Consider the following 288,358-nt stretch of genomic DNA (forward strand, 5'->3'; position numbering starts at 1 on the left):
ATGGGAACACATTACATCAGATGTCTGGGTACTGAACACTGTAAAGGGATATGGCATAGAATTCCTATCCACACCAATACAACACTACCCCCCACGGGAAATCCATTTTTCCCAACAAGACACAACCCTTATCACCAAGGAGATACGAGATTTGGTAAGAAAACAGGCCATTACAGAAATCCCTGTGTACACACCAGGGTATGTGAGCAACCTATTCCTAGTTGCCAAAAAAGGTGGCGGTGTTCGCCCAGTGATCAGTTTGAAGCACCTCAACACTTACGTAGCATACAACCATTTCAAAATGGAGGGAATACATTGTCTAAGAGACCTCCTCCAACCATCAGATTGGATGGTAAAGTTAGACCTACAAGATGTGTACCTCACAGTACCGGTTGCCCTACAACACCAGGACTTCCTGCAATTCATATGGCAGGGCAGGAAATGGAGATTCTCATGTCTCCCGTTCGGACTATCTTCAGCTCCGTGGTGCTTCACCAAACTGATGAAGCCCGTAGTCGCCTTATTGCGCAGTCGAGGAGTACGTCTCGTAATCTAGTTAGACGACATCCTCGTTATGGGCCAATCTTCGCAACTTGCTGAAAACCATCTACACTGGACTCAGACTCTGCTACAAAACCTGGGTTTTCTCATCAATTGGGAGAAATCCATTCTGGTTCCCACACAACACATAGAATTCTTGGGCCTCATCGTGGACTCTACGTCTCAAACCTTACATCTGCCAATAACGAAACTGAATGGTATAAAGAAAGAAATCAGATGCACGCTGGCAACGCCCCAGCTCACTATCAGACAATTGGCAAGGGTGATAGGTCTTCTAGCGGCCTCTGTACAAGCCATTTTTCCAGGCCCTCTACATTATCGGGCACTACAACGCCTACAGGCTTCCCATTTGAGAGACGGGGTAGCCTACTCGGACTGGATCACCCTAAACGCAGAAGCAAAAGAAGAACTAAAATGATGGCTCCTCCATATGGAAGCCTGGAATGGTCGCGCCATCTTTGGCACCACACCAGACCTCATTATAGAATCCGACGCGAGTTTACTCGGTTGGGGTGCACGCTGTGGGAATGTATCTACAGGTGGCAGATGGTCCGACATGGAATCATCCCTCCATATCAATTGCCTGGAACTTCTCGCTGGATCCTTCGCGATCCGCAGCTTTTCGCCAACCCATGCCCAGTGCTCTATTCTTTTGAAGATCGACAATATATCAGCGGTATATCAACCATCTAGGGGGCACGAAATTGAGGATTCTGGCGAACATGGCACGAGATTTCTGGCAATTCTGCCTGTCACAAGGCATTTCAGTCACAGCAGAATACATTCCCGGTCTATGCAACATCACTGCGGATTGGTGCTCACGACACCTCAGGAACCCCAGCGACTGGCGAATGAGCCCCAGGGTCTTCAAAGAGATCCAGTCATTATGGGGCCCCTTGGACAAAGATCTCTTTGCTTCCTGCTTGAATGCACAAATACCCAGATTTGTCAGCTGGAGACCGGACCCATCTGCACTGGCAACAGATGCGTTCACCCAAGATTGGGCGTCCACAAGGAATTATGCCTTTCCACCCTTCGCATTGATCCCACGTTGCCTACTGCAACTACGTCGCCAGATGGGAACAATGGTGATGGTGACACCGTTATGGCCTTCCCAACCATGGTTCCCTCCCCTCTTAGAGATGGCGATAGATATACCCCGCATTCTCCCACCCTTCGAGTACCTCCTCCAGGACCCGGACGGATCCCCTCATCCCTTGATACAACAAGGTCTTCTCCATCTCAAAGCGTGGTTGATTTCAGGGGACCTTGGGCAATCCAGGGAGTTTCGGAGGCAACTCTCCTGCTTCTCGAGGGCGCATGGGCACCCGGCACGAGACAGGCTTATAAGTCTGCTTGGAACAGATGGCGTGATTGGTGCTTGGAACGAGATTTGGATCCCATATCGCCTCCTTTGACTTCGATCCTTCAGTTCCTGACTTCACTATTTCAAGATGGCAAGGCCTACCGTACGGTAAACCTGTATCGTTCGGCCATTTCGGCTTCACATCGGGGTCTAGATGGAATCCTGATAGGAAGACAGCCAATGATATGTAGACTTTTACGCGGCATAAAATTTGCACGCCCACCGTTACCACGATATTCAGTATTATGGGACGTCTCCATCGTTCTCACTTTTCTAGAAGCATGGCCAGATAATGCAGTCATGTCTCTGAAACAACTATCTGCTAAACTAGTGATGCTCCAGTGCCTCATATCCTGTAAGAGGGTTTCTGATGTCAGGGCTTTAGACCTCACCACACGCTCCTACACCCCCGAAGGGGTCACTTTCGATATTTCTCGAAGAACAAAGACATCATCTAAGAGTGTGTCATACCCAGCGTTTCCAGACAGGCCACTCCTATGCCCGGTCAAATGCTTACAAATTTACGAATCTCGTACCTCAACATTACGAGACATAACGAAACATGAACTCTTCATCTCATTCCAAAAACAACACCTTCCAGTTTCCACTCCGACACTAGCTCGCTGGGTTAAGTGGATTATGTCCTCAGCGGGCATTGACACTTCATTGTTCGTACCTCACTCTGTTCGGGGAGCGATGGCCTCCAAGGCATCCTCGATTGGTTGCCGACTTGAAGACATTATGAAAGCAGCCGATTGGTCATCAGAATCCACCTTTTGTGATTTCTATTTTAAACCTATTCAACACTTTGCCGGAACGGTAGTCTCCCAACTTTAAACCAGCATAATAGGAGCCTCCGTGTCTTAATAAAATTCACAGATTTTACTATTACCATGACGTAAAGTCATGATTTTATTAATGACACGGAGGCGAGTATTATCCCTCCCACCCAACCCGAGGAAGGAGGGAATTTGGGTAAGTTGATCTCAAGGTAAGTCCTGACTTGTAATGTTTTAAATGTTTGCTTGATCTTAACCACAAAGGTCGGATTAGTGGTAAGTGGGTGCACGGTAAGTCCTGATATCATGGAGTTTCCCTCCGGTTATGTTTCTCAACCATTACTACGTTTTCACATTAGCGTAAAATACAGACACTCTATCCACAATGCCTGGTAATGTTGCATACAACCAGTTTTATACTAGAATATTACCATATTTCTACTTTTTCTACAGCCTAACCTACGTCTCATTATGGATATTACATTGGTACCCGGATTAATTTTTCTCAGTTTGACGGTTATCGTTCTTCGGGATCGCAAATAAAGAGGAATAGGATTGGTTGACAGAACCTATTATGCTGGAGAGAAGAACCTGATTGGCTGTTACCATTGCTAAGGAGACACTGCTCTCAGACTGTTAATGTTATGTACTGGTTATGTTTTCAAATTTTTTCTTTGCTGCTGAGGGAAATAAAGAAAGAGTGCAGCATAATACTCGCCTCCGTGTCATTAATAAAATCATGACTTTACGTCATGGTAATAGAAAAATCTGTGAATTCCGAGAGCACAATGATTTTTGGTTTGTAATGGGAACACCAGGCTTGCAGTGCACCCAGTTTAGGGAGTAAGCTACGGATGTTGCAGTGCACAAAAGAGAGGCCTTTTTTAGTGGGGAGATTAGGACTAGAATTAGCTGGGGGACCAGGGTTAGACTCCACATCATTTGCAAGGGCAAGTAACATAGGGAATAGGAATTTGGACATCATTTTTGTTTGGCCATATAGTGAATGGGAGACTTTATAATTTTGTGAGGTGGGGGTAGGAGGGCTATTTTTTATAACTCTCCAGCAGCACTCAGCAGATAAGTTACAGCAACAGAGCATGCCATGGTGTAGGATAATTTGTGTTCCAGTTTGAGGTGTGTGCTTATGGAGGTAGTGGTGTGAACAAAATTGGATTGAAAAAAGGGTTATTAAAAATATCAGTATGGTTATATTTGGATTCATGTTAGTGGTATGAGGTGTGTAGTTGAAAATGAAACAGAAATTGTGAAAAACAAAACTTAAATAAAAAGTATATAGTATTGTTGTCTGATATATTTATTTGTAGGGAGATAGGGTATGTATTTTATAGGGTTAAGAGATTGGAAGGGTGTGCTGATCAGTGTTTGCACCTGTCATTTCAGGAGATTGAAAGTTGTGTGGGAGACTATCTATAAATGAGGAATTAAGCATGGGGTGGGTGGGCAGGAACCGAGTCTTCCAGAAGGCTACCTGTTTCAAATGGCCATGGAACAGCTGATGGAGCTCTGAGTTCTATGCTGGGTATGTTTAAAAATCAGACTGTGGGAGAGAGATGTATATTAGGGTCAGATGGGCTAAGAGAGTGGGGGGGGGGGTACATAGATGGACATTTGATTTAAGGTCATTTAAGGAAAAACAAAAGCTAAGATTGAGAATTACAGAGATAAGACAGAGGTATTTAAGTAGGGAAATAAAACCATTAAACAAGGAACAAGAAAGATATATGGGCCTGAGCTGGTTAAACTAACTTTTAACATGATGGACAAAGACAAAGGTGATAAAATACTTTGTATGAACAGCACAGGCTATAGTTACAAAGACATGACAATGTATACATTGAAAATAATAAAACTAAATAATAGTCAGTAAATATAAAAACATTACACATACAACAAAATTAACAGGTTATGTAGAAATAGAATGAAATGTGAGTCTTCCAGAAGGCTACCTGTTTCAAAAGGCCATGGAACAGCTGATGGAGCTCTGAGTTCTATGCTGGGCTTGGTATGTTTAAAAATCAGACTGTTTCAAATGGCCATGGAACAGCTGATGGAGCTCTGAGTTCTATGCTGGGCTGGGTATGTTTAAAAATCAGACTGTTTCAAATGGCCATGGAACAGCTGATGGAGCTCTGAGTTCTATGCTGGGCTGGGTATGTTTAAAAATCAGACTGTTTCAAATGGCCATGGAACAGCTGATGGAGCTCTGAGTTCTATGCTGGGCTGGGTATGTTTAAAAATCAGACTGTTTCAAATGGCCATGGAACAGCTGATGGAGCTCTGAGTTCTATGCTGGGCTGGGCATGTTTAAAAATCAGACTGTTTCAAATGGCCATGGAACAGCTGATGGAGCTCTGAGTTCTATGCTGGGCTGGGTATGTTTAAAAATCAGACTGTTTCAAATAGCCTCAGTTATTATGTCATTACGGAGACGTATCTGGATAACAGATTTATTCTAGAAGAATACATTTAGAAACTAATTTGTGCTTCCAAACCTGTTAGTAACAGTCATCAGATATCTTGTATTATATTCTATTAAACATAGATCTTCTAAAACCTCACTTATTGTAACCAAGAGGCCGGACGTTACAGTCTGTTTAATGAATGAAATAGCACACGATACAATATAGAGAGAAGTTTACCAGAAACATGTGTTTTGCTGCTTAGAGCGGCTCACTTGGAGAATTGTAAAAATATTTATATACAGTGGATGGTGAAACCAGTCAGGACGCTCCGTAAATGTCAGCTAACTCGTTATCCTGAAATGGCCATCCGAATGTTCTGACAATGAATTTCTAGAAACGATATCCTGAAATGGCCATCTGAATGTTCTGACAATGAATTTCTTGAAACGATATCCTGAAATGTCCATCTGAATGTTCTGACAATGAATTTCTTGAAACGATATCCTGAAATGGCCATCCGAATGTTCTGACAATGAATTTCTAGAAACGATATCCTGAAATGTCCATCTGAATGTTCTGACAATGAATTTCTTGAAACGATATCCTGAAATGGCCATCCGAATGTTCTGACAATGAATTTCTAGAAACGATATCCTGAAAAGGCCATCCGAATGTTCTGACAATGAATTGCTAGAAACGATATCCTGAAAAGGCCATCTGAATGTTCTGACAATGAATTTCTAGAAACGATATCCTGAAAAGGCCATCAGAATGTTCTGACAATGAATTTCTAGAAACGATATCCTGATATGGCCATCTGAATGTTCTGACAATGAATTTCTAGAAACAATATCCTGAAAAGGCCATCTGAATGTTCTGACAATGAATTTCTAGAAACGATATCCTGAAATGGCCGTCCGAATGTTCTGACAATGAATTTCTAGAAACGATATCCTGAAAAGGCCATCTGAATGTTCTGACAATGAATTTCTAGAAACGATATCCTGAAATGGCCATCCGAATGTTCTGACAATGAATTTCTTGAAACGATATCCTGAAATGGCCATCTGAATGTTCTGACAATGAATTTCTAGAAACGATATCCTGAAAAGGCCATCTGAATGTTCTGACAATGAATTTCTAGAAACGATATCCTGATATGGCCATCCAAATGTTCTGACAATGAATTTCTAGAAACGATATCCTGAAAAGGCCGTCCGAATGTTCTGACAATGAATTTCTAGAAACGATATCCTGAAATGGCCATCCGAATGTTCTGACAATGAATTTCTAGAAACGATATCCTGAAAAGGCCATCTGAATGTTCTGACAATGAATTTCTAGAAACGATATCCTGAAATGGCCATCTGAATGTTCTGACAATGAATTTCTAGAAACGATATCCTGAAAAGGCCATCAGAATGTTCTGACAATGAATTTCTAGAAACGATATCCTGAAAAGGCCATCTGAATGTTCTGACAATGAATTTCTAGAAACGATATCCTGAAATGTCCATCTGAATGTTCTGACAATGAATTTCTAGAAACGATATCCTGAAAAGGCCATCCGAATGTTCTGACAATGAATTTCTAGAAACGATATCCTGAAATGGCCATCTGAATGTTCTGACAATGAATTTCTAGAAACGATATCCTGAAATGTCCATCTGAATGTTCTGACAATGAATTTCTAGAAACGATATCCTGAAATGTCCATCTGAATGTTCTGACAATGAATTTCTAGAAACGATATCCTGAAATGTCCATCTGAATGTTCTGACAATGAATTTCTAGAAACGATATCCTGAAATGGCCATCTGAATGTTCTGACAATGAATTTCTAGAAACGATATCCTGAAAAGGCCATCTGAATGTTCTGACAATGAATTTCTAGAAACGATATCCTGAAATGGCCATCCGAATGTTCTGACAATGAATTTCTAGAAACAATATCCTGAAATGTCCATCCGAATGTTCTGACAATGAATTTCTAGAAACGATATCCTGAAAAGGCCATCTGAATGTTCTGACAATGAATTTCTAGAAACGATATCCTGAAATGTCCATCTGAATGTTCTGACAATGAATTTCTAGAAATGATATCCTGAAATGGCCATCTGAATGTTCTGACAATTAATTTCTAGAAACTATATCCTGAAATGGCCATCCAAATGTTCTGACAATGAATTTCCAGAAACGATATCCTGAAAAGGCCATCAGAATGTTCTGACAATGAATTTCTAGAAACGATATCCTGAAAAGGCCATCAGAATGTTCTGACAATGAATTTCTAGAAACGATATCCTGAAAAGGCCATCTGAATGTTCTGACAATGAATTTCTAGAAACGATATCCTGAAATGGCCATCTGAATGTTCTGACAATGAATTTCAAATAATACACAATACACAAATAAAGTGTTTAGAGCTCCGGTAAGATGTCGGGAAATGTGCAAATTTCGCTGACATCATATACATCGATATTGAAAACTACAGCTCCCAGAAGGCTTAGCGGACGATATTATGACGCGCATATGATGTGGGTCACATGTCCCAGCTTTAGAAGCCGCTACTACATTTTAATTATATAATTTTATTTCCCATTAAATGATGTATTACATTGTATGTATCATTTTTACATTTGCACTTTACAAAAAGTGATTGTATTTTATTAGAGAACAGCCCGTGACTGATTTTTCGTGCTAATTTTAAATGACCATATCCCTATTTATACCCTATGTAGCCAGGTTGTATGTTTCTTAACACATTTGAAAAAGCCACATGTTGGATGTTTTACTCTGCACTTAAAATAAAGGCATTTTTGGGGACAATTTCCTTTTTAATTATTTCATAATTCTTTTCTTTTCCTCTTTTCTTTTCACCTGGCTTTTTATCATCACTCCAAAGAAATCTGAGGTGGGGATCATACCACCAAAGCTGATACCATAGAGCAGTCAGCCTGCTCTATGTTTTGTGAGTATATTCGTTATATATTTTACATATTGTTTTTACTCTATTGAGAGCACTATTGTTGCCTCCCTACTTGTATTGTCCTTTAAGCTCCAGTTAAACCTGAGATTGAGGATACCTACCGTATATACTCGAGTATAAGACGACCCGAATATAAGCCGAGGCCCCTAATTTTACCCCAAAAAACTGGGAAAACTTATTGACTCGAGTATAAGACTAAGGTGGAAAATGCAGCAGCTACTGGTAAATTTCTAAATAAAATTAGATCCTAAAAAAGTTATATTAACTGAATATTTATTTACAGTGTGTGTATATAATGAATGCAGTGTGTGTGTGTATGAATGCAGTGTGTATATGAATGCTGTGTGTGTATGCAGTGTGTGTATGAATGCAGTGTGTATATAATGAATGGAGTGCAGTGCGCGTATATGAGTGCAGTGTGTGTATGAGTGCAGTGTGTATGCAGTGTGTGTGTGAGTGCAGTGTGTATGCAGTGTGTGTGTGAGTGCAGTGTGTATATAATGAATGCAGTGTGTATGTATGAATGCAGTGCAGTGTGTGTGTATGAGTGCAGTGTGTGTGTATGAGTGCAGTGTGTATATAATGAGTGCAGTGTGTGTATATGAGTGCAGTGTGTATATAATGAATGCAGTGCAGTGTGTGTATGAGTGCAGTGTGTATGCAGTGTGTGTATATGAGTGCAGTGTGTGAGTGCAGTGTGTATATAATGAATTGAGTGCAGTGTGTGTATGAGTGCAGTGTGAATGCAGTGTGTGTATGTGTGTATGTATGCAGTGTGTATGAATGCAGTGCAGTGTGTGTGAGTGCAGTGTGTGTGTGTGTGTGTGTGAGTGCAGAGCATTGGTGGGGGTGGGCATTTTATTAATTATTATTGTAATATATATATATTTTTTAATGTTCTTATTTATTTTTATTTTTTTTATTATTATTTTTTTTTTCGTCCCCCCTCCCTGCTTGTTAGCTGGCCAGGGAGGGGGGCTCTCACTCCCTGGTGGTCCAGTGGATGGGCTGTAGGAGGGGGGCTGTCAGGAAGCTGTAACTTACCTTCACCGCAGCTCCTGTCAGCTCCCTTCTCTCTCCTCCGTCCGTGCAGCTCCCAGGTCAGCTTCCTCTGCAACTCTCGCGGCCGCGCGGAGCGTTGCCACGGTAACCCGTGGCAACGCTCTGACCCCGCGGCTCTCGCGAGATTTGCAGAGGGAGCTGACCTGGGAGCTGCACGGACGGAGGAGAGAGAAGGGAGCTGACAGGAGCTGCGGTGAAGGTAAGTTACAGCTTCCTGACAGCCCCCGGTCCTTGTCTGTATTATGGCAATGAAAATTGCCATAATACAGACAACTGACTCGAGTATAAGACGAGTGAGTGTTTTTCAGCACAAAAAATGTGCTGAAAAACTCGTCTTATACTCGAGTATATACGGTACTTTATATCCCGAAGTGGGGATTGTACCACTAAAGGCGCTAGACGCTAGAGCTGGCCATAGCTCTATAAACTGTGAGTGCAATTGTTATTACTTCAACATAACCACTTTTATGATACATATTGCACTATTAGGGCCTCTCTTTCTTCTTCTCTCCATTTTATATGATTGAATTATAAGAGACTGATTATGGATACCATTCCCAAGTCTTAGGAATCCACATCCCTTGTTGAATATACCATAAAGATACCATTTGGTGTGAACCTAAAGGTTTCCTTTTACATAACTGGACTTCCTATAATTTACTATATCATATTACTCCTTGTGGCAAAGCCCATATCTATCTTTGTACACTCTTGTATCATTGTAGCTTCTTGTATTATCACAGCTTATTGTATTATTACAGCTCATTGTATTATTTCAGCTCCTTGTATTATTTCAGTTTATTGTATTATTTTCAGCTCATTGTATTATTACAGCTTACTGTATTATCACAGCATATTGTATTATCACAGCTTATTGTATCACCACAGCTCACTGTATCATTACAGCGTATTGTGTCATTACAACTTATTATAACATCACTGGACCTTGGCTTATTGTAGTGATTATGGTGCTGGGAGTCTTACGTGGTATCCTCCTATTTTCTGTTCATTTGTTTTAGCGATTTACTAAAAGATGAGACTCTCCCAGAACATAAAGTGGGCGTTTCATCTGCCGCTTAGAATAGTAATGACACAACGCGTGTGTTAGGACAGGCTAGTTATAGCGGTTATGTTGCCTAAAAACTTAAGTAACAATTGAGTGTTAACAGCAGTAAGCCTGGCTTCATAGATTTACTGCCGTAAAGTATAAAGGGGTGGACACGATGAATTTAAGTCTTTAGTCACACTTTGTTTAGCATTTAATTAGATAAGATTAAACCAAATGTGTATTTAGCAGTCAAAATTTAAAAGTTCCAACATTTTACAGTTATTATTAATAAACACCTTTCAATGTCAGTGAAATCCGCACGTTTAGGGCTTTCTCTGAGGATGAATGTTCACAGCCTGCGTTCTAATCAGCCATTTGAGGTTTAATTGTATCTCTGTGATTGATGAGCCAGCAGTGATACACTGTGCAGATCAACTCCTGCCTTGGAGTCCATCTTCAAACCCAGACATGTCTCTTCAAACACCCTCCAGTCTGGGATAAACTGGGGGAGAGCACTGTGATGGCTGGCTTTTCAGAAGATTTCATCTTAAATGTTTGATCTTAACTAGTTCATGCATTTAAGCAATGAGGAACAACAAACACACCAAAAATATCTGCTATTTGTAGCCCTCGCTGCTAATTTACGAGGGACGTCCACATTCACTGTTTGCCTGCGCCCAACACAAACAGGAAGTAAAACACACAGTAAGAAACTCCAAACACAACAACACAATAAAATATCCAAACAAACCACATGTGGTATTAATGCCATACACACCACTGATGGACTTTTTCAAATTATTTATTTATTTTTGTGTGTTTGTAGGATGTGGTCAGTAAAAATCAATAGATTGTAATTTGCACTAGCAGCCGCTACATAAACACGTACAGTCAACAAATCCTTCCCTGTATGTTATTACAGAACAAAATGCTGCGTGAAGAATGTATAACACAGACAGCCTCCATCAATTGAGATTCTGCAAATTCCTATCGCCTCCCGCACCACTGATTCCAAGATTACATTCTCCTAATTAACTAGGCAAAAAAAGCATCTAAACGGGCCGTCGATAGGAGGAAATGTGCGGGTAACACATATTAGTATTCTGATGTTCTACAATGTAACGCGTGAAAGCTAGAAGGAGTTAGGAAAATCTCACAAATCTTGTGGCTCATTGTGTTAGACTCTCCGCTAGCGTCCAGCGGACAGACATACCCATCAGCGCTGGCATGTTCAAGGATAATTGAGTTATTTTTTGCTGAGATCACTTTGCCCTCTTTTCCTGTCCATCAGTTGCTTGAAATCAGTGGATCAGTTTCATAAAGCAAACGTAGGAATCCTGAACTCGGAGATTGGGTTAGAAGCACTTGCGCAGGCCTGGCGTTACCTAGCCGCTGCGGCAGGGTTAGTCTAGTTTTTTTAATGCTTAGCTAGAAATCAGGCATCCGGGAAATAAACAGCTCATCTGTTCATATAATATTTGCATTGTTTCTGTGAAATCTCCAGCTGATTCGATGGCATAAAACAGAGATATGTATATGTTTATGGATTTGGAATCCCTCGTTCAGTGCTGTTTGTGTAACGGATAACAGCCGCGTCCAGCTGTGCTGAGTAAACAAGGAGCTACAGAAAATATATTGCAGCCGTGATGGGGATAGAAAGAGAGACTAATGGCTGAGCGCTACGTTAAGAAACGGGGCCTGTCTGCTATAGAAATAGCACTTTATCTTTCTTATCTCTGGACCCCGGGCTCCAGGAGTTCTCAGGTTATGCAGCAAAATAGCTCATTTTTATACAAATCGCTTTTTAAATGTTGGGACCTATAGTTCTCCTGCTTTGAATGGGGCAACATATTTTAGATTGGTCTCTCAGGGTCTCGGGTGGTCCTGTATAGAGAGTATGCAGTACTCTGAAAAGGTTAGTAACAGCCACTCGCAGACTGAGCTCACTCACTAGACAGGGAATTATCAGGAAAAGATCACGGATTTCCACAACTAACGATAAAATAACGGAATGCAAAGAGATCCGTACAATTACATTTATTTATAAATCATCGACATATTCCACAGTGCTGTACAAGGGGAAACAAGACAGTCATTTACTGCTAACAAAACACGTTAGACATACGGGAACAGGCCATCGAGAGGACAATCTCCGACGCTTGCAGACGTGTAAATGGCATAAATTACCAGCAGTCACTATCGAGATAGAAAGAAACAGGTTAACATCTGCAAACTCTCAATACATTCTTTACAAAAAAATACAATTATATTTCTGAGAAACACAATGTTCCCATTAGTCGTAGAACAGGCTTGTAGTGACAGACTGTCAGACGCTAGAGGCACGTTCTCTATATAAGAAGTGTTTTTTAACTCATAAAAGGGGGTCCATGAATCGAACGACAGCTATGAACAATCTAACATTAGAAATATATATATATTTATGTCTAATGTTAGTGTGTTCCTTTACGGGTAACTCCTCCACAGAGAGTTTACCATTTTGCAAATTGTACATCAAGAAAAACTCATTACCATAACAACTACCAGGTTTCTACAAGATTAATCAGCGCATGAGCACATCGCCTGCGACATTGAACAAGCTGCTCTGAGTGACCAGCCAGATTTTAAAGGCATTTATTGAAAAGCACATACAGGCTGAACAGCTTAAACCTCTCTGAACAGGAACTCCAAGCACCATAACCACCACACTGCTATTAAACATATATCATACGCTCCACAGCCAATGAATCTCAACCAAATTCAGATGGAATTGATATCACTAATGCAGAAGGTCGGTAGAATTGCATTCACTGAAGGCTTAGTGGTGTTTATTTTGTTTGCTTGTTTTTGTTTTTTTGGATGGCAGTTGCAGGACAGGCGTCAGGGTGTGTGGGAGGGCTGCTAACATTGTATCACATGGACTCGATAATAAATTGGATATTAGTTATTTGTTCTTGGTGTATCAGATCCAATGACTTTTGTTTGGTGTTCCCAGTAAGCTTGAATAGCCTGCATTCATTTAAATCCAACTCAAGATCAAAGACAACTACCAGGAACAGCAAAAATAATGACTGATATAAAACACAATCCAAAGACACAGAGCTGTCTACGTTTTAACAAGCAAACGGTATTCAGTGAAGGTCACAAGTCCTTTCAATACGCTATCACCCCAGATATAACAAACTCACAAACCATGTCTGCATTATTGTCAGGGTAGATTCAACATGTCAAGAAATCTACATGAATGAAAAAAGGGGAATTAAATGAATATGCTGGTATTAAATATTATTCTCTAATATCTGATCATAAAAATGGACAATAATTAGAAATCATTTACTGTTCGAACCATCAAAAGTGGTGATAAAACCATACAATGCTGACTTCAATAAAACAGTCCCCCATTATATATATTATATTTAATTAAATATCTATTTACACTGCTCTCTAATTAGATACTAAGTGGCCACATTGTTAGTATAAATAGCCCAACGCTAACTCAAAATGCAAAGTGTGCAGACATGGCCAAGAGGATTGGCCGGTGTTCGACCAACATCGGCAGAGATCCCAGGACTAGGAAACCCTCGTACGATGGCACCAGCATCACAGAAACATTAGACTTGGGATTTTCATGCAGAATGTACAGAATATGGTGCAATAAACAATGGCTTTATAATGAGACAGGTCATGGACAGACTGGACAGACTGTATCACACTGGTAGCTAAATCCAAAGGCCACTACTCCATACTAATTCTTCTTGACCTCTCTGCTGCCTTTGACACGGTTGACCATGTTCTCCTCCAAACTCTTCAATCACTCGGTCTCTCTGACTCTGTCCTCTCGTGGTTTTCCTCTTATCTCTCCCAACGCTCATTCAGTTTCTCCTTTTCTAATGATACCTCCTCCCCTCAGCCTGTCTCGGTTGAAGTTCCCCAAGGCTCTGTCCTTGGTCCCCTTCTATTTTCTCTTAATACTGCCTCTCTTGGCAAACTTATTACCTCATTTGGATTCCACTACCATCTGTACGCTGATGACACCCAGCTATATCTCTCCTCCCCGGACCTCTCCCCTGCCGTCCTGCAATGTGTCACTGCTTGCCTTTCTTCCATCTCTGACTGGATGTCCTCCCGCTTTCTAAAATCTAAAACTAAATCTCTCTAAAACTGAGCTCCTTGTCTTTCCTCCTCCTAATACTGATCCTCCTCTCTCGCTCTCCCTTCAATTTAGTGATATCCACATAAGTCCATCCTTGCAAGCGCGCTGTCTTGGCGTCATACTTGATTCTGGACTCACCTTTGAGCCTCACATCCAGTCTGCTATGAAAAGGAAACACAAAGTAAACCGTTAGAAGATAAACCCTTTTGTGCAAGGAGTAACCCAAATAGATTAAAACGTCACTTTTAATGTAATTATTTAAAATGTTCCATTTAAAAATACTTGATCGCAGATACAATTGATATCTATAGTAGGGAAAAATCCTACAGAAAATATATTCTATCACAAAAAATGTAATAGAAAAAATATTGAAGGAGATCTTAAAACAAATAATAATAACAAGTGAGTGATATAAATATAAATAATATATATATATATAAAAACTTGATAAATAAATAGGTCATGGCTTGGTGATCACACCATTGCAATGTGTGAGAAAAATAGTGTTAACGAGAGATAAAGTAATGAAAAAGAAAAAGGTTACATTTGGAGCATATTCTATTAGCCAACAGGGGAGATATAACGGAAAATTCCTTCATACTTACCGTAATTTTCATTTCCTGATAATTATTCATGGCAGCATATACTTTGGGTAGCTCCTCCCCTCACAGCAGAAAGGACAGGAAGTAGAACTCTGAAACTGGTATATATAGATCCTCCCCATCAGGCAGTCTTTGTAACTAGCTTCACCTCCTATAGTATCTGGGTGGGACCGTAATGCTGCCATGAATAATTATCAGGAAATGAAAATTACGGTAAGTATGAAGGAATTTTCCATTTTCCTGACCAATTCTACATGGCAGCATTTACTCTTGGGGAATACCCAAGCAATACATATAGAGGGAGGGACAGAGTTCAAAAACAGCCAATAGCTATAAAACCATTATTGAGCTGGATAAATCGTAGAAGACTTTACAAAGCCAAACAAGAATCAATAGGAAATTGTCATAAAAATCTGCTCAGACAAGACAAATTTCCCCTAGAGGCTGCAAGGTCAGCGACCTCCTGGCATTCAATACCAGAAATATCCTGAATAGATAGAGTCAGATAGGAATTAAGGCCATAAAAGCATAAACTAGAGAAGAAAAATGTTACTGATATAAAACCGAATTGATATCATCAAATCAAAACCTCAACAAAGGCATAACTTCCAGTGATCATACTGTAACACGCAGATAAATGTTGGATGAGAACGGAGACCCCATGCTATTAAACATGGGGAGAATAACACTGAGAATCTTACTACTTTCTGGATGTATTTAATAAAGACGATTCACACCGCTTCCTCTTGCCTTGTGAACTACTTACCTGAAGCAACAGGAACAAATCAATACCTGCCTGTCAGAAAGAGGCAGAGCCTAGTAGAGAAATAAGAGTCGGTCATTAAAACACTGCAACAATTACCCGATGTCGCTAAATTCAGATTCACAACCTCACACAGTGGACGAATTGATACAGCAATGATCAGCCACAGGAGATAAACTAATCACATTACTAGGCAAAAGGCAAGAAGAACCATATACAGATTAGTTGAGGAAAATAAAGAAATATCGGTATGAACCATAGAATATGTGGCAACTAATAATCAATACGGAGGCTAACCATGCCAGTACCTATATTTGTAAAATAGTACAGGTTATGCCAAACAGTTTAATCACATTTACTAGAGACTGTTGTGCAACATAAGTAAGATATACATGGTAATAGAAAATATACACACACATATTAGGCAAGATACTGATGGGAAGGTGGTAACCAGAGGCACATTATACATTGTGGCAACAGACACACAATAAGCAGGGCAGTAGAAGATATTCAATTATCCCTAGGAGAACAACCACATACTTCCTCTTACCTTATCCTCAGACAGTGAAGAAGGACTTATGGCAGAGCCTATGGTGATAATAAGCAGCTTGTTATATCTGCAAGATATCAACCCCAATCCAAACATATAATCCACAGGTTGGTCGCAATTACAGAACCTGTTTAGGGATTTCCACTATTGTTCAGGTAGCAGGTGAGTTTTTACCTAAAATAGAAAACCTGGTAGGAAGGACTGGGGACTGGAAAGACCTTAAAATACGTGCAATTCACAGCATCAAAGTTACCTGAGCATATGAGCCTAAAATAATACCATTATTGCAGAAAGGAATTTATAATGTTCCCCTTCACAACAGGGGAATTGGTCAGAAGATTCTGATCATTAACACATTAAGAACCAGAAGCATGACACTCCTGACATATACAAAAGGGATTGCCAATCTTTCAGGACCCCAAGGGATAAAAGATAATAAGATTTATGCTTTAAGGAAACGAATTCAGATTTAAAGACTAAAAGGTTATGACCAGGTGAGAGAAAAAAAACAATATTAACAGCTATTAAATCAGGTAATGGCTTCAGCGTTACCTACTTGTGAGATCAATTATTAGCCCAATTTGTACTCTTGCAACTAGTATGATCTACTTAGCTGTGAATTAGTAATCAGCATATATCTAAAGGTAAAACACTGTCACCAATTAAAAAAACATTCCCTATCTTGGACAGAGAGGAGAGGATACCTGGTAATAGAAAATCTATTGTCTCATGAATAATTACATAGATGTGCACCCACAAAAAAAAATAAAAATAATTAACATTGATTCTGTGAAACAGTACCATGCTTCATTTTGGAAACACAGGTCTCCTTCTCTCCTGGGAGAGGCACTCAGACAGGTTCAGTAACACCTGCAATCTACCTGAAGTGATAAAAATGTGTTAATTGCTTATCCTGAAACACCTGTGGGAGAGGGAATCTAATACAAAGCCAACAGCAGTGTGTTCCCTTATTTACTTCATTTAAAAAATTGAAATAGAAAATCCACAGTAGGCAATAATTACTTATCCAGTTACTAGTGCATTAGTATTTGCTAGAACTGGGCAGTGCTACATTTCAGCGCAAAACAGACCTTAGATCATTCGTATATACTAAATCTACCAATGTCGTATATAATTGGGGTTATATAATAATACCAACCTGCATACAGATTATATGAATCACATACCTTGTGAGAGATTCTAACAGCACCTTATGCACAGATATATCAGTTACATATACGGAGTCTGTTTAAACAGAAATCATACATAGCCTACCTCTGCTATATACAGTGACACTATGCCTGTACACATATTAAGATTATATGAATGAGCTAAATTGAGGCTGTGTTCTAACCGAACTTCATGCACATATTACACCAGTCATATATACTGAGGTTGCGACTCACAACCGACATAGAACCAGTATTAGCTTGGATTCATATAGCGGATGTGCCCTTTATCATTCACACATATTGTGTTTCCACTAATACATCAATCACATAGTGAACAGATACACTGAAGCAATGTCTCATATAGAGCATGTAGAGGACATATACTGAGGCTGAGTTTTCGCAGCGACTTAGAGCATATAAAGAACACACACTGAGGCAGAGTCTTCAGATCAACTCATACACAGCCAATGTAGTGGGTACAAATACTAAGGCTGTGTCCCCACAGCAACTCACACACAGAGCATCTTTATAGTAACTCACACAGAGCCTATAGTGGGTACATATACCTAGGCTGTGCTCGCACAGCAACTAACACATAGAGCAGGCATAGGCAACCCTCGGCACCCCAGCCATCCCGGACCACACCCTCCACGATGCTCTGCCAGCATTATGGGTGTAAGAGCACTATGGGGGATGCAGTCCACAACACCCGGAGCGCCGAAGGCCGCCTACCCCTGACATAGAGCATATAGTGGATACATACACTGATGCCGTGCCTATACTGAGGCTGTGTACACACAGTAACTCATACATAGAGCATATAGTGGATACATATACTTAGGCTGTGTTCTAATAGTAACTCATACATAGAGCATATAGAGGATACATATACTTAGGCTGTGTTCTAATAGTAACTCATACATAGAGCATATAGAGGATACATACACTGAGGCCGTGTTCTCATAGTAACTCATACATAGAGCATATAGTGGATACATACACTGAGGCTGTGTTCTCACAGTAACTCATACATAGAGCATATAGTGGATACATACACTGAGGCTGTGTTCTCATAGTAACTCCTATAGAGAGCATATAGTGGATAAATATACTGAGAGTGTCCTCACAGTAACTCATACATAGAGCATATAGTGGATAAATATACTGAGGCAGTGTCCTCACAGTAACTCATACATAGAGCATATAGTGGGTACATATACTGAGGCTGTGTCCTCACAGTAACTCATACATAGAGCATATAGTGGATAAATATACTGAGAGTGTCCTCACAGTAACTCATACATAGAGCATATAGTGGATAAACATACTGAGGCAGTGTCCTCACAGTAACTCATACATAGAGCATATACTGGATACATATACTGAGGCCGTGTCCTCACAGTAACTCATACATAGAGCATATAGTGGGTACATATACTGAGGCTGTGTCCTCACAGTAACTCATACATAGAGCATATAGTGGATAAATATACTGAGAGTGTCCTCACAGTAACTCATACATAGAGCATATAGTGGATAAACATACTGAGGCAGTGTCCTCACAGTAACTCATACATAGAGCATATAGTGGATAAACATACTGAGGCTGTGTCCCCACAGTAACTCATACATAGAGCATATAGTGGGTATATAGAGTGAGGCTGTGTCCCCACAGTAACTCATACATAGAGCATATAGTGGATACATATACTGAGGCTGTGTCCCCACAGTAACTCATACATAGAGCATATAGTGGATAAATATACTGAGAGTGTCCTCACAGTAACTCATACATAGAGCATATAGTGGATAAACATACTGAGGCAGTGTCCTCACAGTAACTCATACATAGAGCATATAGTGGATAAACATACTGAGGTAGTGTCCTCACAGTAACTCATACATAGAGCCTATAGTGGGTATATAGAGTGAGGCTGTGTCCCCACAGTAACTCATACATAGAGCATATAGTGGGTACATATACTGAGGCAGTGTCCTCACAGTAACTCATACATAGAGCATATAGTGGATACATATACTGAGGCTGTGTCCCCACAGTAACTCATACATAGAGCATATAGTGGATAAATATACTGAGAGTGTCCTCACAGTAACTCATACATAGAGCATATAGTGGATAAACATACTGAGGTAGTGTCCTCACAGTAACTCATACATAGAGCCTATAGTGGGTACATATACTGAGGCAGTGTCCTCACAGTAACTCATACATAGAGCATATAGTGGATAAATATACTGAGGCAGTGTCCTCACAGTAACTCATACATAGAGCCTATAGTGGGTACATATACTGAGGCTGTGTCCCCACAGTAACTCATACATAGAGCATATAGTGGATAAATATACTGAGGCAGTGTCCTCACAGTAACTCATACATAGAGCATATAGTGGATAAATATACTGAGGCAGTGTCCTCACAGTAACTCATACACAGAGCATATAGCGGACACCTACATTGAGGCTATGTCCCCACAGTAACCCATACACAGAGCATATAGTGGATACAAATACTGAGGCCGTGTCCTCATAGCAACTCATACCTAGAGCATATACCGGACACACACTGTTCATACATTAGGGCATGTAGTGGAAACATACCGATGCTGTATCACCACCAGTTCATGTACAGATACTGAGGCCTGGTGGTCTCCTGTGCAGCATATTCTTCCAATGTCTGCAAAGGCCTGCTTATTTGTGATAATGCACAGATAACAGCAATCAATGCCACATACCTTGATAGAAACAAGTGTGTGTGTGGCCTCGGAGCTAGGTTTTTCAAAACCTGTCATATACATATGTGTACTTCAAACAGACACCCAGGAAGGTTCTCTTACCTTGGATATTCCTCTGTCACCAGGCTGTGGAATTCCAGCAGACTTTGTACAGCCAGGATATCCATTATTAGCACTCTTTTTCACAATGCCTCATTGCATCATAAGCACTCTTTTTGCACAATGCCTCCTTGTATTATCAGCACTCTTTTTGCATAATCAGCACTACTTTGCCCAATGCATACTTGTACCATCAGCACTCTTTTGGGTACATATACCTGCACCAAACATCTTTATATAAACTTACCTAAATGCTCACCACACAAATCTCCTAAATGTGACCTATTTGTCAGAAGGAAGCCTAAAATAAGCAGCTGGGAGGGACTGAAAGAACAGAGACCCAGGTGCCTATACTAGTTTTAATCCAAACTACTAATGCACTCACCTGAACCGTTGCAGGACTGAGTTTCAGCGGAAAAAAATGGAGATTTGAACAACTGACAGCCTAAACTGTTTAAACTATAGGCTTCCATCTGTACCCCATATGCCATTCATCATCACCATACAAGGTGGAACACAAATAATAGGTATACCCCGGCAGTCACAACTCTGTTGGGCCTCATGTAAGCAGTGTACCGCTGTCAACCCTTCAGGGAGAGTTATGGGTTAGACCCCTGATTGCTGAAGGAGGTACCCAGGCTGGTAACTCCTACACATGTACCGTTTGCTGGGTCTTCAGGGATAAAGGCTTAGACTCAACTGGGCCTCATATATGCAGTGGACAACTGTCATTACTTCCAAGAGAGATAGGACAGACCCCTGGATGCTGAAGCAAGTACCCAGGCTGGAAACTCTTACCGGTATGCTGTTTGCTGGGCTTCATGTATACAGTAGATCACATACATCCCTTTAGGGGGTACCCAAGCTGGCCTGTTGCTGGTTCTTCAGGGATAAGAGGCTGAACCCTGGCATGCAGTGGACCATTTTCATCCCCTTCAGGGAGAGTTTGGGTCCAACCCCCGGTCACTAAAGGGGGTACCCAGGGTAGCAGCTTTTCATCTTAGTGCGTATTGCTGGGTCTTCAGGGCTTAGAGGCTGAACCCTGGCATGGCTACAAAAATATAGCCTGGTGAGCATAAAAGAAAACCTTGGCCTGCATAAGCAGACTCCTTCCAAACTGCTTGTGAAGGACAGGAAAAAAGACTGCCTGATGGGTAGGGGGAGGATCTATATATACCAGTTTCAGAGTTCTATTTCCTGTCCTTTCTGCTGTGAGGGGAGGAGCTACCCAAGAGTAAATGCTGCCATGTAGAATTGGTCAGGAAAAATAAATAGCAAATAGGTAAATAGAACGGGGAGAGAGTCCACTTACAATTCTCACTCTGACCTACAAAGCCCTTACTAACTCCGCTCTCCACTACCTGTCCTCACTAATCAACAAATATACTCCAGCTCACCCCCTAAGATCTAACAAAGACCTGCTCCTTGCATATCTCGTATCACCTCATTCTAGATCTTCATATCAAGAAGGACACGTCATCTGATACATATAAATGAAATATTAAGTCAATCAAATTCATATTATTTCTTCATATCATTGATAATTTTTTTGTAATTAATAGTTGAACTGCCGTGTAGGTGACTGCCTGGAAATTAAATCACAATATACAAAGTGTCAGCGACCAAGCGAGCTGAATGAACACATTATGCATAATATATGTCTTTAATTTGGCTGAAATGCCTGTCAATCAAACTGCAGGCTGGATGAACAGATGGAGAAATGCTGGGTTGAAGACATCACTGCGAAAGGAGGAGATTCTGATAACCAAGTCTCAAGAGTAGATGTTTTTTTCAACCAAAGTTTATAAATCTTGTAACAAAGAGTCCAATAAATACACAATAATGTCATCACAATAATGTTTGATTTTTTAAAGCTGTTTATTGAATAAGATCTGCTGTTAACACTTGGATAAATATCAGATCATGCCGGATACAGTAACGCCGGAGCAGGGACCTGATCCAGAAATCCCATCCGCTTGTGGTTCTGACATTTCGAAATGAATTAGTTAACCTAAAAATTCCTAAAATGGCAAGAACCTTGCGGATTACTGGGTGTCCGGCTTGTTTGTGTTCTCTCCCGAGAGTTTTAGATTTATATTATCTAATCACAGGCCACAATTGTGTAAACACTGCTTATAAATAAATAAATGAACCAGCTATTAACAAGAAAATAAACATACAGAGAGGAGAAATGGACGGTCTTTCAGTGTTTTTTCAAAGATCTCTCTATATGAGCTATTTGTTTGGATCGAATGGCATATTTTGTGTTATTGATTACAGTTTATTCTAGTCTAACGTCTTCATTGGGAATCACCAGTCAGCTATAGACAATACAGTTGTTCTTCCTGGAATTCCTTATTACCCGCGAAGTCTGATTGTGGTTGATGTCCGGGTCAGGGCTACCATAAGACGGCACAGATGGCAGCGGGGATGCGAGGGGCAAAAAGGGATAAGATGCACTAAAGTGGGGTAAGACATTCAAAAGGGTGGATAAGAGACACATGGGATAAAGACATGAAAGTATCAAAAGAACGACAAAAGGGAGATACAATCTTCAAACGGGAAAAAAGAGACAAAAGGGGGTTAAGATACAAAAGGTTGGATAAGAGGGGCACAAGGGGGGCCAGGAAACACAGAGGCGAAGCTTGATTGTGGAGACGGCACTGACATGGGTTAATATTGCTTACAGCTTTATTTGCTAAAGTGAAAATTTTCAGAAATTAAAAATGAATTTCAAATTTAAAGGGACACTGTAGGCACCCAGACCACTTCAGCTAATTGAAGTGGTCTGGGTGCTGTGTCCCTATTGCACCTAGTGCTGCAAAGTTAAACATTGCGGCTCCAGAGAACTACAATGTTTACATTGCAGCTCTAAGTCTGCCCCCAGTGGCTGTCTAACATAATGGCTACCAGAATCAAATTGGACCTTTGGTCCGTTATCTGATGCTGGAGGTCCTCACAGATCTCCAGCGTCAGATTTTCCCCACAGGAAAGCATTGAATAATGCTTTCCGATGGGGAGGTGTAATGCGCGTGCAGCCATTGCCATGCATGCACATTAGGTCTCCCCCACCGGTGGGGGAGGAGCGTGGGCGGAGCCTGACCCAGTTTCAACCCCTTTTGCTAAAAAAACGTCTTTCACTGTGTTATTATTGGTTTTAGTCTAAAGTCAGTTATTTAGTGCAAACGACGCCTTGTTTACTGAATTAAACCCATAGCTACTGATATGTGTGATATCTTGGTATGTTTTATAGAATAGGGAAATCAGCAGGAGCTGGTCTGGCTGATTGGAATTACGATTTCTGACACTTTAGGAATATATTGAATTGAAAAAGAAAAAGTCAATGTGTTTATAATGACCAGTGTCCGGGGACACATTATGACGAGTGATAAATATTAAAAAACTCTGAAAAAAATCACAAAATCCTGTTGGGATACTATAAGTAATCAGCACATAGGAATGTCCTAGCGCTCAGTTAATTTGTGCTGAGCGGTGATCTATTCCTAGAAAGCGGTAATACTGACCCGGGTTAATATCGCTCACAGCGTTATTTAATAACGTGAAAATTGGCCGAAACTCAAAGTGAATTTCAAATTTCCTTCAGCTGCTTTAATCTCCAATCTGAAATACATTAAATACATAGACATATATACGATATCTTTTACAAATACAAGAATAGATCTAATGAGCTGAATACACCAAAAGTATAACCACTATGTACATCAAATAATAAAATAAACAAACTGATAATAGATTAAACTAAACCCACTGCCACAATCCAGGTGGGCACACGTGGCCAAATTCTATAGCAGAATGCTTCCCTTTCTGTTCGGTTGTCACGTACCCTTGTTCCTGAGTTCCAGTCTTCACGGATCCAGCGGAGGAAAAGTCAGGACTAGCGCTCAGATACAAGCTCTCTGATGTCATCTTCTGAAAGAAGGGAATATAAATATATATATATACCGGTATACGCATCCAAGTAAAAATTACTGAATGAAAAAATATATAAAAAATAATAATAATAATTACAAATGTATCTTAAATTACACATTCTAGATAAATCCCCTATTCAGTCTCTTTGGACATACACACACACACATCCAGATACAAACTGATCCATACAAACACCCTGACACACAAAAACACACTGACACATACAAACACCCTGACACACAAATACACACACTGACACATACAAACACACTGACACACAGATATGAACACTGACACATACAAACACACTGACACACAGATACACAAACTGACACATACAAACACACTGACACACAGATACACAAACTGACACATACAAACACACTGACACACAGATATGAACACTGACACATACAAACACACTGACACACAGATACACAAACTGACACATACAAACACACTGACACACAGATACACAAACTGACACATACAAACACACTGACACACAGATATGAACACTGACACATACAAACACACTGACACACAGATACACAAACTGACACATACAAACACACTGACACACAGATACACAAACTGACACAAAAACACTAACACACAGATATGAACACTGACACATACAAACACCTTGAAACACAGATACACAATGACACATACAAACACAGATACACACAATGACACATACAATCATAATGACACACATATACATACATTGACACTTACAAACACACTGACACACAGATAAACACTGACACGAACACCCTGACACACAGATACGAACACTGACACATACAAACACCCTGACACAAACACTGACACATACAATCATACTGACACACAGATACACACACTGACACATAAAAACACCCCGACACATAGCTATACACTTACACAAACACTGACACATACAATCATACTGACATATACAAACACACTGACACAAACACTGACACATACAATCATACTGACACACAGATACACACACTGACACAAACACCCTGACACAAAGATTCACACACTGACACAAACACTGACACATACAATCATACTGACACATAGATAGATACACATATATGTCACAATTTGCAGCCACCCTCCTGTTAAAAAACATACCTTAAATTAGAGGGGAAAAGGTTTAAATAGGCATAAGGCTATCCTAACTATAAGATAAGGCCAGGGACTAATGAAAGTATTTAGAATGTTGGGCAGACTAGATGGGCCGAATGGTTCTTATCTGCTGTCACGTTCTATGTTTCTATGTTTCTTTTATTTGCAGGAGAGTGGCTTGCCTGGGGTCCTGCTGTTGGCTCGGTCTGATGGAAGCGTGGGTCTGGGTTTCTCCATGCTTCTCCCCCTTCTTTGGTGCTGCCTCCTCCCCTGCTCCTGTGCATCCTCTCCCTCCCACGCAGCTATTTCTGTAGCTGGGAGGACGTGATCTGAACTCACTTCCTCCCAGCACTGCTGATGTGAAAGGGGCCCAGTCACGCTGTAAAAGGGCCCCTTTTCTGCAATAAAGAAATACTGCCTATCCGGGGTCCCTATGTCCATGGGCCCCCTCAGTGTACGGGCACAGATTGTTAGGACAAACTAGATGACCTGGAAAAATTCACCAACTCAGCTATGTTTCCACTTTGGCTAGTTCGCCAAGAATCTGCAATCCCTGGCCAGTCCCTGTCAATCTGTGCGAATAATAATTCAGTTTGCTCTCCATAGCTACTGTACGTCTTTCTCCACAGATCGTACGTCTCTCCGCGGGTTATAAATCTTTCCCACCAGTTTCATTTCCCCGTGAAGGGACGTTGTTTAAGTGATTAAATCTATCCAAACACCGGTGTTTTTCAGGGAACTGTATAACCTCGTCCCCCTGAATGTTATAGTCATTGAATCGTCCCTCGGAAACCCACGGAAAGGGAGCTTGCACTAGCAGTGGATAGTCATCCCAGCGGGAGCGATTTTACTGAGAAATTCAATATGAAGTCATAAATTGTACTCATTTTAAAGCTAATGATTCAATCAGCCTTTCCATGAAATTCATAGAAAATGTGTTTTCCAATAGCATTTAAAGTGATACTTTTTTTACTGTTTTATAAAATGCTTTTGATTGTATGCTGAAAATAGTATTGCATCGCACACAGAGCGAACATTAAACAGAACTTCTTCTTCTTTGTAATAGAAAATTAGATTAAATATTAGAGTTGAGCAGACACCTGGATGTTCGGGTTCGCCGGGTTTGGCCGAACTTCGGCAAAAGTTCGAGTTCGGGACTCGAACTGGACCCGAACTTGACCCCGAACACGAACCCCATTGAAGTCAATGGGGACCCGAACTTTTGGGCACTAAAACGCCTCTAAAAAAGTCCTGGAAAGGGCTAGAGGGCTGCAAAAGGAAGTAAAATGGGGGTAAGAGTAGGACAAGTGCCCTGCAAACAAATGTGGATACAGAAATAACTTAAAATAACATAACATACATAAAAATAAATACATATAATGATCTTGAACTAGGAATCTTCTCAAAAGTCGGGGGTCGTCTTATATGCCAGGTGTCGTCTTATAGGGCCATCCATGCAGGGCCGGCACTATCCGAGCGCCGGCCCCTCTGTTTTCCAGGACGGGCCGGTGAGGAGATCAAAGACCCAGGGCTGTTTGAAGGAATTTGGGGGCCCCAAGCAAAATGGACATGGAGGCCCCCGGGTGGGACCTACTGTCCTCCCCCCCGGCCCCCACCCCTGCGCGGTGGGTGGGGGCCCTGCGTGGTGGGTGGGGACCCTAAATAAGAATGAGGGAGGGCCCCCCTCCCCTTCCAAGGTGACCAGGGGTCCCCAAGCCCCTAGTCACCCCCTCACCCAAATAAAAGTTATCCCCTACCTACCACCCTCACCCTAAAAATAGTGAGGGGGGAATAAAATAACTAACCTGTAAATAAAAATAAAACTTACCATTTGATGTCTTTTTTCTTCTAAAATCTTAATTTTTCAGCCCCAAAAAAGGGCAAATAAAAAAACAATTCCCGTCGAACTTAAAATAAAATAAATAATCTGAGCGCAAAAAAAAAATGACAAAAAATGAAAAAAACGGAGGGCTCCACGCAGACTGAGCTCTGCAGGGCGGGGGAAGGCTTATAAAGCCTTTCCCCGTCCTGCAATTATGTTAAGAACACTCTGATTGGTTGGTTTAAGCCAATCATAGTGCTCTTTGCCATTTTACACATCGTGGGAAAATTCTTTGGAACTTTCCCACCTGTGTAAAATGACAAAGAGCACGCTTAAACCCACCAATCAGAGTGTTCTGAGCCTAATTGCAGGGCAGCGCAAGGCTTTATAAGCCTTCCCCTGCCCTGCAGAGCTCTGGCTGCTCACTGTTTACTAGACATGCCCCTACTTGCGGTATAGCGAGTAGGGGCTGAATTTACTAATACTAAGTAATCTTTACTTAGTATTAGTAAATGTGGATGAAAGACCAATTGAGGGCTTTCAGCCTTTTGGTAGATAGCTCCTCTCCCTACACTAATAAGAGCTCATGTGACTCCAGCTTATATAGAGGCTGGATCAAATGCTGAACTGGCCAATCACAGCCATGCCATTAGTAGGCATGGCTGTGATGGCTTCTAAGGGCACACAAGTCAAACGCTTGTTGATTGGCTGCCCTGCAGCTTTTCAAAACGCACCTTTAAATTGTCAAACACTGTAGCGGAACCCTATTGTGGCTGTCCTCCCTGTATTATGGATTGCCCTCATCTACCCTGTTAGTCTGGGGGGCAAAGGGGAGAAGTGTGGCGAAACCGACCTCGCCACGTGTCCTTGGAGGGGGCTGCTTGCCCGCCTCTTGCCTTTGGACTATGGCCCTGCAGGTTAAACTGTTTATTTTCCCTGCAGAAAGGCTTATTCGTGTGATCTGAGTGCCATTCATCTAATAATGTGCAGTCAGATCAAAGCTATCTGGGGATATGTAGAAATGTGTGTTTTATGTACTAAATGTATCAGTATGTCATTTTATGTCTTTTACTCTCTTTTTGTCTGCCATGTGGGTAATGGAGTTTGGCTCTGTCTTTGGAGATAATTAGATTCCTTCTCCAATTATCTCCAGGGCAGAAGGGAGGAAGCCAGGATGCATTGTGGGGATGGTTTTACTTTTACTGTTTGAGCCAGATTAAAATACAATCAGCCAGGGGGAACAAAAGATACTTTTACTAACTTTTGAACCCTTGGTCTGATTCATGCCATTTTTTTATATGTTATTCCCCTGAATGGATTGATTGTGAATATGTATTTTTATGCGAATGTGATGAATATTATAGAAGTTATGAATATGGTGTAAAAGTTATGTTTGAAACTGTACAATAATGGGATTATGTGTCACACTAAGGGGAGGGGTTGTGTGGGTTGTACCCAAGATACCATTGGTTGTTTTATGCCTCCCCCTGGGTGTGGCTTGTCTGTGTACAGTTGTAATAAAAGGCAGGCTGGATGTACCAGCCAGCAGTTCTGTTCCTGAAACTGTGTGTCGTCCAGTTATTGGGATTGCTGTGGGGATATCGCTGTGTTACTTTGCCTGCTGGAAACTCTGCCTATGGATCTACTATTGCCTTGTTCCTGAGCCTTCCTGGGATTGTCAGTGGAGAATAGCTGTGGGATATCAGCTCTCCGCTACAAACACAAAACTCGAACCCGAACTGTTACTGAAATGTCCGGGTTCGGGGTCAAAAAATCATAATGTTCGGTACCAACCCGAACTTTATAGTTCGGGTTCGCTCAACTCTATTAAATATCACAACGTAAAATATAACAACAAACACGCACATACTGATCCATATAACTGCGGTAATTGTGATACATCTCTCCCATCTCACTTTAATCACTGCCAAAATAACAAATCAAGGTTTACAGTCATTCAGCCTCTGATAGATTAGACAATGTGTTATGATTGATAGTCCATGACAATAACACAAATAAGCTGGAAATCTAATTCCTACACATCGAAAGGCCTTTAAGAAGCACATCATCTAGAATGTGACTACATGCCAGATTATTAATTCAAAGGGTAGGTCATTGGTGGATCAGTGGTAGGTCATTGGTGGGTCATTGGTAGGTCATTGGTGGATCAGTGGTGGATCAGTGGTAGGTCAGTGGTAGGTCAGTGTTAGGTTGGTGGTAGGTTGGTGGTAGGTCAGTGGTGGGTCAGTAGTGGGTCAGTGGTAGGTCAGTGTTAGGTTGGTGGTAGGTTGGTGGTAGGTCAGTGGTGGGTCAGTAGTGGGTCAGTGTGGGTGAGTGTTAAAGTAACTATTTTATTGGGTGTTATTTCCCGTGCGGTACCTGGCAGATCTTTCCTTTGTTTTGCACAATATCGCATGTTCTACTGTCTTAGAACAAACTCTGTGCTGGTCTTCAATGAAGCCTGATTCATTCCTCCACAAAAACCATTCCAATGATAGGGAATCCAGCAATGGCCAAGCTTACAGCACTCCAACAAGACCATCTTTGCGCTCAGTGACCGGCTGGACACCTTCAGCCTCTTCTTCATTTATTGGCCATAACAAGTGGTGTTTCCACACCCTACAAACCCTGCAAAATGTAAACATAGAAAGCTGGAGTGGGAGCTGAACGCCATCTGGAATACATTCAGCAGTTTCATTGATACTAAATTGCCAGGAGTTTGCCTGAGCAAAGGCTGAGCAGATATGATACAACGTATCCAATTCATGGAGGAAAAGACAATATTCCGCATCCACACATCTTACTGGAATAGCACTGAATAAATACCTTTTATTAATGAAAATATTGATAGAAATCATTTTTGATATGTACATCTATAATTTATGTATTGACTTCCTCGCACCTTCCTCACTATGGATATATTGACTTAGGGACTTTACCCTATGCCGTTATGGTTGATATTCTTTTAATGAAGGACATTTTGTTACAGATATATTGTTGCCATCAAGTCCCTCTTTGCTCAAACAGTTACGGTCCCTGAAAGCTGGTTAGGAGAAGGTCCATCCAGGATGTCCGACGAGCTGCTGTTAGTGCTAGTGTTTCCAGTCTTCTCTTCCAGCCCTTTCTGTAAGTGATCTGAATAAAGTCACCGAATTGTAATCAGCTCAAGGTGGGAATGAAAGGAATCAACTCTGTAAATGGGCTTTCACACTGATTGTAAAATGAGGTGAGAGCCAATAACTTAATGAGTCCAGAGATATTTTTATATCTGACTGGGGACTCCATACCCAACCTCTATCCGTTACTCATCCTGTCCGGGGCTGAAAAAATAAATACTAAATTAAAATAATAAACTCTGGTGTTATAAAACAAGATACTAAACATCTACAGCATTTTACCTTCCCTTTTCTAACCCATAAAGTGAATTTTAGAATAACAGCACGTTGTATTGTCATCGTGGTTTAATACATAATTACATTGAACATCCATGGATATCTAATGACATGTTTCAATGTTTCTACAACTGGCAAAGAACTTAAACTGCTCTCTGTGAGTATAGAGTACAACACCTAAACCTACATTAGTAAAAACTATAAAGTCTTTTAAGCCTACATTTTCTTCTGCAAAATATTAAAGCATAAAATGCCCATTTAGTATATGTTTAAATGCCGTGCATCATGCTTAACATGTTTTAATACAACCTCATCACAATGAGAGAAGTCACAATATCGGGCTGCTCGTTATTTATCACAATGAGAAAAGTCACAATATCGGGCAGCTCATTACTTATCACAATGAGAGAAGTCACAATATCGGGCAGCTCGTTATTTATCACAATGAGAGAAGTCACAATATCGGGCAGCTCGTTATTTATCACAATGAGAGAAGTCACAATATCGGGCAGCTCGTTATTTATCACAATGAGAGAAGTCACAATATTGGGCAGCTCGTTATTTATCACAATGAGAGAAGTCACCATACTGGGCAGCTCGTTATTTATCACAATGAGAGAAGTCACAATATCGGGCAGCTCTTTATTTATCACAATGAGAGAAGTCACAATATCGGGCAGCTCGTTATTTATCACAATGAGAGAAGTCACAATATCGGGCAGCTCTTTATTTATCACAATGAGAGAAGTCACAATATCGGGCAGCTCGTTATTTATCACAATGAGAGAAGTCACAATATCGGGCAGCTCGTTATTTATCACAATGAGAGAAGTCACAATATTGGGCAGCTCGTTATTTATCACAATGAGAGAAGTCACCACACTGGGCAGCTCGTTATTTATCACAATGAGAGAAGTCACAATATCGGGCAGCTCTTTATTTATCACAATGAGAGAAGTCACAATATCGGGCAGCTCGTTTTTTATCACAATGAGAGAAGTCACAATATCGGGCAGCTCATTATTTATAACAATGAGAGAAGTCACAATATCGGGCAGCTCGTTATTTATCACAAATTAATGAGACAAGTCACAATATCGGGCAGCTTGTTATTTATAACAATGAGACAAGTCACAATATCGGGCACCTCGTCATTTATCACAATGAGAGAAGTCACAATATCGGGCAGCTCGTTATTTATCACAATGAGAAAAGTCACCATATCGGGCAGCTCGTTATTTATCACAATGAGAGAAATCACCATATCGGGCAGCTCGTTATTTATCACAATGAGAGAAGTCACAATATCGGGCAGCTCTTTATTTATCACAATGAGAGAAGTCACAATATCGGGCAGCTCGTTATTTATCACAATGAGAGAAATCACCATATCGGGCTGCTCGTTATTTATCACAATGAGAAAAGTCACAATATCGGGCAGCTCATTACTTATCACAATGAGAGAAGTCACAATATCGGGCAGCTCGTTATTTATCACAATGAGAGAAGTCACAATATCGGGCAGCTCGTTATTTATCACAATGAGAGAAGTCACAATATCGGGCAGCTCGTTATTTATCACAATGAGAGAAGTCACAATATTGGGCAGCTCGTTATTTATCACAATGAGAGAAGTCACCATACTGGGCAGCTCGTTATTTATCACAATGAGAGAAGTCACAATATCGGGCAGCTCTTTATTTATCACAATGAGAGAAGTCACAATATCGGGCAGCTCGTTATTTATCACAATGAGAGAAGTCACAATATCGGGCAGCTCTTTATTTATCACAATGAGAGAAGTCACAATATCGGGCAGCTCGTTATTTATCACAATGAGAGAAGTCACAATATCGGGCAGCTCGTTATTTATCACAATGAGAGAAGTCACAATATTGGGCAGCTCGTTATTTATCACAATGAGAGAAGTCACCACACTGGGCAGCTCGTTATTTATCACAATGAGAGAAGTCACAATATCGGGCAGCTCTTTATTTATCACAATGAGAGAAGTCACAATATCGGGCAGCTCGTTTTTTATCACAATGAGAGAAGTCACAATATCGGGCAGCTCATTATTTATAACAATGAGAGAAGTCACAATATCGGGCAGCTCGTTATTTATCACAAATTAATGAGACAAGTCACAATATCGGGCAGCTTGTTATTTATAACAATGAGACAAGTCACAATATCGGGCACCTCGTCATTTATCACAATGAGAGAAGTCACAATATCGGGCAGCTCGTTATTTATCACAATGAGAAAAGTCACCATATCGGGCAGCTCGTTATTTATCACAATGAGAGAAATCACCATATCGGGCAACTCGTTATTTATCAGAATGATAGAAATCACCATATCGGGCAACTCGTTATTTATCAGAATGATAGAAATCACAATATCGGGCAGCTTGTTATTTATCACAATGAGAGAAGTCACAATATCGGGCAGCTCGTTATTTATCACAATGAGAGAAGTCACAATATCGGGCAGCTCGTTATTTATCACAATGAGAAAAGTCACAATATCGGGCAGCTCGTTATTTATCACAATGAGAGAAGTCACCATACTGGGCAGCTCGTTATTTATCACAATGAGAGAAGTCACAATATCGGGCAGCTCGTTATTTATCACAATGAGAGAATTCACAATATCGGGCAGCTCGTTTTTTTATCACAATGAGAGGAGAAGTCACAATATTGGGCAGCTCATTATTTATAACAATGAGAGAAGTCACAATATCGGGCAGCTCGTCATTTATCACAATGAGAGAAGTCACAATATCGGGCAGCTCGTTATTTATCACAATGAGAAAAGTCACCATATCGGGCAGCTCGTTATTTATCACAATGATAGAAATCACCATATTGGGCAACTCGTTATTTATCACAATGAGAGAAGTCACAATATCAGCAGCTCATTATTTATCACAATGAGAGAAATCACCATATCGGGCAACTCGTTATTTATCACAATGAGAGAAATCACTATATTGGGCAGCTCGTTATTTATCACAATGAGAAAAGTCACAATATCGGGCAGCTCGTTATTTATCACAATGAGAGAAATCACCATATCGGGCAACTCGTTATTTATCACAATGAGAGAAATCACTATATTGGGCAGCTCGTTATTTATCACAATGAGAAAAGTCACAATATTGGGCAGCTCGTTATTTATCACAATGAGAGAAGTCACAATATCGGGCAGCTCGTTATTTATCACAATGAGAGAATTCACAATATCGGGCAGCTCGTTTTTTATCACAGTGAGAGGAGAAGTCACAATATTGGGCAGCTCATTATTTATAACAATGAGAGAAGTCACAATATCGGGCAGCTCGTCATTTATCACAATGAGAGAAGTCACAATATCGGGCAGCTCGTTATTTATCACAATGAGAAAAGTCACCATATCGGGCAGCTCGTTATTTATCACAATGAGAGAAATCACCATATTGGGCAACTCGTTATTTATCACAATGAGAGAAGTCACAATATCAGCAGCTCATTATTTATCACAATGAGAGAAATCACCATATCGGGCAACTCGTTATTTATCACAATGAGAGAAATCACCATATTGGGCAACTCGTTATTTATCACAATAAGAGAAGTCACAATATCGGGCAGCTCGTTATTCATCACAATGAGAGAAATCACAATATCGGGCATGAGCATTTTTGGGATGTTTGCAAACTATTCTCTGGGATTCAGTAACTCTTGCTTATATATATTCGCACTCTGAATTCTTATTACAGCCTCACCTAGCGTCCTACAGTCAGCTACCGAGATCTCTGCTCACCGGCTATATTTCCATTTATTGGCACCATGAATTCTTATTACAGCCTCACCTATCATCCTACAGTCAGCTACCGAGATCTCTGCTCACTGGGTATATTTCTTTTTTTTGATAATCATTTTTTTATTATCAAGTGAATAAAGCAAGGTTAGGGCTTGCAGGCCCTTTCCAACCACAGAATGCAAGATTACAATGAAGGAAAGGTATATAAAGACAAAATGGTTAGATACAGAGTCAATTGCACTTCCAATGCCAGTTTATAACAGATAGCCTTGTACATTTATTGTTACGTCCCACATCGGGGGTCGCACTATGTTGTTGTGTTGATACTTCATGGAGCTGGATGTGTCTGGTTAGAGCTAGAGCGATGTGGACATGGTAACGTCCACAGATGTCCTGAGGTTGCGGGGCTGCAAGCGGTAAGTATCTACTATTTTCATTGATGAATGTGAGATTGTAATGTGTTGTGTTGGGTTGTGGCCCAACAGGGGGTCGTCTATGTGTAGTGGTTTAGGATCAGCATGACACAAAACATTTAATGTAGGGATGAGGAAAACAAGGTGTGGCGAAACCAACTTAGCCACTATGAACTGGAGAAGCCTGGTTGCTCGCCTGCTTTCTTTGGACTATGGACCAGACGTTAAAAAGCTTATTTTCCCTGCAGAAAGGCTTATTCGTGCCTTTTCTGCCGGGGTGTTCGGTAGATTTCATCTACCGAACAAACTACCATACGAGGGACCACCTAGGAGATGGAGTGTGCCGTCAATTAACCGCCCAGAAGCTGCGCCGTCCTTCCTCCCCAGCGGCAGTGTGTAACCCAGGGAGCTGATGGTATCGTCTGTCCTCCCCAGCGGCAGTGTGTACCCCAGGGAGCAGAAGGTGCCGTCCTTCCTCCCCAGCGGCAGTGTGTACCCCAGGGAGCTGAAGGTGCCGTCCTTCCTCCCCAGCAACTGAGTGTCCTGCAGGGAACAGAGACCGTCAGTCGCGCACCCCAGCAGCAGGACAAGCGAATGAAAGGGGAGACAGCTGGTCCCCCTTTCCACCAGCAGAGAGAGTGCCAGGGAGAGGAGCCTGCTAACCCCTCTACCCAGCGGCAGTTTACCGTCCAGAGAGAGGAGCTTGTTACACCCTCTCTCCAGCGGCAGCCTAACCCACCAAGGGGAGATGTTAAGCCCCACAACTGTGCAGATGGGACCGTAGTCTCTGCACTTACAGCACAAGGGGTAGGGACGGTCAGTCCTGTCCCCCAGCCACAGAGCGGTATATCCAAAGGGGAGACAGTCGGTCTCCCCCTCCGGCAGCCGAGCTATGCACCTACAGGGGAGACAGTCAGTCTCCAGCAACCAGGTGTGACGAACCCTGCTACATAGACCTGTATTGCTGGTTTGTCTGTTTGCATTGGATTCGTGGATTTCCTGTCCGTATGCTTTTGTTCGTACGTTGCCTAAAGTACCGATTGAAACTACCGAACATCGGCCACCCAGGAGAGGAGTGTGCGGCTCATTAACACCTTGACCACAAATTAGAACGTTGTGGTTAACCGCAAACACCTCTCCATTCCATTCGTACGGGTGGTCGTCGTTCGTATGCCGACCACGAGGCGGCGGCCATTTTGGACACGAGGCGAATCAGCGGTGTTCGGTGCAAAACCCATGGATCTAAAAATGGACTCTTTATCTACCGAACACCGCTGGAGACAGCTGTCTCCCCTTCTATTCCCTTGGAGGCATACGAACACTGGTCCGTTCGGGAGTTTCTTTCATTCGTATGGACTTACCCAGATAGCCGGCCCATGGAGTCATTCGTATACCGAAGGACTTATGAGAGACTTTGACTCCATGGCGATTGGACTGTGTACATCGGACCTGAGCGCTATTCGGTAGAAATATGCCCTCAGATCCAGGCTATCTGGGGATACGTTGCACGAATACTATATATTCGGTACTTCTGATTTTATGTATTTTATTGCAATTCTTGTATTGGATTTTAAAATGGCGATGGTTCCTATCCTCGGAGTTAATTAGGTTTCTCCCTAATTATCTCCGGGATAGGAAAAGATGTATTATGGGTAAAATGGGAAGGGCTTGTGTTATAGCCACTGTGATTGGCTACTGTCTAAAATGTTTTCCAGTCTCCCACCAGGTCCCCTAGGGGAGTGTCTACCTGGTGGAGACCTGCATAAATACTGGGCAGGTAGCCCCCATTAAACACATTACTGCTTGACCTTCAAAACTGAGCTTTGTCTCGTTTGTGGAGGGATTGACTATTGGGACAGCACTTTCGTTTATTTCTAGCTGCGGAAGGATTTCGGATGGATTGCTGATTGGGAGTTACCGCATTCGTATGCTCCGTTCGGGAGTTTTATGATCGGTTATACTGAAATTGCATTTCTGGAGAAAGGGGATTATCGACTAAACGGCGGCTTCATTCCCCAGGCGGTGAGTGTCGTAACAATTGGTGGCAAGCAACGGGATGAATCCCACCGCCCTGAAGGCCAGCTACACACCCCGGATTGGAAATGCAATATGAGGAATTAAGGCGTGCTACCCTTAAAGACATTTTGGAGCGCAGAGGACGATCAGCGAGCAATCTCAAGAAAAGAGAGATTATTGCTATATTGGTAGAGATGGATACAGCACAGGGAATGGAGATAGCTAATGTGCCTGGCCTGCTGGATTTAACACCCGAGGAGATAGCGTTTAACCGGGCAGTCCAGATAAGGCTGGCACACTTTGGCCCCAACCCTGCAGCGGATATTGTGGTGCAAGTACAAGCCACAGTGACAGCACAACAGGCGCTCCAGAGGAGAGGAGATGCAGCAGCAGAGGTGCCCCATAATAATAATGGAAAGAAAAAGGTACCATTTGCTGCTTTTAGAAGTTTTATTGAGACTGAAGGAGAGATAGACGGGTTCCTGGCGGACTTTGAACGACAGTGTGCTTTACACCAGGTGCCCGCAGAAGAATGGGTTCCTACCCTCTCTGGGAAATTATCCGGCCGGGCCAGTGAAGCTTTTCGGGCCATCCCAGAGGAGGAACTCACTAGCTACCGGGCAGTAAAAGATGCCCTTTTGGCCCGGTACGCTGTTACGCCTGAGGCGTACCGGAGGCGATTCCGGGACACTAACAAACAGGCTGGTGATTCCTATGTGGAATGGGCATGCCGGGTACACCGCACGGCAGCCCACTGGATGACAGGGTGCCAAGCGGTAACTGGGGAAGAGGTGCTGCAAGTGTTCCTGCTAGAACACTGCTTTGACAGGTTACCTGCAGGAGTTTGTGAGTGGGTCAGGGACCGTAAACCCGCTACCTTTCATGAAGCTGCTCGTCTGGCTGACGAATACACTGATGCACGTAAGCTAGATCAGACAGCAGCCAAGGTCCCTGCCCGAGTAGAGTACAAGCCGGCAGCACCTCCAACCACCAATGTCTATCACCCCCCAGCACAACGTACCCCCACTATGCCGCCAGCAGTCAGCCCGATTCAACAACCGGGGTTACTCGAACCAGATCCAGTGCTATGGATGCAAGCAGATGGGGCATAAAAGACCAGAATGCCCCTTAAACAATGCCAGCCAAGCACAGTCCTGGAGAAAACCAGCCGGCGGAGCCCAGCAGCCACCTCAGCCTTCTGCTCACTGCCTTGAGCAGGAGGAGTTTTGGGGTATCCTACACGAAGCAGACCCAGTACAAGCAGCTCAGCAGGACAACCGCCAACACCACAGGCAGACCGTTAAGCTGAATGGGAAAGTGGTCACTGGTCTGAGGGACACCGGAGCTACTATGACCCTGCTCCAAAAGAACCTGGTTTCGGAACAACAACATACTGGGGATACTGTAGCAGTAAGGGTGGCAGGAGGCGCCGTGTTCCGCCTGCCTGTTGCCCGGGTTCATTTGGACTGGGGAGTGGGAGCCGGACATGTGAATGTGGGGGTTATGAAGGACTTGCCTGCTGATGTTTTGCTGGGAAATGATTTGGCCCCTCTGATTTCTGCCTATGCTGCTATGGGACCTGCCGAAGCCAACCCAGTGACTACCCGTGCTCAGACCCGTGCTGCTGGAACCGGCCCACCTGCTGCTGAGACCCAGGTAAGAACTGATTCCCCGACTGACACTCCAGGGCAGACTTTAGCTAGTTGGGATTCCCCAGAGGAGTTCGGGAGGGAAACCCAGACAGATCCATCTCTCCAGAGATATAGGGGCAGAGCAGATACTGGAGAAGAAGGAGCAGAGGGGGAGCGGTATGAGTGGGTGGGGGACAGGTTATATCGGATCCCTAAGCCGTCCCAGAAAAGTGTTGCCCCTCCGCCGAATCGACAGTTGGTAGTGCCCGCAAAATACCGGCGGGAGATTCTGCGGATAGGGCATGATGTTCCGCTAGCCGGACATCTAGGGTCCCACCGCACAGGCCATAGGATTATGCAGAATTTTTTTTGGCCAGGGATTAACCAGGCTGTGCGGATATATTGTAGCACGTGTGACACTTGTCAACGGGTAGGGAAGCGGGGGGACCACCCAAAAGCTAGGCTTATGTCAATGCCTATTATTGGGGAGCCCTTTGCCCGCATAGCCGTTGATATTGTGGGTCCACTGGCCAGGGCTAGTCCATCTGGTAAGAAATACATTCTCACCGTGGTGGACTATGCCACTCGCTACCCAGATGCAGTAGCGCTGTCTAACATAGAGGCAGAGACAGTTGCTGATGCCCTGGTTAGAATTTTTACCAGGGTTGGGTTCCCTAAAGAGATCCTCTCTGACCAGGGAACCCAATTTACCGCTGTGCTCACCCAGCAGCTGTGGACGGTATGCGGCATTAAACCGATACTTAGTTCCCCATACCATCCACAGACTAACGGTCTCTGCGAGCGATTTAATGGCACCCTCAAACAGATGCTGAGGACCTTTTCTGACACTTGCCGAGACTGGGAGCGATTCCTGCCTCATCTGTTGTTTGCCTACAGAGAGGTGCCCCAGGAATCTACTGGGTTCTCCCCCTTTGAGCTGCTTTATGGGAGAAGGGTCCGCGGACCCCTAGATCTCATTAGAGGCCACTGGGAGGGGGAGACGGAGCAGGAAGGGACCCCCATAGTGCCATATGTTCTGGAACTTCGGGACCGCATGGAGAAACTGTCTCTGATGGTAAGAGAGAACCTCCAGGTGGCCCAGGGGAGACAGAGGGAATGGTACGATCGGGGTGCCCGGCAGCGAGTCTTCCAGGTTGGGCAGAAGGTGCTAGTGCTCAAACCTGTGAAGGCGAACAAGATGCAGGCATCTTGGCAGGGCCCGTATAAAGTGTTAGCTCAGGTGTGTGATACTACCTACCTTATAGCCAGCTGTTCAGATGACAGGATCCAGCGATCCTTTCATGTGAACATGCTAAAGGAGTATCAGGAACGACCTGAGGATGTAGCTGCAGTATGTGCCCCCGCTGCAGACGATACCGAAAGTTTACCCTTACCCGACTTATTAGCAAGAGGTTCCCAGACGGATCTGACTGACCTCGTACAGCTAGGGGACAGGCTAAGCCCTGCAGATAAAGGACAGGCGAAACAGCTTCTGTGGGAGAAGCAGGCGACGTTCTCCCAAGAGCCCGGCTACACTACCCTAGCTGTACATAAGGTAGAGACCCCTGGACAGAACCCCTTACGACAGCCCCCTTACCGTATCCCTGAAGCAGTCCGAGAAGGAATGCGGAAGGAGATACAGGAGATGACCCAGCTTGGGGTCATCGAGCACTCCGATAGCCCTTGGGCCTCCCCTGTAGTCCTGGTACCTAAGAAAGATGGGACCACCCGGTTCTGTGTGGACTACAGGAGGCTCAACGAGCGGACCACCACTGACGCCTACCCGATGCCCCGGGTAGACGAATTGTTAGACCGCATTGCCAGGGGACGCTATCTGACCACCATAGACCTGTGTAAGGGCTACTGGCAGATTCCCCTGGCCAAGGACGCTATCCCCAAGTCGGCCTTCGTCACCCCATTTGGCTTATACCAATTTAAGGTTATGCCATTTGGGATGAAGAATGCCCCAGCTACCTTCCAACGTATGGTGGACAGGCTCCTTGATGGATTCCAGGAATTTGCTTGTGCATACCTGGATGATATTGCGATCTACAGTGGGTCCTGGGAGGAACACCTGGTGCATGTAGGGGTAGTACTGGATAAAATTCGGGCCGCTGGCCTGACATTGAAGCCAGAGAAGTGTCATCTAGGCATGGCTGAGGTACAATACTTGGGTCACAGAGTGGGGTGTGGGAGCCAGAGACCAGAGCCAGCCAAGATAGAGGCAGTAGCGAACTGGCCCACACCTATCACTAAGACCCAGGTATTGGCCTTCCTAGGGACAGCAGGGTATTACAGACGCTTTGTCCCCGACTACAGCTCTATAGCTAAACCCCTGACGGACCTGACTAAGAAAAACCTCCCTAAGCAGGTCCTGTGGTCTCCAGCTTGTGAAGCTGCGTTTCAAGCACTTAAGCAGGCTCTCGTGAATGCCCCTGTCCTGGCTGCCCCAGTTCCTAACAAACGTTTTCTCGTCCATACAGATGCTTCCATGTATGGACTGGGGGCTGTGCTAAGCCAGGACGGGGAAGATGGAGGAGAACACCCTGTCGCATACCTCAGTCGAAAGCTGTTACCCCGAGAAGTGAGTTATGCGGCAGTGGAGAAAGAATGTTTGGCCCTGGTCTGGGCATTGAAAAAATTGAGTCCCTATTTGTATGGACAGGAATTTTCCCTTATCACGGACCACAATCCCCTTGTCTGGCTTAACCGGGTCTCAGGAGACAATGGTAGACTGCTGCGGTGGAGTTTAGCATTACAACCATATAACTTCACCATCAGCTACCGACCCGGTAAGCAGAATGGGAATGCAGACGGATTATCACGGCAAACCGACGTTCTTGCTACCTCCTAGTCCGGTCATCCCCAAGTTGACCCGCTAAAGGGCCAAGCCGGGTCTGCCGGAGTGTTCCACAAGGGGGGAGCCATGTGACGAACCCTGCTACATAGACCTGTATTGCTGGTTCGTCTGTTTGCATTGGATTCGTGGATTTCCTGTCCGTATGCTTTTGTTCGTACGTTGCCTAAAGTACCGATTGAAACTACCGAACATCGGCCACCCAGGAGAGGAGTGTGCGGCTCATTAACACCTTGACCACAAATTAGAACATTGTGGTTAACCGCAAACACCTCTCCATTCCATTCGTACGGGTGGTCGTCGTTCGTATGCCGACCACGAGGCGGCGGCCATTTTGGACACAAGGCGAATCAGCGGTGTTCGGTGCAAAACCCATGGATCTAAAAACGGACTCTTTATCTACCGAACACCGCTGGAGACGGCCGTCTCCCCTTCTATTCCCTTGGAGGCATACGAACACTGGTCCGTTCGGGAGTTTCTTTCATTCGTATGGACTTACCCAGATAGCCGGCCCATGGAGTCATTCGTATACCGAAGGACTTATGAGAGACTTTGACTCCATGGCGATTGGACTGTGTACATCGGACCTGAGCGCTATTCGGTAGGAATATGCCCTCAGATCCAGGCTATCTGGGGATACGTTGCACGAATACTATATATTCGGTACTTCTGATTTTATGTATTTTATTGCATTTCTTGTATTTGATTTTAAAATGGCGATGGTTCCTATCCTCGGAGTTAATTAGGTTTCTCCCTAATTATCTCCGGGATAGGAAAAGATGTATTATGGGTAAAATGGGAAGGGCTTGTGTTATAGCCACTGTGATTGGCTACTGTCTAAAATGTTTTCCAGTCTCCCACCAGGTCCCCTAGGGGAGTGTCTACCTGGTGGAGACCTGCATAAATACTGGGCAGGTAGCCCCCATTAAACACATTACTGCTTGACCTTCAAAACGGAGCTTTGTCTCGTTTGTGGAGGGATTGACTATTGGGACAGCGCTTTCGTTTATTTCTAGCTGCGGAAGGATTTCGGATGGATTGCTGATCGGGAGTTACCGCATTCGTATGCTCCGTTCGGGAGTTTTATGATCGGTTATACTGAAATTGCATTTCTGGAGAAAGGGGATTATCGACTAAACGGCGGCTTCATTCCCCAGGCGGTGAGTGTCGTAACACCAGGCTCCAACCAGACTACTCCCGTGGTAGTGCTGGCACCAGGACAGAGTACCGCTGTACTCTGCACCCTCAGCAACCCACCAAGGCAGCCTACCAGTCCCCCACACAGCCGTGGTAAGGCACCTGGACATGGACAAGATTCTCCCTTACCCAGGTGTAGTAACCGTTTATTGTGGGTGGGCTGTACTGCTGTTTCTGTCTTGTGGGTGGGCTGCTGGACTAACAAGGGCACTGACCGGCAGGAGGTCTGGTACCCTGTTAGTCTAATTGGTAAAGGGGAGAATTGTGGCGAAACCAACTTCGCCACTGTGAACTGGAGAAGCCTGGTTGCTCGCCTGCTTCCTTTGGACTATGGACCAGACGTTAAAAAGCTTATTTTCCCTGCAGAAAGGCTTATTCGTGCCTTTTCTGCCGGGGTCTACCGAACAAACTACCGTACGAGGGACCACCTAGGAGATGGAGTGTGCCGTCAATTAACCGCCCAGAAGCTGCGGTTAACCGCAGCTTAATTGATGAACGCTGGGTGGCCTTTGTTCGTTTGCCGACCACGAGGCAGCGGCCATTTTAATCGTGCGAAAGACCAGCGGTGTTCAGCAAGGATTCTATGGAACTATAAACGGACACTTAATTGCACGAACACCGCTGAGCCGTCCGTCGCCTGGTTCCTAATCGTACAAGATTAAGCGAACACCGGAATTCGGTATTTCTATGTGAACTGCGGTAACCCAGATAGCTATGCCACGGAGCCTATTCGTGTGATTAAAGACTTTGGCTCCATGGCGATTAAACTGTATTCGTGTGGTCTGGGTGCCATTCACCTAATAATGTGTACCCAGACCTGAGCTATCTGGGGATATGCTACATGTCTGTGTTTAATGTATTAAAAGTAACGTTATATATTTTAAAGCATAATACTGTATTTAGGTCCCCACATGTGTAATGGAGTCTTGTCTTTGTCCTGGGAGATAATTGGATTACTTCTATAATTATCTCCAGGGCAGAAGGGAGGAAGCCATGATGCATTGTGGGAATGTTTACTGCTGTCTGTCTGTAATTGGTTTATGTCTGTCCTTTGTTACAGTCTTCCATTTGGTCCCCTAGGGGAGTGTCCACCAGGTGGGAGACCTGCATAAATACTGGGCAGGTAGCCCTGAGTAAAGGAGTTCCTGTTTAACCCTCAAAATGAAGTGTCGTCTCGTTCTTGGGGGGAATTGGATTGTAAGCTGACTGCCAGGAGTGTAAGCGGATTGTATGCTTTTCTTGTTCAGCTGTTCCAGTTCGGAGTGTTATCTTGTATCCAGTTCGGGAGTTTGGTGTTCTGCAGTAGCTGTGCCTGTCTCTCAAAAAGGGGATTATCGCCTAAACTGGGTTTTATCCCCTTTTGAGCAAAACGGTCCGTTACACAAGGGGGTATGATCTGTAAGTACCCAAGCCTTGGAGCAGTCCGTGTCCCCCCCTATGGTCCGATCTACTGCGAACGGTAACCCTGTCTGTAGTGCAATCGGCTTTGCTCGGCGTGACACCTCTATTGAGGGTTACTTAGTTGGGCGAGCACGTCAAGTTTGCACCCTTCTCTAGTGTGTGAATTCCCTTTTTGGCTTGGGTGGTCTAGCTAGTGTCCCGTCTGTTTCCCTGGCTAGATAGTATGTTGCCAGGGTGTGATGTGTCAGGGAAGATGGGTGAGGATGGCTGCTAGGTGCGTTGCCTGAATCAGTGGAAGCGTGGGTCACGCGTGTTCCAGGTTTCCTCGGGAGGGGGTAAAGTGTTGCTGCGTGTGTATGGGGTGTGGTATCTTGGGGCAGCCGTACACGTTCGTAGCTCAGTCCATTAGCGTCCTATCATATTTGTGTTGTGTGTTTCATGTCGGCGTATACCAAACATTCCTCCTGTTGTGAGTTCGACTCTACAATTAGGGTCTCGCATACGCTGTTGGAAAAGTCCCTTCCCACGGCTTTGTTGCACATGTAAACATAAGAGAACAGCCGTGGTCGTACCATCATAGGGAGAAAATGTTTCCATTGCCCCCCCATTGCCGAGGATCTCGCCGCCTTCATGGCAATTGAGTGCAGGCAACAGATTATGTCTCTCAGGCCTTCCTCTAGGGAGCGAGGTCTCAGCGCCCTGTGTGCTCTATCGTACCTGATTTCCAGCGGGGTGTCACCGGGCATGATCAGGCGGAAAAGGGCCGTTAATGCGGTTTCGATGTCCTACTCGCCCTCTGTCTCCGGCATACCGCGTACTCGGATGTTGCATCGGCACCCGCGGTTGTCAAGGTCTTCGACCGTCCTAAGCTGCAGGAGCAGGTCGCCCTGTCGAGCTACGGCCGTGTCTGTTGACGCCAGTCTGGTAGTTTGGGCCTCATAAGAGCATTCTAGCTCTTGAACGCGGTTACCCTGCGCTGCCACCTCCGTCCGGATTCCGGCCTTTTCAGCCCGCAGGGCATCCTGGATAGTGGTGGTGAGTACCAGGAGGTCTGCCTTCGTGGCCATGGAGGCCGCTATAATGCGGATTTCTTCCCCAATGCCATCTAGTGTAGAGGTAGAGGGAGCTCCGGGTGCGGAAGAAGTGAGCGCCATCTTGGGGCCTCCGGCCTCATCGCGTGTGTCTGCTGGTGTTTGCAGAAATTCGTCCATCGGACCCAGCAACTGATGTGTTTGGGATCCCCTGGGGGTCCTGGTAGGTTCACCCCTTCGGTTCCATCCCATTAGGGCTTATATTAGCGGATTATTAGGGTTTTGCAAGGACCGTTGGAGCGGAGCTCACAGCTTTAGCTTCCATCCTGGTCGTTGTCCAAGCCACGCCCCCCCTCACTGGGTATATTTATTGGCACCCTGAATTCTTATTACAGCCTCACCTGGCGTCCTACAGTCAGCTACCGAGATCTCTGCTCACCAACTATATTTCCATAGTCGTAAAAACTGGACTAATAGTTATAGAGAAATGCACGGGATCTCCAACTGATTTCCTTTGCTTTCCAACACAGATGCCAATAAAGGATCCTATGGAGAGCAAAACAATGATGTTGCAATAAATGTAGCAATATAAATTATAATATATTCACACATTACCCCTGGGCATCCTGCTCTGGAGGCTTAGTGAGAAGGATCAGGGAATTCTGTGTCATTGATTCAATTCTCAACTCATGTGATCTTATCAGGTGCTATGACATAAACATGTGACAGCCTCGGCAACACTGTAAGCAGATGACTATGTGGACTGAGGCTTTCATTAACGTAAATATCCTACAGTTTCTGTACTATATAATAGGAATTTGTCCGTTCTCAGAGTTCTGATATCCTTTGTTTTTGTTTTAATGCATTAACTTGACTCTCCCCAAGTTAAAAGGGTAATCCAGATGTGGACCCCATTCTCACTGTGCCTAGAGAGGTATCAGCTACACCTGTCAGGGCTCCGCGGGCAGCGGTGAGGGGAGGCTGCAATCCTCTCGCAGCACTCACCCTCGGTCCGTCGCTGCCCGCGGTCCCCCCTCCCCTTACCGGTCGGCGAGCGGCGTCCTTTCCCCTTGACACGCCGCTCGCGTCCTCTTCTCCTCCTCCCAGCGGCAGCATGTCTAACGCTGCACGCTGGGAGCCGGCACTGATATCAGTACGCCGGGGTCACTCACGTGACCCGGCGTTAAAGCGACAGTGCAACAATCACAGTGGGGGGTATATATATCCCCCACGTGTGTTAGTTAATTGTGATTGGAAGTTATCCAATCAGAATTAAGGCAAGGATATATGTACTTACCTTTCCTGTCTCTCAGTGCCCTGTTGTGGTCTTTGCTTGCTAGTATTGATACTGAACGTGTGCTTTCTGGTTACGTACTCTCTGGCTTGTTAATCTGACTTTGTGACTTTCTCCTACCCTTTGACCTCGGCTTGTTTCTCGTTATTCTGTCTTCTGGTTCCCCTTACTCGGCTTGTCTCCTGACTATTCTGTGTGTGCTTAGCCCGGCCACTCTAAGGTCCGGTACTGCACCTTTTCTGTGTGTGTGTTAGCGTGTTGGGTTCCCCAAATTGTGACAACACCTCACTGACAAGGACAAAAGAAGGCCGAAATGATCATCTGGGGTTGCTGTATCTCTCAGTTCTGGACTGCCTTTATGGGTGGGACCAGTCTGATATGCTTCAGAATAAGTTCTCTTTGTATTGGCACAAGCGAGCAATACCTGAACGGGGACTAACCTCTAAGCTTTGTCCGTTCTCTTATTCTTTGTGTTTGTTAAATACTAGGATGTCTTACTCTCATTCACTGAGATATGAAACCATGGTGGGGGTCATGAGAAAATATTTCTACTTTAAAGGGACACTCCACTGCCCAAATACAAAGAAAATCAAAACACTGTTTAGTAAACATAACGTAAAATGAATCCATGCAATTAACTATGCATTTTTTCAATGGGTTTATATGTAAAACAGCTTGTAAAAGCTGCAGATATTATGTATGCAGGATTTGCAAACCCCCACCAGGCTTTCTCTGACTGTCCAATCACAGGCTTCCCAATGCAGCTCAATGATAAGTCTATGCAAGGCAGGTGCTCCGGGCAATTGCTGCCTCTTGAGTTTATCTCCACTGACCAAAACGAACCAGGAAGTACCAGGACCGACTGTCTGATTGACAGCCAGGAGGTTGGTGTAACCAGGTTAATTTCTAAAAGTAAAATAAAAGAAAGATGACACACTCTTCACACATAAAGATTTTCAGCAAGCTGGCGTGCTGTGGCCAGCCGAAGTGTCCCTTTAAAGTAGTAAGAGATTTAGATGAAAGAGTAAATATAACAGATCTAGGACAATGACACTTAGTGAACATTCTTTGTAAATAAGCAGAAGAACGATATTATCTAAACCCAAGCTGTAGAAAAGTCAGAAGGTTATTTGGGCATTTTGTCGCTGCTAACATGGTACACTCTGTGCCGCTCGATGCTATGATAACAGCTGGGATAATTGGGAACATGGATTATGGTTTTAGAGTCTCAACCAGTAAATATCTGCTGTGTCCACAACGTTAACTATTCCAGGAACTCCCTAATTCTCTGTTACTTTCCGAGGAGAGATTTAGCCACAAACCACGTTAATAATTTACACTTTAGTTTCCACAAATCACGAAAACAAATTTATTCTATGTTGAAGAAACATCCTAAATTAACGGAAGACTAGTTACAGCTATTGTCTTCATTCTATCAGATTTTCCCAACAAACCTAGAAATCCTGCACCGATATCTGGAATTTTCTGAAGATTTGCATATTTGGTAAATTGTTCTAGAACAGGTACGAATATGGCAAATTGTTCTAGAACAGGTACAAATATGGTCAATTGTTCTAGAACAGGTACGAATATGGTCAATTGTTCTAGAACAGGTACGAATATGGTCAATTGCTCTAGAACAGGTACGAATATGGTAGATTGTTCTAGAACATGTATGAATATGGCAAATTGTTCTAGAACAGGTACGAATATGGTCAGTTGTTCTAGAACAGGTACAAATATGGTAAATTGTTCTAGAACACGTACACATATGGTAAATTGTTGTTGAACAAGTACAAATTTAAAGAAAAGTCACCTTTGAAGGTCCTGTTTTTGCCCAGCGGGGATTTATGGGATTTTAACTCCACTTTTAGATATCTGTTGGAAGCTGTACAGCAAAAGATCCAACCGAAATCCATTTTTATTATGAAAAAGTATAGCGAGAGCCCAAACCAGATAAACGGGAAAGAGATATCAGAGCATATATTGACAAAGTGAAAACACAAAGCCTAACCAGATAAACGATTACTTCTAAACTGACAATGTTATCTAACGCAGAGATCTTGTATGGATGTCCGTATTGTCGTGATAACGTCACTCTGACAATATCTCTTTAAGTAGCGTTGCAGCATCGCTAATGACAAGAAAATCTAATTACTGAACAGTAGTTGTGTTGCTTTGGTAACCTCAGGGTGATTAACAGTATCTATATACATAATCTCTGGCCATTCTATGTTTTGTAACTGGAACCCTTTCTGGCTGTGGCCTCCAAGGCTCTGCATACGATCCACAAACCATATTTCTTTGTGTTTGCTCATTTCTGGAAAATGGAGATCTTAACGATAAAGTCTACAGTTACATTTACGCTGGTAACTTCTTCTATAAAACCAGACTTTTATCCCTAAGATGGGTACTGGCCTAAAACTTAATGTGTTTCAGGTGCTTAGAGCTTTGGGCTCTCCGATGAAATGCATTCCAGATGTGCAGCTAATAATGTTCACTATAAATGCAAAATACAAAGATACTTTGCTGTCCCCCCGAATTGGATCATTGTAATTCACTAAAGGGAAATTAAAAGGCGCTTAAAATTATATCTGCAGAGGACACGAATGGGTCATCTGGTATCTGACTGGGCACGTATAATAATAGGAATTATTATCTGGAAGAATGGCTGAAAGATTGCTATAATTTGTGTTCTAGAGTACGGGCAGGATAGACCAAACCGACCATCTGGAAGACGGAACAAGTAGAACGAGTTCATGTTCGATGTCAAAAACACATCTTAATTCCATTTTCATCTCAGGCTGGAAACGTTCATCTCAACGTATAAATTAGCTGTTAGGTGCACAATCTTTCTGCCCTTTCTTGTTATCAAAGGAATCCCTAAGAGGCTGGAACATTTTTATTTGTGTTTTAAGAATTATTTTTTAATAAAGGGTCTCTTCGCTAACACAGAATTTAAACGGGGGAGGGTTTATTAACAAATGTTCGGTCTGCAGTGATGAAGAGGAGCTCTCATGTTCCTCTTTTTCTTGTTTTATGGTGTGTACATCATACTAAACATTATTGCTGAATGCAGTTATTCTAAATAGTGCAATATACATGTTTGTTACCTCTGCAAACTGAATTGAGGATTAGAACTAGTGTTAGGAGTAGGAATAGTTTTAGCATTTTAAGTAGGGTAGTGTTAGGATTAGGGCAAATGCTAGAATTAGGGTTAGGATTAGGGCTAGCATTAGGATTAGGAGTAGGGCTAGTGTTAGAGCTAATGTTAGACTTAAGATCAGGACTAGTGTTAGAGTTAGTGTTAGGATGAGGGTTAGTGTTTAATTTAGTATTAGAGTTAGTGTTAGGATGAGGGTTAGTGTTAGAGTTAGTGTTAGCATGAGGGTTATTTAGCAGAGCTTGCAGTGGAGCGCTAGTCCTGACCAGGACTGTCCTCTGCTGGATCCATGAAGACAGGAACTCTGGAACAAGATGCTGTGAAGTGAATAGCTCTATCCCTCCCCAGTAACTGGACGACACACTGTTCTGGTAGTATAACTGATTTATTCAGCACAAACTGAGCCTTATATGCACAGACCCCCAGCATGGGGTTTCCATTCAAAACAACACAAACCCCTCCCAGGCGTCTCTCTATTCTGGGAGATAATTCAGTCAAAACTTGGTAACTCAATTATCTCTCAGTTACAGGAAACTACATGAAAAATACAGGAAACACCCCCAAAACATAGTCATATTTCACAGGAATCACACAAGTCTTTATCCCCCAAGTTGTCCAAATAGCATTCAGATCCATTCGGTAGAACGGAATCGCCATTTAGGTAAAGTTCTGACCACTTTCGTAGGTTCCTGTTCAAACACAGATTAATGCTCCTACTGGCTTTTAGGGAGAGAATGCTCCCCCCAGTTGGTAGTTCCTATCTCCCGAACGTTGTTCGTCTAGCTGGTTGGGAAGTGGAATGGGCAGAGGTATAATCTTTGCCCAGGTTCACGTGATAACGTAGCCGAAAAGAGTTCCAGGCATTCGATGACCAGGTACCTCTGCCTGTGTTTGGGAGACATTCACTGGAGCACGTGTGTTCGGTTAAATGAATGGTGGCCACCCAGGGAAAGCACTCAAGTTAATTATTTGATTGTGGTTAACAGCCAGGGGTGGTCGGTGTTTGGTGAGGTATAAAAGGACAAATTGTACATTTGGGAAACGAACAAGTGGGGTAACGGACAACCGAACAGAAAGGGAGTGAGTCTGCTACAGGTTAGTGTTAGGATGAAGGCTTGTGATAGAATTACTGTAAGAGTTAGTGATAGGATGAGGGTTAGTGTTAGAATCAGTGTTAGGATGAGGGTTAGTGTTAGGATGAGGGCTAGTGATATAATTACTGTTAGAGTTAGTGTTAGGATGAGGACTTGTGTTAGAGTTAGTGTTAGGGTGAGGGTTAGTGTTAGGATGAGTGCTAGTAATAAAATTACTATTAGAGTTAGTGTTAGTATTAGGGCTAGTGTTAGGATTAGGATTAGGGTTAGTGTTAGCGTGAGTGTTAGGATAAGGGTTAGTGTTAGAGTTAGTGTTAGGATGAGTGCTAGTAATAAAATTACTATTAGAGTTAGTGTTAGGATGAGGACTTGTGTTAGAGTTAGTGTTAGGGTGAGGGTTAGTGTTAGGATGAGGGCTAGTGATAGAATTACTATTAGAGCTAGTGTTAGGATTAGGGCAAGTGATAGAATTACTGTTAGAGATAGAGTTAGGATGAGGGTTAGTGTTAGTGTTAGTATTAGGGCTAGTGTTAGGATTAGGGTTAATGTTAGCGTGAGTGTTAGGATAAGGGTTAGTGTTAGAGTTAGTGTTATAATTAGGGTTAGTCTTAGAGTCAGTGTTAGGATAAGGGTTAGTGTTAGAGTTAGTTTTAGAATGAGGGCTAGTGTTAGAGTTGGTGTTAGGATTAGGCTTAGAGTTAGTGTTAGGATTAGGCAAGAAATAGGGTTTATTTAATTTTAGAGCAGCACTGATACATTCCCAATCTGTCCAAGATTAGTAGGAGTTACTCCTAATGACGTTCAGCCATACTCCCTTTATAGATTAGTTATACGTGTGTATATGCCGGTGTACATGGGTATATGTGAGTATACGTGGGAATGTGTGGGTGTACATGGGTATATGTGTGTTTATATAGCGGCATCAGATCCATAGCGCTGTACAATGGGTGGACTAACAGACATGTAATTGTAACCAGACAACTGGACGTACAGGAACAGAGCGGGTGGAGGGCTCTGTAGGGGTACGAAGTACGTTGTTAGAAAAGTATTCACTGAGGGCTTAGTAGGTGACTTTTGACAGTTGCAGAAGAGGAGTCATGGGGTGTGGGGGATAAAAACCTGCTAACAGTTTAATTGATATGCTTTCTTGAATAAGCGAGTTTTCAATGATTTTTTGAAGGAGACTGGGTGAAAGTCTTATGGAGAAGGGAATGGAGTTTAACAGAAGAGGTGGAGCCCTGGAGAAGTCTTGGAGGCGAGCATCATAGGTGGGAGTACAGACAGAGGATAGACGTAGGTCCTTAGCAGAGTGCAGTGGCCTCCACGGGACATACCTGTGTATTAGGGAGAATAGATGGGCTTTATGTAGGGATACTGTAAGCAAGCACCAGAATTTTAAATTGAGCCCTATAGCTAACTGGAAGCCATTGTAGGGACTGACAGAGAGGGGGAGGCATGAGAGGTGCGAGACAGGAAAATGAGCCTCGCCACTGCATTCATTATAGATTGCAGCGGTGCAAGCTGGGAATACGTAAGACCATTGAGAAGGCGAGAGAGAACAACAGCATGGACCAGCACATTAGCCGCATCCAGCATTAAATAGGGGCGGATGCACGCTATGTTTTTTAGATGGAAGCAACAGGATTTGGTGATTGATTGGACATGAGGGGTGAAGGAGAGGTTGGAGTCAAAAAGAACACCCAGGCACCTGCGAGGTAGAGGTGATGGTAGCGCCGTTGACTTGGAGGGAGACAGACACGGGAGTAGCAACACTTGAGGGAGGAAATATATGGCTATATGTGGGTGTACGTGGGTATATGTGGCTCTATGTTGGTGTACGTGGCTCTATGTGGGTGTACATGGCTATATAGGTGTGTACGTGGCTATATGTAGGTGTACGTGGCTCTATGTGAGTGTACATGGCTATATGTGGTTTACGTGGCTCTATGTGGGTGTACGTGGCTCTATGTGGGTGTACGTGGCTCTATGTGGGTGTACGTGGCTCTGTGGTTGTATGTGGCTATATGTGGTTTACGTGGCTCTATGTGGGTGTACGTGGCTCTATGTGGGTGTACGTGGCTCTATGTGGTTTACGTGGCTCTATGTGGGTGTATGTGACTATATGTGGGTTTACGTGGCTCTATGTGGGTGTACGTGGCTCTATGTGGGTGTATGTGGCTACATGTGGGTGTACGTGGCTCTATGTGGGTGTACGTGGCTCTATGTGGGTGTACGTGGCTCTATGTGGGTGTACGTGGCTCTATGTGGGTGTACGTGGCTCTATGTGGGTGTATGTGGCTACATGTGGGTGTACGTGGCTCTATGTGGGTGTACGTGGCTCTATGTGGGTGTACGTGGCTCTATGTGGGTGTATGTGACTATATGTGGGTGTACGTGGCTCTATGTGGGTGTATGTGGCTCTATGTGGGTGTACGTGGCTCTATGTGGATGTACGTGGCTCTATGTGGGTGTACGTGGCTCTATGTGGGTGTACGTGGCTCTATGTGGGTGTACGTGGCTCTATGTGTATGTACGTGGCTCTATGTGGATCTACGTGGCTCTATGTGGGTGTACGTGGCTCTATGTGGGTGTATGTGACTATATGTGGGTGTACGTGGCTCTATGTGGGTGTATGTGACTATATGTGGGTGTACGTGGCTCTATGTGGGTGTACGTGGCTCTATGTGGGTGTACGTGGCTCTATGTGGGTGTACGTGGCTCTATGTGGATGTACGTGGCTCTATGTGGGTGTACGTGGCTCTATGTGGGTGTACGTGGCTACATGTGGGTGTACGTGGCTCTATGTGGGTGTACATGGCTCTGTGGTTGTATGTGACTATATGTGGGTGTACGTGGCTCTATGTGGGTGTACGTGGCTCTATGTGGGTGTACGTGGCTCTATGTGGGTGTATGTGACTATATGTGGGTGTACGTGGCTCTATGTGGGTGTACGTGGCTCTATGTGGGTGTACGTGGCTCTATGTGGGTGTACGTGGCTCTATGTGGGTGTATGTGACTATATGTGGGTGTATGTGACTATATGTGGGTGTACATGGGTATTGCAGATTTATGCAGACACACAATAAAAGTATTGGTGCTTCAATTATTCTGGACTTTAATGTAGCAAGTTATAGAAAGACTGGTTTGGTAAATAATATAATTCGAGCAGGAATTTGTAGTTTCTATGAAGTTATACCAAGTCCCATTTATCATAACATGTTCCCTTAAAATATCATTGTACTGAAACCCATAACACTGTCAGCCAGACATTGCTTTATACATTTCTTTATCCGATGGGTTAATATTCTGAGTGAGATGCGATGGCATGCCGTTTCCCTGCTGTGCTCCCCAACACGTGTCGTATCATGCTGAAACTTATATCCAGAGCTGCAGATACCATCACGGCCAGCTGCCGCTGTGCGCACACACTTGGATCTGTCCTTGGACGATTTCCAGCGGACTCACTCAGAGTTAATTTGATGGCAGAGCGCAGGATGTGGATTTAATATTCCAGGCAGAAATGAACATACACTTTGAAACCGACACGATGTAAACTCAGAGCGATAAACTCCTGAGTCACAGAATGTGCTCCTAATTTGGCAATTTTACAGCGGCCTGCAACGGACGAGTTCATTTGTTAGTTGATAAAACAGGAGATGCACGCAATAACCGCTATTTATATTGTGTTTATCGTCAGATTCCCTCACAGGAAGAAAGCAGAGAGTCACATTGATTATTTCACACCTGGAGCAATGATTACACATAGATCCAGCTCTTCGAGTGACGTGCCTCGTACAGACTGCGCCGCCGCGGCCCACAAACGCTTCCGTTATATATTATACTATATTATATATTATAACCTCTCTTTCTATATACATCTATAAATGGGGTGACACGCAGATTTTAATTTAACCCATTCCATCTAAATTCAGCTGCAAAGGATGAACCAGAAATTAAAATTTCAATGGTGTTAAGTTAAACGTTTAAAGTATGCTTGAACAGCAAAGTTTGTTGATTGTGTTGTGTTGACCATGCAGTTCACATTTCAGATAAATGTTCCAATTGTATTTCTTTATGTTATAAGTTAGAGCTCAGCAGGGAGAGCAGGGAGAGGGGAGTGATCGCCAGGGCTGCTAAACGTAGCTTACTGGAAATCTCTCCGTTAACAGAAAGGGAATTCTTCCAAACGAGAGCGCAACAAATTTGCTAACTCTGCGAGGATAAAATGAGAGGAAGGAAGACTTTTTATTTTTCTAAAATCAGAGAAAATTCTCATCAGGGCATATTGACTTTTGAAATGTGTGTTTTCTATAAAACTTGGCATTTTATGTAAAAATCTGATGATCCAAGTCTTTCATCATTCTCTCCTTGCTCCGAGTCATCACGTGGATGACGGTTTGGGTTTTTATATATATTTTATTTTGTTAAAGTAATAATCTACAGAAAACGATCTGAGATTCTCGTTATTATTTATGTTTTGATAGTAACACGTAATGAAAAGGCAGGGAGAATGAGTTTTATATAATATTGTTTTTGCGATTATTTTCCAAACACTGATAGGAGCTGCTGAATAATATCTTGCAGAACAAATAATCCTTTTTACCGTTATCTTTCAGGAAAGCCCCCCAGATATTGCGTTTGGTGGGATTGGCCTATGTGGACTGTCTGAAGCCTGCAGTCCATCTATCATTGTCATACGTAATCACCGCAAAGAGTTGTATTTGAAGTCTGCAGCTTGTCAGAGATGCGGGCAGGTTTTGTTGTGATTTGAGCAAAGCCAAGGTCTGCAACTGGCTGAGCGCTCTTTACAAAGACATACGATACCCCGCTGGGACTCGGAAAATCATTCTTGCTTCTGTGTTCCTAACAAGCTCACTACTCCCAGTCACATAGCTGTCTAATTGGTGATATTGAAGAAAGACACAAGTCCATCAAATCCAATATCTGCCAGTCTGCTTTACCTCCTATTCAGATACCCTGATCCCTCCCATGAAACAAAGAACGGTGATTTCCCCTCTCCACGGGTCTGGCAGCCAGACTCCCAGTAAGAGCATCATTGGCACATCTCCTGCCGGGGATTATAGCTTTTGGAAGATCAGAACTGTCTGCAGGTCCGAGTGAAACGCTGACACTGTGTGATATAATAAAACTCAGTAACGCTTTTATAGAACTGATCACTCACAACGTCCGTCTGTATCACTCAACGTGACGGAATTAGAATACTGCAATCGCTGGTGTGAAAGGCCTGAAGATATTGATGTTTTATAGAGTTTGACTCAGTATGATTTGAGTATAAAGATACATTGTGTTATTACATTATCCTGGTTATATCATGCATTGTGTATAGTGTCACTTATTATCAGGCCCTGTTACTGGATATATAGAATCGCGGCCCATTGATGGGAGTCTTAACTTGAGAAATAAGTGAATGTTTTAATAAAACGTCTGAATTAATTTACTCCAGTCAGAAAGAATTCCTAGTTAATTCAGATAATAAACGATAAATGGAATTTTGCCAAAATGATATCGTTGGAGTTAATCTGCTAAACGTTGCATTGCTCCAACATTACAGCGAGCTCGGCAATAATCCGTGGTTCAGGGAGCTGGTTAGAAAATCACTTACTGCAGCCATGGTTGGCAAATACATGACTAAAGCAAAATAATCAATTCTCTCAGAACCGTCTGTAGCAGACTCATTCCCTTTCTCCTCATCCTAACACCAGCTCTAACACTAATTCTAACACTAGCCCTCATCCTAACACTAACCTGTAGCAGACTGTACCCCCATTCTTCGTTTACCTAATGAATGGTGTCTGGTCCACCTTTTATACACCTCCAAACATGGACCCACCACTGTTAACCATAATTAAGTAATTAACTTGACTGCTTTCCTTGGGTGGCCACCATTCATATAACTGAACACAGGTGCTCCAGTGAATGGCACCCATTTTGTCTCCCAATCACAGGCAGCAGTACCTGGTCGTCGAACACCCAGAACTATTTTCGGTCACATGATCCCACGAACCCGGGCAAAGATTGTACTACTGCCCGTCCCACTTCCCGACCAGCTAGACGAATGACATTCAGGAGATAGAAACTACCGACCGGGGGCAAGCATTTGCTCCCTAAAAGCTAGGGGGGAGCATTCATCAGTGTTCACACAGGAACCCCCAAAAGTGGACCGGCTGTTGCCCTTTTTTTTCTGGAACTGTTTTGGGCTATCTGTGCATAAAAGGCAAAGTTTGTGTGGAATAAATCAGTTGTACTCCAAGAACTGTGTGTCGTCCAGGTATTGGGGAGGGATAGAGCTATTCACATTTCAGCACCTTGTTCCTTAGTTTCTGTTTTCACGGATGCAGCGGAGGAAAAGCCCTTGTCAGAACTAGCGCTCTGCTACAAGTATAATGTAATAATATAGCCAGAAAACATATGGGATACGGCTGTAAAATCATAAACATAAACAAAACATGCACTATTTTGCATAGAACCCTTTACTGCCTTCCACAATATATCTAAACCTATTGATTAGAAAGTAGAGTCAGTAATGAAACTTCTCCTTCTGTCCTAAAAAGCATAATCTGAACAATTGCAAACAAATGGACACATTTGACAGATGTCTTAAGATCTATTTCTATAGATCTGCTCTCTGGATTTCTTCTGATAGTCTGTTTATCTTTACCAATGGACAGGCCCAGATTGATCATCGGGCACACCGGGCAATGCCGGTAGGCGATGCCGGCAGGGGAGGTCACAAGATCTCCCCTGCTGTTCCATGCAGGGCCTGCACTATGCAAGTGCCGGACCCGCTGTATTCCGGGAAGGGCCGGTGGGGAGATCAAAGATCTCCATCACCAGCGCACAGGCAGCTACATGTGGCCGCCGGCAGGGGAGGGAGGGAGACAGGAGAGGACCCGGAGAAGCTTTATCTTGCAGCTTGGCTGGGTTCCTCTCACGAGAACCAGAGCGAGTTCACTCACCAGTAGTACCGCCAGGGATTGCAGCATGGTCCTCCCTCCCAGGCTAAAGGTAATTAAGGAGGGGGGATAAAATCAATGCTTGTTTATTTATTTATTTTTTCAATTAATATATATTGACAATAATTTTAACCCCCCAACACACAAGCCCCCCCACACACACACACACTGCACCCCTGACACTCACAGCACCCTCACTTACACACACAGACACTGCACCCCTGATTCTCACAGCACCCTCACTCACACACACATACACTGCACTCCTGATACTCACAGCACCCTCACTCACACACACATACACTGCACTCCAACACACACAGCACCCTCACTTATACACACACACACTGCACCCCTAACACTCACAGCACCCTCACCTACACACACACACTGCACCCCTGACACTCACAGCACCGTCAAACACACACTGCACCCCTCACTAACACACACAGCACCCTCATTTACACACAGCACCCTCACTAACACACAGCAACCTCACAGACACACACACACAGCACACACACAGACACATACACGTCATCTCACACACACACTGCACCCATGACACTCACATCACCCTCAATCACACGCAGCACGCTAACTTACACACTGCACCCCTTACTCACACACACAGCACACACAAACTGCACCCTTTACCCACACAGCACCCTCACACACACAATGCACCCATCTCGCACCAGTGGCAGATCCAGAGCCTGACCTCGGGAGGGGCACTTGCAGATTATTTAGAGAAATAATCCAGACACAATACCCACTACATCTCAGTGTAGTGGTTATGGTGCCAGTAGTGCCGGGACCCCCTCCCAGAGTAAGTAGTCAAACCGTTTAAGAACAGTTTGACAACTTACCTGAGGTCTGCTTGGAAATGGGGCTGCATAGGAGCAGGGGTGCAGTGTGTGTGTGTTTGTGTAAGAAAACTGTGTGAGCAGTGTGTGTGTGTGTGTGTGTGTGTGAAAGTTGCAGTGTGTACGTGAGGACGGCAGTGTGTGTTAGGGGGCAGTGTGTGTGTGCATTGCAGTGTGAGTGGGGGGCAATGTGTGTATGGGGGGAAGTTTGTGTGTATGGGGCAGTGTATGTGTGTGGGGGCCAATGTGTGTGTAGGGTGTGTGTGTGTGTGTATTGGGGGCAGTGTATGTGGGCAATGTGTGTGTATGGGGGAAGTGTATGTGTGTGTATGTGGGCAGTGTATGTGTGTGGGAGCAGTAGTGTATGTGTATGGTGGGCAATGTGTGTATGGGGGCAGTGTATGTATGTGGGGCAATATGTGTGTATGCGGGCAGTGTATGTATGTGGGGGCAGTGTATGTATGTGGGGGCAGTGTGTGTGTATGGGGGCAGTGTATGTGTGTGGGGGCAGTGTATGTGTATGGGGGCAGTGTATGTGTATGGGGCAGTGTATGCATGTGGGGGCAATGTGTGTGTATGGGGCAGTGTATGTATGTGGTGGCTGTGTGTGTATGGAGGCAGTGTATGTATGTGGGGGCAGTGTGTGTGTATGGGGGCAGTGTATGTATGTGGGGGCAGTGTATGTGTATAGGGGCAGTGTATGTGTGTGGGGGAAGTGTATGTGTGTGGGGGCAATGTGTGTGCATGGGGGCAATGTGTGTGTATGGGGGCAATGTGTGTGTATGGGGGCGGTGTATGTATGTGGGGGCAGTGCGTATGTATGGAGCAGTCTATGTATGTGGGGGACAATGTGTGTGTGGGCAGTGTATGTGTGTGTTTGTAGGGTATGTGTATGGGGGGCAGTGTGTGTGTATGGGGTCAGTGTGTGTGTATGGGGGCAGTCTATGTATGTGGGGGCAATGTGTGTGTATGGGGCAGTGTGTGTGTATGGGGGCTGTCTATGTATGTGGGGGACAATGTGTGTGTGGGGGGGCAGTGTATGTGTGTGTTTGTAGGGTATGTGTGTGATAAGGATGTGGGGCTTTTTTAATGTTTTTTTTTATTTGATAAAATGATTTTTATTATTTATTTTTTTATTTAAAATATACATAATGTCCCTCCTCCCTTCTTACCTTTGTTTAGGGAGGAGGGGGGACATTTCTCGATCCCTGGTGGTCCGGTGGGGAATCCCTGGTGGTCCATGTGGTGAGAGTGAACTCTAACCCCGGTCTCCAGGGCTAGAGTTCACTCTCGCGAGATCCGGAGCGTTGCCGTTGCCGTGCAGACTGAGCTCCCCCGGGTCCTCTCTCTCTCCCTCCTCTGCCGGCGGCCAGCAAACAGTGCCTGCGGACCGGAGAGGGAGATCTCTGATCTCCCCTCCGGTCCATGTAGGCACATTGCAGGGCTGGCACTTGGATAGCGCCAGCCCTGCATTAGCCGGCAGGGGAGAGAGAGAACCTTGGATTCTCGGGGGGGGGGGGCAATTCCTCCAGTGTCTCGCACACACAGTACACACATCACACTCACATACACACTGCACCCCTCACACTCACAGAGCACCCCTCTGATAAACAGTTCACCCCTCTCACACACTGCACCTTTCTCACACACCCTTCACTCCTCTCACACACACACTGCACACTCACACACACACTGCACCCCTCACACTCACAGAGCACCCCTCTGATAAACAGTGCACCCTTCCCACACTAGATCCCCTACCCACATACACATACTATATACATTCGGAATCCTCTACACACACACACACACACACACACACACACACTCACTAGATCTCCTATACAAACACTCTGGGTCCTTCAAACACACACTATATCCCCAACATACCTACACACACTGCACCACCTACACACTATATGCCTGAAAAACACACTCTGTGTATGCACACTCTAGATTCCTTGTAAGCAAACACATACTACATTCCCTAAACACACACACACTCACTGAAGCCTGTATGCCCACACTCACTACATCCCCTTTACACACTATGTCCCCTATACACACACTCTAGAGCACCTAGCCACACATGCATTACATTACACTACAAACACAACACAATACCACACCACAATCAACTCTACACACACGCAATCCCACAAGCAAATAAACGTTCCTTTATATGTATTAATACACTGCATAATGTATGGCGTCTGATTGCGACTCCCCGATGAGACCGATGTTGGGCTCTGGCCTGGACAGGTTTCTGTTAAATATCCAGATCTGCGCTTTTCATTTTTGCCCGCAGTGACTTGATTCAGATGATTTGGAAAACAGACAGCTGTCCAGCGATGAGTAATTATGGAAAGCATTACTTGGTGAGTAAATGAGGTTGTTGTGAATTGCGAGATGCAGATATCTCGCAGAACCCTCGGTTTGGCAGGATTGTTTGAAGACAGTTTGAGCCGTCTGTAAAATTTGAATTAGACGTATGCTCACCTACTTTATCACCTCGCTAATGAGAAAGTAAATACTCAAAGTTTATTCACAAGTATTGCTCTACTGTGATTTGCAGGATACAAACTTAAATGTTAGCTATCGTGCATCGTCATCGTTTGTATTTAGTGAATACGTCCTGATCCCTTCTTCTTGGAGGCATCTGTTAGATATTACAAGGACTCTGAATTGTATCAGGGAGTCACTTGTCAAGCTGTTCCCTTCTCTCTGTATCCCTACTGCTTGCTGTCAATGAATCCAGCATCTAAGGAAACAGAGGGGGCTGAGTGGTGAAGTACGTAATTTTAAACTCAATGGAAAAGTCAACACGGAAAAGAGTTATGGTTAAAAAAACGTTGATATCCAACCTCCCAGAACCTTTTCTGCAAACAGGACCAGATGCCTTTAGGGAATTAAATGAAATAATGATCTCTGGAGGGCTTGCTTTATATTATATGTTTAAACCCCTTAAGGACACATGACATGTGTGACATGTCATAATTCCCTTTTATTCCAGAAGCTTGGTCCTTAAGGGGTTAAAGCAAATTAAACAGGGCTAACTTTATACAAAAATAAATAAATAAATAAATCGACCATCCATTTCTACCAGCGTTAAATTTATTGAACGTGCGTTGTTAGAGTGTTTGTTCTAAACGTATTTGGAGGTTTAAAGCTGTGATATATAATAATAATAATAATAATAATAATAAAAAAAAATAAAAAATCCAGCCAGCCACAGGGAGGGGAAATCCAGCCAGCCGTGGGGAGTAGAAATCCAGCAATGAAGTCCAATTGCAGTGGAAGATTGCTTCCCCTACCTCCCACACACTGTGAGCCCCCACCCACCCACTGTGTGTGCCTTCCTGCCCACCCACTGTGAGCTCCTCCCCCCCCACTATGAGCTCCCTCCCACCCACTGTGAGCTCCCTCCTACTCACTGTGAGCTTCCTACCCACCCACTATGAGCTCCCTCCTACCCACCCACCGTGAGCTCCCTCCTGCCCACTGTGAGCTCCCTCGCACCCACTGAGTGCCCCCTTCCGCTTACTGTGAGCTCCCTCCCCCCACTATGAGTTTCCTCCCGCCTACTGTAAGCTCCCTCCCGCCCAATGTGAGTTCCGTCCCGCCAGGTGTAAGCTCTCTCCCACCCACTGTGAGCTCCCTCCCCCCCACTGTGAGCTTCCTTCCGTCAGGTGTAAGCTCTCTCCCACCCACTGTAAGCTCCCTTCCGCCAGGTGTAAGCTCTCTCCCACCCACTGTAAGCTCCCTCCCGCCAGTTGTAAGCTCTCTCCCACCCACTGTAAGCTCCCTCCCGCCAGGTGTAAGCTCTCTCCCACCCACTGTGAGCTCCCTCCCGCCAGGTGTAAGCTCTCTCCCACCCACTGTAAGCTCCCTCCCACCAGGTGTAAGCTTTCTCCCACCCACTGTGAGCTCCCTCCCCCCTAAGCTTCCTTCCACCCACTGTAAGCTCCCTCCCACCCACTGAGCTCTCTCCCGTGCACCCATTATGAGCTCCCTCCCGCCTACTGTGATCTTCCCCCTGCTCACTGTAAGCACCCTCACCCCCTGCGATAGTTCCCTCCCATCCAATGTAAACTACCTCCCACCCATCCACTGTGAGCTCCCTCCCACCCACTGTGAGCTCCCTCTCACCCACTGTGAGCTCCCTCCATTGTAGAGTGTTTATTTAATTATTTATTTACTGAAAAATCCCTCCCACCCCACTTTTTAACCAAACACAGGCTTCCGTTTGATAGGATGGCTGGAGGCATCTGAGAGGGTGTGGAAGTCAGTAGTGGGAACTTCGCCCGACACTGGATTTAACCCCTTAAGGACCAAACTTCTGGAATAAAAGGGAATCATGACATGTCAGACATGTCATGTGTCCTTAAGGGGTTAAAGTGAGTAAAAATTAGTAAGCTATTACTGCAAATCAAGGGGGACCTTCTCCATAGTTAAGTAGGGCCATTACACAGAAAATGTCCCCCCTTCTAATGGGTTGGAGTAACCCTATAATGAGCCCAAAACCCATCAAATGCATTAAAGTTGGTTTGGTGCTCAGCGTGTCCCTTTAACTCAGTGTTCAGTTTGTTACGATTTGCTGTTTGGTGAATAGATCCCAGTTAGCTACCTATAAGAGGAAAGTCACTGACAGATATAGAAGTTATTATAAATGATCTTTACACATCGCATTAATCTCGCGGCTCGGATATCAAATTCAGTGTTCCATGCTGTGCGATACATCCACCTGCTCTGGCTTTTTACATCCTTTAGCTCTTTGGATAGTGATGACAGCAGCTATTAATCCCTGTTCCATACTGTCATCGGACGTATGTTTTCTGTATCAGCGGATCCCGCCTAACACACTATGGAAAATACGCAACACCCGACTTTCTGGGTCACATTAAATGTTATGCAGTCAGTATCGTGTTTAATTCATGAATTCATTTTTGAGAATGGCGAATGAGACTGAAAGTATCCCACATGGCATTTTATTCCACGCTACAGATTTAATTACAAAACCTGCTCCAATGTCGGGCTCTGTCTGGTCACCTGCCCTTTCTATGCTATTTCAGGGACTGGAGTATAATGCGAGCTGACATTTCATCGAGTCCGACTGGAGCTTGTGATAAGTGAGAGCAACTGATTGCTAACGGTTCGAGGTCAATGTCAGAGCAGGACAGCGGTCATTGTCAGCCCAGGGCTGTGGTTACACGTTTCCCTTGTGATTCTCTTATCTTTAATGAGCAGAAACATGTCGATATGTCAGCTTCCTGTGCGGGTTCTCTCTCGATCCTACTGAGATTATTTTTTATTTACATGCTCAGGGCAGGAAAGGTGTAAACTTACAAATAACAAAATTGAAGGCACGTGTAGGCAATGAGAACAGGGGTCGTGTTAAACCATGCCTGTATTACGGACACAGAACAAACAAACTAATAAATAAAAAAACATCTCACAGCTTTGTTCTCTACTCCTAACAAAGTCTGTCCTTTAATCTAAAGTATCTCTTTTATTACATGTGCCCTTACATAGTTACATAGCTGAAAAGAGACATGCGGCCATCAAGTTCAGCCTTCCTCACATTTGCTTTTTGCTGTTGATCCAAAAAAAGCAAAAAACCCAGTTTGAAGCACTTCCAATTATGCAACAAAGTAGGAAAAAAATTCTTCATGACCCCTGAATGGCAGTCAGATTTATCCTTGGATCAAGCAGTTATTATCCTACATTGAAAGATTATATCCTTGAATATTCTGTTTTTGCAAGTATGCATCTAGTAGCTGTTTGAACATCTGTATGGACTCTGATAAAACCACTTCTTCAGGTAGAGAATTCAACATCCTGATTGTTTTTACAGTAAAAAAAAACTTTCCTTTACCTTAGACTAAATCTTCTTTCTTCCAGTCTAAACGCATGACCTCGTGTCCTATGTAAAGTCCGGTTTGTGAATAGAGTTCCACACAATGGTTTGTATTGGCCCCGAATATATTTGTATAATGTTATCATATCCCCTTCTAAACTTAAGAGGTTTACATTTGTTAACCCTTCTTCATAGCTGATATGCTCCATTCCTTTTATCAATTTTGTAGCTCGTCTCTGCACTTTTTCTAGTGCCATAATATCCTTCTTTAGAACAGGTGCCCAAAATTGCACAGCATATTCAAGGTGTGGTTTTTCCAGCGATTTATAAAGAGGCAAAATTATATTCTCATCCCGAGAATTAATACCTTTTTTCATGCATGACAACACCTGGCCTTGGCCACTGCTGATTGACATTGCACATTGTTGCATAGTTTGTTGTCTATAACAATTCCCAAGTCCTTTTCGTGTGTTGTTATCCCTAATTCGCTTCCATTAAGGGTGTTCGTTGCTTGTACATTCTTTATGCCAAAGTGCATAACTTTGCATTTTTCTATATTACATTTCATCTGCCATTTGAGTGCCCAATCCCCCAGTCTATCTAAATCCCCCTGCAGCAAAGTAATATCTTGTGTACATTGTATTACTTTACGGCAAGCATGTCAAATATGTGGCCCATGGGCTGCACGCAGCCCACAATGAGTATCTTTATGGCCCAGGGCCAGACCATCCTAACGGGAAATTTTAGGGGAGGAGGGGTAGTGTATTAGAGTGGTGGGAGGGCAGGAAGGAGGTGCAGTGTGGAGGGCAGAAAGGGGGTGCAGTGTATTAGTGTGGGAGGGTGGCAGTGCATTCCATTGGGGGAAGGGAGGAAGGGGGCAGTGTATTAGATTGTGGGGGCATAGTAAGTAGCCTGAAGTAAAGCTTTTGAATAAATTATATGTATGCACCCAGGATTACATATTGTTTGCATGAGAATGATACAAGCAATTTTAGTTTGTGTAGGTCTAGGTCAAACTCTTTTTTTTTGCGGCCCACATAAACTTAAACCTTGTTTATTTGGCCCGTGTTAGCCTTTGAGTGTGACATGCTTGGTTTACAAAGTTGTGTGTTATCTGCAAACACTGAAACATGACTTTTAGTTTGAAGACTAACCTATTGTGAGGAACCGTATCAAATGCCTTGGTAAAATCCGAGTAGATCACATCCACTGCATACCTCTACATACCTCTACTTACTTCTTCGTTGAGTACAATCAAGTTAGTTTGACATGACCTGTGCTTCATAAAGCCGTGCTGATTTTTGCTGATAACCATGTTCTTCTCAAGGAATTCTTGAATATCATCCCTTAATAACCTTTCAAATACTTTCCCAGCCACAGAAGTTAAGCTCACAGGTCTATAATTTCCAGGCAAGGATTTTGAACCCTTTTTGAATATAGGAACCAGATCCGCCTTTAATCCACCTTCAATTCTGTATCCTCCATCTAAAACCTTCCACTACACATAATCCCACACAGAGTTGGACTGTGATCAAATAATAGACCCACGCGTTTCCAAGCAACCTTCCAGCTTCCGAATTCAATAATCAGGTTTAGGAGAATTAAGGGTTAGGATAGTTAGGGTTAGTGTAGTTAGATTCAGAAGAGTTAGGTTTAGGGTAGTTAGGTTTAGGGTAGTTAGGGTTAGGATAGTTAGGGTTAGGATAGTTAGGGTTAGGGTAGTTAGATTCAGAAGAGTTAGGTTTAGGGTAGTTAAGGTAATCAGGGAGTTTATGGTTAGGAGTATTAGAGTTACAGTAATTATAGCTCTGGTAATTATGCTGAGAATTAGAAGATTTAGGGTTAGGATAGTTAGGGTTAGGGTAGTTAGGGTTAGGATAATTAGGGTTAGGGTAGTTAGATTCAGAAGAGTTAGAGTTAAGGTAGTTAGGTTTAGGGTAGTTAGAGTTAGAAGAGTTAGGGTTAGGGTAGTTAGGTTTAGGGTAGTGAGAGTTAGAAGAGTTAGGGTTAGGATAGTTAGGTTTAGGGTAGTTAGAGTAGAAGAGTTAGGGTTAGGGTAGTTAGGTTTAGGGTAGTTAGGTTTAGGGTAGTTAGAGTTAGAAGAGTTAGGGTTAGGGTAGTTAGGTTTAGGATAGTTGGGTTTAGGGTAGTTAGGGTTAGGGTATTTGGTTTTAGGGTAGTTAGGGTTAGGGTAGTTTGAGTTAGAAGAGATAGGATTAGGGTAGTAAGGTTTAGGGTAGTTAGGTTTAGGGTAGTTAGGGCTAGGGTAGTTAGGGCTAGGGTAGTTAGGGTTAGGGAAGTTAGGTTTAGGGTAGTCAGGGAGGGTAGTCAGGGAGTTTATGGTTAGGAGTATTAGAGTTACGGTAATTATAGCAATGGTAATTATGCTAAGAATTAAAAGAGTTAGGCTTAGGATAGTTAGGGTTAGGATATATGGGTTTAGGGTAGTTAAGATTAGGGTAGTTGGGTTTAGGGTTGTTAGGGTAGTCAGGGAGTTTATGGTTAGGAGTATTAGAGTTACGGGAATTATAGCTATGGTAATTATGCTGAGGATTAGAAGAGTTAGGGTTAGGATAGTTAGGGTTAGGGTAGTTAGGCTTAGGGTAGTTAGGCTTAGGGTAGTTAGGGTTAGGGTAGTTGGGTTTAGGGTAGTTAGGATTAGGGTAGTTGGGTTTAGGGTTGTTAGGGTAGTCAGGGAGTTTATGGTTAGGAGTATTTGAGTTACGGTAATTATAGCTATGGTAATTATGTGTAGGATTAGGAGAAAAAAGTTTAAGTTCTTTTGGACATGAATGATTAATATAATATATAAAGCCCTGAAAGAAAAAACAAGCAGTTATTCTCAGTAATAAGAGATAGGAATAAATAAAAAAATCAATCAAATACAAAAGAAAGACAATCACAAAGTAAAACATACATATTCAAATGTGATACTAAGATCAGCTATCAGATGGATAAACTAGACGTATACTAAAACAATGAAACTACAATAAGATTTATAAATAACAAGATACTTTATTCAGACGCTGGAATGGCCGTTCACACATCGTCCTACGGCCGTGGTGACATGGAGAGCACAATACGTGGGCTCAGGGTGGCCGCCGTTCGGCTACCGACCACGTGGCGGTCGCCCATTTTGGATCCTTTGCTAGCCCAGCGGTATTTGGTCGTCGAGCGCCTGGAACTAAAATCGGCCACTCGACGGCACGAATACCGCTGGACTTCCAAGCCGTTCGGGAGCCCTGGTCCTTCGGTAATGTGTTTCACTAAGGTCAATCGGTAGTTTGAATGTAACTTAGAAATAATGTGTGTTTTGTGCGGCGTTCGGTTATTTAGGCTGGGATCTGAGTGGTACTTTCACGAAACGTGCGCACAGACCCCAGCTATCTACCGAACGTCCATTCGTTTAAATGAAACGAACATTATAAAAGTTATGTGTTTTAATGTAAAATGTCAGTTCTGCTGCACGGAGGGATAATCCACTTAACTGTATATTCTAGTGGGAGTATCCCTCTCGTACAGCAGTGCAAGGTGGGAGAAATGTCCAGGTTGTTCAGTTCCCCATGTAGTCCCCTACTGTACAACCCCTGTAATGTCAGTAGGGAAACCCCTTGCATGGGGAATCCCATAAATACTGTGACCTGTGATTAAAAGCTCAGTTGACACCCAGCCTATGTGTCGTCTAGTTCTTGGGAGGGAAGGATTCTTACAACGCTACCAGGATTATTGTATGCTGTATTTGCCTGGATTATTTTATGCTGTTCCTGTTACCCAGCGGAGATACTGTGGATTATACTACCTCTCCGCTACAAGCACCCCATTTAAGCATGTTCAGGTGAGTGCAACCGACCCCTTGTTTTCTCACAAACATACATAGTGACACAGATACTGACACACACTGACACAAACACATATACACACACTGGCATATTGGCATACACAATATGCTGGCTAAGTCTGATAGGAGTGTGTGCCGTGTACTGTCCTCGCTTCTCCCCCCTCTTGCCTACTCTCTCCCTCCTTATATCTATATTACTTCCTCCCGGCATCAGTGATATTTGCCCTGTTAAAGGGTCACTGTGCCTGTAGCGGGACACCTGGTAACCTGATTGGTTACCTCTGCTATTTACCAAGTAAGAGACCCATTTTCCACAGTAACCAGGTGACACACAGTTCCAGGGGTACAACAACCACTTTATTGGCCACAAGTGGCTTTATACTTTCCCCATGCAAGGATGGTACACACAGGATGACAATGTTCCCTCCGAAGGTCCTCTGTCCGCAGTTCCCGCCACCCAAATATGGGGTTTCTCACTTCTCGTGCCAGGGGGTCTTCTTCCCAGTACCCTCTGCACCTGGGACTCCCAGCGTGGGAAAGATTCCCGCCTCCTGAGCTCCCAGACCCAGAAAGCCAGCCATACTGCCATTGTCCCCAAGAGAATGTCCCCACCAATCTCAAGGATCCCCCCGACCGGTAACAGTCTCCGTTCGTGGGATCCCTGGGTGAAACCAAGCAAGAGAAGCATCCTCATTCAGGGCAATGCTCCCCCTGGCCGCCGCTTGTCTATATGAACGGCGGCCGCCCAGAGAAGCATTCATTAATTACTACCCTTACGGTTTCACACTTATGTTGCAAATTGACAACATTCTAATTGGTTGGTGTGAACACTCCAAGGGGCACTGTGGAGGTCCTCATTCGGGAACCGAACGGGGTGGGAAGCAATCAGCGAATGCTCCCTCTGGATGGCATTCGTCTAACGAATTGGCCGCCACCCAGTGTCAGCACGCGCCAGTGTCGCTTGCGATTTGTGGTTTTCACACCTCCATAGGCGTGCGCACGGGGTGTGCCGGGTGTGCCTGGGCACACCCTAATCACACCTCCGTGCTGCACTGCCTCTGGGCAGACTGACATGTCGGGTCCTCGAACCACAATGCCGCCGGGTGCGGGGCCCCTCCTGTCAGTCTGCCCTGACAGAGATCCGGCCTCAGTCTGCAGCTCCGCCGGGAGTGAGCTGCAGACTGAGGTGTCTCGCGATCTCCAGCCTGTAAGAGCGTTGCCGCGGCAACGCTCTGACTGGAGATCGCGAGACTCACCATGTGGTCTGCAGCTCACTCCCGGCGGAGCTGCAGACTGAAGAGAGAGGGCGCCCACTGGACCACCAGGGCAGCAGGTATTTATAAACTCCCCTTCTACCCCCTGTCACTCACTGCTCCCCCACCCCTATCTACTCACTGACCCCCCACCCCATTCACTCACCCCCTTCTACCCACTGCCCCCTACCCCACCCCCTTCTACCCCCTGTCACTCACTGCCCCCATCCAACCCCCTGTCACTGCCCCTACCCCCTTCCCCTCCACCCCCTACCCCATGCCACTGCCCCTCTACCCCCCCAACCTCTGTCACTACCCCTCCACTCCCCCACACCCCCTGTTACTGCCCCTCTACCCCCCTAACCCCTGCCACTGCCCCTCTACCCCCGCAACCACTGTCACTACCCCTCCACTCCCCCACACCCCCTGTTACTGCCCCTCTGACCCCCTAACCCCTGTCACTGCCCCTCTACCCCAACCCCTGTCACTAACCATCTACCCCTGCTACCTCCTGTCACTGCCCCTCGACCCCCCCTACCACCTGTCCCTCTACCCCCCTTACCCCCTGTCGCTGCCCCTCCACCCCCTACCACTGCCCCTCCACCCCCTACCCCCTGTCACTGCCCCTCCAACCACCTAACCCCTGTCGCCCACACAGTGCACCCCTCACAATCATACACACTGTACCCCACACACATTGCATCCCTCACAATCACACACACTGTACCCCTCACAATTACACACAATGTACCCCTTACAATCATACACACTGCACCCTTCACAATTACAGCACACTGTACCTTTCACAATTACACACACACACTGTACCCCCTCGCAATCACACACACTGCACCACTTACACGCTGCACTGCTCACAATCACACACACTGCACCTATGTATATTTGTATTTGTGTGTATGCATGTATGTATATATATATGTATGTGTGTGTATGTGTATATAAAAATACATATACACACGGCGTGTGTTTGTGCTTTAGGGTGCACACCCTAATGCAACAGGCTGCGCACGCCTATGCACACCTCGTTAACTAGGTGCGAACATTCTAACGAGGTGTGAATGTTCCAACCGAACATTCTAAATAGGGTATCGAGGTGGTCCGCGTTCAGGAGGCGAACAGAACTTGCTTGCATGGGGACTCCCAAATGGGGAGTAGGTAAAACATATGAATACACACAATACAGAGAGAAAACACGTGACTGGCACATAGCAATTCACTAGCAGGTAGCGGTCCTGTCAAAGTGCCCAAATGGACCCTGTTCAGAAATTCCCATCAGGTGGCCCATCGTACAGGCCCCAGTGATGGTAGTTCCGTCGCTGTCTGACATAGAATGTGAATTAGAAACAATATTGAAAAATCCACCAAAATAAATAAATAGTGATCTGTGGGTTTCCAATCACTTATTGAGTGTTTTGACCAAGTATCGTACGCACCACATACCAAACTCATTATCGCTCTTTGGCCTTTCGGATAATCTTATTTTCAGCAAAGTTACATGTTTCATAATGATAGCATCATATTAAATGAAATATCAGTGTACAATCCATCAAACAAAATACAAGCGGACACACAGAGAGGTCCTCACTAGTAAAATGAGTAACACATGGCCCATTTGTTTGAAATTTAAGTATCGGTTTCTAAAACATATTTAATATAGAAGAAAGCTCTCCAAGGAACGGGTCAAAAATGTAACATTCAACAAACTACTAGAGAACTAATACGTTTAGTCATGATCTGAGCACGCTGTGAATGCCCTAGTAATTATTGGGAATAGCAGTTTTTAAGGTAGAATTGCAGATTACGCCAGAGATTGCTACATTGTGGTAATCTGGCTATCTTCAGCCAAATAAAGAAAAATATGTAGATAATTATAGCAATGTCAACAAGAGTACTCATTGCTTAACTGCCCAATGCAATTATCTGGGCTTGGAATCAAACACCCGTCTTGGTAATTACAAGATTGTATCCGTTCCTAAAAACAATATAAAACAAGGCAATCTGTCCAGCTTACAAAACACTTCGATTCTTCTAAAGCCTTGATTTCGTGTTAATCATACTGTCAGCAAGTGGTGGTTCTTCTATTTAAATTCAAGTTAAAGTGATACTTCTGAAATGTCAGTATTATTTCTATCCAATAGGTTTATTTAAAGCATTTTATGCAGTGAAAACAATGAATATTTTTTCATGTACTTCATTTCAAATATGATGAGAGGGTTTAAATCTGATTTACTATTAAGAAAAAAAATTATAGTTTAAATAAGAAAATGTAAATGTCACATCAAGTATGAAAATATAAGTAAATTGTATTAATTATTTAAAGAAGCAATAATTTACTTATATTTTCATACTAAAATGCATTTAGAATGGTAAACATTACATGTACTTTTTTACAGAGTGCTATCTCTGTAGTGGTTATAGTGCCAGACGTGCCCTGAGATCTGCCAGTCACCTCCTCTATGAGAGCCGGAAGCTCTCTGCATTGAGTTAGCCTTGCAGTGCAGGGCTTATATTTTTGTCTGACAGTGATCAGACAATGTGTCAGCCCTGCATGGATTTGTAAAGGATAGCTAACAGAAATTCCATTCAGGTGTAAGAAGTAAAATAACTAATAAATTGTTTGACGTCTTACGTGGTTGAGTTACCAGTGGACACCTGACACCATAACCACTACAGTGTGCTGGTTGATGTGGTTTAAGTAAAAATAAATCTAATGCTTAAATGTTGTGGTCTGCTCATTAAACAAGAGCATGTTGTGACTTAATGGAGCACTATGGGTCAGGAACACAAACATGTATTCCTGACCCTATAGTGTTAAAACCACTATCTAGCCCCCATTGGCCCCCTTTGCCTTCCTAAAGATAGTAAAATCTTACTTGTATTCAAGTCTGAAGCTGCTGCCTCTGCCTGTGGACTTCCTCTGAACTCTGACATCATCAGAAGTGGTGGCCTGATCCAATCACAATGCTTCCCCATAGGATTGGCTGATACTGACAAGGAGGCAGATCGGGGCAGAGCCAGCACAATTCAAACACAGCCCTGGCCAATCAGTATCTCCTTATAGACAGTGGTGTACATACCGGGGTCGCAGGGGTCGCTGCTGCGACAGGGCCCGGCCCACCAGGGGCCCCGGCCGTGCTGTGACCTGGTATGCACGCCAGTGGCAGTGTGGTCACATTTTGCCAGCCTCTTCTCCTGGGGGGCCCAGGAGCTGGCCACCTCAGGGCCCCCCGAGGCTGGCAGTGGCTTCAGTTTGCCGGCGGACAGCCCAGCAGGACCCCACTGGACCCCAGGAAAAGCAGGGCCCCACTGGACCACAGAGACAGCAGGACCCCAGGGACAGCAGGACCCCACGGGAACGCAGGGACAGCAGGAATCCACACAGCACTCCTAAAGGTAGGGAGGCTGGGGCATTAAATAAAATAAAAATAAAAATGTGAGTTTTTATGTGTGTTAATGTGTGTGTGTGTGTGTATGTTAATGAGTGTGTTAGTTTGTGTGTGTCTGTTAGTGAGCGTCAGTAAGTGTGTTAGTGAGTGTTACTGTGTGTGTGTCACTGAGTGTGTTTGTGTGTCTGTTATTGAGTGTGTGTCTGCTAGTGAGTGTCAGTGTGTGTGTGTGTGTGTGTGTCAGTGAGTGTGTGTGTTACTGTGTGTGTCTGTTACTGAGTGTGTTAGTGTGTGTCTGTTTGTCAGTGAGAGTGTATGTTTTGTATGTGAGTGTGTCTGTCACTGAGTGTGTGTCTGTCAGTAAAGGTGTGTGTCTGTTAGCTAGTGTGTATGCGTCTGTTCGTGAGAGTGTCTGTGTTTGTCAGTGAGAGTGTATGTTTTGTAAGTGAGTGTGTCTGTCACTGAGTGTGTGTCTGTCAGTAAAGGTGTGTGTCTGTTAGCTAGTGTGTATGGGTCTGTTCGTGAGAGTGTCTGTGTGTAGTTAAAACCCCTTCAGAACTTACCTATGATTTTCACAGTGAGAATCGCAGAAGCTCCTCTAGCGGCTGTCAATGAGACAGCTACTAGAGACTGGATGAACCCTCAGTGAAACATAGCAGTTTCTCTGAAACTGCTATGTTTTCAGCTGCAGGGTTAAAACTAGAGGGACCTGGCACCCAGACCACTTAATTGAGCTGAAGTGATCTGGGTGCCTATAGTGGTTCTTTAAGTGTATCTGCATGCACTGGCTGCACACCGCGGTCGCAGGGGTCGCAGCCCTACAACCAGGTGCCTGCCACCATATGTAGCGGGCCCAGCCCGCGCAGAGTAAGGGGGGCCCACGGATCAATTTTCGCACCGGGGCCCCATGGGTCTTGTGGACGCCACTGCTCATGGAGAGGAGATGAATCAATAAATCTCTATGAGGAAAGTTCAGTGTCTGCATGCAGTGGGAGGAGATACTGAATGTTTGGATGCATTTTAGGCAGCCATGACCCAGGAAGGATCTCTAACAGCCATCTTGTGTGCAGGTAGTGGTTATTGTGTGGTGCCCATTATGTTCACCAACCGCTCCCCCCACTCCACCCCCACCTTTCCCTTTACCAATCAAAAACAAGAAACATAAATGTGGTATAAAACAGGCCACAGCTTTATTTATATATATATATAACAAGTAAAAACCAATTCAAAGTATCCTTTTAATATGAGCATATATATATAACTCAAACCCGTCCTTGCCAACCGGAGCATAATAACCTTTTTGGAGTTCCTCTTTCCAGGGCACCTGCCCTCCCCCCTCGTCTTAGCTATCTGGCCTTCACCTTGGCCCTCCAATTCCCCATGCCAACCCCATGCCGCTTTTCCTGGCACGGAGGGCACGCCCAAATACCAAAACATTGCCCGAGGTTAGGGGAGGGACCAGACCCAGCATTCCTTCATCCAGTGTACTCCTTTTCCCAACTGGTTCGGCAAGGACCATACCCGCCACTAGCGCCAGCTGCATTTAAGCCTAAATCAGCGGGCGCGACTCCCCACCAACGCCATGGCCTGCTCCAGCGCATCATGCAGCGCTAAGTTAAAGAAGTCCAACCCCACGTTGGTCAGTTGGACCCCGTCCGGGCGAAAATAAATCGCCGCCTCACGTTCGACTATTCGGTGGCGCACTGAAACGCCACCAACGCCGAGCACAAATTTGGACACCCTCTTATTAAAGGGACACTATAGTCACCTGAACAACTTTAGCTTAGTGAAGCAGTTTTGGTGTATAGAACATGCCCCTGCAGCCTCACTGCTCAATCCTCTGCCATTTAGGAGTTAAATCCCTTTGTTTATGAACCCTAGCCACACCTCCCTGAATGTGACTTGCACAGCCTTCCATAAACACTTCCTGTAAAGAGAGCCCTATTTAGGCTTTCTTTATTGCAAGTTCTGTTTAATTAAGATTTTCTTATCCCCTGCCATGTTAATAGCTTGCTAGACCCTGCAAGAGCCTCCTGTATGTGATTAAAGTTCAATTTAGAGATTGAGATACAATTATTTAAGGTAAATTACATCTGTTTGAAAGTGAAACCAGTTTTTTTTCATGCAGGCTCTGTCAGTCATAGCCAGGGGAGGTGTGGCTAGGGCTGCATAAACAGAAACAAAGTGATTTAACTCCTAAATTACAGTGAATTGAGCAGTGAAATTGCAGGGGAATGATCTATACACTAAAACTGCTTTATTTAGCTAAAGTAATTTAGGTGACTATAGTGTTCCTTTAATTTTCACCCTGCAACGTTCAATAGCCCCTTGATCGCGCGCTCGCCTCTAATAGTTCCTGGACACTATCCCCGACCAAACTAAACAAAGCTGAGGGAACAGAACTCGCAAGCGCGCTAAGTCCCGTCTGATCAGTTCACCCAAACCCCAAGCAGGCTGCGCCCCCAGATCATTGCCACCCAGATGTACCACCAATACATATGGGGCCCCTAGGAAAGTAGCCAACTGTACAACATCCGGCAAGAGCTGGCCCCATCTCATGCCCCGGAAACCGAACCATCGGACCTCTGCCAGCTCCCGAGGAATTCCAAGACGTGTCCCACCCGGGCGTACCCCAGCCCGCAGGTGAGCCCAGTAGATATATGAATGCCCGATCAGCCAGATCCTTCGGCCGGGCCCTGTGAAGAAAACACAAGGAGGGGACCAATTAGACGCGTAGACCGTACATAGGACCGAAACCTCCCCGATTCCCATCTGCCAATCCTCTGAATAGCCTGATCAGAGCAACCCAGCCGAGAGGCTTCGGTTGCAGCCCCAATACGGAAGGAATGACCCCCAAAGTCCATGCTCGGGGTTCCCAGTCGATCAAGGGCCAGGCGAAATACCCTGAGAAATTGAAAACGAGATAAATAGGCACCATCCTCATGAATTAACAGTGGGCCCGCGACACCCGGACGCCCGGAACAGTAAGACAGGTATACCGAGATGGGGCAAACTGCCGAATCCGGGATGGCACGGAGGGTAACCCACGTCCCCTTTCCAAAAACGTCAGTCTTGGACCGACGCAACAAAATTCGCACCGTACCACACGTGACAAACACATCACGAAATAACAGCCCCCTAGGGGTCCACCTGCTAGGGCTCACTAGTTCACTCATCCGAAGGGCCCCAAAAAAGGCAAAAGTAAACGCCACCAGAAACAATCGAGCCTCCGGAGCAGAAAAACAGACCTGGGGTACGACCGAGGCGATCCCCAGCAGTAGCGCGCCTCAAACCGGCCTCCGAGAATCCCGCACTCGCGGGCCCTTACGCCAACCGCGCATCGCAAGCCTAACCATGCAGTCTTTTGTAACATCAGGTACGTGAGTTAAGTTGAACCAAAAACTAAGGCCTGATAGCTTCCCCGACACAGTAGCTGGGGAACACCCGCTAGCCTCCCAGAACCAGAGCAAGCGTAACAGACCCTGAACCCTTTCGGCGGAGGAGACGTACCCACCGTGATCCTGTTCGAGCGCGACCCAATCTACCCATGCCTTACAATACCGGACCCATGTTACCTCTGACACTGAAGACCGTATCCATTCCCTTATCCGCTCAGGCCAAGGGACCATAGTTATCTGAGACAGGAGAGACCTTCCATATCCGCTTCCGGAGCGGCCGATCGAAATACCTGCCATTGAAAACGAGAAAGAGCGTCAGCCGTGGTATTCACAACACCTGGAATGTGCACAGCGCGGCATGATACGTTCAAAGACAAGCACCGTAAAACCAGACACCGCAAGAGCCTGACCACCGGAGGGGAGGAGGCCGTTAAATTATTAATGGCCTGCACCACCCCCAAGTTATCACAATGGAAAACGACGCGCCGGTCCTTGATCTCCAACCCCCACAAATGAATTGCCACCACAATGGGGAAGAGTTCCAAGAACGCCATGTTGTTGGTAAGGCCAGCAGCAACCCAAGCCTCAGGCCAAAGTTCCGCGCACCATTGCGTCCCCAGGATAGCCCCAAATCCCGATGCACCTGCAGCATCTGTGAACAGGTGTAGCACCGAATTCATAACCTCTGGCTGTTGCCAGTAGGACCTGCCATTGTACCCATCTAGGAAAACCGCCCATACTGCCAAGTCCTCCTTGAGCACCTTGGTTAAGCGGATGAAATGGAATGATTTTGAGATTCCTGCCGTGGCGGCCGCTAGACGCCAGTTAAACACTCTTCCCATAGGCATAATCCGACAGGCAAAGTTCAACTTGCCAAGGAGGGATTGAAGTCATTGTAAAGTAATCTTCCGGAGGGAGCTTGCCTCCCGTATGGCCTCCCGCAGATCCTCCAATTTATCCGCCGGGAGCCGACATTCCCCGATAACAGAGTCGATCTCAATTCCAAGAAAGCACAAGCACGGGGAAGGGACAACCATTTTGTCGGGCACCAGTGGCACGCCGAACCCACAGGCCACGTCGGCTACTGATTGCAAAATGTGCGCGCATATCGGGGAATTCGCTAGGCCAACACAAAGAAAACACATCCAAATACAGAAGAACTGAGTCGTAACCAGACTCAGCTCTCACTACCCATTCCAGGAAGGAGCTAAAACATTCAAAATAAAAACAGGATATTGCACAACCCATCGGGAGGCACATATCCACGTAAAATTGCCCCTCAAAAGAGCACCCTAGAAGATGAGGACACTCCGGGTGAACCGGTAGGAGGCGAAAGGCCGACTCAATGTCGGTTTTTGCCATAAGTGCACCGGGGCCCGCGGCCCTAACCATACAAACCGCCGCATCAAACGAGGCGTATGAAACCAGGCATAGCTCCGCCGCTTTATCATCATTTACGGAACCCCCTTGGGGGTGCGATAGATGATGAAATAGTCGAAATTTGCCAGGCTCTCTCTTGGGTACGACGCCTAACGGCGATACCCGAAGATTAGGGAGGGGTGGTTCCCGAAAATGGCCAGCCATGTGGCCCAACGCCACTTCCTTAGTCAGTTTTTCCCTGACCATCCCCCGGGTGTTCAGCAACAGAACGCAGGTTCCGCAACGTCCCGGACGCTGAACGAGCCCGATGGGGAATCCAAAAAACAGATTTAAAACCTTCCAGTAACAAGGCAGCCGCCTTTTTGTTCCTATAATGTTTAAGCCATGGTTGCATCGCATCGACGTCCACTGGCGTCCTCGCTCTTAGCGCCCATGGCATCCCCTTTTTCGCCGTACCTGCCCTGTTTAAAACACTTGGAAGTGGGGTGAGACCCGCCGCAGCCGGAGCATTGAAATGACAACCTGTGCCGAATTTACACTGGCCGTCGTTATATTGCCAACAACAACCTGTTCTACGCTGACTGGCCGACGCTGAGGGTGAGGACCCCGCGCCGCCCCCCCCCAAGAAAGGACGAAAGGCCCCCTGATGCAAAGCCGGGCGGGTCATGATGGCCAACCACAAGCTGATATCCATTTGATCCCAACCCGGGGAAGGCCTAACCGCTAAGCGCTGGCGGAACTGCTCGTTAAAACGCCACCAGCCATAAACCCGACGCGCATTCCATATCATATCTTGGTAGCAAAACAGAGAAGAGCATTTGTTGGGGGTCTTTTCTCCTATAACGCTAGCCAGGATAGAAAAAGCCCTGATCCAATTCCCAAAGTTTTTGGTATCTTCCGATACCGAAACTTCTCTTTCTCTTTTTCAGACTCCTTTGCTGCAGGATCAGCCCGAGGCAGGTCCTCCATAGGGAGGAGGACAAACATTTCCACAAATTCCCCTTTATCTATTTTTGCACGCAATTCCGCTGTCAAATGGTGGCCCAGCGGCCTGACCAACACATGTAAGCCGCCCCGTGTGCAGCGGGTGCAACCCCCAAATCTGGGACCGCAGTGGAGTCCACTGCCAACCCCAGGGAGGGCTCAAGCTCTACCGCCACGGTCAAAGGTTCTAGGGGACCGGTGGGCCCCCCTGAGACGGCCGAAGTAGATGACGTGACCCCTGAGTTACCTGACCCTCCGCTAATCGCCCAACCCGTCCGAAGTTGGTTATCTAAAGCCAAGGGGAGGGGAGCCCCGGGGCGAGGGCCCTTTTCAAGAGAATGTAAAACATTTCTCATAGTTTGCAGAAATGAATCCCATTCTGGGATGACTGCGCCAATACCCCCCGACCCCAACCCCGTTAACCCAATATACTCACTGGCAGGAACCGAATGCGAAGGCATCTGTGGAGGTACACACTGCCCGCTAGACTGCGATGGCCCTGCTGGAACTGCGACCGCAGGAGGAACTGCACTAGTCACAGCGTCAGGGAACCGAACCGTGAGCATACCAGGGGTAATCTGTGAAAACAATACAGGTGAGATGGAACCCAGCCCACCCACCCCTACAGAAAGGAAACCGGTAGGAAAGGGGCCCAGTGGGGGCAGAGTGGGCCCCATCTGTAAGAGTGCCAGGATAAGTGTGGGGTGACCCGATATGAAGGGGGCCAGGGGATCCAAGCTGCGCCCCAGCCATGAGTGGGCCAGCTGGTGAGGCAGGGAAATTAAGAGGGCCCCAGCCATGATGGGGCAGCTGAGGAAGAAGGAAGAAGTGTAGGGGCAGACCCAGGGGGGGCAGAGTGTGACTCTGCTGCCATAGGGCCAGATCCTGATGACAAGTCAGCAGGTTCAGAAGCAGGTGCAGTCCCAGGGGAGACAGAGTGGGGAGGGAGAGCAGGGGGGGGGGGGGCTGTGAAGGGAATTAGGTGAACCATGCTCCCATAGGCGTGCGCAGCCTATTGCATTAGGGTGTGCATCCTAAAGCACAAACACACGCCGCATGTGTGTGTGTGTGTGTGTGTGTGCTGTTAGTGTGCTGTGTGTAAGGGTGCTGCTGTGTGTGTATGTGTGAGGGTGCTGTTAGTGTGATGTGTGTGTGAGGGTGCTGGTAGTGTGCAACGTGGGTGAGGGTGTTTGTGTGTGTGTGTTTGTGAGGGTGCTGTTTTGGTGTGAGGGTGTGTGTGTTTGTTAGGGTCCTGTTAGTGTGCTGTGTGTGTGAGGGTGCTGTTTGTGTGATGTGTGTGTGATGGTGCTGTTTGTGTGATTTGTGTGGGTGTCGTGTGTTAGTGAGGGTGCTGTTAGTGTCCTGTGTGTGAGGGTGTTGTGTGTTTGTGAGAGTGTGGTTAGTGTACTGTGTGTGTGAGCGTGCTGTGTGTGGGTGCTGTATGTGTACTGTATGTGTGTGGGTGCTGTGTGTGTGCTGTTTGTGTGAGGGTGCTGTATTTCTGTAGGTGCTGTTTGTGTGTGGGTGCTGTATGTGTGTGTGTTCTGTATGTTTGGAGGGATTGTGGAGGAGGGGGCAGATTAGTAAATACCCCCCCTCCCTTCGTACCTTATGTAGGGAGGGGGGATCCATGCTGCCATGTGCCATCCCTGGTGGTCCAGTGGAGAGTTAACTCTAGCCTGCGGGGCTAGAGGTAACTCTTGGGATATCTGATCGTTGCCACGGCAACGCTAAGATATCGCGAGAGGAACCTGGCGGAGCTGCTGTCTGGAGTTCCCCCGGGTCCTCTACTGCCTCCCTCCATGCTGCTGTGGGCCGGTGAGGTAGATCTTTGATCTCCCCGCCGGCCCATGGAGGCTTAGAGCAGAGCCGGCAGTCAGATAGCGCCGGTTCTGTGTGAGCCGACAGGGGAGAATAAAGTCCTGGGGAATAAAGTGTGGGAACTCTCCCAAGATTCCCCCCCCCCCAAAAAAAATAATATACACTCTAATGTGTGTGTGTGTGTGTGTATATATATATATATATATATATATATATATACATATATATATATATATACACACACACACACACACTGACATGCATACTCAGACACACACACTCATACATTCACAGACAAACATACACACACACACACACACATTCACATACACTGACACACACTCATACATTCACAGATACACATACACACACACATTCATATACACACACACACACACATTCACAGACACATACACTGACACACACTCATACATTCACAGACACCCATACATACATTCACAGACACACATTTACACACACATTCAGACACATATACACACACATTCACAGACACACAAATTATTATTTTTTAATTAAAACATGTCCACCCAGCCTCCCTACCTGGAGTGCTGGCGTGGACTTGTCCCTGGGGTCCAGTGGGTCGGGCGCCTGTCTTCATCTCAGCCGCGGCGAGGGAGCTGTGTGCTCTCTGCTCCCTCTCACCGCGCGCGCTGTCTGCTGTAGCTGGGAGACGGAATATGACGTCATATTCCGGCTCCGGCATCAGCAAACGGCGCGCGGCGAGAGGAAGCAGAGAGCACACGGCTCCCTCGCCGCGGCTGAGATGAAGACAGGCGCCCGAACGGGGTGGGGGGTTTGGGGTCCATCACCTCTTGCCTCCCCATGACAGGGGGTGGAAGGGGGGCATTTGGGGGCGCTGAGTGCCTGCAGGAACGGTGTTCCTGCTCATAAAAAGTGCAGGAACTCCGATCCTGCAGGACTTAATCCATAGGCGTGCCGCAGGGATTAGGGTGTGCCCAGGCACACCCGGCACACCCCATGCGCACGCCTATGCATGCTCCCTGCCCCGGGCCCCAGAACCCTCCACCCCCCTGGAGACAGCCCTGCTGACCTGTGGCCTACTCACCCATGCAGAAGAAGGGGTCACCCACCCCTGCACCGCCGAAGATCCCGCCAAGGCCGACCGGGTGATTGGTGCCCGCTGCGCAGTGAGGTGCTGAGGTCTCGCGGCCGCCCTCCGCCTAGCCCGCGAGACCGGGGGGGTGGGAGCCGCGAAGCAGCATGGCCGGCACTAATCCGGCGTGTGGACACATGGGAGGAGGTACTGGGAGCGCGGGAAGCTGTGCTGCCCGCGGTCGCGGGGGACCTGGCGCGTGTGCTGGCGACAGGGCTCCTACTCCTCTCCCTCACCCGACCCTCCCATGAGGGGCTATACCGGGCAGGGGGACGTGCACGATGGCGCTGGTTCCCATGGCTGCTATCAGAGGGAGCAGCCACAACAGCAGCACCCTGTAGGCGTACCAGCTGTGACTGCAGGTGCCGGCCACCATCTTGAAGGGCCTCAGCCCGGAGGGCAGCGAGGATTGCATCAATATCCATGCCCTTGGCCGTGAGACAAGCAGTGGTAAGTACAGGAAGATGTTACCATGCCGTTAATTCTAAGATGGCTGAGGTAGGGAGACAAAATGACTGCTATTTGTATGACCCCACCCTACCTCTAACCTAAGTGACACTCCCACTTATGACACCTACACCCACCACACCCACACATGCCTCCTATCTGGCTAGCTTTCAGCCCGCCTCCTCTGGGCCTGAGGAGTGGCCAGTGAAGTTATCACTAGGCTGTAATGTAAACACTGCATTTTCTCTGAAAAGACAGTGTTTACAGCAAAAAGCCTGAAGGTAATGATTCTTTCTCACCAGAACAAATCCAATAAGCTGTATACTATACAATAAGCTGTAGTTGTTCTGGTGACTATAGTGTCCCTTTAAGAACTACATTTTGGGCTATTTTGTCTAAACAGGCCGAATTGGAAAGTCTGGTTTAGCCCAGCTGGGTTCTTCCTGTCTATACTACTTTTGCAAGTGAGTTCTCCTAATATCACAAGTCACCATTTATGGATAAACCTCTCAGTATCTAAATCAAATCTCATCTATTGGGTTTCCATGAAATCAAACAACCCCCATTAAAGGTACCACAAGGGACCGTACCCAGCCTGGACCACTGCTTTCAGGATAAAAAAAACATAAAATCAGTGTGGATCCGATAAGAAAAGTCATAATTCAAAAACACTTTATAGATTGCTTTGGTTTCTATGTGTTCTTTTCAGTTTTGGAAGGGCTGTGAAATTATTCCATTTTATTATCTCTTATTCATTAATGTATTATTTATTTATAGAAATTACAAATGCAGGGAGACTCATCCTGTGATTGTAACGCCCTCGATTCTCGGCTGTGGACTTGTTCCCCAGGGAAGAGGGCCCTATCACTAGACGTGGGAAGCCCCGTGGTTGGGTGGTGGGAACAGGGGACAAAGGGACTGGAGTTCAGTTTCTGTCATATGACTCCTGGGAGGGGGAGGACCCTGGGAGGGGGCATTGTCTTTGTGTGTGATCCACCCCTTGCATGGGGAAAAGTATAAAGCCGTGAGTGGCCAATAATGCTGTTGTTGTATCCCTGGAACTGAGTGTCGTCCAGTTAATGGAGGAAATGGGTCCCTTCATTCTCTGATAGCGGAGGTAACCAGTTGGGTTACCCAGGGTACGCTACATAGGACGTAGGAGAGTGATTCATTCTTAGCCTATGGGCTAAAAAATTTAATTGACAGCTGACTAAATACCTGCCCTAAAAAAGACAATAATTAAATAACTCAAACTTAAATCTATCTTCCTACCTGCAGAGAGCTGGACAAACAAGACTTCAACCACAGAACAAAATTTGAAATACTTTCCTGGAGTTTCAATCTTCATACCCCGTGCACCTTTAAATATTTGTACATGCTCTGAAGGACTGCAAATGCCACGACCGCCATCTTATAAATTGGCAAACTTAGGGCTATTTGTGGCACGTGCGTCTGCTCTGTTTGTCCAGAATTGGCCGTTGGAGCTGGTGAACAGTATTTATTTATAGATCCTGTTCAGCAGGACAGGTTGAATCCACTTGCGTAAAGACCACAGTAATACAAATAGGATAAAAGTTCCCTTCTCAGTCACCCTATATCATCCCACAAAAGCACACACACACTATAGACACACACACACACACACACACACTGCATACTGTATAGACACACACACAAACACACACACTGCATCCACTATATACACACACACAAACACACACTGAATTCACTATACACATAAACACACTCACTGCATCCACTATATACACACACACAAACACATATACTGCATACACTATATACACACACAAACACACACTGAATTCACTATACACATAAACACACTCACTGCATCCACTATAGACACAAACACACACTGCATACACTATATACACACAAAAACACACACACAAACACATATACTGCATCAACTATACACACAAAACCGCACACACACACACAAACACACACACGTCATACACTATATACACACACACAAACACATATACTGCATACACTATATACACACACAAACACACACTGAATTCACTATACACATAAACACACTCACTGCATCCACTATAGACACAAACACACACTGCATACACTATATACACACAGAAACACACACACAAACACATATACTGCATCAACTATACACACAAAACCACACACACACACAAACACACACGTCATACACTATATACAAACATACACACACACACTAAATTCACTATACACATAAACACACTCCCTGCATCCACTATAGACACACACACACAAACACACACTGAATTCACTATATATACACACACACTCCCTGCATCCACTATACACACAAACACACACTGAATTCACTATGTACACACACAAACACATATACTGCATCCACTATACACACAAACACACTCCCTGCATAGGCTATGCACACACACACACACACACACACACATATACACTGCATCTGCAATGCACACACTTCATCCTTTTCAAGTTACAGACCATAATATGTCCGTTACCGATAGAAATACAATTTTTTTCATTTAATTCCAGCACTGATTGACTGATATGTAATGTATGATAAACAATATTTATACAATGTATTTTTGCTGTGAATTCGATCCCTGTGGTTTTCGATTACCCCAGAGCAGTTTTAGGACATATTGAAGGCCGTTTTCATAACGCGTGGCTTCTCCCAGGCTCTTGTTGCAGATTACGTTGTGTGGCATTGTTTCTCTAAACTGACCTGAGAAAGCTGTAATCCTAGAAGGATCTGGAATGTAGATATCAATATCACATCAATGCTCTGTCATTTAATTACTTGTATAACTAGATACACAACATTATCTCCGTCAGCAGGATCTGAGTAATATGGATCAGTTTATCAGCCACATGATTGCAAACAGGTTTAAAAAGATCATCGCAAAGTTAAAATAAAGACCATGATGTCACATCACAGAGAAGAAATCTCTCTGGGGAACAATTTAAAGTCTACTGGCCACGAATAAGCTGGAGGATCCGTGTCCGCGGTCAGCCCGCGTGGGCCAGAGCCGTTTACTGCACAGAAATTAACACAGAAATTAACACTGATTAGAAAACACTCAACCAAATAAAAATAAATGATTAGCCTAACAATATATTCCGCTGGTAAAATAGTGCATTTTGTCTGATTTTGTAGCAAGTAAATAATATCTAGACAGTGAGTAGCTTGGAGTAAGATCAATGAATAAATAAAACACAATATTCAAATATAATTGCACGAAGCAATCTAGGCGGCCGAGCATAAAGCCACGGTATAACATTCGGTATATATCCTGTATTCTACGGATAGAGAGTTACGTATTGTATAAATATATTAGAAGGTGTACTCATAAAGAACAGAACAAAATGAGCCTACATAGATAGATAATGGAGCTCTCCAAAAATGGGGGATGATTCCCAAATAGTGTATTATACTAATTAAAAACAAAAAAAAGGAAAAACTAAATGAAATTATTAATAAGATATAGATCCAATAAAGGAAAAAAATATGTCCGCAAAAAACCTATACTAAGAAATTAAATATAACCTTTAATAGTACAGAACGAGTGTAGCCAGAGAGAGAGTCAGGTTGCTTAAATAAAGTGGGGGCTAACCCCTAATAGGACAGGAATATTGAAACGGAGAGGGAGAAGGGATCGGAGGCAGATAAATATTAGCACCTCACAATCCAGACTTTCCCAAGGCTAGAAAGCAACCCGAAGGTAAAGAACTAATAAAACATAACTTTTAATAAATATAATAAATAAATAGAATATAAATAGAATATAAATAGATCTTGGAGTATACAACTTGTAATTAATCATAAAATGGTAGCCAGAGCGAGGCTATCAAAACCATCCAATAATAAGAAAAAAAAGAAAAAGAAAAATAGAAATCAATTAATGAGTCAAATTAAATACAAATAAATAAAATAAAAAAACGAGCAAGCAAGCTGAAGCAGAAAGTAACAGTATGCTGCTCCGGAAGGTAAATAGAATTAAACAAAAAAGAGATACTAACAACTAGTGGAAACAAATGTAACAAAAGTGAGAATAAATAAGTATCTATGAGAGATAAACTCCCCGGAAATCGAGCACATCGAGGGGAGAAAGGTAAATCGTGATTAAGGGAAGGGATAACCTGTAGCTCCAAGTAGTTCCCAGCATGTCTTCTTGGGCACCCCTTAAAAAAATCTAAACCCTACCCATTCCCCCCAACATCCACCTAATTGTCTGATAGTAAAACAAAATTACAGTTAAGGAATATAAAGGTGTGATAAAACCCTAGAGTGTTGGCTTATCTATAGAGACATAATAAGCTGCAGCATCATCCCTAATCTATCCGCAAACCACTACACTAAACTGCCCCGACGCGCGTTTTCGACAAATAATGGCTCTTCCCCTGAAGCTGCAGCATTATCCCTAATCTATCCTCCAACCACTTCACTAAACTGTCCCAAAGCGCGTTTCGACAAATAATGGCTCTTCCCCTGAAGCTGCAGCATCATCCCTAATCTATCCGCCAACCACTACACTAAACTGTCCCGACGCGCATTTCGCCAAATAATGTCTCTTCCCCTGAAGCTGCAGCATTATCCCTAATCTATCCGCCAACCACTTCACTAAACTGTCCCGACGCAAGTTTTGCCAAATAATGGCTCTTCTCCTGAAGCTGCAGCATCACCCCTAATCTATCCTCCAACCACTACAATAAACTGTCCCGACGCGCGTTTCGCCAAATAATGGCTCTTCCCCTGAAGCTGCAGCATTATCCCTAATCTATCCGCCAACCACTTCACTAAACTGTCCCGACGCGCGTTTCGCCAAATAATGGTTCTTCCCCTGAAGCTGCAGCATTATCCCTAATCTATCTGCCAACCACTTTACTAAACTGTCCCGACACGCGTTTCGCCAAATAATTGCTCTTCCCCTGAAACTGCAGCATCACCCCTAATCTATCCTCCAACCACTTCACTAAACTGTCCCGTCGCAAGTTTTGCCAAATAATGGCTCTTCCCCTGAAGCTGCAGCATTATCCCTAATCTATCCGCCAACCACTAAACTAAACTGTCCCGACGCGCGTTTCACCAAATAATGGTTCTTCCCCTGAAGCTGCAGCATTATCCCTAATCTATCTGCCAACCACTTTATTAAACTGTCCCGACACGCGTTTCGCCAAATAATTGCTCTTCCCCTGAAACTGCAGCATCACCCCTAATCTATCCTCCAACCACTTCACTAAACTGTCCCGACGCAAGTTTTGCCAAATAATGGCTCTTCCCCTGAAGCTGCAGCATTATCCCTAATCTATCCGCCAACCACTAAACTAAACTGTCCCGACACGCGTTTCGCCAAATAATTGCTCTTCCCCTGAAACTGCAGCATCACCGCTAATCTATCCTCCAACCACTTCACTAAACTGGCCCGACGCAAGTTTTGCCAAATAATGGCTCTTCCCCTGAAGCTGCAGCATTATCGCTAATCTATCCGCCAACCATTACACTAAGCATAATAGGTTTTTGGTTTTTTACCATTTTACTATTACTAATAAAACAAGTTTTATTTAATAGTAGGTTTTTTGAGGACATATCTCTTTTATCTCTTTTTGGATCTCTCTCTTATTATTATTTTCATTTTGTTTTTCTTTTTTTTCTGTTTTATTTTAGAAGATGTTTCAATATTTGTCACGCAATCCAATATGGCCACCAGTCTGCGTGAAATTTGGGCTCCTTATTCATATACAAAAGTAAACATTGTTTCTGAAATTAACATGCTTTGAAGGGTTTTGTGCAATCCAATATGGCTGCCATACCATGTGACCAGTCAACGTCTCTTAACAAATCAGCATCGAGATCACGACATGACACAGCAAGTTGCAGATCTGCAGTGTAAGCCATTCTGGTGAGCAGCAGGTTACTGGCCGGCAATTATCTAGTGCAAAACTACTTGTACCATGATCCTCTGCACAAAATTAACTAACCAAGCAAAGCTTCATGGGAAGGTTGTGTTGTTGGATTTTTTTAACCAGCTGCTCCCGAGCTACCCTTTGTCTTTAATTAAAATGATGCTAATTAAGCTAATTAATGGTCTTTAAAAAGACTGGTTTTGAGGAAGTGCCTTTATTTGGGAAGAGGATGTCGGACCTGCAGGACTGTGCGGTGAGAACTTGTTACTTTGTGATTTGTGTTGTTTTATGTTTGTGTTCTGTCAGTTTACATGATATTATATTTGAAGGATCACTATAGTGTCAGGAAACCAAAGCGGTTTTCCTGACACTATAGTGCCCTAAGGGTGCCCCCACCCTCAGGGTCCCCCACCCGTGGCGCTGAAGGGGTTAAAACCCCTTCAGCAGCTTACCTTAATCCAGTGCCGGGCTCCCTCGGCACTGGTGACCTCTCCTCCCCCGCCGACGTCAGTTCCCCCATCCAACGTCAGCGGAGCCGAATGCGTGCGCGGGTTTACGTGTGGGTGCTCTTATCCTTGAGAAGATAGGATTGCAAACTGTGATGCAAAGTTTAAATAAACGGATCCACAGCATGAAAGACACAGAGGAGAGACTGACATGAATATCACATTTTATCTAAATCATTCCGCCTTCATCATTCCAAAACTCCTGTGGCAGTATACCATCTGTTTAACTCACACAGTCACATCATATTTCTCAGCTAAGATTTAGAATTGTTTAATGCCAATACGAAATATTTGGAGACATTTCTGCATCTAGAATTGAGTTGAAGCCAATGTATTGGAAAGAGAAGAAAGATTCTTTTCATTTGACACTTATTGGAAACATTTTGCTTAAGGTGAAAATGGTATTAGCAGTTATTTAAATTCGTAGTTCTGGGAATTCTAGTAGACAAAATTATCCCAGTCACCAGAAAAAATGGAATAGTTTAAAACACTGGAACGATTATAGAATGCAGCGCAAAACCCTATCTTACAGGGTCTCTGCTACACGCGCTGACTTGCTGATTGTTTAACTACATTTTCCAAAACATTGGGCAACGCAGCACTGACTGAGTGCTGAACATTCAAAAAAGAGAAATATTGATGAAAGTGTTCGGAAAATTGACCGTTACATTCTGTTGTTATTTTAACAATATTTATTAAAGTGATGGTTTTCTTCATAGCAAATTCCACCACATTTCCATTTAAGACAGACAGATTTAGGAGGCTGAGAAAAAACGAGAAGTGAAAAAGAACACTTTCTGTCTATGAAAGGATTAATAAATCCTTACATATCTACATTCTATTCGTACATTCAAAAATGTACGATTTGGATGCAAAAGAAGCAACAGATTTAGCAAATTGCAGCAAACATTTGTCGAAAATGAGATGGACAGGTGTCAGTGATACCTTGATAATCTCTGTGGCGGACTGCCTAGCCCCCCAACTGGGTGCCTTCACCAATCGCTGCTTCCTAGCAACACCGAGTACTTCCACGCACTCCAGCAGACACCAAAACCACCATAGTCCCCACAGCCAGTGTTACAGCTTGGTTGGGGTCTCGCTGTCCTCCACCCACCCTGGACCCAAGACCAGGATCCAGCTTCCAGTGGGTAGACCTCTCCTAATCCAGAGAGTAAAGCAGGCTGCTCTTACAAGAGCAAGTGTTGTAATACAAGGGAGTATAAAGAGTATAGCAATCCCCAGAATGAATATAGCTGTGCCCTCCACACATTAACGAGGCTCTATGTTGAGGGTGAAGAGGAACTGGTTTAATGGGAGCCACATGCAGCCTATTATGCAAATCCCCATGCAAGGCGTTTCGGGATACATAATCTATAAGCATTCCCCACTGGACTGGAGAGGAGACTACATTAGAACATACACATAATTATATTGGCTCTCAGGTCCAGGACACTCCCACACAAAACAGGGTAATCCCTCCCCTGTGCCTGAGAGATAATTGAGTCTGGAACTGTACTAAACTCAATTATCTTCAGGCACAGAAAACATACATTTTAACAACCCCCGAAAGTACCACCAAAACACATGGAAACCCCACAAAAGTCACATCCCCCGATCAGGGAGACCAACAAATGCAAAAATCACCCAGACTGGTTCAGGGGTTCGGGAATTCCATGGAAGTCATAATTTTTACCGACCGTGCACATGGTCCTATGCCCAAAACAGTTCTAGGGAATCATGGCTAACGGTCAGTCTCTCTTTCTGTAGTACAAAAGTACATAAATCCTCTGAACGGAGCCTTGGGCAAGTTATATTGCAGGGCCCATAGTCTTGAGGCAGGAGGCTGGCAAGCAGGCTCCTCCAGGAGGACGTGACAAGGTTCTCTTCGCCACAATCTCCTCCATTAATTCACCTGCGTGTGGTGGGGAAATGCAGTCATTTTATACACATTTCTCTTGAGACAGACATAGTTGGGTAAAATTATATTTATTAAGACATTGTCTTACAGCAGGTCCTAGTGCACATTTCAATGATCAGTTTTGTGTAAATAATATAAACCAGACTCACAAATAAAATCCATGTCCTCTTTAATATTGTCCCCAAATCTCTCCAGTCTATAACACTATTTGTGTATTTCACTTGTGGGACTTTTACCTTTTCTCATGTAGACACATGGGCTGTGATATTTATCTGTACAAATATTGGGATTCACAGTCAAAGCTTGATAAATGTATTAGATGTAACGGTAACATTAACAAAATATGAATATAATGACTGACGGATGCTTGCTAAATGGTGACTGATATAAGACATTTAATCAGCTTATACCAAGAACCCTACCCCCTGCCCCCCCACCCCCAGCTAGCTGTGGATTTGGTTATAAATCCTGAGGAATTCAAAGTGAAAGTTACGAAACTCACATAACTTACAGAACGTGTTCTCTATAAAGAAAAGTAAATATTTAAAGTACATAATGTTTATCCCAAAGCCAAGACCCAGAATCTCTGCTCACTCTGTAATCCAAATAAATCACTTGCACTCCGTTCTATCGAGTGCAGCTATTCCTTTCAACTCTGTTTAATTATCTGTTAAATAGTGTCTCTCGTACTGTAGAACCAAGTATGCCCACCAGATAAATGTTCTCTTTCATGAGTTATCTTTTCTATAAACATATAACAAGCTCAGGGGGAATTAAGGGATCTGATCACTTCTGGTCCATGAAGGGTGGTAGTTATATTAATATATGGTCTACCCGTATGGAATGGATCTTCTGCTCTGAGACACGTTTATTCTTGGACCATTTGCAAAGTACTACAGTAAAATGAGGAAGCGGACCTTTTGATGTGCGTGGAAGAATTGAATTGTGAGTTCAGAGAATATGCAAAACTACTGGCAGCTTGGAACAAACATAACTGTTTCATAAAATTCCAATCAGTGTGGTTCATACTGCCATTAAGTCATGTCCATTGGTGCGTAGAGTAGCTGGGTCGATTTCAAAAGAACGGAGTGGGGGAGTGGTTTGGGGTTAGAGGGGAAATGCATGTTTTATTTAAAAAGACAGAAAAATCCAAACTGACAAACCTCACAGGTATATTTCACAAAGATATGTTGTAACTAGTATTCAGTGCCCTGATACCCAGAATTCTAGAATTCTACATGGACGTTGACCAAATCCATGAACTGACATTACAGGAACTTTACTGAAGAAAAAAAATAGTTGTAAAAATGGACCTGACCCTGTAAATAGTGGTAACTGTAGAGTCTAATGATTGAGATCAGGGCCCAAAGACGGCTACAAAATACCAACAGGAATAGCAGTAACACACCTGGGTGATCATTTATCATAAAACGGAATGTGAACAGCCATTGAGTGCATTGTTTAATGTATGGATAGTGTTTATTCAGAGCTGTACACATTGGGTCCCGCTAGCATCTGCTCGGCTGGAAGTTTGCTAAATATACAGAATATCTCTAGACGGTGCTTAAAACTGGTTACTGCAGGAAAGGTGCATTGATAATAAATCATTGATATTAAATCATTGTCGGAGTTTACATAGCTGAAAAGAGACTTGTGTCCATCAAGTTCAGCCTTCCTCACCTTTGTTTTTTGCTGTTGATCCAAAAGAAGGCAAAAAAAAAACAGTTTGAAGCACTTCCAATTTTGCAAAAAACTATGAAAAAATTCCTTACTGACCCCAGAATGGCAGTCAGATTTATCCATGGATCAAGAAGTTATTACCCTACATTGAAAGATTATATCCTTGAATATTCTGTTTTTGCAAGTATGCATCTAGTAGCTGTTTGAACATCTGTATGGACTCTGATAAAACCACTTCTTCAGGCAGAGAATTCCACATCCTGATTGTTCTTACAGTAAAAAACCCTTTCCTTTGCCTTAGACTATATTTACTTGATTTGATTACATTTATGTGCATAATAAACTTTACAATAACATAAAAACACAGAATATCTTGTGACAAATTTGTCGTTTGGGGCCAGAAATCAGTCAGTGGAATAAACAGTTGTATTTTTTGTTATTGAAGTGCACAGAAGGCCATCTTATGCTTGGCTTGCATGCATCCATTTAATCAAGTCTTTGCCATGTATGGGCCCCAATTCTTGGCCTTGGCACCCCATCCACCTCTTCTCTGAAAGTCTGACATGATATCCTCCTCTCTAAAGATGTGGCTTTCCTTGCTGGACCCACTCATGGTCAATGATGGTTTTCATGTAGGACATCATAACTACCGGGGATCAGCCAACCCTCTAGTTACAAATTACTAATATACACATTGTTCCCTGTAACAGCTATTTAGCTCTCCCTGAATCATTCATTTCTGCCATTGGTATTAATTCCTGGGCTGATACTTTTTCTGTAGGGAGTCGAAATTTCATACTGGAGTAAGTCTATGGGTTCTGGCGATTTGAAGGGCAGTGCATTCATGTCATGCAGTTGTTGACCTGTTCTTGTTGGTTTATTGAAAGGCAGAGACGATTCACAGCCAGCGCAGACCATTAAATTGACAGTATGAAACCTGGCCGAGCATTTCACGTCTTCTCTCTTCTGACCTTCGGCCAAGATGACAGGATGGAAACAAGCAGCTCCTGTAATATAACACGAGATGTGCTTCTGTAAAACTAATTAAATACATATATATATATATATCTATTCTCACTTGCTACGGTGGTTTTAAACCAGTTTAGCGCAACAGGATTTCATGTAAACCAAGTGTTTTTCTCGTTTTGTGGATTAGAGCCTATTCACGGGTGGAATGTCCCAACGTTCTGTGGAGCTCACTGAATCCCTAATAATGATGTCTGGTGATAGTTAGCTGTCAGTGATGTCATACCTTCCCGCCGTGGCACACTGCCAGCACCAGGAACACTACAGGTCAAGAAATTACTGAATTTCAGCTCTGCAATCACATAAATTAAGAAAATAAAATAAGAAAGGGGTTAAGCATTCCAGCCTGGAAAAGCAGAGCACATGCTATTGATTGTCTGAGTGAAATGAGGCCAGTTCTTGTTTTGTAATCATTTTGGAATAGTTTTGTCTGTTGGCGTTTCTATGGAACGCTCTGTCCTGGGGCATACACATTATTGACATCACAGCATCTTTTCAATGTTTACCAGATTTATAGAGAAAGGGATGTAGCCAAACCCAAATATCCTCTAGAATGGAGACAGGTCTTATAGATAACGTCATAAAATCTCTCCTAGTAAAAACCTACTAAGCATGTGAAACGGTCAATCAGAACATCCTTAATATCTCTCTCTTTCTCTCTCCATCTTTCCGTCTAGAGTCCTGCACTCAAACTACCACTACTCCTGGGCAGCAACAATGACTATAATACACATCAGCCCCAATACGTACCATAAAAACCTAAGAACCCCTAAGAAACCCTACGCACATTTAAATCACTGGATGTTTTTTAGTATCACTCGATGGCCATTAAGTGCATGCTCACCTGCCAAGTCAAGGCAAAACCTCTTAGTTGAGTCATACACTAACAATTCACCTTGCTGTCTTCAGATAAAAGGTCAAATCTCAAAATTTGTCTGAAAAGGAGCCTCTTTGTGTTTTGGTTTTAATTATATTAATTAAGTGCAGCAGAATATATATTTAGAATTGTGCTACTAAAATCAAACCATTCTGTAGGAGCCAATAAGCAGAGTATCGCAGCTGTCATTACATGAAAGAATCTTCAGGAGGCTGAAACAGTGTGTGGTGATGATGGTGGAACTGATGCATTTCTATCACCTGCCGGGGCCAGAATAAGAGATACAGGGTTATTCACTAAACACCAGATTCTGTGTGAATGGGTAAACTCCAGTAGGTAGAAATCCAACTGTGATTCTCATGTTTACCAAAAGCTCATTTTCGGAGTTTGGGCAACCCAACTGAATCTGCAGCAATCGGACGGATGGATTTAGTGTCCGACTTAAATGCTTTTCACATCTGAACCTTTTTTTATAACGCACATTTAAAAAAGGACAAAAACATATCATACCTATCTAGACCTAAAGTGCCTCTTCTCTTGCATATACATGTATCTCACCATGCTCAATTAACATCACTAGGCAATGCCTTACTCTATCTTCTAAAAATGTGCAAAGTATATCCATACCTTATCTATGTATTGCAAATGCTGAAACCTATTCCTGCAAGTTAACAACATGCAACCAGCACTTAAACGTAAAAATGTCCTGCAAATTAATGTAACGCAATATATGTCTAAACTCCAGTGCAACTAGTTTTGTTATTTACACATGCAACCTAGCATGTTTAACTATTCAACACCATGCTTAACTCTTAATCACCATGCTAGACTCTGGATCACCAATGTTTACTAAACTTGTTATAAATATAAAAATGTGCAAACGCTCATGCCACTACCTAACTCTTGTGAACCTTTGAAACGCGCTGTTGTGGCGAATGTGATAACCTGTAAACACCTGCACAATAAAAATAAAGAATTAAAAAAAAAAAGGACAAAAACAGAGAATGGACAAAATCTGAGAGGATCTTGGTAGCTTGTCCTAGACATCCTATGCCATTTGCACATCAGACTCATCCCACCAATAAGGGAAGAACCAAAATGCCACCAAGCTCTCTCTGCGTGAAAGATACAGCCAACCCGCACGTTAGTGTTGTCCTTCTCTCGGCCTCGTCAGCAAGGTGTGGCTGATATCGCTCTATGGACCGAATCATAAAAACATAATCTGTGAGCTTCCCAGGGCTCCCCTGAATGATCTTGTAAGGGGGGAAAAGAGCCTAAAGAAAGGCTTTCTCATGATGGATGGTCGGGGTTTGTTGCATTGCTGTATTAATATTTTTGTTCTTTTTTTTGCTATTAATTCCTTTTTTATTTCCATTAGTAATTTCCACCCACCATGTATCATTTGGTAATATAATATTAATGGCCCCACCAACTCACTAATGGGTGGGGCTGCAGAGAATGCTAGACCCCTCCCATTTATTTTAATCCCCTGATGGACACTGGTGGGGAGGTTGGGGGGGTCTAGCACCTATCCACCCCCCTTATTTAATTTAAAGAATATTCATGGCAGAATATATCATGGATCCTCTAGGAGGCAGATGAAGTTACGGGATGAAACCCATTTTTAGAGCTCCAGACACAAGTGATTATTTATACAAATAATTGGCTGAATTCAGCAACTTGTTTCTGACTTTCACTGATTAAACGTCGTATAATATTATGGGAAAGAGAACCAAACCCCGTAGACGTGATATGCCTCCTATTGTGAAGATATTGGAGACATCACAGACACGGCCTAACACGATGGCTCCAACCCTGATATATGCCTCTGTGAAAGCAAGTTTATTGACATCCAGAAGGAGAAACATTTACAGTGAGGGAAAAAAGTATTTGATTGACATGCAAATCACTTTATAACTTTTTTGACATGCGTTTTTCTGGATTTATTTTTGTTATTCTGTCTCTCACTGTTAAAATACACCTACCAATACAATTATAGACTGACCACTTCTCAGTCAGTGGGCAACCGTTCAAAATCAGCAGGGGATGTACTGAACCTGCTAGCAAAGCTAGACTCAGAACCCGTGAACTGACATCAAAAGTTCATTTGCAGCATAGCTGTGAGGACACGGCGGTCATGACAGCACGTATCTAAGAGAGTGTTAGCTGACGCTCTAAGTCCCCACGGCCTTCTAGCAGAGAGAGAGTTAAGGTCAAAGTGTCACCCCAAATTATCGAAGTGTACCCAGAAAGAACAAGTGAATATGTCAGAAGGTGATGTCAGTAACAAAACCCTCTGTACTGTGATATGGTGAGATCACTGCTCACAGAGCACGCTACACGTGTGTGATATCATCATAGCCAGGAGCATATTATGCGTGATTAGTAACACGTGTGCCCAGTGAGGTGACTGTCCTAATCTGTATTTTATCATCTTTTACAGTATACAGGAACAAATTAACCATGTGTAACATGGCATTGATTGTGAGTAAACTGCTAAGTATTTATTAATACTAAGGAATTTTATCTTTAATACTAAAACCATTGGCATAACAGAAAATTGTCCTTCTAACCTGCACACCAATACTCCCAGAGCTCCCCATAAATAAACACCAATACTCCCAGAGCTCCCCATAAATAAACACCAATACTCCCAGAGCTCCCCATAAATAAACACCAATACTCCCAGAGCTCCCCAAAAATACACACCAATACTACCAGAGCTCCCCATAAATAAACACCAATACTCCCAGAGCTCTCCAAAACTGCACACCAATACTCCCAGAGCTCAACCATAGTGATTAGCTGGATGCAGTTTCCCTTCAATAACAAGACGAGGCAACGTATTGAGGGTTAAGCAAAACTGAAGGTTTAATGTGCCAAGCTGGCTTTTTATGCAACTTTTCCCATGTGGGCCTTTTTGGGCACCGTAAACACAAACTCAACAACCAATAGTTCACAGTCACACAGTTAAACACTCCCATTCATTACTGTAAATTCCTCCCCTCTGCTTTGGAGATAATTGAGTTTGTGGCAAAACCAACCTCGCCACTATGTTCTGGAGAAGCCTGGTTGCCCGCCTGCTACCTCTGGACTATGGCCCCGTATTAAAAACCTTTATTTCTCCCTGCAAAAAAGCCTTGTTCGTGCCTTTCTGCCAGGGTGTTCGGTAAATTCAATTTACCGAACAAACGCACGAATGACCTGACCACCTGGGTATGGAGTGTGCAGGCAATTGATCTCCCAGAAGCTGCGGTTAACCGTAGCTTAATTGATGAACGCTGGGTGGCCGTTGTTCGTGTAACCGAACACATGGCAGCGGCCATCTTAAACTGCCGAACGGCAAGCGGTGTTTGTGGTGTATCACCAAATTAATATAAATATTACACAAGGTTCATCTACATTAAAAGGTATTTATTTAGAAGACAACAACACAATACTATAAATATATCACAAACACACAGCCCAGACCCACGCAGCAACAACCCTTTTAAATCTATCTATCTATATAGTAATCCCTTTCCCCACACGTTTGATCTCACCCACGGTTAGGCCTTCACATCTAGTAATGGCTCACTGCTGCAAGTCCAACATCACATTCACCAAGGAAGAAGAGGAAGCAATAGAGTATAACATGGTTCACCAAGATAGCACATGGCGTCTGCTCAGTAGCACAGCCAAGAAGGAACAGGAAGGAATGAGGATAGAGGGGAGTGGCTTTCTCTCTCCTGACTTGTAAAGGTATTGAATTACCTACTTAACATATCAAAGGGTAAAGCTTATCCCCCTGTAAGAAAGATCTACATGAACTTGATCACATGACCCCTGGTCACCATGTTAGTTTGATGACAGAATGTCACCACATTGTTCAGCTACAAAACTGTGGAACTAAAAACGGACACTTATATTCACGAACACCGCTGAGCCGCCAACCTCCCTCCTCCTGCATTTATCCGAACGCCGGTCCATTCGCTACGTATAACAGAAGACTATGTGTAAGACCTTGGCTCCATGGCGATTGAACTGTGTGTATAGGATCTGAGCGCCATTCGGTAATAATGTGCGCTCTGATCTAAGCTATCTGGGGATATCTTGAACGTATATGTTTTATGCAGTATTTGTAACATTGTGTATTTTTAGGTCTTTTTGCTAACATGTGTGTAATGGAGTTTTGCCCCTATCCTTGGAGATAATTGGATTACTTACCAATTATCTCCAGGATAGAGCGGAAGGATTATACTGTACTAGTGGGAGTGTTTCACTATGTATGTCTGTGATTGGTCACTGTGCAATTTGTGTCCCAGTCTTCCACCAGGTCCCCTAGGGGAGTGTCCACCTGGTGGAAGACATGCATAAATACTAGGCAGGTAGCCCCATTAAACCAGATCACTGCTTGACCCTCAACACGGAGCCTTGTCTCGTTCTTGGGGGAATTTATTGTATGCTGTTCCAGTTCGACTGCTAGGAGTGTAAACCGTTCGTATTGTTTTTCCTGTTCGGCTGTTTGAAGCATTCGTATGGTTCCGGTTAGGGAGTTTGGAGAATTTGTATGGTTTCATATTCGGGAGATTGGTGTATGGAGTAGCTGTCAGTGTATCTGGAAGGGAATATCTCCTAAACGGCTTTTAACCCCTTTTATGCCTGGGGGTGCCGTTACAATTGGTGGCAGCAGTGGGATGATTCTCACAGCCCAAAGGACAGCTACAAGGAAACACCATTTGCTGGATTTACAAATTGAAGGCAACGCATGTCTGAGATGACCGACCCTTACAGCAGCAGGATGGAACCAGCCATTTTATACGAGGAGGAGGACCTGGATGGCCGAGATGCATTAAGCAAAGGGATCTGGTACCAGGCCCTGGATAATGTACAGTACTAGCAGGGCGAGAGTCTCCCCAGTGAAGAGCAGTGATTGCAGACGTGACTGGCACTGCGGATGCCCTTCCTGGGAGAGCAGCCCCTGGAGCAATGGGTAAAGGAGCTCGAGCACCAGGTATCGCAGAAGCTATGGCTAGAGGACAGTATTGCCTAAGTACTAATATACTTACCCAGTGGAGGAAGAAGAATGTTACACTGTATACAATTTTAAATAAAAAGTATACAAACATAGCCAGGATTCAGCTGTAAGCATTTGCAACACTTACAACAATCAAGTAACATACATTTATATAAAATGTAAGTTACTTGGCCAGTCAATGTAATGAGAGGAATGAATAAGTAGATAACTCCCTAATTCCCACGGTATTAGGGAGCTATCTACTAAAAGGCCGAAAGACCTAAATTGGTCTTTCAGCCAAATTTACTAATACTAAGTAAAAATTACTTAGTATTAGTAAATTACGCCCCTACTCGCTGTAAAGCCTGTGGCTGTTCACTGTTAATTTTTTTTTTTTAAATAACCTATTGCTCCCCCCCGGCCCCCACCCCTGAGTGGTGGGTGGGGGCCCTAATGTAAAATAATGGGGGGGGGCATATTGTCCTTCCCCCTGGACACCACCCCTGAGCGGTGGGTGGGGGCCCTAAATTATAATAAGGGGGGAACTAATGTCCTCCCCCTGGCCCCCACCCCTGAGCGGTGGGTGGGGGCCCTACAGTAAAATAAGGGGGGCCCTAAATACCTATAGGGGCGGACCTATTGTCCTCCCCCCCGACCCCCACCCCTGAGCGGCGGGTGGGGGTCCTAAAAAAAATGTTTCCTAAAAAAAATGTTTCCCCCCCCCCCCAGGTGACTAGGAGTCCCCAAACCCTTAGTCACCCCCTCCCCGCAAAAAAAATTATCCCCCTACCTATCCCCCTCACCCTAAAAATAATGAGGGGGGACCTTTAACTAAGTACCTGTAAAAGAAAATAAAAAAATTACCATTCGATGTTTTATTTCTTCTAAAAAGTCTCTTTTCAGCCCCAAAAAAGGCAAAATAAAAAACCATAATAACCGACGCAAAAAAAAAAAACGAGCGCAAAAAAATAATATTACATCTTCACCCGTCGAGGGCTCCACGCAGACTGAGCTCTGCAGGGCGGGGGAAGGCCCTGCCCTGCAATTAGGCTCAGAGCACTCTGATTGGTGGGTTTAAGCCATCCAATCAGAGTGCTCTGACAGGTAAATGAAGAGACTGACAGGTAAGTCTCTACATTTACCTGTCACAGCACTCTGATTGGTTGGTTTGAAATCCACCAATCAGAGAGTGCTCTGTGTCATTTTACACAGCGTGGGAAAGTTCTTTGGAATTTTCCCACGCTGTGTAATTTGACTCATAACACTCTGATTGGTTACTTAATCCTCATATGGAAGATTTAACTGTACCATCAGTGACAAGATTTTGGAATCTCTGAGTGTTCCGGGCTGCCAATGTCAATTCTGCCAACAGGCGCAATAATCTTCCTCTTTAACTGTTAATTTCCAACTAATATAAGATGAACGTCCATCCAGGAATTCCGTGCCATGTGATTTCCTGTTTGTTTTTTCAGGGCTCGAATCATGACAAGTCAGTCAATTTAGAAGTAATCTGATTGATATTTTTAATAATAGGTGTAGCTCTGACCGTGTTACTTTCAGCAGAAGATCAATATAGACTCCGGGCCATAATCTGTTCATGTTGTGCGACCTGTGCCCATTGTATAGTAACATTGCATGCAGTCTGTTAACAGTTAATACCAAAATCGTGAACAGTAAACGCGTTATAATGGATTACTTCCACCAGGGTCTCTTAAGGAATCCATGGGAAATATACACTAATGTCCAGGCATACCCGATGTTTTCTTCAAGAAGCAGTCTTTATTTGAAAACATAATGTGATGACAACGTTTCGACTTCTACGTGAGCCTTTGTCATGTTGAATACTTTAAATTAAATAAAACCCAATATGTAGCAATCACAATTAAATATCAATAATGAAATAATTCAACTTTCACGATTTGTAGAGGAGACAAGGTGCTCAATGCACATACTGACGAGAGCGGCGTTGAGGATGTCTAACGTCACACGCAATATATGATGACATCACATTCTGCAATGACACGGATCAAACAAGCAAAAAAGCCAATTGGAATAAGTCCGATTAAACCTTGCTAGAGCACATATGAGAGCAACCAGGATACAACATGAAAATTCAGATGTATTCAATTGGAGACGCAGCTCTTATAGACCTCTTCCAAGATGACGTCACATCCGGCAGACATACGTGTGGTTGATCTGGATACCAGACCCCACTTGCCAAAACAGACCGCCTCCAAATCGGGAGATTGATACATATAGCCAATATATTAAAGGTGTATGTAAACAGAATGGAGATATAATCAATACATATTGCAATAGGTGCAAGAAGATAATAAACAGTTAATAAACTGCCTGCTAACGCACAGTCAGTTCCCAACCTCGAAACGTCACAAGAATGTCTTCAAGACTAACTCAGTGATAACAAAGTAACAGTGTGTTTTGTAAAACTCTTACATTGGATTAAAGGGTGTCCGTATAGGATTAATAAATATGAATGCACACTAGGCACGATCCAGTGTATCCATGAGTCACTGTATAGTAAGTAGCAAATTAGGACGTAACCCTTGCTCGGGAAATGACTTTCCCATGGCCAGTTTGGATTTGCAGGGTCTCCAGGGATCCGTTTCCTGATAAGATTTTACATTATTTCCCACTATAATTATTTCTCATCCCTCTGGAATGCATGAAGAGGAGAGTGACGGGCTGTGTGCATTCCTAGCCCGGGTTGTGGTTTGGGGATCACAGATGACGTCCCTGCACCTGTTCAGTAAAACCAGATTCTATTCAACCTCCGTGACACAGCAGGTAACGCTGTATGGTCAGATATATTCTGACATTGTAAAATATAATGAAATGGTATGCTTAGCATTACTTCAATATGATATAAATGTATATCTCAGTAGTATGACATACCTTATACATAATTCCAGTAAGATTTTATACAACAACATATTTTGAATGAACGTGTAAGATATCCTACAAACACTATGGCTAGGGGAATGTCAAACTTACTTTGCTGCAATTTCCTCCACAGTAATTTAGGAGGCAAAGAATCTGCGACGTGTATAGGATGAAGTCCTGCTCGTGTACGGCGGTCCAGGGGGTATGGCGATCAAGGTGGGTACGATAATCCAGGTGGGTACGGCGATCGAGTTGGGTACAGCGATCCAGGTGGGTACGGCGATTGAGTTGGGTACGGTGATCCAGGTGGGAACGGCGATTGGGTTGGGTACGGCGATCCAGGTGGGTACGGCGATCCAGATGTGAACGGCGGTCCAGGTGGGTACGGCGATCCAGGTGGGTACAGCGATTGAGTTGGGTATGGCGATTCAGGTGGGTACGGCAATCCAGACATGTCTGGCGATCCAGGTTGGTACGGCGATCCAGACGTGTCCGTCAGTCCAGGTGGGTATGGTAATCAAGTTGGGAACAGTGATCCAGACGTGTACGGCGATCCAGTTGAGTATGGCGGTCCAGGTGGGTACAGCGATCGAGTTGGGTACCGTGGCATATCCTGCATTCGTACTCAGCACACAGTGTGTTGAATAATGATAAAAAATTATAATAATCACTAGGACTGAGTGATATTTTATCCTCTCTATGAAAAGCTAATATTCTTTAACTGAAATATAAGAAACGCTTCATGAAAGTGAAAAACAGCACTCGGTTTTCACAGAACATTTTTTACATCTCTGGCCTTCGCTCTGGTTATGTGTATATTTACAACAGCAGCTGTTTGCAATATAAACTAATCGTTCTCTCTTTTCCTTATGATTTGAGAGAAACTTAACAGAACACTCCAAGCACCATAACCAGCACAGCCAGCTATAGTGGTTACAATGCCAGGAGAGAGGAATGCTGTGGTACCCTGCCAGGGTCAGTCGTCAAATCATTTGCAAATGGTTTGAAAACTCCCCTTGGACCCGTTGAGTCCCAATCACAGCCTCTAGAAGAGCCTCCTGCACACAGATTTCCTGAGCTACACACTGCAGGACCAGCTCATTGGATGAGTGTGCCAGACGATCACTCAATGCCAATTACCTACTCCACGACCGACTACTAGCAGTCCCTAGGTAACTACTTACTCTGGGAGGGCACTGGGGCTCTCCTAGCACCATAACCACTAAGCGTGCTGTAATAGCAATGATGCTTGAAGTCTTCCTTTAATATTTGAGTATGAATTGAGAGCAGCATGGTGTTGGTCCAGTGTTTTGCACAATTATTGATGTACAGATTGCCGGTGGAGATTTGATGGTATTGACAGATATCATCTCATATTAGGTGATCAGGTCATATCGGTTCTTAAGCCTTTTCTTTGTGTTCTGTTGCCAGTACAAGAGACTCCGCAGAGACCCAGCGCCAGGTGGCATTTTGTACACCCTATAGGTTACAGTAAGACTCCTACACAATATTATTTACAAAGTCTTTTTAAGATCTCCTTCCCCAACCCGAGTCTTTATCCTGTGTCGCTCTAATTGACGTATGGAGAACATTAGAGGATAATACAGAAATAACCTTTTTATATATTCTTAGATATTTAGGTTGAAAAATGAGCTCAGGCCATGAAGTTCAACCTTTCTCTGCTTTTGCTGGCACCGTGATTTCCTCGTGGACAATTATTATATCCTAATACTTTAATTTTTTCCTTAATATATGTTTAAAACTTTGCAGCTAACGCAATTAATCTCCTCCCTAACTTGCATAAACATTAAAAGCCTTAACCATACCCTGCTAGATTGGATTCTCTCCACTTCTCCTGATAGAATCCAGGAGGCCGGTGTTCTCCCAAATACTTTCAGTGATCACTGTTTAGCGTACTGCATGCGCAAAATAAAGGCTATTAAATCCTCTCCCAAGGTTAAAATAACTAGGTCCTTCAAAAAATGTAATCCTGAATCCTTTCTAAAGGACATCAAGAACCTCCCATGGCACAGATTAAACATTATCCCAGATCTAGGCTGTGCTGTTGAAGTCTTTCAGTCTAAACTCCTACAAGTTTGGATTTTGCATGCTCTGAGAGTAAAAGGGGCACATATGAATTGGATCACAGCTGACCTCATCCAAATGTACCAGTATCGGGATTCATTGTGGTTAAAGTTCAAGCGTACTGGCTCTATGAACGATCACTGTGTATATAGACAATGGTGAAATATATGCACAAAACAAACAAAATTGGGGAAGGCCCAATATTTCTGTGAAAATCTGAACCATAGCCCTAGAAACGTTTGGTAAGTCATAAATACATTACAAACTCCCCCAATCCACTCCCAACCCTCCACTGCCAAAGTGGATAACCAAACCCTGCAACTTCCCTTTGATGTAGCACATGCCTTTAACAATTATTTTGTCGGATGCTCCACTGCCCTGATTGCCAAGCTAATAAATGACACGTATCCTGAAACTACAAATGTGGATCAGGCCCCACTAAAATTGTAAAGGCCCAATAAAGAGAAGTTCATTTTTAGGCCTGTACCTATTAGTGTCATTAAAAACACCTTAATAATCTAAAAATGAAAAAACAGTCCGGACCTGATCAAATCCCAGCAATGCTGTAGAAGCTCAGTGCGCCGGCAATTGTTAAACCACAACCCTAATTAACGAATCCTTGGTGTCTGGATTCATACCCAAACTTTGGAAGACTGCGAGAGTAGTGCCTATCCATAAAAGTGGTGACACTACTTTGGTTTCCAACTATCGCCCAATATCATTGCTCCCGGTATTGTCAAAAATCTTAGAAAAATGTGTCCATACGCAACTATGTGAGTATTGCCAACAATCAAACTATCTGACCCCTGATCAATAGGGCTTTCGCCAGAATCACTCCACTACAACTGCCCTCTTAAATGTTTGCAATGTCATCCAAACTGGCATGGAACAAGGAGACCTAACTGGAGCTATTTTCCTTGATTTTGCTAAGGCCTTTGACACAGTAGACCACGACATTCTATTGCACAAACTCAAAAACTCAGGTATTGGTGATTGTCCTCTAACCTGGTTTCGATCATATTTATCAGATCGCTCGCAATATGTGTCCATTTCTGACAGCGACTCTCTCCCTCTCCCAGTCATGTGTTGTGTTCCCCAAGGTTCCATTCTCAGCCGCCTACTATTTACATTATTTATAAATGATCTGCCTAATGTCTGCAAATCCTCAAATGTACACATGTTCGCAGATGACACAGTAATCTATGCGAGCAATTCCGATCTACCGCAGCTTGAGGCTGTGCTCCAAGACCAGTTTACAGAGGTAGAAAAGTGGATCGCGAAAAACAAACTCTTCCTAAACACTGATAAACCCTTCACAATGATCTCTGGAACAGTACCTAAATTACACAAATTACACAATTCCCACCTATCCATCAAAACTAATTCAAATAGCACACTGACCGTAGTCCACTCTTTCAAATACTTGGGTATGATGTTAGACCCCAATCTATCTTTTGGCCTGCACATAGAAAACCTTGCATCTAAACTTTATCCAAAACTTGGTTCCCTGTACAGAAACAAATCCTGCCTAAGCCCTTCAGTAAAGGAAAAGATTGTACAGCAAATGCTGATGCCAATCATTGATTATGGGGATGTAGTATATGCATCTGCACCGCAATCCCACATTAATAAACTGAATACATTGTATAACTCATTCTGCCGATTTGTGCTACAATGTAATTACAGGACTCACCATTGTGACATGCTAAAAGAACTAAACTGGCTGCCGCTGGAATCCAGACGCACCCTTCATCTTTCCAGCCTTGTGTTTAAGAGCTTTTCTGGGAAGCTCCCAACCTACCTGAACAAAATGCTCTCCTCAGCTGTTCCTCACCTCCTATAACCTCCAATCCAGTACCAGCACTTTATTTAGTCTACCTCAATACAAAAAGAAAGCAGCCCGATCCTCCTTCTCCTACAGAGCGCCACAATTATGGAACGACCTCCCGCACACCTTCAAATCTTCCCCAAGCCTAAAGTCCTTATCCATGATTTTGCTGTTGTAGTTGCCGGTGTAAAGACATACCGATTCTAGTTCCAAATGTTGCTCTGGATTGTTGACAATCTTGCTCTGGATAGCTGGCGTCGGCTGCCTGCGTGAGATCTCGTGTCAAAGCCTGGGAATTTATTTTATTGTGTCGTCCGTAATATATCAGTTCTCTGAGGAGATAATATTTATCCTGAGAACTATTTCTAAAATGAGAAATTACTCAATTTTTTTTTCATGGATTGCTATTTTATAACTTTTCTTTTAAATTCTATTTTTCATTCGTGAGGGATTTGCTAAAATTTCAATATTGCCAAAAATCCAGGGTGGGAGATAATAAGGGTTTGGTGTAGTTATTTTAGCTTGGCATGAGAATAACTGTATTACTTACAATAACAAGATTTATTTTTACATGTGATTTATATTTTACATATGATATGATTTATTTATACATTGCTGTTTGAAATGCCGAAGAATGTCTGATTTCAAAGTTAAGAGTCACAGGGATTTTTGAAAGTTGTTTCTGACTTTTGGCAGATATCATGTGACAGTTATCATATTGCAGTGTGCGTGTGTGTGTGTGCGTGTGTGTGCCTATGCGTGTGTTTTTCTCTTAAAGGAACTTCTAGGCAGACATTTCGTGTATTCTGTAACGTGTTTGTTATGTTGTCTATTTTGTTAGTTAAATTTTAGTTACAGAGACATCTTTTAAATAAATATTCCATTAGGAGAGGTTTAGTAAACTCATTTACCGGGTTTTGGAGGTTCCACTAGGAGAGGTTTAGTAAACTCATTTACCGGGTTTTGGAGGTTCCATTGGGAGAGGTTTAGTAAACTCATTCACCGGGTTTTGGAGGTTCTATTAGGAGAGGTTTAGTAAACTCATTCACCGGGTTTTGGAGGTTCCATTAGGAGAGGTTTAGTAAACTCATTCCCCTTGTTTTGGAGGTTCCATTAGGAGAGGTTTAGTAAACTCATTTACCGGGTTTTGGAGGTTCCACTAGGAGAGGTTTAGTAAACTCATTTACCGGGTTTTGGAGGTTCCATTGGGAGAGGTTTAGTAAACTCATTCACCGGGTTTTGGAGGTTCCATTAGGAGAGGTTTAGTAAACTCATTCACCGGGTTTTGGAGGTTCCATTAGGAGAGGTTTAGTAAACTCATTCACCGGGTTTTGGAGGTTCCATTAGGAGAGGTTTAGTAAACTCATTTACCGGGTTTTGGAGGTTCCATTAGGAGAGGTTTAGTAAACTCATTTACCGGGTTTTGGAGGTTCCACTAGGAGAGGTTTAGTAAACTCATTCACCGGGTTTTAGAGGTTCCATTAGGAGAGGTTTAGTAAACTCATTCACCGGGTTTTGGAGGTTCCATTAGAAGAGGTTTAGTAAACTCATTTACCGGGTTTTGGATGTTCCATTAGGAGAGGTTTAGTAAACTCATTTACCGGGTTTTGGAGGTTCCACTAGGAGAGGTTTAGTAAACTCATTCACCGGGTTTTAGAGGTTCCATTAGGAGAGGTTTAGTAAACTCATTCACCGGGTTTTGGAGGTTCCATTAGAAGAGGTTTAGTAAACTCATTCACCGGGTTTTAGAGGTTCCATTAGGAGAGGTTTAGTAAACTCATTTACTGGGTTTTGGAGGTTCCATTAGAAGAGGTTTAGTAAACTCATTCACCGGGTTTTGGAGGTTCCATTAGGAGAGGTTTAGTAAACTCATTTACCGGGTTTTGGAGGTTCCATTGGGAGAGGTTTAGCAAACTGATTCACCGGGTTTTGGAGGTTCCATTAGGAGAGGTTTAGTAAACTCATTCACCGGGTTTTGGAGGTTCCATTAGAAGAGGTTTAGTAAACTCATTCACCGGGTTTTGGAGGTTCCATTAGGAGAGGTTTAGTAAACTCATTCACCGGGTTTTGGAGGTTCCACCAGGAGAGGTTTAGTAAACTCATTCACCGGGTTTTGGAGGTTCCATTAGAAGAGGTTTAGTAAACTCATTCACCGGGTTTTGGAGGTTCCATTGGGAGAGGTTTAGTAAACTCATTCACCGGGTTTTGGAGGTTCCACTAGGAGAGGTTTAGTAAACTCATTCACCGGGTTTTGGAGGTTCCATTAGAAGAGGTTTAGTAAACTCATTCACCGGGTTTTGGAGGTTCCATTGGGAGAGGTTTAGTAAACTCATTCACCGGGTTTTGGAGGTTCCATTAGGAGAGGTTTAGTAAACTCATTCACCGGGTTTTGGAGGTTACATTAGGAGAGGTTTAGTAAACTCATTCACCGGGTTTTGGAGGTTCCATTAGGGGAGGTTTAGTAAACTCATTCACCAGGTTTTGGAGGTTCCATTGGGAGAGGTTTAGTAAACTCATTTACTGGGTTTTGGAGGTTCCATTAGAAGAGGTTTAGTAAGCTCATTCACCGGGTTTTGGAGGTTCCATTAGGAGAGGTTTAGTAAACTCATTCACTTGGTTTTAGAGGTTTCATTAGGAGAGGTTTAGTAAACTCATTCACCAGGTTTTGGAGGTTACATTAGAAGAGGTTTAGTAAACTCATTCACCAGGTTTTGAAGGTTCCATTAGGAGAGGTTTAGCAAACTCATTCACCGGGTTTTGGAGGTTCCACTAGGAGAGGTTTAGTAAACTCATTCACCAGGTTTTGAAGGTTACATTAGAAGAGGTTTAGTAAACTCATTCACCAGGTTTTGAAGGTTCCATTAGGAGAGGTTTAGCAAACTCATTCACCGGGTTTTGGAGGTTCCACTAGGAGAGGTTTAGTAAACTCATTCACCAGGTTTTGAAGGATCCATTAGGAGAGGTTTAGCAAACTCATTCACCGGGTTTTGGAGGTTCCACTAGGAGAGGTTTAGTAAACTCATTCACCGGGTTTTGAAGGTTCCATTAGGAGAGGTTTAGTAAACTCATTCACCGGGTTTTGGAGGTTCCATTGGGAGAGGTTTAGTAAACTCATTATCCGGCTTTTGGAGGTTCCATTAGAAGAGGTTTAGTAAACTCATTCACTGGGTTTTGGAGGTTTCACTAGGAGAGGTTTAGTAAACTCATTCACCGGGTTTTGGAGGTACAACTAGGAGAGGTTTAGTAAACTCATTCACCGGGTTTTGGAGGTTCCACTAGGAGAGGTTTAGTAAACTCATTCACCGGGTTTTGGAGGTTCCATTAGAAGAGGTTTAGTAAACTTGTGAAGAAATGACTATATTATTAGATATTTTGTTGCATAGTTCTTGCCTTTTTGTGTACTTTTCATTCGGCAGATGGGACTGCCGAACAGAGACCACCCCTGGCTCACTTAACTTCAAAGCCGGCATCACTTTCACCCTCTATGTGTGCGGTCAGCGTTCGTACTGTCGAACGCCACGTGGCAGAGAAAACCGCGGCCATCTTGTTTTCGCCAAACAAAGGCAGCGGGACTTGGTCGTCGAGTGTCTGGAACTAAAATCGGACACTCGACTTCCCAATCACCGGTCCCCATCATGCGAACGCTGGAACTAGTGATACCGATTAGCTAGGAGAGCGCTAATCGGTACAAATACGCACACGAATGAGGGGAACAATCGCTGCTAGGAGCCAGGGGAATTCATTCGGTACTTTTATGCATTTCTTCCCTTTTTCTGAAGTGACCGGCAAAACCACACGAACCTCTGGAACTATTTTGGGCAGTCCGCCCCCAGTGGACCGGTCACAAAGGACTTCCATACTTTTTGCGAACCCCTGAACCGATCCGGGTGAAATTTGGATATGTTGGTCACCCGGATCGGGGCTATCAGGGGATATAGCATTTGTGGGGATACCCCAGGTATAAAGGGGTGTTCCAGAAATTGGGGAAAATAGTGAATTTTCAGCCTGGAGATAATTAGGTTGTTACTATATCAGACCTGATTATCTCCAGGACTAGGGGAGGGAACTGCCTGTTTGTATTGGGTGTGTTTTATATTTTTACTGTTCGGGATTGGATAAATGTTACTCCTCCCTGTGGGATGTCCCCTTGCATGGGGACCTGCATAAAAAGCCATGTGTGTGAATAAAAGTTAGTTCTACTTGTATCCTGAACCTGGACTCTGACTGTTATTTGGAATTCGTATGCTGTAACAAGGGAATTATCTTATGCAGCTGTTTTATTCCGTATGGATTTCGGTTCCTGTAACTATCACAGCAAGCTCGCACTACCTTAGACTCTGACCTTTCGGGAGGAAACTACCGAACGCGGTTTGTCTAAACTTGGTTTCCTTACAACTGGTGGCAAGCGGAGGGATTCGAATCCCGAATGGACGTTACAAACCAAGCAAGGGAATGAATGGCTCAGCAGTACCAGCTACTTAAAAGAACCACACTAAAAGATTTACTGGAAGCTCGAGGCAGAGTGGCAAGTAACAAGACAAAAGCCACGTTAATTGCGGAATTAATACAGAGCGATAATACCAGTAATACGGAGATGGATCAAGAGGAAGAAACCGTGATGCAAAAGGACATCCGATGGATGGTCAGTCTATTGGGACCCAACCCAACTACAGAGGCGCTTTTGCAGGTCATGGCACAAGCCAGACAAGCGCAAAAAGAACGAGAGGACCGGGATAGGCCGGCACAAGGAGATTTACTACACTCCCCGGGAAGTACTGGGGAGATACCAAAGAAGGTAAATTATGCAGCCTTTAAATCGTTTAATGACAATGAGATGGAAATTGACAGTTACTTGCAAGACTTTGAACGTCAATGTGCGCTGGAGGGATTAGACTCCACAAAATGGGCTGCAGTCATTAGCAGTAAATTGTCCGGTAGAGCAGCCGAGGCGCTGCGAGCAGTACCTGAGGGGGACATACATAATTATGAAAAAGTAAAAGACATTTTGTTGGCCAGATATGCTGTAACTCCGGAGGCATACCGGAAAAAATTTAGAGAGCTGAGGAAGACTGGGAGAGATTCCCATACGGAATGGGCTTTTCGGCTACAACGGGCGGCCCGCAATTGGATGAAGGGCTGCCAAGCAACCACTCTGGAGGATGCTTTGCAACTTATGTTACTGGAGCAATTTTTTAATCACTCTGCAGAGGACATAAAAGACTGGGTTAAAGATAGAAAACCAAAAACTGTGGAGGAAGCCGCCAGGCTAGCGGATGAGTATCAAGATAATAGGAGGAAGGAGCAAGGGGTGAGCAGACCACCTTTTAAGCCTAACTACCAGGCTCCAACAACCCCTACCCCTCCTAGACCCTCCATGAATAACCCTTCACCGAACCCAGCAAACACACCACGTCCTCCTGCAGTGTGCCATTATTGCAAGCAACCAGGGCATTACAAGAATCAGTGCCCTCGCTTAAACCGGGGAAGCTGGGAAAGGCAACCCCCACAACAACCCAGGGCAGCTGCTCATTGTGTGCAACAGGAAGGCACAACCGGTGTTCCTAACCAGGAAGAACAGTGGAGTGTATTACACGAGGTCAACCCAGTTCAAGCTGGGGGTGACAACCGGGACCACCACCGCCAATGGATTACCGTAGATGGCGTGGGGGCCCGGGCTCTGAGAGACTCTGGGGCTACTTTGACTGTGGTGCAACCTCACACGATCAGAGCGCAAGCTCGCACCGGACGCACAGTCGCTGTGAGGGTGGCTGGGGGCGCTATTCACAAACTGCCCACCGCTAATATCCTTGTTGATTGGGGTTCCGGGTCCAAACAGCTGGAGGTGGGGATTATGCAAGAACTACCCGCCGAGGTTTTGTTGGGGAATGATGTAGGATGCTTGACCTCTCAACTGGCCCGAGACCCCCCTGCCGAGGCATACCCAGTTACCACCCGAGCTCAAGCCAGACTGGAAGCTCCGCTGCACTCTGAGGAAAACCAGGTAAGAGTCGAAATACCCCCCTTACCCGATCCTACCTTTCCTTTCTGGGATACCCCCCAGGGGTTTGAACAAGAGCAGCGTACCGACCCCACATTAGAGGGTTATAGGAAGGCAGCGGCCGTTACCCCAGGGAACAACCCGCACGAAAAATTTGAGTGGTATAAGGGGTTACTGTATAGAGTGACCGAGGGGGTGGGACAGGGGGCCACCCAGGTCATCAAAAGACAATTAATTGTACCCCGTAAATTCCGGGCTGAGTTGTTAAAACTCAGTCATGACATTCCCCTAGCAGGACATTTAGGGGTTAAAAAGACAAGAGACCGGTTAACCCAAACCTTCTTCTGGCCCAGGGTCACCCAGGACCTCAAGTATTACTGCAGGACGTGCGACGTCTGCCAAAGGGTGGGAAAAAGGGGAGACCTTCGGAAGGCCAAACTTCACCCATTGCCTATTATAGAACAGCCCTTTCACCGAGTAGCGGTAGATTTAATAGGACCCCTCAGCCGACCCAGCCAGTCGGGCAAAAAGTTCATACTAACCGTGGTCGACTACGCCACTCGGTACCCGGAGGCAGTCGCCCTCACCAATATAGAGGCAGAGACCGTGGCCGAAGCCCTTATTCAGATTTTCACCCGAGTAGGTTTCCCACAAGAGATCCTATCCGATCGGGGAACTCAGTTCACGGCTACCCTGACACAACAATTGTGGCAGAGCTGTGGAGTGAAACCCCTGTTCAGCGCCCCGTACCATCCCCAGACTAACGGGCTCTGTGAACGTTTCAATGGCACTCTAAAACAGATGCTAAAAACATTTACGGAGTCCCACAAGAACTGGGAAAAATTCCTCCCCCACCTTCTGTTTGCCTACCGTGAGGTGCCCCAGGCCTCCACTGGGTTTTCCCCCTTCGAACTCCTGTATGGGAGAAAAGTTCGGGGCCCACTGGAGCTCGTACGGGAGCACTGGGAGGGCAATACAGACGAGGGGGGAGTCCCTATCGTCCAGTATGTTCTGGAGTTCCGGGACCGTCTGCGGGCGCTCACCGCATCGGTTCGGGAGAACCTGCAGACGGCCCAGGAGGACCAGAGGAAATGGTACGATAGGGGAGCCCAAGATAGAGTACTAGAATTAGGGCAGAAGGTGTTAGCTTTGAAGCCAGTTAAAAAGGATAAGCTACAAGCCGCATGGCAGGGACCATTTAAGGTGGTAGAACGGGTTAGCGAGACCACCTACATCGTGAGCAAATGCTCAGATGAAAGGCTGACCAAAGCCTTCCATGTGAATATGCTCAAACCATACTTTGAGAGAACAGAGGATGTGGGCGCCGTGTGTGCGCCCGCCACAGAAGATAGTGAGGGACTACCCCTCCCCGATTTACTAGACACCGCTCCCTGTACTATTGACCAAGTAAGCTTGGGTCAAAATTTAAACCCCCTGGAGAAAGGTGAGGCCACGCAACTGCTGCAGAGATACCAAGAGATGTTTTCAGCCACCCCAGGCTATACCTCCGCTGCGGTACACCGCGTGGAAACCCAGGGAGAGACGCCACTGCGGCAACAACCATATCGGATCCCGGAAGCAGTGCGTGAGAGTATGCTCACCGAGCTAAGGGATATGTTACAGTTAGGGGTAATAGAACCCTCGCAAAGTCCTTGGGCCTCCCCGGTAGTACTAGTACCGAAGCGCGACGGTACCACGCGCTTCTGTGTAGACTATCGGAGGCTTAACGATCGTACCATAACAGACGCCTACCCCATGCCCAGAATAGATGAGCTCTTAGACCGTATGGCGGGGGGGAACTACTTGACTACCCTGGACCTGTGCAAAGGTTATTGGCAGATCCCCTTGGAGCCTGCGGCCATCCCCAAGTCGGCATTCGTCACCCCTTTCGGGCTATACCAATTCAAGGTTATGCCCTTTGGGATGAAGAATGCCCCGGCTACCTTTCAGAGGATGGCCGATAGGCTCCTGGAGGGGTTTCAGGACTTCGCATGCGCGTATCTAGACGATATTGCCGTCTACAGCCGCACATGGGGAGATCATCTGGGCCATGTGTCCAGGGTACTCCAACGAATCCACCTCGCAGGGCTCACGTTAAAACCCGACAAATGTCACGTAGGTCTGGCCGAGGTACAGTATCTCGGCCACAGGGTGGGCTCCGGTAGACAACGTCCAGAGCCAGCGAAGGTAGAGGCCATAGCGAACTGGCCCCAACCTAGGACCAAAACCCAGGTACTAGCTTTCTTAGGGACGGCCGGTTATTATAGAAAGTTTGTCCCAGAGTACAGCGCCCTGGCCAAACCCCTCACCGACCTTACCAAAAAGGCCCTCCCCAAACAGGTTTCCTGGACCCCAGAGTGCACGGACGCTTTCCAGAAGCTTAAAGCGGCATTGAGTGAGGCTCCTGTGTTGGCAGCACCCGACTACACTAAACAATTTCTTGTACACACAGATGCCTCCATGTTCGGACTGGGCGCCGTGCTAAGCCAAGTGGGCACAGACGGCATGGAACACCCGGTGGCATACCTCAGCCGTAAACTGTTACCCCGAGAAGTCAGCTATGCCACCGTAGAAAAAGAATGCTTGGCCCTCGTGTGGGCCCTCAAGAAGCTACAGCCCTATTTGTATGGGCGGGCATTTACCCTTATGACGGACCACAACCCCCTGGTATGGCTTAACCGGGTAGCTGGAGACAATCCCAGGCTATTACGGTGGAGCCTAGCCCTTCAACCTTATAATTTTACTATGCAGTACCGGCCCGGAAAACAAAATGGTAATGCGGATGGCCTGTCACGCCAGACCGAACTGGACTCCTAAACCGCTACTTTTCTCGGACATCCCCAAGCCAACCCGACAGGGTCTAGGCGGGTATGCCGACCTATGGACTTATAGGGGAGCAGTGTGAAGAAATGACTATATTATTAGATATTTTGTTGCATAGTTCTTGCCTTTTTGTGTACTTTTCATTCGGCAGATGGGACTGCCGAACAGAGACCACCCCTGGCTCACTTAACTTCAAAGCCGGCATCACTTTCACCCTCTATGTGTGCGGTCAGCGTTCGTACTGTCGAACGCCACGTGGCAGAGAAAACCGCGGCCATCTTGTTTTCGCCAAACAAAGGCAGCGGGACTTGGTCGTCGAGTGTCTGGAACTAAAATCGGACACTCGACTTCCCAATCACCGGTCCCCATCATGCGAACGCTGGAACTAGTGATACCGATTAGCTAGGAGAGCGCTAATCGGTACAAATACGCACACGAATGAGGGGAACAATCGCTGCTAGGAGCCAGGGGAATTCATTCGGTACTTTTATGCATTTCTTCCCTTTTTCTGAAGTGACCGGCAAAACCACACGAACCTCTGGAACTATTTTGGGCAGTCCGCCCCCAGTGGACCGGTCACAAAGGACTTCCATACTTTTTGCGAACCCCTGAACCGATCCGGGTGAAATTTGGATATGTTGGTCACCCGGATTGGGGCTATCAGGGGATATAGCATTTGTGGGGATACCCCAGGTATAAAGGGGTGTTCCAGAAATTGGGGAAAATAGTGAATTTTCAGCCTGGAGATAATTAGGTTGTTACTATATCAGACCTGATTATCTCCAGGACTAGGGGAGGGAACTGCCTGTTTGTATTGGGTGTGTTTTATATTTTTACTGTTCGGGATTGGATAAATGTTACTCCTCCCTGTGGGATGTCCCCTTGCATGGGGACCTGCATAAAAAGCCATGTGTGTGAATAAAAGTTAGTTCTACTTGTATCCTGAACCTGGACTCTGACTGTTATTTGGAATTCGTATGCTGTAACAAGGGAATTATCTTATGCAGCTGTTTTATTCCGTATGGATTTCGGTTCCTGTAACTATCACAGCAAGCTCGCACTACCTTAGACTCTGACCTTTCGGGAGGAAACTACCGAACGCGGTTTGTCTAAACTTGGTTTCCTTACAAAACTCATTCACCGGGTTTTGGAGGTTCCATTGGGAGAGGTTTAGTAAACTCATTCACCGGGTTTTGGAGGTTCCATTAGGAGAGGTTTAGTAAACTCATTCACTTGGTTTTGGAGGTTCCATTAGGGGAGGTTTAGTAAACTCATTCACCAGGTTTTGGAGGTTCCATTGGGAGAGGTTTAGTAAACTCATTCACCGGGTTTTGGAGGTTCCATTAGGAGAGGTTTAGTAAACTCATTCACTTGGTTTTGGAGGTTCCATTAGGAGAGGTTTAGTAAACTCATTCACCAGGTTTTGGAGGTTACATTAGAAGAGGTTTAGTAAACTCATTCACCAGGTTTTGAAGGTTCCATTAGGAGAGGTTTAGCAAACTCATTCACCGGGATTTGGAGGTTCCACTAGGAGAGGTTTAGTAAACTCATTCACTAGGTTTTGAAGGTTCCATTAGGAGAGGTTTAGTAAACTCATTCACCGGGTTTTGAAGGTTCCATTAGGAGAGGTTTAGTAAACTCATTCACCAGGTTTTGGAGGTTCCATTAGAAGAGGTTTAGTAAACTCATTCACCGGGTTTTGAAGGTTCCATTAGGAGAGGTTTAGCAAACTCATTCACCGGGTTTTGGAGGTTCCACTAGGAGAGATTTAGTAAACTCATTCACGGGGTTTTAGAGGTCCCATTAGGAGAGGTTTAGTAAACTCATTCACCGAGTTTTGGAGGTTCCATTAGGAGAGGTTTAGTAAACTCATTTACCGGGTTTTGGAGGTTCCATTAGGAGAGGTTTAGTAAACTCATTCACCAGGTTTTGAAGGTTCCATTAGGGGAGGTTTAGCAAACTCATTCACCGGGTTTTGGAGGTCCCATTAGGAGAGGTTTAGTAAACTCATTCACTGGGTTTTGGAGGTTCCATTAGGAGAGGTTTAGTAAACTCATTTACCGGGTTTTGGAGGTTCCATTAGGAGAGGTTTAGTAAACTCATTCACCGGGTTTTGGAGGTTCCACTGGGAGAGGTTTAGCAAACTCATTCACCGGGTTTTGGAGGTTCCACTAGGAGAGGTTTAGTAAACTCATTCACCGGGTTTTGGAGGTTCCATTAGGAGAGGTTTAGCAAACTCATTCACTGGATTTTGGAGGATCCATTAGAAGAGGTTTAGTAAACTTATAGGAAGGGTTTTGGAGGTTCCATTGGGAGAGGTTTAGTAAACTCATTCACCAGGTTTTGAAGGTTCCATTAGGAGAGGTTTAGAAAACTCATTCACCGGGTTTTGGAGGTTCTATTGGGAGAGGTTTAGTAAACTCTTTCACCGGGTTTTGGATGTTCCATTGGGAGAGGTTTAGCAAACTCATTCACCGGGTTTTGGAGGTTCCATTAGAAGAGGTTTAGTAAACTCATTTACCGGGTTTTGGAGGTTCCATTAGAAGAGGTTTAGTAAACTCATTTACCGGGTTTTGGAGGTTCCACTAGGAGAGGTTTAGTAAACTCATTTACCGGGTTTTGGAGGTTCCACTAGGAGAGGTTTAGCAAACTCATTCACCGGGTTTTGGAGGTTCCATTAGAAGAGGTTTAGCAAACTCATTTACCGGGTTTTGGAGGTTCCATTAGGAGAGGTTTAGTAAACTCATTCAGCGGGGTTTGGAGGTTGCACTAGGAGAGGTTTAGTAAACTCATTCACCGGGTTTTGGAGGTTCCACTAGGAGAGGTTTAGCAAACTCATTCCCCGGGTTTTGGAGGTTCCACTAGTAGAGGTTTAGCAAACTCATTCACCAGGTTTTGGAAATTCCATTGGGAGAGGTTTAGTAAACTCATTCACTGGGTTTTGGAGGTTCCATTAGAAGAGGTTTAGCAAACTCATTCACTGGGTTTTGTAGGTTCCACTAGGAGAGGTTTAGTAAACTCATTCACCGGGTTTTAGAGGTTCCATTAGGAGAGGTTTAGTAAATTCATTTACCGGGTTTTGGAGGTTCCATTAGGAGAGGTTTAGTAAACTCATTCACTTGGTTTTGGAGGTTCCATTAGGAGAGGTTTAGTAAACTCATTCACCAGGTTTTGGAGGTTACATTAGAAGAGGTTTAGTAAACTCATTCACCAGGTTTTGAAGGTTCCATTAGGAGAGGTTTAGCAAACTCATTCACCGGGTTTTGGAGGTTCCACTAGGAGAGGTTTAGTAAACTCATTCACTAGGTTTTGAAGGTTCCATTAGGAGAGGTTTAGTAAACTCATTCACCGGGTTTTGAAGGTTCCATTAGGAGAGGTTTAGTAAACTCATTCACCAGGTTTTGGAGGTTCCATTAGAAGAGGTTTAGTAAACTCATTCACCGGGTTTTGAAGGTTCCATTAGGAGAGGTTTAGCAAACTCATTCACCGGGTTTTGGAGGTTCCACTAGGAGAGGTTTAGTAAACTCATTCACCGGGTTTTGGAGGTTCCATTAGAAGAGGTTTAGTAAACTCATTCACCGGGTTTTGGAGGTTCCATTGGGAGAGGTTTAGTAAACTCATTCACCGGGTTTTGGAGGTTCCACTAGGAGAGGTTTAGTAAATTCATTCACCGGGTTTTGGAGGTTCCATTAGAAGAGGTTTAGTAAACTCATTCACCGGGTTTTGGAGGTTCCATTGGGAGAGGTTTAGTAAACTCATTCACCGGGTTTTGGAGGTTCCATTGGGAGAGGTTTAGTAAACTCATTCACCGGGTTTTGGAGGTTCCATTAGAAGAGGTTTAGTAAACTCATTCACCGGGTTTTGGAGGTTCCATTAGAAGAGGTTTAGTAAACTCATTCACCGGGTTTTGGAGGTTCCATTGGGAGAGGTTTAGTAAACTCATTCACCGGGTTTTGGAGGTTCCATTAGGAGAGGTTTAGTAAACTCATTCACCAGGTTTTGGAGGTTCCATTGGGAGAGGTTTAGTAAACTCATTTACTGGGTTTTGGAGGTTCCATTAGAAGAGGTTTAGTAAACTCATTCACCGGGTTTTGGAGGTTCCACTAGGAGAGGTTTAGTAAACTCATTCACCGGGTTTTAGAGGTTCCATTAGGAGAGGTTTAGTAAACTCATTCACCGAGTTTTGGAGGTTCCATTAGGAGAGGTTTAGTAAACTCATTCACCAGGTTTTGAAGGTTCCATTAGGAGAGGTTTAGTAAACTCATTCACCAGGTTTTGAAGGTTCCATTAGGAGAGGTTTAGCAAACTCATTCACCGGGTTTTGGAGGTCCCATTAGGAGAGGTTTAGTAAACTCATTCACTGGGTTTTGGAGGTTCCATTAGGAGAGGTTTAGTAAACTTATTTACCGGGTTTTGGAGGTTCCATTAGGAGAGGTTTAGTAAACTCATTCACCGGGTTTTGGAGGTTCCATTGGAGAGGTTTAGTAAACTCATTCACCAGGTTTTGGAGGTTCCATTAGGAGAGGTTTAGTAAACTCATTCACCGGCTTTTGGAGGTTCCATTAGAAGAGGTTTAGCAAACTCATTCACCGGGTTTTGGAGGTTCCATTAGGAGAGGTTTAGTAAACTCATTCACCGGGTTTTGGAGGTTCCATTAGGAGAGGTTTAGTAAACTCATTCACCGGGTTTTGAAGGTTCCATTAGGAGAGGTTTAGCAAACTCATTCACCGAGTTTTGGAGGTTCCACTAGGAGAGGTTTAGTAAACTCATTCACCGGGTTTTGGAGGTTCCATTAGGAGAGGTTTAGTAAACTCATTCACCGGGTTTTGGAGGTTCCATTAGAAGAGGTTTAGCAAACTCATTCACCGAGTTTTGGAGGTTCCATTAGGAGAGGTTTAGTAAACTCATTCACCAGGTTTTGGAGGTTCCATTAGAAGAGGTTTAGTAAACTCATTCACCGGGTTTTGAAGGTTCCATTAGGAGAGGTTTAGCAAACTCATTCACCGGGTTTTGGAGGTTCCACTAGGAGAGGTTTAGTAAACTCATTCACCGGGTTTTGGAGGTTCCATTAGAAGAGGTTTAGTAAACTCATTCACCGGGTTTTGGAGGTTCCATTGGGAGAGGTTTAGTAAACTCATTCACCGGGTTTTGGAGGTTCCACTAGGAGAGGTTTAGTAAATTCATTCACCGGGTTTTGGAGGTTCCATTAGAAGAGGTTTAGTAAACTCATTCACCGGGTTTTGGAGGTTCCATTAGAAGAGGTTTAGTAAACTCATTCACCGGGTTTTGGAGGTTCCATTGGGAGAGGTTTAGTAAACTCATTCACCGGGTTTTGGAGGTTCCACTAGGAGAGGTTTAGTAAATTCATTCACCGGGTTTTGGAGGTTCCATTAGAAGAGGTTTAGTAAACTCATTCACCGGGTTTTGGAGGTTCCATTGGGAGAGGTTTAGTAAACTCATTCACCGGGTTTTGGAGGTTCCATTGGGAGAGGTTTAGTAAACTCATTCACCGGGTTTTGGAGGTTCCATTAGAAGAGGTTTAGTAAACTCATTCACCGGGTTTTGGAGGTTCCATTAGAAGAGGTTTAGTAAACTCATTCACCGGGTTTTGGAGGTTCCATTGGGAGAGGTTTAGTAAACTCATTCACCGGGTTTTGGAGGTTCCATTAGGAGAGGTTTAGTAAACTCATTCACCAGGTTTTGGAGGTTCCATTGGGAGAGGTTTAGTAAACTCATTTACTGGGTTTTGGAGGTTCCATTAGAAGAGGTTTAGTAAACTCATTCACCGGGTTTTGGAGGTTCCACTAGGAGAGGTTTAGTAAACTCATTCACCGGGTTTTGGAGGTTCCATTAGGAGAGGTTTAGTAAACTCATTCACCGGGTTTTAGAGGTTCCATTAGGAGAGGTTTAGTAAACTCATTCACCGGGTTTTAGAGGTTCCATTAGGAGAGGTTTAGTAAACTCATTTACCGGGTTTTGAAGGTTCTATTGGAAGAGGTTTAGCAAACTCATTCACTGGATTTTGGAGGATCCATTAGAAGAGGTTTAGTAAACTTATAGGAAGGGTTTTGGAGGTTCCATTGGGAGAGGTTTAGCAAACTCATTCACCAGGTTTTGGAGGTTCCATTGGGAGAGGTTTAGTAAACTCATTCACTGGATTTTGGAGGTTCCATTGGGAGAGGTTTAGTAAACTCATTCACTGGATTTTGGAGGATCCATTAGAATAGGTTTAGTAAACTTATAGGAAGGGTTTTGGAGGTTCCATTGGGAGAGGTTTAGCAAACTCATTCACCAGGTTTTGGAGGTTCCATTGGGAGAGGTTTAGTAAACTCATTTATCGGGTTTTGGATGTTCCATTGGAAGAGGTTTAGCAAACTCATTCACCGGGTTTTGGAGGTTCCATTAGAAGAGGTTTAGTAAACTCATTTACCGGGTTTTGGAGGTTCCATTAGAAGAGGTTTAGTAAACTCATTTACCGGGTTTTGGAGGTTCCACTAGGAGAGGTTTAGTAAACTCATTTACCGGGTTTTGGAGGTTCCACTAGGAGAGGTTTAGCAAACTCATTCACCGGGTTTTGGAGGTTCCATTAGAAGAGGTTTAGCAAACTCATTTACCGGGTTTTGGAGGTTCCATTAGGAGAGGTTTAGTAAACTCATTCAGCGGGGTTTGGAGGTTGCACTAGGAGAGGTTTAGTAAACTCATTCACCGGGTTTTGGAGGTTCCACTAGGAGAGGTTTAGCAAACTCATTCCCCGGGTTTTGGAGGTTCCACTAGTAGAGGTTTAGCAAACTCATTCACCAGGTTTTGGAAATTCCATTGGGAGAGGTTTAGTAAACTCATTCACTGGGTTTTGGAGGTTCCATTAGAAGAGGTTTAGCAAACTCATTCACTGGGTTTTGTAGGTTCCACTAGGAGAGGTTTAGTAAACTCATTCACCGGGTTTTAGAGGTTCCATTAGGAGAGGTTTAGTAAATTCATTTACCGGGTTTTGGAGGTTCCATTAGGAGAGGTTTAGTAAACTCATTCACTTGGTTTTGGAGGTTCCATTAGGAGAGGTTTAGTAAACTCATTCACCAGGTTTTGGAGGTTACATTAGAAGAGGTTTAGTAAACTCATTCACCAGGTTTTGAAGGTTCCATTAGGAGAGGTTTAGCAAACTCATTCACCGGGTTTTGGAGGTTCCACTAGGAGAGGTTTAGTAAACTCATTCACTAGGTTTTGAAGGTTCCATTAGGAGAGGTTTAGTAAACTCATTCACCGGGTTTTGAAGGTTCCATTAGGAGAGGTTTAGTAAACTCATTCACCAGGTTTTGGAGGTTCCATTAGAAGAGGTTTAGTAAACTCATTCACCGGGTTTTGAAGGTTCCATTAGGAGAGGTTTAGCAAACTCATTCACCGGGTTTTGGAGGTTCCACTAGGAGAGGTTTAGTAAACTCATTCACCGGGTTTTGGAGGTTCCATTAGAAGAGGTTTAGTAAACTCATTCACCGGGTTTTGGAGGTTCCATTGGGAGAGGTTTAGTAAACTCATTCACCGGGTTTTGGAGGTTCCACTAGGAGAGGTTTAGTAAATTCATTCACCGGGTTTTGGAGGTTCCATTAGAAGAGGTTTAGTAAACTCATTCACCGGGTTTTGGAGGTTCCATTGGGAGAGGTTTAGTAAACTCATTCACCGGGTTTTGGAGGTTCCATTGGGAGAGGTTTAGTAAACTCATTCACCGGGTTTTGGAGGTTCCATTAGAAGAGGTTTAGTAAACTCATTCACCGGGTTTTGGAGGTTCCATTAGAAGAGGTTTAGTAAACTCATTCACCGGGTTTTGGAGGTTCCATTGGGAGAGGTTTAGTAAACTCATTCACCGGGTTTTGGAGGTTCCATTAGGAGAGGTTTAGTAAACTCATTCACCAGGTTTTGGAGGTTCCATTGGGAGAGGTTTAGTAAACTCATTTACTGGGTTTTGGAGGTTCCATTAGAAGAGGTTTAGTAAACTCATTCACCGGGTTTTGGAGGTTCCACTAGGAGAGGTTTAGTAAACTCATTCACCGGGTTTTAGAGGTTCCATTAGGAGAGGTTTAGTAAACTCATTCACCGAGTTTTGGAGGTTCCATTAGGAGAGGTTTAGTAAAGTCATTCACCAGGTTTTGAAGGTTCCATTAGGAGAGGTTTAGTAAACTCATTCACCAGGTTTTGAAGGTTCCATTAGGAGAGGTTTAGCAAACTCATTCACCGGGTTTTGGAGGTCCCATTAGGAGAGGTTTAGTAAACTCATTCACTGGGTTTTGGAGGTTCCATTAGGAGAGGTTTAGTAAACTTATTTACCGGGTTTTGGAGGTTCCATTAGGAGAGGTTTAGTAAACTCATTCACCGGGTTTTGGAGGTTCCATTGGAGAGGTTTAGTAAACTCATTCACCAGGTTTTGGAGGTTCCATTAGGAGAGGTTTAGTAAACTCATTCACCGGCTTTTGGAGGTTCCATTAGAAGAGGTTTAGCAAACTCATTCACCGGGTTTTGGAGGTTCCATTAGGAGAGGTTTAGTAAACTCATTCACCGGGTTTTGGAGGTTCCATTAGGAGAGGTTTAGTAAACTCATTCACCGGGTTTTGAAGGTTCCATTAGGAGAGGTTTAGCAAACTCATTCACCGAGTTTTGGAGGTTCCACTAGGAGAGGTTTAGTAAACTCATTCACCGGGTTTTGGAGGTTCCATTAGGAGAGGTTTAGTAAACTCATTCACCGGGTTTTGGAGGTTCCATTAGAAGAGGTTTAGCAAACTCATTCACCGAGTTTTGGAGGTTCCATTAGGAGAGGTTTAGTAAACTCATTCACCGGGTTTTGGAGGTTCCATTAGGAGAGGTTTAGTAAACTCATTCACCGGGTTTTAGAGGTTCCATTAGGAGAGGTTTAGTAAACTCATTCACCGGGTTTTAGAGGTTCCATTAGGAGAGGTTTAGTAAACTCATTTACCGGGTTTTGAAGGTTCTATTGGAAGAGGTTTAGCAAACTCATTCACTGGATTTTGGAGGATCCATTAGAAGAGGTTTAGTAAACTTATAGGAAGGGTTTTGGAGGTTCCATTGGGAGAGGTTTAGCAAACTCATTCACCAGGTTTTGGAGGTTCCATTGGGAGAGGTTTAGTAAACTCATTCACTGGATTTTGGAGGTTCCATTGGGAGAGGTTTAGTAAACTCATTCACTGGATTTTGGAGGATCCATTAGAATAGGTTTAGTAAACTTATAGGAAGGGTTTTGGAGGTTCCATTGGGAGAGGTTTAGCAAACTCATTCACCAGGTTTTGGAGGTTCCATTGGGAGAGGTTTAGTAAACTCATTTATCGGGTTTTGGATGTTCCATTGGAAGAGGTTTAGCAAACTCATTCACCAGGTTTTGGAGGTTCCATTGGGAGAGGTTTAGTAAACTCATTCACTTGGTTTTGGAGGTTCCATTAGGGGAGGTTTAGTAAACTCATTCACCAGGTTTTGGAGGTTCCATTGGGAGAGGTTTAGTAAACTCATTCACCGGGTTTTGGAGGTTCCATTAGGAGAGGTTTAGTAAACTCATTCACTTGGTTTTGGAGGTTCCATTAGGAGAGGTTTAGTAAACTCATTCACCAGGTTTTGGAGGTTACATTAGAAGAGGTTTAGTAAACTCATTCACCAGGTTTTGAAGGTTCCATTAGGAGAGGTTTAGCAAACTCATTCACCGGGATTTGGAGGTTCCACTAGGAGAGGTTTAGTAAACTCATTCACTAGGTTTTGAAGGTTCCATTAGGAGAGGTTTAGTAAACTCATTCACCGGATTTTGAAGGTTCCATTAGGAGAGGTTTAGTAAACTCATTCACCAGGTTTTGGAGGTTCCATTAGAAGAGGTTTAGTAAACTCATTCACCGGGTTTTGAAGGTTCCATTAGGAGAGGTTTAGCAAACTCATTCACCGGGTTTTGGAGGTTCCACTAGGAGAGATTTAGTAAACTCATTCACGGGGTTTTAGAGGTCCCATTACGAGAGGTTTAGTAAACTCATTCACCGAGTTTTGGAGGTTCCATTAGGAGAGGTTTAGTAAACTCATTTACCGGGTTTTGGAGGTTCCATTAGGAGAGGTTTAGTAAACTCATTCACCAGGTTTTGAAGGTTTCATTAGGGGAGGTTTAGCAAACTCATTCACCGGGTTTTGGAGGTCCCATTAGGAGAGGTTTAGTAAACTCATTCACTGGGTTTTGGAGGTTCCATTAGGAGAGGTTTAGTAAACTCATTTACCGGGTTTTGGAGGTTCCAATAGGAGAGGTTTAGTAAACTCATTCACCGGGTTTTGGAGGTTCCACTGGGAGAGGTTTAGCAAACTCATTCACCGGGTTTTGGAGGTTCCACTAGGAGAGGTTTAGTAAACTCATTCACCGGGTTTTGGAGGTTCCATTAGGAGAGGTTTAGCAAACTCATTCACTGGATTTTGGAGGATCCATTAGAAGAGGTTTAGTAAACTTATAGGAAGGGTTTTGGAGGTTCCATTGGGAGAGGTTTAGTAAACTCATTCACCAGGTTTTGAAGGTTCCATTAGGAGAGGTTTAGAAAACTCATTCACCGGGTTTTGGAGGTTCCATTGGGAGAGGTTTAGTAAACTCTTTCACCGGGTTTTGGATGTTCCATTGGGAGAGGTTTAGCAAACTCATTCACCGGGTTTTGGAGGTTCCATTAGAAGAGGTTTAGTAAACTCATTTACCGGGTTTTGGAGGTTCCATTAGAAGAGGTTTAGTAAACTCATTTACCGGGTTTTGGAGGTTCCACTAGGAGAGGTTTAGTAAACTCATTTACCGGGTTTTGGAGGTTCCAATAGGAGAGGTTTAGCAAACTCATTCACCGGGTTTTGGAGGTTCCATTAGAAGAGGTTTAGCAAACTCATTTACCGGGTTTTGGAGGTTCCATTAGGAGAGGTTTAGTAAACTCATTCAGCGGGTTTTGGAGGTTGCACTAGGAGAGGTTTAGTAAACTCATTCACCGGGTTTTGGAGGTTCCACTAGGAGAGGTTTAGCAAACTCATTCCCCGGGTTTTGGAGGTTCCACTAGTAGAGGTTTAGCAAACTCATTCACCAGGTTTTGGAGATTCCATTGGGAGAGGTTTAGTAAACTCATTCACTGGGTTTTGGAGGTTCCATTAGAAGAGGTTTAGCAAACTCACTCACTGGGTTTTGTAGGTTCCACTAGGAGAGGTTTAGTAAACTCATTCACCGGGTTTTAGAGGTTCCATTAGGAGAGGTTTAGTATATTCATTTACCGGGTTTTGGAGGTTCCATTAGGAGAGGTTTAGTAAACTCATTCACTTGGTTTTGGAGGTTCCATTAGGAGAGGTTTAGTAAACTCATTCACCAGGTTTTGGAGGTTACATTAGAAGAGGTTTAGTAAACTCATTCACCAGGTTTTGGAGGTTCCATTAGGAGAGGTTTAGCAAACTCATTCACTGGATTTTGGAGGATCCATTAGAAGAGGTTTAGTAAACTTATAGGAAGGGTTTTGGAGGTTCCATTGGGAGAGGTTTAGTAAACTCATTCACCAGGTTTTGAAGGTTCCATTAGGAGAGGTTTAGAAAACTCATTCACCGGGTTTTGGAGGTTCCATTGGGAGAGGTTTAGTAAACTCTTTCACCGGGTTTTGGATGTTCCATTGGGAGAGGTTTAGCAAACTCATTCACCGGGTTTTGGAGGTTCCATTAGAAGAGGTTTAGTAAACTCATTTACCGGGTTTTGGAGGTTCCATTAGAAGAGGTTTAGTAAACTCATTTACCGGGTTTTGGAGGTTCCACTAGGAGAGGTTTAGTAAACTCATTTACCGGGTTTTGGAGGTTCCAATAGGAGAGGTTTAGCAAACTCATTCACCGGGTTTTGGAGGTTCCATTAGAAGAGGTTTAGCAAACTCATTTACCGGGTTTTGGAGGTTCCATTAGGAGAGGTTTAGTAAACTCATTCAGCGGGTTTTGGAGGTTGCACTAGGAGAGGTTTAGTAAACTCATTCACCAGGTTTTGGAGGTTCCACTAGGAGAGGTTTAGCAAACTCATTCCCCGGGTTTTGGAGGTTCCACTAGTAGAGGTTTAGCAAACTCATTCACCAGGTTTTGGAGATTCCATTGGGAGAGGTTTAGTAAACTCATTCACTGGGTTTTGGAGGTTCCATTAGAAGAGGTTTAGCAAACTCACTCACTGGGTTTTGTAGGTTCCACTAGGAGAGGTTTAGTAAACTCATTCACCGGGTTTTAGAGGTTCCATTAGGAGAGGTTTAGTATATTCATTTACCGGGTTTTGGAGGTTCCATTAGGAGAGGTTTAGTAAACTCATTCACTTGGTTTTGGAGGTTCCATTAGGAGAGGTTTAGTAAACTCATTCACCAGGTTTTGGAGGTTACATTAGAAGAGGTTTAGTAAACTCATTCACCAGGTTTTGAAGGTTCCATTAGGAGAGGTTTAGCAAACTCATTCACCGGGTTTTGGAGGTTCCACTAGGAGAGGTTTAGTAAACTCATTCACTAGGTTTTGAAGGTTCCATTAGGAGAGGTTTAGTAAACTCATTCACCGGGTTTTGAAGGTTCCATTAGGAGAGGTTTAGTAAACTCATTCACCAGGTTTTGGAGGTTCCATTAGAAGAGGTTTAGTAAACTCATTCACCGGGTTTTGAAGGTTCCATTAGGAGAGGTTTAGCAAACTCATTCACCGGGTTTTGGAGGTTCCACTAGGAGAGGTTTAGTAAACTCATTCACCGGGTTTTGGAGGTTCCATTAGAAGAGGTTTAGTAAACTCATTCACCGGGTTTTGGAGGTTCCATTGGGAGATGTTTAGTAAACTCATTCACCGGGTTTTGGAGGTTCCACTAGGAGAGGTTTAGTAAACTCATTCACCGGGTTTTGGAGGTTCCATTAGAAGAGGTTTAGTAAACTCATTCACCGGGTTTTGGAGGTTCCATTGGGAGAGGTTTAGTAAACTCATTCACCGGATTTTGGAGGTTCCATTAGAAGAGGTTTAGTAAACTCATTCACCGGGTTTTGGAGGTTCCATTGGGAGAGGTTTAGTAAACTCATTCACCGGGTTTTGGAGGTTCCATTAGGAGAGGTTTAGTAAACTCATTCACCGGGTTTTGGAGGTTCCATTAGGGGAGGTTTAGTAAACTCATTCACCAGGTTTTGGAGGTTCCATTGGGAGAGGTTTAGTAAACTCATTTACTGGGTTTTGAAGGTTCCATTAGAAGAGTTTTAGTAAACTCATTCACCGGGTTTTGGAGGTTCCACTAGGAGAGGTTTAGTAAACTCATTCACCGGGTTTTAGAGGTCCCATTAGGAGAGGTTTAGTAAACTCATTCACCGAGTTTTGGAGGTTCCATTAGGAGAGGTTTAGTAAACTCATTCACCAGGTTTTGAAGGTTCCATTAGGAGAGGTTTAGTAAACTCATTCACCGGGTTTTGGAGGTTCCATTAGGAGAGGTTTAGTAAACTCATTCACCGGGTTTTAGAGGTTCCATTAGGAGAGGTTTAGTAAACTCATTCACCGGGTTTTAGAGGTTCCATTAGGAGAGGTTTAGTAAACTCATTTACCGGGTTTTGAAGGTTCTATTGGAAGAGGTTTAGCAAACTCATTCACTGGATTTTGGAGGATCCATTAGAAGAGGTTTAGTAAACTTATAGGAAGGGTTTTGGAGGTTCCATTGGGAGAGGTTTAGCAAACTCATTCACCAGGTTTTGGAGGTTCCATTGGGAGAGGTTTAGTAAACTCATTCACTGGATTTTGGAGGTTCCATTGGGAGAGGTTTAGTAAACTCATTCACTGGATTTTGGAGGATCCATTAGAATAGGTTTAGTAAACTTATAGGAAGGGTTTTGGAGGTTCCATTGGGAGAGGTTTAGCAAACTCATTCACCAGGTTTTGGAGGTTCCATTGGGAGAGGTTTAGTAAACTAATTTATCGGGTTTTGGATGTTCCATTGGAAGAGGTTTAGCAAACTCATTCACCAGGTTTTGGAGGTTCCATTGGGAGAGGTTTAGTAAACTCATTCACTTGGTTTTGGAGGTTCCATTAGGGGAGGTTTAGTAAACTCATTCACCAGGTTTTGGAGGTTCCATTGGGAGAGGTTTAGTAAACTCATTCACCGGGTTTTGGAGGTTCCATTAGGAGAGGTTTAGTAAACTCATTCACTTGGTTTTGGAGGTTCCATTAGGAGAGGTTTAGTAAACTCATTCACCAGGTTTTGGAGGTTACATTAGAAGAGGTTTAGTAAACTCATTCACCAGGTTTTGAAGGTTCCATTAGGAGAGGTTTAGCAAACTCATTCACTGGGATTTGGAGGTTCCACTAGGAGAGGTTTAGTAAACTCATTCACTAGGTTTTGAAGGTTCCATTAGGAGAGGTTTAGTAAACTCATTCACCGGGTTTTGAAGGTTCCATTAGGAGAGGTTTAGTAAACTCATTCACCAGGTTTTGGAGGTTCCATTAGAAGAGGTTTAGTAAACTCATTCACCGGGTTTTGAAGGTTCCATTAGGAGAGGTTTAGCAAACTCATTCACCGGGTTTTGGAGGTTCCACTAGGAGAGATTTAGTAAACTCATTCACGGGGTTTTAGAGGTCCCATTAGGAGAGGTTTAGTAAACTCATTCACCGAGTTTTGGAGGTTCCATTAGGAGAGGTTTAGTAAACTCATTTACCGGGTTTTGGAGGTTCCATTAGGAGAGGTTTAGTAAACTCATTCACCAGGTTTTGAAGGTTTCATTAGGGGAGGTTTAGCAAACTCATTCACCGGGTTTTGGAGGTCCCATTAGGAGAGGTTTAGTAAACTCATTCACTGGGTTTTGGAGGTTCCATTAGGAGAGGTTTAGTAAACTCATTTACCGGGTTTTGGAGGTTCCATTAGGAGAGGTTTAGTAAACTCATTCACCGGGTTTTGGAGGTTCCACTGGGAGAGGTTTAGCAAACTCATTCACCGGGTTTTGGAGGTTCCACTAGGAGAGGTTTAGTAAACTCATTCACCGGGTTTTGGAGGTTCCATTAGGAGAGGTTTAGCAAACTCATTCACTGGATTTTGGAGGATCCATTAGAAGAGGTTTAGTAAACTTATAGGAAGGGTTTTGGAGGTTCCATTGGGAGAGGTTTAGTAAACTAATTCACCAGGTTTTGAAGGTTCCATTAGGAGAGGTTTAGAAAACTCATTCACCGGGTTTTGGAGGTTCCATTGGGAGAGGTTTAGTAAACTCTTTCACCGGGTTTTGGATGTTCCATTGGGAGAGGTTTAGCAAACTCATTCACCGGGTTTTGGAGGTTCCATTAGAAGAGGTTTAGTAAACTCATTTACCGGGTTTTGGAGGTTCCATTAGAAGAGGTTTAGTAAATTCATTTACCAGGTTTTGGAGGTTCCACTAGGAGAGGTTTAGTAAACTCATTTACCGGGTTTTGGAGGTTCCACTAGGAGAGGTTTAGCAAACTCATTCACCGGGTTTTGGAGGTTCCATTAGAAGAGGTTTAGCAAACTCATTTACCAGGTTTTGGAGGTTCCATTAGGAGAGGTTTAGTAAACTCATTCAGCGGGTTTTGGAGGTTGCACTAGGAGAGGTTTAGTAAACTCATTCACCGGGTTTTGGAGGTTCCACTAGTAGAGGTTTAGCAAACTCATTCACCAGGTTTTGGAGATTCCATTGGGAGAGGTTTAGTAAACTCATTCACTGGGTTTTGGAGGTTCCATTAGAAGAGGTTTAGCAAACTCATTCACTGGGTTTTGTAGGTTCCACTAGGAGAGGTTTAGTAAACTCCTTCACCGGGTTTTAGAGGTTCCATTAGGAGAGGTTTAGTAAATTCATTTACCGGGTTTTGGAGGTTCCATTAGGAGAGGTTTAGTAAACTAATTCACTTGGTTTTGGAGGTTCCATTAGGAGAGGTTTAGTAAACTCATTCACCAGGTTTTGGAGGTTACATTAGAAGAGGTTTAGTAAACTCATTCACCAGGTTTTGAAGGTTCCATTAGGAGAGGTTTAGCAAACTCATTCACCGGGTTTTGGAGGTTCCACTAGGAGAGGTTTAGTAAACTCATTCACTAGGTTTTGAAGGTTCCATTAGGAGAGGTTTAGTAAACTCATTCACCGGGTTTTGAAGGTTCCATTAGGAGAGGTTTAGTAAACTCATTCACCAGGTTTTGGAGGTTCCATTAGAAGAGGTTTAGTAAACTCATTCACCGGGTTTTGAAGGTTCCATTAGCAGAGGTTTAGCAAACTCATTCACCGGGTTTTGGAGGTTCCACTAGGAGAGGTTTAGTAAACTCATTCACCGGGTTTTGGAGGTTCCATTAGAAGAGGTTTAGTAAACTCATTCACCGGGTTTTGGAGGTTCCATTGGGAGAGGTTTAGTAAACTCATTCACCAGGTTTTGAAGGTTCCATTAGGAGAGGTTTAGTAAACTCATTCACCAGGTTTTGAAGGTTCCATTAGGAGAGGTTTAGTAAACTCATTCACCAGGTTTTGAAGGTTCCATTAGGAGAGGTTTAGCAAACTCATTCACCGGGTTTTGGAGGTCCCATTAGGAGAGGTTTAGTAAACTCATTCACTGGGTTTTGGAGGTTCCATTAGGAGAGGTTTAGTAAACTCATTCACCGGGTTTTGGAGGTTCCATTAGAAGAGGTTTAGTAAACTCATTCACCGGGTTTTGGAGGTTCCATTGGGAGAGGTTTAGTAAACTCATTCACCGGGTTTTGGAGGTTCCATTAGGAGAGGTTTAGTAAACTCATTCACCGGGTTTTGGAGGTTCCATTAGGGGAGGTTTAGTAAACTCATTCACCAGGTTTTGGAGGTTCCATTGGGAGAGGTTTAGTAAACTCATTTACTGGGTTTTGGAGGTTCCATTAGAAGAGGTTTAGTAAACTCATTCACCGGGTTTTGGAGGTTCCACTAGGAGAGGTTTAGTAAACTCATTCACCGGGTTTTAGAGGTCCCATTAGGAGAGGTTTAGTAAACTCATTCACCGAGTTTTGGAGGTTCCATTAGGAGAGGTTTAGTAAACTCATTCACCAGGTTTTGAAGGTTCCATTAGGAGAGGTTTAGTAAACTCATTCACCAGGTTTTGAAGGTTCCATTAGGAGAGGTTTAGCAAACTCATTCACCGGGTTTTGGAGGTCCCATTAGGAGAGGTTTAGTAAACTCATTCACTGGGTTTTGGAGGTTCCATTAGGAGAGGTTTAGTTAACTCATTTACCGGGTTTTGGAGGTTCCATTAGGAGAGGTTTAGTAAACTCATTCACCGGGTTTTGGAGGTTCCATTGGGAGAGGTTTAGTAAACTCATTCACCAGGTTTTGGAGGTTCCATTAGGAGAGGTTTAGTAAACTCATTCACCGGGTTTTGGAGGTTCCATTAGAAGAGGTTTAGCAAACTCATTCACCGGGTTTTGGAGGTTCCATTAGGAGAGGTTTAGTAAACTCATTCACCGGGTTTTGGAGGTTCCATTAGGAGAGGTTTAGTAAACTCATTCACCGGGTTTTGAAGGTTCCATTAGGAGAGGTTTAGCAAACTCATTCACCGAGTTTTGGAGGTTCCACTAGGAGAGGTTTAGTAAACTCATTCACCGGGTTTTGGAGGTTCCATTAGGAGAGGTTTAGTAAACTCATTCACCGGGTTTTGGAGGTTCCATTAGAAGAGGTTTAGCAAACTCATTCACCGAGTTTTGGAGGTTCCATTAGGAGAGGTTTAGTAAACTCATTCACCGGGTTTTGGAGGTTCCATTAGGAGAGGTTTAGTAAACTCATTCACCGGGTTTTAGAGGTTCCATTAGGAGAGGTTTAGTAAACTCATTCACCGGGTTTTAGAGGTTCCATTAGGAGAGGTTTAGTAAACTCATTTACCGGGTTTTGAAGGTTCTATTGGAAGAGGTTTAGCAAACTCATTCACTGGATTTTGGAGGATCCATTAGAAGAGGTTTAGTAAACTTATAGGAAGGGTTTTGGAGGTTCCATTGGGAGAGGTTTAGCAAACTCATTCACCAGGTTTTGGAGGTTCCATTGGGAGAGGTTTAGTAAACTCATTCACTGGATTTTGGAGGTTCCATTGGGAGAGGTTTAGTAAACTCATTCACTGGATTTTGGAGGATCCATTAGAATAGGTTTAGTAAACTTATAGGAAGGGTTTTGGAGGTTCCATTGGGAGAGGTTTAGCAAACTCATTCACCAGGTTTTGGAGGTTCCATTGGGAGAGGTTTAGTAAACTCATTTATCGGGTTTTGGATGTTCCATTGGAAGAGGTTTAGCAAACTCATTCACCAGGTTTTGGATGTTCCATTAGGAGAGGTTTAGCAAACTCATTCACCGGGTTTTGGAGGTTCCACTAGGAGAGGTTTAGTAAACTCATTCACCGGGTTTTGGAGGTTCCATTAGAAGAGGTTTAGTAAACTCATTCACCGGGTTTTGGAGGTTCCATTGGGAGAGGTTTAGTAAACTCATTCACCGGGTTTTGGAGGTTCCACTAGGAGAGGTTTAGTAAACTCATTCACCGGGTTTTGGAGGTTCCATTAGAAGAGGTTTAGTAAACTCATTCACCGGGTTTTGGAGGTTCCATTGGGAGAGGTTTAGTAAACTCATTCACCGGGTTTTGGAGGTTCCATTAGAAGAGGTTTAGTAAACTCATTCACCGGGTTTTGGAGGTTCCATTGGGAGAGGTTTAGTAAACTCATTCACCGGGTTTTGGAGGTTCCATTAGGAGAGGTTTAGTAAACTCATTCACCGGGTTTTGGAGGTTCCATTAGGGGAGGTTTAGTAAACTCATTCACCAGGTTTTGGAGGTTCCATTGGGAGAGGTTTAGTAAACTCATTTACTGGGTTTTGGAGGTTCCATTAGAAGAGGTTTAGTAAACTCATTCACCGGGTTTTGGAGGTTCCACTAGGAGAGGTTTAGTAAACTCATTCACCGGGTTTTAGAGGTCCCATTAGGAGAGGTTTAGTAAACTCATTCACCGAGTTTTGGAGGTTCCATTAGGAGAGGTTTAGTAAACTCATTCACCAGGTTTTGAAGGTTCCATTAGGAGAGGTTTAGTAAACTCATTCACCAGGTTTTGAAGGTTCCATTAGGAGAGGTTTAGCAAACTCATTCACCGGGTTTTGGAGGTCCCATTAGGAGAGGTTTAGTAAACTCATTCACTGGGTTTTGGAGGTTCCATTAGGAGAGGTTTAGTAAACTCATTTACCGGGTTTTGGAGGTTCCATTAGGAGAGGTTTAGTAAACTCATTCACCGGGTTTTGGAGGTTCCATTGGGAGAGGTTTAGTAAACTCATTCACCAGGTTTTGGAGGTTCCATTAGGAGAGGTTTAGTAAACTCATTCACCGGGTTTTGGAGGTTCCATTAGAAGAGGTTTAGCAAACTCATTCACCGGGTTTTGGAGGTTCCATTAGGAGAGGTTTAGTAAACTCATTCACCGGGTTTTGGAGGTTCCATTAGGAGAGGTTTAGTAAACTCATTCACCGGGTTTTGAAGGTTCCATTAGGAGAGGTTTAGCAAACTCATTCACCGAGTTTTGGAGGTTCCACTAGGAGAGGTTTAGTAAACTCATTCACCGGGTTTTGGAGGTTCCATTAGGAGAGGTTTAGTAAACTCATTCACCGGGTTTTGGAGGTTCCATTAGAAGAGGTTTAGCAAACTCATTCACCGAGTTTTGGAGGTTCCATTAGGAGAGGTTTAGTAAACTCATTCACCGGGTTTTGGAGGTTCCATTAGGAGAGGTTTAGTAAACTCATTCACCGGGTTTTAGAGGTTCCATTAGGAGAGGTTTAGTAAACTCATTCACCGGGTTTTAGAGGTTCCATTAGGAGAGGTTTAGTAAACTCATTTACCGGGTTTTGAAGGTTCTATTGGAAGAGGTTTAGCAAACTCATTCACTGGATTTTGGAGGATCCATTAGAAGAGGTTTAGTAAACTTATAGGAAGGGTTTTGGAGGTTCCATTGGGAGAGGTTTAGCAAACTCATTCACCAGGTTTTGGAGGTTCCATTGGGAGAGGTTTAGTAAACTCATTCACTGGATTTTGGAGGTTCCATTGGGAGAGGTTTAGTAAACTCATTCACTGGATTTTGGAGGATCCATTAGAATAGGTTTAGTAAACTTATAGGAAGGGTTTTGGAGGTTCCATTGGGAGAGGTTTAGCAAACTCATTCACCAGGTTTTGGAGGTTCCATTGGGAGAGGTTTAGTAAACTCATTTATCGGGTTTTGGATGTTCCATTGGAAGAGGTTTAGCAAACTCATTCACCAGGTTTTGGAGGTTCCATTGGGAGAGGTTTAGTAAACTCATTTATCGGGTTTTGGAGGTTTCAGTAGAAAAGGTTTAGTGCTATTTCTGGTTTACAGCAGATATTCCAATTTGAGATGTCGATGTTTAATCAGATGTGGCAAGAATGCAGCCATCCTTTGTGAACAGTTAATGAGCTATAAAAGCCTGTGAATGGCTAATGTACATTGTAAGCAATGGGCATTATCTTTGCAGAATGTTTGACATGCTTCCCAGTCAGCAATCCTTCAGCTTGCTGTACATCTGATAATACAGCCATATATACTTCCCCAACTTAAATTCCCATCAAATATTCACCAGCAGCGTGAAACGCAGCGTTTCTGACCACTCTATACGTTATTTTACCTCTAACATAGTAATACAGCTGGACGGAGGTAAAAAGCAGGGCATCTGATTGTGTTTCTGATTGGGACCTTCTTTAAGTATCACTCAGCCCTCCCACCCCTCCAGCCTTTGGCTTTAAATCCAGCTGGGTCTAACAGTGACTCCGTTCAGTCTTTAAAGTAATATAACGTGTAATCGTGGTGACCATCACCTGCTCCAGATGGACAAGATGCCGGTCTTGTCTTGTGGGGGTTAAAATTCAACCAGGGGGCTACTAAAATGCCCCTCCCAGGGGGGATGCGCCATATTCCTGCAGGTATTAGGTGGGGGCTATGTAAAAATAAAGAAGGGAGGGTGAACATCACCCCTCTAGTGTCACGATTACCAGGAGAACCCAAACCTGCAGACAGATCACAGACACACAGATATTATTGCAATACTGGTCATTAGAATGGCCGGGCTGTGCAAAAGAGATAGAGTAGTCGGAGTACAAGCCGAGGTCATGGATAACAGAAAACAGAGTAAACGAGAAATGAGCCAAAATCAGTAACCAGAGAATGAACCACAATACAAACGCGCTATTGGGCTATGAAAGACCACAACAGGGCACTGAGGCAAGGGGAGGTGAACTTATATACACACATGGTGTGTCTGATTGGCTAACGTCCAATTAGTGTTAATTACAACATGTGGGAGGTGTCTTTTCCCTCTCTTGTGATCAGTGAGGTCATCACTGTGTGCCGGGTCACATGACCGGGTCTGACACACATATAAGGAAGTTGCCTTGAAGCGTGCAGCGTCAGAAACACTGTCAGGTTGGGGAGTGGCAAGAGGGACAGCCGCAAGCTGTGGACAGGAACTGGAAGACATAGAACCATAGAATGTGTCAGCAGATAAGAACCATGTGGCCCATCTAGTCTGCCCAATTTTCTAAATACTTTCATTAGTCCCTGGCCTTATCTTATAGTTAGGATAGCCTTATGCCTATCCCAAGCATGCTTAAACTCCTTTACTGTGTTAACCTCTACCACTTCAGCTGGAAGACTATTCCACGAGCAGTGATGGGGTAAGCAAGGACGCTGGAAGCGGTGCAGGGGCAGGGGACCTGACACCTAGTCCCGCACATATTGGTATGGTGGGGTGGTGTAAAATAAATGGGGGGTGCAGGGGAGCATGCTATTGTATCCTGAATATTCATAAACTCAGCCCCTGGTTAGTTTAAATTCAGTACGCTGGGTCCTACACTGTGAATAGGGTTTGGATGTGAAAAACACATTTCAGGGATTGTCACAAACGTCTCAATGAATCTCACCATCGTATCCTTCTAAGTGTTTCAGCCGATGAACTAGGACATTACAGTGGCGGCAGGAGTTTCGGGCACATTGTCAGATCATTGTCTTCATATTGTCACGACTAGTAATGTGGTCCAAAACACAGAAACTATGTAAACATATACATAAGTAAGAAAAGGAAAAATAACAGGATAGAGCGTAAACCGGACCTTAGAATGGCCAGACTAATACGCTAGAGACAGAGAATGGTCAAAGGGAAAGCCGAGGTCAAGGAAGTCAGAAAATACTCAATACCGATAAAACAAGCCAAGTCATGGAAACCAGAGATCAGAATAACCAGGGAAACGCCAAGGATCAGGATACCAGGAAATCAGAAACACGAGAATAGCACTTTCAGGAAACCAGGAAACTGAAACCACGACATGGCAAAGTACTGGGGTGAATTAGGGGTTTAAATACCCCTCTCTAAGCTATGATTGGTCAGAGGGCGACCTCTGACCCCAGAACGTGCGTGTGCGTTGACGTTGTGACGTCACGCACACGTTAGTATAATTCTTGGGGGCGGGGCTATCCATAGACGCGACCACGTGGTCGGCGCCATATTGGATTCGGGCGTGATGCCCGGAAGAACTACGTGCGCGGTTCCCGGCTCGCCGGCGAGCAGGTAAGCTCGTGTAGTCAGTGCGGTCGTGCCGGTCGGGCATGGCCGTGAGGCTCGGCGGGCCGGTGACCGCAACAGTACCCCCCACTCGAAGATCGCGCACCGGGCGGGAAGGACCCGGCTTAAGAGGAAAGCGGTTGTGAAATGACCGGATAAGACGGGGCGCATGGACCCGGTCAGCAGGAACCCAACAACGTTCCTCGGGACCATAACCCTTCCAGTCAACGAGATAGGACAAGACACCTCTGGATAATTTGGAGTCCATGATAGAACGGACTTCATATTCTTCTTGATCACCCACTACCAAGGGCGGAGGAGGAGTGGATAACCTGGTGTAACGATTGCAAGTAAGGGGCTTGAGCAGAGACACATGGAAAGTATTCGCAATTCTCATATGAGCCGGTAGTGCCAAAGAATAGGTTACTGGATTGATACGTTGGGTAACTCGAAAAGGACCCATGTACCGAGGGGCAAATTTCATGGACGGGACCTTAAGTTTGATATGTTTTGTGGAGAGCCACACCCTGTCACCTGGAAGATATACAGGATTAGCGCCCCGTTTTTTGTCGGCTTGGGCCTTTGCTCGTAATGATGCTTTTTGCTGAATGGACGGAATCCCAGGTATCATGAATTGATTCTAAACGGGTGTTCAAGGCAGGAATTTCCGTGTCTGAGAATTCAGAAGGAAAAACAGTGGGGTGATAATCCTGATTTACAAAGAATGGACTATGATTAGAAGATTCGTGATTGGCGTTGTTCCTGGCAAACTCAGCCATGGGTAAGAGCTCACACCAGTTAGACTGATTGGCATTTATAAAGCAACGTAAATAGGCTTCTAAAGACTGATTCGCCCTCTCTGCTGCTCCATTTGTTTGAGGGTGATATGCTGACGAAAAGGAGAGTTCGATGCCCAATTGCTTACAAAAGGAACGCCAAAACCTAGAAATAAACTGGGTACCTCTGTCAGATACTATGTTTTTGGGTACACCGTGCAACCGAAAGATCTCTTTCAAGAATATTTGAACTAGATCTTGAGCAGATGGTAATTTTTTAAGGGGGACAAAATGTGCCATCTTTGTGAATCTATCGATAACCATAAGGACTGTATTAAACACGTTTGAACTGGGTAGATCCACAATGAAATCCATGGCTAGGTGGGTCCAAGGAGCACTAGGTATGGGCAGTGGTTGTAACAGTCCAGGAGGCGATCTAGGAGGAACTTTAGAAACGGCACATATTTGACATGCCCCAACATATTCTTTGATATCGTTTCTAAGAGCAGGCCACCAAAACCTCCGGGAGATGGCAGAAAGAGTTTTATGGACTCCAGGATGGCCTGCTGTGAGGTTGTCATGGAACAATTCTAGTACCTTCTTTCTAAACTGAGGTGACACATACAGTTTATCCGGAGGTTTTCCCACAGGTGCCTGAGTTTGCTCTGCTATTATGGCACAGTAGAGTGGAGAAGACACTTCGGAAACTGTAGTGGCAATGAGGCATTCAGGAGGTATAATAGGATATATCACCTGTTCCGGAACTTCATCTGTCTCAAACTGCCTAGAAAGTGCATCTGCCTTGGTGTTTTTAGTACCAGGCCTGTACGTAATTATGAAATTGAATCGGGAGAGGAACAATGACCATCTAGCCTGACGAGAGGACAGTCTCTTAGCGTCCCCAATATAAGCCAAATTCTTATGATCAGTAAAGATCAAAAGTGGCTCTTTGGAACCTTCCAAGAGATGCCTCCATTCCTTAAGGGCAAGTACAATGGCCAAAAGTTCCCTATTCCCTATGTCATAATTCTTCTCTGCAGGTGTGAGTTTGCGAGAGTAAAATCCACAGGGATGTAAAGGTGTATCAGGACTTTCTCTTTGAGACAGAATGGCTCCAACTCCTGTCTCTGTGCATCCACCTCTAGGATAAATGGTTTGGTTGGATCAGGATGGGTCAGGACAGGTGCTGAGCAAAATAAAGATTTTAACAATTCAAATGCCTCTCTTGCTTCTTTGGGCCAAGATATACAATTAGCTCCTTTTTTGGTTAAATTGGTTATAGGGGAAATCACGGAGGAAAATCCCTTTATGAATTTGCGGTAGTAATTCGCAAAACCTATAAAGCGTTGAGTGGCTTTAAGGCCCTTGGGTAATGGCCACTGTAAGACTGCCTCCAGTTTGCGGGGATCCATCTGGAAACCAGACGGAGATATAACGTATCCAAGGAATTGTATATTCGTTTGGTCAAACTGGCATTTCTCCAGTTTACAGTAAAGGCCGTTCTGTAACAGGGTTTTCAGTACAATTCTCACATGTTCGTGATGTGTCTCTAGGTCTGGGGAATAGATGAGAATGTCGTCCAAGTACACTAGAACGAACATGTGAAGGTACTCTCTTAGGACATCGTTAATAAAATCCTGGAATACCGCTGGAGCGTTACATAATTCAAACGGCATAACCAGGTATTCGTAATGTCCCATTCTGGTGTTAAATGCGGTCATCCATTCGTGACCGTCCTTAATCCTGACTAGATTGTATGCACTTCGGAGATCGAGCTTGGTAAAGACTCGAGCTCCCTTCAATCTATCAAACAGCTCTGATATAAGGGGGATAGGGTAGGCATTTTTTATGGTAATCCTATTCAAACCCCTATAATCAATACAGGGGCGTAGGTCTCCTTCTTTTTTAGAGACAAAGAAGAATCCAGCCCCAGCTGGTGAGGAGGACCTACGGATATGACCCTTTCTGAGAGCATCCTTAATATATTCCTCCAAACAAAGATTTTCCTGGGGGGACAAGGCATAGACTCCTCCCTTGGGAGGCATAGTCCCTGGTAATAAGTTTATGGTACAGTCATAAGGTCTATGAGGAGGTAACCCTTCTGACTGGACCTTGTTAAATACCTCTTTCAAATCCATATACTGCGGTGGAATTTGTGTGGTCAAGGGAGGTGCAACAGGAACATTAATGGTACCAATAGGTTGTGGGATTTGTTTAAAGCAAACACCTTTGCATCTCTCACCACAGCTCACAATCTCTCCTTCAATCCAATCCAAACGTGGATTGTGTTTCAGGAGCCAAGGGAAACCGAGTATTATCGGAACTGTGGGTGAAGATATGATTTGAAAGGTCATTTCTTCAGAGTTTAGAATACCCACTGAAACAGTGATTGGCAGAGTTTCGTGTGTGATGAAAGGCTGGGTAAGAGGCCTTCCATCAATGACCTCGGCTGCTATAGGTTTCTCTTTATGTCTTAAGGGAAGGAGATGTTTTGCAGAGAATTCTTTGTCTAGGAAATTCTCCGCTGCCCCAGAGTCAATCATAGCCTCACACTGAACAGTAGTGTTCTTGAAAGATAAGGTTACTTTGACAAGGAAACGGTTCTTAGTCAATTTAGGGGACATATACATCACACCTAAGGTCGGTCCCCGTACGTGCCTTAGGTGTGCAAGTTTTCCGGCCGAACCGGGCATGACGATCTTAGATGTCCCTTCTTGCCACATACATACATAACCCCTCGTTACGTCTGTGTTGTCTCTCTGCCTCAGTGAGTTTAGCGCTACCCAATTGCATGGGTTCAGGTTCTGGAAGAGGCGTTTGGCTACTCACCACTGGGTTAGAGAAACGAGGAGCTATGGACAAATTAGAACGTCTGTTACGTTGTTTGTTTTTCTCTCTCTCTCTGAGCCGGTTATCAATGTCTATCATGTAGGCAATAAACTCATTAAGATTAACCGGTAGGTCTCTAGCTGCAGTCTCATCTTGTATACTCTCAGCTAGACCTTCAGAGAAAGCAGCCACCAGACCACTATTGGTCCAATTAACCTCAGACGCTAATGTCCTGAACTCTATTGCATAATCGGCTACAGAACGACTGCCTTGCTTGATTCTCATAAGGGCTTTGGCAGCGTTCTTCTCCCTGCCTTTAGGTTCAAACGTAGCCTTAAAGGCCGTAAGAAAGGTACTGTAATCACGGGCTACTGCGTCACCACTTTCCCATAAGGGGTTAGCCCAGGTCAAGGCTTTTCCAGTTAATTGGTTCATCAGATAGATCTAAAATAGGCTATCTGTTGGGAATGAACCTGGGGAGGCCTCAAAGTGGTATTCAATTTGGTTTAAAAAACCTCTGAATTCCTTAGAATCACCTCCATAGCGAGGGGGCGGTGACAAGGTTATGGACGGTGGTTTATGTGGTACGGGAACCACTACAGGTGGCGGAACCACAGGTGGTACAGGAGGGACCTCTAAATAGGCAGTCCTCTGGAGCAAGGTCTGAAATGCCTGGGCAAATTGGTCTAACCTGTGGTCCATATCCTCCACCCTATTTTCACAGGCGATCATATGTTTGCATAGTTCTGCAGGATCCATGGCCATGTCGTAATGTCGCGACTAGTAATGTGGTCCAGCACGCAGAAACTATGTAAACATATACATAAGTAAGAAAAGGAAAAATAACAGGATAGAGGATCAGGATACTAGGAAATCAGAAACACGAGAATAGCACTTTCAGGAAACCAGGAAACTGAAACCACGACATGGCAAAGTACTGGGGTGAATTAGGGGTTTAAATACCCCTCTCTAAGCTATGATTGGTCAGAGGGCGACCTCTGACCCCAGAACGTGCGTGTGCGTTGACGTCGTTACGTCACGCACACGTTAGTATAATTCTCGGGGGCGGGGCTATCCATAGACGCGACCACGTGGTCGGCGCCATATTGGATTCGGGCGTGATGCCCGGAAGAACTACGTGCGCGGTTCCCGGCTCGGCGGCGAGCCGGTAAGCTCGTGTAGTCATTGCGGTCGTGCCCGTCGGGCATGGCCGTGCGGCTCGGCGGGCCGGTGACCGCAACACATATGTGTAGGAAGGAGTGATAGGGTGGGGTCGGGTGTGGTTAATAATATATATATAATAAAATATAATAATATATATAGATAATATATCTATCTAAATATTTTAGTATTTGATCTGATTGCTAGTTCTTTGTGGTATAATCGGTGGATCAGTGGAAACATTTTATTTCCAACATTTCACAATATTATTGATATCCCTAATCATTCAGTACTTCACACATTTTGGCTGGACATAGTGATATTTGGAATGAAAAGGACAGAAACCTGTGGGGCAAGCAGGTCTGTGCCCAGCGGAGTCATTTCTCTGGCTTTTGGAATTTTTATCCTGGTTGCACATTGTCATATCAAGTATCACGGCATTAGGAGAACTTGGGGATATCCTTTGGCTTCTAGTATCATTTATATGCACATGACACACAAACTACCTGTCCTCTCCTGATCTCTCTCCGCCCACTTGTGTCTCTGACTGCCTCTCCGCGATTTCCAACTGGATGGCTGTTAAACTCAACCTGTCCAAAACAGAACTTCTGGTCTTTCCTCCCAAAAGTGTTCCTACTCCCGTGTCTGTCTCCCTCCAAGTCCATAGAGCCACCATCACCTCTATCTTGCAGGTTCGCTGCCTGGGTGTTCTCTTTGACTCCGACCTCTCCTTTATCCCTCGTGTCCAGTCGATCACCAAATCCTGCCGTCCCATCTCAAAAACAAAGCTCACATCCGACCCTATTTAACACCAGACGTAAGTAAGGTGCTGGTCCATGTCACTGTTCTTTCTCGCCTTGACTACTGCAATCCCGTTCTTAGTGGTCTTACGTGTTCCCAGATTGCATCGCTGCAATCTATAATGAATACGGCAGCGAGACTCATTTTCCTGTCTGCCCGCACCTCCCACGCCTCCCTCTCTGTCAGTCCCTACATTTGCTTCTAGTTAGATATAGGGCTCAATTTAAGATTCTGGTGCTTGCTTACAAGCCCCGTCATAATGCTGCTCCAACCTACCTATCCTCCCTAATACACAAGTATGTCCTGTCGGGCCCCTGCACTTTGCTGAAGGCCTACATCTATCCTCTGTCCATACTCCTACATCTGATGCTCGCCTCCGAGACTTCTACAGGGCTGCACCTTTTCTGTGGAACTCCCTTACCTTCTCCATGAGACTTTCACCCATTCTCCACTCATTCAAAAAATCTTTGAAAACACACTTCTTCAGGACAGCAGCTTTTCATTCCTCCCCTCCTCCCCCCCCATGACTCCTCCCCTACTCCCTCCTGCAACTGTCAAAAATAACCTACGTTCTCAGTGAATACTTTTCTATCTACCTATTTCATACCCCTACTTATATACCCCTTGTGTCACTATCAGGGCTCGAGTCCTGCAGGAACGCGTGGGAACGGCGTTCCTGCACTTTTTTTTTTACAGCGGGAACGCCGTTCCCGTTGCTCCTGCAGGAACCCCGTGTTCCCCCTGTTATGGGGTCCAGTGGGGCTAAAGCCTGGCGGGCGGCTGTGGTGCCTGATACACGCGGCAAGGGAGCTGCTGGTCTGTCTCCTCTGCTCCCTCGCGCGCTGTCTACGGAAGTCGGAATATGACGTCATATACCGGCTCCCGGCATTAATAGACAGCCCGCGAGGGAGCAGAGGAGACAGACCAGCAGTTCCCTCACCGCGTGTATCAGGCACCACAGCCGCCCGCCGGGCTTTGGCCCCACTGGACCCCAGGGACAAGTCCACGCCAGCTCTCCAGGTAGGGAGGCTGGGTGGACATTTGTTGAGCATTTTGTAAAAATTTATGTTTGTGAGTGTGAGTCTGGGCGTGTTTGTGTGTGTGTGTGTGTGTCTGGGAGTGTGAGTTTATGTGTGTGTGTCTGTTAGTGTGTTTGTTTGTCTGCGAGTGTGTGTGTGTCTGGAAGTGTGTGTGTTTGTGTGTGTGTGTCTGTGAGTGTGTTTGTGTGTGTGTGTGAGTGTATGTGTCTTTGTCTGTGAGTGTATGTATCTTTGTTTGGGAGTGTGTGTTTGGGAGTGTGTGTGTATCTGTGTCTGGGATTGTGTGTGTCTGTGAGTGTGAGCTTATGTGTGTGTGAGTGTGAGCTACAGTGAGTGTGTGTGTCTGGAAGTGTGTGTGTGTGTTTGTCTGTGAGTGTCTGGAAGTGTAAGTGTGTAAGTGTGTGTATGTGTCTTTGTCTGTGAGTGTATGTATCTTTCTCTGGGAGTGTGTGTGTCTGTGAGTGTGAGCTTATGTGTGTGTGGCTGTTAGTGTGTTTGTCTGTGAGTGTGTGTGTCAGGAAGTGTGTTTGTCTGGAAGTGTGTTTGTCTGTGAGTGTCTGGAAGTGTGTCTGTGAGTGTGTGTCTGTGTCTTTGTCTGTGAGTGTATGTATCCTTGTCTGTGAGTGTGTGTTTGTCTGTGAGTGTTTGTTTTTCTGTGAGTGTGTTTGTCTGCGTGTCTGTGAGTGAGTGAGTGTGTGTCTGTGAGTCTGTGTGTGTATTTGTCTGTGAGTGTATTTGTCTGTCAGAGTGTGTACTCATGAAGGTCATCAGTATGTGTGTGTGCGCGCTTGCGTGCGTCTATGCATACAATGCATCTTTGGGGGGGGGGGATCTCGGGTGAGTTCCCACACTTTTCCCCCCAGGACTTGACCCCTGGTCACTATACCCCACTCCCTCTAGCATATAAGCTCACTGAGCAGGCCCTCAATCCCTCTACTACTGTGTCACTATATCCCACTCCCTGTTACTGTGTCACTATATCCCACTCCCTCTAACATGTAAACTCACTGAGCAGGCCCTCAATCCCTCTGTTACTGTGTCACTATACCCCACTCCCTCTAACATGTAAACTCACTGAGCAGGCCCTCAACCCCTCTGTTACTGTGTTACTATACCCCACTCCCTCTAGCATGTAAACTCCCTGAGCAGGGCCCTCAATCCCTCTGTTACTGTGTCACTATACCCAAATCCCTCTAACATGTAAACTCACTGAGAAGGCCCTCAATCCCTCTGTTACTGTGTCACTATACCCCACTCCCTCTAACATGTAAACTCACTGAGCAGGCCCTCAATCCCTCTGTTACTGTGTCTCTATACCCCACTCCCTCTAACATGTAAACTCACTGAGCAGGGCCTCAATCCCTCTGTTACTGTGTCACTATACCCCACTCCCTCTAGCATGTAAACTCACTGAGCAGGCCCTTAATCCCTCTGTTACTGTGTCACTATACCCCACTCCCTCTAGCATGTAAACTTACTGAGCAGGGTACTCAATCCCTCTGTTACTGTGTCAGTATACCCCACTCCCTCTAACATGTAAACTCAATGAGCAGGCCCTCAATCACTCTGTTACTGTGTCACTAAACCCCACTCCCTCTAACATGTAAGCTCACTGAGCAGGGCCCTCAATCCCTCTGTTACTGTGTCACTATACCCCACTCCCTCTAACATGTAAGCTCACTCAGCAGGGCCCTCAATCAATCTGTTCCTCTGTGTCACTATACCCCACTCCCTCTAACATGTAAACTCACTGAGCAGGGCCTCAATCCCTCTGTTACTGTGTCACTATATCCCACTCCCGTTACATGTAAACTCACTGAGCAGGCCCTCAATCCCTCTGTTACTGTGTCACTATACCCCACTCCCTCTAACATGTAAGCTCACTGAGCAGGGCCCTCAATCCCTCTGTTACTGTGTCACTATACCCCACTCCCTCTAGCATGTAAGCTCACTGAGCAGGCCCTCAATCCCTCTGTTACTGTGTCACTATACCCCACTCCCTCTAGCATGTAAACTCACTGAGCAGGGCCTCAATCCCTCTGTTACTGTGTCACTATGCCCCACTCCCTCTAACATGTAAACTCACTGAGCAGGCCCTTAATCCCTCTGTTACTGTTTTACTATACCCCACTCCCTCTAGCGTGTAAGCTCTCTGAGCAGGCCCTCAATCCCTCTCTTACTGTGTCACTATACCCCACTCCCTCTAACATGTAAACTCACTGAGCAGGGCACTCAATCCCTCTGTTACTGTGTCACTATACCCCACTCGCTCTAACATGTAAGCTCACTGAGCAGGCCCTCAATCCCTCTGTTACTGTGTCACTATACCCCACTCCCTCTAGCATGTAAACTCACTGAGCAGGCCCTCAATCCCTCTGTTACTCTCACTATACCCCACTCCCTCTAACATGTAAACACACTAAGCAGGACCCTCAATCCCTCTGTTACTGTGTCACTATACCCTACTCCCTATAACATGTAAACACACTGAGCAGGACCCTCAATCACTCTGTTACTGTGTCACTATACCCCACTCCCTCTAACATGTAAACACACTGAGCAGGGCCTGAATCCCTCTGTTACTGTCAATATTCCCCACTCCCTCTAACATGTAAACTCACTGAGCAGGGCCCTCTATCCCTCTGTTACTCTCACTATACTCCACTCCCTCTAACATGTAAGCTCACTGAGCAGGCCCTCAATCCCTCTGTTACTGTGTCACTATACCCCACTCCCTCTAACATGTAAGCTCACTGAGCAGGGCCCTCAATCCCTCTGTTACTGTGTCACTATACCCCACTCCCTCTAGCATGTAAGCTCATTGAGCAGGCCCTCAATCCCTCTGTTACTGTGTCACTATACCCCACTCCCTCTAGCATGTCAACTCACTGAGCAGGGTCTCAATCCCTCTGTTACTGTGTCACTATACCCCACTCCCTCTAACATGTAAGCTCATTGAGCAGGGCCCTCAATCCCTCTGTTACTGTGTCACTATACCCCACTCCCTCTAACATGTAAACTCACTGAGCAGGGCCCTCAATCCCTCTGTTACTGTGTCACTATACCCCACTCCCTCTAACATGTAAACTCACTGAGCAGGCCCTCAATCCCTCTGTTACTGTGTCACTATACCCCACTCCCTCTAACATGTAACCTCACTGAGCAGGGCCCTCAATCCCTCTGTTACTGTGTCACTATACCCCTCTCCCTCTAACATGTAAACTCACTGAGCAGGGCCTCAATCCCTCTGTTACTGTGTCACTAATCCCCAGTCCCTCTAACATGTAAACTCACTGAGCAGGGCCCTCAATCCCTCTGTTACTGTCAATATTCCCCACTCCCTCTAACATGTACACTCACTGAGCAGGGCCCTCTATCCCTCTGTTACTGTGTCACTATACCGCACTCCCTCTAACATGTAAACTCACTGAGCAGGGCCCTCAATCCCTCTGTTACTGTGTCACTATACCCCACTCCCTCTAACATGTTAGCTCACTGAGCAGGGCCCTCAATCCCTCTGTTACTGTGTCACTATACCCCACTCGCTCTAACATGTAAACTCACTGAGCAGGGCCCTCAATCCCTCTGTTACTGTGTCACTATACCCCACTCCCTCTAACATGTAAACTCACTGAGCAGGGCCCTCAATCCCTCTGTTACTGTGTCACTGTACCCCACTCCCTCTAACATGTAAGCTCACTGAGAAGGGGCCTCAATCCCTCTGTTACCTTGTCACTATACCCCACTCCCTCTAACAGGTAAACTCACTGAGCAGGACCCTCAATCCCTCTGTTACTGTGTCACTATACCCCACTCCCTCTAGCATGTAAACTCACTGAGCAGGCCCTCAATCCCTCTGTTACTGTGTCACTATACCCCACTCCCTCTAACATGTAAACTCACTGAGCAGGGCCCTCAATCCCTCTGTTACTGTGTCACTATACCCCACTCGCTCTAACATGTAAACTCACTGAGCAGGGCCCTCAATCCCTCTGTTACTGTGTCACTATACCCCACTCCCTCTAACATGTAAACTCACTGAGCAGGCCCTCAATTCCTATGTTACTGTGTCACTATACCCCACTCCCTCTAACATGTAAACTCACTGAGCAGGCCCTCAATCCCTCTGTTACTGTGTCATTATACCCCATTCCCTCTTACATGTAAACTCACTGAGCAGGGCCCTCAATCCCTCTGTTACTCTCACTATACTCCACTCCCTCTAACATGTAAGCTCACTGAGCAGGCCCTCAATCCCTCTGTTACTGTGTCACTATACCCCACTCCCTCTAACATGTAAACTCACTGAGCAGGCCCTCAATCCCTCTGTTACTGACACTATACCCCACTCCCTCTAACATGTAATCTCACTGAGCAGGCCCTCAATCCCTCTGTTACTGTGTCACTATACCCCACTCCCTCTAGCATGTAAACTCACTGAGCAGGCCCTCAATCCCTCTGTTACTGTCACTATACCCCACTCCCTCTAACATGTAAACTCACTGAGCAGGGCCTCAATCCCTCTGTCACTGTGTCACTATACCCCACTCCCTCTAACATGTAAACTCACTGAGCAGGCCCTCAATCCCTCTGTTACTGTGTCACTATACCCCACTCCCTCTAACATGTAAACTCATTGAGCAGCGCCCTCAATCCCTCTGTTACTGTCACTATACCCCACTCCCTCTAGCATGTAAGCTCACTGAGCAGGGCCCTCAATCCCTCTGTTACTGTGTCACTATACCCCACTCCCTCTAGCATGTAAGCTGATTGAGCAGGGCCCTCAATCCCTCTGTTACTGTGTCACTATACCCCACTCCCTCTAACATGTAAACTCACTGAGCAGGGCCCTCAATCCCTCTGTTACTGTGTCACTATACCCCACTCCCTCTAACATGTAAACTCACTGAGCAGAGCCCTCAGTCCCTCTGTTACTGTGTCACTATACCCCACTCCCTCTAACATGTAAACTCACTGAGCAGGGCCCTGAATCCCTCTGTTACTGTGTCACTATACCCCACTCCCTCTAACATGTAAACTCACTGAGCAGGCCCTCAATCCCTTTGTTACTGTGTCACTATACCCCACTCCCTCTAACATGTAAACTCACTGAGCAGGGCCCTCAGTCCCTCTGTTACTGTGTCACTATACCCCACTCCCTCTAAGATGTAAACTCACTGAGCAGGCCCTCAATCCCTCTGTTACTGTGTCACTATACCCCATTTCCTCTAACATGTAAACTCACTGAGCAGGGCCCTCAGTCCCTCTGTTACTGTGTCACTATACCCCACTCCCTCTAAGATGTAAACTCACTGAGCAGGCCCTCAATCCCTCTGTTACTGTCACTATACCCCACTCCCTCTAAGATGTAAACTCACTGAGCAGGCCCTCAATCCCTCTGTTACTGTGTCACTATACCCCACTCCCTCTAACATGTAAACTCACTGAGCAGGCCCTCAATCCCTCTGTTACTGTGTCACTATACCCCACTCCCTCTAACATGTAAGCTCACGGAGCAGAGCCCTCAGTCCCTCTGTTACTGTGCGTCCATTTGTCTGGTTACAAATACGTGTCTGTTAGTCCACCCATTGTGCAGCGCTACAGAATTTGCTGGCGCTATATAAATAATAAAATAATAATATAATGTCATAGTGTATGGAAACACTACCCGCTGGATCCTGCACCCCCCTTTAAGGACGAGGGCTGAAGACCCCATCTGCCATCTAATTATAGATAAATCCACAGCTATACAATCTATAGAAGGAAGCAGGTGCCAGTGTTCGCTTGTAAATGATATAGAAATAATGTGATCAGCTGCGATCTGCGACCCACAGCACAATAATATAATTCTTAATGGAATGCCTGTATCTCAAATCTCATTTTATTGTTATTATTTATACATGATGTATAATAGATATTTAAATTATGGTCACTCTGGGTATAATCACCCAGCAGATACCATTAAGGACACTTCTGGCAGAGCGCATGGTCTGTTGTGATATGTATATATATAGGTATATGGTCTGTTGTGATATGTATATATATAGGTATATGGTATGTTGTGATATGTATATATATATAGGTATATGGTATGTTGTGATATGTATATATATATAGGTATATGGTCTGTTGTGATATGTATATATATAGGTATATGGTCTGTTGTGATATGTATATATATATAGGTATATGGTATGTTGTGATATGTATATATATATATAGGTATATGGTATGTTGTGATATGTATATATATAGGTATATGGTCTGTTGTGATATGTATATATATATAGGTATATGGTATGTTGTGATATGTATATATATATAGGTATATGGTCTGTTGTGATATGTATATATATAGGTATATGGTATGTTGTGATATATATATATATAGGTATATGGTATGTTGTGATATGTATATATATAGGTATATGGTATGTTGTGATATATATATATATATATATGTGACAAACGCTCCTTCCCACAAACGTTTGCAACAAACTCCTGGAGGAGTGTGGAAGCTGGCCTCCTGCCCACCAACTATGGTCCAGGTCTGGGACACCGTATGGGAGTTACCCTGCCCAGCCACCATTAGCAGCTTTCCCTGGGTGCCCCTGGTTCGGCACTTTCCCTTCATGCAAATAGAACCTAACACTGACTCTCTGGCAGAAGTTCGCATTGAACCAAACCTACAAATGGTCCTCAGCTGGCCTTAGCCGCGAATGTTATGGAACCATTTTTGGCATGAGTTGACCGTGCGGTTCCTCAACAACTTGGTTCATGGTTTTGAACCACTTTGAAATCCACCAGGAGAGCACATTTTGGAGGGAAGGTGCCTGAGACTAAGGAGAACAAACGCTACCTAAGAGCCAGACAGAGAACCCCGTATTGCGGCCGCAGAAGATCCCAAAATTTAGGTGGCAAAAGCACCAAACGCCCTGGAACTATTTTGGGCTTAGGACCATTTGTGCGGCTGGTCAGAACTTTAACAAGGTGATGTTTCCTCTACACTGCATGGATATGAGCACTATTTGGGAAAAATGGGCGCTCACATGTGGGCTATTTAAACATGTATTATTTGTGGGGTTATTTTATGTTTGTATTATGTTTTCGGGTACTTTTATATTTGTATTTTTTTGTGTTTGGTTCCTGGGAGATAATTAGCTAATTTAACTCTTTAACACAATTATCTCGCAGGCCCAGAGATTCCTGGGAGGGGCTTGTGCTGAATACAATGGAGACCCCTTGCTGGGGTCAGTGCATAAAAGGCCAAGTTTGGTTCATTAAAATCAGTCTTATTCCCAGAACTATGTGTTGTCTAGTTACTGGGAGGGAAAGGGCTATTCACAGCTCAGCACCTTGTTCCAGCTCATGGAGGATTCGGCTGGGAAAGTCCTTGTCAGGACTGTGTGTCATCCAGTCCCTGGGAGGGAATAATAGTCCCCTATCCTCTTCCAGGATGGAGAGGCTCCAGGACCCCAGTCAATCGACTGGGGCAGAAGAGCTGAGGTTTTCCCTGGTTCCAGCTTGGAGTACCAAGCCTCCCCTGCCACACTAACACATCCTTCTACCTAATACATCCAGCCACATCCCTCCCCACTTCCACATCCTCATCCCCCATTCCACATCCTCCTACCTAGTACACCCAGCCGCATCCCTCCCCACTAACACATCCTCTTACTGAGTACATCCCGCTACATCCCTCATCACATCCACCTACCTTGTACATCTCGCCACATCCCTCTTCACTAACATATCCTTCTACCCACTAAATTCCGCCATATCCCTCCCCACTAACACATCCTCCTACCTAGTACATCCCACCACTGCTACAACTCTCCCCATAGCTGCAACTTCCAATCTAGTATATCCCGCAACCGCCACAACTCTCCTCACAGCCACAGCTTGTGCTACGTAGCTACATGCTACGTCATGGTTAACCAGTAGCCATCATTGTCGATACCAAAAAAGAAAAACTCCAAATCTATGTCTTGTGCAATGAGTGCATACTGATGGCTGGAGTAGAGAGGAGGCAAACTACCTGTCACCTGCTGGACTCTGACATTCATCCTAAAATGTATCAATGTTTATTTATGTCAAAGCTTTCCTTTAAACTCTAGCTTTCCAGTATTTGAAAGTGCTTGAATCTCTCCGTGACTTGCGAACTGTTCATTTCCTTATCGGCTGCCACGCAGTGAGTCATCCAATCATGTTCTGCTTGTGTTTTCTTTGTTCCATAAAGTGATCTAGTGTAGTCAGAGACGTTAGGAAATGATACACAGCAAACAACGCGTGTCACTGATACAGTCACTTTCTAAACATTATTTAGAACATCCATTTAAGTTGGATTAAATGAGATCTCTTATGCCATCACATTCCAGGAATGAGTGAGGGAACGCTAGTAAAGCGCACACAAAATACAGCTTTAAATTCTATAAAGCTACTTAAAATCACCTATCTTAGCAAACTTCTACCTAGGACATCCCGACACATCTCTCCCCACTAACATATCCTTCTACCTAAATTGAGGGTGAAGTAGAACTGAAGCTTTTAATCCAACACTCTGCTTTTATGCCCATTTTACAAACATAGTACCGCCCACTGGGTTTTAAAGAACAACCAATCAATACATTACAACACAGCTAAACATTCACATTCATACCAGCAGAAATCCTCCCCTCTGCCTGTGATACAATTATCTCAACACAATGGGCTAACATAATTAGCACAGGCAGGAAAATATACAGTTTTTACACAATATTAATAACTTTCAAAATATACATCACATTCACACAAATTAAATTTTCAGAATCAGCATACTCCAAATACAAACATACTCAGAAATCAGACAATTCCCTCCAGTGGTTTAAAAGTTAGGTTGAAGTCATTTGTGACCACTGAAGCATGGTTTTCCAGTCAAAACCAGTTCCACAGAGTCCTTTATCCTGGAGATAATTGGCTTAACTGGGTGTGGTAAGCCAACTATCTCCAGGATAGTACATCCCATCACATCCCTTCCCACTGCCTCATCCTCCTACCCAGTACATCTCGCCATACCCCTCCCAACTACCACATCCTCCTCCTAGTACATCCCACAATCACCATATCCCTACCCACTGCCACATCCTTTTGGCTAGTACAAACCGCCACATCCTCCCCACTTCCACATTCTCCAACCTAGTGCATCCCTCCCCACTGCCACATCCACCTACCTTGTACATCTCGCCACATCCCTCTTCACTAACATATCCTTCTACCCACTAAATTCCGCCATATCCCTCCCCACTAACACATCCTCCTACCTAGTACATCCCACCACTGCTACAACTCTCCCCATAGCTGCAACTTCCAATCTAGTATATCCCGCAACCGCCACAACTCTCCTCACAGCCACAGCTTGTGCTACGTAGCTACATGCTACGTCATGGTTAACCAGTAGCCATCATTGTCGATACCAAAAAAGAAAAACTCCAAATCTATGTCTTGTGCAATGAGTGCATACTGATGGCTGGAGTAGAGAGGAGGCAAACTACCTGTCACCTGCTGGACTCTGACATTCATCCTAAAATGTATCAATGTTTATTTATGTCAAAGCTTTCCTTTAAACTCTAGCTTTCCAGTATTTGAAAGTGCTTGAATCTCTCCGTGACTTGCGAACTGTTCATTTCCTTATCGGCTGCCACGCAGTGAGTCATCCAATCATGTTCTGCTTGTGTTTTCTTTGTTCCATAAATTGATCTAGTGTAGTCAGAGACGTTAGGAAATGATACACAGCAAACAACGCATGTCACTGATACAGTCACTTTCTAAACATTATTTAGAACATCCATTTAAGTTGGATTAAATAAGATCTCTTATGCCATCACATTCCAGGAATGAGTGAGGGAACGCTAGTAAAGCGCACACAAAATACAGCTTTAAATTCTATAAAGCTACTTAAAATCACCTATCTTAGCAAACTCATATGGGGATTCAGTTCCTCCATATGGCCATATTGTGTTATGCCCACCACTACTTCACAGTACCCCAATATTGGTGGGTCCTACACTAATTACATCACAGTACCCCGATATCGGTGGTTCCTACACTAATTACGTCACAGTACCTCAATATTGGTGGGTCCTACACTAATTACATCACAGTACACCAATATTGATGGGTCCTACACTAATTATGTTACAGTACCCCAATATTGGTCGATCCTATACTAATTACATCACAGTACCCCGATATCGGTGGTTCCTACACTAATTACGTCACAGTACCTCAATATTGGTGGGTCCTACACTAATTTTATCACAGTACCCCAATATTGGTGGGTCCTACACTAATTATGACACAGGACCTCTATATAGGTTGGTCCTACACTAATTACATCACAGTATCCCAATATCGGTGGGTCCTACACTAATTACATCACAGTATCCTAATATCGCTGGGTCCTGCAATAATTATGCCACAGTACCCCAATGTCAGTGGGTCCCACACTAATTATGTCACAGCACCCCAATATTGGTGGGTCCTACACAAAATACATCACAGTACCCCAATATCAGTGGGACCTACACTAAATACATCCAAGTACCGCACAATCGGTGGGTCCTACACTAATTTTAACATAGGAGGTTTACGTGCAAACTGCAATACTAACTGCAATGCTAATAATGATAACTGCTAACAGCTTAATAGTACATGCATAGTTTGTTTATCAAGGCAAACACATTTTCTAGCAGAATTTGCTTTACCATCCAGTCATTTAATCCCTAACTGCCTAAATTCCAAACACAGAACACTTAGTCTCCCTGAGGAGTGAGTAAAGACTATTGGAGCATCATGGGAGATGTAGTTAGCCCTCTCTGCTGCTGAAACGAGACCATAAATCCTTTTTTTTCCCGAGTCTCCAAGAACTAGCAAAACTCAAGGTAGAAATGATCACCTTGGAATAAGGCCTAATTTAGAATTAGCTAGATAAATATATGTTTGTTTAGGCATAGATTACAAAGTATCGGGCCTTCTATATACATGTGACGAGACATGGCGGTATGTTTGGTGACCTGGCGTCTGCTCTCTATCTGAATCCATCATCCTACTGTATCTTCATGGAATATCCTAATGTATCTTCATAGAATATACTACTGTATCTTTATGGAATATCCTACTGTATCTTTATGGAATATACTACTGTATCGTCATGGAATATACTACTGTATCTTCATGGAATATCCTAATATATCTTCATGGAATATACTACTGTATCTTTATGGAATATCCTATTGTATCTTCATGGAATATCCTAATGTATCTTCACGGAATATAATACTGTATCTGTATGGAATATACTACTGTATCTTCATGGAATATAATACTGTATCTTTATGGAATATACTACTGTATCTTTATGGAATATCCTACTGTATCTTCATGGAATATACTACTGTATCTTCATGGAATATCCTACTGTATCTTCATGGAATATACTACTGTATCTTCATGGAATATACTACTGTATCGTTATGGAATATACTACTGTATCTTTATGGAATATACTACTGTATCTTTATGGAATATCCTACTGTATCTTTATAGAATATATTACTGTATCTTCATGGAATCTCCTACTGTATCTTCATGGAATATCCTAATGTATCTTCATGGAATCTCCTACTGTATCTTCATGGAATATTCTACTGTATCTTTATGGAATATACTACTGTATCTTTATGGAATATCCTACTGTATCTTCATAGAATATACTACTGTATCTTTATGGAATATCCTACTGTATCTTCATGGAATATACTACTGTATCTTTATGGAATATCCTACTGTATCTTCATAGAATATACTACTGTATCTTCATGGAATCTCCTACTGTATCTTCATGGAATATACTACTGTATCTTCATGGAATCTCCTACTGTATCTTCATGGAATATACTACTGTATCTTTAAGGAATATACTACTATATCTTTATGGAATATCCTACTGTATCTTCATAGAATATACTACTGTATCTTTATGGAATATCCTACTGTATCTTCATGGAATATACTACTGTATCTTTATGGAATATCCTACTGTATCTTCATAGAATATACTACTGTATCTTTATGGAATATCCTACTGTATCTTCATAGAATATACTACTGTATATTTATGGAATATCCTACTGTATCTTCATAGAATATACTACTGTACCTTTATGGAATATCCTACTGTATCTTCATAGAATATCCTACTGTATCTTCATGGAATATACTACTGTATCTTCATAGAATATCCTACTGTATCTTTATGGAATATCCTACTGTATCTTCATAGAATATACTACTGTATCTTTATGGAATATCCTACTGTATCTTCATAGAATATACTACTGTATCTTTATGGAATATCCTACTGTATCTTCATAGAATATACTACTGTACCTTTATGGAATATCCTACTGTATCTTCATAGAATATCCTACTGTATCTTCATGGAATATACTACTGTATCTTCATAGAATATACTACTGTATCTTTATGGAATATCCAACTGTATCTTCATAGAATATCCTACTGCATCTTCATGGAATATACTACTGTATCTTCATGGAATCTCCTACTGTATCTTCATGGAATATACTACTGTATCTTCATGGAATCTCCTACTGTATCTTCATGGAATCTCCTACTGTATCTTTATGGAATCTCCTACTGTATCTGTGGCGAAACCGACCTCGCCACGTGTCCTTGGAGGGGGCTGCTTGCCCCCCTCTTGCCTTTGGACTATGGCCCTGGGAGATTGGGCCCTTTTACAAAATGTATTCGGCCATAACAGAGTGCATGTCACTCATTCTGGCCCTTTAAACACAGTGGGGGCCATTCAGTACTTGCCCTGTGTGAGCAGTGATACCCCCAGATAGCTATGCCATGGAGCCTATTCATATAATGAAAGACTATGGGAAAGACTTTGGCTCCATGGCAATTAAACTGTATTTGAGTGGTCTGCGTGCCATTCACCTAATAATGTGCACGCAGACCTGAGCTATCTGGGGATATGTTACATGTCTGTGTTTAATCTATAAAAAGTAACTTTATATATTTTAAAACATAATCCTGTATTTAGGTCCCCACATGTGTAATGGAGTTTTGTCTTTGACCTGGGAGATAATTGGATTACTTCTCCAATTATCTCCAGGGCAGAAGGGAGGAAGCCATGATGCATTGTGGGGATGTTTTACTTTTACTGTTTGAGACAGATTTTGCCATGCTGCCAGCCAGGGCCCAAAAGATACTTTTACTAACTTTTGAACCCCTGGTCTGATTCATGCCATTTTTTAATATGTTGTTCCCCTGAATGGATTGATTGTGGATATGTATTTTTATGTGAATGTGATGTATGGTTTTAAAGTTACAGAGTATGTGTGGAAACTGTATTTTTACTGTATGTAATAATTATGTTAATTGCTTATCTGAGGGGAGGGGATGTGTGGGTTGTACTGTTACTTGATTGGTTGTTTTATGCCTCCCCCTGGGTGTGTCCTGTATGTGCACAACTGTAATAAAAAGCAGGCTGGGTGTTCCAGACCTGAGATTCTGCTTAACCCTCAAACCGATGTGTCGTCTCGTTTTTGGGGGAATTGGATTGTATGCTGACTGCCAGGAGTGTAAGCGGATTGTATGCTTTTCCTGTTAAGCTATTCCAGGGTTCGTGTGTTTCCAGTGCGGGAGTTGGAAGATTTGTACAGTTTGCAGTCCGGGAGATTGGTGCTTGCAGTAGCTGCTGGTCTAGGAAAAAAAGGGATTATCGCCTAAACTGGGTTTTATCCTCTTGTAAGTGAAACGGTCCGTTACAGTATCTTCATGGAATCTCCTACTGTATCTTTATGGAATATCCTACTGTATCTTCATAGAATATCCTACTGCATCTTCATGGAATATACTACTGTATCTTCATGGAATCTCCTACTGTATCTTCATGGAATATACTACTGTATCTTCATGGAATATCCTACTGTATCTTCATGGAATATCCTACTGTATCTTCATGGAATATATTACTGTATCTTCATGGAATATCCTACTGTATCTTCATGGAATCTCCTACTGTATCTTCATGGAATCTCCTACTGTATCTTTATGGAATCTCCTACTGTATCTTCATGGAATATCCTACTGTATCTTCATGGAATATACTACTGTATCTTTATGGAATATCCTACTGTATCTTCATGGAATATACTACTGTATCTTAATGGAATATCCTAATGTATCTTCATGGAATATCCTACTCTATCTTCATGGAATATACTACTGTATCTTCATGGAATATACTACTGTATCTTCATGGAATATCCTACTGTATCTTCATGGAATATCATACTGTATCTTTGTGGAATATCCTACTGTATCTTTATGGAATATCCTACTGTATCTTCATGGAATATCCTACTGTATCTGCTATGGAATCTGCTGCTGTATCTTTATGGAATATCCTACTGTATCTTTATGGAATATCCTGCTGTATCTTCATGGAATATCCTACTGTATCTTCTTGGAATATACTACTGTATCTTCATGGAATATCCTACTGTATCTTCATGGAATATCCTACTGTATCTTCATGGAATATACTACTGTATCTTTATGGAATCTCCAACTGTATCTTTATGGAATCTCCTACTGTATCTTCATGGAATATACTACTGTATCTTCATAGAATATCCTACTGTATATTCATGGAATATACTACTGTATCTTCATAGAATATCCTAATGTATCTTTATGGAATATCCTAATGTATCTTTATGAAATCTCCTACTGTATCTTCATAGAATATACTACTGTATCTTTATGGAATATCCTACTGAATCTTTATGGAATATCCTACTGTATCTTCATGGAATCTCCTACTGTATCTGCTATGGAATCTGCTGCTGTATCTTCATGGAATATCCTACTGTATCTTTATGGAATATCCTACTGTATCTTCATGGAATATCCTACTGTATATTCATGGAATATTCTACTGTATCTTCATTGAATATCCTACTGTATCTGCTATGGAATCTTCTACTGTATCTTTATAGAATATCCTACTGTATCTTTATGGAATATACTACTGTATCTTCATGGAATATCCTACTGTATCTTCATGGAATATCCTACTGTATCTTCATGGAATATACTACTGTATCTTCATGGAATATCCTACTGTATCTTCATGGAATCTCCTACTGTATCTTTATGGAATATACTACTGTATCTTCATGGAATATCCTACTGTATCTTCATGGAATATACTACTGTATCTTTATGGAATATCCTACTGTATCTTCATGGAATATACTACTGTATCTTCATGGAATATCCTAATGTATCTTCATGGAATATCCTACTGTATCTTCATGGAATATACTACTGTATCTTCATAGAATATACTACTGTATCTTTATGGAATATCCTACTGTATCTTCATAGAATATACTACTGTATCTTTATGGAATATCCTACTGTATCTTCATGGAATATCCTACTGTATCTGCTATGGAATCTGCTGCTGTATCTTTATGGAATATCCTAATGTATCTTTATGGAATCTCCTACTGTATCTTCATAGAATATACTAGTGTATCTTTATGGAATATACTACTGTATCTTTATGGAATATCCTACTGTATCTTCATGGAATCTCCTACTCTATCTGCTATGGAATCTGCTGCTGTATCTTCATGGAATATCCTACTGTATCTTTATGGAATCTCCTACTGTATCTTCATGGAATATCCTACTGTATCTTCATGGAATATAGTAATGTATCTTCATGGAATCTCCAACTGTATCGTCATGGAATATTCTACTGTATCTTCATGGAATATCCTAATGTATCTTCATGGAATATTCTACTGTATCTTCATGGAATATCCTAATGTATCTTCATGGAATATCCTAATGTATCGTCATGGAATATCTTAATGTATCGTCATGGAATCTCCAATTGTATCTTCATGGAATATCCTAATGTATCTTCATGAAATCTCCTAATGTATCATCATGGAATCTCCAACTGTATCTTCATGAAATCTCCTAATGTATCGTCATGGAATCTCCTACTGTATTTGCACTGAATTTGCTACTGTATCTTCATGGAATCTCTTCTGTATCTTCATTGTAAGAAGTGTCAACTGTGGATCATTTGTTATAATTTGTTATAATTTATAAAACCCTCTTCTTGCTCAGTCTTAGGATGGCTTCCCTTGGATAGGGTACAGAGAATGCCAGTGAGTGGATCGGTACATGCAGTGCAGTGAGTGGATCAGTACATGCAGTGAGAGTAAGTGGATGGGTACATACAATGCATTGAGTGGATGGGTACATACAGTGCCAGTGAGTTGATGGGTACATACAATGCAGTGTGTGGATGGGTACAGAGAATGCCAGTGAGTGGATTGGTACATACAATGCAGTGAGTGGATGGGTATATACAATGCCAGTGAGTGGATGGGTACCTACAGGGCCAGTGAGTGGATGGGTACATGCAGTGCAGTAAGGCGATGGTTACATACAGTGCAGTGAGTGGATTGGTACAGACAGTGCCAGTGAGTGGATGGGTATGGAGAATGCCAGTGAGTGGATAGGTATATACAGTGCTGTGAGTGGATGGGTACATACAGTGCCAGTGAGTGGATGGGTACATACAGTGCTAGTGAGTGGATGGGTACATACAGTGCCAGTGAGTGGATGGGTACATACAGTGCCAGTGAGTGGATGGGTACATGCAGTGCAGTAAGGCGATGGGTATAAACAGTGCTGTGAGTGGATGGGTACAGAGAATGCCAGTGAGTGGATGGGTACATACAGTGCCAGTGGATGGATGGGTACAGAGAATGCCAGTGAGTGGATGGGTACACGCAGTGCATTGAGTGGATGGGTACACGCAGTGCAGTGAGTGGATGGGTACACGCAGTGCAGTGAGTGGATGGGTACATGCAGTGCAGTGAGTGGATGGGAACATACAGTGCCAGTGGGTGGATGGGTATAGAGAATGCCAGTGAGTTGGTGGGTACATAAAGAGAATTCCAGTGAGTAGATGGGTACATGCAGTGCAGTGAGTGCATGGGTATATACAGTGCCAGTGAGTGGATACATGCAGTGGTGCCAGTGAGAGGAAGGGTACATACAGTGCCAGTGAGTAGATGGGTATATACAGTGGTGCCAGTGAGAGGATGGGTACAGACTGTGGTGCCAGTGAGAGGATGGATACATACAGTGCCAGTGAGAGGATGGATACATACAGTGCCAGTGAGTGGATGGGTACATACAGTGGTGCCAGTGAGAGGATGGATACATACAGTGCCAGTGAGAGGATGGATACATACAGTGCCAGTGAGAGGATGGGTATATACAGTGCTGTGAGTGAATGGGTATATACAGTGCCAGTGAGTGAATGGATACAGACAGTGCCAGTGAGAGGATGGATACATACAGTGCCAGTGAGAGGATGGGTATATACAGTGCTGTGAGTGAATGGGTATATACAGTGCCAGTGAGTGAATGGATACAGACAGTGCCAGTGAGAGGATGGATACATACAGTGCCAGTGAGAGGATGGGAACATACAGTGCCAGTGAGAGGATGGGTACAGACAGTGCCAGTGAGAGGATGGGTACATACAGTGCCAGTGACGGTAAGGGCATATCATAACCCACCCATAACACTGTCCCAGTATTGGTGTCTGGTACCCAGGTTGAAGGCAGTGGGTGGCACTCTGAGGTCAGGTTACTCTGTGCGATAGAATTATTTAATGAGAGAACCTGCCGTGATGGGTTTAGTGTTACCATGACTCTGCTAACTGGTTTCTCTCATGAAATTTGCTCATCGCCTGCAAACCTGGACTGAAAATAGTCCCCAGTGTCATTGTATTATCAATGACGCTCACTACTTCAGTCATTTCTCGACACCCGCACATTGTTTACTACAAACTATCCCCCTGAGACGAGTCCGTTCTGTGATAGAGCTACGGCTTTAGTTGAGATCCAACGCTTTCCAATCACCCGATCACTTGGGATGTCGGAGAGATCAATGTTTCTAATAGACAGGTTCCAGCATGTGGTTCTGATATGAGAGTACGGCCTCTTCCAAACTTTACTAATTGCCTCCAAGTTGTTCATATATTGGAACAATCCGCGGAAAGCATTTCAAATCGTTTCGGAGCTCTGAGTCATTCCAAGAACATAGATTCGCCCAAATTCCAAGTGTGACTAACAAACGCGGCATCCAGCAAGCGCCCGCTTTTTAATAACTCTCACCTTCCTCAGCCAGCAATCTGCAGGAGATGGACAAGGACAGTCACAGAATGCAGCCTTTAAAATAGCCAAATGTTAATGTGGGATATTAGCTGGGCAACGTGCACTGCTACACAGATAGATTACAACCCCCATCACTCTCAGAACTGGGAACCATTATATATTGTAACCCCCATCACTCTCAGAACTGGGAACCATTATATATTACAACCCCCATCACTCTCAGAACTGGGAACCAGGATAGATTGCAACTCCCACCACTCGCAGAACTGGGAACCATTATATATTGCAACCCCCATCACTCTCAGAACTGGGAACCATTATATATTGTAACCCCCATCACTCTCAGAACTGGGAACCATTATATATTACAACCCCCATCACTCTCAGAACTGGGAACCAGGATAGATTGCAACTCCCACCACTCGCAGAACTGGGAACCATTATATATTACAACCCCCATCACTCTCAGAACTGGGAACCATTATATATTGTAACCCCCATCACTCTCAGAACTGGGAACCATTATATATTACAACCCCCATCACTCTCAGAACTGGGAACCAGGATAGATTGCAACTCCCACCACTCGCAGAACTGGGAACCATCATATATTGCAACCCCCATCACTCTCAGAACTGGGAACCATTATACATTGTAACCCCCATCACTCAGAAATGGTAACCATTATATATTGCAACCCCCATCACTCTCAGAACTGGGAACCGGGATAGATTGCAACTTCCACCACTTTCAGAACTGGGAACTAAGATGAATTGCAACTCCCATAATTCTCAGAACTGGGAACCGGGATAGATTACAACCCCATCACTCTCAGAACTGGGAAATGTGAATTGCAAAGCCTGCAAAGATAGATTACAACTACCTATCACTCTCAGAACTAAACAATGTACTCTGCTGTTCCTCGAAAGGTAAATTACAACCCCCATCACTCTCAGAATCAGGAACCGGGATAGATAGTGTGACAGAGCTCCCTAGATTGCAACTCCCGTCACTCTCAGAACTGGGAACCGGGATAAATTACAACTCTTATCACTCTCAGAACTGGTAAATGTGAATTGTGATGCCTGCAAAGATAGATTACAACTTCCATCACTGTCAGAACTGGGAACCGGGATAGATTACAACTCTTATCACTCTCAGAACTGGGAAATGTGCATTGTGATGCCTGCAAAGATAGATTACAACTTCCATCACTGTCAGAACTTGGCAGCTTGCACTGCAATGCCTCCAAATCTCCCATATCTAACAGTTAGACATTAGTGTTCAGAGGGTGAAAATACGGATTAAATCAGAGTTAAAGTTATGACAAGAATCGACCTTTAATAGATTGATGTTTTCTGGTATATTTACACCCAAAGCACAGGGTGGGATATAAAATAACAGTTTTAGCATTTTCTCAGCTCTCGTTTTGTTTCGGTTCTGGATGTTTTGTGTTACGTTTATTCAGGAATTCAGGAATTGTAAAGAATTGACAAAAAATATATAATTTTGTTTTTCCAAAATAGTTGAAAATGGAAAAACACCTCATTAACAGAATTGACTTCAGTTTAACTATTTTGGCCTAAAATGGGAAATTATCTGGCAAATTCTCTACAGCTCTCAATGTAGTATTAACTCCCAGCACATCGAGAGGCTCTGTGCCGTTATATTATTCCTCCTTTCACCGTGTATCTGGCTGAGGGTATTTATAGTTGGAGTGCTGTCAATTCTGGCTGAGGGTATTTATATTTGAAGTGCTGTTACATCTGGCTGAGGGTATTTAGATTTGGAGTGCTGTTATATCTGGCTGAGGGTATTTAGATTTGGAGTGCTGTCACATCTGAAAAGCTCCCATCTAACGCTGGTATAAATCAAATATCTGAAAATCAACATTCTCTCGCAGTTTGACATATTTAGTAATAGACTGTGTGCTCCACCCCAGCGGCAGACAGTCCAACGTTAAATAAATGAACCGGTGTGTGTGCTCTATTCATTAATTACAGAACCCAGGTTTAGTTCTAACACATATTCTGCGTCTGGGTGCACTTATCTGCTAGCTTTGATTATTTTTTCTCTCAGAGTTTCCTCTATCGATACTGATTCCAAGATTGGTATTTCTAACAAAGTATGTTTAGCGTAGCGTTCTGGAAAATATTTATCAAACGTTAAAAGAAAATAACCATTGGATGAGAACATTCCAGGCAGATTGATGTTGCGGATATTCCTTGGTTTGGTGCTTATTAGAGCAAGATGTGGTAATTTGGGTTTTAAACCCTCAGCCCAGAGACATAGAACTGTGGCCGACAAGTCGAAGCTCTGGGCTGCTTGGCCCAAACTAGGCTCTGGCCCAGCAAAGCTCGACATCGATAAATGTCTGGTTCTACTGAGCCAGGGCTTATGGGAAACACTCGGCACCTGAACAGGTGTCAGCCAAGTCTTAATCTGCACAGAGTGCCACGGGACGTACCCACGTCATAATCTGCACAGAGAGCGCCACGGGACCTACCCACGTCATAATCTGCACAGAGTGCCACGGGACGTACCCACGTCTTAATCTGCACAGAGTGCCACGGGACGTACCCACGTCTTAATCTGCACAGAGTGCCACGGGACGTACCCACGTCATAATCTGCACAGAGAGCGCCACGGGACGTACCCACGTCATAATCTGCACAGAGTGCCACGGGACGTACCCACGTCATAATCTGCACAGAGTGCCACGGGACGTACCCACGTCTTAATCTGCACAGAGTGCCACGGGACGTACCCACGTCTTAATCTGCACAGAGAGCGCCACGGGACGTACCCACGTCATAATCTGCACAGAGTGCCACGGGACGTACCCACGTCTTAATCTGCACAGAGTGCCACGGGACGTACCCACGTCTTAATCTGCACAGAGAGCGCCACGGGACGTACCCACGTCATAATCTGCACAGAGTGCCACGGGACGTACCCACGTCTTAATCTGCACAGAGTGCCACGGGACGTACCCACGTCGTAATCTGCACAGAGCGCCACGGGACGTACCCACGTCGTAATCTGCACAGAGCGCCACGGGACGTACCCACGTCTTAATCTGCACAGAGCGCCACGGGACGTACCCACGTCATAATCTGCACAGAGCGCCACGGGACGTACCCACGTCGTAATCTGCACAGAGCGCCACGGGACGTACCCACGTCTTAATCTGCACAGAGAGCGCCACGGGACGTACCCACGTCATAATCTGCACAGAGTGCCACGGGACGTACCCACGTCATAATCTGCACAGAGTGCCACGGGACGTACCCACGTCTTAATCTGCACAGAGTGCCACGGGACGTACCCACGTCTTAATCTGCACAGAGAGCGCCACGGGACGTACCCACGTCATAATCTGCACAGAGTGCCACGGGACGTACCCACGTCATAATCTGCACAGAGCGCCACGGGACGTACCCACGTCATAATCTGCACAGAGTGCAACGGGACGTACCCACGTGATAATCTGCACAGAGTGCCACGGGACGTACCCACGTCTTAACCTGCACAGAGAGTCACGTGACATACCCACGTCTTAACCTGCACAGAGTGCCACGGGAAGTACCCACGTCTTAATCTGCACAGGGCGCCACAGTACGTACCCATGTCATAATCTGCACAGAGCGCCACGGGACGTACCCACGTCTTAATCTGCACAGAGAGCGCCACGGGACGTACCCACGTCATAATCTGCACAGAGTGCCACGGGACGTACCCACGTCATAATCTGCACAGAGTGCCACGGGACGTCACGTACCCACGTCATAATCTGCACAGAGCGAACAGGACGCACCCACATCATAATATGCACAGAGCGCCACGGGACGTACCCATGTCTTAACCTGCACAGAGCGCCAGAGGACGTACCCACGTCTTAACCTGCACAGAGAGTCACGTGACATACCCACGTCTTAACCTGCACAGAGTGCCACGGGAAGTACCCACGTCATAATCTGCACAGAGCGCCACAGTACGTACCCATGTCATAATCTGCACAGAGCGCCACGGGACATACCCACTTTTTAATCTGCACAGAGAACCATGGGACGTACCCACGCCTTAACCTGCACAGAGCGCCACAGGACATACAGCAAGCCCACTAGATGCAGATTATAAGCATCGCCCCTCTAAATACAGAAACTGGGTACCCAGATACAATGAAATGAATAGGAATGGATAACGTAGCTAATCCCCCTCGTTGCCCCATTTGCTGTGATATTGCCCCATGTGCAGTGATATTGCCCGTTATTGCCCCATGTGCTGTGATATTGCCCCATGTGTTCAGATATTACCCCTCATTTCCCCATGTGCAGTGATATCTCCCCTCATTGCCCCATGTGCTGTGATATTGCCCCATGTGCTCGAATATTACCCCTCATTGCCCCATGTGCAGTGATATTGCCCCATGTGCTGTGATATTGCCCCATGTGCTCGCATATTACCCCTCATTGCCCCATGTGCAGTGATATTGCCCCTCATTGCCCCATGTCCTGTGATATTGCCCCATGTGCTTGGATATTACCCCTCATTGCCCCATGTGCAGTGATATTGCCCCTCATTGCCCCATGTGCAGTGATATTGCCCCATGTGCTTGGATATTACCCCTCATTGCCCCATGTGCAGTGATATTGCCCCTCATTGCCCCATGTGCTGTGATATTGCCCCATGTGCTCGCATATTACCCCTCATTGCCCCATGTGCAGTGATATTGCCCCTCATTGCCCCATGTCCTGTGATATTGCCCCATGTGCTTGGATATTACCCCTCATTGCCCCATTTGCAGTGATATTGCCCCATGTGCTCGCATATTACCCCTCATTGCCCCATGTGCAGTGATATTACCCCTCATTGCCCCATGTGCTGTGATATTGCCCCATGTGCTCGCATATTACCCCTCATTGCCCCATGTGCAGTGATATTGCCCCTCATTGCCCCATGTCCTGTGATATTGCCCCATGTGCTCGCATATTACCCCTCATTGCCCCATGTGCAGTGATATTGCCCGTTATTGCCCCATGTGCTGTGATATTGCCCCATGTGCTCGCATATTACCCCTCATTGCCCCATGTGCAGTGATATTGCCCCTCATTGCCCCATGTGCTGTGATATTGCCCCATGTGCTCGCATATTACCCCTCATTGCCCCATGTGCTGTAAATTGCCCCCATATTACCCCATGTGCTGCAATACTACCCCCTCAGTAAGACATTTCTGTAAATGTTGAATGCATTCATGAAACATTTTAAATGTTATTAATTTACATAATTTTATATTTTTTGCTATTCCTGAACAAAAATATCTAAATGTAAGATTTTAATGATTTATTGTGCCGACCATGTATCTCATATTTCAAACACATTTTACATTATTTTCTCTCCAATAACCTGAAATCGAAGGGGTTTATTTTTATTATTTTCATTATTTTCTGCCCTTAATGAGAGGCATTCACTCCGTGTTTAGCATTTAGTAATGCCGGTTTTATTAATATTCATTGAAATGTAGCTGTTTTATAGAATGGCCCACCATGTTGAGGGATAAGACTGCTGGAAGTCACCGCAGGTGGTCCGTGTGCCAGCCATTAGAACGCCCCCAACTCCCCGAGGAGGGTCAGCGAACTCTGGGAAAACAAACTGACAGCCCTCTGTTTACAGGGGGAAAGGAAAACGAATCCGTAGGTAGAGGGGAAGAGAAACTACTACACGTTTCATCCAAATTCTTCCAGAAATGATGGACTGTCAGCAAAACATTGCTGCCATTATTTTATAAAACATCAAATGCCGCTATAAAATCTTCAAACAAGTAGCAATAACGTCTGTGTCCTGCTTTGCAGGAAATGTTCTCTCTGTGCGACTAATATTATCAGTTATAACTTTTGTGTTGCACTGCAATTCACACCATCCTTTCCTGACTATTATGGTGTCTCCTCGTGTTCTAATGTGTAAAGCCACTGTAGATATCCTTAGAGACATTAAAGGCAATAAAACACACATGCACAGATGGATCATGCCACGGGTTACAGCTTGTGACATTATATATAATGCCACGTTACTTGCTAACCTGCCATGTATTGAGTAACGGCAGCACCACTGAATGTCCTGCACGCAGGGTAACTGTTGGCCGTCTGGGAACCAGGATCGGCATCTACCAGCCAGAATAGCGGCTGGTTATATATCTACAGTTCTACTTACCTGATTTACCAAATACTCCAACAAAATAATATTTGTTTTTTGAAATCCTGAATATGTCAATACAATTTCAACTGGAGAACAAATGAGAAACTTTGAATGTGGCAAGTTCGAAGTCTCCTGGCAAGGAACGCAGGCAGCGGTGTTTGTTCGTTGAGTTCCTGGAACATAGGGACACTATTTTCACCAAAACAACTTTAGCTTAATGAAGCAGTTTTGGTGTATAGAACATGCCCCTGCAGCCTCACTGCTCAATCCTCTGCCATTTAGGAGTTAAATCCCTTTGTTTATGAACCCTAGTCACACCTCCCTGCATGTGACTTGCACAGCCTTCCATAAACACTTCCTGTAAAGAGTCATCTAATGTGTATCCTTCCTTTATTGCAAGTTCTGTTTAATTAAGATTTTCTTATCCCCTGCTATGTTAATAGCTTGCTAGACCCTGCAAGAGCCTCTTGTATGTGATTAAAGTTCCATTTACAGAGCAAGAGATAAAATGGTAACGGTAAATTACATCTGATTGATTAAAGATTGAAACTAGTTTTTTTCATGCAGGCTCTGTCAATCATAGCCAGAGGAGGTGGGGCTAGGACTGCATAAACAGAAACAAAGTGATTTTACTCCTAAATGGCAGAGAATTGAGCAGTGAAACCTGAGAGGCATGATCTATAGAGTAAAACTGCTTCATTAAGCCAAAGTTGTTTAGGTGACTAAGTGTCCCTTTAACTCACGAACACCACTAAACTTTGATGAGCTCCTTCTTCTTTTACACACATGCCAGGAGAGTGACATTTGGTAGGATTGTTCAAATGAACTATGCGAACAATCGCTACCTAGGAGCCAGAGGATGCGTTCGGTAGTTTGTTGGTTTTGTACTCCTGAAAGAGACCGACTGAAACCACCTTTCTCCTGGAACTATTTTGGACAGGTGCCTCATGTGCTGTTTTTGGATATGTTATGCGCTCAGATCCAGGCTATCTGGGAAATAAAACTTGAGGGGGTACATGCTTGTATTATGTCTGTTTTGGGGGCTATAAAATATTATAGATTTTTCTGTACCTGATAGATAATAATAAGGTCTTTCTCATGCAATTATCTCTCAGGCACAGATGATCTTGGGAGAAAATAACCTGTATTTTTGTGTAAGAAACCCCATGCAGGGGTCTATGCATAACAGGCCGTGTGTGGCCCAGAATAAAGTCAGTTCACTCCCAGCATTATGCCTCGGCTAATGTGTGTGGGGGAAGCTAAACCTGCTCTTTCTACTGCTATACAGCTATACTCTCTGGAGGAGGGTCCAGGGTGGGAAGAGGAGGCGAGATCCCAGCCAAGCTGCGGCGGCTAGGGGCTGAAAGTGCTTATGATAGCTAGGAAGCGTTTTGGTAGTCCGCCAAAGAACCGAAAGACATGTAGCATTACTCGATCTCCGATAATCTGCTTCCCTTATTAGAACTATCAGCCGCAATCTCTGACCTGATGTTTCAGGAATCCAACCCAAGGTGCTCCACAAACAATCTAACCTTCAGCTCGTCTTCCCCAATCCCATGGGTTGAGCTTTCTGAGTACGAGAAGTTCTAATAATGTTCGGTTTAAGTGATAACTCGAGCTCTGATCCTGCAATTCGAAGAGCTTAGTGATTCTATATTTGCTGCCACATTGAATCCCATTGACCTATTGAACGTGATAAGTGGTAGATATCTTTCCATCTAATAGTTTCCAGGAAGAATCAGCACTGAGAATGACGGCTTCCCATAGATAACTAACAGCAGGCAAGTCCTTCAATAAAAGGACATTAAGCATTTTACTTTCTGAGTATTATCGTTATCTCCTGTTTTATAAGAATTGATTACCTACTATAATCATCCTATTGTCTCAGCACTTCGACGTATGGAATTGTGAATGTTTTTATTCATTGTTATGTATTTCCTCAGCACTTAGCACTGCTTTGCACAATATTAGTATGTTAGCAATATCATTATAATTAGCATTTTAATAAGATGGAGTTAGTATTCACTATTAGATGTGGTGATTTCATCCATTAGTCCATTATGGTGTTATTCTCTCTCTCTATATATATAACACATGTATTAATATTCAGTTTGTATTGATTACCCTTCTAATAGGAATTATGAATTAATATTTAGCATTATTGTATGTATTAAATATCTGTACATCTAGAAACTGGCTTATTTTTTAAAAATTCTTTATTTTTGATATTTTTGATGTGCTTGTCAATGACAAACAGTGACATAATATACACTGAAAATCCTGCAATGAATTGACATGCCATGGCAGTTGAAGTGTATAGAAGAAGCAGCACATTATTTTATTAATTAAAGGAAAATAAAAAGGGGAGATAAAGACACAGTGCAGTTTGAGTGGAGCATTGGGGTATTAGGTAAGCGGCTATTTATACTGAGAGTAAAAGCTATAGAGGTAATGGTAGTTAAGTAGTGAAGTAGCTGAAGTTAAGAATATCACAGTTTAGCAACGAGTAAGAACCCCCCGGAGGCCACCCATGCAGGCTAGACAGGCTATTTTTGAAAGCATTACGAAATAGATGAAAATAGACGAGACAACCGTTTAAATAGCAGATTCAGCAGATTCATTGTTGGGACGCGATGTCAAAGGTAGGTAGACCCTGGCTTGGGTGTGTTACGACACTCACCGCCTGGAGAGTGAAGCCGCCGTTTAGTCGATAATCCCCTTTCTCCAGAAATGCAATTCCAGCATAACCGATCATAAAACTCCCGAACGGAGCATACGAATGCGGTAACTCCCGATCAGCAATCCATCCGAAATCCTTCCACAGCTAGAAATAAACGAAAGCGCTGTCCCAATAGTCAATCCCTCCACAAACGAGACAAAGCTCCGTTTTGAAGGTCAAGCAGAATGTGTTTAATGGGGGCTACCTGCCCAGTATTTATGCAGGTCTCCACCAGGTAGACACTCCCCTAGGGGACCTGGTGGAAGACTGTAAAATATATTAAACAGTAGCCAATCACAGTGGCTATAACACAAGCCCTTCCCATTTTACCCATAATACATCTCTTCCTATCCTGGAGATAATTAGGGAGAAACCTAATTAACTCCGAGGATAGGAACCATCGCCATTTTAAACCCAAACACAAAAAATGCAATAAAATACATAAAATCAGAAGTACCGAATATATAGTGTTCGTGCAACGTATCCCCAGATAGCCTGGATCTGAGGGCATATTCCTACCGAATAGCGCTCAGGTCCGATGTACACAGTCCAATCGCCATGGAGTCAAAGTCTCTCATAAGTCCTTCGGTATACGAATGACTCCATGGGACGGCTATCTGGGTAAGTTCATACGGATGAAAGAAACTCCCGAACGGAACAGTGTTCGTATGCCTCCAAGGGAATAGAAGGGGAGACGGCCGTCTCCAGCGGTGTTCGGTAGATAAAGAGTCAGTTTTTAGATCCATGGGTTTTGCACCGAACACCGCTGATTCGCCTCGTGTCCAAAATGGCCGCCGCCTCGTGTTCGGCATACGAACGACGACCACCCGTACGAAATGGAATGGAGAGGTGTTTGCGGTTAACCACAACGTTCTAATTTGTGGTCAAGGTGTTAATGAGCCGCACACTCCTCTCCTGGGTGGCCGATGTTCGGTAGTTTCAATCGGTACTTTAGAAAACGTACGAACAACAGCGTACGGACAGGAAATCCACGAATCCAATGAAAACAGACGAACCAGCAATACAGGTCTATGCAGCAGGGTTCGTCACACGGCTCCCCCCTTGTGGAACACTCCGGCAGACCCGGCTTGGCCCTTTAGCGGGTCAACTTGGGGGTGACCGGACTAGGAAGTAGCAAGGACGTCGGTTTGCCGTGATAACCCATCTGCATTCCCATTCTGCTTACCGGGTCGGTAGCTGATGGTGAAGTTATATGGTTGTAATGCTAAACTCCACCGCAGCAGTCTACCATTGTCTCCTGAGACCCGGTTAAGCCAAACAAGGGGATTGTGGTCCGTGATAAGGGAAAATTCCTGTCCATACAAATAGGGACTCAATTTTTTCAATGCCCAGACCAGGGCCAAACATTCTTTCTCCACTGCCGCATAACTCACTTCCCGGGGTAACAGCTTTCGACTGAGATATGCGACAGGGTGTTCTCCTCCATCCTCCCCGACCTGGCTTAGCACAGCCCCCAGTCCATACATGGAAGCATCTGTATGAACGAGAAAACGTTTGTTAGAAAGTGGGGCAGCCAGGACAGGGGCATTCACGAGAGCCTGCTTAAGTGCTTGAAACGCAGCTTCACAAGCTGGAGACCACAGGACCTGCTTAGGGAGGTTCTTCTTAGTCAGGTATGTCAGGGGTTTAGCTATAGAGCTGTAGTCGTGGACAAAGCGTCTGTAATACCCTGCTGTCCCTAGGAAGGCCAATACCTGGGTCTTAGTGATAGGTGTGGGCCAGTTCGCTACTGCCTCTATCTTGGCCGGCTCTGGTCTCTGGCTCCCACACCCCACCCTGTGACCCAAGTATTGTACCTCAGCCATGCCTAGATGACACTTTTCTGGCTTCAACGTCAGGCCAGCGGCCCGAATTTTATCCAGTACTACCCCTATGTGCACCAGGTGTTCCTCCCAGGACTCACTGTAGATCGCAATATCATCCAGGTATGCAAATTCATGGAAGCCATCAAGGAGCCTGTCCACCATCCGTTGGAAGGTAGCTGGGGCATTCTTCATCCCAAATGGCATAACCCTAAATTGGTATAAGCCAAAGGGGGTGACGAAGGCCGACTTGGGGATAGCGTCCTTGGCCAGGGGAATCTGCCAGTAGCCCTTACACAGGTCTATGGTGGTCAGATAGCGTCCCCTGGCAATGCGGTCTAATAATTCGTCTACCCGTGGCATCGGGTAGGCGTCAGTGGTGGTCCGCTCGTTGAGCCTCCTGTAGTCCACACAGAACCGGGTGGTCCCATCTTTCTTAGGCACCAGGACTACAGGGGAGGCCCAAGGGCTATCGGAGTGCTCGATGACCCCAAGCTTGGTCATCTCCTCTATCTCCTTCCGCATTCCTTCTCGGACTGCTTCAGGGATACGGTAAGGGGGCTGTCTTAAGGGGTTCTGTCCAGGGGTCTCTACCTTATGTACAGCTAGGGTAGTGTAGCCGGGTTCTTGGGAGAACGTTGCCTGCTTCTCCCACAGAAGCTGTTTCGCCTGTTCCTTCTCTGCGGGGCTTAACCTGTCCCCTAGCTGTACGAGATCAGTCAGATCCGTCTGGGCACCTCTTGCTAATAGGTCGGGTAAGGGTAAGCTTTCGGTATCGTCTGCAGCGGGGGCACATACAGGGGCGTATTAGCCTTGAGGCAAACAAGGCATTTGCCTTGGGCGGCATTTTCCAGGGGGCGGCAAAAAAAGCCGCCCCCAAACGCCCAGGGCAAATGCCTTGTTAGCCTTGCGGCTAACAGACATGCCGAATGGGCTGCTGGGCTGGCTGTTAGGCGCGGGCGGCACTGGCGAGGGAGCAATTTCCCCTGAGCTCTATGCTCAGCTCCCTCGCACGCCGCCCGCAGAGTGAGGCTGGGAGCCAGAATATGATATCATATTCTGGCTCCGCCTCCCAGCCTCACTCTGCGGGCGGCGCGCGAGGGAGCTGAGCAGAGAGCTCAGGGGAAAGTGCTCCCTCGCCAGTGCCGCCCGCGCCTAACAGCCAGCACAGCAGCCCGACCGGCAGCCCCAGGAAGAGAGAGATCCCTCCCCCTCCCAGCATTCCTAGAGGTAAGGAGGCTGGGGGGGGGGTTGTTAAATAAATAAAATTAAAAAAAGTGAGTGTTAATGTGAGTGAGTGTGTCTGTCTCTTAGTGTGTCTGTCTCTTAGTGTGTCTGTCTCTTAGTGTGTGTCTCTTAGTGTGTGTGTCTCTTAGTGTGTGTGTGTGTCTGTCTCTTAGTGTGTGTGTCTGTCTCTGTGTGTCTGTCTCTGTGTGTCTGTCTCTTAGTGTGTGTGTCTGTCTCTTAGTGTGTGTGTCTGTCTCTTAGTGTCTGTCTCTTAGTGTCTGTCTCTTAGTGTGTGTCTCTTAGTGTGTCTGTCTCTTAGTGTGTGTCTCTTAGTGTCTGTCTCTTAGTGTCTGTCTCTTAGTGTGTGTCTCTTAGTGTGTCTGTCTCTTAGTGTGTCTGTCTCTTAGTGTGTGTCTCTTAGTGTGTGTGTCTCTTAGTGTGTGTGTGTGTGTCTGTCTCTTAGTGTGTGTGTCTGTCTCTGTGTGTCTGTCTCTGTGTGTCTGTCTCTTAGTGTGTGTGTCTGTCTCTTAGTGTGTGTGTCTGTCTCTTAGTGTCTGTCTCTTAGTGTCTGTCTCTTAGTGTCTGTCTCTTAGTGTCTGTCTCTTAGTGTGTGTCTCTTAGTGCGTCTGTCTCTTAGTGTGTCTGTCTCTTAGTGTGTGTCTCTTAGTGTCTGTCTCTTAGTGTCTGTCTCTTAGTGTGTGTCTCTTAGTGTGTCTGTCTCTTAGTGTGTCTGTCTCTTAGTGTGTGTCTCTTAGTGTGTGTCTCTTAGTGTGTGTCTCTTAGTGTGTGTATCTTAGTGTGTGTGTCTCTTAGTGTGTGTGTCTCTTAGTGTGTGTCTCTTAGTGTGTGTGTCTCTTAGTGTGTGTGTCTCTTAGTGTGTGTGTCTCTTAGTGTGTGTGTCTCTTAGTGTGTGTGTCTGTCTATGTGTGTCTGTCTCTGTGTGTCTGTCTCTTAGTGTCTGTCTCTTAGTGTCTGTCTCTTAGTGTCTGTCTCTTAGTGTCTGTCTCTTAGTGTGTGTGTCTGTCTCTTAGTGTCTGTCTCTTAGTGTCTGTCTCTTAGTGTGTGTCTCTTAGTGTGTGTCTCTTAGTGTGTGTCTGTCTCTTAGTGTGTGTCTGTCTCTTAGCGTGTGTCTGTCTCTTAGCGTGTGTCTGTCTCTTAGCGTGTGTCTGTCTCTTAGCGTGTGTCTGTCTGTCAGTGTGTGCCTGTCTGTTAGTGTGTGTCTGTTAGTGAGTGTGAGTGTGTTTGCCTGTTAGTGAATGAGTGTCTGTTAGTGAGTATGTGTTTCTGTCAGTGAATGTGTGTGTGTGTGTATTTAGAATGCGGGGCAGGGTGGAAGGGTTAGGTGGGGGTGGCGCGTGGAAGGGCTGGGTGAGGATGGGGGGGCGCCTGAGTTTTGTCCTGCCTAGGGCAGCACAAAACCAGGATACACCACTGGGCACATACTGCAGCTACATCCTCAGGTCGTTCCTGATACTCCTTTAGCATGTTCACATGAAAGGATCGCTGGATCCTGTCATCTGAACAGCTGGCTATAAGGTAAGTAGTATCACACACCTGAGCTAATACTTTATACGGGCCCTGCCAAGATGCTTGCATCTTGTTCGCCTTCACAGGTTTGAGCACTAGTACCTTCTGCCCAACCTGGAATACTCGCTGTCGGGCACCCCGATCGTACCATTCCTTCTGTCTCCCCTGGGCCACCTGGAGGTTCTCTCTTACCATCAGAGACAGTTTCTCCATGCGGTCCCGAAGTTCCAGAACATATGGCACTATGGGGGTCCCTTCCTGCTCTGTCTCCCCCTCCCAGTGGCCTCTAATGAGATCTAGAGGTCCGCGGACCCTTCTCCCATAAAGCAGCTCAAAGGGGGAGAACCCAGTAGATTCCTGGGGCACCTCTCTGTAGGCAAACAACAGATGAGGCAGGAATCGCTCCCAGTCCCGGCAAGTGTCAGAAAAGGTCCTCAGCATCTGTTTGAGGGTGCCATTAAATCGCTCGCAGAGACCGTTAGTCTGTGGATGGTATGGGGAACTAAGTATCGGTTTAATGCCGCATACCCTCCACAGCTGCTGGGTGAGCACAGCGGTAAATTGGGTTCCCTGGTCAGAGAGAATCTCTTGAGGGAACCCGACCCTGGTAAAAATCCTAACCAGGGCATCAGCAACTGTCTCTGCCTCTATATTAGACAGCGCTACTGCCTCTGGATAGCGAGTGGCATAGTCCACCACGGTGAGAATGTATTTCTTACCAGATGGACTAGCCCTGGCCAGTGGACCCACAATATCAACGGCTATGCGGGCAAAGGGCTCCCCAATAATAGGCATCGACATAAGCCTACCTTTTCGGTGGTCCCCCCGCTTCCCTACCCGTTGACAAGTGTCACACGTGCTACAATATATCCGCACAGCCTGGTTAATTCCTGGCCCAAAAAAATTCTGCATAATCCTATGGCCTGTGCGGCGGGACCCTAGATGTCCGGCTAGCGGGACATCATGCCCTATCCGCAGAATCTCCCGCCGGTATTTCGCGGGCACTACCAGCTGTCGATTCGGCGGAGGGGCAACACTTTTCTGGGACGGCTTAGGGATCCGATATAACCTGTCCCCCACCCACTCATACCTCTCCCCCTCTGCTCCTTCTTCTCCAGTGTCTGCTCTGCCCCTATACCTCTGGAGAGATGGGTCTGTCTGGGTTTCCCTCCCGAACTCCTCTGGGGAATCCCAACTAGCTAACGTCTGCCCTGGGGTGTCAGTCGGGGAATCGGTTCTTACCTGGGTCTCAGCAGCAGGTGGGCCGGTTCCAGCAGCACGGGTCTGAGCACGGGTAGTCACTGGATTGGCTTCGCCAGGTCCCATAGTAGCATAGGCAGAAATCAGAGGGGCCAAATCATTTCCCAGCAAAACATCGGCAGGCAAGTCCTTCATAACCCCCACATTCACATGTCCAGCTCCCACTCCCCAGTCCAAATGAACCCGGGCAACAGGCAGGCGGAACACGGCGCCTCCTGCCACCCTTACTGCCACAGTATTCCCGGTGTGTTGGTGTTCCGAAACCAGGTTCTTTTGGAGCAAGGTCATAGTAGCTCCGGTGTCTCTTAGACCAGTGACCTCTTTCCCATTCAACTTAACGGTCTGCCTGTGGTGTTGGCGGTTGTCCTGCTGAGCTGCTTGGACTGGGTCTGCTTCGTGAAGGAAACCCCAAAACTCCTCCTGCTCAAGGCAGTGAGCAGACGGCTGAGGTGGCTGCTGGGCTCCGCCGGCTGGGTTTCTCCAGGACGGTGCTTGGTTGGCATGGTTTAAAGGGCATTCTGGTCTTTTATGTCCCATCTGCTTGCATCCATAGCACTGGACCTGGTTGGAGTAACCCCATTTGTTGAATCGGGCTGACTGCCCATGGTTGGTTGCTGGCGGCATAGCGGGGGTACGTTGTGCTGGGGGGTGATATAGGTTGGTGGTTGGAGGTGCTGCCGGTTTGTATTCCACTCGGGCAGGGACCTTGGCTGCTGTCTGATCGAGCTTACGGGCATCAGTGTATTCGTCAGCCAGACGAGCAGCTTCATGGAAGGTAGCGGGTTTACGGTCCCTGACCCACTCTCGAACCCCTGCAGGTAACTTGTCAAAGCAGTGTTCTAGCAGGAACACTTGCAGCACCTCTTCCCCAGTTACCGCTCGACACCCTGTCATCCAGTGGGCTGCCGTGCGGTGTACCCGGCATGCCCATTCCACATAGGAATCACCAGCCTGTTTATTATTGTCTCGAAATCGCCTCCGGTACGCCTCAGGGGTAACAGCGTACCGGGTCAAAAGGGCATCTTTTACTGCCCGGTAGCTAGTGAGTTCCTCCTCTGGGATGGCCCGAAAAGCTTCACTGGCCCGGCCGGATAATTTCCCAGAGAGGATAGGAACCCATTCTTCTGCGGGCACCTGGTGTAAAGCACACTGTCGTTCAAAGTCCGCCAGGAACCCGTCTATCTCTCCTTCAGTCTCAATAAAAAATTTAAAAGCAGCAAATGGTACCTTTTTCTTCCCATTGTTATTATGGGGTACCTCTGCTGCTGCAGCTCCGCTTCTCTGGAGCGCCTGTTGTGCTGCCACTGCGGCTTGTACTTGCACCACAATATCCGCTGCAGGGTTGGAGCCAAAGTGTGCCAGCCTTATCTAGCCCGGTTAAACGCTATCTCCTCGGGTGTTAAATCCAGCAGGCCAGGCACATTAGCTATCTCCCTTCCCTGTGCTGTATCCATCTCTACCAATATAGCAATAATCTCTCTTTTCTTGAGATTGCTCGCTGATCGTCCTCTGCGCTCCAAAATGTCTTTAAGGGTAGCACGCCTTAATTCCTCATATTGCATTTCCAATCCGGGGTGTGTAGCTGTCCTTCAGGGCGGTGGGATTCATCCCGTCGCTTGCCACCAATTGTTACGACACTCACCGCCTGGAGAGTGAAGTCGCCGTTTAGTCGATAATCCCCTTTCTCCAAAAATGCAATTCCAGCATAACCGATCATAAAACTCCCGAACGGAGCATACGAATGCGGTAACTCCCGATCAGCAATCCATCCGAAATCCTTCCACAGCTAGAAATAAACGAAAGCGCTGTCCCAATAGTCAATCCCTCCACAAACGAGACAAAGCTCCGTTTTGAAGGTCAAGCAGAATGTGTTTAATGGGGGCTACCTGCCCAGTATTTATGCAGGTCTCCACCAGGTAGACACTCCCCTAGGGGACCTGGTGGAAGACTGTAAAATATATTAAACAGTAGCCAATCACAGTGGCTATAACACAAGCCCTTCCCATTTTACCCATAATACATCTCTTCCTATCCTGGAGATAATTAGGGAGAAACCTAATTAACTCCGAGGATAGGAACCATCGCCATTTTAAACCCAAACACAAAAAATGCAATAAAATACATAAAATCAGAAGTACCGAATATATAGTGTTCGTGCAACGTATCCCCAGATAGCCTGGATCTGAGGGCATATTCCTACCGAATAGCGCTCAGGTCCGATGTACACAGTCCAATCGCCATGGAGTCAAAGTCTCTCATAAGTCCTTCGGTATACGAATGACTCCATGGGACGGCTATCTGGGTAAGTTCATACGGATGAAAGAAACTCCCGAACGGAACAGTGTTCGTATGCCTCCAAGGGAATAGAAGGGGAGACGGCCGTCTCCAGCGGTGTTCGGTAGATAAAGAGTCCGTTTTTAGATCCATGGGTTTTGCACCGAACACCGCTGATTCGCCTCGTGTCCAAAATGGCCGCCGCCTCGTGTTCGGCATACGAACGACGACCACCCGTACGAAATGGAATGGAGAGGTGTTTGCGGTTAACCACAACGTTCTAATTTGTGGTCAAGGTGTTAATGAGCCGCACACTCCTCTCCTGGGTGGCCGATGTTCGGTAGTTTCAATCGGTACTTTAGAAAACGTACGAACAACAGCGTACGGACAGGAAATCCACGAATCCAATGAAAACAGACGAACCAGCAATACAGGTCTATGCAGCAGGGTTCGTCACAGGGTGTAAAATCAGCCTATGCCTTGAGATGACCGAATGTAGACTCATCACAGGAGTCGCAGATGAATAGCTCACTCAAGTGGTAATGTGTGGCATTCAGGTAAGTCCTGTGCGATCAGCAGGTGGACCCTTGGTGAAGCCCAAGAGCTGGCTTCACCTTGGGTCTCGATCTGCTTTTGTGTGCCATTCAGGTCCCAGTATGACACTGACTGTTCTCCTTTCACCCAGAAGCTGTCTGCAAACCCGCAGCAGATGTCAGGTCCCTTGGTGTAGTGGGTCACAGGTGTGCATTAATCCTTGCCCCGAAAGGACTTGATTAGCCCCTCCAGATGGTGCAGGACATCCGAGACACCTCTGTAAGGGCCAGGGGAGCATGTGGCATCCGCCATCTTGGGTACGCTTGAGTGCCTGTTGGTTGTATCATGAGTATGCCGTGCGCCCTCAGTGTAACAAGGAAGCCTCCTAAAAGTAGACCGTTATCACCCCCACCAGTCAAAAGGGGGGAATGGGGAATTAATCGGGTCCAGGGCGGAGAACGGCCACTTCTCCACTCTCCTGGGTCCACGGGTCGACACCCGAGGACATCAGAACACGCTTCAGAATCTCCCCTTTTGGTTTAGGATCAACAGCATGGCAGCTGGAGTCAACGTTTGGGTATTATATGCCAAAATAGCTGTATAATTAAGATTGTGTGCTGGAGCTGGCAGCCCCCCCCCCCCCCCCTATCTCCCCCCCTTTCCCCCCCCCAAAAAAAAAAATGGCATAATTTAAAACAAAAAGAAGTAGCCTCGTTTTATTTATTGCTTTTTCCTTATTTTATTCTGTATGCATTGATGCTTTGGACTCTGTTAATCAGTTTGTTCCTTTTGGCCCTCTGTTTGGTCAGCCCAGGCCATTATGGTTATCAGACATTCAGTTTTCTATTCACTACCATTCCGAATCTCGTTAATAACTTTGTGTACGCTCTCTGTATTCTGTGCAGGCTTCACATTGATTAATTCAGAATCGGATCAATGGGTGGCATCAACAGGCAGCCACATCACCCAATCTATAAAGTGGCATCATCTCTTTATAGAGATGCGGTCATGACTCCCACTGGTTCTCACAGCAGAACCAATAGTAACCACAGATTGTATTTGTCAGGTTACAAAATGTAACTAAATATCAATACAGGATTATATATTTAGGTTGGGTTCCCTTTTTGGGAACTACTCTTCATGGGATAGTTCCTTCAGAGTGTTCCTATTTGTAGACATTGGGGGTCCTATGTGTTGGTGGGTTCCCGGTACTGAAGTCTCCAAGTTTTGTTACTAATTTTGAGTATTTTAACTCTAAACACAGTATAACACACTGATGGGTTGTTACATGTTATCTGTGGGAGAGCAGTCAAGGTGTGAACCAGCAGGAACCCTGGGAGAAGAACATACCATTCCATGAGATAAACGGTCTCCTTGGGGCTCCTGTACAGTAATGAATGTCAGTGTATCATTTACAAAGAATCCCCATCACAATGACTTACTGTAACACTGCAAACACTCTCTAATCTTATCTGAGTTTACAAGAAGGGGCCCCTCCAAGCCCAGCTCCCAGTGCTGCTAGATCTGTTCTCCTCCAGGTCCTGCTGCCCATTGTACAGTGTTTGGTATTTTTGTAATTACATAAGAAATCGTTATAACTGAGCTCAGAATGATTGCTGCTTCCTGAAAGCATAGAGTCGTAATATGGCATTTAATTGCAGCCTTTTAATGTTACAACTGTTTCCTCTTCAGCCTTTTATTGCTTGTCCCTCTGGTTGTTAAATAAACAATGTGACCTATTACTAAATTTGTTTTAGACCCGAAATCAAAGGTTCATTTATTTACATAGAGTCGCTGTAGGGGCTGTGAGCCCAGTGTGGCACTAATTAACTCTGTATTAATTGATCGAACATTCTGTTCCTTAAGTTATCCTCCCCGATAGGAAAAAAGAAATGTGTTATTAGTTGATAATACATTACATATAACATATAGGAACTGGATAAAGAGAGACCTTTATTATTTTATTATGTGGAAACATCAAACAAATCGAATTTTACATTAGAATCAGTTCTCTGTTATTGGATGTCCCCACCCACTTCTGTACTTTCAGGATAGCAAGTTACCCCACTGCTGTAACTGCTACTCCTGGTATCATAACCAGAAACTGTTCTGTAACCGTTTGACACTTACCTTGTCCTGCTGAACGCCAAGTGTGACAGAACTCCCTGTCACTGAAATACTTGGTTTGCATGCGTTTTCCCTTTTTTGTTCGATAACCGAACCAACCCACAAATTATCCATGTTATACCGACAATACTCAGCCAACCGGGGAGCTTGTTAACCTCGTTGACCTCTATTGACACCTCCGTAACTGATTCACACCACAGTATCCTAAGAGTTCTGCTGGGTGTTCACACAGATGCAAGCAGCGGTGTTCGGTCGTTGAGTGTATGGAACTAAAATCGGACACTCTACCTTGCAAACACCGCTGAACTTCCATCCTCACCTGCATTTGTTTTTCCACATCTTAGAAGGGCACTGTTAAGAAACATTATTCTATATAAAATAGAGTAGGGGATTATCTGAAATTTTCAGATGTAAAAAAGCCTTGAGTGTAATCTTTTTCCAAAACCGGAAGTGCCGCCTGAATAGCGAAAGAACACCGGCCGAGAATAATGGAATAATGAATGTCCGGAGGGGATATATAAGAACTCGGGGGGGGGGGGGGGGAATGTTTTATATTTGTCTTTTTGCTGTCATTGATGCACCAAGTCCCTGAGGAAGTCCTATTTTAGGACGAAACGCGTAGGACGCCCAGTGGTGATATGCTGATTGTTTTAAACATACATGTAAGTTATTAAATCCTTTTTACTACACTCTGGAATTGCACCTTATTTTTCTATATATATTTTCTCTTTTGGAGCAAATATCTCTAAACTACTGATGGGAGTGTGAGGATGAACATAGAAAATCTGGAGGAAAAAGATTACACTCAAGGCTTTTTTACATCTGAAAATTTCAGATAATCCCCTACTATTTTATATGTATGCTGAAGACAAGAGGAAGTCTTTGGGGATCTTTTCCAGGAAACTGCACCTTATACAGGGAAGCTCCATTTTTTGTATATTATCACTGTTTTTCACTGGGGTTGTGTTCACATATTTTGTTTGTATATATTTCTGGTATAAGGAACATTATTCGCATGGACTAGGCGGCCAATCTCTACCTAACAGCTATGGAACACGTTCGGTATTTTGTTCGGTTTTGTACTCCTGAAAGAGACCGACCACCACCACCTTTCTCCTGGAACTATTTTGGACAAGTGCCTTGTGTACTGTCGGTCAAAACTTTACCCGGGTGGCGATTTGGCTGTGTTTGTGGGATCTGAGTGCTTTTTGGATATGTTATGCGCTCAGATCCAGGCTATCCGGGGATATAAGACTTGATGGGGGTACCTGGCTGTATTACCGTATATACTCGAGTATAAGCCGACCCGAATATAAGCCGAGGCCCCTAATTTTATCCCAAAAAACTGGGAAAACTTATTGACTCGAGTATAAGACTAGGGTGGGAAATGCAGCAGCTACTGGTAAATTTCTAAATAAAATTAGATCCTAAAAAAAATATATTAATTGAATATTTATTTACAGTGTGTGTATAATGAATGCAGTGTGTGCAGCGTGTGTGTATGAATGCAGTGTGTGTATGAGTGCAGTGTGTGTGTATGAATGCAGTGTGTGAATGCAGTGTGTGCAGGGCCGGTGCAAGGATATTTGCCGCCGTAGGCAAAAAAAATTTTGCCGCCCCCTCCCCCCCCCATATGTCCTGACTTCCCCTCCTCCTCCCTCAGTGGTCCTTACCTCCCCACCCCCGTGTTCCTTCACTCCCCCCCCCAGTGGTCCTGACTCACCCCTCCCCTAGTGGTCCTTACTTCCCCCGCCCCTCCCATAGTGGTCCTTATCCCACCCCCTCCCTCTCATAGTGGTCCTTATCCCCCTTCTCCCTCCCATAGTGTTCCTTATCCCCCCCATCCCTCCCATAGTGGTCCATATACCCCCCCTCCCTCCCATAATGGTCCTTATACCCCCCCTCCCTCCCATAGTGGTCCTTATCCCACCCCCTCCCATAGTGGTCCTTATACCCCCCCTCCCTCCCATAGTGGTCCTTATACCCCCCTCCTTCCAATATTGGTCCTTATCCCCCCCCCTCCCTCCCATAGTGGTCCTTATCCCCCCTCCCTCCCATAATGGTCCTTATACCCCCCTCCCTCCCATAGTGGTCCTTATCCCCCCTCCCTCCCATAGTGGTCCTTATACCCCCCTCCCTCCCATAGTGGTCCTTATACCCCCCTCCCTCCCATAGTGGTCCTTATACCCCCCCTCCCTCCCATAGTGGTTCTTATCCCCCCCCTCCCTCCCATAAGGGTGGTCCTTACCCCCCCCCCTCCCTCCCATAGTGGTCCTTATACCCCCCCTCCCTCCCATAGCGGTCCTTATACCCCCCTCCCTCCCATAGTGGTCCTTAACCCACCCCCTCCCTCCCATAGTGGTCCTTAACCCACCCCCTCCCTCCCATAGTGGTCCTTATACCCCCCCCCCTCCGATAGTGGTCCTTATACCCCTTTTTTTTATTATTATTATTTTTTTTATTATTTTATTTCTTATTTTATTTATATTTTTTTTTTTCGTCCCCCCTCCCTGCTTGATATATGGCAGGGAGGGGGGCTCTCCTTTCCTGGTGGTCCAGTGGCAGTTCAGTGGGGGGAGAGGGGAGCTGGCAGAGCTGTACTTACCTTTCCTGCAGCTCCTGTCAGCTCTCTCCTCCTCCGCGCGGTCTGTGCAGCTCCCTCTGTCAGCTCCCAGTGTAAGTCTCGCGAGAGCCGCGGCTCTCGCGAGACTTACACTGGGAGCTGACCGAGGTGCTGAACGGACGGCGCGGAGGAGGAGAGAGCTGACAGGAGCTGCAGGAAAGGTAAGTACAGCTCTGCCAGCTCCCCTCTCCCCCCAGTCTGTATTATGGCAATGCAAATTGCCATAATACAGACAGTGACTCGAGTATAAGCCGAGTTGGGGTTTTTCAGCCCAAAAAATGGGCTGAAAAACTCGGCTTATACTCGAGTATATACGGTATGTCTATTTTTGGGTGTTGTAAAATATTACAGATTTTTCTGTACCTAAGAGATATATTATGTGGCAAAACTAGCCACTTCTGGACTGTAGTTATTAAAGGTTGTCCGTAGGCTGAATATGTACTGTGTCTTTTAACCTATGTATGTATCGTAGTGTGGCCGTTCGCAGGCTGGCCGCCGTATGCGGCCAGCGCACCAAGCATTCATACGGCGAACCACGGCTATCCTGGCCGTTCGCCGTACGAATACGGGCTCCCCATGTCGACCACACATTCCCAAGTCGTGTGGTACCAATTCACCGATTGCAACATTGTTGCAATCGGTGATTAAAGGCTCTCCGAGGTGGCCGTCGAGCCACTACCGACCATGCGGCGGTCGGCCATCTTGGATCCTTTGTCCCTGCAGCGGTGTTCGGTCGTCGAGAGCCTGGAACTGAAAACGGCTACTCGATGATCTGAACGCCGCTGGAATTCCAGCGCGTTCAGGAGCCCCGCGTTCGGTCCATTGTATGTCCCGTACTTAGTCGGTACTTTTAAACTCACTTTAATGTTTTATTGTATTATGTGCGGCGTTCGGTCAATTCAGCTGGGATCGGAGCGGTATTCTCCCAAAGTGTGCGCTCCGACCCCAGCTATCTACCGAACGTTCAACTATTGCAAAGTACCGAATATTGTGTAATTTCTGTATTTTAATGTCAATTGTCGGTTCCGCTGCACGAGGAGATAATCCACTTAGTCGTCCATTTTAGTGGGAGTATCTCCCTCGTGCAGCAAGGCCTGTTGGGAAAGTCACGGTGCATGGTGGGAGAAATCCCCTGGAATTACTGTCTGGAAACCCCTTGCATGGGGAACTGTATAAATATACTGCCTGTGAATAAACCGAGTTAGTTGACTCCCAAACTGTGTTTCGTCCGGTTATTGGGAGGATGGGGAATATTGCCGTGCTTTCTGTCGTGACTGTGGATTTCCTGAGGATACCAACGGATATCGTGGACTAATATACTGCGGTCCGTAACAATTGGTGGCAAGCGACGGGATCCGAACCTTACAGCCGAAAAACGGAGTTCGTGTAACTGGAACTACCGAACGAGGAAAGCAAAGGCAATTCGTATGGAGATTGACTATACCATACTGAAGCGACAGACGTTAAAGGAACTACTGGAAGCCAGAGGGAAAGTAGCCAGCAGCAAAAACAAGGCGACAATCATTGCCGAGCTGATGGAGGGAGACCAAGCCCGCAGCGCTACCCCCCCGGCAGTTATGGAGGAAACGCTCTATGAAAGAGAAATGAGGACCAGGCTAGCGTTTTTGCCGCAACCGATATCAGATGCCATGTTAAATATGGTAATGGCAAATGTGCAGGAATATGTTATGGCACACAGCCCGCAACACACCCTGGCTCGAACCGAGTCAAACCCAGGGTCCCTCTACAATCCAGTAAAGCCCAAGATCCCGTACCAGGCCTTCAGGGCTTTTTGCGAGGAAAAGGACGAGATAGACGGGTACTTGCAGGACTTTGAAAGACTGTGTGATCTGCATGAGCTAGAACGGTCCGTATGGGTGCAACTGCTAGCAAGCAAACTAGCAGGTCGGGCAGCCGAAGCGTACCGTGCTGTACCCAGTGAGGACAGCAAAGATTATGCCAAAGTAAAGCGTGCAATCTTGGAGAGGTATGCCATTACCCCAGAGGCATACCGGCGCAAGTTCCGACACTTACGCAAACCAGAGCGAGATTCGCACGCAGAGTGGGCACACAAATTGGATCAAGCCTCCCAAGGGTGGATCCAGGCCAGCAACGCCACCACCATGGAGGAATTGCGCCAGCTGATGTTGCTGGAACAATTTTTTAATGGATTATCCCCGGAGACACAAGAATGGGTACGGGATAGGAAACCCCTGACCCTAACGGAAGCGGCTAGATTGGCCGATCAACATTTTGATGCCCGGAGACCCCAGGGACCCGCAGCCAAAAGCTACTCCCGACCCCCAGGACTACCTAGCGCCACAACACCCCTAGCGCCCACCGCTGCCCCGTTCCGTCCCTCACAAGGACAGATACCGCCACCGTCCAGATACAACGGGCGGGCCAACATCCAATGCCATTCCTGCAAACAATGGGGGCATATGGCCCGAGAATGCACCCAGAATCGCAGCAGGCCCACCTGGAATCAGGGCCGTCCAAACCCCGCACCCAGGGCGGCTGCTCACCATTACCAGAGGGACCCCGCCACTCAGGATTTATGGAGTGTGCAGGCGGAGGAACCTCTGGGCATTTTGCACGAAGTCATGTCGGTCCGAGCCACTGATAACCGGCAGCATCACCGACAACTGGTAACTCTTGAGGGAACCGAAGTGCAGGGTCTGCGAGATTCGGGAGCCACCTTAACCCTGGTAGCCCCCCATTTGGTTTCGGAGGGCACGCATACCGGCGGATCTGTGGCCGTTCGGGTAGCCGGGGGAGCTGTATACCGACTACCCACGGCGAAAGTACATTTGAACTGGGGTGCGGTAGAGGGGACAGTAGAAGTGGGACTAATGCAGAACTTACCAGCAGATGTTGTGTTAGGGAATGATTTGGGTCAGATGACCTCTGCCTTTGTTCCGCAGGCACCCTACCAGGAAGCCCATCCAGTAACCACACGGCAACAGGCACGCACCACGGCTACACCGATACACTCTGAGGCTCAGGTAAGAGACCACGACCCTCACCCGACTTCCATATCCTGGGATACCCCGACTACCTTTATCACCGAAGTACAGACCGATCCCACTCTACAAGTCTATAGGGACCGGGCACAAGCTGTCCAGACCGGGCTAGAGGGGGAGCATTACACGTGGGAAAAAGAGTTACTGTACCGTATCACGGCCAAGGACGTGGGGGGTCCGTCACTTTGACGAACAAACAACTAGTGGTACCCCGGAAGTATAGGCAGGAGCTGCTCAGAATTGCTCACGATATCCCCTTATCAGGACACCTAGGGATGACCCGTACCCGGTACCGCCTAACACACGCGTTTTTCTGGCCCGGAATCTCACAGGATGTGCGACAATATTGCACGTCCTGCGACGTCTGCCAGAGGGTAGGAAAACGAGGGGATCGCCACAAGGCCAAGTTATGCCCCCTTCCCATTATCGCCGAACCCTTCAGCAGGGTCGCCGTAGATATAGTAGGGCCCCTGCCAAAACCCAGTCCTTCGGGGAAGAAATACATTTTAACTGTGGTGGACTACGCCACCCGATATCCCGAAGCAGTAGCCCTCTCTAACATTCACGCTGAAACCGTGGCGGAAGCTCTGATAAAAGTATTTTCCCGAGTAGGGTTCCCCCAGGAGATAATATCTGACCGGGGCACCCAATTTACTGCTGAGGTTACCCAACAGATGTGGAAAGTGTGTGGCATTAAGCCCATAGTCAATTCAGCCTACCACCCCCAGTCCAATGGACTATGTGAACGCTTTAATGGGACGCTGAAGCAGATGCTTCGGACGTTCGGGGAAACCCACAAAGACTGGGAGAGATTTCTACCTCACCTGCTCTTTGCGTATAGAGAGGTTCCCCAAGAATCGACCGGGTTCTCCCCATTCGAACTACTGTTCGGGAGAAGAGTACGGGGACCTTTAAACTTAATTAGGGAGCACTGGGAGGGGGAGAGTATCGCTAGCGAAACCCCTATAGTATCGTACGTACTGGAGTTCCGAGACCGACTGGAGGCGCTAACCCAGGCCGTACACACCAACCTCCAGGCGGCCCAACAACGTCAGCGGCGATGGTACGATAGGGGAGCCAGGGACCGCAGCTTTCAAGTGGGGCAGAAGGTTTTAATTTTAAAACCTGTCCGCACAGATAAGCTGCAGGCCATCTGGCAAGGCCCATACCAGGTAGTGGAGCAGCGATGCGACACTACCTATGTGATTGGCCCCTGCTCCGGGGTAGGGAAGAGACGCATGCTTCACGTCAACCTGCTCAAACCCTACCACGAGCGGATAGAGGATGTGACGGCAATCTGTGCCTCAGCCCTGGAAGATCAGGAGAACTTACCACTACCTGATCTGCTAGAACAGGAAGAGCCGGTAGAGCCCTCCCGGGGGGTTCAACTGGGGGAGCGGCTAAGCCCTCGCGAGCGTGCCCAGATACAGGCGCTGATCGTAGCTAAAGGGGCTACGTTCTCTAATTTACCTGGGTACACTCCGCTGGCCACCCACCGAGTTGAAACCCCAGGACAGCTACCTATGCGGCAGGCCCCGTATAGGGTCCCGGAATCAGTCCGGACTCAAATGAAGGCCGAGCTGGATGAAATGCTGCAGTTAGGGGTTATCGAACCCTCAGATAGCCCCTGGGCATCACCGGTAGTCCTGGTGCCTAAAAAGGACGGCACCACCCGATTCTGCGTTGACTACCGGAGGCTGAATGACAAGACCGTGTCTGACGCCTACCCGATGCCCCGTATAGACGAACTGCTAGATAAAATGGCCCGGGGCCAGTATCTCACTACAATTGACTTATGTAAGGGATACTGGCAGATTCCTTTAGCCGATGATGCCATCCCCAAGTCGGCGTTTGTCACCCCGTTTGGCCTGTACCAGTTCAAGGTCATGCCCTTCGGGATGAAAAACGCTCCGGCTACTTTTCAGCGGATGGTAGATCGACTGCTGGACGGCTTCCAAGACTATGCCTGTGCCTACCTGGACGACATAGCCATCTTCAGCCAGACTTGGGAAGATCACCTCCAACATATAGGGGCGATCCTAGATCGTATTGGGGGAGCGGGGTTAACGCTGAAACCGAGTAAGTGCCACATAGGGATGGCCGAGGTGCAGTATCTAGGACACCGAGTAGGGTGTGGGCAGCAGAGACCCGAGCCAGCCAAAATTGAGGCCGTGGCCAAGTGGCCTACCCCCAGGACCAAAACCCAGGTGCTAGCGTTCTTAGGGACTGCAGGGTATTATAGGAAATTTGTACCCGACTACAGTACCCTGGCCAAACCCCTGACGGACCTGACCAAAAAGAACCTTCCCCGACTGGTTGTCTGGGCCCCAGAGTGTGAGCAGGCATTCCAACAGCTCAAGACTGCACTAACTAATGCTCCTGTGTTAATGGCTCCTGATCCAACTAAAAGATTTCTTGTCCACACAGACGCTTCAATGTTTGGATTGGGGGCAGTGCTGAGCCAAGTGGGAGCCGATGGCGGAGAACATCCCGTAGCCTACTTAAGCCGCAAGTTGTTACCCCGCGAAGTAAGCTACGCCGCCATCGAGAAAGAAGGCCTGGCCGTGGTGTGGGCCCTTAAAAAGTTACAGCCCTATTTGTACGGACAACCTTTTTCTTTACTCACAGATCACAACCCGTTAGTGTGGCTAAACCGTGTGTCTGGAGACAATGCCAGGCTGCTGCGCTGGAGCTTGGCGCTGCAGCCCTTTGACTTTACTATCCATTACCGGCCAGGAAAACAAAACGGTAACGCTGACGGGTTATCTAGACAGACTGAACTCGAGAAGTGATCTGTGAGTACTCTCCCGGACATCCCCAAGCTGATCCGTTGGGATCAGACTGTGTATGCCGGCTTGGTTCTGGGGGAGCATTGTGGCAAAACTAGCCACTTCTGGACTTTAGTTATTAAAGGTTGTCCGTAGGCTGAATATGTACTGTGTCTTTTAACCTATGTATGTATCGTAGTGTGGCCGTTCGCAGGCTGGCCGCCGTATGCGGCCAGCGCACCAAGCATTCATACGGCGAACCACGGCTATCCTGGCCGTTCGCCGTACGAATACGGGCTCCCCATGTCGACCACACATTCCCAAGTCGTGTGGTACCAATTCACCGATTGCAACATTGTTGCAATCGGTGATTAAAGGCTCTCCGAGGTGGCCGTCGAGCCACTACCGACCATGCGGCGGTCGGCCATCTTGGATCCTTTGTCCCTGCAGCGGTGTTCGGTCGTCGAGAGCCTGGAACTGAAAACGGCTACTCGATGATCTGAACGCCGCTGGAATTCCAGCGCGTTCAGGAGCCCCGCGTTCGGTCCATTGTATGTCCCGTACTTAGTCGGTACTTTTAAACTCACTTTAATGTTTTATTGTATTATGTGCGGCGTTCGGTCAATTCAGCTGGGATCGGAGCGGTATTCTCCCAAAGTGTGCGCTCCGACCCCAGCTATCTACCGAACGTTCAACTATTGCAAAGTACCGAATATTGTGTAATTTCTGTATTTTAATGTCAATTGTCGGTTCCGCTGCACGAGGAGATAATCCACTTAGTCGTCCATTTTAGTGGGAGTATCTCCCTCGTGCAGCAAGGCCTGTTGGGAAAGTCACGGTGCATGGTGGGAGAAATCCCCTGGAATTACTGTCTGGAAACCCCTTGCATGGGGAACTGTATAAATATACTGCCTGTGAATAAACCGAGTTAGTTGACTCCCAAACTGTGTTTCGTCCGGTTATTGGGAGGATGGGGAATATTGCCGTGCTTTCTGTCGTGACTGTGGATTTCCTGAGGATACCAACGGATATCGTGGACTAATATACTGCGGTCCGTAACATATTAGTTATAGTTTTTACTCACACAGTTATCTCTCAGGCACAGAGGATCTTGGGAGAAAAGACCCTGTATTTTTGTGTGAGAAACCATAAAAGGCCGTGTGTGGCCCATTATAAAGTCAGTTCACTCCCAGCATTAAGTCTCAACTAATGTATTTGGGGGAAAGCTATACCTGCTCTAGAGTTATATTTCTTGATAAGCTATAATCTTTAATAGTGTTACTACTGGATTTGGTGCAGCAGAGTACCTGAGAGGGGGGAAAAAGACGTCCTCAATGGCGAAACCTGTGTTCCTATCTGGGTGGCCGCTACACTTAGCCTCCCTCACAGCAATTCATTGTCTGAGACGTCAGATGAGCACTCTTAGACAATGAATGGGTGACTGTGTGAGGAATATGCAGAAATTTGACATTAAAGGGACACTATAGTCTCAAAACAACTTTAACTTAATGTACCTATAAAAACGCAATGCCCCTTAAGTGAATTAACCTATAATATAAAAATTGTGCAAGAACTAACCTAAACCCTAATGTTATATCTGTTGAACAGCATGAGGACTGCCGTTGGGGTACCGCATGCCAGCTTGTTATATCTCAATGCACTGAAAAAATAAAGAATTAAAAAAAAAAAAAAAAAACTTAATGTACCAGTGTTGGTGTATAGATCATGCGCCTGCAGTCTCACTGCTCGATTCTCTGCCATTTAGGAGTTAATTCACTTTGTTTATCTGCTCTGGTCACACCTCCCAGCATGTGACTTACACACCCTTCCTGAAAACTTCCTGTAAAGAGTCATCTAATGTTTACACTTCCTTTTTTGCAAAATAAATATTGTTAAATTCATAATTTCTTATCTTCTACTCTGTTAATAGCTTGCTTGACCTTGCAGGAGCCTCCTGTGTGTGATTAAAGTTCAATACAGAGAGTACGAGCTAAAGCGTCTAATGACAGTTAACATCTGATTGGAACAGAAACTAATTAGTTATTTATTTTCACGCGGGTTCTGTCAGTCACTGACGGGGAGGTGAGGCTACGGCTGCTGCTGCAGAAGCTCGCTAAAGTGTCTCTGTGTGCGCAAAGTTACATACAGAAAAACTGCATGTACAGGATCAGGCAAAGCACTGAAGTGGTCATGGTTGCTGCTGTACCCCTTTCATTGTTAGCTTACTATAAAGCACTAATGGGGATTGTGACGGACCGCCTGGCACCCCGACTGGGTACCTCCGCCAATCGATGCTCCTAGTGCTTTCCGAGGACTCCAAGCACTCCACTCAACACCATCAGCACTGTAGACCCCACTTCCAGCGATGCAGCTGCGCCAGGGTCTCACCGTCCTTCACCCACCCTGGACCCAAGGCCAGGATCCAGCTTCCAGTGGGTAGGCCTCTCTTCCTCCAGAGAGCGTAGCAGGAACAAAAACAGCTCTTACAAGAGCTGGTGATTATACTCTAGGGAGTATAGTGATTATAGCAATCCCCAAGAGTGTGGTTCTCCAATCCCCCAAACATGAGCCAAGACTTCATGAAAGGGTCTGCTTCAGGTCTGTTTAACCCCTTAAGAACCAAACTTCTGGAATAAAATGGAATCATGACATGTCACACATGTCATGTGTCCTTAAGGGGTTAATGACAGCAAGCACTCACAATTTATACAGTTTTTCAGGTCAGAGGCACACACCCTGGACCTGATGGTACACAGGTACACAAAGAATACAAACCAATAAGAACACTGTAGTAATGACCGACACTCCCACATACAGCAAACAATCCCTCCCCTCTGCCTGTGATATAATAAAACAGCTAGCACAATAACCTAATTATCCACAGGCAGAAAAACACACATTTCCCCAAAGTCCAGAAAACACCCCAAAACATAAGATACCCCCATAAATATTACATTCCCTGATAGACTTGATCTGGGTGAACAACATATCCAAACATCACCCAGATCAGAGCAGGGGTTCAAAAGTTCAATGGAATTCTCTTTTTTTTCAGTTCAAATAGACGAACGGCAACCGTTTGTGCAAACAGTCAATGTTAAAGTGCCATTCGAATTGTCGAACAGCGTTCGACTCCAGTCGAATGAGTTGAAGTCTGGAGAAGGTAAAGTTCAGCGTTGTTCGTGCCGTCGCGTGTCCGATTTGAATTCCATGAACTCGACGACCAAACACCACTGAACGCGTTCAGCTGAATTAAAATGGCCGCCGCCACGTCTTCGTTTGTCGAATGGCGGCTATTTCGACTACTTTGGCCCTTCTGCTGAACCCGAAGTGCCACTTTCGACGTGTAAAACTGTTGCAATACAATTTAAAAGGGCACAAAGGGTATTTTGAAATCCAATAAGCCCAAATAGAGCCTTTAAAGGGCAATACATCCCAGGGGCCATAGTCACAGGGCAAGAGGCTGGCAAGCAGGCCTCTCCAACTAAAAGAGGCGAAGTTACTTTCGCCACAGGGATCAATTCTAATCAAATTATATGTATTTTGCAAATATTACCTTCCAATAAGAGAGTGGCATCATATTATGCGATATTGTCAATAATATCCTCATTGGAGCTAGAAATGCCCAAATCCAGTGCTGTCGCTGCCGTGCGTCATGGGACTCAATGAACTAGAAAGACATTGAATGAAGTTGTATCCATTTTTATTTGAGTATCTGTAGTGTCTGTAGAGAATTTCCCCGGTAACGTTTTATTTTTAAACAAATTGTGGTGTTATTCCGTTTCCGTCTGGTGCAGACTGACTTGGCGGCAGCTCCGAGTGTTAAAATCACTGAATGTTTTACACACTTTAAATAGTTCTTAGAAAAAGGAAACCTGAAAATTTAAAAATAAATAAAAGCCATTTCCGATCATTTCTAGCTATGGAAGCGTTACTCAGCTGGATTTGGACAAAGTTGATTGTTTGTGTTTTATAAACAGTTGCCGCCGTTCGTTCTGAAATAGCTTGTTTGGATACGTTTGAAGCTATTGTTAACGGATTTCTGTTATTTGTTTAATGAGATATATTTGCTCACCCTGTTTAACACCAAGACAGCTATTAATACAAATCCTCATTTAACAGGAGATTAACGAATCCTCAGGGGTTTTAATAGGAAAATAATAAATAAGCCACAAATCTCTAACTCTGCTCTTGGGCTGCAGCAGTGAGTTTAGTATTTATCCGCCCAAATACATTGAACAAAACCAATAATCAAAGCAGAATCTTTCTGAATTATTTCACATTTATTAATGTTTCGAGACAACAGAAGCCTTTGTTATCGTCACTCCCGCTGAGATCAATGATCAATCAATGAAGGATCAATCCAAGTCTGGAATGCCAGCAGTTTAATGATCCACAAAATGTGTTGCTTTAAAGAAATGGTTCATTTGCTCATTTCACCCAATGGGGGACCTGGATATGGGAAGCATTTGCTGCCAAAACAATTCACCCATATTGAATTTCCTCAAATTAAGCAGGGGCTCCGCCCAATCTGTATTGTTTTTAAAGGGAAAGGTTCCTTTTCATGTTCATGTAGATGCAGTTGTTTAACCCCTTAGTGACCAGACCATTTTTTTTTCTTACCGTTTGGCACCAGGGCTGTTTTTACATTTCTGCGGTGTTTGTGTTTAGCTGTAATTTTCCTCTTACTCATTTACTGCACCCACACATATTATATGCTGTTTATCTCGCCATTAAATTGTCTTTCTAAAGATAACATTATTTTCATCATATCATATAATTTACTATAACAAAATTATAAAATATGATAAAAAATTGTAAAACAAACCACACACTTTTTCGAACATTGACACCCAAAATCTGTTACGCATCTACAACTGCCAAAAAACACCTGTGATGAAGTGCCCTTCACCACTTGTGCCTAGAGAGAAACATAGAAACATAGTGTTATGACCTTCAGTGGTTATGGTACTGAGGTCTTCTATTCCTTTCCCAATAGCTGAGCATAAGTTATTATAGCTGCAGCAGGGATTAGAGGAATAGTGTAGATGAATGCAGCTTCCAAGACGATTCTCCCCAGCAAATAAAATATTCACCAAGCATGAGCCTAGACTTCATGAAGGGTACAAAAGGAATGATCTTTATTGACGCCACACTGACTTTTATGGAAATCCTCCTGCAAGAGGACCTCCCACAGTAAACAAAAGGAACAACCAATCATAATACAGTTTTACAGTAAAACCCTCCCTTCCTCTGCCTGGGAGATTCTGAGAACATTAAGGAATAACCTAATTATCTCCAGGTAGAGGACACACATTTTCCCCAAAACTTGGATCACCCCTTTATACACAAGGTATCCCCACAAATGACATATCCCCTGATAGCCCCGATCTGGGAGACCAACATATTCAAATTTCACCCAGATCGGTTCAGGGGTTCTCAAAAAGTATGGAAGTCTTAGTTCACTGACCGCACACGAGGCTCCTGCCCAAAACAGTTCCACAAATTCAGTGTGTGCTGTTGGTCAATTCAGAGAACAGCATAAAAACGAATAAAAGCACGAATGGAGCCTCCTGGCTCATAGGAGCGATTGCTCCCCGTGTTCGTATGAACCAAACTACCGAATGATGCTCTCCTAGCTGTTCGGCAACAAAAGGAAGCAGGCGTTCGTATGTTTCAGCGGTGGTTCGGGAAGTCGATTGTCCGATTTTAGTTCCAGACACTCGACGACCAAGTCCCGCTGCCTCCTTTCGTGCAAACAGGATGGCCAGATGGCCAGGATGACAGAGAGCGCTTAATAGACGGTTCCCTTTGAAGGTAATGAGCCAGGAGGGTGGTCGGTGTTCGGTAGTTTAATTTACCGAACCAATAAGTCCCAAATAAATTAATACTGCGTAAAGTCACGAATAAAAGACGAAAATACCGAAAATAAGTCTAATTTCTTCACACATAGTTCAATGTAGGGTAATAACTGCTTGATGCAAGGATAAATCTGACTGCCATTCTGGGGTCAAGAAGGAATTTTTTTCCTAGCTTCTAGCAAAATTGTGTTTAGCTGTAATTTTCCTCTTACTCATTTACTGCACCCACACATGTTTATCTCACCATTAAATGGTCTTTCTAAAGATAACATTATTTTCATCATATCATATAATTTACTATAACAAAATTATAAAATACAATGAAAATTGTTTAAAAAAAACACACACTTTTTCGAACATTGACACCCAAAATCTGTTTTACGCATCTACAGCTGCCAAAAACATGTAACTATGTAACTATGTAATGTGACGGCAGATAAGAACCATTCGGCCCATCTAGTCTGCCCAATTTTCTAAATACTTTCATTAGTCCCTGGCCTTATCTTATAGTTGCATAGTTACATAGGCTGAAAAGAGACTTGTGTCCATCAAGTTCAGCCTTCCTCACATTTGTTTTTTGCTGTTGATCCAAAAGAAGGTAAAAAACCCAGTTTGAAGCGCTTCCAATTTTGCAACAAGCTAGGAAAAAAACTCCTTCTTAACCCCAGAATGGCAGTCAGATTTATCCTTGGATTAAGCAGTTATTACCCTACATTGAAAGATTATATCCTTGAATATTCTGTTTTTGCAAGTATGCATCTAGTAGCTGTTTGAACATCTGTATGGACTCTGATAAAACCACTTCTTCAGACTGAGAATTCCACATCCTGATTGTTCTTACAGTAAAAAAACCTTTCCTTTGCCTAGGATGAAATCTTCTTTCTTCCAGTCTCGTGTCCTATGTAAAGTCCGGTTTGTGAATAGATTTCCACACAATGGTTTATAGTTAGGATAGCCTTATGCCTATCCCACGCATACTTAAACTCCTTTACTGTGTTAACCTCTACCACTTCAGCTGGAAGGCTATTCCATGCATCCACTACCCTCTCAGTAAAGTAATACTTCCTGATATTATTTTTAAACCTTTGTCCCTCTAATTTAAGACTATGTCCTCTTGTTGTGGTAGTTTTTCTTCTTTTAAATATAGTCTCCCCCTTTACTGTGTTGATTCCCTTTATGTATTTAAATGTTTCTATCATATCCCCCTGTCTCGTCTTTCCTCCAAGCTATACATGTTAAGATCCTTTAACCTTTCCTGGTAAGTTTTATCCTGCAATCCATGAACCAGTTTAGTAGCCCTTCTCTGAACTCTCTCTAAGGTATCAATATCCTTCTGAAGATACGGTCTCCAGTACTGCGTACAATACTCCAAGTGAGGTCTCACGCGTGTTCTGTACAATGGCATGAGCACTTCCCTCTTTCTACTGCTAATACCTCTCCCTATACAACCAAGCATTCTGCTAGCTCTTCCTGCTGCTCTATTACATTGTCTGCCTACCTTTAAGTCATCAGAAAAAATGCCTTTCCTCAGATGTTGAGGTTAGGAGTCTATCAAATATTCTGTACTCTGCCCTTGGGTTTTTACGTCCAAGATGCATTATCTTGCACTTATCCACATTAAATGTCAGTTGCCACAATTCCTTTGTTGATAGGTAGGTGGTGGAACTGAGAATTGCAGAGAGATATACAGATTGGATAGCTCCCCTTTAAAAGGAGAAAAAGGGGGAAGCTCCCAATCAACCTGGTGTTTGAAAAAGAACACTAATTGATGCAAACATATACCTATGAATATGTCCAAAGACAAAAAAGGTATCTATAGGGAAAGCATATTAATATTGGAGACACTAGATAGACATGTATCCTAATATAGACAGTGATACACTGTAACTTTATTAGACAGACTGTAGAGAGGATACAATGTGTCAGTGTCCAAAAAATGCTTTAAACCCTAAAAATCCTCAGTGGATATATCTCAATACCCAAATAACAATTAAGGCATATTGAATGCTAAACTATAGAAATGTATTGCTATTGAGTAGTCCACTGAGGAATGAAAAAGTAAACGTAATACCTTTAAATCTTATAGAAGTTGGACCGGTGGAGCAGTGGAGACAGTGTAGCATAGTATGGGAAAGGACACAAACTGCCCGTTATTCAATAGCTTTAGACTTGCTTATTTGATGCTTAGGAGTGATAGGATGGAGTATATGCAGTAGTATAAGTAGTAAAATAAAGGACGGAATGCCTAGTAATCACCACTATTCTGAACTCCTATCAACTCCCCTCAACACCTTCATGGGTGTTCTAGCCTTGATAGGTCGCTATGCTCTGTCCCCTTGAACTACCATCACTAAACTAGTTCAGCTTCAAAAGAAAAATAAACAATCATTTAAGCTAACGAAAAAAAGAAAAAAATAATAAATGAACAAGTGTCAATAAAGGATTCCCTCGTGCATCGTGATGTGCTTAGTGAGTGAGAGAAATCCACAAGAGGATTGCAAGTGGAACTGCACTCATCCCTCAGGGTGCTGCTGGATCAGTCCCAGTACCAAAGAGACCATGTATAAAGTATAATTGTAGAAAGTAGAAATCCAGGCACTCTAAATTGTTCCAACCAATAGGCATGATTGGAGAGATGATTATGTTTGACAACTGTTTAACTATTATTGATTGATTATATAATGAATTGATTGTAGTAATTCACATGTTCTATCACTTGTTAATTATTTTATGCACCTATATATTGTTTGTAAAGAGATGTGTTCAGTAGCTTGACAAAGGCCTTAAGGGGTCGAAACGTTGTGTGGTTCTTGGGTCCAATAAAAATTGCCTATTGGTTGGAACAATTTGGAGTGCCTGGATTTCTACTTTCTACAGTTTCCACAATTCTGACCATTTTTCTAGAGGGCTAATGGCTAGCCTATTGCCCTTTGACTATGGCCCCTGGGAGGTATTGCCAGTTAAAAACACTATTTGGGCCTATTGGCTTTTACAAGACTGTTTCTGGCCCTTTAAATCCTATGGGAAAGGAGCTGCACTTTTTAACTGACACTTTGGATACAGCCGAAGTAGTCGAAGTGGCCGCCATTCGACAAACGAACACGTGGCGGCGGCCATTTTAACTTAGCCGAACACGGTCAGCTGTGTTTTGCCCTCGCGTTCATGGAACTAAAATCGGATGCGCGACGGCACGAACAGCGCAGAACTTCTACCTTCTCTGTGACTTTGATGCTTTGACAGTAGTCGAACGGTGTTCGACTATACGAACGCCACATTAACATTACTTATTTGCATGAACGGCCGCCGTTCTGAACCATAGTGAATAGACCGGCCGCACAGCCCAAATCTGTGAAACTGTTTTGGACATGAAAATGTGCGTGCGGTCGGTCAAAGGAGACTTCCAGCTATCTCCCAAACCACTGGACCAATTTGCATGATTTTTGGATATGTTTGTTCCCTGATTATGCTGGTTCAGAACTTTGCAACTTTGATTGGAATGTGATGTATAATTTTAAAGTTATAGAAAATGTGTAAAAAGTATATTTTTCGCTTGGAGATAATTGAGCTGATACAGTAATTAACTCAATTATCTCCCAAGCAGAGGGGAGGAATTTACTGTAATGAATGGAAGTGTTTATCTGTGTGACTGTAAACGATTGGTTGTTGAGTTTTTTGTTTTCAGTGCCCAACAAGGTCCACGTGGAAATTCTGTTCCTGCTTCACCCTCAATCTAGAGTCTTGTCTCTTATTGGGGTAATTGCTATATCACTACAAGGGATTGCTATGCTCTGCATACTCCCTTGGATAATCACTACTAAGCTCTTTTAAGAGCTTGTTCCTGCTTCACTCTCTTGGAGGAGAGGTTCACCCACTAGAACCTGGAGCCTTGTCGTAGGTCCAGGGTGGGTAAGAGACGGCGAGACCCCAACCAAGCTGCGGCGTTTTGTGGGGTCTATGGTGGTTATGGTGTCTGGTGGAGTGCTTGTAGTCCTCGGGAAGCACTAGGAGCATCCATTAATGGAGGTACCCAGTCGGGGTGCCAGGTGGTCCGTTACAACACCCATGCTAAATAGTTTCAAAATTTTGTCCTGAGTTTATAAATACCCAATGTTAACATGTTCTCTTTTGGAAAGTTATAGGGCAATAAGTACAAGGAGCACTTTGCTATTTCCAAACATTTTTTTTTTCAAAATTAGCCAAAGTTACTTTGTAACACTGATATCTGTCAGGAATCCCTGAATAACCCTTCACATGTATATATCTTTTTAAAGAAGACAACATAAGGTATTACACTTGGGGTATTTTGACTCTTAATATTTGGTGATTTTTTTTGACACACATAGCAATTTAAGAATATATGTACTGAGAACTTTAAGGGTTACTGCCAAAGAACACCCCAACATGTGTTCCTCAACATCTCCCGAGTACAGTGATAACCCCATGTATAGGTGTGTCGGGTTCTCTGGGGGCTAAAATACCTTATTTGGAGGGTACGCATTCCCGTTTTCGAACTTGGAATTTTCACAGCTGGTCATCATGCACCCATGTCCTATTTGGGACATTTTTGAAGCCGGTCAATGTAATTTACCCCAGCGAAACTATATATTTTTGAAAAGTAGACAACACAGGGTATTTGATATGAGGTATATCCAGTCTTTTTTAGTAGCCATTTATGCACAAACACTGGCCAAAGTTAGCATTTATATTTGTTTGGGTGTTAATAATGCAAAAAACAATCATGAACGCTAACTTTGGCCAGTGTTTGTGACTAAAGCCTTGTTTCCACTGAGTGGTATGGTTCGGGTCGGTACGGTTCGGAAGGGTTAGAATGGTCCAGCCTATTCAGGCGAGCCTCTCCACTGCAAGTCGAACCGCCAGGGGGCATGCAGGGTTTACACCAATTCCTAGCGTGATGAGAGCATTAATATTTTCCTGTCTGCCAATCAATGGATTGTATAGTGTGACGCCAGTAGCTCCGCCCTAACTGTACCGTACCATTTCCTATGGACCTACATCTGAAGGGGCCCTGGGAATGGTGCGTTTTGGTTCGGTCGTATGGGCCACTTTCATAATGGAAAAACTCAAACTAGCGTTCCAGACCGTACCGACCCGAACCGTAACGCTCAGTGAAAACGAGGCATTAGTGGCTACTAAAAAAGAACCTTGGGTTGTCTTCTTTTGCAAATGGTATGCCATCATGGGGTAAATCTCCTTCCTGGGCTACCATACGGTATCAAAGGCCACATAACCAACCTGGCAAATTTCAATGTGAAAGAAATGGCCTTATATTTAACACTGTAACTTTCCAAACCACTATTAAACCTGTACATGGGAGGTACTATTATACTCGAGAGACTTCGCTGAACAGAAATATTAGTGTTTCAAAACAGTAAAACGTATCACAACAATTATATCATCAGTGTAAGTGCTCTTTGTGTGTGAAAAATGCAAAAAAAAGTCACTTTCATTGACAATATCAAGGCTGTGATATGTTTTACTGTTTTGAAACACTAATATTTGTTTTCAGCGACATCTTCCGAGTAAAACAGTACCCCCCATGTACAGGTTTTAGGGTGTCAGGCTGTGAAAGTTACAGGGTTAAATATAGTGCTAGCAAATTAAATTCTCTGGGTTTCTGCCTGGGTTGTCAGGCAGGTCCTCCAAATTGTCATCAATAAAGTTACTTAAATATGTAAAAATATTACATAAATACACACGTAGAATGTAAAGGACCACTATAGGCACCCAGACCACTTCAGCTTAATGCAGTGGTCCGGGTGCCAGGTCCAGCTAGGATGAACCCTTTCTTCTATAAACATAGCAGTTCCAGAGAAACTGCTATGTTTACCTATGGGTTAATCCAGCCTCTAGTGGCTGTCTCATTGACAGCCGCTAGAGGCACTTCCGCGCTTCTCAGTGTGATTTTCACAGTGAGGAGATGCCAGCGTCCATAGGAAAGCATTGAGAATGCTTTCCTATGGACTGGCTGAATGCGCGCGCGGCTCATGCCGCGCATGCGCATTCAGCCGATGACGACGAGAAGGAGGAGGAGAGGAGGAGGAGAGGAGGAGGAGAGGAGGAGGAGAGGAGGAGGAGAGGAGGAGGAGAGGAGGAGGAGAGTCCTCCGCCCGGCGCTGGAAAAATAGGTAAATTTAACCCCTTCCAGTTAGAATTAAATTACATATATTTAGAATTTTTTTGAAAAATGTTTTTATTATTTTTACATTTTTTAAATTTATCTTTAATTAATTAATACTTATTTTTATAATATATATATATATACATATATACAATATATATAGTTATTAAATATATTACATATATACGTGTGTAATTTTACTCTAAGTGTATTTTTATATTACTATGTGCATATATTAATAAATCTCTGCACTACACTGCCGGGCACCACGTGGGGAAACCCGGAAATGATCGCTTCAGGGGAGCGATCACTCGGGGGCCCGGCAGTCAGGTGGGGTATTGCAGCGATGCCTCAGCATTGAAGCTGGAAGCAATCATTATCGATTCCATCGCTCATATTGGCTGCGGACGTACAGGGTACATCAGCAGTCGTTAAGGACCATTTTTTGTCTGACGTACCCTGTACGTCCGCGGTCACTAAGGGGCTAAAAGCTTTTTGCGAAATCTTATTCAGCAGCTCAATGAGACTGGAGGTAAAGTGGTAGCTTTATATGTATACAGAGTGCAGTGTGTGTGTGTGTATGAGTAAAGAAAGTCATGCAAAATACTCGCCTCCTGTCATTATTAAAATTAAGATTATAAGTACACTACGTTAGCATAATCTACAATTATAGAGAGAGAGAGAGAATTTATTGCTCAGATTAAATTATTTCAAAATATAAACTTTTAGAAAACATTATTTTGAAAGAAAGAAAGAAAGAAAGAAGGAAGGAAGGAAAGAAAGAAAGAATACTAATTTCTTCGTAGTGTAAACGTTGATGATTCCTGGGCTGTGTCACACGCTTGGGTTTTTGTTAAATAGCACGCAACATTGGGTGTTCTGCTTCCAAACCTTTCATCACCTTGTGAGCAGTAATCCCAATGAGACAATAATTACTAATCCATCGTACAGTATGTCCATCGCAGCCAATCATTCACTGATATAGTGTGTCCATCGCAGCCAATCATTCACTCATACAGTGTGTCCATCGCAGCCAATCATTCACTGATATAGTGTGTCCATCGCAGCCAATCATTCACTCATACAGTGTGTCCATCGCAGCCAATCATTCACTGATATAGTGTGTCCAGAGCGGAATCATTCACTGATACAATATGTCCATGGCGGAATCATTCACTGATACAATATGTCCATGGTGGAATCATTCACTGATACAATATGTCCATGGCGGAATTATTCACTGATACAATATGTCCATAGCGGAATCATTCACTCATACAGTATGTCCATAGCAGAATCATTCACTGATACAATATGTCCATGGTGGAATCATTCACTGATACAATATGTCCATGGTGGAATCATTCACTGATACAATATGTCCATCGCAGCCAATCATTCACTGATATAGTGTGTCCATCGCAGCCAATCATTCACTGATATAGTGTGTCCATCGCAGCCAATCATTCACTGATACAGTGTGTCCATCGCAGCCAATCATTCACTGATATAGTGTGTCCATCGCAGCCAATCATTCACTGATATAGTGTGTCCATCGCAGCCAATCATTCACTCATACAGTATGTCCATCGCAGCCAATCATTCACTTGTACAGTATGTCCATCGCAGCCAATCATTCACTGATACAGTATGTCCATCGCAGCCAATCATTCACTGATACAGTATGTCCATCGCAGCCAATCATTCACTTGTACAGTATGTCCATCGCAGCCAATCATTCACTGATACAATATGTCCACGGCGGAATCATCCACTTATACAGTGTGTCCATGGCGGAATCATTCACTGATACAATATGTCCATGGCGGAATCATTCACTGATACAATATGTCCATAGCGGAATCATTCACTCATACAGTATGTCCATAGCAGAATCATTCACTGATACAATATGTCCATGGCAGAATCATTCACTGATACAATATGCCCATAGCGGAATCATTCACTGATACAATATGTCCATGGCAGAATCATTCACTGATACAATATGTCCATGGCAGAATCATTCACTGATACAATATGCCCATAGCGGAATCATTCACTGATACAATATGTCCATGGCGGAATCATTCACTTATACAGTATGTCCATAGCAGAATCATTCACTGATACAATATGTCCATGGCAGAATCATTCACTGATACAATATGCCCATAGCGGAATCATTCACTGATACAATATGTCCATGGCAGAATCATTCACTGATACAATATGCCCATAGCGGAATCATTCACTGATACAATATGTCCATGGCGGAATCATTCACTTATACAGTATGTCCATCGCAGCCAATCATTCACTGATACAATATGTCCACGGCGGAATCATCCACTTATACAGTGTGTCCATGGCGGAATCATTCACTGATACAATATGTCCATGGCAGAATCATTCACTGATACAATATGCCCATAGCGGAATCATTCACTGATACAATATGTCCATGGCAGAATCATTCACTGATACAATATGCCCATAGCGGAATCATTCACTGATACAATATGTCCATGGCGGAATCATTCACTTAAACAGTATGTCCATAGCAGAATCATTCACTGATACAATATGTCCATGGCAGAATCATTCACTGATACAATATGCCCATAGCGGAATCATTCACTGATACAATATGTCCATGGCGGAATCATTCACTGATACAATATGTCCATGGCGGAATCATTCACTGATACAATATGTCCATAGCGGAATCATTCACTCATACAGTATGTCCATAGCAGAATCATTCACTGATACAATATGTCCATGGCAGAATCATTCACTGATACAATATGCCCATAGCGGAATCATTCACTGATACAATATGTCCATGGCGGAATCATTCACTTATACAGTATGTCCATAGCAGAATCATTCACTGATACAATATGTCCATGGCAGAATCATTCACTGATACAGTATGTCCATAGCAGAATCATTCACTGATACAATATGTCCATGGCAGAATCATTCACTGATACAATATGTCCATGGCGGAATCATTCACTGATACAATATGTCCATGGCAGAATCATTCACTGATACAATATGTCCATGGCAGAATCATTCACTGATACAATATGTCCATGGCGGAATCATTCACTGATACAATATGTCCATGGCGGAATCATTCACTTATACAGTATGTCCATGGCGGAATCATTCACTTATACAGTATGTCCATAGCAGAATCATTCACTGATACAATATGTCCATGGCAGAATCATTCACTGATACAGTATGTCCATAGCAGAATCATTCACTGATACAATATGTCCATGGTGGAATCATTCACTGATACAATATGTCCATGGCGGAATCATTCACTGATACAATATGTCCATGGCGGAATCATTCACTCATACAGTATGTCCATAGCAGAATAATTCACTGATACAATATGTCCATGGAGGAATCATTCACTGATACAATATGTCCATGGCAGAATCATTCACTAATACAATATGTCCATGGCGGAATCATTCACTTATACAGTATGTCCATAGCAGAATCATTCACTGATACAATATGTCCATGGCGGAATCATTCACTGATACAATATGCCCATAGCGGAATCATTCACTGATACAATATGTCCATGGCGGAATCATTCACTGATACAATATGTCCATGGTGGAATCATTCACTGATACAGTATGTCTATCGCAGCCAATCATTCACTGATACAATATGTCCATGGCAGAATCATTCACTGATACAATATGCCCATAGCGGAATCATTCACTGATACAATATGTCCATGGCGGAATCATTCACTGATACAATATGTCCATGGCGGAATCATTCACTTATACAGTATGTCCATAGCAGAATCATTCACTGATACAATATGTCCATGGCGGAATCATTCACTGATACAATATGCCTATAGCGGAATCATTCACTGATACAATATGTCCATGGTGGAATCATTCACTGATACAGTATGTCTATCGCAGCCAATCATTCACTGATACAATATGTCCATAGCAGAATCATTCACTGATACAGTATGCCCATAGCGGAATCATTCACTGATACAATATGTCCATGGCGGAATCATTCACTTATACAATATGTCCAAGGCGGAATCATTCACTGATACAATATGTCCATGGCGGAATCATTCACTTATACAGTATGTCCATAGCAGAATCATTCACTGATACAATATGTCCATGGTGGAATCATTCACTGATACAATATGCCCATAGCGGAATCATTCACTGATACAATATGTCCATGGCGGAATCATTCACTTATACAGTATGTCCATAGCAGAATCATTCACTGATACAATATGTCCATAGCGGAATCATTCACTGATACAATATGTCCATGGCGGAATCATTCAGTGATACAATATGTCCATGGCGGAATCATTCACTGATACAATATGTCCATAGTGGAATCATTCACTGATACAGTGTGTCCATGGCGGAATCATTCACTGATACAATATGTCCATGGCGGAATCATTCACTGATACAATATGTCCATGGTGGAATCATTCACTGATACAGTGTGTCCATGGCGGAATCATTCACTTATACAGTATGTCCATCGCAGCCAATCATTCACTGATACAATATGTCCACGGCGGAATCATCCACTTATACAGTGTGTCCATGGCGGAATCATTCACTGATACAATATGTCCATGGCAGAATCATTCACTGATACAATATGCCCATAGCGGAATCATTCACTGATACAATATGTCCATGGCAGAATCATTCACTGATACAATATGCCCATAGCGGAATCATTCACTGATACAATATGTCCATGGCGGAATCATTCACTTAAACAGTATGTCCATAGCAGAATCATTCACTGATACAATATGTCCATGGCAGAATCATTCACTGATACAATATGCCCATAGCGGAATCATTCACTGATACAATATGTCCATGGCGGAATCATTCACTGATACAATATGTCCATGGCGGAATCATTCACTGATACAATATGTCCATAGCGGAATCATTCACTGATACAATATGTCCATGGCAGAATCATTCACTGATACAATATGCCCATAGCGGAATCATTCACTGATACAATATGTCCATGGCGGAATCATTCACTTATACAGTATGTCCATAGCAGAATCATTCACTGATACAATATGTCCATGGCAGAATCATTCACTGATACAGTATGTCCATAGCAGAATCATTCACTGATACAATATGTCCATGGCAGAATCATTCACTGATACAATATGTCCATGGCGGAATCATTCACTGATACAATATGTCCATGGCAGAATCATTCACTGATACAATATGTCCATGGCAGAATCATTCACTGATACAATATGTCCATGGCGGAATCATTCACTGATACAATATGTCCATGGCGGAATCATTCACTTATACAGTATGTCCATGGCGGAATCATTCACTTATACAGTATGTCCATAGCAGAATCATTCACTGATACAATATGTCCATGGCAGAATCATTCACTGATACAGTATGTCCATAGCAGAATCATTCACTGATACAATATGTCCATAGCAGAATAATTCACTGATACAATATGTCCATGGAGGAATCATTCACTGATACAATATGTCCATGGCAGAATCATTCACTAATACAATATGTCCATGGCGGAATCATTCACTTATACAGTATGTCCATAGCAGAATCATTCACTGATACAATATGTCCATGGCGGAATCATTCACTGATACAATATGTCCATGGCGGAATCATTCACTGATACAATATGCCCATAGCGGAATCATTCACTGATACAATATGTCCATGGCGGAATCATTCACTGATACAGTATGTCTATCGCAGCCAATCATTCACTGATACAATATGTCCATGGCAGAATCATTCACTGATACAATATGTCCATGGCAGAATCATTCACTGATACAATATGCCCATAGCGGAATCATTCACTGATACAATATGTCCATGGCGGAATCATTCACTGATACAATATGTCCATGGCGGAATCATTCACTTACACAGTATGTCCATAGCAGAATCATTCACTGATACAATATGTCCATGGCGGAATCATTCACTGATACAATATGCCTATAGCGGAATCATTCACTGATACAATATGTCCATGGTGGAATCATTCACTGATACAGTATGTCTATCGCAGCCAATCATTCACTGATACAATATGTCCATAGCAGAATCATTCACTGATACAATATGCCCATAGCGGAATCATTCACTGATACAATATGTCCATGGCGGAATCATTCACTTATACAATATGTCCATGGCGGAATCATTCACTCATACAGTATGTCCATAGCAGAATCATTCACTGATACAATATGTCCATGGCAGAATCATTCACTGATACAATATGTCCATGGCGGAATCATTCACTGATACAATATGTCCATAGCAGAATCATTCACTTATACAATATGTCCATGGTGGAATCATTCACTGATACAGTGTGTCCATGGCGGAATCATTCACTGATACAATATGTCCATGGCGGAATCATTCACTGATACAATATGTCCATAGCGGAATCATTCACTGATACAATATGTCCATGGCGGAATCATTCACTGATACAATATGTCCATAGTGGAATCATTCACTGATACAGTGTGTCCATGGCGGAATCATTCACTGATACAATATGTCCATGGCGGAATCATTCACTGATACAATATGTCCATGGTGGAATCATTCACTGATACAGTGTGTCCATGGCGGAATCATTCACTGATACAATATGTCCATGGCGGAATCATTCACTGATACAATATGTCCACGGCGGAATCATTCACTTATACAATATGTCCATAGCGGAATCATTCACTGATACAATATGTCCATGGCGGAATCATTCACTGATACAATATGTCCATGGCGGAATCATTCACTGATACAGTGTGTCCATGGCGGAATCATTCACTGATACAATATGTCCATAGCAGAATCATTCACTGATACAATATGTCCATGGCGGAATCATTCACTGATACAATATGTCCATGGCGGAATCATTCACTGATACAGTGTGTCCATGGCGGAATCATTCACTGATACAATATGTCCATAGCAGAATCATTCACTGATACAGTGTGTCCATGGCGGAATCATTCACTGATACAATATGTCCATAGCAGAATCATTCACTGATACAATATGTCCATGGCGGAATCATTCACTGATACAATATGTCCATGGCGGAATCATTCACTGATACAGTGTGTCCATGGTGGAATCATTCACTGATACAATATGTCCATAGCGGAATCATTCACTGATACAGTGTGTCCATGGCGGAATCATTCACTGATACAATATGTCCATGGCGGAATCATTCACTGATACAATATGTCCATCGCAGCCAATCATTCACTGATACAATATGTCCATGGCAGAATCATTCACTGATACAATATGTCCATGGTGGTATCATTCACTGATACAGTGTGTCCATGGCGGAATCATTCACTGATACAATATGTCCATGGCGGAATCATTCACTTATACAATATGTCCATGGTGGAATCATTCACTGATACAGTGTGTCCATGGCGGAATCATTCACTGATACAATATGTCATGGCGGAATCATTCACTGATACAATATGTCCATGGCGGAATCATTCACTTATACAATATGTCCATGGCGGAATCATTCACTGATACAATATGTCCATGGCGGAATCATTCACTGATACAATATGTCCATGGCGGAATCATTCACTTATACAATATGTCCATGGTGGAATCATTCACTGATACAGTGTGTCCATGGCGGAATCATTCACTGATACAATATGTCCATGGCGGAATCATTCACTGATACAATATGTCCATGGCGGAATCATTCACTGATACAATATGTCCATGGCGGAATCATTCACTGATACAATATATCCATGGCGGAATCATTCACTCATACAGTATGTCCATAGCAGAATCATTCACTGATACAATATGTCCATGGCGGAATCATTCACTAATACAATATGCCCATAGCGGAATCATTCACTGATACAATATGTCCATGGCCGAATCATTCACTGATACAATATGTCTATCGCAGCCAATCATTCACTGATACAATATGTCCATGGTGGAATCATTCACTGATACAATATGTCCATGGCGGAATCATTCACTCATACAGTATGTCCATAGCAGAATCATTCACTGATACAATATGTCCATGGCAGAATCATTCACTGATACAATATGTCCATGGCGGAATCATTCACTGATACAATATGTCCATGGCAGAATCATTCACTGATACAATATGCCCATAGCGGAATCATTCACTGATACAATATGTCCATGGCGGAATCATTCACTAATACAATATGTCCATAGCAGAATCATTCACTGATACAATATGTCCATGGCGGAATCATTCACTGATACAGTGTGTCCATAGCAGAATCATTCACTGATACAATATGTCCATGGCGGAATCATTCACTAATACAATATGTCCATGGCGGAATCATTCACTGATACAATATGTCCATGGCGGAATCATTCACTGATACAGTGTGTCCATAGCAGAATCATTCACTGATACAATATGTCCATGGCGGAATCATTCACTAATACAATATGTCCATGGTGGAATCATTCACTGATACAGTATGTCCATAGCAGAATCATTCACTGATACAATATGTCCATGGCGGAATCATTCACTAATACAATATGTCCATGGCGGAATCATTCACTGATACAATATGTCCATAGCGGAATCATTCACTCATACAGTATGTCCATAGCAGAATCATTCACTGATACAATATGTCCATGGCAGAATCATTCACTGATACAATATGTCCATGGCGGAATCATTCACTGATACAATATGTCCATGGCGGAATCATTCACTGATACAATATGTCCATGGCGGAATCATTCACTTATACAATATGTCCATGGTGGAATCATTCACTGATACAGTGTGTCCATGGCGGAATCATTCACTGATACAATATGTCCATGGCGGAATCATTCACTGATACAATATGTCCATGGCGGAATCATTCACTGATACAATATGTCCATGGCGGAATCATTCACTGATACAATATATCCATGGCGGAATCATTCACTCATACAGTATGTCCATAGCAGAATCATTCACTGATACAATATGTCCATGGCGGAATCATTCACTAATACAATATGCCCATAGCGGAATCATTCACTGATACAATATGTCCATGGCCGAATCATTCACTGATACAATATGTCTATCGCAGCCAATCATTCACTGATACAATATGTCCATGGTGGAATCATTCACTGATACAATATGTCCATGGCGGAATCATTCACTCATACAGTATGTCCATAGCAGAATCATTCACTGATACAATATGTCCATGGCAGAATCATTCACTGATACAATATGTCCATGGCGGAATCATTCACTGATACAATATGTCCATGGCAGAATCATTCACTGATACAATATGCCCATAGCGGAATCATTCACTGATACAATATGTCCATGGCGGAATCATTCACTAATACAATATGTCCATAGCAGAATCATTCACTGATACAATATGTCCATGGCGGAATCATTCACTGATACAGTGTGTCCATAGCAGAATCATTCACTGATACAATATGTCCATGGCGGAATCATTCACTAATACAATATGTCCATGGCGGAATCATTCACTGATACAATATGTCCATGGCGGAATCATTCACTGATACAGTGTGTCCATAGCAGAATCATTCACTGATACAATATGTCCATGGCGGAATCATTCACTAATACAATATGTCCATGGTGGAATCATTCACTGATACAGTATGTCCATAGCAGAATCATTCACTGATACAATATGTCCATGGCGGAATCATTCACTAATACAATATGTCCATGGCGGAATCATTCACTGATACAATATGTCCATAGCGGAATCATTCACTCATACAGTATGTCCATAGCAGAATCATTCACTGATACAATATGTCCATGGCAGAATCATTCACTGATACAATATGTCCATGGCGGAATCATTCACTGATACAATATGTCCATAGCAGAATCATTCACTTATACAATATGTCCATGGCGGAATCATTCACTGAAACAATATGTCCATGGCAGAATCATTCACTGATACAATATGTCCATGGCAGAATCATTCACTGATACAATATGCCCATAGCGGAATCATTCACTGATACAATATGTCCATGGCGGAATCATTCACTTATACAGTATGTCCATAGCAGAATCATTCACTGATACAATATGTCCATGGTGGAATCATTCACTGATACAGTATGTCCATGGCGGAATCATTCACTGATACAATATGTCCATAGCGGAATCATTCACTGATACAATATGTCCATGGCGGAATCATTCACTGATACAATATGTCCATGGCGGAATCATTCACTGATACAATATGTCCATGGCGGAATCATTCACTAATACAATATGTCCATGGCGGAATCATTCACTGATACAATATGTCCATAGCGGAATCATTCACTCATACAGTATGTCCATAGCAGAATCATTCACTGATACAATATGTCCATGGCAGAATCATTCACTGATACAATATGTCCATGGCGGAATCATTCACTGATACAATATGTCCATCGCAGCCAATCATTCACTGATACAATACGTCCATCGCGGAATCATTCACTGATACAATATGTCCATAGCAGAATCATTCACTGATACAATATGTCCATGGTGGAATCATTCACTGATACAGTATGTCTATCGCAGCCAATCATTCACTGATACAATATGTCCATGGCGGAATCATTCACTGATACAGTATGTCCATCGCAGCCAATCATTCACTGATACAATACGTCCATCGCGGAATCATTCACTGATACAATATGTCCATAGCAGAATCATTCACTGATACAATATGTCCATGGTGGAATCATTCACTGATACAGTATGTCCATGTCCATGTCAGCCAATCATTCACTGATACAATACGTCCATCGCGGAATCATTCACTGATACAATATGTCCATAGCAGAATCATTCACTGATACAATATGTCCATGGTGGAATCATTCACTGATGTATCAGTGAATGATTCCGCTATGGGCATATTGTATCAGTGAATGATTCTGCCATGGACATATTGTATCAGTGAATGATTCTGCCATGGACATATTGTTTCAGTGAATGATTCCGCCATGGACATATTGTATCAGTGAATGATTCCGCCATGGACATATTGTATCAGTGAATGATTCCGCTATGGACATATTGTATCAGTGAATGATTCCGCCATGGACATATTGTATCAGTGAATGATTCCGCCATGGACACACTGTATCAGTGAATGATTCCACCATGGACATATTGTATAAGTGAATGATTCTGCTATGGACATATTGTATCAGTGAATGATTCCGCCATGGACATATTGTATCAGTGAATGATTCTGCCATGGACATATTGTATCAGTGAATGATTCTGCTATGGACATACTGTATGAGTGAATGATTCCGCTATGGACATATTGTATCAGTGAATGATTCCGCCATGGACATATTGTATTAGTGAATGATTCCGCCATGGACATATTGTATCAGTGAATGATTCTGCTATGGACATACTGTATCAGTGAATGATTCCACCATGGACATATTGTATTAGTGAATGATTCCGCCATGGACATATTGTATCAGTGAATGATTCTGCTATGGACACACTGTATCAGTGAATGATTCCGCCATGGACATATTGTATCAGTGAATGATTCCGCCATGGACATATTGTATTAGTGAATGATTCCGCCATGGACATATTGTATCAGTGAATGATTCTGCTATGGACACACTGTATCAGTGAATGATTCCGCCATGGACATATTGTATCAGTGAATGATTCTGCTATGGACATATTGTATTAGTGAATGATTCCGCCATGGACATATTGTATCAGTGAATGATTCCGCTATGGGCATATTGTATCAGTGAATGATTCTGCCATGGACATATTGTATCAGTGAATGATTCCGCCATGGACATATTGTATCAGTGAATGATTCTGCCATGGACATATTGTATCAGTGAATGATTCTGCTATGGACATACTGTATGAGTGAATGATTCCGCCATGGACATATTGTATCAGTGAATGATTCCACCATGGACATATTGTATCAGTGAATGATTGGCTGCGATAGACATATTGTATCAGTGAATGATTCCGCCATGGACATATTGTATCAGTGAATGATTCCGCTATGGGCATACTGTATGAGTGAATGATTCCGCCATGGATATATTGTATCAGTGAATGATTCCGCCATGGACATATTGTATCAGTGAATGATTCCGCCATGGACATATTGTATCAGTGAATGATTCCGCCATGGACATATTGTATCAGTGAATGATTCCGCCATGGACACACTGTATCAGTGAATGATTCCACCATGGACATATTGTATAAGTGAATGATTCCGCCATGGACATATTGTATCAGTGAATGATTCCGCCATGGACATATTGTATCAGTGAATGATTCCGCCATGGACATATTGTATAAGTGAATGATTCCGCCATGGACATATTGTATCAGTGAATGATTCCGCCATGACATATTGTATCAGTGAATGATTCCGCCATGGACACACTGTATCAGTGAATGATTCCACCATGGACATATTGTATCAGTGAATGCTTCCGCCATGGACACACTGTATCAGTGAATGATTCCACCATGGACATATTGTATCAGTGAATGATTCCACCATGGACATATTGTATAAGTGAATGATTCCGCCATGGACATATTGTATCAGTGAATGATTCCGCCATGGACATATTGTATCAGTGAATGATTCCGCCATGGACATATTGTATAAGTGAATGATTCCGCCATGGACATATTGTATCAGTGAATGATTCCGCCATGACATATTGTATCAGTGAATGATTCCGCCATGGACACACTGTATCAGTGAATGATTCCACCATGGACATATTGTATCAGTGAATGATTCCGCCATGGACACACTGTATCAGTGAATGATTCCACCATGGACATATTGTATCAGTGAATGATTCTGCCATGGACATATTATATCAGTGAATGATTGGCTGCGATGGACATATTGTATCAGTGAATGATTCCGCCATGGACATATTGTATCAGTGAATGATTCCGCCATGGACACACTGTATCAGTGAATGATTCCGCTATGGACATATTGTATCAGTGAATGATTCCACCATGGACACACTGTATCAGTGAATGATGAATCATGAACAGTATGTCCATGGCGGAATCATTCACTGATACAATATGTCCATAGCGGAATCATTCACTGATACAATATGTCCATGGTGGAATCATTCACTGATACAATATGTCCATGGCGGAATCATTCACTGATACAATATGTCCATGGTGGAATCATTCACTGATACAGTATGTCCATGGCGGAATAATTCACTGATACAATATGTCCATGGCGGAATCATTCACTGATACAGTATGTCCATCGCAGCCAATCATTCACTGATACAATATGTCCAAGGCAGAATCATTCACTGATACAATAAGTCCATGGCGGAATCATTCACTGATACAGTATGTCCATCGCAGCCAATCATTCACTGATACAATATGTCCATGGCAGAATCATTCACTGATACAGTGTGTCCATAGCAAAATCATTCACTCATACAGTATGTCCATCGCAGCCAATCATTCACTTGTACAGTATGTCCATGGCGGAATCATTCACTCATACAGTATGTCCATAGCGGAATCATTCACTGATACAATATGTCCATGGCGGAATCATTCACTGATACAATATGTCCATGGTGGAATCATTCACTGATACAATATGTCCATGGCGGAATCATTCACTGATACAATATGTCCATAGCGGAATCATTCACTCATACAGTATGTCCATCGCAGCCAATCATTCACTGATACAATATGTCCATGGCAGAATCATTCACTGATACAATATGCCCATTGCGGAATCATTCACTGATACAATATGTCCATGGCGGAATCATTCACTGATACAATATGTCCATAGCAGAATCATTCACTGATACAATATGCCCATAGCGGAATCATTCACTGATACAATATGTCCATGGTGGAATCATTCACTGATACAATATGTCCATCGCAGCCAATCATTCACTGATACAATATGCCCATAGCGGAATCATTCACTGATACAATATGTCCATGGCGGAATCATTCACTGATACAATATGTCCATGGTGGAATCATTCACTGATACAATATGTCCATCGCAGCCAATCATTCACTGATACAATATGCCCATAGCAGAATCATTCACTGATACAATATGTCCATGGCGGAATCATTCACTGATACAATATGTCCATGGTGGAATCATTCACTGATACAATATGTCCATCGCAGCCAATCATTCACTGATACAATATGTCCATGGCAGAATCATTCACTGATACAATATGTCCATGGCGGAATCATTCACTCATACAGTATGTCCATAGCAGAATCATTCACTGATACAATATGTCCATGGTGGAATAATTCACTGATACAGTATGTCCATCGCAGCCAATCATTCACTGATACAATATGTCCATAGCAGAATCATTCACTGATACAGTGTGTCCATCGCAGCCAATAATTCACTGATACAATATTTCCATGGCGGAATCATTCACTGATACAGTGTGTCCATCGCAGCCAATCATTCACTGATACAATATGTCCATCGCAGCCAATCATTCACTTGTACAGTATGTCCATAGCGGAATCATTCACTGATACAGTGTGTCCATAGCGGAATCATTCACTGATACAATATGTCCATGGCGGAATCATTCACTGATACAATATGTCCATGGCAGAATCATTCACTGATACAATATGTCCATGGCGGAATCATTCACTGATACAATATGTCCATGGCGGAATCATTCACTGATACAATATGTCCATGGCGGAATCATTCACTGATACAATATGTCCATGGCGGAATCATTCACTGATACAATATGTCCATGGCGGAATCATTCACTGATACAATATGTCCATGGCGGAATCATTCACTGATACAATATGTCCATGGCGGAATCATTCACTGATACAATATGTCCATGGCGGAATCATTCACTCATACAGTATGTCCATCGCAGCCAATCATTCACTTGTACAGTATGTCCATGGTGGAATCATTCACTGATACAATATGTCCATGGCGGAATCATTCACTTATACAGTATGTCCATGTTTTTTCTGTGCTTGGAGATAATTGGGTTAGATTAGTACAGTTCCTGATTCAATTATCTCCCAAGCACAGAGGAGGGATTCTATTGTTTGTGTATGGGAATGGCTCACTGCATGACTCTGTTTTTATTGGTTTATTCACTTTGTGTCCCTGTGCCCGACAAGGTCCACCTGGGTGTCGCCCTTGTTGGGAAACTTGCATAAAAGGTCAATGTGCCTCCATTAAAATTCTATTCCAACTTACACTCCAAAACTGTGTGTCGACCTGTTATTGGAGGGAAAGAAGATTTACTCCTGTGTCTGCTGTTCCAGCTGGCAGGCAATTAAACAGGGAAAGTCCCGAAGTGCTGCGGTTTGTCCCCTGATCCAGCTAGGAAGCGGTCCTTGGCGGAGATACCCAACCGGGGTACAGGAAGCTCTGTTACAGTGGAATCATTCATTCTGCCAGTATGTCCATAGCAAAATCATTCACCTGTATATTGTGTCCATAGCGAACTCATTCACTCATATAGTATGTCCATAGTGGAATCATTCACTCATACAGTATGTCCATAGCAAAATCATTCACTCGTACAGTATTTCCATAGTAGAATCATTCACTGATACAGTATGTCCATAGCAAAATCATTCACTCATACAATATGTCTATTGCGGAATCATTCACTCGTACAGTATGTCCATAGCGGAATCATTCACTCATACAATATGTCTATTGCGGAATCATTCACTCGTACAGTATGTCCATAGTGGAATCATTCACTCGTACAGTATGTCCATAGTGGAATCATTCACTCATACAATATGTCTATAGCGGAATCATTCACTGATACAGTAAGTCTATAGCAGAATCATTTACTCGTACAGTATGTCCATAGCAAAATCATTCACTCATACAGTATGTCTATAGCAGAACCATTCACTCGTACAGTATGTCCATAGCGGAATCATTCACTTGTACAGTATGTCTATAGCGGAATCATTCACTCGTACAGTATGTCCATAGCGGAACCATTCACTCGTACAGTATGTCCATAGCGGAATCATTCACTCGTACAGTATGTCCATAGCGAAATCATTCACTCGTACAGTATGTCTATAGCGGAATCATTCACTCGTACAGTATGTCCATAGCGAAATCATTCACTCGTACAGTATGTCCATAGCGGAACCATTCACTCAGTATATATAAATGCCTACAGAGCCTGTGTTTACAAGTGTCAGCACCCCATTAAAGCAGTGCGGCTTGATATAGATGATATCATCCTTTGGCTTCTTCCACGAACACGAACAGTAATTGGACAAGAGATGATCTATTAGTTTGTTGCATATATTGAACCCTCAGATCAGCCAAATAATGAGGGAATCATTTTGGACTGGCTACATAATAATAATTTCTGGCTGAACAAATCACACGTGTAAATATGAAATAAATACATTGTGTTGATGACTTGTAAACAGTAACCGCAGTGGATGGAAAATAAATGATGTTTAATCGGTTGAAGCAGCGAAGACAAGGACAAGCTGGGAGAAATAAACATGGACGTTTCAGGATAAACAGCACGGAGTTTACAAGTTATCCTCTCTGAGATCCGAAGTAAAAGGAATCCAGAATAGAATCTGACGAACAGAATTCATCTAAAGGACAATTGCATGATTTTGCTATTACATGACGAAAAGTCATGATTTTATTAAAGACACGGAGGCGAGTATTGCATATCCCTTTCTTTACTGTCCACCAATAGCAGCAAAGAATACAAACATAATGAAAAAAATGAAGAACATACATTAACATAGGCCCCTCCCCGCTCAGGTCCCGGTATATTAGGCAGCACTTCCCTTCCCTATCCCACTTTCGTTGCTGCTCCGATCAAAGATAAGTACATGTCACTTTGTCTTTCTATTTATTTCTTTCAATACCGTTTTAAATTTATTCTCAGTATTATTAGCTGTTTACTCTGTATAACCTTTAGCTATTGTTACTATATTCTTATTATTATTATTATTTTTTATTAGTATTTTATTAATATTTTATTAATATTGTATTATCATTATTCTGTTCTGATTTACCTTATTGCTTCTTGCTTTAATTGTTTTCCTCTCTGCATACTTGGTAGTTGCTATTGTGCCCAGGGTCCAGACCCCCTTTATTTTCCCTTACTCTCCATTTTACTTTCTTCATTGCTTTTTCCCGCATCGGCGCCTTTTTGAGCACGTTTTTCTCAAGCTGTCTTTTTCATAGTGCACACACACCACTCACCGTTCGGCAGTTAGGGCCATTCGGCTGTTTGCCGCGTTCGCCTGTTTTCTTGTGAACGACCCATTCGTCAGTTTGGTATTTTGTCCTATACTCACCTTGTATTCATTTAATTCACCTCTTTTAACCGAACGTTCGTTTTTTTCTTTTTATTCACCTTACTTCATTTTTTGCCGCGAATCTCGCGAGATTCTCGGCGGCCATTTTCTAACTTCCTGTCTTCTTCCCTATTCCCTGTCAGAGTGTGCACTGGTCTGGGCCCTGGTGAGATCGTTTTTTCTTTTGCTTGTTAGTACTTTGGGTGACTAACCCAAAACTGTTCCTTGTCAGTTTTCCTGAGATTTATTATTGATTCACTACTATACTCTCTCTAAATATCTAAAATGCCTAAACCCAGACTAAATTCTGGTTCACCTCCCTCTGGGGAGTCTGATGCCCCACTCAGCAGGGGAGAAGCCCCTGTCACCTAAGGTAATTCACCTGCTCGCTCCGACAGAACTACCCACTCAGATGGGACTCAGTTCTTAGCGCTACAGCGCTCAGTGACAGACGCCATTATGGCAGCCATGGGGTCCATGTCTTCTACTCCCTCCCACACCATTTCCCAGGCCCTCCTGCCACGTCCTTTGGACGAGCGCTACTCAGGCTCCACGACGCCTCAGCCGCGTCCTCCTGTGGACCCACCGGGAGATATACCCAGGAAAGCTACCCACAAGTCTAGATGTCCCTCTGCCTCCAGAAACACCATGACTGGCGTACCTTCGGTCGCCCCTGAAAGCGTGTCACAACCACGCAAGAGAGCCTTTCCGCGCCAGGCAGAACGGGCGTGGCTATGGAAATGTGCCAGGGCACAGGTAGAGAGCGACTCCGACTCAGAAATCGGGTCAAGTGAGGAGGCTAGGATTGAGTCTGACAGCGACTCTGAAGCGGATGCCGCTCATACAGGTTTTGACCTCCTTCCCTCTGCCCAGGCAGAGACGTCCGGAGGCGAACCAGGGACTAGGCACTCCGCGACGCGGAGTCCGCCCTTGTGGATCCGTCGGCGTTCCACTCTTCGACCCGGATGATTTACACCATCCGAGATCGGCAGAGTGGCTCCCGGCCGACCATGTTGCCACATATTTGGAGAGGTGGGTGCGACACCCACTTAGTAAAGCGGCACGCAACAAATTGAGGGCAGAGTGTCCAAGGCCTGTTGTGCCTAACAAAGTTTACGACACACCCGAGGTAGACCCCAAGATGACCCAATTCCTTACCAAGCTAGGCTGGAATCCCCGTAAAGGGCTCGAATCCGCCTTAAAATCCTGCCAGGATAAACACCTGGACATATTTAGCCCATTGGCTAAACTATTTGATTTGGCGGAAGACGCCAGAGCGGAAAACCGCATGGTTGACCCTGAAGACCTCTGTGGTTGGGTCTAGAGAGCAATCTGTATTGCAGGGAATGTTAACACCTCATTATCAATTGAGAGACGTAAGGCTATCTTATTTAAGATAGAGCCCAAATTGGCTAACCTCGCCCTAACAGAAGCCGGTAGGGACGCCCAAGGCCTTCTCTTCGGCGATTCCTTTATAAATGACCTGGGGCGTTTTGTTGGGGCATTTACTGCCCTGGATAAGGCTCAATCCTCTATGAGGTGAGTTTTCCAGGGACGGGTCTCTACCAGGGCCGGCAGATCCAGTAGCCGTCTGTCCGGCCGGAACTATTTCCAATCCCGTGGCACGGGACGAGGCTCCTTTCACCAACGCTCCCAATACCAGGAGGCTAACACCCGCCCCTCCTTCTTCCCATCTCGAGGACGCCCGTGGCGATCTAGAGGCTTCCGAGGACAATCTGGTTCGAGACGACCCTACGGTGAGTTACCTCAAGCCTCATGTTTTTTCTCATGTTTATGTAGGGGGCAGACTCCGACATTTTTTGCCAGCTTGGTCAAAAATGACCTCAGACCCCTGGGTACTGACTACCATTCGAGGGTTTCACATAGAACTGATAGACAACTTCGTACACATTCCCCCTCCTCGACCGATCTGCTTTTCACTCCAGGATCGCAGACGGGTCGACATGGAGCTTTCCACCCTTCTTACCAAAGTGGCTATAAAAAGCACATCCCGAACCCACAGGGGTCATAAGCAATATTTTCCTAGTGGAAAAGAAAGGCAGACAATTGAGGCCCGTCATAAATCTCAATGCCATAGTCCGATACCGCCATTTCAAAATGGAAGGTATTCACCTATTACGGGATCTTCTCCTTCACGGAGACTGGCTAGCAAAGCTAGACCTCAAGGATGCATACCTGACGGTGCCGATTGCCTCGGACTCCCGAGACCTCCTACGCTTCCAATGGCAACGCGAGACTTGGCAGTTCACATGCCTACCCTTCGGCCTCTCCTCAGCACCGTGGTGCTTCACAAAGCTACTACGTCCTGTGATGGCATGGCTACGCAGCCGGGGAGTTTGTCTAATCGTATACTTAGACAACATACTCCTTATGGCTCAAGATCGCACCACTCTCCTTGCCCACCTACGGCTGGCCATAGACCTCCTTTCCCGCTTGGGTTTCGTTATCAATTGGGAAAAGTCATGCCTAAACCCCGCCACGCGGATGGAATTCTTAGGATTCCTCGTGGACTCAAGGGAGGCGACTCTGAGCCTGCCAAGGTCCAAGATACTCGCCATACGCAAGGAGTTACGCAGAGCCCTAGTACGGCCCCTACTCACCCTGCGACAGCTGGCACGGCTCATTGGCCTACTGGCCTCATCTATACAGGCAGTGTTCCCGGGCCCACTCCACTACCGGGCAGTGCAACACCTGAAGATCGCACATCTGAGAATCGGTGCATCTTACGCAGACCAGGTGTCACTGGACTCCGAAACGAAAGACGAACTGCGTTGGTGGATTCTCAACCTGTCCGCATGGAACGGCAAGGCGATCTTCGTCCCGCAACCGGAATTCACAATCGATTCCGATGCAAGCCTCCACGGATGGGGGGCCCATTGCGACGGGATTTCTACAGGAGGTCGTTGGTCGGCAGCCGAGTCACGGCTACACATCAACGCACTGGAACTTCTGGCAGGCTCCTTCGCCATCCGCAGCTTCGCAAAGGACAGAGCCCTAACTTGCATACGTGTACGCATGGACAACGTCTCAGCGGTGACATATGTCCACCACCTGGGGGGTACACAATCAGCGGTGTTGGCCACCCTGGCGAAGGACTTTTGGGAATTCTGCCTGGAACGGAACCTGATGGTCCACGCAGAGTATCTACCTGGTCTGCACAACGTCCAAGCGGACTGGGGGTCACGTTATCTCTCAGACTCCAGCGACTGGAAGTTGGACACGGAGGCGTTCTCCAGTTTATCATCTCTCTGGGGTCCCTTTTCTATCGACCTCTTCGCTTCCCGACTCAACACCCAGCTGTCTCGATTCTTCAGCTGGAGACGAGACCCGATGGCGGAGGCAGTAGACGCCTTCCTGCAAGACTGGAGCAGGGACCTCCTATATGTCTTTCCACCGTTTTCCATGATTCCACGCTCCCTCCTCCAGACCCGCAGACACCGGGCAGAATTAGTCATGGTAACCCCATTCTGGGAAACCCAGTCTTGGTTCCCCCAGATTCTCGAGATGACGATGGACTACCCACGGCTACTACCGTCACGCCACAATCTGCTGCTAAAGTGAGAAATGTCAGGAATTCAAAGTGAATTTCAGATTTAATCCAAAATAGTTCAAATGGAAAAATATGCTTCAAATTCGGCTACTTTGGCCTTAACTTTGAATTCAGTTTGAATTTGTGACATTCTCAGTTTAGTAAATAGCTCTGGTTATTATAAAGCATGTAACGTAGATAGCAAACAGCACTGCGAGTGTTAAACAAGGGACTAAACAGTGGCAGCATTTAACCCTTTCTCTACCGAGCCTTTAAAAAAAGAATACAGGTTTTCTTGGTAACGGAAAGTAACGTACTGTTTATTTTAAAAAGGAGGTGATTTGTTAAAAAAATATATTTTATTTGTGGTTAAAAACAAGCGACAAAACATGTAATCCAACACTGAGACTATCTCCTCTCTGCATCCTGATCTGCCTTCTTTGAGAAGTTCAATCCTCGTGATCTCTGGTCCAATCAGGTGCTTTTAATGGACAAGCACTTCGGATCTACGGCGCATGTTCAACAATCGCCACCACCTGTCAATCCATTACTCATAGAAAAGAGAAGCAGTCACTGTGTTTGGTATCATCGTGCTGTGTGTGATGACGAGAGAATATGAAGAGAGGCGTATTATTGGCCAAATGAATACAGAAATTTCACCATATTGAACTGTCTGAAGAGGGGACACGGTGTAAAATGTAGTAGTTTTGGTTCTTAGAGTCCCCCTTTAATCACAACCAGCTGCTTTGTATTAACATTATTTAAAGGACCACTCTAGGCACCCAGACCACTTCAGCTTAATGAAGTGGTCTGGGTGCCAGGTCCCTCTAGGATTAACCCTTTTTTTTATAAACATAGCAGTTTCAGAGAAACTGCTATGTTTATACTGAGGGTTAATCCAGCCTCCAAAACCTCTAGTGGCTGTCTCATTGACAGCTGCTAGAGGCGCTTGCGTGCTTCTCACTGTGAAAATCACAGTGAGAGCACGCAAGCGTCCATAGGAAAGCATTGTAAATGCCTTACATATATCCTGCCAATTTGTGCCCTCCGGCACCTCGCCCAGGTCACTCTCTCATTAGTCGGTATATCTGAGGCCCCCCAATTGTTAGATTCCCCACTAAGATGGTTATAGAGGAGGGATATTAGACAATTTGGTTGCTTCTCCTGGAAGCACATCCTCTTAAAGAAAGTTAGCGGGTGGGTCACAACTACCGGAAATTTGGAAATAATCCTTTGTAGTTAGAGCAGCGAGTTTAATGTAACGATATAATGTAAAGATATATGGGGCCATAGTAAAGCACTTGGCAAGTTAGTCATCCCGTACCTACCTTCTTATTAAAGTTATTTGTAATTACTTACTTATACCTTCATATTTTCGCTTTGTCCACGTCAGCCCATTTCACATGTGGGGTACAGACATTTGATTTTTAAAGAAAACCTACCCTGGCGCTGTCCCTGCTGACCTTAAACATGCCACTGTTGTACCTTTCCTGAAAAAAACATCTCTTGACCCGTCCTCCCCTCTAATTATCGTCCCATACCCCTGCTCCCTTTCTTCTCAAAGCTTCTGGAAAAACTTGTTGTTACCCATATATCTCACTTCCTCAATTCCAACTCTCCTTGACCCTCTTCAATCTGGCTTCCGCTCTCTCCACTCTACTGAGACTGTTCTTATCAAAGTTACTAAAGACCTAATTGCAGCAAAATCCAATGGCCACTACTCAATACTAATTCTTCTTGACCTCTCTGATGCCTTTGACACCGTTGATCATGCTCTCCTTCTTCAAACTCTTCAATCACTCGGTCTCTGAGACTCTGTCCTCTCGTGGTTTTCCTCTTATCTCTCCCAATGCTCATTCAGTGTCTCCTTTTCTAATGACACCTCCTTCTCTCGTCCTGCCCCGGTTGGAGTCCCCCAAGGCTTTGTCATTTGTCCCCTTCTATTTTCTCTTTATACTGCCTTTCTTGGCAAACGTATTACCTCATTTGGATTCCACTAACACCTGTACGCTGATGACACCCAGATATATCGCTCCTCCCTGGACCTCTTCCCTGCCGTCCTGCAATGTGTCACTACTTGCCTTTCTTCCATCTCTGACTGGATGTCCTCCCGCTTTCTGAAACTCAATCTCTCTAAAACTGAGCTCCTTGTCTTTCCTCCTCCTAATACTGATCCTCCTCTTTCGCTCTCTCTTCAATTTAGTGGTACCCACATCAGTCCATCCTTGCATGCGCGCTGTCTTGGCGTCATACTTGATTCTGTCCTCACCTTTGAGCCTCACATCCAGTATGTTGCCAAAGCCTGTAGATTCCATCTTAAAAACATAGCCCGCATCCTATATAGTTAAATACCCCCTCTCATTATATTGTAAAGCGCTACGAAATCTGTTGGCGCTATATAAATGGAGATCATAATAATAATAATAATAATAATAATACAGTACATGTGAGCTTTCTGATGGGAATAACCAAACAGATACTGGGGGTTATTTATAAAAATAGTCTGTTCTGAAAAGTAATGCAAACATGGAAAGGGGGCAGAGTCACCAATAGAATGTGCCTTCTGGTTCCACTGGTTTCCATGCTGACTGCCCACTTCAGTACCTTAGACCACGTTTCAGAACGCAACATTTATTACATACTTCACAACATGTGGCTTCTGTTAAGTTAGGACAGGTGGGTGGAGTTAAGAGAGGGCATTGCCAGAGACAAGAGTCACATAACTAGCAGCGCCCACAATGGACACAGCCACTCGGGAAAGGGGAAGTTCATCCAAAAGGGGGGAGAGGTCAGTCCAAAAAAAGGGGCGAGAACAGTCGGGACTGTTGACTGCATGGTCCTTTTTTGCTTATAGTGTCAGTAGGAATGTTTATTGTGTTTTAGTGTGTGACTGCATGTATGCATTTGAGTGTAGTGAATATGTGTTTGAGTAGAGGAATGTATTTTTGTCTCTGGCAAATATATTAAAGGAATGATGTATTTGTAAATGGCTTAATAATACCATACTATGTGCAAATGTATGTGTGTGATGTGCATCAGTCTTATTCTATAATAAATGTAGTGGCAGAGGTTTATTAGTGTTTAGTGTAAGATTGTGAAGAAAATGTCCATGACCTATGTGCCCGAGTGGTCAGCCCGCTCCTGAGCTTGCGTTGTGCAGCCCAAGGACAGTTCGTTGGTGTCCCCAGATACATTACACCCTGGAACTAAAGCTGGTTGGCAGGACAGAAGCCCAAAGTTGGGAGTGATCCGTCGAGGTGGGACAGTTGGAAGGCCTGTTATTATTCAATAACTCCCCGAGTTCCCAGTGTTTAGTGTTCGCCAGAAAGCTTCGTTTATGTAATTCTTATCTGAGAAGATGCCAAAGGAACCGGCCATTTTATTCAGATTCCAGTGTGCTGTCGATATATTGGCTTTAACTCGTATGAAGAGAAAGCCAGATTATCATATTCTTCGTCTTGGCTAAAGGCTTATTTTAGGGAATAGTTTCCCTTTAAGAAGAACATTATAGTTTAACAATGTAAACGATTCCTTGTGTGTCCAGAAGTAAAGCCAGATGTTTATGGATGTTTCATAACGCACTCTGCAACAAGATGTTTTCTATTGACAGAACAAAAAACAGTAAACCATCCAGTTCCTATGAATCCAGTGTTTGTCATTTTCTTTCTAATGATATTCATGTGGGTCTAACTTCGCTACAATCCAAGGTAATAATGAAAACCATTAATCCAAATACATTTTATATATTACATGATACGCTGTTATTTCAATCCTGTTATCTAATCCCGTACTGCCCTCCAAGCGTTAAATACTGCATGTCTGCGGGGCCCAGGCAGCTGCTGCTTCTAGCCAGTATCCAGCCCCTCTCCCGATAATGATACACCGGGAGAGCTGGGGAGAGAGAGAGATAGTGCCATCCTCTCTACCCAGCTCCTCTTACAGCATATCTCTTGGGTTTAATAACAGACAGCATCTGCTGCCCAGGAGTGGAACTCCAAGTAACCTTGGGCAGAATGGAACATGTATGGCTTGGTTCTACCCTAATATAAAATATCCAAGACTGGATAAATGAGAATTGTTTTCTTCGTTTCAATAAACACTTTCACTCAGTTCTACTCCTGCAATGTGTGTTTTATTACCAATGGGAATCAAACGGGGAATAAAGAATTAAAGAATTCTGTTTGTGATGATAAAATCCTTGGTTGAACAGCTAGCTTAATAAAGAATGTTGTCCAATCGCCAAAAACAAGCATCTCCCAAAGGGTGACCAATCGGAGACAACAAGGATGATAAGTATTTACTGACATGGAAATTGTGATTTTGATAGAGTGGTTTTAGTAATATAATATATAATACAATAATATATGTACTACTGCTCAAACACTGATTTTATATAAAATGTGTCCGTTATCTCCACGTGCCATATCATGGTCATTGCATACGATGTCCCCTTTTCCTATCTCACTTCATGCCATAAACTCTCTGTAGTTGTAGGCCCCAACTCAGCACCATCACACAGGAGAATTGGCTTCTGGCTGTCCATGGTAGAAGTAATCACAGACTTGTATAGGGGTTTTCTATGGCTTTCAGTGAGATCTTGTACAGAAGCCACAGACTTCCACCGGCTAACTCAAGCTGAATGGCGGCTGTCGAGCGGTGATCCTCATCAACCAACGATTGGGACTTTCTGAATGCACTGCCATAGAAAACAATGAGTGGCTAGAACTGACACTGGCTGAGATCACAGCCATCTCCTCAACCCAAGGGCAGAGTACAGAATATTTGAGGAAAGGGATTTAGGGGTGATTATTTCAGATGACTTAAAGGTAGGCAGACAATGTAATAGAGCAGCAGGAAATGCCAGCAGAATGCTTGGTTGTATAGGGAGACGTATTAGCAGTAGAAAGAGGGAAGTGCTCAAGTAACTCCCTGGACTAAAAGGAAGGGAGGGTATGACTGCTGGCCAGCAGTAAGGGGTCGGGGGATCAGAGGGGATACAATGTTTAAAAAAGGGGGATAAAAGGTGATGAGCAGGGAGGGGTTTCACCAGAGGCCAGAAGGACAGTAAAGGTCTCTGGCTTTTTTGTCTCCTTTCAAAAAAAATAAAAAATGATAATATTTGAACTACTACTCTTTATTAGCGATTAATTAAGACTGCATTCTTATTAATTGGCTACTTCACAATGTCGGCTGCCAGGACAACGGTGTCACAGGAGGCACTGGTTGAGCTGCTGAGGACTTACCTGGAGTCTCATAGCTCAGGCACCCTAGAGGAGGTAATGGCCGGCGTTGCAGGAAGATCGGGAGTTGCAGTGACGGACAGGATGGTGCATGATCCCCCTGCAGACAGTCGGAGGGCCAGGCGGTCGAGGCCTCCCACGCAGTTATCCCCCAGTCCGATGCAGAGGAGCGGAGAGTGGAGTCTGGTCCATCCGGTATGCCCATTGTTCCTGAGGTTCCAGAGATCCCCCGGGCGAACAGGAGGCATGGGCGCTCACCTGTGGTGAGGACCCAAGATGGCAGGAAGGCAGGTCGTTCTGGAAGCCCGCTGTCTCTTCCGGCATGGCCGGAAGTGACGTCACCGCGGCAGACGCAAGGACGCAGGATGATGACGACGGACGCAGAGTCTGAAGAGGAGGACACCATTCCTGCTGTTCATGAGCCAGCTGGGCAGCCTTCCAGGGGTGAGGAAGAGGCAATCCTGCCTGCTGTGCTGGAGCCAGCTGCTCATCTGTCCAGGGGTGAGTTGTCATGCGCTAGCACTTGGGGCGAGTTGCCAGGGAAACAGGGCAACTCTAGGGAGGTGTTAAGTTTGCTGTGCGCAGTGTTCAAAAAATTGCCGGGGGGGATGCAGGCACAGGGTGCTAGGGCGCAGGCTAGTGCAGTGCTGGAGGGTTATAGACCTAGTCTACCAGGGTGCCTCATCTATCCTTTGGGGGTGCATGTCCCCGCCGAGACGCAGGAGCATATTTTGAGGTTTTTGGGGTGGAGGGACCTGACTAAGGAGTTCAGTATTCAGAGGGTGTTGAGAGGTTGGCGGGTTTGGAAGTGTAGGGACTGTCGGAGGCCAAGTTCGGTGGACCTACTGGGGCGCTTGCTGAGAGACCTGCCGAAGGTATTACTTCTGAGTTCGAGGTGTTGCTTTTTAGGATATCCTTTCCGTTATGTTTTTTCGGGTGGGGGAGCTGGTGGCTCCCATTTTGCGTTCCGAGTTGCCCATGCGGCTGTCAGACGTCCACCGGTTTGATTCGGCGGTGTAGCTCCTGGTCAAAAAACGGCCAGGTGGGGCGAGGGACATGGGTGCGGATAGGGGCCACTGGGGGCCCTTCTGCCCTGTGCAGTTGTTGGTAGCTTATTTAGCTGTCAGACCTAGTTGGGTGGTGTCGTTGCTGGTTCATAGCGATGGGTCTCCGTTAACTAGATATCAGTTCTCCGATAGGTTAAGGGTAGTCTTGAGGTCAGGCAGTGGTGACGTGTCGGGATACTCAGCCCACTCCTTCCATATTGGGGCCGCCACGCAAGCAGACATGTTAGGAGGCGAGCAGGGTCAACATCGCGGTGGCAGTGTTCCTGGCCAGCGCATTTAAAATGGAAGGATGATGAATCAACTTGGGGAGGCTGATGGCAGTAGGCAGGCTGTTATGAACTCATGGATATGGAAGTGGAAGCTGTCTGTTGGGGAAGCCCCTCAATAGCTGGCAGTTGGTGAAAAGCTGGTCTGTATAAGTAAATAAAGCTGTGGCCGTTGCCCTTACCCATAATTATGGAGTGTTGTGTTTATTTGCGGAGGGCAACGGGAGGTGGGTATTGGGCAGCAGTCATGCCATTGTACAGAACACTGGTGAGACCTCACTTGGAGTACTGTACGCAGTATTGGAGACCGTATCTTCAGAAGGATATTGATACTTTAGAGAGAGTTCAGAGAAGGGCTACTAAACTGGTTCATGGTTTGCAGGATAAAACTTACAAGGAAAGGTTAAAGGATCTTAACATGTATAGCTTGGAGGAAAGACGAGACAGGGGGGAGATGATAGAAACATTTAAATACTTGAAGGAAATCAACACAGTAAAGGAGGAGACTATATTTTAAAGAAGAAAAACTACCACAACAAGAAGACATAGTCTTAAATTAGAGGGGCAAAGTTTTAAAAATAATATCAGGAAGTATTACTTTACAGAGAGGGTAGTGGATGCATGGAAAAGCCTTCCAGCTGAAGTGGTAGAGGTTAACACAGTAAAGGAGTTTAAGCATGTGTGGGATAGGCATAAAGCTATCCTAACTATAAGATAAGGCCAGGGACTAATGAAAGTATTTTTTTAAAAATTGGGCAGACTACATGGGCCGAATGGTCCTTATCTGCCGTCACATTCTATGTTTCTATACCTGCGTCACCTCTGGATTTTCTATAACCTGGGGAAGTCAGATAGTGAGTGTTTTTAAAAAAAATTACATTCGATATCTCCTTTTTGCATTAAAAGGGATGGGAAGGGGTTCGGTATCAGACTGCCCTTTAAGCATTGAACCCCACAAATTACCAAGCACGTAACACAGTAAAATCTTTCCTTTCGTCACTCTAATGATAAGCATTCAAACTGGAAAATTGTTTCTCGTGCAAATAAGACGTAAATAATCTGCATCAAGAGAACAGAGTAAGGTGTTCCTCGCCAGAACCGCCTAATCGTTCTAACTATGTGCTATTATACAAACACTGCCATCACTGGGGGAGCAATCAGAGGAAAGACGCAGGCTGGCTCAATAATTCGACATCTCCCGAGCAAAGAATAGAAATGTCATGGCTTGATTATGAGCTGTGCTTGCAGTTATGCAATATTGCCAATTGTTATGTATATGAACCATGGAAACCTTAAGTCAGCCAATGTGTATGCTGCGATCTCGCTCCCCCGGCATGCAATTACCGCAGTGAAACTACAACTAACACTACAGGAGATTTATCAAAGTCTTCGGAAAAGTGCCTTTTATTTTTGGTCTCTGATCTGTTCGTAATTATTAAAATATTCTCAGAATGTTCTAGAACGTGTCCGATTTTTATTTATACATAACTCCTGCTATTTGTGACAGAAAAATCCAGTTCAGAAAATATTGCTAAGTTTAGAGCAGAGGACAAGAGAGAAGTGAAATAGAACCATTTTCTGGTGGAGAAAGAGAAGAAGAAAGAAGAAGAGATTGAAAGACCTCTTGTCTTGCTGAAAATTATGGTTAGGGCACAAAAGAAGCAACAGATGAAAAAAACACCAGATTTCATAAATTGCACTGAAAAAAAAAAAGACAAAAAAAGGCACAAAACTGTCTGCGGCACTTTGATAAATAAAAATGCAGTTACGGTGGGGATATTTGCAATTACTTTTGAGACCATTGTGGTTACTGTGAAGGTCAAGGCAGTTACTGTGGAAAGCATGCAGCTACTGTGGAGATCATTGTGGTTACTGTGGAGGTCATTGCGGTTACTGTGGAGGTCAATGCAGCTACTGTGGAGGTCATTGCGGTTACTGTGGAGGTCATTGTGGTTACTGTGGAGATCATTGTGGTTACTGTGGAGGTCATTACAGTTATATTGAGCCATTGCGGTTACATTGGAAGTCCTTGCGGTTACTGTGGAGGTCATTGCGGTAACAATGGAGGTCATTGCAGTTACTGTGGAGATCATTTCGGTTACAATGGAAGCCATTGCAGTTACTGTGGGGGTCATTGCAGTTACTGTGAAGTTATTGCAGTTACTGTGGAGATTATTGTTGTTACTGTGGAGGTCATTGCTGTTACAATGGAGGTCATTGCGGTTACATTGGAAACCATTGTGGTTACAATGGAGGTCATTGCAGTTACTGCAAAGGCCTAGGTAGTTACTGTGGAAAGCATTGTGGTTGCTCAGGAGGTCATTGCGGTTACTGTGGAGGTCATTGTGGTTACTGTGGAGATCATTGTGGTTATTGTGGAGGTCATTGTGGTTACTGTGTAGGTCATTGCGGTTACTGTGGAGGTCATTACAGTTATATTGAGCCATTGCGGTTACATTGGAAGTCCTTGAGGTTACTGTGGAGGTCATTGTGGTTACTGTGGAGGTCATTGCGGTTACTGTGGAGGTTATTGTGGTTACTGTGGAGATCATTGCGGCTACTGTGGAGGTCATTGCGGTTACTGTGGAGATCATTACAGTTATATTGAGCCATTGCGGTTACATTGGAAGTCCTTGTGGTTACTGTGGAGGTCATTGCGGTAACAATGGAGGTCACTGCAGTTACTGTGGAGGTCATTGTGGTTACTGTGGAGATCATTGTGGTTACTGTGGAGGTCATTGTGGTTACTGTGTAGGTCATTGCGGTTACTGTGGAGGTAATTACAGTTATATTGAGCCATTGCGGTTACATTGGAAGTCCTTGAGGTTACTGTGGAGGTCATTGTGGTTACTGTGGAGGTCATTGCGGTTACTGTGGAGGTTATTGTGGTTACTGTGGAGATCATTGCGGCTACTGTGGAGGTCATTGCGGTTACTGTGGAGGTCATTACAGTTATATTGAGCCATTGCGGTTACATTGGAAGTCCTTGAGGTTACTGTGGAGGTCATTGTGGTTACTGTGGAGGTCATTGCGGTTACTGTGGAGGTTATTGTGGTTACTGTGGAGATCATTGCGGCTACTGTGGAGGTCATTGCGGTTACTGTGGAGATCATTACAGTTATATTGAGCCATTGCGGTTACATTGGAAGTCCTTGTGGTTACTGTGGAGGTCATTGCGGTAACAATGGAGGTCATTGCAGTTACTGTGGAGGTCATAGTGGTTACTGTGGAGGTCATTGCGGTTACTGTGGAGGTTATTGTGGTTACTGTGGAGATTATTGCGGTTACTGTGGAGGTCATTGCTGTTACAATGGAGGTCATTGCGGGTACATTGGAAACCATTGCGGTTACATTGGAGGTCATTGCTGTTACAATGGAGGTCATTGCAGTTACTGTAAAGGCCTAGGCAGTTACTGTGGAAAGCATTGTGGTTGCTCAGGAGGTCATTGCAGTTACAATGGAAGCCATTGCAGTTACTGTGGAGGTCATTGTGGTTGCTCAGGAGGTCATTGGGGTTACTGTGGAGGTCATTTCGGTTACAATGGAAGCCATTGCAGTTACTGTGGGGGTCATTGCAGTTACTGTGAAGTTATTGCAGTTACTGTGGAGATTATTGTGGTTACTGTGGAGGTCATTGCTGTTACAATGGAGGTCATTGCGGTTACATTGGAAACCATTGTGGTTACAATGGAGGTCATTGCAGTTACTGCAAAGGCCTAGGCAGTTACTGTGGAAAGCATTGTGGTTGCTCAGGAGGTCATTGCGGTTACTGTGGAGGTCATTGTGGTTACTGTGGAGGTAATTGCGGTTACTGTGGAGGTCATTGTGGTTACTGTGGAGATCATTGTGGTTACTGTGGAGGTCATTGTGGTTACTGTGTAGGTCATTGCGGTTACTGTGGAGGTCATAACAGTTAAATTGAGCCATTGCGGTTACATTGGAAGTCCTTGAGGTTACTGTGGAGGTCATTGTGGTTACTGTGGAGGTCATTGCGGTTACTGTGGAGGTTATTGTGGTTACTGTAGAGATCATTGCGGCTACTGTGGAGGTCATTGCGGTTACTGTGGAGATCATTGTGGTTACTGTGGAGGTCATTGTGGTTACTGTGTAGGTCATTGCGGTTACTGTGGAGGTCATAACAGTTATATTGAGCCATTGCGGTTACATTGGAAGTCCTTGAGGTTACTGTGGAGGTCATTGTGGTTACTGTGGAGGTCATTGCGGTTACTGTGGAGGTTATTGTGGTTACTGTAGAGATCATTGCGGCTACTGTGGAGGTCATTGCGGTTACTGTGGAGATCATTACAGTTATATTGAGCCATTGCGGTTACATTGGAAGTCCTTGTGGTTACTGTGGAGGTCATTGCGGTAACAATGGAGGTCACTGCAGTTACTGTGGAGGTCATTGTGGTTACTGTGGAGGTCATTGCGGTTACTGTGGAGGTTATTGTGGTTACTGTGGAGATTATTGCGGTTACTGTGGAGGTCATTGCTGTTACAATGGAGGTCATTGCGGGTACATTGGAAACCATTGCGGTTACATTGGAGGTCATTGCAGTTAATGTGGAGATCATTTCGGTTACAATGGAAGCCATTGCAGTTACTGTGGGGGTCATTGCAGTTACTGTGAAGTTATTGCAGTTACTGTGGAGATTATTGTGATTACTGTGGAGGTCATTGCTGTTACAATGGAGGTCATTGCGGTTACATTGGAAACCATTGTGGTTACAATGGAGGTCATTGCAGTTACTGCAAAGGCCTAGGCAGTTACTGTGGAAAGCATTGTGGTTGCTCAGGAGGTCATTGCGGTTACTGTGGAGGTCATTGTGGTTACTGTGGAGGTAGTTGCGGTTACTGTGGAGGTCATTGTGGTTACTGTGGAGATCATTGTGGTTACTGTGGAGGTCATTGTGGTTACTGTGTAGGTCATTGCGGTTACTGTGGAGGTCATAACAGTTATATTGAGCCATTGCGGTTACATTGGAAGTCCTTGAGGTTACTGTGGAGGTCATTGTGGTTACTGTGGAGGTCATTGCGGTTACTGTGGAGGTTATTGTGGTTACTGTAGAGATCATTGCGGCTACTGTGGAGGTCATTGCGGTTACTGTGGAGATCATTACAGTTATATTGAGCCATTGCGGTTACATTGGAAGTCCTTGTGGTTACTGTGGAGGTCATTGCGGTAACAATGGAGGTCACTGCAGTTACTGTGGAGGTCATTGTGGTTACTGTGGAGGTCATTGCGGTTACTGTGGAGGTTATTGTGGTTACTGTGGAGATTATTGCGGTTACTGTGGAGGTCATTGCTGTTACAATGGAGGTCATTGCGGGTACATTGGAAACCATTGCGGTTACATTGGAGGTCATTGCAGTTAATGTGGAGATCATTTCGGTTACAATGGAAGCCATTGCAGTTACTGTGGGGGTCATTGCAGTTACTGTGAAGTTATTGCAGTTACTGTGGAGATTATTGTGATTACTGTGGAGGTCATTGCTGTTACAATGGAGGTCATTGCGGTTACATTGGAAACCATTGTGGTTACAATGGAGGTCATTGCAGTTACTGCAAAGGCCTAGGCAGTTACTGTGGAAAGCATTGTGGTTGCTCAGGAGGTCATTGCGGTTACTGTGGAGGTCATTGTGGTTACTGTGGAGGTAGTTGCGGTTACTGTGGAGGTCATTGTGGTTACTGTGGAGATCATTGTGGTTACTGTGGAGGTCATTGTGGTTACTGTGTAGGTCATTGCGGTTACTGTGGAGGTCATAACAGTTATATTGAGCCATTGCGGTTACATTGGAAGTCCTTGAGGTTACTGTGGAGGTCATTGTGGTTACTGTGGAGGTCATTGCGGTTACTGTGGAGGTTATTGTGGTTACTGTGGAGATCATTGCGGCTACTGTGGAGGTCATTGCGGTTACTGTGGAGATCATTACAGTTATATTGAGCCATTGCGGTTACATTGGAAGTCCTTGTGGTTACTGTGGAGGTCATTGCGGTAACAATGGAGGTCATTGCAGTTACTGTGGAGGTCATTGTGGTTACTGTGGAGGTCATTGCGGTTACTGTGGAGGTCATTGCGGTAACAATGGAGGTCATTGCAGTTACTGTGGAGGTTATTGTGGTTACTGTGGAGATTATTGCGGTTACTGTGGAGGTCATTGCTGTTACAATGGAGGTCATTGCGGGTACATTGGAAACCATTGCGGTTACATTGGAGGTCATTGCTGTTACAATGGAGGTCATTGCAGTTACTGTAAAGGCCTAGGCAGTTACTGTGGAAAGCATTGTGGTTGCTCAGGAGGTCATTGCAGTTACAATGGAAGCCATTGCAGTTACTGTGGAGGTCATTGTGGTTGCTCAGGAGGTCATTGGGGTTACTGTGGAGGTCATTTGTCAAGTTCCAGAGAGAGAGCACGTCTGTTAGTTCACCTATTATACAATGCTGCGGAATTCGTTGGCGCTTTATAAAAAATAATAAAACACATTCTGATCCAACTACCCCTAAGACACTGCAGAAATCAAGGTTCACCAGACCACACGAAATTGGTCCAAATGCCACGTTTCATATTAATAATTCCTTAAAAAAGGTATGTTTGTGTATCACTGGTCCAAATGAAAAGAGAGGAGTAATGGGAGTTAGAATCTAAAGGCAGATTGAAAGCCACTATGGTCCTTCTGCAGCTCTCTTTGAAGACCCATTCAGCTGAAATGACCCATATTGTGGTTAATGTAAGGTGTTGATCATAGTTCCAATAACTAGAGGTTAGCAGTGGTTGCCGGCATGGATTGTAGCTCTTATTAATTGTGTCACAGGGGCATTCAGAAATCTCTATATTAAGAAGCACACCTGTACCTTAACCAAGAGAAAGATCACACATCACTCCCTGTAGCATTGTCCGCTTTTAAACAAACACAATAAAATAAGTGGTGGGGTGCGTGACTGGCTGGTCTCCTCCAGAGCTGCCAAGTAACAAAAAAAGGAGGAAAACGTGTAATCTTTCACAAGACTTCCGCCAACCTCGGCTGACGATCCAGAAAAAGATTTTAAAAAGTCATGAGAATTGTATTCCTGTACGTTGAGAATATTTTCAGGATAATCTTTTAAAATGATTTAATATGTTGATATTTTTGATATATTGCTGTATTTTTTTATATATGATATATTTAGTATTTTAATATTTAGACAAAAAATGTTTTTTAAGTTTAAAATGGCTCCATCCCAAGTGGCCTGGCGACCACTACTAATCTTTCATTTACGAATAGCATTAAGCAGCAGCTGCCTAATGTAAAATAAAAAAAACCCACTAACATCACTAATATCCACTGACGGTGGAAATACGGGTCCACATTTGGGGGTTCAGCGCCCCAAAGCCCCCCACTAGCAAATCCAATGTAGAAAGGATAGAAACCGTAACATTGTAATCGAGTTCTGTTTTTTATGTTTGTTACATTCTGTTTCCATTTCAGTAAGCTGAGCTGCTAGTAATACTTCCAGGGCCTTACAAATATCTACATTCAAAGTATTTAACCATTTTCATTTATATATTTGTTATATCTACTGTACGTGAGAACACTAGCATGTTAGTTTCCCCCTGGACAACTTGGGAAGGGGGAGCATGACTGCTGCACATGAATAAGGGGCTGGATTATAAAATGATACAAGGTTGCAAAGTGGTCAGTTTGGTAGGAGGCTGGGGGAGGAGTCTCACCAGTCAGCAGAGACAAGGGAGAGGAGAATACTGACTTTTAAATGTGTCCAGTTTTGTCCTGAAGATTTCTGCAAGCAAAAGGAAGAAAAATAAGTTGTTAGGCTGACCAGAGGCCTCTGAGACCCTGTGTAACACCCCTTCCAGGATGACTACCACAACACTGATGGCTGAATCCGACCTGGTAAGGCTCCTGGAGGCCTAACAGGCATCCCACAGGCCGGGGGCGCTGGAGGCCCTGGTATCAGGTGTGGGGACGACCTTGGGGACCACAGGGACAACGGATGATGTTGCGGTGGCTGGCGGACGGAGGGCCAGGCGGTCCTGGCCTCCGTCGCGTTTATCCCCCAGTCCGGTGAGGAGAGGTGATCGGTGGCGACAAGGGAGCCAGGGGGTCGCCGGCAGCGGTGAGAGGACATCGCCAGCGGTAGCTGCGGGGCGCAGGTGACGGTCCAAACGAGGAGGAGCAGGTGAGGCCCAAGATGGCGGCCCCAGCAATGGCGGCAAGCCCGCCAGAAGATCGCGCAGTCCGCGTGAGTCTTTTCCGGCCGGAGCGAAAGTGTCAACATCACGCACGCGACGTGGCGTGCACCGGAAGTCGGCGCAGGAACGCCGGGCGAGTACGGGACTGCGGCGCAGAAGGGAGAGCGCCGGTCCCAGGCCTGGGCGCAGCAACATCTACATGACAGGAGCAGCAGGTACAGACAGCGGCCCCGGGTACAGGCGGCCGTGGGTCCCCAACCTCACCTTCTGAAGAGGGCAGTGCCCAGTCTAGATCGGAGGAGGAGAGGACCACTGTTCCAGCGCTGATTCCTGCAACAGGTACTGGTGAGTATTGCGCTAGCGCATGGGAAGGCGACAAGCAAGGGATCTTCAAGGGGATAGTGTTCTCTCATTGCTTAAGGCTGTACTAGCCAGGCTGCCAGAGGGGGCTGCTCAGGCCAAGGTGCTGGTTAGTGTCCTTATGCAGGCGTTAGCGTCTGGTCCTCCCCCTATGCCCGGTTGCGAGATGGCACCACTAGGGATGCATATTCCCATGGAGGTCAGGGATAAAATAATCAGGGGTGAGTCTATGGATGTGTTAACCCTGGTTTCCCCCGACCGGGAATCTGTGGACAGACCGCAGCGCGGGGAGTCGGCGGAGGGTGAATAAGGTAAGATTCCACGCACCTTTGGAAACTGGCTCCAAGGGTTCATGGTATATGCGAGTATAGTGTCAAGGAGCTTCCCAGGGAAGGCCCCGGCACTGTTCGGTTATGTGGATCTTATTTGGGGGCGTACAAAGTTTATGGGGGGCCAATGTTGGTGTCGCTACGACCAGCAATTTTCCCTTTTCCTGGTGCATCGGCAGGGGCACGCAAGGGCATGTGCTGGCTCTTTAGAGAGAGTTTGCAGGTTTAAACATGAGTGTTCCCATTGCAGAGGGTCTCACCCAGCATTGCGTTGCTTCAGGAAAGGTAAACAAGGTCAGCATTCGTCAAGAGATGACGCGCCCTTGCCGGGGAGCGTGGTAAGGATGTGGCCGTGGCTCGACCGGTAACCTAACTGGCGGGCAGCTGAGATTTGTTGGACAGGTTTGCCGTGGGATTCGGGATTCCGTTTGTACATTCAGATTCCCCTTCCCTCTCCAGTAATTTGAAGTCTGTGCTGGGAAAAGAAGACATTTTAGCGGAGAAGTTGGACAAGGAAGTGCGAAGGGGCGCATGGCTGGCCCGTTCACGGTTCTGCCCTTTCACAATTTATGAGTCTCTCCATTGGGCTTGGTGCCCAAAAAAGGATTCCGTGGCTTTTTGGCTCATTCACTACCTGTCGTACCTGGCGGGCGGGTCGGTGAATGATGATATTGATAAGGAGGTGTCCCGCGTTAGGTACGCATCGTTTGACAGGGCTCTTGAATTGCTTAGGGAGGCCGGAAGCCGGGGCTTTGCTAGCGAAGTCTGATATTGAATCCGCTTTCTGGTTCCTTCCGGTGCATCCGGAATGTTTTCATTTACTAAGTTGCCAGTTTAAGGGTTCGTTCTTTTTGAACGTGTTTGCCTATGGGCTGTGCTATTTCATGTTCATACTTTGAGATGTTCGCCTCATTTCTCGAATGGGTGGCTGGCTGTTCGTCCATTATGCTCTATTTGGACAATTTTTTGTTCATGGGAGCTCGGGGGTCTGTCATGCGTCTGTCTATGGTAGTCATTTAGGAAGGTCTCGTGGACTTTGGGGTTCCCCTGGCAGAGATCAAGACAGTGGGGCCGGTGGAGGTCCTCTCCTATCAGGGCATAGAGATTGATAGCTCGCTCATGGTCTTTCGACTGCCGGAAGGGAAGCTGGAGCAATTACTCAGGTTGGTTGATATGGTGAAGGGTGAAGGGTGCGCAAAAAAAAAAAAAAAAAAAGGCAGCTGAGGCAAATCCAGGTGCTTTTGGGTCACCTCATGTGCTCTCTATGGGACGGGCGTTCTGTAGGAGTCAGCTTTTTCACATAGGTCGGGTTTCCAGTCAGCTGCGGGATGATCTGCAGACGTGGAGTTCCTTCCTCGGTACGTATAATGGTCAGTCATGTTGGTTGCGTCCTGCTACGTCATATACGGATCTCAAGCTGTTCACGGACGCCTCAGGGTCTGTGGGGTTTGGCGCGTACTTCCACGGTCGCTGGTGCATAGACGCATGGCTGCTTGCGTGGAAGGAGAGTAAGCTAAAGGGCAACCTTACGTTTATGGAGCTCTTCCCCATAGTAGTGGCAGTGGAGCTGTGGGAAGAAGGGCTCTCGAATAGGAAGGTGGTGGTGCGCACGGACAACAAGGGTGTTGTCCATGTAATTAATCGGTCTACCTCTGCGTCGCATCTGCTTAGGCGGTTAGTGCTCTTGAGCCTGCGTCATAATGTGGGGATTTTAGCGTGTCATGTTCCAGGCGTGCTGAATGTCATCGCCGACCCCCTTTCTCGGTCAGTGGGACCGGTTTCGGGAGACGGCACCAGAGGTGGCGCAGACGGGGGAGCAATGTCCTCGAGAGTTAGGGGACCTGATGTCTGACATTTGAGGAGGTTGGCTAGGGGATCCCTATCAGAGTCAACCTGGAGGTCCTATACAGAGATATGGCGGCGTTGGTTTGTCATCGGGTCGGAAAAGGGCTTGTCGACAGCGGCGGGTAGGCTGCGTGTGATGCTGGAACTCTTGGAGTCGCTAAGCGCGGCTGGTAAGTCTGTAGCGGTTGCGATTCGCAACTTGTCTGCTCTCTCCTTTTTGTGTCAATGGTTCGGGTGGGAGGATGTCTCCAAGGTACTTGGCTTTTCTCGTGTGGTGGAAGGATGGATGCAATGTCGACGACCGGACTCTCGTAGGCCGATCTCATTTGAGATACTGGGGAAGCTGTTGTCCTTCCTTTCTCAGGTGTGCTCGCCTGCATATGAGGTTTACTGTGCTTTTTCGGAGCGCTGCGGATTGGAGAATTGGTAGCACCCAGGGCCTCGACGCACTCGCGGTTGGTGGCTCAGGGATTTGGAGCTGTCAGCATCGGGCATAGTGCTCCGTATACGATGGTCAAAGACAGATCAGGCAGGCGAAGGGGCCCAGGTTCGTATCGGAGTTACGGGGGGTGTATACTGCCCAGTTTTGCTAGTGATGGAGTTCCTCTGGTTTCTGGGTCAAAGGGAGGGGTCCCCTTTTGGTTCACCAGGATGGTACGTCGCTGAGTCGATTCCAGTTCTCTTGGATTCTGTAGGTATGCAGACCCTACCCAGTACACGTCACATTCCTTACGTATAGGTGCGGCGACGCATGCGAGTTGGACAGGTCTCCCTGCAGAGGCATTAAAACGGCTAGGAGATGGAAGTCGGGCCGGTATCAGCTATATGTATGCCCGCATATGTTATGATGGTTTAGCAATTTCCCCTTCTCTCTCCCCCCTCTTCCCTTCCCTCAATTTGTTAGTTATGTGATTCCCGGATGTAGGGTTGTTATGTCTGTTCCTTCATTCTAGGCAGGGGTCTGTGCTTCGTATGGATAATAGGGCTCTACTATGTGTACGGGGCAGCCCGGCACGCGGTAGACAGAGTGTATGGCCGTAACTTAGTTTTCCCCATGAGTCAGTTTGGGTACGTTGGAGGGGGTTAAGGGTATTACGCTGGGACCAAATGTACTCTGAATGTCTTCCATTAAGCCGCAGCTTCTCCAGTCCAGTCATCCTGGTATTGCACGCAGGCGGGAATAACATTGGCCGCCGGCGGTCGGTCGATCTCATCCAGACCATGAAGCAAGATGTTGCCGCACTGCTTTGCTCTTTTTAAGGACTTGATTGTAGTTTGGTCAGAAATCATCCCTTGCCCAGTATGGCGGGCGAGCGCACATGGCAGAGGCTTGGAGAGATGTAGGAGGGAGGTCAACATGACGGTCTCTAGATTTATTCAGCGCACGGGGGGAGTTGTAGTACGCCACTTTGAGCTGGAAGGAGATAATGCTAATTTGATGCAGGGGGATGGCGTACATTTGTTACCGGTAGGCTTGGGCATATTCGATGTGGGACTCCAGTCAGGAATTGAAATTGCGCTGTCGGTGGGGGGGCGCGATGCCGGCGCGCAGTAAGGCACGCGAGGAGGGCATCACGGTGGCGGTATCCTGGACAGCGCAAAGAAAAGGTTAAGACGAAGAGTCACTTTGGGGAGATGACAGCCCGCACGGGAGCTGATGGCGGAGTGCCGGCTGTTTAGTCTCATGGAAAAAATGTTGGGGGAACTGTCTGTTGGGTAACCGCTCAACAGCTGACAGATTGGATAATGTTAAAAGTTATACATTTAATAAAGCTGTGGCCGTTGCCCTTATCCACTAAGAAGGTGTCTGGTGTGTTATTGGGGGGCAACGGTGGGGACATGGATTATGGGTCAGCAGTCAAGTTTCCCCCTGGACAACTTGGGAAGGAGGAGCATGACTGCTGCACATGAATAAGGGGCTGGATTATAAAATTATACAAGGTTGCAAAGTGGTCAGTTTGGTAGGAGGCTGGGGGAGGAGTCTCACCAGTCATCAGAGACAAGGGAGAGGAGAATACTGACTTTCCCTCCCACCCACCCTGTTGGTTGTTTGGTGTCTGGCTTTGCTTTTCTGTTTTGTCACAGCTTGGCGGTATCCTGGACAGCGCAAAGAAAAGGTTAAGACGAAGAGTCACTTTGGGGAGATGACAGCCCGCACAGGAGCTGATGGCGGAGTGCCGGCTGTTTAGTCTCATGGAAAAAATGTTGGGGGAACTGTCTGTTGGGCAACCGCTCAACAGCTGACAGATTGGATAATGTTAAAAGTTATACATTTAATAAAGCTGTGGCCGTTGCCCTTATCCACTAAGAAGGTGTCTGGTGTGTTATTGGGGGGCAACGGTGGGGACATGGATTATGGGTCAGTAGTCATGCGTTTATACTAACATTTCAGACTCTGTGTGAAATACTGGACATTGTATACTGTCTAACGCGTTTCGTTTCCCAAATATTCTTATGAAAGATAAACAAATAAGTGGAAAATACAAATTGTTTAACTTTAAATTATTAGAATTTTTAAGTTTTCCTGCAGAGCAATCTGCACACGAAATTGCCAAGCTCTGATATGTTTACATGCTCCCTATGCATCCCTTGCTTCCAATAACTGTTATGTTAATGTTTTTCCAATTAAAAAAGTGCTCGGTAGTGAAAGGGTTAAGACTAAAATCTACCAAGAACAAAGTATATTTTATTTTCTTATCTTTTTTTTTTTTTTTTTTCAAGGAATGCATTCAATTCTTGGTATAAACAAAAAATAAGGGACTTGTTACCACTATCTTAACCTAAAAGCAGACATTTTATGGGGTGTTCCAGCTCCACGTCTGTTCAATAAATTGTAATATGTACGGAGAAAGAGTTTTAAACATTCTCGCAGTCGGACACATGTGTGTTTAAATGCCTTGTGTTTACTGGGGAAAGCTACGTCCCTATAAAAAAGCACTCGGGAGGGATCAGAAATGGTCTGCTCACTCAGAGCAAGATACAAGATATTGAAGATTTCTGCACCCTTAGTCTGTACACAGGGTATATTAACAACACAAGAAAAAAGTATATTTATAGCGTTGCTGTACAGAAGGCAGTGTAGGTAAGACAAGAGACTGTGTCCTTGAATAATATTGTTGGATATGCTTTTTAAAAAAATTATCAAAATATTACTGTATCAAAAATCTATCATATATAAAAAAAATCTCAAAATATGGCAAAATTAAATACATTTTTAGAATATTAAATAATTTTAAATGTTTTTCCAAAAAATATGTATTTGTAGCCTATCTTAGAAATACAATCTGAGGTTTTTTCGAGAAAAGTAAAATCGTCCGAGGATTATGGGAAATCAGTTTATCACCAGTGAGCAATTCTAATAATGATATAAAAATAATAAAATACTTCAATAAACCAACCAATCGGAGTGCTATGACATGCAAGACTCGCCTCTCACGGGCAGATAACGGACATTCGTAAAATGCGGGTCTGCATTTTACGATTCGTTGAACCGGATTCAGTCTCATTTAGAGCGTGTTTTGCAGAATGTGAGTTCATAAATCTGATGAACAAAGCCTGGGATTAAACAAAGAGTAAAAAAGCAGATGTATGGCGCTTCAGAATGTGTCTTGGTATATGTTTTCCCTACACCTTAATAATAGTGTTAATAAAATTTACCAAAAGTTCACACAATGTGGCAGAAATAACACAAGGTAAACAACACCCTTATAGTGCGTGCATGAGATTATACTTATAAATAGTCTTGTAGACAATGCGACTGCAGTGCTTAGAACAATAAATAGTGTACACTGTAAGTATATCTGGCTGTGATAGTAATAACTGGCTGCACTCACAGATTATAGAGCTGTGCCAGGCTCTGCATACTGCGCCCAGGGGTGCCTAGAAAGGCTAAAATGACCTCAGGATTCAATAAGATATCAGGAACACCAGGATCAAGTAAAGGAAAATTTATTTGACAAATGAAAATTAAAACAATAATCCCATAGACAAAGGTAAAAGTAAAATCAATGAATGTCCTTGCAGAGTTCAGACGCGTTTCGACTGTTATCTCAGTGTCTGGTCCTGTTGTGTTCTCTGTAATATTATCTTGCTGATTAACTTCTCAATTTGCTGCATCTGGGCTGCTTGCGATCGGTACAGCGTCTGACGTCACTTCCGGTCGGCGGAATTCATCACCACTGCCAGTTGTCGTATTCTGCATTATTAGCTATGCTGCTTAGTATGGTGTCTGAAAAAAAGCACCATTTTAAGTATCCATGCTTTTATCCATGCAAAATGTGCCGGGCATGTAAAAAAAACTAAATTTGATAAGAAGAAAATGTATTATTTTATATCCACATCAACCAATAAAACTTAGAAAATCAATTCTTTACTTACTTGTCACACATCTAATGTAATATACCTTATCTGGTGTCCATGTGCCAAGCAAAAAACCCTTTAAAAACCCGTATGCAGGAACACATGGACAATATACAGAGAGGGTATACTAAACACAGCGTTTCCGCACATTTTGCCGGGTATCATAACAGTGACCCTTCTGCGATGGGTTTTTCAGCAATATATCATACCAAGAGAAACTGGAGGGGCGAAGATCATTTTAAAGAATTGAGCAAAGTGGAAGGAAGACGGATTTTTGAACTCAATACTTTAGATCCATATGGTCTTGATGTGGACGTTGAGTTGATCCATTTTGTATAATTAAGTAGATAACATATAGCTCATTTTGCTACTTAGATTTTATATTTTAAATTTTTTTTTTCTTTTTAATTTTTTAGGTCCTAATTTCTCCCTTCCACTTCAGCTATTATCAAGTGGTTTGTCACATATTTTTAATGTACACATTTTATTATGTATTTTTAAAGTTATTTATGTATTTTATACACATTTCTACATATCTGATATGAATTAGGGGTTCTCATATATATCTCTATATATCTATATATATATATAGATAGATAGATAGAAAGATAGATCTTTTATACATATCATATATATATATCAGTTGTATACTTTTTTGTGTATATACATGTTGGATATATCATATCTGCTAATTGGGCAGTTTATGTTGTTGTTTTGTGTTGTTGTTTTGTGTTGTTGTTTTATGTTGTTGTTTTATGTTGTTGTTTTGTGTTGTTGTTTTATGTGGCTATATGTGATGTACTTCATTTCTCTCATTTCCTTCTTTCTAACCTTTGTTTAATTTTCATGCAGCAATCTAATTTTATCAGTTCGCTAGTAATATTAAACATTTGGGCAGCCTGTCCATACTTAAAATGGTGCTTTTACAGACACCATGAAGGCCCAGAATAGGGAATTACATGTTAACAGACAGCTAGAGACTTCCTCTGCAGTGAGCCCGTATCTATAAGGAATGTATCCAGATAGGTGCTACCTCCATGTTAGGCACTTACTCTAACCAAGACGATGGGGGCCATTGAAGGCCCAGAATAGGGAATGACCTTTCAGCAGACAGCTGGAGATATAGGCTGCATAGCGAGTCGATTTACTGAATAGAAGATCAGGAGCCCATGAAGGCACAGCTTAGAACTTCCACTGAATCACTATCAGCCTTACTAGACAGCTCCCCATTAATTGGATTCATACTACTAGGACTACTTAATGCTTTTCTCTGTTGCTCTAATCTCACCAGCTATTTACATCTCTGGACATAATCTGAGACAGTCTATCTATTTAATAGCAATGTGTTATTCCTCCACAGTAGCAGCTACAAGACATGATATATGTTGCCACCGCTATAAACAGTCTGGCTGCATGCCAGCCCAAGGGACCTTTAGCTAACTAGAGTCCAGCTGTATGTATACTTTTCTCCTTCCTTTTTACCTTTTTATTTTATGGTTTACAAAATCACTATATTTTTTCACGATAGCACTCTCCTCTCACTGCATGATAACAAACTTTTCTTCTATTTTCATGTATAAAAAAAAAAGTTTTAGCCTCTACCTTTACCTGTATATACATTTTCTGTGAGCAAATGTCGAATCTAGCAAAGGAACTGTACTAAACTCAATTATCTCCAGGCACAGAAATCATACATTTTAACAACATCCCGAAAGTACCCCTAAAACACATGGAAACCCCACAAAAGTCACATTCCCTGATAGCCCCGACCTGGGGACATACATATCCAAAAATTACACAGATCGGTTCAGGGGTTTGGGATTTCCATGGAGGTCATAATATGACCGGCCGCACAGGAGGCTCCTACCCAAAAGAGCTCCATGAAATCAGGCTGTGCGGTCGGTCTCTTTTGGGAGTCCACAATACAACAATATATACGAATGAAACTGTTCGTATATGCACTTATTCTGTGTCTCTTGTTCGGAAGTGTGTTTCCACCAAACGCTGCTCCTCTCAAGTGAATCCAGCCAAACGTACGAGATGGAAGTCCCAGTGGTGTTCGCGCCATCAAGTGTCCGATTATACTTCAATGCACTGGACGCGGCTAAAGATGGCCACCGCCACGTGTTTGCACATACGAACGACGGCCACCCAGCTAACCACTTAGAATGAAGCAGTTAACAAGGTCAATAATTGTAATAAGCAGTACACGACTGTTCTGGGTGGTCTGTCCGTTCGGAAGTTCATTCACTATACGAACAGCATTAGTCTAATCTGTTCGGTTAGCCCCGTATCAATACAAAAGGCACGAACAGTGCCTTTAACCAAGGTTTATCACAGGGGCTAAAGTCCTGGGGCAGGAGGCTGGCAAATGGGCTCCTCCAAAAGCCCATGGCGAGGCTCTGTTCTCCACACTATCTTTCCAATATCTATCTGTCTGTCTGTATCTATCTATCTATCCAATATCTATCTGTCTGTCTGTTTATCTGTTTGTCTATCTGTCTGTCTATATGTCTGTATGTATGTTTGTCTGTCTATCTATCAGTTTGTCTATGTGTCTGTCGATCTGTCTGTCTGTCAATCAGTCTCTGTGTCTGTTTGTCTGTCCATCTATTTATCTAGTTCAATCTGTCTGTCCATCTATTTATCTAGTTATACCTGTCCGTCTATTGGTCTGTCTGTCTAATTGTCTGAGCATCCATCCATCTATGTCTGTCTATCTAATTGTCTTAGCATCTGTGCAATGAATCCTGAAACGAGTTGATTGTTAGCTCTGTTGGTCGCTTGGAATGCTGCAATGTCACAGTAAACAGTCACTGTAACAGCTTGGTGACACAAGGGAGAGGTTTGTGATAGTTATCAGGCACAACAAGGTGCAAGAACCCATCCCAAGTGTACTCAGTGTTACAGTACAGGAGAATCGGCACTATGATTTGGGTGAGTCTGACTTTCTTTAAAAGGAGTTTCTATATAAAGCTGCTCCTATGATTCCTGTTGGTTTTCTTTTTTTTCCAATACATTATACATTATTATTATTATTATTATTATCTTGTAGACGATAACAGAACATGGCTGGTGTGTGGATTACATTTCCCCTTTGTCTTGGCCAACCTTCCTAGAGGGTCTCTCCCCAAAGATCAGACTTGGCAAACAGTGAACATGCTGTAACAGGTGTAGAAAGTCACCTATTTACTAAGCAGCTCATCTGGGTCGGCTGTCAAATAGGACATTTCTGATCTTTTGCTCTCCCGCTCTCTATCTGTGAAAAACCCAGCTGGAGGCTCATAAGTTTCGCAAAGGAAATAAATCAGATTTATAGTTCTGCGGGGATCACTGAAACCGGGGGGGCTTTTAGACTGCCCCCCACTTCCCACACAATCCCCCTCCAAAACAAAACAAATAGTGGGAACCAGTGAGTCTCCTAATAAAGAGATATCCCATGGAATGGATGCCCCAGCTTGCTCTGTAGCTTGCTCTGTGCTGGGATAAAAAGAGCAGAGGGGGCCTACATGTGCTATAGTGCGGCTACATGATATCCCCAGACTCCATATTAAGTACGATGAGGTCCTCACCTCTCACCTGTGGATAATAAAGTGAAAATAAATACATGGTCTGGACATGGACTGGGGATCCACCTGCACAGAGGGGGGTCATGATGTTGAGAAGACCAACCTGTTCCCTATTCTCTGTTCCAAATGCTCAGAACCCCACAGTACCCAAGCCACCCCAACATAGCCCACAGTGCGCCCCTTACAGGATCCAATATACAGTGCAGAGGGGGCAAGATTTGTTAAATGATGCGGAAACCCTAGAATTCTGCAACAACAAACATTGAGGAAGACCTAAAATAAAGAATTAGTAAATAAAGATTTTATAGAAGACAGAGATAGCGGCCATTCTTTTCTAGATAATTAGTCTTATTATACGCTGTTTACAAACAGTAACAAATCGCACTCTGTGCAATAAAAAAATTGAATTATCTGATTAAAAATATTCTGTTAAAAATAACCAGAGTAAAGAATAGACAGAGTCCACGAATAGAAACATTTGTTCTGAAATAGGTTCCATCCTGTTTATTTGACAAGGAAAAGGGCTTCAGGAAGAAGATTTTGACGGCTTATTTAAATAATGGTTTCCAATTTGAAATTTCCAAAATAAATGGTTCTTAGATAAAATCTGCGGCGTTCTCATCGTTCCTGGCTCCGGGGAGAGGAAGAGAGCGGTCACAGTGTATCTGGATTGACGTGCAGGATATTGTCACTGCGGCCACGTTCGATAACTTCAAGTTGAACCTGAGCAGGTCCTGAACGGAAAACAAGATTTAAAGTGACCCGTCACCAAAATGAACATCGGCAATCATCAGACATGGTTGGTTTTTGTAAAATTAATGAGCATTTTGTTCACATGTTTATTAATATGAGATCACTCTGATAATGCTGTTTTTATATCCTGATTAAAAGCCTGCTCGACGTGGTACTCCACGTGGCCCTGCAGGGCCTACTCACCACTGGGGCCCTGGACACCCCCACCATCCCGCCTGCCACGGGGGGATCTTGAAGGCCGCTGGGCAGCCGCACGCTGCCGGGGAGGCTGGGGCAGGCCGCGATGTGGATGCAGGCTGAGTAGGCCGTGCGTCCTGCGTGGCATTGGCAGTTCTCACATCCTGCGAAGCAGTTGCAGGCCGCGTGTCTGGAGCCCCAGATACACGTGCCTGGCGATGCCGCGGGCTCGGGCTCCTACTCCTCAACTGGGCCCGAAGTGCAGTGTCTGGGGACAATCTAAGCGGCGGGCAGGAACGGGTGCTAGTGTGGCCCCCCAGGAGCAGGGGCCGCAGGGGAGAGTCTGGCCGTGGGGGGAAAACACGCCGACAGCCATACCTGAGGCGAGCATATTGCTTGCGGAGTTGCCGGCCACCATCCAGCACAGCAGCATCTCTGAGGGACGCCAGGATAGCCTCAACCTCCATCCCTCAAGCAGATAGACTGCAGGCCTAGGGCAAACAGGAGCAGGAGGACATGAAGCTGTTTGCTGACCTGAATCCCAAGTGGCACTGAGGTAAGACCACCCCCACCAAAATCACATATCCCATAATCCCACCCACACATTCTCTCCAAACCACTCACACGCATCTATCCCCACACTTCTACATGTGCATTTGCCCGCTTAGCTGCACTATCTCCCCAGGGCCTGGCTCACGTTTACTAAAACATTGTTTGTTTAAATGAATAGTTAAAGCCCTTCCAGCAAAGTCTGACAATGAACAATTTTATAAAAAAATTAGTTTAATTAAATGTCAAATTGATGCATCAGCGAAGCATGAAATGTAGTGATAGTAGATAAAATAACCCCTTAAACTTTGTACATTTTAGTTTCTGGTTAAAAACATCACATTTATTTTATTTAAGTTTTTTTCTGTATTTTTTTTCATTCTATTACACGTTTTACCAATTACTTATGCTGAGATCAACTCCAGGTAACTACTACTCTTTAGGTTAAGCTGCACTTTCTCACATTGATCCCCAACATGAGACAAGATCTTAGAATGTAAGTTTCCTGCTTTGCTTTGTTAAATTTATAATACATTTGAAAGTTTTTCAGTGACATTTCTACACATACAGTGTCAGGGTACCTGTGGTCTCTACCTCCGAAAGAGGTAGAGACTTAGCTGTTCCTCCATCCAGACGGCCTGATGGCTCCCTTCCCCACGGTCTATCCGGTCATGCAAGGCCGGCCGCGAGGGAGTGACTGCCTTTTACAGCATCTAGGCAGGAAGTTGTCATCAGGACACTCCTCCGGAACGACCTGTCACTCAATTGCTGCAGGACCAATCAGGACGCCTCGGAGGCGTGGTTACTGCTCTGAACAGGGTATTTAACAGAGCTTCTTTCATTAGCTCATTGCCCTGTCGTGGTTCTAGCTTGTTCTAGTCACTCAGTGCTTGTGTATTCTATTATCCCTTTTGGTTTTGACCCGGCTTGTTTACCTTACTCTGCTTATCTCTGTTACCCTTGATTCGGCTTGTCTCTCGCTTACCTGTCTTCTGTTACCCTCGACCTCGGCCTGTCTTTGACCATTCTATACTGTACTACTTACGTTAGTCCGGCCATTCTAAGGTGCGGTATACGTATCTGGCTACTGTTTGTACTCTGCGTGTTGGATCCCTGTCCCGATCCTGACATTACGACAGGGCCAATGGATCCTGCAAGTACAAACAGTCAGCTGGCTTCTCCTGATCCTAGGTTTGAAGCCATGGATCACAGAATGGATCAGATGGCGCTTGCGCTACAGGCTCTATTATCTCGTGCCAATAACCCACCAGAGGAGATACGTAATACCCCTGTTTCTCCTGTCGGTTCAGGTCTAGAGGTAGCCACAGTGGGTGCTTCTTCTCGCATTGCCCCCCCAGTACGCTACAGTGGGGCCCCTGAGAAGTGTCGTGGTTTCTTAAACCAAATTAGTATCCACTTTGAATTGCAACCTCGCTCTTATCCTACAGATAGGGCAAAGGTAGGATTTATTATCACCCTACTTATTGAGAAAGCTCTGAGATGGGCCAACCCATTATGGGAGAACGATAACCCATTAGTTTATAACTATAACGCCTTTGTAGCTGCTTTTAGAAGAACATTTGACCCTCCAGGTAGAAAGGTTAATGCAGCCAGATTACTGTTGCGTCTGCAACAGGAGAACCAAACACTGGTGGATTATGCACTAGAGTTCAGGTCTCTGGCGTCAGAAGTCAAGTGGAATGAGCAGGCGTATATGGATGTATTTTTGAATGGCTTATCTGAAGTAATCCTTGATGAGGTTGCTACCAGAGAACTCCCTGAGAATTTAGAGGATTTAATTTCGTTCATCTCTCGTATAGATGAACGTTTAAGAGAGAGACAGAACACTCGAGAGAGGAACCGGAGACCTTCTTTTAGGTTAGCCCCCGCTTTTCCAAGTCCTGACTCCACGGTATCTTTGCTTCCTGAACCTATGCAGATAGGGTATACCCGCCTCTCTGAGGAGGAAAGACAGTACAGGAGAAGATAGGGTTTGTGTATGTATTGTGGAGCTAAGGGTCATTTACTCTCGAACTGTTCTAACCGCCCGGGAAACGCTCGCACCTAAGTCTCTCTAGAGGACAGGCCTTGGGTGTTTCTATTTTGTCCTCTACTCCTAATTATAAAGATCACAGGCTTCTGCTACCAGTTTCCTTAACTTGCGGGAGGGAAGTAGTAAGGGCTATGGCTTTGATAGATTCCGGTGCTGCTGAGAATTTTATCGACCAAGCCTTTGCTAGTAAAAACAATTTCCCATCCCAGCTAAGGGAGACACCCTTGGCCGTTGAGGCCATAGATGGTAGACCACTACTAGACCCTGTTATCTTTCGTGAGACCATACCCATTGATTTAAATGTTGGTATCCTACACGTGGAGAATTTATCTCTTCTGCTCATTTCGTCTCCTTCCGTTCCCATAGTTCTGGGGTACCCATGGTTGAAAGAACATAACCCTATTATCGATTGGGAGTTAGGGGAGATACTCTCGTGGGGCCAGGGCTGCCAGGATCGGTGTTTGTGCAAGGTTTCTCCATTAGCTAATATTAACATACAGGAGAATCCTACTCAGTCCACAGAAAGACAAATACCAGACCTTTACCTAGACTTAAGGGCAGTGTTTGACAAAAGGAATGCCGATTCTTTGCCGCCACACAGGTCATTTGACTGTAAAATTAAGCTTCTACCCGGGACTATGCCTCCGAGGGGCCATGTATATCCTTTGTCTGTTCAGGAAAACTCGGTTCTAGAGGAGTATATTCAGGAGAATTTAGAAAAGGGATTCATCAGGAGGTCTTCTTCTCCGGCCGGGGCGGGGTTCTTTTTCATTAAGAAGAAGGATGGCACGCTGAGACCTTGTATCGATTACCGAGGCTTGAATAAAATAACTGTCAGAAATGCCTATCCTATCCCACTGATTACCGAGTTATTTGATCGTCTTAAGGGCTCCAAAATCTTCACCAAGTTAGATCTCAGAGGGGCTTACAATTTGGTGAGAATCCAGCAAGGTCACGAGTGGATGACGGCATTCAATACCCGGTATGGCCATTACGAATACACTGTTATGCCATTTGGACTATGCAATGCTCCTGCAGTATTTCAAGATTTGATTAATGAGGTACTTAGGGAGTTTCAGCATGATTGTGTTATTGTTTACCTGGACGACATACTAATACACTCTAAGGAGATTGAGACTCACCATAGACAGGTCAGAAAGGTGTTACACAAACTTCTGCAACATGGTCTATACTGCAAATTGGAGAAGTGCAGTTTTGATCAGTCTCAGGTAGACTTTCTTGGGTACGTGATTTCTGGGGAAGGTTTTAAAATGGATCCTGGTAAACTCCAATCTATTTTAGACTGGCCTTTGCCCAAAGGACTCAAGGCTATCCAAAGGTTTATTGGTTTTTCCAACTACTATAGGCGCTTCATTAAGGGTTACTCCTCTAACATTGCGCCTATTACCAATATGACCAAACAAGGGGCTGATACTAAGTTCTGGTCTGAGGAAGCTCTTGGTGCTTTTAAGACTCTCAAGGAACTTTTTGCCTCAGCTCCCATTCTAGTTCATCCTGATACGACTCTGCCTTTCTTGCTCGAGGTCGATGCTTCTGAGACAGGAGTTGGGGCTGTTCTGTCTCAAAGGTTAGGGGTGGATAAACCGTTACACCCTTGTGGTTTCTTCTCTAAAAAAATTTCTGGGCCTGAGAGCAGATATGACATCGGGGAGAGGGAACTGTTAGCGGTCATTAAGGCTTTAAAGGAGTGGAGACATTTACTGGAAGGGACACTACACCCTGTTACTATTCTAACGGATCATAAGAACTTGTCTTATATTGGGGAGGCTAAGCGCTTGTCCGCCAGGCAGGCTCGCTGGGCCTTGTTCCTCACTCACTTTAATTATGTACTTACGTATAGACCTGGTTCTAAGAACTCTAAAGCCGATGCTTTGTCTCGTCAATATGAACCATCCACTATAACTGAACCACTTCTGTCCTCCATAGTTCCTAAGGGGAATATCATCGCGAACACGAATCTCAGGATTCACTCTCCATTGCTTTCTGAGATCATGTTTCAGCAAAGTTTCAGCATTTGGCACCCAAACAGACTCCTGGGGATCGACACTTCGTTCCTGCCGCTCTCCAACTGGAGGTGCTACGCTGTCTCCATAACAGCAAGGTGGCTGGGCATCCTGGCATCCGCAAGACTTATGCGCTGGTCTCTAAAGATTTTTGGTGGCCTGACTTACGCAAGGATATTAAAGAATTCATCGGGGCATGTGAAGTTTGTACCAAGACCAAGCTACCCCATTCGCTTCCATGCGGATTTCTGCACCCTTTAGAGGTTCCTGAAAAGCCTTGGTCCTGCCTGGCAATGGACTTCATTGTTGATTTGCCTATCTCTAAAAAGCAGACTGTCATCCTCACTGTGGTAGTGTCACGACAGTGACCCCTTCACGCAGAGTGCAACCTAACTATAGAACGTATACCGGACCTTAGAATGGCCGGGCTCACGTTAGAGTAGTCAAATGGGATAGCCAGAGGTCAAGGGATAACAGAAGACGGAATAACGATTAACAAGCCAAAGTACAGGGAACCAGAGAGTAGAATAGTCAATTAGAGTAGCCAAAAGTCAAATACCAGGAGAGAATACCAATATTACATAAAGAGCACTATGGGAACCAGCAAGAACCACACTAGGGCGTCTTACTGCTGTCAAGACAGCCCTTTTATAGTGTGGTGTGTTTTGCTTTAAAACCACGCCCCCAAAAGGTCCGGGTGCGTGGTTGCGTCATGATCTTGTCGGCTTCCAGCCGACGGCAGTGGCGCGCATGCGCCGAACTTAGAAATTCCGCTCTGAGTGAGCGGCCGGCGTCAGAGGTGCCGTGCCGCTCAGTGAAGTAGGATGCTGTACTGCGTGGGTCCGAGGATGACAGGTAAGGTATCGTGACAGTACCCCCCCCAACAAGGACCGCCCCCAGGGCGGTTAGAACGCCTCCATTCAAATAAACGAATCAGGCGGGGGGCGTGCACATCAGAAGCGTCCACCCACGAACGATCCTCAGGACCATAACCCTTCCAGTCTAAAAGGTATTGAAGTTTACCCCTAGAAAAACGAGAATCCAAAATAGACCTCACCTCATATTCGTTTTGTCCCTCCACAACTTCAGGAAGAGGAGGAGGGGTATTACGAGTAAACCGATTACAAATTAATGGTTTGAGAAGTGAGACATGGAACGAATTCGGTATTTTCATATTAGAGGGCAAACGAAGACTGTAACAAACAGGGTTGATACGTTTGAGAACCTGAAATGGACCAATGAATCTGGGAGCGAATTTCATAGATGGGACCTTAAGTCTAATGTTACGGGTACTTAACCACACTTTATCCCCGATCATGAACGTGGGAGCAGGTTTCCGATGCCTATCCGCATTGGCTTTGTACACACTAGCCCTTTGAGTCAATATTTGTTTAACCCCTAACCAAGTCTCCCTCATGTTCCTAACGGTGTCATCTACACTTGGCACTCCGGTAGAATGAATGGAACTCATCTACGAATGCTTGTTCGTTCCATCTGACTTCTGCAGCTGAAGTACGGAATTCCAAGGCATAATCTACTAGAGAACGGGTATTTTGTCTTAGACGCAATAAGGATTTGGCAGCGTTAGTCTTTCTGCCTGGAGTATCAAAAGTTCTCCTGAAAGCTGCAACAAAGTTAGTGTAATTAAAGACTATGGGGTTGTCATTCTCCCACAAGGGATTAGCCCAGGTTAAAGCCTTATCTACTAACAGGGTGATAATATACCCAATCTTAGCTCTATCGGTAGGGTAAGCTCTAGGATGGAGTTCAAAATATATGCTTATCTGATTTAGGAACCCCCTGCATCCGTTAGGATCACCCCCATACCTGAGAGGTGCTGTAGCCTGATTGGAAGTGCCTGTAGGTAGCACTTCCATGGGATGTTCTTGGGGTCTCAGACTAGGAGTCTGCTCCTCCGGCTGGAGATAAGCAGTGCGGTTGATTAATGTCTGTACGGCAAGGGCGATTTGGTCCATACGATGGTCCAACTCCTCAAACCTATTGTCCGCACCAAGCCCAAGAGGGTTAACACCTGCAGGGTCCATGGCCCTAGTGTAATGTCACGACAGTGACCCCTTCACGCAGAGTGCAACCTAACTATAGAACGTATACCGGACCTTAGAATGGCCGGGCTCACGTTAGAGTAGTCAAATGGGATAGCCAGAGGTCAAGGGATAACAGAAGACGGAATAACGATTAACAAGCCAAAGTACAGGGAACCAGAGAGTAGAATAGTCAATTAGAGTAGCCAAAAGTCAAATACCAGGAGAGAATACCAATATTACATAAAGAGCACTATGGGAACCAGCAAGAACCACACTAGGGCGTCTTACTGCTGTCAAGACAGCCCTTTTATAGTGTGGTGTGTTTTGCTTTAAAACCACGCCCCCAAAAGGTCCGGGTGCGTGGTTGCGTCATGATCTTGTCGGCTTCCAGCCGACGGCAGTGGCGCGCATGCGCCGAACTTAGAAATTCCGCTCTGAGTGAGCGGCCGGCGTCAGAGGTGCCGTGCCGCTCAGTGAAGTAGGATGCTGTACTGCGTGGGTCCGAGGATGACAGGTAAGGTATCGTGACAGGTAGACAGATTTACTAAAATGGCTCACTTCATTCCCTTACCTAAACTCCCATCTTCGCCCGAATTAGCGGAGATATTCGCCAGGGAGATTTTCCGTTTGCATGGAATACCTTCCCAAATTGTCTCTGACAGAGGCTCCCAATTTGTTTCCCGTTTTTGGAGATCATTCTGCTCCCAACTAGGCATCAAATTGAATTTCTCCTCTGCCTATCATCCTCAGTCCAATGGAGCTGCTGAACGCACTAACCAAAAAGTTGAACAATATTTACGTTGTTTCGTTTCAGAACACCAGGACGATTGGGTCGGTTTGATTCCTTGGGCGGAGTTTGCACATAACAATCTCATTTGTGATTCTACGCATTCTAGCCCTTTTTTCTTGAATTATGGCTTTCATCCTTCCATCCTTCCTTCGGAGTCTTCTTCTCAAGGGATACCGTCGGTGGATGTTCATGTTGCCAGTTTAAGAGAGTTGTGGGATCAAACTCGACAAATCCTTCTGCACAATTCTACGCTGGTTAAAAAACACGCTGACAAACGTAGAAGGGCAGCACCGGTGTTTGTTCCAGGCGATAGAGTTTGGTTAAGTACTAGAAACATTCGGTTAAAAGTGCCGTCCATGAAGTTTGCTCCTCGATATATTGGACCTTACAGGGTACTGTCTCAAATTAACCCAGTTGCGTATCGTTTAGCGTTGCCTAATGCCTTACGCATTCCTAATTCATTTCATGTTTCCTTGCTAAAACCATTAATATGTAACAGGTTCTCCTCCACGATCGCCCCTCCCCGCTCAGTTCAGGTGGAGGGTCAGGAGGAGTATGAGGTCAATTCCATCGTTGATTCTCGAATCTCCCGGGGGAAACTTCAATATCTGGTCGATTGGAAGGGTTATGGTCCTGAGGAGAGAAGTTGGGTACCTCAGGAGGAGGTGCATGCTCCCCGTCTCCGCAGGGCGTTTCACTCTCGATTCCCTTCTCGCCCTGGTGTATTCTGCCCGGTGGGCGTATCTGAGAGGGGGGGTACTGTCAGGGTACCTGTGGTCTCTACCTCTGAAAGAGGTAGAGACTTAGCTGTTCCTCCATCCAGACGGCCTGATGGCTCCCTTCCCCACGGTCTATCCGGTCATGCAAGGCCGGCCGCGAGGGAGTGACTGCCTTTTACAGCATCTAGGCAGGAAGTTGTCATCAGGACACTCCTCCGGAACGACCTGTCACTCAATTGCGCAGGACCAATCAGGACGCCTCGGAGGCGTGGTTACTGCTCTGAACAGGGTATTTAACAGAGCTTCTTTCATTAGCTCATTGCCCTGTTGTGGTTCTAGCTTGTTCTAGTCACTCAGTGCTTGTGTATTCTATTATCCCTTTTGGTTTTGACCCGGCTTGTTTACCTTACTCTGCTTATCACTGTTACCCTTGATTCGGCTTGTCTCTCGCTTACCTGTCTTCTGTTACCCTCGACCTCGGCTTGTCTTTGACCATTCTATACTGTACTACTTACGTTAGTCCGGCCATTCTAAGGTCCGGTATACGTATCTGGCTACTGTTTGTACTCTGCGTGTTGGATCCCTGTCCCGATCCTGACATACAGAAAGTGCGATGATGCACAATGACCGTCCACCGCACACAGACAGAGGTTGGTGTCACACGTCAGTCACGCAGGTACACAGCTGCACACTAAGACAGAGGTTGGTGTCACACGTCAGTTACGCAGGTACACAGCTGCACACTAAGACAGAGGTTGGTGTCACACGTCAGTCACGCAGGTACACAGCCGCACACTAAGACAGAGGTTGGTGTCATACATCAGTCACGCATGTATACAGTCGCACACTAAGACAGAGATGGTGTCACACGTCAGTCACAGAGGTTCACAGCTGCACACTAAGACAGAGGTTGGTGTCACACATCTGTCACGCAGGTACACAGCCGCACACTAAGACAGAGGTTCGTGTTACACTCAGTCATGCAGGTACACAGCTGCACACTAAGACAGAGGTTGGTGTCACACATCAGTCACGCAGGTACACAGCCACACACTAAGAGTGAGGTTGGTGTCACAGGTCAGTCACGCAGGTACACAGCTGAACACTAAGACAGAGGTCGGTGTCACACGTCAATCACGCAGGAACACAGCTGCACACTAAGACAGAGTTTAGTGTCACATGTCAGTCACGCAGGTACACAGCCGCACACTAAGACAGAGGTTGGTGTCACACGTCAGTTACGCAGGTACACAGCTGCACACTAAGACAGAGGTTGGTGTCACACGTCAGTCACGCAGGTACACAGCCGCACACTAAGACAGAGGTTGGTGTCATACATCAGTCACGCATGTATACAGTCGCACACTAAGACAGAGATGGTGTCACATGTCAGTCACAGAGGTTCACAGCTGCACACTAAGACAGAGGTTGGTGTCACACATCTGTCACGCAGGTACACAGCCGCACACTAAGACAGAGGTTCGTGTTACACTCAGTCATGCAGGTACACAGCTGCACACTAAGACAGAGGTTGGTGTCACACATCAGTCACGCAGGTACACAGCCACACACTAAGAGTGAGGTTGGTGTCACAGGTCAGTCACGCAGGTACACAGCTGCACACTAAGACAGAGGTCGGTGTCACACGTCAATCACGCAGGAACACAGCTGCACACTAAGACAGAGTTTAGTGTCATACGTCAGTCACGCAGGTGCTTAGCCACATACTAAGACAGAGGTTGGTCATACATCAGTAACGAAGTTTCACCGGCGCATACAATGACAGAGGTTGGTGTCATAAGTCAGTCACACAGGTACACAGCTGCACACTAAGACAGTTGTTGGTGTCATACGTCAGTCACGCAGATACACAGCCGCACACTAAGACAGAGGTTGGTGTCACACATCAGTCACGCAGGTTCACAGCCGCACACTAAGACAGATGTTGGTGTCACACGTCTGTCACACAGGTTTACAGCCACACACTAAGACAGAGGTCAGTGTCACACGTCAGTCACGCATGTACACAGCGCTACACTGCTTTCATATTTCACTATATGACGTGTAGATCTACCTGGGGCCTGCTCGTTCATTGCTGTTCGGTGCATTTATTTTCCCTGTGGGTTATCTGGCCTGTGTCAGGGTAGATGGGAACATGGGGTGTCTGGATGTGATTCTGACTGTAATTTCCTCCTCTCAGGGTGGACCAGAGGAAAATGCAACCCATTGCTCCAGCTCTGGATAATCAAAGCATTACGGAATAAATAAACCATTGCCTTAGTAACAAAAACAACAATTATAGGACGGAGCTGAGAGGAACACTTCAATCACGTTCACATTTTAGAGACCTGTACAAAGATCGATTCTGGGGTCAAGAGCTGACAATGGAGCAGTCACCATGGAAACCAATAGAATGTTCCCCCAAACCTCTCCACTATTAAGCCATTGTGCGTTTTGTTTAAATAGCGGCACATTAATGGTAAAATCCCAAGATTGCCGCGGTTGTATATACATAATAGCGGGTTTATCATGTAATAATGGTGCTATTGATAAGATTATCGATAAATAACGGCACATTAATGGGAAGACCCCAAGATTGCCGGGTTACATATAAATAATAGCAGGTTTATTGTGTAATCATGGTGCTATTGATAAGATTATCGATAAATAACGGCATCATCTCTAGTGAAACGTATGATCTGTTTGGTGACATATTTATCTGAGCTGCATGAAGAAATCAAATTGAAATGTATTCATATTTAGCATTTTTAAGTCTAATTTGTGCTTTACAGTAAAGATGACGCCGGGTACAGGATGAAGGGAGCTGGGAGCTGTAAACTGATCAAAAAATTTACTTTTATGCCCAATTTATCCTTAATCTGTGAAAAAACAAGTGATTATATAAATTTTCTATTTTGCTGCAGCTGTAAAAGTATATCTGGCAGAAATCTTTTATACGGTACATGCCGACACTAATTATTACATAATTGCACTATTCTCCCCACGGAAACATTTTAATACGGAGCCCGCAGAGACTCCGATTTCGGAACTACACAGACTCTTCATGCCTTGTTTTATTCCTAAATGAGAAATTTGTGTTATAGAGACCCAGTTGTTATCGGTATCGTTCTTCCTATGTAACCATACACCACATTGGTCCCCACATGGCGGTAAATTGAAATATTTGAAACATTTATTGACACACTATAACTTTATACTGTGGGGTATTATTGGAAATTAAATTGATTTCTATATCATTTCATAAAATGTGTCATAACTTTGTGAAATTGATAACTTTGCTTCATCTCGATAAGCTTCCCCCGTTCAGGCTCAGACAGACTATCGAAGCTCTTCCAGCGTTACAGAGGGCCAGATGGTTCCCATCATTTGGTTCTTAATGAAACAAACACTAAATAGCTTTCACTTTCGAGCTATTATGGGACTGATCACTAAATCACTGGAAACCAATGAGTGTTTGCACAGCCAGACTTTGCTGAACTGCCCACCGGAGCTGCTGCTCATGCTGGTTTTTGTTCAGGTAGACTCATTACGTGGTTACCATGACACTCTGCGGATAATGTGGATTATAAAACCATCTGATACTACGACTGTTAAACTCATCTCTCTCATTTAACCCAAAATAAACAAACACATTAAATGATTCAGTAAGAATTGTATCACGACGTCCAATGAACACTGTGATGCCATCGTAAATACCCTGCCCAATCTCCAGCTGACCATGAAAAGCCCAATCTTACCCAATTATTCTGTGAATCAATTAATGATTCTGACAGATACCATGAGACTGGATGAAGGATTGGGGGAAATAGTTAGAAAAATCCTCAATAACAAGGAAATCCCACAGATATCATGTCAATGAACTGGACAAAATAGAAAAAAGAGTTAAAGGACTCATTGCCTAACTCTGATGAGTCCATGATATACAGTATTTAAAGGATTAAGCAGAATATACAATCATCTGTTCAGAGATGCTTGCATCATGACAAATTGTGGTAAACGATGATGTATAGTTGTAGAGGTCTATAAACAATGTAAAGATGCATGGCCGTGGTCCTTGGTCTGTTTATATTAATGGTGTCTGGTAGTGATCTGTTTACATTGATTGTGTCTGACAGAGGTCTGTGGACATTGGTAGTGTCTGACGGTGGTATGTGGACATTGATTGTGTCTGATGGTTATCTATGGACGTTGATTGCGTCTGAAAGTGGCCCATGGACATCGATAGTGTCTGATAGAGGTCTGTGGACATTGATAGTGTATGATAGAGGTCTGTGGACATTGATGGTGTCTGATAGTGGTCCATGGACATTGATGGTGTCTGATGGTTATCTATGGACGTTGATTGCGTCTGAAAGTGGCCCATGGACATTGATAGTGTCTGATAGAGGTCTGTGGACATTGATAGTGTCTGATAGAGGTCTGTGGACATTGATGGTGTCTGATAGTGGTCCATGGACTTTTTTTGTGTCTGATAGTGGTCTGTGGACAATGATGGTGTCTGATGGTGTCTGATTTGAGTGAATGGCTGAGAAGGACTGGTACAGAATAGGAGATACTGATATTACAAGAGTTCATTACTTTAATTGAATTAATGGTCAGTCTGGTATTTCATATGGAAATAATAAAGTATGTAAGATTGAATAAATTAAATTATTTAATAAAATACTTTTTCGCACCTTAGATTTTTTAAAATATTAAAAGTATGATTTTCAGTAACAAAATTAGGATATGGGCATTACATGGTACCTACAGCAGTAAAGGGCAAGGTTAGTGATTCAGAATCCCATCGATCCCCCACTCTTTTTTGTGTTGAAATAATTCAACATTTATGAAAAAAATAAGCCGCTTTAAATGTGAGTTTGGTCTTCCTAAACTGGTAGGAAATCAAACATTCGTGGCAAAGTTTGGTCAGAGAGAGTTCTCACAGATGAATAATGCTATATCTATGGAGGCCCCACCACTATCTGTGATACCTGACTGCAGTAAGGCTCCTTAAACCAGCTGTCAGATGCCAACAGTGGCTCGGAATCTAGGGATTGTTTAGTTCTATTGGTGATACCAATGAAACCTGGACCATACATTTCTAGAAGACCTGTTTTAGAGTCCCTGACATAAAGAGCTATCTAGTAGACACGTGCAATTCATTTTGTTCCGAATGTAAATTCGGACGAATTTCAGCAATTCAGATATTTGGATGCTTCCGAATTGCCGAAGTCCCGAATTGCCGAAGTCTCGAATTTCGGAAGTGCCGAACCAAACCGAATTGCCAAATTGACGAATTTTGTAAGTGCAAAGTGCTTCGGATTTCTGAAAAGTGGCAAAACAGGAAAGGGAGGGAAAATTACATGAATGATGACATGAATCTAGACCAATAAACTAATTCCTGGCATTGGGAGCCCTATTAGATGTGTAAGTGGTTGTGGTGGCAGTCCAGACACCTAACACTACCCCTAACCCTACTCCTAACCCTACCCCTAACCCTACTCCTAACCCTACCATAACCCCTAACCCTACCCTACCCCTACTCCTAAACCTACCTTTAATTTAACACTAACCCTACCCTAACCCTTCCCTAACCCTAACCCTACCCTAAAACTACCCTTAACCCTACCCCTAACCTTACTTTAACCCTAACCCCAACCCTACTCCTAACCCTACCCTTACCCTAACCCTACCCCTAACATTACCCTAACCCTACTACTAACCCTACTGTATCCCTACCCTAACCCTTCCCCTACCATAAACCTACTCCTAACACTACTCCTAACCCTACCCATTACCCTACTCCTAACCCTACCCTAACACTACCCTAACCCTACCCCTAACACTACCCTAACCCTACCCTAACTACCCTAACCCTACTCCTAACCCTAACCCTTGGGGTAGGGCTAGGAGTAGGGTTAGGGAACCCTACAGATGTGTAAGTGTTCATGGTGGCAAGAGAGGGATACTTACAAATGTCTGTATTGCCAAAGTGCCGAAATCCCAAAGTGTCGAAGTCCCAAAATTCGGAAGTGCCGAATGGAGCCGAAGTGCCAAAGTCCCAAATTGCCGAAGTCCTGAATGGCCAAAGTACAGAATTTCGGAAGTCCCAAACCAAAGTGCCAAAGTCACGAATTGCCAAAGCCCGAATTTCGTAAGTGTCAAACTGAACCACATTTTTTGCCCATGCACATCCCTACTATCAAGCATATATTGTAGCGCACCCCTATTTTAGCAGGGACTTCTCTCTGCTGGATCCGCTGGATCCACTGGATAAGTATACTCAGAAACAAGTAAAACACCAAAGAAATATCCCACCTCCTGCCCAGCAACTGGACGACACACAGTGCTGGGAATACAACTGGTTTTATTCCTGCCACACACGGCTTTTATATATTGCCCCTAGCATGCGGTATCTCAGTCACAATTACAGGGATTTTCTTCCCAAGATCCTCTGTGTCTGAGAGATAATTGCGTGAGAAAAAGCTATAACTTTATTATGTCTCAGGTACAGAAATATCCACAATATTTGAAAACATCCCAACAATCCATTTTAATAACTACAGAATCCCACAAAATTCATATCACAGAATAGCTGAGTGCAAAATATCACTCAGATCCCTTCAGTGGATTGGGAACGCCATTCGAATGAAGTTTTGACCGGTCGGCCATGAGGTGAAAAACAAGGCAATGGCTGTTAGGGTACGAATGATCCCCCTGCTCCATAGGTTTTGCCTCCCGAATGCCATTCTCCTAACTGATCAGGAAGTTGAATGAGCAGCGGTACCAGTTTCCCGGGTGTTCGCAGGGACGCATATCCAAAAATAGTTAGATGACCATGTACTGCTGTCTTCATTTTGGTGCGAACAAGGGGCCACACAGCGAACGGGTTCGGTTAAGCGAACAGGGCATAACGACAGCTGAACAAAAGGGAATAAAAGTATATTTGATTCCTCCATTCTGCTACATATGTGACCATGATACCATGCAACGAGTGTGTGAAATACCTGAGTTCTTCGCTGCACCTTTGCTGATGACTTTAAAGTGGTGTTTATGTTAACAGAAAGCCAAACATGTTTTGAGGTTTTTGGATGAGAATTCAGCCCACTATGATTGACTGATACCAGTTTGTAGCTAAAATAATCTCCAAGTGACATCAATGACATCGAGGACATCATGAGGCAACCTGTTTGATTTCAGAAGCTGCGTACGGTGCTTAGTAAAGAGCAAATTTATTAAGTGCAGCACCAGCAGTCACGTGTGTATTTTGGTCTCAAAAAAGCAATGTCTGTGATAGGCAGCGAGACATGTCCCAAACATCTGAAACTATTGCAAACTCCGTTATCGCGAGTAAAACTGGTCCCAGCAGTCTGAGAGTGAGAGAAATGGACCCTTTTCTGTAGATTATTCATTTATGAGAAATATTATATATCTGGTGAAAAAAGAATTTGAGTTTCTGCGAGATCAGGATCCGTGTAAACAAATCACCCAGAATCCATTGTTGTTCCCGGTACATTTAATCGTTTTTTTCCAGTGACCTCTCTGTATTTTCATGAACTCTGTTTGCCTTTTGGGATGTTTGTCACCTCTGTTTTTCCTTGTCCTTAATAAGTGTATCTGTCACTGGCCGCCCTCATTATCATTTCTGCCTCGACATATCGCAAACTCGCAGGACCTGGAAGTCGATAAGATGAAAAGATAAATTGCAGAAAGGCTGGAGCCAGTTTATTTATCAAAGTATTAAAATGACAGATTCAAATCATTGGGTATTTTAACCCAATCTGAGCATTTATAGCAAGCCTGTCAAACTCAAAGTCTAGCACGGGCCAAATAAACAAGGTTTAAGTTTGTGGGACGCAAAAAAAAAACTACTTACATTTTCATAGAAACATAGGTTTATTTTTAAAAGTACAGTATAAAAAAAAACAGCATCTCCCTCTACTAAACTACAGCATCCCCTCTACTAAATCCCAGTCCCCCCTCTACTAATTCACAGTCCTCCCTCTACTAAATCCCAGTCCCCCATATACTAAATCCCAGTGCCCCCTCTACTAATTCACAGTCCTCCCTCTACTAAATCCCAGTCCCCCATATACTAAATCCCAGTGCCCCCTCTACTAATTCCCAGTCCTCCCTCTACTAAATCCCAGTCCCCCAAAATACTAAATCCCAGTGCCCCCTCTACTAAATCCCAGTCCCCCCTCTACTAATTCCCAGTCCTCCCTCTACTAAATCCCAGTCCCCCCATATACTAAATCCCAGTGCCCCCTCTACTAAATCCCAGTCCCTTCCTTTACTAATTCCCAGTCCTCCCTCTACTAAATCCCAGTCCCCCATATACTAAATCCCAGTCCCCCTCTACTAAATCCCAGTCCCCCCATATACTAAATCCCAGTGCCCCCTCTACTAAATCCCAGTACCCCTCTACTAATTCCCAGTCCTCCCTCTACTAAATCCCAGTCCCCCCATATACTAAATCCCAGTGCCCCCCTCTACTAATTCCCAGTCCTCCCTCTACTAAATCCCAGTCCCCCATATACTAAATCCCAGTGCCCCCTCTACTAAATCCCAGTACCCCTCTACTAAATCCCAGTCCCCCCTCTACTAAATCCCAGTGCCCCTCTACTAATTCCCAGTCCTCCCTCTACTAAATCCCAGTCCCCCATATACTAAATCCCAGTGCCCCCTCTACTAAATCCCAGTGCCCCCTCTACTAAATCCCAGTACCCCTCTACTAAATCCCAGTGCCCCCTCTACTAAATCCCAGTCCCCCTCTACTAATTCCCAGTCCTCCCTCTACTGAATCCCAGTCCCCCCATATACTAAATCCCAGTGCCCCCCTCTACTAATTCCCAGTCCTCCCTCTACTAAATCCCAGTCCCCCATATACTAAATCCCAGTGCCCCCTCTACTAATTCCCAGTCCTCCCTCTACTAAATCCCAGTCCCCCTCTACTAAATCCCAGTCCCCCATATACTAAATCCCAGTCCCCCCTCTACTAAATCCCAGTTCCCCCCATATACTAAATCCCAGTCCCCCCTCTACTAAATCCCAGTCCCCCCATATACTAAATCCCAGTGCCCCCTCTACTAAATCCCAGTCCCCCTCTACTAATTCACAGTCCTCCCTCTACTAAATCCCAGTCCCCCCATATACTAAATCCCAGTGCCCCCCTCTACTAATTCCCAGTCCTCCCTCTACTAAATCCCAGTCCCCCATATACTAAATCCCAGTGCCCCCCTCTACTAATTCCCAGTCCTCCCTCTACTAAATCCCAGTCCCCCATATACTAAATCCCAGTGCCCCCTCTACTAAATCCCAGTCCCCCTCTACTAAATCCCAGTCCCCCATATACTAAATCCCAGTCCCCCCTCTACTAAATCCCAGTTCCCCCCATATACTAAATCCCAGTCCCCCCTCTACTAAATCCCAGTCCCCCCATATACTAAATCCCAGTCCCCCTCTACTAAATCCCAGTCCCCCATATACTAAATCCCAGTCCCCCCTCTACTAAATCCCAGTTCCCCCATATACTAAATCCCAGTCCCCCCCCTCTACTAAATCCCAGTCCCCCCCCCCCCACTAAATCCCAGCAGGCCAGCACACCCCTCTAGTCAACACGCAGACTCCACTCACATTGCTGATGCCAGTATGCGACTCCAGAGTCCGGTCTCTGATATACCCCAAATGGCACCATCTAGAGAACTTCTAAAGCTCCGACCGTACGAGCTAGAAAGAACACAATCTGCAGAACCCACTATACGAAGAATCAGTAAACTCTTCACTCTAATGGTTTGGGTATTATGTGACCATAAATGTGAGGTTTCCCCTTCTGGTAAGAATACGGAAACCCTACAATATTACATATTACTATTATAAGAACAGGCATGGCGAACACTTACCGCATGCTCTCACGATGAATAATATTCTAAACATCGAGTCCTGTCTAGTCCAACAGATTGTTTACATAAGATGATAATTATGTGGATGGGGGGTACATAGGGCCCCCGTTTATTGGAAATAACAGAGAGACAGAGCTCCTATTTTATCATTGCCACACTCGAATTTAGTAAATAAGTGAGGAAATGGTATCTAGAGAGAGGAACCCTGGTTCCAGCCCTATGACTTTACCCAAGTACATTATCAGGACACACAGACCAGGTTGGAAATAGCCCCAGGGACCCTGCTTTATTTCTTTCCTGCTCCAACTCTCAGACCATTAATATGCCCATGGTGTGAGGAATTAACCCCACCTGCTTATCATGTCGAGGAGTAGAAGGATATTAACTGCTTGTGCAGTCTGAGTGCCAGATATTTTCCTGGAATTCGGACAATTGTTAGTTTTTTGGGAGGTTTGTAATGTATTTATTTATTTACTCATACTGGGCTAAGTTCTGAGTGCGTCTTCATTTTGCCAATTAATGAGTCATTTCCCCAAATTTTACCAACCAGAGACCTATTTCGACATTAGTAAATTGCACCATCAGATCGCGAGCAGCAAACATTCACAACTAACCTCAAACACGCCGTCTAGTTCCAGAATTAGGGAATATATCTTTAACCATCAGTAACTGTCAGATCGGCAGTCTAAACAGAAACAGGAAAAAAGGAATTACGATGCTGAGATTTGTATAAAACATTCCTCAATTAATACGATAATACGGGAAACAAGCTACAAACAGGGAAAGAAGAGGGTGATCAATAAACAGCGAGAATTGGGAATTCTTTAAACATTTAACACGACATGTTTGGGGAACTAAAATGAAATAACCCACTATTGTATGGAACTATTTATTCAACGTTCTTCTATACATTTAGGTTTTGATCAAAATGTTTTTTTGCTTAAAACCTCAACTCGAGAGATTTGCTTTGCTGTCACAATAACAAAAAGTCTGAAGTTATGAGCATTTGGCTCAGAAAACATTTAATAATATTCACATGTTCTAAAAGCGCTCCAAGGATACCGTGTTCCCTAAAAGACTTCAATCGGCTTCACCGAATATCTGATTTTGTTTACAGCTGCAGAGTTTTACAGAAATTGAATTATTTTCAAATAACACTATAATAATTCACGATGTTTTGCAAGCAAGCCGCCATAATTTAGTTAAAGAGATAAGTAATCTATTTTTAGGAGCTTTAAATGAATATAAAATCTAAAATCTAATATTGGAATGTATTTTTATTGTATTGTATCTAATGCATATAATACGCGCTGTACCCCGCGTGGCCATACCGGGCACACTCACCGTTGGGGCCCTGAACACAGCCCCGCAGTCCCGCCTGCTGTGGGGGGATCTAGAAGGCCGCTGGGCGGCCGCACGCCGTCGGGGAGTTTCGGCCCGCCGTCCACTGCCCCTGGCCCGCCGTGGATACAGGCCGAGCAGGCCACGCTTCCCGCGCGGAACTAGAAGGCCGCACATCCTGTGTGGAAGTAGCAGGCTCCAGACACGAGGTCCTGGTGATGCTTCGGGCCTGGGCTCCCACTTCTCAACTGGGCCCGAGGAGTAGTGCCAGGGGGTAGCCTAGCCAGCGGGTGGGAATGCCGGCCGGTGCCAGTACTGCCCCCCAGGAGCAGGGGCCACAGGGGAGGCCCCTAAAGGAGACAGGCAGCAGGGGGAGGGGTGACCTACACCGGCAGCCATACCTGGGGTGAAGCGAGCACATGGTGCATGGAGTTGCCAGCCACCATCCACGCTGCAGCCACCATCCACGCTGCAGCAGCTCTGAGGGAAGCCCTTTATTTGACATTGTGACGATGGAGACAGTTAAACTCTGCATTATCTCAGACTGTAAGGATTTCCATGACTTTCTCATTAGAAACGTGGGATATGAGTTATTTTTAGTCTGTTTGGTTTGATTTGGTTAGTATTTCTATTATAAAGAATCCTCTTGGTCTCAGCGTATCCGATGTGGACATGTTATCATGTTAGGATTTGGAGTTTGGGATTTTATTCCTGAGCAGGTGCCACATTAAACTGTTTGTATTGTTTCTGTCTGGGACAGACTGTGCCAGACACAATTACAATGTATTTTATGGCCGACGTTTAAAGATGTTGAAAACAGAATCTGCTGATTTCTTGCTGGGATTTTAAGGCGACGAGTGGTTCTTATCACATTGCTTCGGGCTCTGTTCATTAAACAGTGTGTTACGGGGGCTGACAGCTGATTGGAATAATCTCAGCTTGCCCAAATCTGATACTAGAAATGCCACATTTGTTGTCCAGGCATGGATCCAGAAGAACTCACGCATACTTTTACAATCTAGAGGAATGGTGTGGCCACTCAGCAAGGAGGGCGGTGGAGCTTTGCGATGGTTGGTGACCCACACTCTTACAATCTAGAGGAATAGTGTAGCCAATCAGTAAGGAGGGTGGTGGAGCTGTGCGATGGTGGGTGACCCACACTCTTACAATCTAGAGGAATAGTGTGGCCCCTCAGCAAGGAGGGTGGTGGAGCTGTGCGATGGTGGGTGACCCACATTCGTACAATCTAGAGGAATAGTGTGGCCCCTCAGCAAGAAGGGTGGTGGAGCTTTGCAATGGTGGATGACCATGACCCACACTGTCATAGATTGGGTTGGTGGGTAGCGAGGGGTAGTATGAGGGAGGGTGCCTACCAGTAACAGCACTGAGGGGGGATCTGGAAGAGAAGCAGATGATAGTGAGTTTTGCCTCAGATTGCCAGAGTGGGCCACCATGTAAATACTGTAACAGAGAAAATGTAGCAGACTCCATGGAAACCGTGTCATCACCAGGTCCAAGGAAACAGTCTACGGGTAACGTCCTGGTTCCAAAATAATACACGGGGACTCAAATAGGAAGTGCTGGCTTCATTAACCAAGCAATTAGACTTAGGGGTTTATTCACTGAACTCCACCTCGCAGCGTGTTGAAATCTGAGGGTAAATGTCAGGCTGAAGCCACCAAGCTGACATTTATACTAATCAGCACTTTCTGCCTAAAATTTGTAATGTGTTCTTCGATTCACGATAATTTGGAGGTTATTTGACCAGCTGAGATAGGCACAGTCAAAGCCAGTAAATGCTGGGAAATGCTGTGTCACCGGGGACTGGCTCAACCCCATTTTCATTTCTGAGGGTGCACCTTCCAACACTTCATGTGAATTATCTGGCATTATTAATAGTATCTGACAATAAGCCTAGTACGACCGTTAATGATTTTACTGTTTGTTTTGTTCACACTATATTGTGTGTTTGTATAATCATTTAGCTTTTTACGGCAGTTCGGTGACTGACTTGAAGCCCTCGGAGGACACACGTTGAGATTTGCCTTGGTGGCAATGTTTTTAAGCGAATTGTCAGGGGTCGTGTCTCTTGACCTTTTCTTTGGCCTTTTCACAGACTATCCATTTTTATCCCATTTGCTGGTTCAGTATGGAATTCCATCTGCCCTTGGCGATACTAAATCAATCCTGTAACAATATACATTTAACTTCTGACAGCTTTGAAAGTCATTTTAGGATATACGGCTAAAAAAATGGTTTCTCGTAATCTATGAAATAAATCAGGTTTTTACATTTTTATGCAACATTTATGCCATAAGATCGGAAGTAGAGTTCAATATTTCTATCAATGTTTACTAATAAAAGGGCCTGTAATATAAATACAATATTTCCTGGTTACAGCATAATGAAAATGCTAATGTCGGAACGGGTTCCTCCAACCAAAAGTTGGGTTTTAATAAAACACTATAGTTAGTCATGGTAACCCTTTCTGTCCTGGATTATTTATGGATAAAACGTACCTCCACTCCAGCGCTGAGTCGCACCTCCTGCTGCACAGGACTCAAACTCTGTAAGTTTAACTATGAAAAGCTGCACATGCCGGCTTCAGACACCATGACCACTTATAATCACTGAAGTGGTCATGGTGCTGGGTTTACCCCCTTGACTTCACATATCACTTCACGGCTTGCCGTCTTCTATCACCAAACAGAAAAAACAAGGAGAGTTTCCCTACTCTCGTACCTGGCCCAGGGGATCCTGGGAGAAGCAGAGATGACACCCGGACAATGTTTAGGGAGCCTGCCAGTGTTTGTGCTATCAAAAATTAATAAATAAATGAATTACAAAAAGAAAGTGGTGCTTCGTGTGCCCCTCCCCCGTGTTACTTACCTTGTGGCAGGACTTTCAGAGGTCTCATCATGGTACTTACCTTGTGGCAGGACTTTCAGAGGTCTCATGGTACTTACCTTGCTGCAAAACTTTCAGAGGTCTCATGGTACTTACCTTACGGCAAGACTTTCAGAGGTCTCATGGTATTTACCTTGTGGCAGGACTTTCAGAGGTCTCATGGTACTTACCTTGCTGCAAAACTTTCAGAGGTTTCATCATGGTACTTACCTTGTGGCAGGACTTTCAGAGGTCTCATGGTACTTACCTTGCTGCAGGACTTTCAGAGGTCTCATGGTACTTACCTTGCTGCAAAACTTTCAGAGGTCTCATGGTACTTACCTTACGGCAAGACTTTCAGAGGTCTCATAGTACTTACCTTACGGCAGGACTTTCAGAGGTCTCATGGTATTTACCTTGTGGCAGGACTTTCAGAGGTCTCATGGTATTTACCTTACGGCAGGACTTTCAGAGGTCTCACGGTACTTACCTTGCGGCAGGACTTTCAGAGGGCCCATGGTACTTACCTTACGGCAGGACTTTCAGAGGTCTCATAGTACTTACCTTGCGGCAAGACTTTCAGAGGTCTCATGGTACTTACCTTGCTGCAAGACTTTCAGAGGTCTCATCGTACTTAACTTGCAGCAGGACTTTCAGAGGTCTCATGGTACTTACCTTGCGGCAAGACATTCAGAGGTCTCATAGTACTTACCTTGATGCAGGACTTTCAGAGGTCTCATGGTACTTACCTTACGGCAGGACTTTCAGAGGTCTCATAGTACTTACCTTGATGCAGGACTTTCAGAGGTCTCATGGTACTTACCTTGCTGCAGGACTTTCAGAGGTCTCATGGTACTTACCTTGCTGCAGGACTTTCAGAGGTCTCATGGTATTTACCTTGCGGTAGGACTTTCAGAGGTCTCATGGTACTTACCTTGCAGCAGAAAAGTCAGAGGTCTCATGGTACCTACCGTGCTGCAGGACATTTAAAAGTCTCATGGTACTTACCTTGCAGCAGGACTTTCAGAGTCTCATGGTACTTACCTTGCGACAGGACTTTCAGAGGTTTCATTGTACTTACTTTGCTGCAGGACTCTCAGAGGTCTCATGGTACTTACCTTGTGGAAGGACTTTCAGAGGTCTCATGGTACTTACCTTACGGCAGGACTTTCAGAGGTCTCATGGTACTTACCTTGCAGCAGGGCTTTCAGAGGTCTTATGGTACTTACGTTGTTACCTTGCTGCAAGACTTTCAGAGGTCTCATGGTACTTACCTTGCTGCAAGACTTTGAGAGGTCTCATGGTACTTACCTTGCTGCAGGACTCTCAGAGGTCTCATGGTACTTACCTTGCTGCAGGACTCTCAGAGGTCTCATGGTACTTACCTTGCGGCAGGACTTTCAGAGGTCTCATGGTACTTACCTTGTTCCAGGACTTTCAGAGGTCTCATGGTACTTACCTTGCGGCAGGACTTTCAGAGGTCCCATGGTACTTACCATGCGGCAGGACTCTCAGAGGTCTCATGGTACTTACCTTGTTCCAGGACTTTCAGAGGTCTCATGGTACTTACCTTGCGGCAGGACTTTCAGAGGGCCCATGGTACTTACCTTGCGGCAGGACTCTCAGAGGTCTCATGGTACTTACCTTGCGGCAGGACGCTCAGAGGTCTCATGGTGATTACCTTGCGGCAGGACGCTCAGAGGTCTCATGGTACTTACCTTGCGGCAGGACTTTCAGAGGTCTCATGGTACTTACCTTGCGGCAGGACTTTCAGAGGTCTCATGGTACTTACCTTGTGGCAGGACTTTCAGAGGTCTCATGGTACTTACCTTGCGGCAGGACTTTCAGAGGGCCCATGGTACTTACCTTGCGGCAGGACTCTCAGAGGTCTCATGGTACTTACCTTGCGGCAGGACGCTCAGAGGTCTCATGGTGCTTACCTTGCGGCAGGACGCTCAGAGGTCTCATGGTACTTACCTTGCGGCAGGACTTTCAGAGGTCTCATGGTACTTACCTTGCGGCAGGACGCTCAGAGGTCTCATGGTCTGGATGCGCTGACCTTCTTAATCTTGGGGATGCGGTCCGGGTTGGGAAGCAGCTCAGAAGAGAAGGCGGCTGATCCAGCTGTTGACAGACGTAGGGCCAGAGGATCCTTGAGTCCATTTCAATGATCTGGCCTGCATGACTTTAGTGGTCATTTAAGATTAGAGCAGGACCCACTAATATGGAAATGCTTTGACTCAATGGAGGGCTAAAGTGCTAGGACTGCCTATCTACTGATATGCAAATGTAGAGGTTCTCTCTGTAATGGCACATGTTTTAAACCCTGAGCGGGCAAACGATGGCAAGCAATTGAGATCTTCGAAGGTTTTGCCCATCCTCAGAGTTCTCAGATTCTCTGTTTTTGTTGAATGTGGACCTAATTTGAAATGTAAAACACGATTCAGCTCGGTCACAATCTGGTTTTGGAGTGTTTGGTTACTTTGGCATTAAGTTGAGTATTAGCTTCAGTAAATATGAGAATTACAAAATATATAAATAAATATTAGGAATAGATTTTACAGTACACTTATTACGTTCCCTCTTGGTTTGTCTGAATCTTTGTCCCGACAAAATTTGGCCGAATTTAAAATGCCATATGGATAGATTAAGAAGTAGTTATGGTAGGATGTGGAACTGCACTCTATCCCTTTAAGCAGTATGTAGCTGAGTGCAACTCAGACAGTCTCAGTACCAGAGACCAAAATGCTGAATAACAAAATAGAAGAAAAGTCGAGGCACTCCAAGGTACAAATCAGGCAATTTTATTGAACCCACTCCATCGCAACGTTTCGACCTACACGGTCTTTGTCATATGGATAGATTCAGTCACCCCAACAATAACAATTCCAGACATAACGATCGGTCAAACCAAATTTCCTAGGGCCAAAACCCAGCCCAATGCCCAATAATAAACTCATCTTATACAGACTGAAATCAAGATGGAATTTAGGCCCCAGTGACCTTTCACAATCACAATGTAAAACATATACGATGACTTTGTCTCATTATGATTTGTGTTGCTAAAAAGTAAAAAGAAAAACAGACAAACAAAACGCTTATCCACATAATCGTGACTTTGCAAACTCCTGTCATGTGATATCGTCCCCTCTACATTCTTCTAGTTTAATGTTCAGTCAGCAGTTTCACAAGAGTACGCTATCACAGATTGTCTGCAAACAAACCAGCTTCTAAGATAAATAATCAATCTACAAGATACAGTATACGGGATGCAATGGCTCCGTGATGCCTAGTGACCTTTAATAACCTATAACTGCCACCTCCTCCTCGCAACACGGCTATCGAGATCACGATGAGTTCAGCAGTACTCCCGCCAGTCAGGGGGACCGTCATATACAGAGTCCCTTACTAAGGGACTAATACAGTGATTTATAATAAAATATTGTGCTGTAATGATACAATAAGCTGTAATATTACAATGAGCTGTAATGATACAATGAGCTGTAATGATACAATAAGCTGTACTAATACAATGAGCTGTAATGATACAATGAGCTGTAATGATACAATGAGCTGTAATATTACTATGAGCTGTAATAATGAGATAAACTGTAATGATACAATGAGCTGTAATGATACAATGAGCTGTAATATTACAATGAGCTGTAATAATGAGATAAACTGTAATGATACAATGAGCTGTAATGATACAATGAGCTGTAATATTACAATGAGCTGTAATAATGAGATAAACTGTAATGATACAATGAGCTGTAATGATGAGATAAACTGTAATGATACAATGAGCTGTAATATTACAATGAGCTGTAATAATGAGATAAACTGTAATGATACAATGAGCTGTAATGATGAGATAAACTGTAATGATACAATGAGCTGTAATAATACCATAAGATGTAATGATATAATAGGCTGTAATAATATAATAAGCTGTAATAATACAACAAACGTGGGCAGAGGCGCACTTATCTCTCTCTCACTCTCTCTTCCCCTCTACATCTTTATTTCTCTCTGTCTGTCTATCCCTCCCTCTCTATTTAATCTGTCTGATTCTCCTTGTATGTCTTTGTCTGTCTGTCTGTCTCTCTTTTTGTCTGCCCTCTCTCTCTCTCTCTCTTTGTTTCAGTCTGTCACTCTCTCTTGGTCTCTCTCCTTGTCTGCCTCTCTCTCTCACTTTGTTTCAGTCTGTCTCTTTCTTGGTCTCTCTCCTTGTCTGCCATTCTCTATTTGTTTCAGTCTGTCTCTCTCTCTGTCTGTCTCTTTGTTACTGTTGTATTGAATGGATTTGTTTTGTCGGCTGTGGTTCTGATGGAAGGGGGACAGAACACGCTACCTGCATTAAGTCACCCACATACACCATCTCGCCTTCAGCTATACATTCCAATGCAGAGCTTCTGTTGTCCCATCAGAATGTTGACATTTTTAGGAATTTAGAGAGGCAAAAAGATTAATACAAAGCTGGCACTTTATGGTGTTTTTTTTGTTTTTCAAATAATAAACAAAAATGAATAACAGGAAACAAACAGACAAACTGAGAGACAGAGACTTGAAGAAAAAGGGAGACAAAGACTGGCAGAGACAGAGAGACAGAGACAAGCAGAGACAGAGGGACAGACAGACAGAGCCTGGCAGAGACAGAGATACAGACAAAGATTTGCAGAGACAGAGAGACAGAGACAAGAAGAGACAGAGGGACAGACAGAGATTGGCAGAGACAGAGAGACAGAGTCAAGTTGAGACAGAGGGACAGGCAGACAGAGCCTGGCAGAGACAGAGAGACAGACAAAGATTTGCAGAGACAGAGACAAGCAGAGACAGAGGGACAGACAGACAGAGCCTGGCAGAGACAGAGAGACAGACAAAGATTGGCAGAGACAGAGAGACAGAGACAAGCAGAGACAGAGGGACAGACAGACAGAGCCTGGCATAGACAGAGAGACAGACAAAGATTGGCAGAGACAGAGAGACATGTTCCCTTGATAAATGCAGTTTTGTCAAAACATTGGGATTGCAGTCCTTCTCAGATTGCAGTCATTCTCTCTTTTGGTATATATTCAGACTGTTTTTGAACACATGTATTTTTCAATTTTTATTGATTATTTTTTTGCTTCTTTCTTTGGATTTGTTTTGTGTTCGTTGTATATATGTTGTGGTTTAATGTACGTATAGTGTATTACTCATGTTTATTTATCCAGTCAGCAGCATGCCAATATGTGTACATCTATTGGCTGCAGAAGTCAGTTCAGCCATTAACGAAAAAAATGTTTTCAGTGATTTTAATAAATCCATATTTTATTATATAATGACTCATTACATGCATTCAAATAAATATTTATACAATATTGGACCTAGAGTTTCCTTTAATTCTCACAAATTCAAATTGTCTGTCTTTTCACCCATAAACATTATATCTGTACCCTCAAACTCTGCACCTTTTATCGTTCTGTTACAGTCTGTGTATTGTTTGGCTGCTTCATCCATCGTCACACGTCAACGCCTTAATGATATAAAGATCACGTAGAATCAGAATTCAGAGTCAGTTACCGGCCCTCCCGCTGTATAACAACCTGTCAATCATTACACAGAAAAAACACAATATAACAAATAAAAAATACAGAATTCTATTCGTGGAGATACCTCTCCCACACCTCATTCCTAGAGAGTAAGAAATGTGATAGCTACCTGTCTGTAAACTCTCACCCACGCTGTAAATGTTTTAGTAATTAGCGAGCATCATGTTAAAACATATAAAGAACATTTAATAGAAAGACAGAGATCCCGGCAGACCACCTCTGAGTAACATGTCAATCAGCCCAGGTGACATTTCTTGGAACAAAGTATCACATACCGGTCTGATCTGATCTTTAATCCGCTTAGAATTATTTCAACTGGAATGCAATCATCCTCTGAATCTAAAATAAAATATAGTGATCAAACGATTCTCACGTTTTTCTATTAGTTTATGAATCCACAAGCCCTCAGGCCCTTAAATAACCCTCTACCGATTGCAGTTTGTCCAATTTAACCATGAAATATACTATTTATTTAGTCCGCACATAGATATTTAGACAAGCTGGCAGATTTACGTATGGACACCTGATTAACAATACTTGAATGTCTTACAGAATTCCTTTTCTTTCAAATAAATAAATAAAATGAGGAGTCACCAGCGAGATGTCAGTGTTAAAGTCTTGCTGTGAGTGTCTGAGTGTACTTACAGTATGTGTGTACCTGCCTGTGAGTGCTGTCTGTGCGTGTAATGGCTTGTGTGTATCTGGAATGTGTACGTGCTGAGTGTGCATGTGGCAGCCTGCAGAAAGTCCTGTATTTTAGCGTTTACAACCCATTTTATGTGTGCACAGAATGTAGATGCCAAATATATGATGAATACAGAGAGTAATATTACCTTTAAGCAATAAACCAGTTTGTCTGGGGGAGGGGGGGGGGGGGGGCATGTATAGTTAAATTCCTACATCACAGAAAAAATACAAAGTGGGATCATCAAATAATGATTGCATCAAAAGTGTAGCCCACATAAGAAAAATACATTAGGTTGTTAGATGTTGGTTGGTTGAACCCAAACCAATAGCTGACTATGGGGAAAAGTTAGTGACGAAAAAAAAAGCGAAAGTATGATTTCTTAACCCAACGTTCATGCCCCTCTGTATTACTGCCAAATTATCGACGTAACAAGGAATTGCTAATCAGCTCTAGGCATACATCGACATTACACATACATCGACATTATACATACATCGACATTACACATACATCGACATTACACATACGTCGACATTATACATACATCGACATTACACATACATCGACATTATACATACATCGACATTACACATACATCGACATTACACATACATCGACATTATACATACATCGACATTACACATACATCGACATTATACATACATCGACATTACACATACATCGACATTACACATACATCGACATTACACATACATCGACATTATACATACATCGACATTATACATACATCGACATTACACATACATCGACATTACACATACATCGACATTATACATACATCGACATTACACATACATCGACATTATACATACATCGACATTATACATACATCGACATTACACATACATCGACATTATACATACATCTACATTATACATACATCGACATTATACATACATCTACATTATACATACATCGACATTATACATACATCGACATTACACATACATCGACATTACACATACATCGACATTATACATATATCGACATTACACATACATCGACATTACACATACATCGACATTACACATACATCGACATTATACATACATTGACATTACACATACATCTACATTATACATACATCAACATTACACATACATCGACATTACACATACATCAACATTATACATACATCTACATTACACATACATCGACATTACACATACATCGACATTACAAATATATGGACATTACACATACATCGATATTATACATACATTGACATTATACATACATCGACATAACACATACATCGACATTACACATACATCGACATTATACATACATCGACATTACACATACATCGACATTATACATGCATCGACATTATACATACATCGACATTACACATACATCGACATTACACATACATCGACATTATACATACATCTACATTATACATACATCGACATTATACATACATCTACATTATACATACATCGACATTATACATACATCGACATTACACATACATCGACATTACACATACATCGACATTACACATACATCGACATTATACATACATCGACATTACACATACATCTACATTATACATACATCAACATTACACATGCATCGACATTACACATACATCAACATTATACATACATCTACATTACACATATATCGACATTACACATACATCGACATTACAAATATATGGACATTACACATACATCGATATTATACATACATTGACATTATACATACATCGACATAACACATACATCGACATTACACATACATCGACATTATACATACATCGACATTACACATACATCGACATTATACATACATCGACATTATACATACATCGACATTACACATACATCGACATTACACATACATCGACATTATACATACATCTACATTATACATACATCGACATTATACATACATCTACATTATACATACATCGACATTATACATACATCGACATTACACATACATCGACATTACACATACATCGACATTATACATATATCGACATTACACATACATCGACATTACACATACATCGACATTATACATACATCGACATTACACATACATCTACATTATACATACATCAACATTACACATACATCGACATTACACATACATCAACATTATACATACATCTACATTACACATACATCGACATTACACATACATCGACATTACAAATATATGGACATTACACATACATCGATATTATACATACATTGACATTATACATACATCAACATTACACATACATCGACATTACACATACATCTACATTACACATACATCAACATTACACATACATCGACATTATACATACATCGACAATATACATACATCGACATTACACATACATCGACATTACACATACATCGACATTACAAATATATGGACATTACACATACATCGACATTACACATACATCGACATTACAAATATATGGACATTACACATACATCGATATTATACATACATCGACATTATACATACATCGACATTACACATACATTGACATTACACATACATCTACATTACACATACATCGGCATTACACATACATCGACATTACACATACATCAACATTATACATACATCGACATAACACATACATCGACATTACACATACATCGACATTATACATACATCGACATTACACATACATCGACATTATACATACATCTACATTATACATACATCGACATTACACATACATCGACATTACACATACATCGACATTATACATACATCTACATTACACATACATCGACATTATACATACATCGACATTACACATACATCGACATTACACATACATCTACATTATACATACATCGACATTTCACATACATCTACATTACACATACATCGACATTATACATACATCTACATTATACATACATCGACATTACACATACATCGACATTATACATATATCGACATTACACATACATCGACATTACACATACATCGACATTATACATACATCGACATTACACATACATCTACATTATACATACATCAACATTACACATACATCGACATTACAAATATATGGACATTACACATACATCGATATTATACATACATTGACATTATACATACATCGACATTACACATACATCGACATTACACATACATCTACATTACACATACATCGACATTACACATACATCGAAATTATACATACATCGACATTACACATACATCGACATTACACATACATCGACATTACAAATATATGGACATTACACATACATCGATATTATACATACATCGACCTTATACATACATCGACATTACACATACATTGACATTACACATACATCTACATTACACATACATCGGCATTACACATACATCGACATTACACATACATCAACATTATACATACATCAACATTACACATACATCGACATTACACATACATCTACATTACACATACATCGACATTACACATACATCGACATTATACATACATCAACATTACACATACATCGACATTACACATACATCTACATTATACATACATCGACATTACACATACATCAACATTATACAGACATCGACATTATACATACATCGACATTACACATACATCGACATTACACATACATCAACATTATACATACATTGACATTACACATACATCGACATTACACATACATCGACATTATACATACATCGACATTACACTTACATCGACATTACACATACATCTACATTATACATACATCGACATTTCACATACATCTACATTACACATGCATCGGCATTACACATACATCGACATTACACATACATCGACATTACACATACATCTACATTATACATACATCGACATTACACATACATCGACATTATACATACATCGACATTATGCAGACATCGACATTACACATACATCGACATTACACATACATCGACATTATGCATACATCAACATTACACATACATCAACATTACACATACATCGACATTACACATACATCGACATTATACATACATCGACATTACACATACATCTACATTATACATACATCGACATTACACATACATCGACATTATACATACATCAACATTACACATACATCAACATTACACATACATCTACATTATACATACATCGACATTACACATACATCGGCATTACACATACATCGACATTACACATACATCGACATTATACATGCATCGACAATACACATACATCTACATTATACATACATCGACATTATACATACATCGACATTACAAATATATGGACATTATACATACATCGACATTATACATACATCAACATTACACATACATCGACATTACACATACATCGGCATTACAAATATATGGACATTATACATACATCGACATTATACATACATCGACATTATACATGCATCGACAATACACATACATCTACATTATACATACATCGACATTATACATACATCGACATTACAAATATATAGACATTATACATACATCGACATTATACATACATCGACATTACACATACATCGACATTACACATACATCGGCATTACAAATATATGGACATTACACATACATCGACATTACAAATAGATTGACGTTATGCATACATCGGCATTATACATACATCGACATTACACATACATCAACATTATACATACATCTACATTACACATACATCGACATTACACATACATCGACATTACAAATATATGGACATTACACATACATCGATATTATACATACATTGACATTATACATACATCGACATAACACATACATCGACATTACACATACATCGACATTATACATACATCAACATTACACATACATCGACATTACACATACATCTACATTACACATACATCAACATTACACATACATCGACATTATACATACATCGACAATATACATACATCGACATTACACATACATCGACATTACACATACATCGACATTACAAATATATGGACATTACACATACATCGACATTACACATACATCGACATTACAAATATATGGACATTACACATACATCGATATTATACATACATCGACATTATACATACATCGACATTACACATACATTGACATTACACATACATCTACATTACACATACATCGGCATTACACATACATCGACATTACACATACATCAACATTATACATACATCGACATAACACATACATCGACATTACACATACATCGACATTATACATACATCGACATTACACATACATCGACATTATACATACATCTACATTATACATACATCGACATTACACATACATCGACATTACACATACATCGACATTATACATACATCTACATTACACATACATCGACATTATACATACATCGACATTACACATACATCGACATTACACATACATCTACATTATACATACATCGACATTTCACATACATCTACATTACACATACATCGACATTATACATACATCTACATTATACATACATCGACATTACACATACATCGACATTATACATATATCGACATTACACATACATCGACATTACACATACATCGACATTATACATACATCGACATTACACATACATCTACATTATACATACATCAACATTACACATACATCGACATTACAAATATATGGACATTACACATACATCGATATTATACATACATTGACATTATACATACATCGACATTACACATACATCGACATTACACATACATCTACATTACACATACATCGACATTACACATACATCGAAATTATACATACATCGACATTACACATACATCGACATTACACATACATCGACATTACAAATATATGGACATTACACATACATCGATATTATACATACATCGACCTTATACATACATCGACATTACACATACATTGACATTACACATACATCTACATTACACATACATCGGCATTACACATACATCGACATTACACATACATCAACATTATACATACATCAACATTACACATACATCGACATTACACATACATCTACATTACACATACATCGACATTACACATACATCGACATTATACATACATCAACATTACACATACATCGACATTACACATACATCTACATTATACATACATCGACATTACACATACATCAACATTATACAGACATCGACATTATACATACATCGACATTACACATACATCGACATTACACATACATCAACATTATACATACATTGACATTACACATACATCGACATTATACATACATCGACATTACACTTACATCGACATTACACATACATCTACATTATACATACATCGACATTTCACATACATCTACATTACACATGCATCGGCATTACACATACATCGACATTACACATACATCGACATTACACATACATCTACATTATACATACATCGACATTACACATACATCGACATTATACATACATCGACATTATGCAGACATCGACATTACACATACATCGACATTACACATACATCGACATTATGCATACATCAACATTACACATACATCAACATTACACATACATCGACATTACACATACATCGACATTATACATACATCGACATTACACATACATCTACATTATACATACATCGACATTACACATACATCGACATTATACATACATCAACATTACACATACATCAACATTACACATACATCTACATTATACATACATCGACATTACACATACATCGGCATTACACATACATCGACATTACACATACATCGACATTATACATGCATCGACAATACACATACATCTACATTATACATACATCGACATTATACATACATCGACATTACAAATATATGGACATTATACATACATCGACATTATACATACATCAACATTACACATACATCGACATTACACATACATCGGCATTACAAATATATGGACATTATACATACATCGACATTATACATACATCGACATTATACATGCATCGACAATACACATACATCTACATTATACATACATCGACATTATACATACATCGACATTACAAATATATAGACATTATACATACATCGACATTATACATACATCGACATTACACATACATCGACATTACACATACATCGGCATTACAAATATATGGACATTACACATACATCGACATTACAAATAGATTGACGTTATGCATACATCGGCATTATACATACATCGACATTACAAAAATATATGGACATTATACAAACATTGACATTACATATATACCAACATTACAAATATATGATAATACCATATATATCGACATTACAAATACATGGACATTATACATACATCGACATTTCAAATACATCGACATTACACATACATCGACATTATACAAACATCGACATTACAAATACATTGACATTATACATACATCGACATTACAAATACATTGACATTACACATACATCGACATTACAAATATATTGACATTACACATACATCGACATTACAAATATATTGACATTACAACTACATCGACATTACAAATATATTGACATTACAACTACATTAATTTCCGGAGCTTGGGGTCTGCATAAACCAGCTGTGATGCAAACTGTGTGCATTCCTTTACTTTCTTTATCTTTATGAAACTCGGAATGAATGGAATTTATTGTTAAACATTCAAGGGTTTATTCGCTAAACCGACCGAGGAAGAAGTCAGTAAAACATATTTTTTATATATCGTCTTCTTGGCTTAAATGGTCAAATGCCAATTCACCAAATACTTTTTAGAATTAGGGTATCCTTCTCATTGCTATCATTTAATGTTGTGAAATTGTGATGTCATTCAAAATGTGTGATGTCATTTGAAATGTGTGATGTCATTAAAGAGTTCCTGTAGCACTAGAAATGACAAACACTGACCCTGAAGACTCCCCTGTAATAGCTATAAAAATGCTAATGGTGTTTTTACTTCTGACTAAACCAGACGTGTTCAGACTGCGCTAAATGAGAATCCGGTTTGTGGTTCAAAGACCTTCTTTCAACCCTTTTTCTGGGGGAGAGGCCCTCACCCCAAAGTGCTTCAGCTGCGAACGCTGGATAAATACACAGAGCAGCAGAGAATATTTCCATTTTGTATTTATTAAATTCACTTTGATGTTGTCGCTTTAATGCATTTGTTCTAAATTTAGAAACTCTCTGCAGCGTTCGACAAAGACTGATTGTGTGAAGGAAACCGCACCAGGATAATGGGGACAGGAGCGTTTTAGGATTTCTGAGATTGGTTACTTTCAGCGATGTTATTCCAATCATGCTGGCTTCGGTTCAAACCATTAATCCAGCCGGCCGAGGGAAAGGATCACACGGCTGGGGCGGGGGGGGGGGGGGGGGGGGGGGGCAATCCACGCACAGGAACAAGGCCACGGCTGGCAAACGAATATCTTAAAAATGTCACCGTCTACGCAGGAGAAATAAAGTGATAGCCACATAGATTAAAGGGGTTTATTCACTAACTGGAAATTGCAGTGAAAAGATAAGAAATCAGTATAAGTGGGCCAAAATAGACAAATAACGTCTTCAAATGTCATAGTCTGCCAGCTCGGGTAATGACACCAAAAATGTCACCGAAATTCTTCTCAGATCGGGGGATACTAAATAAAACATTAAACAAACAGGAAGCACAGATAAATAAAACCCTGGACACATTCTGTAGGATATTTCATTTCCAGATCTATTTTATTGCTAACTCTCTCCACTAATCGGAGATAAATTACCCCGTATTAATGTGGATGCTCTTGTTCACACAATACGTTTCCACCAAGTTACTAGTGACATTTTCATGGCTTTTTAACCTCCAAGGTTTCTGGCTTATATTACAAAAAGTGCCATAAATCCTGCCCATTCATAAAGTGTGCTTGTATCAATTCATGACTGTGACCAACTCGTACACTAAGCAGAGCAGGTCTCGTGGCCTCAGGGGGGAAACTGAGATGCATTTTCCTGCAGCCATTTAATATTTATCCTGTACATGTTGCGCTGGCAGAACTAATACTGGATCCATGTAGTTACAGTGGGGATTATGAATCTACCACCCATACCACAATGTACCACAAATCTGCCACCCATACCACAATGTACCACAAATCTGACATCCATACCACAATGTACCACAAATCTGACATCCATACCACAATGTATCACAAATCTGACATCCATACCACAATGTACCACAAATCTGCCATCCATACCACAATGTACCACAAATCTGACATCCATACCACAATGTACCACAAATCTGACATCCATACCACAATGTACCACAAATCTGCCACCCACACCACAATGTACCACAAATCTGACATCCATACCACAATGTACCACAAATCTGACATCCATACCACAATGTACCACAAATCTGCCACCCATACCACAATGTACCACAAATCTGACATCCATACCACAATGTACCACAAATATGACATCCATACCACAATGTACCACAAATCTGACATCCATACCACAATGTACCACAAATCTGACATCCATACCACAATGTACCACAAATCTGACATCCATACCACAATGTACCACAAATCTGCCATCCATACCACAATGTACCACAAATCTGACATCCATACCACAATGTACCACAAATCTGACATCCATACCACAATGTACCACAAATCTGACATCCATACCACAATGTACCACAAATCTGACATCCATACCACAATGTACCACAAATCTGACATCCATACCACAATGTACCACAAATCTGACATCCATACCACAATGTACCACAAATCTGCCACCCATACCACAATGTACCACAAATCTGACATCCATACCACAATGTACCACAAATCTGACATCCATACCACAATGTACCACAAATCTGCCACCCATACCACAATGTACCACAAATCTGACATCCATACCACAATGTACCACAAATCTGCCATCCATACCACAATGTACCACAAATCTGCCATCCATACCACAATGTACCACAAATCTGCCATCCATACCACAATGTACCACAAATCTGCCATCCATACCACAATGTACCACAAATCTGCCATCCATACCACAATGTACCACAAATCTGACATCCATACCACAATGTACCACAAATCTGACATCCATACCACAATGTACCACAAATCTGACATCCATACCACAATGTACCACAAATCTGACATCCATACCACAATGTACCACAAATCTGCCATCCATACCACAATGTACCACAAATCTGCCACCCATACCACAATGTACCACAAATCTGACATCCATACCACAATGTACCACAAATCTGACATCCATACCACAATGTACCACAAATCTGACATCCATACCACAATGTACCACAAATCTGACATCCATACCACAATGTACCACAAATCTGACATCCATACCACAATGTACCACAAATCTGACATCCATACCACAATGTACCACAAATCTGACATCCATACCACAATGTACCACAAATCTGACATCCATACCACAATGTACCAC

The sequence above is a fragment of the Pelobates fuscus genome, chromosome 7, assembly GCF_036172605.1.
Source record: "Pelobates fuscus isolate aPelFus1 chromosome 7, aPelFus1.pri, whole genome shotgun sequence".
In the NCBI taxonomy this organism is placed as follows: Eukaryota; Metazoa; Chordata; class Amphibia; order Anura; family Pelobatidae; genus Pelobates; species Pelobates fuscus.